We start from the raw sequence: 255,160 nt of genomic DNA on the forward strand, positions 1-255,160 counted from the left end.
ACGATTTCAATTTAACTATCTTGAACACTGGTGAAGCGACACGAATTCCAAAACCTCCGGCTCGATTAAGTCGACTCGACCTATCTTTTTGCTCAAGCTCGCTATCATTAGATTGTCAGTGGAAGGTCATCAATGATCCCCATGGTAGCGATCACTTGCCAATCAATATATCAATCAAGTGTAGCCCGCAATCCACTGAACCATCTCGAGTTCCATTTGATCTAACAAGGAACATCGACTGGCAAAAATTTGCAACGGCGGTAACAATTGGTGTCGAATCAATAGATATACTTCCACCATTGGAAGAATATCGATTTTTCATAGATTTGATGTATAAAAGCTCATTGGAAGCACAAAGAAGAAAAGTTCCAAGTGCTCCGTTTAAAAGAAAACCAGCCACTCCTGGCTGGGACGACGAATGCACAAAATTGTATTTGAAAAAATCGGATGCTTTCAAAGCTTTTCGTAGACATGGAACATCCACACACTTCGAGGAATATTCGAAGCTTGAAATACAGCTGAAACAATTAATTAAAGCAAAAAAACGCGGTTACTGGCGCAATTTCATTGAAGGTCTTTCTCGTGAAACCTCAATACGTACCTTGTGGAGGGTAGCTCGCAACATGCGTAACCGCTCATCTACTAACGAGAGTGAGGAATACTCCAACCGATGGATATTCGATTTCGCTAAAAAGGTTTGTCCAGACTCAGTTCCAGCCCAACATATTCTTCGAGAAACGTCTCTAAGCGGTGGACCTCTGGACAGACCATTCTCAATGCTGGAATTTTCTATGGCTCTTCTTTCATCGAACAACTCTTCACCCGGAAGCGATATGATTAAATTCGTTCTTCTAAAAAATCTTCCCGATATTGCGAAAAGACGCTTGCTAGACTTATTCAATACCCTACTAGAAAACAATATTGTGCCACCCGAATGGAGACAGGTCAAAGTAATAGCAATTCAAAAACCTGGCAAACCAGCGTCTGACCATAACTCATACCGTCCGATTGCTATGCTCTCGTGCATTAGAAAATTGCTGGAGAAAATGATCCTTCGAAGACTCGAGCAATGGATCGAGACAAATAATTTGCTATCAAGTACACAATTTGGGTTTCGTAAGAGCAATGGAACAAACGATTGTCTAGCGTTGCTTTCTACGGATATTCAACTGGCCTTTACGCACAAGGAGCAACTGGCTTCAGTATTCTTGGATATTAAGGGAGCTTTTGATTCGGTTTCCATAGAAATTCTGTCAGACAATCTGGACAGATGTGGACTTCCTGGAATTTTGAATAACTTCTTGTACAATTTGTTGTCAGAAAAGCGAATGAACTTTACCCTTGGACAACTGACAACTTCCAGAAATAGTTATATGGGTCTACCCCAAGGCTTGCAGATGATGGTGTGGTTTCCGTCAGAGGTTCCCATGCCGAAAACTTGCAAAGACCATTGCAAAATTCCCTAGGTAACTTGTCTTCCTGGGCAAGGAACTTAGGGATCGAATTCTCGCCGCAGAAAACAGAACTGGTAGTGTTTACTCGAAAGCGGTTCCCAGCCCAACTGCAACTCAAGCTTTTGGGCAGAAGCATTACCCAATCATTGACCTTCAAGTACCTTGGTGTCTGGTTTGATTCAAAATGCACTTGGAATACCCACATTACGTATTTGAAGCAAAAATGTCAAAAGAGGGTCAACTTTCTCCGTTCGATTTGCGGCACGTGGTGGGGAGCTCATCCGGGAGATCTCAAAACGCTTTATAAAACAACTATTCTATCTATTCTGGAGTATGGCTCTTTCTGCTTTCTCTCAGCAGCTAAAAGTCAAATTCTAAAATTGGAACGAATTCAATATCATTGTCTGCGTATAGCTCTCGGCTGTATGTACTCAACGCATAACATGAGTCTCGAGGTTCTGGCAGGAGTAACTCCTCTACAGAACCGATTCTGGGAACTTTCTCTCAGAATACTGGTGAAATGCGGTGTCACGAACACACTTGTGATTGAAAACTTTGAAAAAATTCTTCATCTAAATATACAATCTCGGTTTATGAGAATTTATTACCACTATATTTCGTCAGATATTTGTCTTCCATCGTTTACTCCAGATCGTGCTCACTTCACCATCAGCAGTTCCTCAATTGAATACGATCTGTCGATGAAACAAGCAATACTTGGGATTTCAGATCAGCTTCGACCAACTTTCATTCCCCGTATTTTTAACCGAAAGTACCAAAAAGTCAATTGCATGAAAAGATACTTCACTGATGGGTCTCGCCTCAATGGATCCACTGGCTTCGGTGTTTTCAATGAAAATTCGAGCGCCTTCCGTAAACTGCAGGAACCTTGTTCCGTTTATGTTGCTGAGCTGGCAGCAATCGACTTCGCATTGGGGATGATCTCCAACAAGCCTGCAGACCATTACTTCATTTTCTCGGATAGTCTCAGTTCGCTTGAGGCTCTCCAGTCGATGAAAACTAGTAGGCACCCATCTTATTTCCTCGCAAAAGTGAGGCAGCAGATGAGTGCACTGATCGAAAGATCTTATAAGTTAACCTTTGTATAGGTCCCCTCTCATTGCTCAATTCCTGGCAATGAGAAAACGGACACTCTCGCAAAGGTGGGTGCCCAGGAAGGCGAATTGTTTGATAGACAGATTTCATACGATGAATTTTTCCAATTACTGCGTCAGAGTTCCCTCTTGAGTTGGCAAACCGATTGGGACACTGGAAGTCTTGGGCGGTGGTTATATTCAATTATTCCAAAGGTTTCTTCGAGAGCGTGGTTCAAAGGTTTGGACGTAAGTCGTGACTTCATTCGTGTAATGAGTAGACTTATGTCCAACCACTACTCGCTAGATGTGCATCTCCACAGAATAAATCTTGTTCAAAGCAACGTCTGTCGGTGTGGAAACGGTTACGATGACATCGATCACGCAGTTTGGCAATGTACGGATAATTACGCAGCCAGAGAGTACCTTTTGAATGCCCTTAGGGCCCAAAGAAGACAACCCTATGTTCCTGTTAGAGACGTGTTGGGAACTCGCGACATCTGCTATATGCAGTTGATCTATATGTTTGTGAAACGGACTAGCATAAGAATTTAATGCTTTTGTGTGTTTTTTTTTCTTTTTCGTTATTAGTTTGTTTGTCTTGTCCCCTCATCTCACCGTCGCCCCCACTCGACAGATAGTCGAACACCAGATGCTATCCCTGGTCTTTATGCACAATGCTACAGTGCGTGCGGCAACTCTCGGTTGAGACAACGATACCTCATATCCATATCCCTAACCTGATCCATCCCACAAAAATTGTTGCCCCTCTAACCTCGAGTAAACCGCGAGTAATCGGTCGAAACCTACTAAACATAGATTTAAGTTGAAATTCTGTAAAAACGAATCATGAATTAGTGGCTCCGCAAAGCTCATGCGATTGAGCCTTACAAATAAATGAATTGGAAAAAAAAATACATTTGGTAATGCAAAATTAGTAGAATGTACAAATTTTTTGTAAATATTGTCAACAAACCCGCATCCCTACCAGAGATTAGTATATTTTACTCGATAACATTAGTAAGCTTGGATATTGTCATATCTGAAAATTGGTGAGAAAAGCGCGTATTAACCATTTTCATTGTTCCCATAAGGCAATACGGAGGTATAATAAGGATATAATTCTGATACGTGCATTTTCGGCGAGAAAATGTAGCCGATATTGGGCTTCCGAATCATGGTTCTGCTTGACATATGTGTTTATTAGTACGGTCGAAAATGACTATAGATTGGTAGTATTTACCAAAAAATTCGTTATATTTACTAATTATTTCTCTCAGTGCAGGCACGAAAATAACGAGAACTTTCTCGCATATGTATTCTCGGGATGGTACTTTGGTAAGAGTTGTTTTTTTGGCAATGTCGTAGTCCGAGAGTCCCGGGTTTGCCTTAATTGTTTTCAACACCATCAACCGCAGCTTCCGATCGTAAGTTCCACTGCGACGCGTTCTCTGATCCATCTGTACCTTGTACCTTCACGGAAACGATTCAGATCGATTTAACCACTTTCAGCGATTTCGCGATTTTAGTACGCTGGATTTTCAATGTGAGTGTCCGAAATCAAGTTTCTTCTCCCGGTTTCCATCCTGCATAACTTTTTCAAAACAAAACGGATAAACGGAAAATTTTTACCGTCGAATGATACAGTTTTTCCAAACAATTAGCTGTCGAAAGATTTCAGATACGCCTACTACGACCGGTGCTATAAAATGAAGAGTGATTTCGGATTCAAACTGATTCAAACCTGATCAGTGCATCATTTTTGAAGATGGGAACGTCCACTAATTTGTGGAACCATTGTAGTCGACCTAAATTCAAGGCTTTATGTGAGATATCGAATAATTTAGCTAGTTATATTTTCCATTTATTTTTTAAACTCTATTACAAGTAGTTTGCTTATAGACGAGACGAGAAACATAATTGGTCTTAAACTAACACAGTTTTTAATCTTGCAATGATGGAATACAATAATGGAGGTATGAACTCTTACTGTAGTGTGATTGCTCTTCGAATTGAAATGAGCGGACGAAATCGAGCGCGGTAGGAAGTGGCACCCACTCATGACTGTGCGCATTGCTCATCGTTATGTTTGAATGAGACGTATCGAAGCATACTAACCTACGGTGGTCGTTAATTGATGAAGTGTGTCTAAATTTGCAGAACACATTTTGCGGCAACTTTTTTCTATCGAATTTTCACTCCTACCGCGTGCCAACTCAACGGGGTGAGAGAAACTTATCTTTACTTTGAATGAAATATTATTCGTTCGATTACTTTGGTTATTATTCATTGTTTTAAAAACATATTTTCTCGCACGTGAGGCGGTTACGAAATTGGGTATGTATGTGTTCAACGTGGGTCTTTTGGACTTAATGAGATATTGCTGCCAATACGCTATGTTGTTTTTTTAAGTACACCTATAATCAAAGCCCTTTTAAGCCGTTCCGATGCCAATTGCAACGCCCGCAGCGAAGGCACAAATGAATATATGCAAATCATTGATTTTGCAGCCGCTCTCATCCCCGATCAGATTGCTGTACCACTTGCGGGACCGCTTGGCATTCTTCTTCAGGGCATCCTCCGCTTGGTTCATCTTACGGTCGACAAAGCGCTTGGCCTGTGGATAGAAAATTATAGACGTTTGGAAAGTGTATAATCTGATCGAACAAAAATTGCATTGAGCACTGAGACCATTTCTTCTTTTTTAAAAAAAACGGACAAATTTTACCAATTTTCCATGCGTTCACCGTCAAACATTGGGCCCTATTCCAGAAAACGAGACGAGCAGACGAGCGCTCGTCTCGTTTGTTTTCATATCCCAGAAGCCGAGCTCGGCTAAAAACAGACGAGTAGCTCGTCTGGTTCGACGACCGTTTGGCTGCGCTCGTCGATGAATCAGTCGAATCGTCTAGTTTGTTAGATGTGTTTGTTCACCTTGTTGATTAAAAGCATCGGTATTCTGCTCTGCCTTGATCTTCAAAAATTGTTCCATGGCTAAACTAGTAGGGGAGCCGCGGGTAAGACGGACAGTGGGGGTATGATGGACAGGTTGTTGATTTGTATAGTTGCATTATGAATTTCAAATTTCTGTTGATGGGAAACCCTTCTACATGCTATTCTATAATATTTAAACCATCCTATGACAATGAATACTGATCAAAAGTGGAATAGAGAAACAAGAACCGATAATCGAACATGATTCCGCGTGTGGATGTAACTTTTGCGGCTTCGATATTAAGCATTGTGAGTGGTTTAATTGCAAAATTGAATTCGCTGATGGTTATATTTCGGTTTGTGAGTTGACAGAGAAGCGAAATTAGGTATGTACGGAAAAGTAAATTCATTCGTAACTGGTAAATTTAAATTATTGAAATAATTGCACAGGGAGGGGGGGGGGGGGTGTGAGGGTGAAATGGACAGTCATATCCATAATCACATCCAATGCATGATGAGAAGTGAAGGGAAGAAGGGATTGAACTCTTTTTTATGTTGCTTTCTCTTTTTGTTCTATTTCAGTTACTGGACGCACAAACACTGGGAGAGAGTGAAATTATTCCTCTCGCGAGCGATAAACTTCTACGCTTCGTATATTATGAACCTGTCCATATACCCCCCCCCCCCCACACTACATGTCCATTATACCCGCACCGATAAAAATGTTGTTTTTTTCGGTTTGTTTTAATTTCAGTAAAAAAAACATGGAAAAACACATTTTTATAAAACATTTGGCCAGTTATTTCGAAAACCAGTATATTGAACTGTAAGAAACTGTTTTTAAATTTTTGAAAACATGAGTTTCCAAAGATACAATTGAAGTTTTCCTTAACATGTCCGTCTTACTCCCATCTCCCCTATTACATAAGCAATGTATGTTTTCGACTGCAACCATCAGATTCAGTTCAGTAATTGCTAGATTTTACAGATTTTCAAATGAGCCTCTTCCAAACAACACAACCAAATGTAAACATTGAACTCATATCCAGGGATGCTAGATGACTGTTTGGATTATATTAACACGGAACGAAAAGGGTCTTCACATATTGAACGAAAATGAGTAATTCAAAACAACTACTTTATTGAAAATACACACACATATATATATATATATATATATATATATATATATATATATATATATATATATATATATATATATATATATATATATATATATATATATATATATATATATATATATATAGATTTAAAACTTTTCTTGATAAATCGTTGATTAGGTGAACAAACATTGCCCCCAATAAATCCATAACAAAACGTCTGAGTGATGAACCCATAGCTCGAGGAAAAATATCAATGGAACCAAAAGATATATGAAAATTATTCCTTTTTGTTATGTTTTTTTAAAATTATGGCACTGAGAAAAGAGTATCGATGGATCAATTTTAAAACTATTTGTTGTTTTTCTCAAAACAAAAACATGTCTTCTCATCTAACATTACTGATCATACCGAGAAAAACTGACTGAAGTCTCTACAGTCCACCAAATAAAACATTTCAATGAAACTCTTGTACTGGAATGGGATATTTTGCTCGTCTCGACAGTGACTGATACCGAGACGAGACGAGACGAATTTCTCGTCTCGTTTTCTGGAATAGGGCCCATAGTAACCCATGATTTTTCGAACAAAATTTGACAGCGCTATCATTTGAACCAAGGCGTTGTACTATAGGTGGACCGCAATGTCAAAATTGCTGTTCGGCCATTGCTCGTGAAAAAACAAATTTGTTTACAAAACAAGTCGTATCTTTTGGTGACAAATGCATTCGTTGGCAAAATAGCTGCTCGCGCTTTATTGTCGAATCATAACAGTGCAGAAGGATGTTTTAGTATATCTTTTCGCTTTTCTTTCCAAGCAAAATGTACTTCTGTTTGGCTCCCATCGGCGGGGAAAAGAGTACTATCAGCTTACGGCGTTGGTGACAAAAAATAACGCTGATTGTGGCTCCACTGATTTCGTTCAGGGAGGAGGAGAATGCTGTGCATATACCGGGAAGGAGATCCGGAAAGGGCCGTTACAAGTAATTGGCTAGGGCAAAAGGAGGTTGTGCACTATATTCCACGAATATATATTTGTTTATTTTTTCCTTCAATTATTTTCCTTAGCGAGTTGACATTGAAATCATAACCACACACCCAAACAAAAAGTAAATAATTCTGAAAGTTACGTCTCGCTACTCGTCTCACGTCATGTCCTGAAAGTGTCAAGAACGAAACACCTATAGTTCAGCATCTTGATTTGAACTACGGGTTTATGGCGAAAACAGTAATGCAACTGCGCTCCATGATTTGTGTGTACTGGGAGCTCCATCCCGTTGAAAGTGATCGTCAACTACTTTGAATCTGCAGGATACGCCCATTCCGGTATCCATAATATCCGTATACTTCTGGTACTACGCGATCGTAAACTGCAACTGGAGCTAAAGCAGAAGACATAGGGAAAGATGGCTAAATCGTTCCGGGCTTTGAACCGGGAGTTCGCAGCAACGGGCCAGACGATGAAAAAATACCTAGCGGAGCCGTATCGGAACAACAAGCTATGAACCAGACACAAAGGCTGAAATTAATGGAAAATTGTTTTTTTCCGGCGAAGCGGAACGTCGCAGTCGTCATGTCGAAGCCGCTCTTTTTCCGTTCGGGACTTGCGATGAACGGGGAGATTTCCAGCACAAAGTGCCTTCCGGAAGTTCCTTCTTCATCCAAAAATATCATCAGGACGATGATGGGGTGTTTTGACTGGACCTGGGCTCCGCCCATTACACGAAGAAATCGCTGGAAGAGATGGATCGATTGAAGATAGATAATGTTCCGAACTCGCCAACCCTCCAAACGTCCCCCAGCTGCGTCCCATCGAGAATTTCTGGGCAAATCCGAAAAGGAGGGTCTACTCCAACAATTTCGTGGCGAAGAAGGAGGTACTAATAAATAAAGCTAAGAAAGAACTGAAAAACATGCCAACAAATATGTTTTCGACAGCAATGGTGAAAGTTCCAGCCAACTGCCGAAAGACCGCAGGGCGTGGAAATGGTCAATGAAATTATGTTTCATGGGAAATTTTTCCCATTAAATTATCTTTTGTAGTTTTTTTATCGGCATCCGAAAATTGTCATTTTTTAATCAAGCGTTAGACCAGCTAAAGAAATTGACTGAAGGGTGGGTTCCCGTGAATTGCACTTGGAAGCTCTTCAAAAACAATATTTTGCGTTGCTAACAAAAAAGGAAATAGTGAAATAAAAACGCGGCAGTTTATCTTATTCGCGAAGCTTTATTCAAAGAATACTTGTTAAAATTGTTCAATGGGTTCGATCCCCACGTGGCTTGAAATTTCTAGTCAGCCAAAACTATTACATTTTGATCAAAACTTAAAGGTCTATTCCGATAAATGGTATTCGAATATTCCTGCTCGAGTGTTAAGGTTGCTCTCTTCTGGATTGTTTTCCCCATTGAGAACGATTCTTGAGATTCAACAGGAAGCCAAGCCAATCAAAAACCCACCGAGAAAACCGGTGGCCAGGTAGGTATTTTCTTTGGCGAGCTTTACAATCTGTAAAAAGGATTATCGTTGACTGAGATCGATCTCATGCTGGCGGAAATATAGATATCTTAACCCCGAATTAAAAAATATCACATGCAAATCTTTCAAGGTTGCGGAAAAAAGCTCTTTTACCTTATCATCCCAGCTGGGTCCTTGCCCTGTGACAGCTTCTTCAACCTTATCTGCGACTTTGTCTACTTTCTTGTGAATTTTGTTCCAATCAATGTTGATATAACCCTGTTGATTAGCAATCTGGAGCAAAATGATTCCACCACCGACAGCTACGGCGGCTACTTTGCCGACCTTCATTGTGATATACCCGGTAGCCCTACAAATGAAAAAAGTGTATCTTTTCATGTTACAGAGCACGCGTTTCTTCGAAACTTACCATCCACTTCCAGCACCGATGAGAATTTGTTTGGTGACAGATTTTTTGCTCACGTCGCCGACAAAGCGGTCCAGATATCCAGCTGCCTCGCTCATACTGATGATTTCTTTGTTCGTTTCGTTCTTCTTGATCTTCCTATCACTCATACCTAAAAACAAAAAAAAGGCAAAATTCAAGTTTACTTTTATGGCGAAAAATAAGGTTGATGATTTGCGTGGTGTCTTCGTAACTCCTTCATAGTCTTCAAAAAAGACTATTTGAAATTTTTCAAATTCACTTTCGACGGCATAGCTGGTGGAACACAGATTGCTCGTGCCAATGGATCAATCCAATCGTGAGATTTGTCATCGTTTAGATGGCGTTTGATATTAATATTCAATAGTTTGTTTCAAAAATTATGCAAACGTCTTTATAAAAATTATAAATTGATGCAAACGTCTTTGGCGTTTATCGAGAAATTCTCGAATTATAAGCTATCAAAAGCTTGGTGAATTCTTTAGATTCTGGTGGAGTTTTTCGATCCTCATTTTTTCACTCCGTTCTGTTCTTTGTTTTAAAGAGGCTTGAAACATTTCAGTTCATTCACCTCTTATTTTACACTCTATATCTTTACGTTCAACGTAGTCCTCTGTTAAAAATACGGTTTTGTTTGGTCCAGAACGCAGTTAAAAAATTAAATTTTATAATTCAGAGATTTGTACCACTTTATATATTACGCCACAGATAAATATGACCGTTTTAAAAATTGTTTACAATAGCAGCAAGACACAATTTGAGTATAAAGATTGATTCATTTAGAATCCGAAACCACTAAACTATTTGTATCTTGGGATTGATTAAAGATACAAAAAATATTTTTATATGAAATCACAGATAATTTATTGTTAATTAATTATTAATTGTTAATAATTTATAGGTTTTCACAAATTTTTCGTACTTTTCTTCGGATACTGTCCATCAAAGTTTGTACTCTGGGCCTTCTTCCCGTTCACGGTGAAAATGAAATGTATTCGCGATATCAACGGTACGGTGTCCAGATTTGGATACGCAATTAGTTTTCGACTAAAACTTATTATGATACAAAAAATTATTTGCAGATACAATTTTTGTAAGAGATTATTTTACAACATAAAGAAAACAAAGTTTCCATTCACACTGAACAAGAATTTGATACGGAAAGGTTATTTTTATACATAATTTTTTCTTGAAAGGTGCTCAATTGTTTGAAAACCCATTATTATTTTTGACGCCTCACTAACTCGTAAAACGTACTTTTTTTGCATAAATACATATTTATTCCGTATCTTTTTTGTTTGATACAAACTTCTTAATATATCAAGTGATCAGTTATTGCTATGCATCTTAAATCTAAACATAAATTTATTTTAACAAAAATAACAAAAAATTATTTTGGCTTGTTTTTTATGGTCATATATATATATATATATATATATATATATATATATATATATATATATATATATATATATATATATATATATATTTGTATGACATTTGAAATGTTGAACATATCGATTTATTTTTAATAATTATTTGAGATTATCTACCTAACCTAACCTTAACCTATATCTACGACTCTGCTATACAAGTTCCGGACAATTAAATGCTCGGAATTGGAGCACCTCTCTCCAAATTTCTGAAAACTCTAATCTAAGATATCCAGGCCTCCGTTGTTCTCGTCCAGAATGCAAATTCAGAACGATTTTGAGACAAAAATCTGAATGCGTTGAAGTTTCAACCTATGTGTCCGGGCACAGGATTGAGTTTTTTTTCAGTCTAATGGACCCTATTGTCACAGTACCATTGAAGCACCTCTCGACTGTAGTGGCATCTTGCCAAATCTGACCAAAACTCCATCGGACGTTTGTGAACATTAATAAACAGAATGAAACGTTTCTTCCCTAAACATTTTTGAGTCCATTGTCTTGTTTCGACGAGAACCCTGATTTTCTGTCCACAACTGCAAAACCTTCAAGAACTCTCTGACAAATTTATCAGCGAAAACGAGATTAATTTTGCAGAGGATATCTCTGTAATTTCTTATAGAATTTCAGGGCTGGGAACTGTCCAATATCCATCTTTACGTTTCGTCATCCATCAGCATGCACACTTCGTACTTCGTCAAAAATATGTTGAACAATTTTCGAACGTCTCTTTTTTCCACCAGATTTTTCTCCCGTCTCTTATTTGGTTGCTTGCACAGAAATTACGATAACCTTCCCGCATACGGATTTTCGAGTGCTGCTTTGGTACAACTGAACATCTCAACCAACATAAATCCGGAACGCAAATCATTCGGGTGTGATGAAAATACTTGAATTAATTCAAATTACAAGCAATAAAATTGTTTTGATGAAAAAAGTAAGAGCTATGCGTAACTGCTTACGAAATTTCATAAATTGCAGTTGTGAAAAACTTCTTTTTACAATACACCCAGATGTTTTTACACGGTTTTTTTACGAGGTACGTGTCCCCCGCGTAAAAAAACCTGGGATTATATTTTTAGTAAAACAAATTGTTCCATGCTGTCGTTTTTATTACACATAAAATAATACATTCTTACGTTAATAAATATTTCAACACCACCGCTGACATTCGAGCATGAGTAACGAATCGAGCAGTTTTCCTCGATTTCTATAATTCCTGATTTAACTCGGTGTGATAATGATAGTGATTGTATCGAACCCTCGATTAGATTTATATGATAGGGCCCTATAATGCAGTACAACCTCGATTATCCACGAGAAGATGATCCGCGGAAGCAAGCTCCATAGTAATACGATAGACCTACCTGAAATTTTGCAGTGAGTGGTAGGCTCTTGCTCTCTTGTTTTGGTTATGACCTTCACATTATCTGATTACTGATGTGCACGACCTTACAGAAGGATAGCTTAATGATTTCTGTAAGGTTGGCATAAAAAATTGGACAAAAATTGCCGCTTTTTCATGGATTTACCTTCACACGCACTGACCGTGAAACTACCCATGCAGAATCAATCATATTAACCGACGAATCTAGGCCCCTCCTTGCAATGATCATCTCTCTTGATGTCTAATTCAAATAGAGAGGTCGGAGATATCACTGTTTTACAGTGGAATTGTCGTAGTCTTATCCCTAAATTGGATACATTCAAATTTTTAATTCATAACTTCAATTGTGATGTTTTTGCTCTGTCCGAAACTTGGCTTTCTTCTCGAGATGATCTCTTTTTCCACGATTTTAATATTATACGTGATGACAGATACGGAGGGGCGCTATTGGGGATCAATAAGTGCCACTCATTTTTTCGAATTGACCTTCCACCTATTGGAGGGATCGAAGCTGTTGCTTGTCATGCAAACATCAGAGGCAAAGACCTCTGTATTGTCAGCTTGTATTGGCCTCCGAGAGCTACAGTTAGCCGCAAGCAACTTATTGACATGTGCTCACTCCTTCCTGAGCCACGATTGATCTTGGAAGACTTCAACTCTCATGGAACTGCCTGGGGGGAACCGTACGATGACAATCGTTCATTGTTGATATATGACCTTTGTAACAGCTTCAATATGACCGTTTTGAACACTGGGGAAACAACACGTGTTCCTAAACCTCCTGCTAACCCAAGTGCTCTTGACCTCTCGCTTTGCTCGAATTCACTATCGTTAGATTGCAAGTGGAATGTAATCCAGGATCCCAACGGTAGTGATCACTTGCCAATCAAAATTTCCATCACCATTGGGTCGAATTCATCTGAATCTATAAACATGGCATATGACCTCACAAGACACATTGACTGGAAAAAATATGTGGACGCGATTACTCTAGCCATCAATTCCAGAGATGGTGTACCTCCATTGAAGGAGTATAACTTCCTTTCTCGTTTGATCCATGACAGCGCGGTTCGCGCTCAAACGAAACCCATCCCAGGTTCCACCATTTGCCGAAGGCCTCCCAATCCATGGTGGGTTGCCAATGTTCAAAGCTTTATGTAGAAAAATCGAATGCATTTAAAGCTTTTCGGAAACGAGGAACCATTGACAATTTTCAAACGTATTTAGACCTTGAAAATCAATTTAAAAACTTGATCAAAGGTAAAAAACGTGCTTATTGGCGAAATTTCGTGGGAGAAACGTCAATGAAAAAATTATGGAAAGTGGCTCGAAACATGAGAAATCGCTCTTTATCGAATGAAAGCGAGGAACATTCACATCGATGGATTTTTAATTTTGCACGAAAGGTTTGTCCCGATTTCGCTCCCGTGCAAAAACATTGTTCGAGATATACCACAAGATAGGTGCGATCTTGATTCCGAGTTTTCGATGGTAGAATTCTCTCTTGCTCTCCTCTCAAGTAACAATTCGGCTCCAGGATCGGATAGAATTAAGTTCGATTTCGACAGTAAGTCGGTTCTCTTACATGGGCCTTCCCCAGGGCTCATGTTTAGGCCCCCTTTTGTACAATTTCTATGTAAGCGACATCGACAATTGCCTTACACAAAATTGCAGCCTAAGACAACTTGCAGATGATGGAGTGGTGTCTGTCGTAGGATCAAACGAATCCGACCTGCAAGAACCCTTACAAGATACGTTGAACAATTTTTCAACCTAGGCCATTGGGCTAGGGATCGAATTCTCCACGGAGAAAACAGAGATGGTGGTTTTTTCTAGGAAGTATAAGCCAGCAAAACCAAAGCTTCAACTTTTGGGTAAACCGATCACTCATGCTATGTCATTCAACTTTCTTGGGGTCTGGTTCTACTCCAAATGTACTTGGGGGCCCATATTAGGTATCTGAGTAAAAAATGTCAACAAAGAATAAACTTTCTCCGTACAATTACCGGCACCTGGTGGGGAGCCCATCCCGAAGATCTTATAAAGTTGTATCGAACAACTATTCTCTCAGTGATGGAGTATGGCAGTTTCTGTTTTCAATCAGCTGCCAAAACACATCTCATTAAACTCGAGCGAATCCAGTATCTTTGTCTCCGTATTGCGTTGGGATGTATGCCCTCAACGCATACCATGAGTCTCGAGGTTTTGGCAGGCGTACTCCCACTAAAAGATCCCTTCGATTCTTCATCCGGTGTAAGGTCATGAACCCATTGGTGATCGCAAATTTTGAGCAGCTGATCGAGCTAAATTTTCACTCCGGATTCATGAGTTCATATCATGAATTCATCTCCATGCAGGTTGATCCTTCTTCGTATATCCCCAACCGTGTTTGTTTTCCTGACTACATCAATTCCTCTGTGCATTTTGATCTGTCCATGAAGCAGGATATCCATGGATATTCAGATTATCAACGATCGAAGATCGCTCCAACGATCTTCGATTCAAAGTATGTGGGTATCAATTGTGATAATATGTACTTTAATGATGGGTCCTCTATGAATGAGTCCACAGGATTTGGAGTGTTCAACGTAATTTTTAGCACCTCCCACAGTCTTCAGAATCCATGCTCAGTATATATTGCTGAATTGGCAGCGATATACTGGGCGCTGGACAGCGTCGCCTCACGACCTGTTGAACACTATTACATTGTAACGGATAGTCTTAGCTCTGTCGAAGCTATCCGTTCAGTGAGGCCGGAAAAGCACTCGCCGTACTTCCTTGAGAGAATACGAGAAATTTTGAGTGCTTTATCCAGACGCTGTTATGTCATTACCTTTGTCTGGGTCCCTTCAAATTGCTCAATTCCGGGTAATGAGAGGGCTGACTCATTAGCAAAGGTTGGTGCAATTGAAGGCGAAATTTATCAGCGTCAAATCGCCTTCAATGAATTTTATTCTTTAGTCCGTAAAAATACCATCGCTAACTGGCAACGCAAATGGAACGAAGATGAATTGGGCCGGTGGTTTCACTCGATTATCCCTAAGGTTAGCCTCAAACCGTGTTCAAAAGTCTGGACTTGAGTCGGGACTTTATTCGCACCTTCTCCCGACTCATGTCCAATCACTGTTCGTTAGATGCGCTACTCTTTCGTTTCAATCTTGCCAGTAACAATCTCTGCGTCTGTGGTCAAGGTTATCACGACATCGAGCATGTTGTTTGGTCGTGCGAGGTGTATCTTGTCGCCAGATCGAATTTAGAAAACTTCCTTCGAGCCCGAGGAAGACAGCCCAATGTGCCGGTGAGAGATGTGTTGGCTCGGTTAGACCTTGATTACATGACCCAAATATATGTTTTCCTTAAAGCTATCGATCTTCGTGTGTGATTGTCCCTATGTCCTTATACCCTCCTTTTCATCCATTGCGAGCGATTGGCCCCCTTGGTATAAACAGTAAAATAAGTTGAAATGTAAATATACAATAGATATACGAATAGATTTAAAAATTGAGTGTGATCATCAACATTGTAACAATTCCCTTATATCCTATCCCTTTCCTGAAAGAATATGTCACCCTTCTAAACTCGTGTAAACCGCGAGTAATCGGTTTTCACCTTACTAACCATAGTGTTAGGAAAATTGTATATGTATAGTTTTAAAAAATATATTTAAGAATTCGGCTACTTTAAACTGAGCCTGTAAAAATAAACGATTTATAACAAAAAAAAAAACCGATCAATTGACAACTCTATCAGTCGAACTCTAACCGTGATGGTGAAAACAGTGAAGCTGTTCCGTTCAGAAGTGAGCGCGTCCGAAGAATGGTACCCCGCCGCGTCGAAAACGGACATCGGCGGCACTTTGTGGACGCCGGATACGCCCGTTCCGGCATCTACAACATCTTGGCACTATTGGACAACAATCAGATCATTGAAAGAGAGCCCGGTTCCGGACGGCCGACGACCCTGAGCCAAAAGAAGCTCCAAAGGATGTTGAAGAGGAAGATCGAGGGAAAAGTGGCTACATTGCTGCGTGCGCTTGGCGGGGAGGTCGGTGCGACCGGCCAAACAGTGGAAAAGTACCTCGCGAACATGGACATACATGACAGGAAGCGGAAGTCCCGTCCACTGATCTCGGGGCTGCAGCCATGACGCAGCGGTAGCGGCTGAATAAGATAGTCAAGTCGATTTTCTCGGCGAATCGCGACGTGGCGGTGGTGGTGCACGACGAGACCTATCTTACCCTGGATGGCAACGACGGGCAGGGCACTTCGTACTTTACTTCCCCCACGAAGGAAGTGAGCTCCGAGGTGAAGTTTATTTCACACACCAAGTTCTCCAAGAAGGTGCTGCTGAATGTGGTAAGGAAGGAAGGTCTTGAATTATAGAGACACTGAATGTGGTATCCAAGTCGGCGAACCCGCCCAGTCTTCCCCAGCTGCGTCCCATCGAGAATTTCTAGGCAAACCTGAAACGTAGGATCTACTCCAATTATTTTGTCGCGAAAACTGAGAAGGAATTGATAATAAAACGAAGAAAAAACTCGAAAACATGGCTAGAATTTTTTGCCAAAGGAAGCTAATATAATTACCTTCCATGGGAAGATTATCAAACTCAATTATCTGTCTTTGTTTTTTTTATCTCCATCCGAAAAAGTCCATTTTTTAATGGAAACATTATTGATACATCATAGTTTTCATGCTGGATTATTTTTTCCGTGTTTGCACCTCGTTTTCAGTACTTTATCGCATTATCCGCGATGACCTTTTCATTCAATTCCGCGAACAATCGGGGTTATATGTTATTTAACCCATTAACGACCAGTCATTCGAAATTAACAAAAAAAATGTTTGATTGAGATAAACGATTATTCACACAGTTTGCATATTTAAACCCAGTGAAAACTATTTAGTGCTGATATTTAGTTCAATGCACTTATCCGCTAAAATTGATAAAAGTGACAACCTTTTGACTTTTATCAACTAACCAAATGGTAAAAAAACAAGGGTTCTGCATCTAAATTGCACTGACATAATTCCGCGGTGATCTTGTTACTCAGTTCCGTCGATAAACGGGATTCTGATGTATCTATTTGGTCGCAACAACGGAATTTCGGCTGAAGATGAAGAAATTAATCAACCCATTACTGCCCAGGTGTAGGTTATGTTTACTTTGCGACTTTTGCGAGAAACTCGAACTTTGCAAGCTTCAATTCGCGACTACGAAGCTGAATTTGACAGCATGTGTGCGTGAAGCGAATGTCAACAAAGAATTGCAAAAAGAATGTGATTTTTAAAGGCACCGTTTTTAACGTTTTTTGCAGAAATTTTCGTAATGGTGAGTATGTATCGAAAGAACTATCCTCTAGGATGCTAATTTAGTTAAATCACATAAATTTACTGCAAGGGAAAACGTTTTCTTACCGCATCCGAAGGACACTGTCTTTACTTGTGGAAAAGTAAACAAACTTTCAGGATACTAAATTTTAATAAAAATTAATAATTGTGTGCAAAATTTATCTTCCAAACGGTTGGAAAAAATGAGTTTTCCTTATGCAGTGAAAAAAACTTTGCCGTAGCTTAAGCTGAATTTAACTTATAAGTGTTTTTTCTGTGACCTTGTTTCATGCATTATCAGGAGCCATTAGTCGGAGAAAATGAAACCTGCTACGTGGCTGTGGAGTTTGCGGATGTGTTCGATTACGCTGCAGGTGGAAGCCGTTTAGTCGTCGAAGGCGAAAGAATATTCAAAGCTGGACATCTTTTAATAGTTGGTGTTGAAGAAGTTCACGATGAAGGCTTCAGTATTTTCTCGTCCTGCCTCCAGTCATCATCTCCAAGCTCGGAACCCCATACAATAAAAATTTGTACGAAAATCTCCTTCACCAAATGGTTGTTTTCGTGTTCCTGTAAAGCTGGCAAAGGAAAGTGCAAACACGTCATGGCTATTTTGTATCATTTGCTTAAGTATGTTTTATTTTATTTCTTTATTATTGCACATTTTGCACCAAGTTGGACTGTTTCACACTTTTTCAAAAATGCGAAAATGTGAATGTGAATACTTGGAGAGTAGAAGTTCGACACGGTGAAATGGAGGCTACAAATACGGGAGGTTTTTGTAGGTTCTATCTTTAGCCGTAGTCGTTGGATCCAGTCTAGATACCGCGATTTGTCCGTTTTCGGAGGGAAGGCATGTAAAGAAATTCCGGGGCGATATCTCTGCTTACATCCGGGGACGACACAAACAATACGGCTTTTGAATTTTGCAGATTGTTCGGAGTCAGCTTCAAGCAAATTTCGTCCGACTTGCATGTTCTCCGGGCAATTTGCGCAGCTTTTGACGTCTATATTTCACACGTTCTAAGGAAAATATTTTGAAAAATATTAGAGCACTAATTGAATAGAAGCCAGATCTTTGTATTTTAGGTATTTTATGAACACTAAGCGGATATTTTTATTTCAAATTTCATTAATTCGGTTTACCTCTCTCGCAGGTAGATTGACAGAGGGTGTACTTCAACGGCTTTTTTTCACTACTAAATGACAATAAATTTTGGTTCGGAGCATCGAAACAGTTAAGAAAAACTATTTTTCAACAATTTCCACTAATTGTAAGATAAACACGGTACAAGTTTTCGAGAAATCAGTATATTAATTACAGAGAAAATATGCAACGGTTTGTTTACATATTTTTCACTCACACGTGAAACTTTCATAGGTGGCGACACCGTACTTTCGATGACGCGAATACACAACAAAACAACAAAAATGACAGATAAAATTACACTGACACAAAAAACACTCTTAAATTGTCATGTGGTATCATTTAAAATGCGCTCAACACTTTAGTTTAATCAAAAACAGTTTTTCAAAAACGGGCATTTTTGTGTATTAAATTTCATACGCTGGGCACTAATGGGTTAAATGAAAAAGCTGAATCTCAACGACGAATAACGGCTTTACTAAACTGTGAACAGGTGTCCGGTTCCGTTATATAACTCGCTTCGTTGCACACTTGCGATCAATTGTCTTTCTCATTCGGCATAAATATACGGGAAACTCAAAAAGGAAAAATGAGTTCTAAGTCTCCCTGTCTGAATTTCATTGAATTGTATGCGGAAACACTTTCTTGAACATTGGTATCTGTCTAAATTATGGACAGATACCAATCCCGTATCAGTTTATCAACTCGAATCACGAGTTAAAATAATTTAATATTAACCGCTTCATGTGTTCTCAACGCAAACACGTGATACTGAAGAACTAATCTGATTGTTTTCTCGCCCAAAAATAAATAATGACTAACGATTTGAATATTTTATTCAAAAATTGCCTCGTTTCAAAGTAATGTGAACGCAGTAAATGTTCCCTGTTAGGATACATTACGTAATGCAATTTATCCCCAAATTAATTGCCGTCTCAAGGCGTTATAACCGGGACGCTAGTAAGCACGCAATTGATGACCTTACCGTGTAAAGTCTAGCCGAAAGGTAGACTTGAGTCGAAGTACCCCACACGACAGGAGAACTACGCTCAGTGATGAATGATTTCATCTCAGCTATATTCGAGAATCTCGTCTCGTCAATCACAGTGAGAAAAAGGACTGGCAATGTCGAAATGCAGAACCACAAGACGCAATATCCTACCTTTCCCAGAACAAATTGATCCGAAACACTCCTATCGTCAACGAGATTTCACCACACAAGAAACTGAAATTCTTTAACACGAATGCTACACGGTTACTGAAATTTTGCACAAGTTAAGATTTTTTTTTCTCTTCTCTCCGCACAACGAAGGATTCCAACTTCGATCAGATATTTTTTCTCTTTGATCGTCTCTTGATTGCTTACTCCGTTTTTCGATTTTGTTATGCTACTTTTGTGTAACTGACAGAAGTAACTGTTATACGGTGAACCCTACGGGTGAAGTGAAGCACGAAAAAGCACTGGGTATAGTAAACATTAAGCCTTCTACACATTAGACAACCGAAATCCGATCTATGTTGACGATGTCAATCGGCACAACTCAGTTCTGCACATTGGAGTAATTGGAGTAACATAATCAAAGCGAACGAAGAATTTACGTCGATTAATCGATCCTAACCCAGAGAAAAAAACGTATGTTTAATCCTGAAAACAAATCATCATCCCCGACGTCCCTCAAACTCGCAAACGAAGCTCCATGCCGCCAAGGCGAATTGAGCCTCGTTCACGTGTATAGGGGAGCGCGTAAGATAATAATTGATTTTCAGGCGCAATGAACACTTTTCTGATTCCAGATGGCTTTCTAGCAAATGAGAAATATTAGTTTAATTCTACCTAACAATAGGTCGTATGAATAAAAAAAGTATTTACTTATTCTGTCCGTTTCCAAGTAAAGTAAACTTTCCTAGTATTTACTTGAATCCGTATGAATAAAAGTTTACTTTACTAATTTGATTTTCGAATTCGAACATAGTTTTTACTTTGTCAAACATCTATCAACTGATTGTTTAGGTTTCGTTTCAAAACGTTTTTTGGACAAAGCGTGAATTTGCGATGAAAAAGGAATAGTGTCGTCGTCTGGTGGCGACTTTCAATTAGGGACCATAGTTTGGGTACCTATCTCGTTAGTGTAATACCTATCATATTAGAAGACACGAAGCCAGTTTTCAAATGTTAAAATTTGAATGAAAATGTTCACATCATGTTATTTAATCACTTAAAACACTTTTTTCCGACTTTTATTCAACCCATTGTCTATACATTTCCAACATCATTACTGAAACTTTTCATTATAATATAAAGTTGTCTTCAAAAACAATATTCGTACCAGATTTTTTCACCACCTGCAAACAAAAGTGTTTTTCATTTAAACAGAATGCCAAATTGGTACGGAAAGGTTATTTTTCATTCATAATTTAAATTTGAAAAACGTGTTCATTCCGCCTGAAAATCAATCAATTTTTTTACGCTCCCCTAAACTAGTAAACGAAGCTCAATGCCATCAATGCGGATCGTTAACTTGTTTAACTTCAAGCGCAAGATAGCAGCATTAAACATAAATCGGATATGACATCAGAACGAATGAATGTGTTTTCAGATCCAAAGTATGCTCATGAGCATACTTGATAATAACGAAGTAAATACTTGATGAATGCTGTTTTATTCATGCGAAATCAGCTAATCATCCATTTTCGAAAAGTAAACACTTTGTTGTTTCTTTTATTCATACCAAACGTAGTAAAAACTTAATCTCACTGCTCGACTGCTCGAATGAAGTAAAGTAAAGGTGAATTTTGTTTTTATTCATACGGCCTAATGTGACGATTAATCGATTAATCGATTATTTGGGTCGATTAATCGTATCGAATAACAAAATGCTAAATAGGAACGATTAATTTCAAGAATCGGGGATCACTAGTTGTACAAGTACCATCGTAGCATGACACACATATTTTGGTTGTACATTGTACCGCATGTCAAATTGGCAATCAGAAATTTTAATTTATTACATTCTTTTTTCACCAATTATTCAATGGAAAAGGTTTATATTTGACATCTAAACTATCAAACACAACAAAAAAGTTCTGAGTTATTAACACAAGAGAAAGTCAATGAAAACAATATTTATTAAGTGTTTTGATTCGATTTGTTCATGCTACCCACCACTACCCATCTATGGCGCTGCGCACTGTTGGAATTTACAAGCTGTAGCCATGTACAACGGTGAAACAGGTCGGTACAGATAGAGCGATTGTACCGAGTTGCTTGCATGCTTCCAGCGCTGTACATGGTGACAGACATACAATTTTCGAAGTACAACGCCAGTATAGCTGTATGTCTGTCATAAATATAAGATTGATGTCATCATATAATCGCTGGAAGAGATACAATTTAACTGCTGAAGGAAACCATATTATGAAAAATGCTCTTGAAAAACAATCTACTGAGATTTTCCTTAACTCGAACGAATAGATTAAAAAAAATGTTTTTGCTGGTGGCATCAATGACATTGAAGTTATTGTAGGACTTTTTAAAATTCTTTATTGGGAAAAAATAGGTAGCTGGTCGGGGGAATTTTTCGTCGAAGAAATTTCCTTCGACTTGCACCGTGGTCACGCGTATTCTAGAGCTTTCCACTCCGAATGCATTCTTATGCATGTTATTTGGCATAGAAATCTCAACTAAGACCTAATTGAAATGATGCAAGTAATACTACGTTGAGACGGTGAAGTTATTCTAGGAACGTTAGTGCCATTTAAGAAGAAGAAGATGAAGGAAGCTTCAAAATACAATCTGCACATTTGCAAAAAATTTGCATATCTGACATTCATTGTTTTTTTCGAAAATCTAAAGCTTTTAGATTAACAGTCTCGGAAGCATTATTAGACTATTAAAATTCGAATGAAAATTTTTATTTAGTGTCATTTGATAATTCAATACGAACGTTATTGCCCCTCACATAACTAAATGCCTATATATCGACTGATATTTATACTGAAGCTGATCATTATAGTATTAAATCATTGGGGAGTCTTCGTAGCCACATTGTTTGCACGTTCGCTTACTAAACGATTGATCGTGAGTTCAAAACTCAGGGTCCTCAAATGACCATCTTTGTGTTGTTAAGTCGGAAGTCGTTAAAGCAACAATCATCAACGATGGAGATCGATTCACGGTCAGAGTCCTGGCTTCTCTTCATATATAAAAGCTACTATTTGAAACTGCGCTGCTCTGCAAGAAACATCGGATTGTTGTGCTATTAATAGCACGATAATGATCATATCAGCTGTCTCCACTATTCGATCCAACAGCTGATTGTTAAACGATGTAAGTCTTATAGAAGAATAATAATAATAAAACGGCTGAGTTTAGAATACATTCGCTTGCGCGCGAACAACATAGAAGGATGAAGATGAAGCTATCTTCAATAGCTTGCTGTCCAATGTGAGAAAACTGAACTCACCGGCGAAGAAACAACTTCGCATGGGACTACAACATTCAGTCTTGTTGTACGTTTATTGTTCCACTACTACCCTCGGCGATCCGATTCGATCGGATGCAATGCATTACTTATCTTGGTTTGCCACTGTAATTAATACGATTACTTATGAATCATCTATACTATTCTTTACATGCTGAATGCGACGGCATGGTATGGAAATCTAAAAAAAATGTAACGAAAAACAAAAATTCGAATACCTAAAACATAAAAATATTTCTTGACAATTCACACAAATGTTCGCAACAATCGATTACAAAATATTGTAATACTATTTAATTTGTAATCGATTGAAATACATTTTTTGCAACAAACTAAGGAAGAATATTTGAAAAAAAAATATAGGGGGGTCTCCGTAGCCACATTGGTTGCGCGTTCGCTTAGTAAGCGATCGATCGTGAGTTCAAAACTAAGGACCCTCATTGACCATCTTTGTGTTGTTACAGAATAGCTACGTCCACGCAACAATCATCAGCGATGGAGATCGATCCACGGTCGAATAAAGATCGATTCGTCCATACAACTGCTCTGCTCTGCAAGAAACATCGGGCTGCTGTTCTATAAATAACTCAACAATGATCAACAACTGTCTCCGCTGTCCGGTCTAACTGGATAATGGAAGAACAGATAGAAAACTCTTACGCCTAAATGGCTACTGTGTAAATGTGTACCATATGCAATGGTATAGTAGGGAATAGTCTAACGCCGAAAAATGGCAACTGTGTAATGTGCTAATTATAGATATGATAAACATGTGACATGTACACGATTAAAATTCGGCTCTGTTACATTTAAAATGCTAATGAGCCAAAAAATAAACAAAAGGGATAAAAAAAAAATTTGAAAAAATATCAACCATTATCTAATCAAAAATCACACGTTTTGGTTGGTCTATCGCCAAAAGCAATATGGCGCCATCAATCGATAATTTTATTAAAAAATTCATAATTGAATACTGCTTTCGGCCCTGCAAATTTAATTGAGATTTAGTTCACATTCAAACCACAGTTTCAAGGCTTCAGCCCTCAATGAATTTGGTAGATGTAATCTGAGTCATGCGGATGGATTTGAATTGGTTATCAAAATAAATCTAATAGAAATGCCAAAAGGGATTCAACAATCAGGAGGGGAAAAGTTGATACTTTTTTTATAATGTTCCGCCACTAGTCGACCGCGAGTAATCGGTTTTCCACCTTATTAACAATAGAATTAAAGAAAATTGTTTATGGATAAATAAATATAGTTAAGAATTTGGCTCCTTTAAACTTATGTAAAAAATAAACGAATTTATAAAAAAATATTCCATACATAGAGAAAGTATTGTTATTAAAGGAAAAATAATCGAATTCATAAAAATGAACGAATAATATTTTTTCACCAATTAATGCTAGCGTTCAAAATCATAAGGGCCCTATGTCATACTCGCCATACTCGTTCATCCCACCTTTTATGTATACCCCTTTCATGGCAAAACTTGAGCTTGGTCTGACAGCTCATTCCTCGTTACAGCCATTGTAGAGGTAAGATATGTTTGCGAGTCCCGGGGCAAAGTAGCATACCCCACGAAGCCCGGTGATTCACACAGGCCCAACTGACATTTTGATAGATACTGAATTTTCAGTATCATGGACTTCTAAAATTTTCTAAACACAATTATAATTCAATTTTATTTCTCGTCAAATGTTAAGTTTTTATGATTTTTAACACTAGAATTATATCATATGAACTTTTTTCTTTCATTAAAACAACTAGAAAATACGAATTACACAAATTACAACATTTATTTCATTCAAAAGGCAAACAATCAGGATCAATGCAAAAATACTCAAATGAACATATTTCGGCTGTCGTGTTTTTTTCGTTTTCAATCTGTGCTGTATCAGCGATTGAAATCAGTTAGGTAATTAGCAAATAGTATTTAAACCGGAAAAGAAGTTGAATATTTTGAATAAACGTTTTCTGGATTTACGATACATTCGTCTCTCTGCTGCGCGTGGAATCTAACATTATTAAGATTACTGCAGAAACTTAATGTTTTTAAGTGAAATTCTGGTTCGGTCAAAAATGTAAATGAACAAAGCCGAGTCACAAAAACGCTTGCTCATTTTATAGGAGAAACATTTGACAGCATGGGGGAAAATGTTGCAAGAATTTTTTTTTCAAGTTAAATGCACTTCAAGAATGAGTTTGATTGACTCCGCATGACCTAGGATGCAAGTGAAGATGTAGAACATAATGTAAAATCCGGGTTTTATCGTGTACATGTTAAATGTTCAGATTTCTATAAATTGCAAATTACACAGTAGTTAGTAGCCATTTAGGTGCAAGAGTATCTTTTCTGTTCCATTACATTATTGTAAATTACATAGTAGAAGTCATTTAGGTGTAAGAGTATTCTTTCTGTTCATCCATTGTTCAGCAGATCGGACATCAGGGACAGTTGATGTTGATCGTTGTTGGGTTGTTAATAGTACAACAGCCCAATGTTTCTTGCAGAGTAGAGTAGTTGTATGGATGATTTTTGTTCCACAGTAGATCGATCTCCATCGCTGATGATGGTTGCGTAGACGTAGTTATTCTATAACAACACAAAGATGGTCATCTCAGGGCCCTGAGTTATGAACTCACGATCGATCGCTCAGTAATAGAACGCGCAACCAATGTGGCTACGAAGACTCCCAATGCAATATCCTACAATAGGAAAATTTTTCATGGCAGCTCCCCAGCAAACATTAAGTCGTATGAATAGCTATAATTGGAGGCGATATACATCCAACCAAGACACATTTGTATGATATATGATGCAGATAACTAGCATATACACACAAAAGTGGAGGCGATATACGTATATGCATTATTTTGTACGCATATAAAGCAATATATAACGATATGCGATGCTTTTTGGACTGATATGCGATTTGATACGACAACGTTACCACTCAATCCATCGATGACATGGAAAATCGTGTTTTTGCATTTTATGCGATTTTAGATATATATGATCGATATTTTGATTGATATTTTATGCGATTGTGATTTGATACGAAATGATATGTAACTTATCATGTGCAAAGTTATACGATTTAATGTTTGCTGGGTCGATTGGTGATCAAACTTCCCATATACATTTAGTGTGTAATTATTAGTTTCCAATCTACTCCACATTCAGCACCATGTACACTACCGTATAACAGTTTCTCTGCTGTCAGCAATGTTTACTGGTGGTCGTGTGCCACCAGTAAAATTATTTCAGTTTTCTCGAGTGTTTTTCTTCATACGCGTATCGGGATTTCCTCGCGAATATTGTGTCGTTATTGCGGAAAACCGTCGCTAGATCGATTTAATTAGCAGTTTTCCCGGTGCGGAGGATGCTCTAATTTCGGGCGCGTCGCGTGTGAGCATTTCAGGAAGCCATGATTTTGGACGAAATAAACATTTCCACCCAGGAGCTGCAAGCGCTGGCTTTGCTTGACAGGTTCGGCCATTCCCGGATAAACCTTTGCGCTCGCATCTCGCTCAGTTCTGATGTTTTCTCGCTTCCTCTTTCGCGCTTGGAGGCGATTAGATTACGCGGAGCTATAAAACAACAAACCGTCAGGGTTGCCGAACAGAAACTAACAGATTCTCGGGAATTTATTCTAGAGTTTTTGTTTAGTTTCTATATTTTGCTAATGTTTTTCGTGATATGTTTATTTTATGTGGTGTTGATGGAGTCTTGTTTTGCAATTTTTCCATTTCAGTCGTCAGTACGGCTTTCTGAAATTATCAGCACCCGAGAATGATAAGAAGAAGGTTCTTGTTTTGAAGGTGAGACACCTATATATTCAAACCTGCTGTATTCTATAATTCGTCGGAATTGTCCGTTTTTAGGCCGTCAAATATTTGGAACGTATGCTTATTCAAGCCCAGAATCAGAAGGAATGCCTACACAAAGCAACGGAAACGGATGGCAAGAATGTGGCCTCCGATCCAAATGAATCCAATGCGGTAAAAGTTAAAACTGAATCAAATCTTTCCGCTGACAATGTCAGGATAGACGAGAGCCTCCCGGCGGAAATTATTACGGACGTGGAGATGAAGGACCTTTCAGACAAAGTCAAAACCGAAGCGGGTGAGGAGGGTGAAGTGGATGGTCCGCAGTTAGCCGAAGCTAGAACGAAAATATCTCTCGATGAAACGCCAGTGAAGGAAATAAACATTGATCCAAAAACGTACTGTAAATTGGGACATTTTCACCTGTTGCTCGACGATTACGAGAAAGGTATGTACTGCTGGGGGGAGGTATAAGGATGCGAGGAGGGTGATTACAACAGGAATTTTTTTCGTTGCTAGCGCTCTCCGCTTATCAGAAGTTTTACTCGCTGAAGAGCGATTATTGGAAGGACTCGACATTCTTGTATGGCTTGGGGCTAGTTTACTTCCACTTCAACGCGTTTCGATGGTGAGTCTTTATTTTATTTTTCTATATACGATAATGTCGGAAACACTGCTTTGAAGGTAGGTTGTTGAAGAGCACCTGATAAAGATTGTATGTCGGTGGATTTACTGCTTTCTTTTTTCGAATATATTTATATTCGGTTGTCATCAAGTATTTGTCCTAGATTCATCAGCAAGAAACAACTGGACCAGGAAACATGGATTCTAGTATCGGCCCTATTTCAGGGAACGAGCGCTCATCTCATTTTCCGTAATCCGAGTTCGACTTAAATCAGACGAGTATAAAGTCGAGTCGTCGTCTAGTTTGTTTGGATGTGTTTGTTCACCTTGTTAATTTAAAGCATCGGTATTCCTTTGTTCTGGTTTCATCTTCAAAAATTATGACCAAACCAGGATTGCATAAGCAATGTATATATTCAACTACAATTATAAAGATCAATTCAAGAATTGGCAAATTTTATAAATTTTCAAGCTTAACTATCAAATGTAAACATTAAACTACTTATCCAGGGATGCCGGGTGATTGTTTTAAATATATTAACACGCACAAAAAGTGTCTTCACAATCGAATTGAACAAAAAGGAATAGTTCGAAAATCAAAACAATGTTAAAATGTTGATAAGCCCATGTTTTTTACTGATTTGCATTTCAAATTAATACGTTCATAGCCGTATCTATTTGTTTCGAAATTTATTGCTACGAATGTGAAATAAACTGTATACTTTATTGTATACATGTTAAGGAAGATACATGCATCTATATATTATATATAAAAATGGATTTCTGTCTGTCTGTCTGATTCTTATGGACTTGGGGTTGTCATACAAATGAAACACAAATTTCTACATTATTCGAAAATTAATCAAGCAAACGAAACCAAATTGTGGCATGCTTTAGGATGTAATAAGTATTTCTAAGGTGATTAGACAGTCCTTCCGCTCTCTAAGGTTGGGCTGTCATACAAATGAAACACAAATTTCTGCATATCTCGAAAACTAATCAAACAAATGGAGCCAAATTTGGCATGTGAGGGTTTTACAGGGCACGAAACGTTTCTATGGTGAATACACTCCTCGAGAATCTAAGGGGGGCTGCCAGACAAACGAAACACAAACTTCTGCATAACTCGAGGCTTTTGAATATGAGAAATGTTTCTATAATGGAATGACACCCCTCCCTCCTCTGGAATGAAGAGGGGGTCCCATAAAAATATTACACATATTTCAACCAAAAATATTCCAACCAAACATGACAATTGAAAATTTTCGGAAAACGTTGAAAGAAAAAAGGGAAAATTCGGAAAATTAAATTCCCATATGTTCTACAATTGCATAGTGACAAGTGCTGTTAGTCCATTTAATGTTTGCGCTAGCGAAATTGAACTTTGTTCGAAACTGGGAATGGAATTTAATGTGATGAAACGCACTCCTATATCTTCTTCTATCTATACAAAAAAAAAGGATCGCCGGATGTGTTGATAAGAACTCGAGGAAGGAATTGTCCGATTTAGGGCTGTCTTTATTCTATCATATTTTCTGTATAAAACATTTATTCCATGTAACGGAGAAACATGTTATTTGCAAGTGGTTGAAAAATTTTGAACGAGAATTATGTCTGAAAATAATCTGATATTATAATGATGAGTTTTGTTAGAAATACTAGAAATTTTATAGTAAAAGGTAAATTCAACGTGGTCGAATAGAAGATCAATCAATGAACAGTTCTGCAATTGGACCCATGAACTTGCTCATAGTAAGAAAACATGAATGTATAAAGGTATTGATAACAAAAAACAATTTTTTGGCGGGAAGAAGTTTGCCGGGTCAGCTAGTATGGATATGAACCATTTCTTTACAAATCTTTGATTAAGTGAATAATCATTGCCTCAAAAATCTCATTTACAACCCAAAAAGATATATGTGACTTATACCTCTTTGTTATGATTTAAAAATTTCGGCACTGAGAAGAGTCTCGATTGATCAATTTCACAAATGTTGAACGCCACCAAAAGAGGTTCGACACGAGCGAAAATTTTCAGAGATTTTGAACAGCTCCTGGAGAAGCCACAAGAATCTACGTCGGCTTTGGAAACAAAAGCCACTGAACTGGACGAAAAAATATAAATCTGAATAAAAACATACCCGATAAATTCATTTAGAATGATGAAATTCTATTTGTTCCACATGGAAGTCCATTACCATTAGCAATCCATTACCAATCAATCATCAACATTGATGTCGAGGGATTTTTGAATTGTTTTGATTCAGCACGCTGAAATAAATTGATGTGCTTCCAGAATCATGTTAAAATAAAAATAAAATATATTAATTTTATGTACAAACAGTGTTTCATATAACACTGTTTTTATTTATTTTGTGTTATGGAAAATATAACAAATATATCGTTCGTTATTTGTCATTAATATATTATATATAATATATTATTAATTTTTAAAAACAAATGTTGGCGTCTCACAAACGAAAACAAACCTACGTCAAATCACGAATAGCGGGAGACGGATAAAGTGCGCTACACATACAGCGTAACCGTCACCATCCCGTCAACTATTCTTTTTGACTTGTTTTACCACGTCAGATTTTCTGAGAAAAAACTAATATAAAAGGAAGGAAGGAAGGTATTGAATTAGAGAGACTTTAAACTCTGAGAGTTCATTCGTCTCTTAAAATAAAAAGATTTTTGAGACCAAAAAAGCACAGATTTTATTATGGCAACCCTGTTGGGCACCTTACACCATCAATATAATTGACAAAAATTGTCTTCGATATCTTGACAGCCAGGATTTCGACATTCGATCCAACCTCAATCAATATTTTGCCACCTTACACGGTTAATACTTCCATCAGCCCGGGGCTACAAAGGTATCCGCGATGACTGTTGGCGACATTCGAGTTTGGGATCCAAACTATGCTCCATAAAATAAGAAGACTCAGATTCAATTTTAAATCGATAAAATTTGAGTGAAATTTTCTACCTGGCTTTATTTCATTACTTGAAGCGCATAGTCCTGACCAGTGATGGAAAAAAATCGCTTCGAGCGATCAATGAATACAGGCAAACCTTTTTTTTTGTGCGGGAGATAGGGACCGCACAAAAAAGTCGCATAAAAAAAATCGTGCAAAACTTCACCAGTAGCTTTGAAAAATCGTGTTCGGTACACATTTTGAAAAAACCTTTTTTTGTGCGATAGATAGGGACCGCATAAAAAAAGTTTCCCCCAAGAATATAACTCAAATCCACGCCATTCACCGTTCCATTTCCTTTTGTTTCTCTGCTTTGCGATGGGACACTTTGCCTTTTCGGTTGCGCGTGGCTGTTTTGTGCAACTGCATGTCGAACATGTTGCTGTTAGAAATCATGTCATGCAAAAACTTAGAAAAACTTTGATTTCAAAAGACGAGGGGAATCATTTCAGAAGTGGATAATTGAGAGGCAAATATGCTTTTTTTCGCACTGAAATGCATATAAACCATCGAAAAAAAACTAAATGGACGATAACTTCGTCAAATATGCTTCTTTTCATACACCGCACAAAAAAACCGAACAAAAGCAGGTTTTACTGTAGGTATATACCGCTATTCAGGTGTATTGACGTCACCAGCAACGAGCGATGCTTTCGTTTTCTTTATGCTTACACAGAGAGAATACTATAAACAGAGAGCTGCTAAAATCTCACAAAAACGATATGGAAGTGGAATCACTACTGTCTGCACTCCCAAAGCTTTGCTCATACGATTCACGGTTTATCGTGAGTGCACGCTACAAACGATGAATCTCAGTTGTCAAAGCTGGGGATGAAAAATTGTTCGGACTATGTAGTCAATTGTAGTTGCAAAAAATACTACCAAAAATTAAATGTTTGCAAATTAACACCTTGCAAATCTGGCAACTCAGTTTCGAAGTCCGTGAGGTAAAACGTCACAACATGCATTTATATGAAGCGTCAAGATATTGATGCTCGAATTAGAGATGTCTAAATTTTTCGTTCATTCGATTATCGATCAATCGTGGGTCCATTTTTAAAATATTCGATTCATTTGAGTAATTGTCGTTCAGTATTCAATGAATCGAGCGAATATTTATTTCTTATAATCAAAATGAACCGACATTTGTAATAGAAAAGATTATGATGTCATAATTTTGAAAGCTAAATAAAGTATAATTTTAAAATAAACACAGTGTTTGGATATCGATCAAAATCAAATGATACACAATGTGTCATGCAAGTAACCTCTCACGAATATACCCTGCGTTTCGCAACTATAGAACCTCTCTTTTTTTTTGACTTTCCAGAGATATGTAAGAAGTCGGTTGAATCGAAGTATATAGTGTAGGCTGTAATAATCTATCTTCATTTAAAAGACTGGCCATTTGAACTTTATTGTTGTGTTCAGGCGCGAAACAATAAAAAAAACTAAAATTGCAGTGCTTCATAACTATAGAACCAGATGGAAAAACTCTTACTCCTTTACAAAATTAACGTCAATTTCACATGAATTACAATAAGTTTCTAATTTGTAGATCATCTTTAGTTCTCAATCAGTTCAAATAACCCATTCGGGGTGGTTTCGACGAAGCTGCGCCATGTTGTAGTGTGTATCTCGTTCTACGCAGAGGGTACTGCTCGTTCTTCAAACCACACATAAGTCGAAGTTAAAAAGTATAATTTAAATTACATTGAAAAGTGTGGAATAATTATAAAACTAAATTCGCATTAGAAACTAAATTCGTATTGGAAACGTACAATCTTATCGATCACAATTACAGGAATTCCCAAAATCCAAATTAAAAGTACTTATTCGCAGATAAAAAAATAATTTGATACCGTGAAAACAGTTGTTAAACGAAAGCCTACACTGAATTGTAAGATGGTAGAATTTTTCATGTTATATATTAACTAACTAAATAAATATTTTAGCTTTAGCAATCGCTCGAAGAAAGTGTTCGCTTATTCTTACTAATTTAGGTAGTTATCTTTTTCTTGGAAGGCACTAACGTTCCCCGTGGAACTTTGGCCTTCTTAACGTAGGTATTACTTGCGTCATTTTTCATTAGTAGTACTTAGTTCAGATTTCTATGCCGTTATCAGGTATGCTATAAAGGTCCTCGCTTTAGTATTAGTAAATAGCGTGCAGTTTGGGAGAAATGAAAACATCTTTTTATGAAGAAAAAGGTAATTTGCCAAAAAAAGAACATGTGAGAACTATGGATAAAACGGAAGTTTAATAGCATAGAAAAGTAAACACAATTGGTGCCGTGGCAAGTAGCATCGGTATGTAGTATATGGTAGTGATATCGCTTGTGAATCGCACAGTGAGTGATCTGCAACACCTTTGCAGAATATAATTTTCATTGTTATTAGGCATTCGCTAACAAGGTGTACACGTGTTCTGTAAAACTTTTTTTTTAATTTGTTCTTTCAAACCAGAAGTGAGTGCATTAGCCCTGCTGAAAGCGTGACATGAAATTGAATCGATTCATTCATTATGGATCTACAAATAAAATAAGTAAAAAAAAACTTTTTGAGTTAAACGGTCTAATTGTGAATAAACATAATAATGTACTAAAAGCTAGAAAGTAATTAGGAAGTAGCAGTTAGCAGTTATCACACCTCTCCTTCATTAGTCTAGGGCATTGATAAGAAGTCGCTAATTTGTTTATAATGGAAATCCAACGTGTTCGTTCGTTTGATACACATATCTCAATCAACCTTTTTTTTAAGATGATATGGAATCAGCTATTTTGTAGCGGCGGCCAAATTGGATTTTTCAAGATAAGCAGTTTTAAAATGATAGCAGAGATAAAGGTATTTTATAAATTCGGTCAGTTTGGATTTTTCATGGTCTACTGTGATCAAGCCCTTCCATTTGTTACCCATATTAATCGGGTTTTGAGAAAATATGCAGCCCGCCATTTGATAGTGGCAGCTATCAAAGATTTGCATTTTTCATAAATAACTACTAGTCATGTCCTTTCATTTGATACCCATATTAATGGGGTTTTAACATAAAATGTAGTCCGCCATTTGGTAGGATTTTGATGGATTTGCATTTTTCATAAATAACCGTGTTCTACTAGTCAAGCCCTTTCATTTGATACTCATATTAATGAGGTTTTGAGAAAATTTGTAGTCCGCCATTTTGTAGTGGCAGCTATCTTGGATTTACATTTATCATAAATAACCGTATTCTACTAGTGAAGCCTTTTTATTTGATACCCATATTAATGAAGTTTTGAGAAAATATGCAGTCCGCTGTTTTTTAGTGGCAGCCATCTTGGATTTGCATTTTTCTTAAATAACCGTATTCTACTAGTCAAGCCCTTTCATTTGATGGGGTTTTGAGAAAATATGTGATCCGCCATTTTGTAGCGGCCGCCATCTTGAATTTTCAAGATAATGAAATACGCAGTTTTATAATGACTACAGAGATAAAGGTGTGTTCCAAATTTCAGATCAATCGGTCAACAGGAAGGGGGTCAAATTTCTATTAATGTGGGTCAGCGCTACAGACAAACATGTTACAAACATACAAACAGATTACAGGGCAAGCTAAATAAAATGGTTTAAAAATACAGGGTGGGACAGTTATGCCTAGAATATCGACATAAGACAATTGAACTTGATGTTGTTTTTTCAAAAGCCGGGAACAAACAATAAGTTTTTTTTTGTGTTTTCCGGCAGATTATGCATAAAACATCGAAGAAAAGTGGAAATTGTCAAAAAGTAACATGGGGCAACTATGCGTAGAAGGGATGTGTAGTATATGTTAAACCACGTTGAACTCAAACATCGATACATGCATACGTGATACATGAGAGACACGAATTCATTTTGGGTGAATCACTTCAATACGCAACGAAGTCCATTTGACGGGGAAGAATGAAATGATACAGTCGAGTCGTAGAGTGAGATAGCAGGTAAACGCCCGAATGACTGCTGAGTCATGTTGACGGGGAAACTGCTGGAAAAAACCAAAACTCATTTCTATCCATGACTATCCTCAGTTGAATGTGAATTTGGCGACCCCTGGTGTCGACATCTGTATTCAGAAAGCGATTTACTCTCTATCAAATTAACAGACCCGAAGGCAGTTTAAAACGATTAAAATTCGAACGAAAGTTATTACTTGTTATTATTCGAATATTTAAAACCAATGAACCCTATGCCAATATTAGCTCAATCGGACTACTAGTGTTTACCCGGTTTACTAGTTTCGCAGATGTCAAAATTTGAGTTTTTTGAAAACCGAAAAATCAACGAAGAGGGAAATGGATATCTTGAAGAAATTGCATGAAACGTCTAGCTCAGGGGTTCTCAAAGTGGTCGATATCGACCCCTTGGGGTCGTTATGGGTTTCCCAGGGGTCGGCGTAAACGAATACTGATTTTGGGGGTCGAAAAGATCTAAAGATCCCTATTGATTAACACAAAATCTTATTTGAAACTGTCAAGATACTGTATAAGTTGTGTTACGTGAACCAACTTGTTATAAGAATGACTAATATTTTAGTAGAAAGTATTGTTCTTGTAATTTGTATTAATAATGAGGTACACATTAGTACACCTACCCCTCCTATTTACACGGTACCTGTTTTACACGATTTCGCTTTTACACGGTTTATGAAATAACAAATTTTGAAAGACTTGAAAATGTATATTTGAAGTTCATATGTAAGCAAGTAAAATAGGATAATAGTTTTGACTACGAGTGTGATTTTATGTTCCAGAGCTGGCAAGCCATCAATTTACTAGCATTTTTGGAGTCTTAATGTGTAATTTGTGTCAATTTTTAAAGCTCTTAGAATGCCAAGAATATCGACAAAAATTAAAAGTAAAGGAGAGTTAGGGTAAGTGATCTTGGTTTGTCCAATTTGGGGTGTTTTTACGCAACTAGTAAATGCAAATCGATTTTTCTTCATGAAAATCACACATAATCGATACGAGTTTGGGTTTGTTGAAAAGCCCCAAGTCTCTAGTTGCTAATACTACCATAAGGTGTTGAAATTATTCAAATTTTTATGTTTTTTAACGATTTTCCTTAAAGAAGAATTATGATCATGGTTTGACCACCTCTGATCATGGTTTGCCCAAAAAATGATCATGGTTTGTCCGACTTTAGAAGTCACCATTTTTGAATGAAATATTCGAATTCACAATTAGATGTTGCATTTATCATTGCTTGAGTTTACTGTCATCATATTGATTCATTCATAAATTAGGCTTTCTTCAGAATATTGCCTTTTCTTGGGCATTTTAGAAGTGTTCACCTCAACACAATCAACACAGAAAAACCATACTTCTGCTATGCGCGAAGCACACCATAAACAAACACAAACAAACTGCAGCGCGCCAAGCGGTTGCCATAGAAATCATGTGGACAAAACAACATTATTGAATTGAACAACTCATGATCAGAATTGAGTTCATCAAAATGCGTTAATTTAATGGTTTAGCTATGTAAATCCGATACAAATGGTGAGCAAGCATGATGTTTACAATATTTATAAGTGTTGTAATCCAGAAAAGGTCTGAATACGTGCCAAATAATCATCTGGTGATCGACTAAAAGTTAGCTCGAATGAGGGGCGCATTGACACAAATAGAAGGTGTATTTTATAATCCTTTAAAACATGTGATTTCGTAAAAATATACTATCAAACTACTATAAATCATGTAAAAGGCAATTTCATTTATATGTTTCGAAACATTCGAAGGCCTTATTTGACACAGGAGCGCTTCTTCTTCTTCTTTCTTTGTTTTTAAGAGGCTTTAAATTTTGCAGTTCATTCGCCTCTACAGGAGCGCTGAATTAGAGCATTCAAAAAAGTGGGCAAACCATGATCATATTTTCGACTGGACAAACCAAGATCATTTACCCTATATCTTCGGCTTTCGACTGGAAATCTCTTTATTAAATTTAATGATACAAATCAACGCAGCTGTTAATTGAATCTTCTATCACTTAGTCTGAAGTCAAATCTGAGATCTTCCCGAATTCGAATCTATAGTGAATTCCATAAGTAGATTTTTATAATTGTTTTACTTAAATAAATGATTGAATTGAGTATATATTGAAGGCTTATTTCGTTTTACATGGTTTTACATAGCAAAATCGGAGATTTCACTCTACACGGTTTTATCAGGAACCTATCTCCAGTGTAAATCGAGGGATAGGTGTAATTACTGAATTTTATGTCTATTGCTGAGAAAATTATGTCAAGTTTTCTCACTTAACCAACCGCGAAATTTTTGAATTGATTTGTATGAATAAGATAAATATTTTTCTCAAAAAAAATTTGGCTATAGGGGTCGGTGGTATCACTGCATTTTGGAAAAGGGGTCTCTGGTCAAAATAGTTTGAGAATCCCTGGACTAGATTTTTGACGCCAAACAGTATTGTTTTTGCAGATGCAATGGTGTTTCCTAAGTTTAAAGCCTCTCTAAAACAAAGAATTGAATTGAATTGGTGTTTCTTGAAGCATATGTGGGTTTGCATCTGATCAATAACGCATATTTTGCTTGTTGAAAAATCCATTTAGCCAGAAATGAGCCTCATCGCTGTAATGAAAATTATCATTTTCTTCAAGATTCACCAGAGTCAGATTTCGACTCCTTTAAACTTATGCAACTGAGCCTGTAAAAATAAACGAATTTATAAAAAAAAAAAAGATTCACCAGAGCCCAATCGAAAAAGTTTCGGGGCTTCATATGGTGATGTGGTTTTAGTTTTTGAGTCAATTTGATCTTGTAAGAATGTAGCCCAAGATCTTTCCACAAAACACAAAACTGTCGTTAATGGATGACCCTTTACGTACACAACTTTGTTTTATATTAACTCTTTGTGGTCGTTTGTCTGCTCTCAGCCACCACAGCAAGGAACCATGCTAATCTTATATTTTACTCAACCAAGTATCAGTTTATGCTATTCCTAAACGAAGCTTGATGTCTAGTGAACCTGTACACGAATCAATACGGTACTCTTATGAGTAATAGATAACGGTATTCAGTATCAAACAAAGTATTCACCCACACAAGACAACGCACAGTTCGTAGAATGCATAGGAATGTGGGACAAAAATTATAACTGCAGAATTTAGCCATTTTAACAACTACTGTTTGCATAAATGTATCATGTTTTTTGAATAATCGCATCAGTGCCTCAAGCGACAAAATCTTTGTTCATCTAAAGTGAGAAGTTCTGATCATTTCGGAATCATTTTTTGAGTAACTGGTTCAAATTATGATGACGTTGTCTTAAAGAGCAGAGTAATTGTTTGCATAAGTACATTGTTTGCATACACATTGCTGGCAATAATTACACATTAATTGCATCGTTTCAGCATTACATTACAAAATGTATCATATCCAACGGATAATAAAAATAAAATTATGTATTGAGAATACTTCATATGATTTACTCTTGGAGACTGTTTCCAAAGATTTCACATGAAGACGAGTTATGAAATATTATTCTATAATATATTATTTTTTTTAAGACATCACATTAAAATACATTGTTAAACTAATATATCGTTAATATATAGTTCAAAAAAAATTTAAAAAAATATATTTATATAATCTTGCATGTATCACTGCGTTTTCAAGGAAAAATTATTCCGACCAGTACGACACCCCTGTCCAAATTTAATACGATCGCAAAGGGTTAAAGATTAGTACATAGTATTGAGGAAAATAGAATGACTGAATGGTTCACAAATGTATGCAACGTTCATTTGATTCATGTTCCAATAAGAAATCTTTGCTGCCGCGAGGAAGCCGTACCGTTACACCGAAAATGTATGATTGTTTAGAGATATTTGCATAAGAATAATACACTCGCATCATACAGTGGGTCAGGTGGACAATATAACCCTTTTATCGGCACCTCCTTACTCCGTTCAATGAGACGACTGAATACAAAAGGCAGGAGAGGCGGGTCCCTCTTCCCGGCAATGATAATCAGCGGCCGGAGAGCTGGCCGCCGAGCCGGGTATAGGTGACAAAGGAGACTAACCGATAAGCTCCAGACATATAACGAAAGGGGAGAAGAAAAAAAAGGACGGTACCTTTTCTTGTTGTTTTTGATCAACCACACAGTGAATCACGTACCAGAAGATGAAGATGGAACAAACGAGACGATTGTGAGGGCTGCTGCCGCTGGTGCTGCTTATGGGTCCGTCTGCCGAAGATGTCAATGAACCCGCGACAGAACCGAAACAAGTTCATTTCGACGAATTAATGCATGAAAACAAAAGTTGGGAGTATAGGTAGTTATATTTTCATCGTTATGTGATTATATTCATCAATGCGATTCTTTTATTTTCATCAAATCTGCTCTAAAAAGGGTAGAGCTTCGGAAAATTCTTGCCTTTACCAATTATGATAAACAATTCGTGCGCGGCACTCAAATGAACGCTTATAGTTTAGCAAACTGTCGTTAATGGGTGGTTTCTGAAGGCTAGTCAGTGACATTGTTGAGGCTGTCAATGCTAGCAGCCGCTTCCGATCCCACCCGAAGGTGTACAAATAGAAACGCGCGCGCTATGTTTGATGTTTGATTAGGGCACAACCGTCACTGGCGGGGCGGCACACCGCACATCATCCAACGAGCGGGGAGCAGAGAATAGTGTCTACGTGCCAGCATCTAACTTCAGAATGGCTGCTGACGCTTTTTCCTTTCGTCTATCTGCCGTTGCTCTCTCTGTTGCCGTTGTGCCTCTGGCTGACGTTTACCCACGTTGGAAAAGCGATCCAACGATCCAATGTTTGTTCCTATAGCAGGTAACGAACACAGCGAATGATAGCGGACGCTCCTCTTGGGAAGCTTTTCCGCCTTGCTTCATTGCTAGGGTGGCCACCCATTCGGGAAAAGCGGGTAAAAGTCGGGAATCAAAATCTATCAGGAAAAAGCCGGGAATTGTTTCATGAAGTTGGGATTTTTTCGCTCATGTTTTTTTTTCGGCGCTCCAAAATGGTACTGTATGTGTTTTAGTGCGTTAAAACGTCGTACGAGATGCAACAACTCTCTCTTTCTGGTACACCAAGATAAAGAACGTCTTGTTCTAATCGAAATTTGTTTCGAAATTGGTCGGTGTTCAGTCAGACCGAACCATGTGACATTTTTATGATTCCGAGAAAAACGAACTTGAAGTTCAGTGTTCTGCAATTTTCGAACCTTTCTTTTATTTGTTCAGTATTGTTCTCAAAAATGTTAGCTACTCTATGACAATACTGTGACGTATGATACTTGCCAAAAAAACAAGTTTCATGAACAAAACAGAGAGCTATTTGGCTTCTTATCCATACATGGTCCACTCTGACTGAACCAATGAAGCACCTTTTAAGACTTGATTCATGATGAAACATACACTTACCATTTGTAATCATTTTAGGGCAGTATTCCTCAATAGAATCGCAAATTCGAATTCATTGTCATCGCTACAGTTTAAATCGCAATCTGAAATAGTACATTTTGCGATCACTCCCACGTAAGACCAGCATTTTTCACTGATCCGTTCGGTCAGAGTGGACCATGATCATTTTTTAATACAGGGCCTTTCAGATTAAACGAATACTAATAATAAGAAATTTTTGCGGTTCTTTTGAACTCCTTTTGAAAAAATACTGAATGTGCATCTTTCTACGGCGTATCAAAAAAAATTATCAAAAATTGAAGTACTAAAAAAATATTGGATTTTTTTTTTGGATTTAGAGATTCAGTACTACTCTAATTCATATTTAAATTTGTTCCTACGGCTTTTCTAGATATGTGTGATTTTCTTCAGATTTTTTTCAGTGTTGCGCGGTACAAAAAAATATTTTTTTTATATTTCCAAAGCGTCTGGCTGGGTAAGGGAGTAAAAAGTGCCCCAAACCAAATCACCAGCTGTATGGAAAATATTGTATAGGGTACTAAATAAAACATTTTAGCAGTAGTACCATATATTTGAGTCCTTATATGGTACACCATAGGATCTATGGTGAAAAATTCACCTTTTCGTTTTTTTCACGCCATTCTCAATAGCTTTGAGACAAAAATAAGAAATAATACTGAAAGTACATCTTACTAAGATGTACCGATGAATATGTTCAAACAATTTTTTCATTAAAGAATATAATAATGATAAATATTTAAATACGCGGTACAAAAATGTTTTATATATAAATATATAAAAATATTTTTTGGCCTTTGGGCATTTTAAATTAATTTTGAATTTAGAGACCCAGTACTGCTCTAATATTTATTTTAATTTTGTTTTTCATAAGTCTAAATTTTGTCGGTATATTTAGACCATTGTGCTGTATAAAGATTTTTTTTCTCATATCTTAAAATATATGAGATTATCTTTACATTAGATTTAGATGGTTTACCAAATTCATAGAAGTCAGCAGTACGATAGAGCTCTGTTAGAAAAAATAAAGTCCTGGTGGAAAGATCATTCGGATTAATAAGAAGAATACTTAAAAAAACCCAAATTATTATTATTATTTTATTTCAATCTTACAATTGAAAATCACGAATACAATAAAATAATCGATTTTAAGAAAATAAAAATGATAATGCAGATGATGAAGAAAATTGTTTTTGTATCTCGCAATACTCTTAAAAATTCAGAAAAAAATTACGCCAAATGTAGAAAAAAGACACATACGAACGCATCTAAATAAAAATTGGAGCAGAAGTGGGTCTCAAAGTTATATTTTTTTCAAAATTTCGAAATACCAGAAAATATATAAAACATTTTTGTACCGCGTATTTAAATATTTATCATTATTATATTCTTTAATGAAAAAATTGTTTGAAAAAACTCTGAAAAAAATCACACATATCTAGAAAAGCCGTAGGAACACATTTCAATATGAATTAGAGTAGTACTAAATGTCTAAAAATTTAAAAAAAATCTCAAATAAATTTTTTTTTGATGAATTTTCTTTTTGAAATTTTTCTAGATACACCGTAGTGAGATGCACATTCAATATTTTTTTCTCAAATTTTTATCTCAAAGTTTTTGAGGATGGCTTCAAATGAAAAAGTACGTTTTTCACTATAGATCCTATGTTAAACCACATAGGGGTTAAAAAAAAACGCTAAAATTTCTTATTTAATATCCTGTACAATATTTGCCATACAGCTAATGATTTGGTTTGTGGCACTTTTTACTCCCTTACCCGGCCAGGCCCTTTTCATAACTTCTACAAAAGTGAACCGATTTTTATTTAAAAAAAAACGAAAATAAAGCTTATTTTAGGACATTTTTGATGTGACCATCCCTTTTTTTGATTTTTAACGGTGAACAAAATTCTTCATGCACAATTCTAACATTACGATTTCGATGCTGTTGAAAATCCGAGTTATTTCTTCTTTAAGTTCGTCCGAATTTTGTGGCTTATTAACATAGCAACGGTCTTTCACGTACCCCCAGAGGAAGTAATCGACGACGAGAAATGCTGAAATTCTTACCATAAGAGGACAAAGTTTCATCAAGGCTTCGGTTGCTCGAGTAATACTATTTCACTAAAAATACACGTTTTTGTAAATTGTACATCTTGACACTTAAAACCATCCGATCAGACTGAACGAGTAGCCGAATATCATCGTCCAGAAGTGGGGAATGCAGTGTTACCATCGATGGAGCGAAAAAATTTGTTTATAAGGAGCTATTCGATTTTTTTGCGTGAGCGTTTAATCTGAAAGACCCTGTATGATCAAAATGTGTATCTTCTACGCTAACTGGTTCAAACACATTTCAACAAGGAACAAATTAGCTTCAAGAAAATGTTTTGTTGATATGAATTTGGTACTTGGAATTCGTTGAAATTCAATATACAACTGATTGACACATGGTTCGCTCTGTCTGCACATTATATAGAATAATATCTGGTCAGCTTACCAACACCAATGAATAATTGTAAATACATTCGAAATGCACTGCAGTGCATAAAACATACTAGAATCCGATGATGGATAGAACAAAGAGTTCCCTGATACAGAAAAGCTGAGAAAATCTTCCGTTTCCTTGTTTTCAACAATGCTTGATTTTTTATATTCACCATGGTTAATAACACATGCTCCACTCTGACTGCATACTATGAGTGGGTTTCGTTCAACATTCAAAACAATTTCGATCCGTTATTCCTGTTGTCAGCATGATCCAAATCTGATAAATATGGGTGTAGCTTAAGAAATGCTTAATGTGATGCAATCGATTACTCGATTTTTTTTTATTTTGCGACTTGGTCTCTTCTAACTTACCACCGACCAATTTGATGCGGAACTTGAGGCTAAAAAATGGAGATGCATGCTGGCACTCAGAGATATGTAGCCTTGATGGAGGAAAAAATTAAAATGCTTAAAGAGTGTTGAAAGTTGAACTGGATTGTAATGACGCCTCATACGTATAATACGATTGATTCACATTCTCATCTCTTATGGCTTTCTTATGGCATTCAACAGAAACTTCATCTCGTCTCATATGCTTCAATTCCTGCTAAGCATTTTTGTCCAGTGGTTTTCTGGATTAATTTCTGGGTTTTCTGTGTAATTTTATTTGCGATAGTTAATAAAATAGTTAAGCACGGGTTATCACTTTAAATAAAAACCTGAACAAATCCACATAGTAAGATCACATAATTAGATTTAAAAACATGATTGCTTTATTTTTGTTTATTCTGATTGTTCAGGCATGCGGATGATTTTTGATTCAAGTAACTTAATTTGACTTAGGGGAGGTGGGTGTAAAACGGACAGTTAAGAAGAACTTCAATTATATCTTTGGAAACTCATGTTTCCCAAAACTTTGATGCAGTGTTTTTTACTGAAATTGAAACAGACCGAAAAGTACAACATTTTTTTCGATGCGGGTGATATGGACATTAGGGTTGCAACGAAAATGGTCATATCAATTTTCAAAAGCCGACCATATACATTTTATTTATTGACCCAAAAAAATGATCTGTGCAAAGTTTCAGCTCAATCGGACATGATTTAGGGGTGCCTCAAAGCGCTCAAAGTTTTAATTTTTTGATCCTCGAAAATCTTCCAAGGGAAAGTAAAGGAAATTTAGAAAATCGATTTTTTTTCGATGCCAAATGACTTTTTTTTATCCCATTTATTTATTTAAGGCTCATTAGCATTTTTTTTAGCTGTAACAGAGCCGAATTTTAATCGTGTACATGTCACATGGTTATCATATCTATAATTAGCACATTACACAGTTGCCATTCGCCAGTATTCCTTCTATACCATTACACATGGTACATTCACACAGTAGCCATTTAGACGTAAGAGTTATTCTTTCTGTTCTTCCATTATCCAGTTGGACCACCGGACAGCGGAGACAGTTGATTGATCATTGTTGAGTTATTTATAGAACAGTAGCCCGATGTGTCTGGCAGAGCAAAGCAGTTGTATGGATGAATCGATCTTATTTCGACCGTGGATCGATCTCCATCGCTGATGATTGTTGCGTGGACGTAGCTATTCTGTAACAACACAAAGATGGTCAATGAGGGCCCTGAGTTTTGAACTCACGATCGATCGCTTACTAAGCGAACGCGCAACCAATGTGGCTACGGAGACCCCCAATGCCAAATGACTTAAAAATGCATGAAACGTCGAGATCTGGTGTTATCTCGAATCTTTGGCCGAAAATCGACCTTTTGGGACTTAGCCTGGGTGGCCAAAAAATCAAAACTTTGAGCGCTTTGAGGCACCCCTAAATCATGTCCGATCGAGCTGAAACTTTGCACTGATCATTTTTTTGGACCAATAAACAAAATGTACATGGTCGGTTTTTGAAATTCGATGATGAAATTTTTCGCATACATCCATTGCCACCCTAATGGACATATAGTGGGGGTAATATGGACAGTAGGTTACCAATGAATGTATGGGAAAAAATCGACCCCAAAATTTCAAAAAGTAACCCTATACAAAATGTTTATCATATCGAAAAAACACCCTATGCCAAATATCAGCTCAATCGGACTCAAGGGAGAGTGCTGCAATGTTTGAGTTTTTTGAAAATCGAAAAATCAGGGAGAGAGTAAAGGAAGTCGGGGTTTTAGAAAAAAAAATGTCTTATTGCATTGAAACAAACTAATTGCATGAAACGTAGAGATCTAGTGTCATCTCGAAAAAAATTTTTTTATCAAAAATCGACAATCTGGGACTTTTTTTCGGAGTTCAAGACGAAACATATGGTTTTAAGTGCCAATAAAAATAACTATCTCGATTTTTCATTCAGAACTTGTTGCGAAATGTTGATTTGCACCATAATGTACCCTATGCAAAATATTAGCTCATTCGAACTACCAGTCCCAGAGTGCCAATTTTTGACTGGATCTCGACGTTTCATGCAATTTTAAGACATTTGGCATAAATTTTTTTTTTCGAAAACTCCGATTTGACTTTTCCTTGGATGATTTTTCTATTTTCAAAAAACTCAAACTTTGACCGCTTTGCGCCACTATTCCCTAAGTCCGATTGAGCTGATATTTTGCATAGGGTGTTTTTTCGAGATGGTGAATATTTTTTATGGGTTAACTTTTTGAAATTAGAGATGACCATATTCATTGGCCCCTAATGGACAGGTTTGTAATATATGAAGCGTAGAGGTTAATCGATCACGCGAGGAATAATTTTATTCAACCAACTCGTCACGAATGTCCGTTAAATGATGAAAAAATCGAATCAATTCACCTAGAAGTGATATCGTGCTTTTCAGCAGTATAAACGGACAGACCCTCAATTTTTTTGCTTTTGGTTCCTGTCAGCTTCTAAACAGTCCACATTTGGAGATTTAATTTCCATTCATAGACGCAAGGCATTTCTTAGGAATATATTAAACAGACTTTTAACAGTCCATCTCACTCGCACTGGCAACTGTCCGTTTTACCCCATCAGTACAATTATTTCAATAATTAAAATTTCCCACCCAACAATGAATTTACATTTCCGTACATACCCAATATCGCTTCTCTGTTAACTCACAAACCGAAACATAATCATCAGCGAATTGAAGATCTTATATATGTTATTCTATAACATTTAAGCCACACTATGGCAATGAATACTGATCAAAAGTGGAAAAGGGAAACAAAAACCGAAAATTATACATGATTCCGCGTGTGGATGAAAATTAAGCTGTTTCGATATTAAGCATTTTGAGCGGTTTAATATAAAAGATCTTTTTTATTATTATGATTGAAAACGAGCAGACAGCTACTGAACAATCAGCAGCAGTGTTTCATATTAATAAGAACTATTACAGAGGAAACTTCCGAAACCAACGAGGAAGTCAGCGAAATACCAGAAATTTCAGAGGTGGTAGTGGTGGTCATCGTCAAGACTACCGCCCAAATTTTCAAAGACAAAATTTCCAAAGAGGAAATAGAAGAGGTCACTATCGTGGTAATCCTCGCGGAAATTTTTACAATAATAATTCAAGAATTTTTTACAGTCAAGCAAATTCACAGTTTGCACAGCAAGAACCATCAACGCAGCAAAATCTGAACCAACCAGTTAATTTGGGGTTCCAACATCCTCAAATTCAACCACAATAAAATCAAGTGGCATTAGCTCAACCAATGAGTGAACGCCGCTAACAACTAAAATTTTTATGATTCATACTGCTTGCAGCAATTTTGTTACATTGGGTTTGGATGCATCAAACAAAACAAACACATTTTTAGTAGATTCAGGTGCAGAAATTTCACTGATAAAACCTGAAAATTTAAAATCAACTGAATTTGTCAACACACAAGAAAAATGTACTATCACAGGAATAAACCTCGAATCAATTGAAACTTTCGGCACAATTTTAACATTACTGGATTTGCCAAATGGAAGTAAAATACCGCACAAATTTCAAATTGTACCTCAAGACATACCTATTCCAACAGATGGCATTCTGGGTCGAGATTTTTTGACCAAGTACAAGTGTATAATCGATTATGACACCTGGACACTGACAGGCTATATTAAACAGTCAGAAAATTTTGAACTATCAATCGAAGATTCCTTAAACGGAGAATTATTACTACCTCCATTATGAAACCTTAACCTACCACCTTAAGAAATATGTCCATTTCCAGCGTCCACATACCGCTTCAATTCCCGTTTTTCGAAGAATATTATAGTTCAACTCATTGTTGTTCAAGATAGCATGTGGCTTTTACTATAAAAATTAAAATTAGTACATTTTTCATCATTAGAAAAAAGGTGAAAAATCGAACTTTGTTTTTGCTTGGAGGTAAAGTGGTCACCTAGTGGGGGCAAAGTGGTCACTCGCACATATCAAGCTAAATGAGATAGATTTATGCGTTTTTTTCGTCCAAATTAGTTCGAATAATACTTGATATAGTAGGTACATGTATAAATAGGCTTGGCCTATTCAAGTCTCAATTAAATTTTTCTCATGCATACAAAAATATAATAAAAAACACACAACGTTCCGCATAATAAGGCTTCGTTTAGTTGGAGTGGCATATTTTTCCAGGGTCAATGGCACAAAAGAAACCTCTTCAAGAGCAGAATGTAAGAACAAGTCCCCCCGGTGATACCCCCGGTTAGCTTGCCTAAAAAATCGAGTGCAGCGGACAAGCAAAATCCGGTTCCTCCTGGCTTCCGTGGGAATAGTTCACCTTCGAACGACCCAGCACTCGAGGGGACATCAAAAACCCCAACTGTCCCTGTTTTTCCGTCCAGCTCAACTTCCCAATCGGGATTTATAAAGTTGTCTGACCTTTTGGATCAAATCTTCAAGTGTTTTAATGTTTCCGACTCCATCAGAACCCTTGTCATCTCAATGCTTCCAGTATTAAAGACAATTTTATAGCAATTGATGCAAACATGGCCCCTCCTTGCAATGATTATCTCTCTTGATGTCTAATTTAGATAGAGAGGTCGGAGATATCACTGTTTTTCAGTGGAATTGTCGTAGTCTTATCCCTAAATTGGATACATTCAAATTTTTAATTCATAACTTCAATTGTGATGTTTTTGCTCTGTCCGAAACTTGGCTTTCTTCGCGAGATGATATCTCTTTCCACGATTTTAATATTATACGCTTGGACCGCGATGACAGATACGGAGGGGTACTATTGGGGATCAATAAGTGCCACTCATTTTTTCGAATTAACCTTCCACCTATTGGAGGGATCGAAGCTGTTGCTTGTCATGCAAACATCAGAGGCAAAGACCTCTGTATTGTCAGCTTGTATTGGCCTCCGAGAGCTGCGGTTAGCCGCAAACAACTTGATGACATGTGCTCACTCCTTCCTGAGCCACGATTGATCTTGGTAGACTTCAACTCTCACGGAACTGCCTGGGGGGAACAGTACGACGACAATCGTTCATTGTTGATATATGACCTTTGTAACAGCTTCAATATGACCGTTTTGAACACTGGGGAAACAACACGTGTGCCTAAACCTCCTGCTAACCCAAGTGCTCTTGACTTTCGCTTTGCTCGAATTCACTACCGTTAGATTGCAAGTGGAATGTAATCCAGGACCCCAACGGTAGTGATCACTTGCCAATCAAAATTTCCATCACCATTGGGTCGAATTCTTCTGAATCTATAAACATGGCATATGACCTCACAAGACACATTGACTGGAAAAAATATGCGGACGCGATTGCTCTAGCCATCAATTCCAGAGATGGTTTACCTCCATTGGAGGAGTATAACTTCCTTTCTCGTTTGATCTATGACAGCGCGGTTCGCGCTCAAACGAAACCCATCCCAGGTTCCACTATTCGTCGAAGGCCTCCCAATCTATGGTGGGATAGCATATGTTCCAAGCTTTATGTAGAAAAATCGAATGCATTTAAAGCTTTTCGGAAACGTGGAACCCCTGAAAATTTTCAGACGTATTTGGACCTTGAAAATCAATTTAAAAACTTGATCAAAGGGAAAAAACGTGCGTATTGGCGAAATTTCGTGGGAGGTTTGTCACGAGAAACGTCAATGAAAAAATTATGGAAAGTGGCTCGAAACATGAGAAATCGCTCTTCAACGAATGAAAGCGAAGAATATTCACATCGATGGTTTTTGAATTTTGCACGGAAGGTTTGTCCTGATTCCGCTCCTGTGAAAAAAATTGTTCGAGATATACCACAAGATAGGTGCGATCTTGATTCCGAGTTTTCGATGGTAGAATTCTCTCTTGCTCTCCTTTCATGTAACAATTCTGCTCCGGGATCGGATAGAATTAAGTTCAACTTGCTGAAAAATCTCCCTGATGTGGCGAAACATCGCTTGTTGAATTTATTCAATCGGTTTCTGGAGCATAATATTGTTCCAGATGATTGGAGACAAGTACGAGTTATAGCTATTCAAAAACCCGGAAAACCCGCGTCCGACTTCAATTCGTACCGCCCAATAGCAATGCTGTCTTGTATACGGAAATTGTTGGAGAAAATGATCTTGCTTCGCCTTGATCGATGGGTTGAAACGAATGGCCTACTCTCAGATACACAATATGGGTTCCGCAGGGGCAAGGGGACGAATGATTGTCTTGCGTTGCTTTTTTCAGAAATTCAAATGGCTTACGCCGAAAAAAAAACAAATGGCTTCAGTATTCTTGGACATAAAGGGGGCCTTTGATTCTGTTTCAATAGAGGTTTTGTCAGACAAATTACACTCTCGGGGTCTGCCGCCTCTGTTGAATAATATGTTATATAACTTGCTTTGTGAGAAACATTTGAACTTTTCTCACGGAGATTCGGCAGTAAGTCGGTTCTCTTACATGGGCCTCCCCCAGGGCTCATGTTTAAGCCCCCTTTTGTACAACTTCTATGTAAGCGACATCGACAATTGCCTTACACAAAATTGCAGCCTAAGACAACTTGCAGATGATGGAGTGGTGTCTGTCGTAGGATCAAACGAATCCGACCTGCAAGGACCCTTACAAGATACTTTGAACAATTTTTCAACCTGGGCCATTGGGCTAGGGATCGAATTCTCCACGGAGAAAACAGAGATGGTGGTTTTTTCTAGGAAGCATAGACCAGCAAAACCAAAGCTTCAACTTTTGGGTAAACCGATCACTCATGCTATGTCATTCAAGTATCTTGGGGTCTGGTTCGACTCCAAATGTACTTGGGGGGCCCATATTAGGTATCTGAGTAAAAAATGCCAACAAAGAATAAACTTTCTCCGTACAATTACCGGCACATGGTGGGGAGCCCATCCTGAAGATCTTATTATGTTGTATCGAACAACTATTCTCTCAGTGATGGAGTATGGCAGTTTCTGTTTTCAATCAGCTGCCAAAACACACCTCATTAAACTCGAGCGAATTCAGTATCTTTGTCTCCGTATCGCGTTGGGATGTATGCCCTCAACGCATACCATGAGTCTCGAGGTTTTGGCAGGCGTACTCCCACTAAAAGATCGCTTCAATTTATTATCTCTTCGGTTCCTCATCCGGTGTAAGGTTATGAATCCATTGGTGATCGGAAATTTTGAGCAATTGATCGAGCTCAATTTTCATTCTAGATTCATGAGTTCATATCATGAATTCACCTCTATGCAGGTTGTTCCTTCTTCGTATATTCCCAACCGTGTTTGTTTTCCTGACTACATCAATTCCTCTGTACATTTCGATCTGTTCATGAAGGAGAAAATCCATGAAAATCCAGATTATCTTAGATTGGGGTTCGTTCCTACAATTCCTACGTTCCTACTTGCTCGGTTCAATGCAAAGTATGGGCGTATCAATTGTGATAATATATACTTTACTGATGGGTCCTCTATGAATGAGTCCACAGGATTTGGAGTGTTCAACGTATTTTTTAGCACCTCACACAGTCTTCAGAATCCTTGCTCGGTATATATTGCTGAATTGGCAGCGATATACTGGGCGCTGGACAGCGTCGCCTCACGACCTGTTGAACACTATTACATTGTAACGGATAGTCTTAGCTCTGTCGAAGCTATCCGTTCAGTGAGGCCGGAAAAGCACTCGCCGTACTTCCTTGAGAGAATACGAGAAATTTTGAGTGCTTTATCCAGACGCTGTTATGTCATTACCTTTGTCTGGGTCCCTTCACATTGCTCAATTCCGGGTAATGAGAGGGCTGACTCATTGGCAAAGGTAGGTGCAATTGAAGGCGATATATATCAGCGTCAAATCGCCTTCAATGAATTTTATTCTTCAGTTCGCAAAAATACCATCGCTAACTGGCAACGCAAGTGGAATGAAGATGAATTGGGCCGGTGGTTTCACTCGATTATCCCAAAGGTTAGCCTCAAACCGTGGTTCAAAAGTCTGGATTTGAGTCGGGACTTTATTCGCACCTTCTCCCGACTCATGTCCAATCACTGTTCGTTAGATGCACTACTCTTCCGTTTCAATCTTGCCAGCAGCAATCTCTGCGTTTGTGGCCAAGGTTATCACGACATCGAGCACGTTGTTTGGTCGTGCGAGGTGTATCTGGTCGCCAGATCGAATTTAGAAAACTCCCTTCGGGCCCGAGGAAGACAGCCCAATGTGCCGGTGAGAGATGTGTTGGCTCGGTTAGACCTTGATTACATGTCCCATATATATGTTTTCCTTAAAGCTATAGATCTTCGTGTGTGATTGTCCCTACATCCTTATACCCTCCTTTCCTTCCTTTGCGGGTAATTCGTCCTCTTGCTATAAATAGTAGAATAAGTTGAAATGTAAATAAACTATAGATATACGAATAGATTTAAGAATTGAGTGCTCATCAACATTGTTACAATTTCCTTATATCCCATCCTTCTCCTAAAAATATGTCACCCTTCTAAACTCGAGTACACCGCGAGTAATCGGTTTTCCACCTTACTAACCATAGATGTAAGAAAATTGTTTATATATATATAGTTTTAAAAATATATTTAAGAATTCGGCTCCTTTAAACTTAAGTAACTGAGCCTGTAAAAATAAACGAATTAATAAAAAAAAAAGAGCAGAATGTGACGAGATGTATCAGCTTTAGTAAACAGAACATTGTAAATGAATAACACCTATGACCACTTTGCCCTCAAACACGAAAGATATCTCTATGCTAATTAATAGCTGAGATCGAACAAAATACCTGTTCAAAATACTTCTCCTAGAATAGGTGAACAGTTGTTCAAACTGATGATTTGTCCAACATATCAGATTGAATATCCTCAGATACCATGCACACAGAACTACGGCCCAATGGCTATCGAGAGAGCAATTTTTGTTTTTATACATATTTTGACATTTTGACAGCTCTACTGAAGTACAGGGTGACTCAAATGTCATAAAATTCTTCAAACATAAGGTGACTATCAATACGGTTTCAATATTTATACTAACAAACAAGCAGGTGACCACTTTGCCCCCCATGACCAATTTGCCCCCACTACCCCTATCCGGGACATGTTCGAAATATGTTTGGATGGTATCTGGTCAGTTATTCTAATAAATGAAACTCTTTGAATTTTAAGTGAGTAGACGTGGGGTCTGTACCTCCTGAACCCTACATCCATCTCAAAATGTATTGCTGAGAGACACACCGGCCAATTTTTTGTCACATGCGGAGCTTGGAAACAATATTTTCGCTATTCGGGTTTGAAAAATCAAGATTTGGCTAACAACACAATATTATCAAATTTTCATTTTTGAGAGTTGGGAATTTCGTGAAATCAAGCGGGAAAAATGCGGGAATTTAAAAACTGAAATTGAGTGCCCACCCTACATATATCCGATATGTATCCATGATTCTAGGACTTCAGTTATCCCATGTTCACGTATCGATTCTACAATTTTAATCTCAGAGTTGTTTCTAATCATATTAATTGTTGCGGTTAATAATTATGGATGAAAAATCGGAACGAAATGTGTCGCCGACCGTCTCCGGGGCTCTGAAAAATCCCAAAGCTTGCCGAATGAGATAGGAAGGATTTATCGACATTCTCCTCACGTGATGATACCAGTCCTCTCGTTCCGTTGTCTAAATAATGTCGTTTGTTAGACAGATTTTATTGCGGGTATCCACCGCTGATGACGTTGCATTTGCATCTCGAGAGCTGGGAAAACAGAACGGGTGGGACTTAGCGAGGAAAATTCGTTCCTATCAACGTCAACGTTTCCAGGAGAGCAGTGTGTGTCCATTAACCAGAACCCTACTTCCGTCTTCCCGTACATCGTCGGCGTCGTTGTCGTCATCAGCGCCGCGATGAGAAGGACATCGACTCAGGATTTTGGGGAAGGTGTGAGCTTTAGAACTTGTTCTCGGTCCTCACTGGTTCTATCGATTGAACACCACACTTACATAGCGAGAATGTTTTCGTGAGGCAGACGGCTGCTGTTTTTTTGTCTCTCCTGTATTTTGTGTGTCGGAACATTTTGTTTCGATTACATTGCGAAAATGTTTTGTTTTGACGGGGATCCTTCACTACTTTCGCGCTGCTGCCGTGAATTAGGAGAAGCGACGGAGGAGGTATCCTGACGCTGAACGGTTAGAGTTTTACTGCAGAGCTCCAGCTCCAGACAGAGCGTACCATGCGGGGTTTTGTGGTGGTTCAAAGTCCTCCACGCCGATATATGCTGATGTTGTGTTGTAGCCGGTCATTGGACTCGAAAGGCGCTACGATGTGTTGTTGTGTGTGCATTCCCGAGGAGGATAGCCGTTGACTTTTGTAAATGAAAACGCAAATCACAGCTGAACGGGGTTCTAATTTTTCTCGTGCAGACAAGCAATTGTCTGGAGGTTTATGGATTTCACTATCAGAATTTTTCGGACAGACGCAAAAAAAGCGTCGTCGTGTACATATCGCTGAGTGCTACTAGAAAAGGATGATGGATGTAAACCATTTTCACTGGATTACATTAACAAAATCGCTACATGTATTTTGGTAATTTGGTTTCATATTCACGCCATAGCCCCGATCGGTTTTTTTCTTCTTTTATTTATTCCATTTTTACCATTTACATATCTAAATTTCTTGTTCTCTAAGTTTAACAATTTTCGTTTGCATTCACGAAGTTTGTTATTAAGAGACAACAACCTTAACCTAACTTAACCTACCTTAACTTAATCTAAATCTAAAGTTAGCAATATCGATTACTCGTGGTAACTCGGGGTGACTAACACAATACGAATCAGCGAAACTCAATTTATTCCAGCATAACCTAACCGACCTAAGCAGGTGTTTTTCTGGATCATTGATTTGTGGTTTCATTCGTGAATGGATTACAGACTTGATCCCAACCAAACAGATGTATTACAATGTTTTATCCAGTGCTTCATTGTATTGAGACTACCGTAAATGCTGCAAAGAGAAGAATCTATTCCTGCTATTTGGTGACTAAACATTACAAATAAAGCTGTTTTTTTGATCAGTTGAGAGAAAGTTTCTACTGAAATTTTCATATAAAATCTCCCATTTTACATCTCTGTGACGTCGTTGTGGCGAATTTTGCGAAAAGATCTTGGCCTATATCCTTACATGATCAAATTGACGCACGAACTGAAGCCGCTTGACCACTAGAAGCGTCGTATGTTCGTGAATTGGCATGAGCAACGACCTAAAAATGATCCGAATTTTCATCGAAAAACCATCTTCAGCGATGAGGCTTATTTGGCGTCGTGCACAAATTACGTAACGCTAAAAATGCGGTTTTTGCACGAGTGGTTAGCTCACACCTGACATACCGGGGGTTCGGGTTCGATTCCCGTTCTGGTCGGGGGAATTTTCCGTCAAAGAAATTTTCTCCGACCTGGACTGTGGTCACGTGTATTCTAGAGCTGGCCACTCAGAATGCATTCAAGGCGTGCTATTTGGCAAAGAAATGTCAACTAAGTACTAATGAAAATGACTCAAGTGATACAACGTTGAGACGGCGAAGTTCCTCTAGGAACGTTAGTGCCATTTAAGAATAAGAAGAAGAATGAAATCGTAGTGCAATTTTCTTCGCAACTTCAAATCCAAGATGGAACTTGATGAAATGATATAAATCGTCGGTTTTCATACCGTCTGGTGAAGAGTGCTTGTGTATTTTCACATCATACGCATCCCATGATTTTTAGTAGTAGTAAAGTACAGTCAAATTTTCATCATTGTTTTGTGTTTTATTTATTAGAAATGTGGAAATATGGTGGTGGTGGTGGAGAAAATATATAATTGACTGTGACCAAGTGTGTTTCAACTGAAAAAAACTGTAGTTGTTAGAGTAACGCGGGGCAGAGGTGCGCACTTAACTGTTGTCGTCCAATAACTCTTGAAATAAAAGCAAATAAAATTCCGTTTGCTTACCAAATTCTAGCTATATATATTACCTTCGAAACGTAGTACAAGCATTTCTCGAGTTGTGTGGAGAAGAGTGGGTGTTATGGTCGAACATACCACGTGGATTTTTTTGGGAGGGAGAAGACTGACAATACAGGATATCCAAAAATGTCCAATATTTGAAACAGAATTTGTTTTTATTAACAAACTAGCTGACCAGGCGAACTTCTTCCCACCCACAATTGATATATTGATATAAATCATTTCGAACACTCAAGCTCCCACAGAAATTATTTTTATGTACGTAATCTATACTCGCGAATGCATGGTGAAAATAAAAACATTTTTCATTTGAATTGAATTTTGAATTATTTCTAAGCAATTGTTTATTTGTATTCCTCATCTAAGATTTCGGTTCTGAGGATTGTTCTGTTGCTTCTGTTGCTTCGTTGTGCTGTTGTGGGATTCGAAGAGACAGCCGAAGGTTCCTAATAAAGCCAATCTCTTCCTACAGGTTTTGCAACTTGATTGAATTCGTGCTGGAGGTTGTTGTATTCCGCAAAATCGAACGCCAGATGCCGTAAATCTTTGAGAGTCATACCATAGAAAGCTTTGTCCAGTGCCCTGCAGTGGTCCGCCAGATCCTCAGACTGCTCACTCGTAAATACCTATCTGAACCGCACAATAAAAGAAGATTCAAATCAAAAATCACTTTCTGATATGAGCTTCTTCCTCAGATCTGATTCAAAAATTCCTGATGTCTGCCGCAATCCGATGCTTCGAGACTCCCTTCCGAAGCCTCTATCGGGCCTTTTGAGCATTTCTGAAGTGCATCTCTTCTTGTGGGTCCCGTTAAAAATTCGGTTGAAAACATTTTATAATTTTTTTTTTAGAGCAAAACTCTGGTGCGAACTTTTGTCCCACAGCCACTGCGCCCCACAAGCAAAGTTTGAACTAATCGAATTTAAAAAAAAAGCCCTTGAACTTTTTCTCAAAAACGAATACGCACTATCATCTACTATAGAATGAAGGTTTCCTTGACAGTGTAGTTTCGAACTTTCCAGTTATTTGAAGTATATGTAGTAAAAATAGTAAAAAAATAAATCAAAACATCGCAAAACTCTTTTTACCTCATATCTTTTTGTCACTTTCATGAAATGTATCTTGTTTATATGTGTGACCTGCTGGAGTAATAATGTATCAAACGAATACACTGTTATCGATTTTTTATGCTCGTTTGCTTCAAAAAGGCCAATGCGCACTTTTGCCCCTTGCGCACCTTCGCCCCGCACTACTCTATAGCTATAATGAAAACCGAAACGTTCACAATGCAAACTTCGTGCCGTATGCGCACTGACATAAGGAATCAACTTGCCATGTATGACCAGCTTCTTGTATATTGTTCTTACAAGAACCAGAGTGCATTATGAATCAATCATATTCCGTTGATTCTACCAAACCACGCAAACTATCGATCTTTTCAAGACCTCCAAAACCTACGTAGTCCTAAGCGAACAATGTCCGTGTCCTGGACGTATAGTGTTTTCTTCAAAATTGATACCGACTAAAGAATAGTAGGTAATGGTTACCACTACATAGCCATGCTCACCGACTTTTTCATATCACGTTAGAGGTGGATGAGCTGTGGTTTCAACAAGACGATGGAACGTGCCACAACGCGCACCACAATTGATTTATTGAAAGAAGCATTCGGCGAAGAAATGATTTCGCGTGAATTGGACTCCAAGATCATGCGATTTAACACCGTTCAATTATTTTTGTGGGTCTATGTGGAGTCTTTGGAGGTCTGGGATCGACATACTTCTATGACATTGAGACTCTGAATTTTGGCGTTGAGCAATAAATTTGGTAAGCGTTATCTGATATCTGGATTTGGGAATCAGCAAACGAATCCGAACGTTATCAATTATTCCGAATAGATTCTATTGTCGATTTGCTTTACAGTAAATGCTACAATTTTCAAAAGTTTTTCTCGGTATGGGATACCCAAGAGTTTGAAGCATTACTTCATCACTAGGCTCCGGGTACCCAACTTACCGTTTTCAAGATTTCATTGTATGAACATAATTTTCAATATTATCGTTCATCTCAATGTACGTTAATTTAAGATGAGCCTTCCAGTCACTCGCAATTCTCACCAACTCCGACGTTTACATTCCTGAACATTCAACCAAAACGCAAACCTCGGAAGAAGGAAATAATCTTTGAATGAAAAGCTTCGCCGTACCCCTGCCGAAAAAATTCCATCAACCCTCCCGAGGGATACCGCCGAAATATTTCGCGCTTATGTACAGTCTACTCAATTTCAATTTGGCCTCTCTGGCCTCCCCAACTAGCTGGGCTGTGCCTCGCCGTTTACAAGCAAAAATTCGGTACATGCGGAAGCTGCCTTTTTCTCGTTCCCTTCCTATGTATAATATGTAAGTACATAATACGTTCACGGGCGCGTGTCTGAAAAAGTACGAACCGTCAACAGACCCTCCTTCCCCTTACTGCGGGCGGAAGCTCGCTCTGCCGTTTGTTGATATTTTCTCCATGATAAGCGACTGCTCAGCCACCCGATCCAGGAACGGTGGTTAATGCCAGCGGGAAGAGAAGAAAAGTGCTGGGAAAACGCGCAGTGAAATATTGAATGAATACAGGGCGTTTGGGCGTTTCCGGTTGGAGCCACAGACGCGCGCGTTCCTTTCCGTCAGGCTTTCGTCTTTATTTTCCTCTGTCAGTGTACAGTTTTCCCAGCGCGCCTCCGGTAGTGGAGAAGTAGGAGAAACGGAAAGAACGTTATTCGATTAGAATCTTGCAGACCCGGGAAAATTTTTGGGGTGGTTGACTCTGGGATAACCTTGTGTGACGCCACCCCGCGGCCACAAGCGTCTGAATCGTGCATGGTGGGGTTCTAACGATATTTACGAGTTCGTTGGCTTATAGTTGTGCTTCCCGTTCCCCAGACGCGGCGGCTGTCATACTGTGAGGGATGAGCGGAAAAATTGGCACTTGAATGGTTGGCAGGACGTTGGAAAAATCGGAATTCGAAGGATTTCACAAGGATGCATTTTTTTCACTGGGTTGAAAAGATGAAAAGATCCAATCAAATTTTTGTGGCAATTTCGATTCTAAAGCTCCTCATCTGTGCAGTAAGGTAAATTACCTCCGCATGATTATAACTCAGGTCTACGTGACAGAAAGTTTCGCTCTATCGACACCACTGCCACAGGAACGTAACCAAAACAAGGAAGCTTCGTGCAGAAGCAAAAAAGGAAGACATTAGTTTGTTCATCCCTCGGAAGGACGCAGTTCTTCTTCCCAGGGTCATAAACCGTCGTTTCGTTTGTACTGTGGGTGGGACGTGGATAAAGAATCCGGCGGAAACAGGCCTCACTGCGCGGGAAAATACATACGGTTGTATCCTCGGATCTCATCAAGACAGCACTATGTGTTTCCATGTGATGAAACGTGATGAGAAAGCGTTATGATTCTGCTTTTACTCTGAAATGGTGTGGCGAAAAGAAAATTGTTTCCTTACTCTAGAGTGGACTCTTCGTTGGTTGAAAGAGTAAAATAATGGATTTTACTCGGTACTGCATCGGTACGAAGAGGCTAACTATATTCGACAAATTATTGATTTTTTCGAAAATGCTTGTCTCCTTCAAAAAATTGGCACGTGTTCAAAATTTTCATTACCATACACAACACTTTCAAAATTATTTTTGAAACTAAATTATTGTTAAAGTTAACATACTAGCTGATCCGGCGAACTTCGTCCTGCCTAAAATTGATTTTTGATATGGAGCAATTCCACCCCAATTCAGCCGGCCGCTGATCCGATTTTTTTTGAAACTTGGAATCTACCTAAAATCACAAATTTTATTATCATATGACCAATTTAAATTACGACTGAAAACGGAGTAATCAAAATCATTGATTTTTCTTTCAAAAAATAGTAACTCAAAATCCAGATGTCTGATTAAAGTATGAAGTTTAACAAAATTGTTGGAAAATGAATGAACCATTTTGAAAAAAAAACATTTTAAATATGCTGTTAAAAATACTCCAAAATTGGACTTAATATTAAAAACTTTTACTGCCGTTCTACGCATAGTTGTTCCATATTCCAAAATCAGCAACTGAGAAAAACGCGATCGAAGTTTTCTAGCATAGTCTACCTAGTCTACTTGAAGCTTTAAGCATTTCAGTTTGGTAATACACCGGGTTTTTATAAGCAGTAAGCTATTGTTCAATGAAATGTGTAGAGTTCCCTCACTTGAATCAAACAAACTTGAATATGGTTCAAAGATACAGTTATGCCCAGAATAACAACATGTTTTTTGAAATACTGGGAACAAACGATAAGTTTGTTGGTGTTTTCCGAAAGGTTATGCATGAAAACATCGTTTCATGAAGAAGGGAAGGATGTGCAACACCTTCATAGAATATAAATCTCAGTGTTAGAAGGCATTCGCTAACATGATGTACATGTGTTCTGTTAAACTTTTTTTATTTGTTTGAGAATTAAATCGTTCTTCCAAACCGGAAATGAGCGCATTAGCCCTCCTGAAAGCGTGACATAAAATTCTTGTACTTGAAACGATTCATTCATTATGGATTTACAGTTATGCCTAGAATATCAACATTGGACAATTGAGCTTGATGTTGTTTTATGTAAAGCTGGGAACAAACAATAAGCTTTTTCTACGGTTTTCTGGAAGGTTAGGCATAAAACCATCGTTTTATGAAGAAAAGTGAAAATTGTCAAAAAGTAACATGGGACAATTATGCGTAGAACGGCAGTTCATATCTCAAAACACCCCCTTTCGATATTTTGTTTGTATATTTTTATTGGAAAGCCCATCCAATTTAACAAAAATTTAGTGGTGACGTGGTTATCTCACCAAAATGGAGACATGAATTTAAAAAAAAAATTGGAATTTCAACACTTTGTAAAATCATAACAATGTAAGAAAAGTAACATAAAAAATTTAATTTACAAGCGATTCTACGTGAAAAACTGAAAGTCATTATTTTCACCATACAATTTTTTTTATATCTCGAGAACGGTTAATCCTAAGTCGAAATGGTTTTTTTATTGTTACTTTTCTTAAGTGGTTATGATTTCACAAAGATGAGATGACACTAGATCTCGACGTCTCATGGAATTTTAAGACATTCGGTCTCAATTTTTTTTTCAAAAACCCCGATTTCCTTCACTCCCCCCTTGGGTGATTTTTCGATTTTAAAAAAACTCAAACTTTGACCGCTTTGCGCCACTCTCCCTTAAGTCCGATTGAGCTGATATTTTGCTTAGGGTGTTTTTTTCGAGGTGGTGAACATTTTTTATGAGGTATCTTCATGTACACATTCGAACATTCACATTTTTTTTTTCTAAGCATGATCGTGGGCTCAATCCAGATCAATTCATTAGTTGATCTTACTATTAACCGTTTTACTATTTTCCCTGGTTCCATTTGTTTGATTAGTTCTCGAGTTGTGTGACCTCCCCCCTTAGAGAGGGGGGAGGGGGAGTGTCGAACACCATAAAGACGTATCGTGCTCTCTGAAACATCCACATGACAAATTTGATTTCGTTTGCTTGAATAGCTCTCGAGTTATGCAGAAATTTGTGTTTCATTTGTATTTGTAACAAAAGTTACAAATCGTTCGTTCTGAGAGTCGCGTAGGATTTTGTACTTCTAGTACGATTTGCGATTAAGTGCTCCTCTAATTTACTCCAAGCTTTGAAAAATCAGCTAGAAAAAACGGCTCAATATGAAACGTTCACAGGATGTTTAGGGAATACACTGGGTTAAAAATTTTCCTGCAAACATTTGAACTTACTGCGATGCTTGTAGAATTACAGTGGATTTTGCATTGCACTATAAAATTTCAGTTTTTGACACTTTTTTGAAGTCCATGCGAAAAATTTAAATAATTTTTTTTTTCGTGACATTTCGTGCAGCATTTATTGGAGTTTTCGAAAATGCCTTTTGATTTACGGTGCGATGGTTGTTTATTGAATTATTCATTATCAAAACGAATGGGTATTTTTTCATTCAAACTAAAATATCTCTGTGTGGTAAGGTCCTACAGGAATGTTCATGGAATCAAATAAAAGCTAGTTGATAAGGTAATTTGATTTGCTGTTGAGTTAGTTGGCAAAAATTGTGTTAGTCCAGAATATTCTTGAAAAAAACAAAGAAAAATCTATTTTTCATTTCTTCCCGATATTGTTGCCCACTACACCTACACACACCAAGATAAAAATATGTACGTCAAATAATACCTGAAAGTTGTAGCTTCAAAATGATGCGCACCCCACCGATATGCGTTGATTTTTCACGAAGTTACAGCATGTTAAAAATCACTCAAAATCTCCGACTTCGCACTCTGTTCCTCTTTTTTTTTTGTCGAGTCTATATAGATTAAATAGAACCATTAACAACATTCATACAAATTTCGAAGATTAAAATTTTTATGTGAAACTCATTCATTTGCTTTTCCCAAAATATATGACGCCAAAGATACCGCAAAATGATACTAAATCCATAAAACGGATGAAAATAAGGAAGGTAACGGAAAGCAAGACTATAAACAAACAGTGATTTAAGCCGTCTATAATTTGCTGTACTCGTATCTACCCATAGATCAATGTTCCGGAGAGAAAAATCCGAAAATAGTATACTGGTTTACACTGAGGGAAACATGTCTCTGGACGCTTGATCTCGAAAGTCAACTGGGAAAACTCCTTTGGAAACTAATTCTAAAAACAACTGATCATAGTAGTAGTACATGAGACGGTAAAAAAACAAGTCGCGATAGAGCGAAGCTAATGCAGGGTGTCGACTACCTCGAAAATCCTTGAAAATCAGAGAATATCAGGGAATTCAAATAATGTCAGGGAAAGTCAGGGAATATCAGGGAATTTCGTCACCAATATGGAAAAAATGAAATTCCGTCAATTAAAATTTTGATTATTGCAGTAATTAGAAAATTAATGATACCAAAAACAAAATCGAGCGGTTGTATCCGAGACACGACCGCTTAGGACGTAGGACTACGCAATCTTTTTTTTTAATTTGTTGGTTTATCATTTCGGATATTATTTGCGAATATGTCGAAATTTCATAAATAACTCTTTAGTAAAAAATTCTGGGGAGCCTGAAAAGGTTTAATGGCTTACGTGGTTTTGTAGAATCATTTCGAGAAGCAACGATTATTGACTTTGCGAGAACAATACACTAATTGGTCATATGTCGCAATTCGTTTCTTTATATCAATGTACGCATTGCACTGAGTATTTATCGAGAGGCATCTTCCGTGCATCGCCATTCAACAAGCATCAAGCACGCGTCTAACAGATGCACACAGTTGCAGCGATAAAAATGAAACATCGCGTGAATGACCGTTTTTGAAAAATCTCGACTCGGTCAAAACCAGGGATGGTAAAAAATCACATTCAACGATCAATGAATAAGTATATCCCTCTAGTCGGATGTTTTTAAATCACCCCCAGCAGGCGAGGCTCTTTTATTCTTCATATGTACACAGAGAGAATACTTGGAACGGTGAGCTACCAAGATCTCAAAAAAGCAATATGAAAGCGGAATCCCCACTGCTTGCACTCTCGTAGCATTACTTCTACTACTCAAGTTTTATCGTGAGTGCAAGCCACAAACGAATAATCCCATTCCATAGAGCGGATGATGAGTTCTTGATCGGAAAGTGTAACAAGAGACGACCAACTGAAATCTTACGACACTCATCGAGGGATTTTTAATTCTCTATTGCACTGTCCGCAGTGAGTGGCTGACTCAGTCTCGTGTCGATTTTATTTTGCTGTCGTCTCCCGCCCGATAAACAGCAGACGGGTAATGGATGCAATTGATTAATTTTATTACCAGCAGATTTGGGCGAATCTCATCCCGCCCAAAATCGTTTTTAGATTCCAATAATTCTGAACATTCACATTTCTCTCCAAATAATTTTTCCAATAGTAATTTAATTAGTGACCTCACGAAACACCTTTCGAATTCGATTGAATTTCAGACCCTTTTTTATTTTGTAGATAAAACGGATCACATATTTGATTAATTCAATTCTGTGTGGTTACGTTCTTCGTTGCGAATAAATGTAATGAAATAGTATGGACGTATGATATTCATGTATCGTGGACTTCCGACATATGTGGCAGTAGATTTGTCGAACGACTAATGTTTTTTTATATCCCTTCAAACTTGTTGCATCTCTCAAGTGTACATACTGCTTTGACCGCAGATTTGCATGATAAACAACCGACTGGAAGTCATGAACATCAATTCAATGTGCCCAAGATAAATTTATCCTTTGAAGGTCATTAACCTTTCTAAAGATGATCAGATGGAATATATTCAAATGTCGTCTGGAATAACCTGTCCAACACCTTATGATCGTAATATTGTTTTTGCTATTATTCTGATGTTTCATAACACGGCACTCTATTGATTATTCGCCGAAAATGAATAAAAAATATCCTTGAAGTTAGCCTACGGTTTTAGTAGCAGTGCAATATGGTGAGCCAGTCTCAGGATAAGAAAACATTCAAAAATAAAGATTTTTTTTTTAATGAATCAATAGTAAAACAAAACGTCAAAAAATTTCTCAGCTTTGTGATAGCAGATAATCATTATCCATTTGAGTTGTATGAGTATTACCCCACCCCACCCCCGCCCACAAACTGTGGATATTCTATCAGCATACAAATTATGTAGAGTTCCACAATCCAAAAAAATTATGAGCAAATATTTACGTGCTTACACAAAAAAACACATGTTGACATATTTGCGCTAATTTATGTTTTTTGATTAATTCAAGGTAATCAAGGTCTTTTTTAGCCACCAGTTTACTCGGGCCCGAAAAAAGAGGTCTGTATTTGGGCTGGCGGAAAAATATATCTCGCAAGACCACGTGTTCGATGTCGTAATAGTCTTGGCCAATAACGCATTTACATTAACTCATAAAATTAGTGATTTGAGGGGGATAATTGTTTGTAGTCTCTTGTAGATTAATTGGAACACCATCTGAGAAATCCTCTGTGAAACATGAAACATTAAAGTCGTCCTATCTGCTGTAGCGCATTTTTTATTTTACCCAGTTTCATCGAAGTAAACGCGCTCGGAAAGGAAAATTGAACGCCCGGACGAGAGAGCGAGAATCGTAAAGCGTACGTCATAGATACACTCATTCCCATGGAGCAAATTCTTGTTAGGAGTTGAAAACAAAACGAGGAAGGAGAGTAACTCAATTATTCGAGCTAGTTTCAGTCTGGCAATGCTTTGGTCAACTCAGAGTTACCAAGAGAAAATCATTTGGTTATGATGGGTGAGGATTAATAGTTAGTCGCAGTTTGCACAGATTGCGATTAATCGTAAATCACATCATGCTCCCTTGTTTTCCATCCTTGGTCAAAACCATCAACAAAGCAAGGAGCTTGTTTCATCAGAATAGAGCCGATTCGCTAGCGTTCACAACACGAGAGGAAACATAAAACACAAAACGAGCAGCATAAGCGGCCTTTGTTGTTTCGGGTTCAGAAAGATTCTGAGAATTTTCCTCAGAGGAGATGCAATACTTATACGCTTACTATGCAAGGGTGGAGTTTACTTCACAAATATTCTCTTTTCGCTATCCCCCTTCGTTGTTTCTATTCTAGAGGCAGCATAAGTTGCCCGTTATTGACAGCTCTGTTCGGTAAAGGACACAAATGGACAGAACAAATGTATGGGGAAATGGGAATGCTTCCAATTTTCATCAATTTAAACAATATACAGACTAAGGGATTGTAATGTATAGCATATCAAACAAATCTTAGAAAATTTTCGATTCGATTGGTATCCGAATCGTTAAAATTCGTTCGCAGCAAAAATAGTTATTAACGTTAACTTTATTTCAGAAAAACCTGACCTATTTTCTGATTTTGTACCCTTAATGTAACACGTAGTCCTACGTCAAAAGTTATATTTGACTAGTTTGACTCTCTGTAGTTTTTCAGTATATGTTGTTTGCTTTTACCTGTAGGTGAACTTAGTCCTTCCGAAGAGTAAACAGCGAAAAAGTAGACTGGCATTTTTGGCATCAATATCTGCCGTTCAGCTTCAACCAATTCCTTTCATTTTCTTCTTCGAAAACTATCGATAAATTAGTGCTTGAAAATCATACTATGAAAGCTGAGCTTCTGTGGTGCCTGGAAACAGTTATGTAGCACAAACCACTCCACACTCCAATACATTATTGTATTGAGAAGAATGTTTCATGACAACCAGGAAGCTGAGAAGGTCTAACTAGGGCGTGATAAAATGAGCTTTATGACGATTTTTGGCTCGATGAAACTATGTAAGCTATATATTGTTTTTGGTTTCGGCGAGTCTTTGAACAAGGCCACAAAGAGGATACAGATGCATCTGAATGTCATATTTTGGGATGAAAATAAGAAGGATTTGGTAAATCTTTACATGACGTCAATGTTCTTGGGACATTCTCAAGCATCAGTACTTGCAGCTTTTGAAGTATGCATGGAAATTATATATTTGAACAAACTTCCTTTTGTGTCGATGGACGGTATAAACGTGAATTGGTCATATCACGCGAGCTGCAACTGGTTTTTCAAAATGAAAAGATAAAAAACCTCTTGAATTTAGGTAGCTTTGAATTGCATATTTTACACGGTTCATCAAAGGATTAAAAAAAACTCACCAAAATTTTACGACTGACAAATCTGGAAATTTCTTCTGAGATGCGAAGCACTGCGTTGATGTATCCTTGATCTTTCCATCATTGATTCCGATAAAAACTGGAGGAAAAGTTTTTGACTACTTTTCGATTTTTGACGGATTTTGGTCGTATCAGTGGAGCTCCAACAGATTTATCATTGAAGCAATATTGCTAGCAACATAAACAAGTTTGCTAACTATGATCCGAAAAATGAACGACTGAACCATTTTTGAAAAGGGCAGGTTTACGGAAGTTTTACCCAAAAAGGTCTTCTGTCTCTCATTAGAAACCCCAACGCTGAGAGGGCTTTTTCATGTTTTTGTGAAAATATGTGGGAGGAAATGGATGTGCTATGCGAAAATTTTATGATGCTATACTTCACTTTGGAAGGATAGCATCAATAAAGATGTTGAGCTCTCTTCATTGTCATATGAATCAAAGTTAATAAAACGGCTACGGGAAACAGAAGTGGAATCTCTGGAGGTAAAACGTGAAAATTTTTTGGAAAACGTACAGAAGGAAGCCAAAAGATTGCGAGATAAAGCATTTCGTTAAAATCGTAACAGCTGAAGTACTTTTAGAGAATTAAATTACTAGTCTACATCTGGATTTTTTCTGAAAAATTACTGGAAAATCAGGGAATTTATTTTCGGATTTTGAGTCGACACCCTGTAATGGCTGGGGCTTGTGATGCAGTTTCGGCTTCTCTTCTGGGCCTGAACAGCGTGTATGATGCAAGAATACACGACCGCTCTCTACCAGACGGCATGAAAACCGACGTTTTATATCATTTCATTGTGTTCAATTCTGGATTTGATGTTGCGAACAAAATCGCATCGAGTCTGTTTGACGCCCGCTGAAAAAATATGGAAATAAAATATAGAAATCTTCTGCTTTTTCGTTCTGTTTGCCATCAGGCGGGACTTAAACTGCGATATTTCCTCTCTCCACCAGTATCCGTTCACATGTGACAATGTTTGTTCTTTGCGTATGCATTCCGAGCGACCGATTTACGTGCGACTGATTCGCAGCACCATTCGCAGTTATTCCTTATTGACGGTATTGGTCGGTAAGCCAAAAAATGGGTTTTGGAAATCGATTAAATGTTTTTGGTCGCTTTATTTCTATGTCCGAATAAAAATATTTTTTTCAACAATTTTTAAAAGGCGCTTTATAATTTTCGCAATTAAAAAAAAACAATTAATTGTTATAATATGTGAGAGTTGTAATGCAGGTGAATGTTTTGTCTAATGTGATTCTATAGCATTTACCAGAAAATCATTTACCCGAAATACATTCACCCGAATTCAATTTACTCGAATGTAATACTTACCGGAAAACAACATTCAATCGTATCTAACATTTATTCAAATGCTACCTCAATTCTAATGTATTATTTACTTAAAACTTTTCATCATTAAAGGTATTTTTAGATTTATTTCAAGTAAGCGTCATTAAAATGATACACGTATATTTTAGGCAATAATTGTTGCCATGCGACCACCTCATATAATCAAATTATAATATTGTTTGAATCGCTTCATCACTCACTACTATCGACTAGAGATAGATGAACAATACAGTTTTGCGATATTATAGAACACTTTCGGGAATTTCTTTCAATCGTATATAATTGATAATTGATAAATGCAAAATTTGTAAAACATAGATTACAGAAGTGTTTGACAATTCTTCAGATGCCAATTAAAATCAGTTCAAATCAGTTCTACATTCTGTCAAGTATATACGGGGAATTTGTTATTTTAAATCTTCCCGCTGAACATTTTTATATTTTGTTTCAAGTTGGTACAACTATCAATGGTCTTAATGTCAATTATGAACGCGGTTTTTATTCGTTCACAGCGCTATTAAGAACAAAGTATCTTTTTCGTGCGATCATTGATTTGGATAATGTTATTGTTCAACGATATTGTGTGAAAACAACTTTTTTTTTGTGTCGGACGTTTCAGAATACATTTGATGACTCAACTATGTCGAAAACGCAGGTGTATGAAGGGTACAAGGTATTCAAGGACGCACACCGAGAGAACATGAACGATTTACCACGTGAAGGACAACCATCCATCTCTTCAACTGATGAAAACGAAATAAAAGGAATGGTGATCGGAAATCGTTATTTATAATGTTTTAGGCACGCTAAAAGTCGCAGCACGACTAGTGCCAAAAGAGTTCAATTTTCTTCAAAAATTTGAGATGCTTGAACGAACAAATTCTGATCCCTCGTTTAATCCAACACATAATTACTGGTGATATGGACCCGTGTGACTTTTTCATATTTTCGAAGCTCAAATTACCGCTCTCTGGGACCCGTTTTGATAGCATTGAAGACATAAAAATGAATTCGTTGCATGGACTGAAGACAAATCCGGAATACAGCTATGAAAAGTGTTCCGATGACTGGATTGTTCGTTGGAAAAAGTGAATTGCTTCAGAAGGGGCCTATTTTGGAAGCGAGAATACAAATTCAGATGATAAATGAAGCATTTTCTTTAAAAAACTAATTCCCGGTATATATTTGACAGAATGTACAGTGATTATGTCTTATGATAACAGCATTAATATGATTTTGAATGTAAAATTTATTCTTTGTTCAGCTCATGTCGAATATAATATAATATTATAATATTATATAATATTAATCAAATTTTCCTTTTTTTAAACGGTACTGGCACGGCACCGTTATGAACCAAAATTGAAGAAATTTAGACGAAGGTTCTCAGTTACAAAAACCTGGCGGTTTTCGAAATAAAAAATGGTCATTTTGAAATATTGGTTTTGATTATGTTTCGTGAAACAATTTGTTTTCGTTTTTTTTATAAATTCTTTGTGGATACCATCTTTTTCCAACAACTTTCTCAAACACCACATACAGATCTATCAAAAATATTTCAAGCTATTTTTTCAAAGAAAAGGTTACTTATTTTTGATACGCTTTACAAAGAAAATGTCTCGATTAAGAGTGTTCACATGATAATGAAAGATTAGGATTTAGAATAACAAGATAGTTTTACAGAACACGTACAATATGGCATAATCGAGTATACCCTGGATACAAATTAACTATCGAAGGCTGTCTCTGCTAGGAAACCCTATTTGATCGAGTTATGATCACTATCGATTGACATCAATAAAAACCTACGCAAAGAACATCGCACGCATTCCGCAATTCCTACAACATGGTATCGACTAAATATACCATTAAATCATGTAGAAATATGTGTCCAACAGTAAGCAACGAGAGCAGCTCCGAATCGCGTGCCAAATGGATATAAGAGCGCCAATCGGACGACCGAAGGGAAATTGTGGGTAATACGGACAGACAGTTGATTGAAATAGTTATCCATCCTATGAGATTTGAACCATCCTGTAACATTGACGACCTATTTAAAATTCTAAAACTGAAGCTTAAATTAAAGAAATTTCTGTGTACGAATATAATTTTTGCGTTTTCGAACGAACACGTACTAACGGGGTGAAACGGAGAGTATTGTTGTGGGCAGAGATGCCAGGATTTCCCAGACTTTTTGGCTCGTATCCTGACATCCTGACAAACACTTGATTTTGCCGGATTTTTTTGAAGTGATCCTGATTTTTCCTGATTTTTTTTTTTTTATCACAATAAAAAGGATCCTGGTTGTAAATGAGAACTGTCAGAATAGCCTACATTAAAAGCTCTTTCTTTCGTTCATTATTTATTATAGCGTATTAATATTTATTTGAATGCTTAAAACACGTAGTGCGTTTATTCCTCCTGAAAATCCATTATGTTTTTCGCTTCACAATGACAGAAAATAAAACCGTCAACGCCAATTGAACGAATGAACATTGAGGATAATTTTGCGAGATCTTTTTTTTTCTCTCTCTCCCTTCAGAATCTTATGTCAAGGACTACAGAGTTATAGATATTTAGTAGATTGTTTTGTAAAGTATATAATTATAAATTATTCAAAAACCATAAAAAATGTATGCCATTTATTGTCATATTCATAGTACCACGAACCACAATACTAATAGTGCAAAGTTGTGGAAATGCATAAAGAAGGACAAGTAGAAGTTTGCTCAAGTAAGGTTCAGGCCTCTACAAAATTCATTCAAGGGCAAGAACTTCGATTTTATGGACAGCATAAAATTAAGGCATAATTTTAAGGCTGTATGAAACATGGCGAAATGTTGTGGAACAAAACTGTGCACACAAAGTTGAATAAATGTATGCCTGTCTATAAAAATGATGCCTTTGTTCTTCTAAAAATCGGCACGAACTTTCCGAACATCCCAAAAAGAGCTATCCTGATTTATCCTGATTTTTATTTTCATTTTCCCTGATTTTTGAAAATTATAGTTGGCAACCCTGGTTGTGGGTGAGCAAACAGTAAAAGATCGCGATGGATGGGTTCATTTGTTTCTTCTAGGTTTCATTTGAAGAGTGTAGTTGCTCCATAGTGCTCTTATGAATTCTATAGGAATTAGTTCACAGGCAGGGTTGCCACATATACAGAATATTCTGTATTTTACAGAAGGATGTTTTCGATAAAGATTTTTTATACAGATTTTTTGGTTAAAAATACAGATATACAGATTTTTTACAGAAAATTTTACAGAATTCAATTTGGCAACCCTGTTCATAGGTTCCACAGAATTGATAGAAACAAGTATCATTGTCGAGATATAAGCCTTGCAGTATAATGTTCTAGGATCATTAATCATATTTTTTTTCATCTCAAAATCCTCAATCGATCAATATTCATATAGGGTTGGGGAAAAAGAAATGTCGTATTTCTGATCGAAATTTGACGCTTTATTTAACATACTTTAAATAAATGCGCCGTTTTGTTCGCAAACTTGTTGTCATTTAGAAGGCAACTTCATTATCCCCCCCTTATAAACCCCCCCTCCCTATTTGCAAATTTGCAAAGTTTTCGCAAGCCTCTCAGTATCACCAAGAGCGTTTTGCATGGACCGGAAGAGAAGATAATCACTTGGAGCCAGGTCCGGACTATACGGTGGGTGCAATAGGACATCCCATCCGAGCTCCCGTGGCTTCTGGCGGGTCATCAAAGATGTGTGAGGCCGAGCGTTGTCCTGGTGGAAAACAACACCATTCCTATTGATCATTTCTGACCGCTTCTAGTCAATCGTCTGCTTCAAACGGTCAAGCTGTTCACAGTAGAGAACCGAGTTGAGAGTCTGGCCATAGTTGAGCAGCTCACAGTGGATGATTCCCTTCCAATCCCACCAAACACACAGCAAATCCTTCCTGGCCGTCAATCCGGGCTTGGCGATGGTTTGGGCCGGCTCACCGCGCTTCGACCACGACTTCAGGTTTCGCTTTTCATCACCAGTCACCATCTTCTTCAAAATGGGTCGAGTTCGTTCCGTTTCAGCAGTGCATCGCAGGCATTGATTCGGTCTAAAAGATTTTTTTGTGTCAACTCGTGTGGCACCCATACATCCAGCTTTTTTTTGGAATCCAATCTTCTGCAAATGGTTCCACACGGTTTTATGGTCTATACTTAGTTCCTGGCCAATCGAGCGAGTGCTCACATGCCGGTCTACTTGGATGATTTCAACGATTTTATTGGTTTCCACGACGATTGGCCTACCATACGGGGTGTATCTTCGACAGCCACTACACCAGAACGAAATCGAATAAACCAACGCTGTGCTGTGCGAATCGTTACAGTATCGGGTTCATAAACTACACGGTTTGTTTCGGCCGCCTTCGTTGCATTTTTACCTCGCAGGTAGTAAAAACGTAAAATATGGCGAATTTCTTGCTTGGTGGACTCCATCTTTGAAGCGCTATAACTTGAGACTGAAGAGGACAATCACAACACTGTCAAAACGACACTTGTAGCACAGGTTGTCGTCTTTAAATAACCGTATAGTATGACCCGATGCGATAAGTACAACACAAGATATGTTTAAGTGTTGCCATATATTGAAAATATACGACATTTCTTTTTGTTCTTCAACAGAACTAATTATTTAACGACAAAAACTAATAAAATTGTCATTAACATTAGTCTTTTGGGTTTTTTTTTTATCTAATATGTTTATTTTTATTATTAGGCTCATCTAGCAAATTTAGCTGTAACAGAGCCGAATTTATCGTGTACATTTTTCTCATGTTGTATATTTTTTTCGTCTTTTCGTCTTACCTCTACTAATTGTCCGTTTCATGCGCACTACAATCCCATTCTAAAGTTTTTTTTATTATAAAAAAATACTTTTTGTTTTGGTTCTTTTCTAAGTAAACATTGAACATTAGAAAATATTTTTTTGTGAAATGTTTGACCAATCAATTAGAATCGCAGGTTTAGATGTGATTCCTAAGCTACTTATCTTACCCCCCGTTCCCCTCTATGTTGTCTGTCGATAAGGAATGCGTTCAAGCATCGAATCAGAAAAATTACTGCACCACAGCTGCAGTCGAACTGTGAGTGAAAAGTTAAAATGCAGAATTAAAACATGGACAACTGGAGGATAGCGAACGCGTGCGTGTGTGTTGTAGATCAGAACCACAACATGAGCAACAAATATGGACTTCACTGGTCGAAAAGACACCTCTAATGGAATGCCGTAGAAAACTGCCCTAATGGATAGAGAGAACATGCTGGCTGCATTCTTGGTGAATGACTCACAGAGACTTTAGCTTTTCTTTCAGAACTTAGTTTGTTGATACGCTCCTATTACAAATGCAGATCGATCTATTACTTAGCAACAATAACTTGGATACAATTTATATAATCGGGCAATCAGTTTTTGGAGGTGATGTTTTTATACATTGTTTTCGGAGTTTTTCCAAAATGTTTAGTTTTATTGCGAAACATTTATTTATTAAAAAACTTATTTATATTCGAAGCATTGTACGCTACAACTTTCTCCTATCTTACTAATAGTGAACAAATTCTCCTTTAAAAAACCTAGTCATATTTTAGTTTAGTTTCTACTTTTGATGTAGGATGGATGAAAACTTTTATTGTTACAAAAAAAAAATAAAAAAAAGATAATATTGAGTTAAATCTGTAGTTGTACGTGCATTAAATTGAATTGGATTTCCGAAGATCATATTCACTTCTACGAAAGCTTATCCGTCTCATACTAACCAACTCGCAATAAGGACGAATGTGATTTGTGGTTTTCCATATAGCACTTTCGATCAGTGATGTGTAACGCATCTTCCTGTGCTCGTCTAATGCACTATGTGCGACATCCTCTTGTCAGATGGCATGTCCTCTATTTTCAATTCATCCGTGCCCAGCACATTGAGAATAGGAAGGATAAGCCATATTACTCGCACAACACCGAGGACAAGATTTTCGTGCATGGCTCCGCCACGAATGGTAATCAATTTTTTGCTTCACTTCGAGAGATTAGCATGCATTCAATGCACTAACTAGTTTCACCCAGAATCTAGGTTTAGAAAATGCAGCATCCGCAGCACAGCACATGATGCGTCCACTGTCCACAGAGTACAGTTTTTGAACGAACCGGTTTATCGTTCCTGACTCCGGGCGCGACCCGTTAGGATGGCGCACATAAACCACTGCTCCGCGAGGCCCCGAGGTGACCAATGAAGCCAGTTCATGACAGTAAATCTCCCTCCGAACGGAGTGAATGCGCGCCAGACAAGTGCGACCCGAAGGACGTTGACTGATACAAGCCTTGGGTTTTGGTTTTTTGTTGTTGTTGTTGTTGATGTTCGTTGTTTCTGAGAAACAAATCGCCAGACTCCCGAAGCCGAATTAATTTGCCATGGTCCTCCGGGGCCTCTCCGCGTGTAGCCAGGCCGTATATCGGCAATTATCTATGCACAATACAAAAAAAAAAGCAAAAACAAGCTCAGACTATAATTTTGCTCCCGGAGAATCGAATCGCCGAATCCGTCGGACAGACGTGTGGACTGTGTCTGCATCACGGGGATACGTTTCAAGCTAAAAATTAGATTTATTATAAAACGCATGGACAAAGAGCGGTAGGAAAAGCAGAAAGAAAACACACGCGCGCACACACACAGCACCAAGGTCAATGTAATCCACAAGGTCAGGGTCCCCGACCGGCAGCTAAAATATTGGGCGCACAGGTTGCACAACACACGTATGCATCCTCCCCAAATGCAGTTTTTTTGTTGTTTTGTTTTGTGTTTTCTCCCCGCGCCATGTGGCGATCACCCAAATGCAAGGCAGGCCCAAATTCAAACCGAAAAAGGAACATTCGAACGTTCGACCCAGACACAAAAAACCAGGCTCTGTGGTGGCTCGATTGAGGCAGCGGTCATTAAAATAGCATTTACAAGATGCCATATAGCATACTAATAACAATGCAAACCGTAGCGGTCGATTTGACTGGCAAGGGATGCATGACCCGAACAAAACGGCGCTCACGAAAGGCCAAAACAGAGTGCAGATTTGGGGGAATGACAAGGTTTGTGTCAGATTGTGGAAAATAATCGCTCATTAGTAACGATCAGTGGAGATTACTGGTTTCAAATTATACAGGGTGGTCTCTAGCAACGTGTTTTTGAAGAGAAAAAAAAATTAAAACCGAATTATGCTATCTCAAATATAAAAAAGGTTCGGTTTGTACGTATAACTACGTATCTATCATCAAAAGTAAATGGATGGGCAGATTGAGCTGTCTTTATTTCGCTGTGTACGTTTCCCCTCGAATTAGAAATATGAAATTATTTGAATTCTTACATCGCGAACGTTTTTCTTCTGCGGCCACAAACGATCATATGTTTTTTCTATCACACAACGCACAAGATCAACAAAGGTTATTTGTAATAAAAAGATTAAAAACAATTAGAAATTTAAAATCGACGTAGTACAACTTTTTATTGGTCCTCCACCTCGGATTTGAGAACGAACTTTTTTTTTCAAATAATTCACATTGCACTGCGGTGTGACATTTTTTATCCACAACACACTATCAACCCTACATCCAAAATTAATTTTAGCGCATGTTTTGGCATTCCGATTTATTACATTGAATGAGCCTAAAAATAACAGAAAATGCGCTACTCCCCAATACTTCTATATCAATTGTATTTCAATAAAAGATCAATTTGAGCGAGCGAAACAGGAGACACGTTGTAAATAAGCACGTATTAAAGCTTTTCGTATAGTTTGCCAAATACACGGCCCAGACCGAGATGGATATAAATCTTCTTTATGCTCTCCTTTTTACTCTCAGAAAACACTTTCCAACTTCATTTTATAATGAGGTGTGATAATATCACGCATTTATGCAACAGTACCAGTAGCTATGTGGATAGCGTGGTCGTGTTAAACAGCCTTGCATTCCATCTGGCCTTGGTCCGATTCCCGTTGACATTGTATGGCCTTTTTTTGTACAATCCCAAAAGAGATGAAAGAAGAAGAAAAGAAAGAGATGTCATACATACAAACATTTTGAAGCTTTTAAAACAGCTCATTATTTGTTCATTTGACTCTTCAGCACACGAAAAAGTATTATTCATGGCGAATATGAAATGTTTTCTGTCAACGCTAGTTTGGGTGTACAAAGCGATTTCACTCCCAGATTTCGCGTCGGACAAAACCTCTGTGTGTGGTTGTTGGTCGCTCGCTGGCTTAAGGGAGAAGACGAATTTAATACCAACTCGTCTTAGGAGCACCATCTCAGATAGTAGTGAAACATTGTGGGCGTAAAGACATTTAAGCAACTTTGCATACTTGAAATATTCGAAAAACCATTAGACTACTTTTTTGAAAAAAGCCAATTTTTTTTCTTAATTTTTTACAAAAATTTATAACTTAAAAACTATGATACCTACAAAATTCCTAAAAATACATATATGAATAGCCCGTACAATTTCCAACAAGTCGTCTATATATTGCAAGATGGGCACTTTTACAGGGAAAAAGTTTTTCGAACAACAACTTTTTCATGTTTTCTTTGAAAAAAATACAACTTATCCTAATTTTGTTCAAAGTCAAGATAGCGATATAGTGTATTCGGAAAAGTTTTAGATCTTGTTAAAATATAAACTTTTGTCGAAGACATCAACTTTCTATCTTTTATAGTTTTAGAAATATATGTCATTTTTGTATGAAGATTCTTGAAAAAAATAATGTTTTGCTCGTAACATGTTTGTGTGTAAATTCTCACGTTGGACATGTTCTTGACATGTTTCTAAATAGAGAAAAGTTAGCAGAGCATTTAAAATGCGATAATTTATGCAAAAAAATCTAACGAATTGAACATTAATAGCATTTTTTCAAAGAAAAACATGAAAAAGTTATTGTTCGAAAAACTTTTTTCATGTAAATGTGTCCATCGTCCGATGTATGGAAAACTTGTTGGAAATTTGAAGGGCTATTTATATATATTTCTTTCAGAATTTCGAAAGCATATGTTTTCGAGAAAAAGGAATTTTAATTTTAATTTTTTTTTTCAATGAATTTTTTTTTCAAAATTATTTTTGATAATTTTCAATGAAAACCAATATAATTTCCTACATTCCATTCTTTGACTAAAATTTTGTAGGTCTGATATTTTTTGTAGGTTTTGTGAAATTTGGGGGTTTCAACTTTTTTTTCCGAAAAATCTTAATTTAAAAACTATAACATCTACAAAAAGATGGTCAGAGAATGGAATGCAGGAAATTATATTGGTTTTCATTAAAAATTAATTTTAATTAATTTAAATTAATTTTTTGGAAAAAAAATCATTGAAAATTAAATATTTTGAAAATTAAAATTCATTTATCTCGAAAACATATGCTTTAAAAATTCTGAAAAAAATAGATATAAATAGCCCTTAGAATCTCCAACAAGTTTTCCATCGATCGGACGATGGGCACATTTACATGGAAATTTTTTTTTCGAGCAACAACTTTTTCTGAACTTTCGGAAAGAATAATATCAATGTAACTATCGTAACATTTTTATGTATAAATTATCGCAATTTACACACTCTGCTAACTTTTCTCTATTTGGAAACATGTCAAGAACATGTCAAACGTGAGAACTTACACACAAAAATGTTACGAGCAAAACATTATTTTTTTCAGGAGTCTTCATACAAAAATAACTAATATTCCAATAACTATAACAGATAGAAAGTTGATGTCTTCGACAAAAGTTCACATTTTTATAAGACCTAAAACTATGTCGAATACACTATATCGTTATATTGACTTTAAACAAAATTAGGATTAGTTGTTTTTTTTCAAAGAAAATATAAAAAAGATGAAGAAAAACTTTTTACCTGTAAAAGTGCCCATCTTCCGATGTATGGACGACTTGTTGGAAATTGTGAGGACTATTCATATATATATATATATATGAATATGAAGATTCTTGAAAAAAATAATGTTTTGCTCGTAACATGTTTGTGTGTAAATTCTCACGTTGGACATGTTCTTGACATGTTTCTAAATAGAGAAAAGTTAGCAGAGCATTTAAAATGCGATAATTTATGCAAAAAAATCTAACGAATTGAACATTAATAGCATTTTTTCAAAGAAAAACATGAAAAAGTTATTGTTCGAAAAACTTTTTCCATGTAAATGTGTCCATCGTCCGATGTATGGAAGACTTGTTGGAAATTTGAAGGGCTATTTATATATATTTCTTTCAGAATTTCGAAAGCATATGTTTTCGAGAAAAAGGAATTTTAATTTTAATTTTTTTTTTCAATGAATTTTTTTCCCAAAATTATTTATATATATATATATATATATATATATATATATATATATATATATATTTATATATTATATATATTTATATATATATATATTTGGGAATTTTAAAAAAATACGTTTTTGACAAAAATGAATTTGAATTTTTAAAATAACTTTTTTTTCAGCGAAATTTTTTTCCAAAAAAAATATGGTATTTTTTCGTAAAAATTTAAACAATTTCCTACGTTTCATCCTTTGACATGAATTGTGTAGGTATCATAGTTTTTAAGTTATAAATTTTTGTAAAAAATTAAGAAAAAGATCGTCTTTTTCCAAAAAGTAGTCTAATTGTTTTTCGAATATTTCAAGTATGCAAAGTTGCTTAAATGGCCCATGTTTTTACACCCACAACGTTTCACTGCTATCTGAGATGGTGCTGCCAACGGCCAGTCGAGTTGGCATGGAATTCGTCAGAATAGAAGCAAAACCTCAAACGAAATTTATTTTATACTCGCCTAGTTAATATTTCTCTTCTGTTTTGCTTATGCACTGAAGATTACTTTCTGCCTAATCTGAGAATGGATTCTGAGACAAACAATTCTGTACGTCCATTGACCACATCGAAAGCGGTATTTGTTGTGTTGCATATATTTTTGTCTTTCCTTGGATTTCTTTCGGTATGAATATATATATGAATTGTCAACGCTGTTACATTATTTGCTTGTTTTGGTCAGCCCTGTTTGAAAGAAACAGATTGGATCAGTCACAAGATTTTTTGTTTCGTTTCGATAACGCTGGATATTTTTAAATCATTCATCAGTTTGTTCTGTAATGAAAAACAGTATTTGCTGTAATACATGCGTAGAAATATTTCCAATCACTTGATGCCATCGTATATGCGATCTATCAAGAAATGTTCGAGTTATGAGCTTTCGAAATCTTTCATTATTCCGTTACATGTTCAATTTCAAGATTTTCATGTTTATTTATATATATTATACCATCCTGTTCGATGTATTCTTAAGTTGGAGAGCTATGTCCGAGATATGAATGTATAGTTGACGAAGAATTACATTACTATATTGGTTGCATGTTGATTTTTAATCTCCTTGAGCAAAACATGCCACAATCGCAGTCGACCACGTGTTAGGAAAATTTCAAACTAATTTCTCATACACAAATGTATGATAAATTGGAAGCTCTGATTTCGATCCTATTTTAACATATTAATTATCGATATAGTAATAATTATCCAATCGATGGGAGTGTCCAAATCGATTAATGTAAAAATATCGTAAATTCATAACGAAATAATTGGGCAACAAGTACTTAAAATTGGGTTTCCCAAAGTAATCCTACGTCAAAAATGCTCTGATTTTGCTTAAAACTCGCATATGTATTCCTTTTGGAAGAATTTTAGAGACGTCTTTCTTACTTAGTTCTTAGAATGTACCATCCCGAACTTTGAAAATCTGAAGTGTTATGTTTTTTGTGGATTTCGTGGAAAATACATTTTTTTTAAAATTATTACCCCAAAGAGAAAAACTCTAGTCGAGCGGTGATCTTCGGTCCTTTACCAGCAAATGGAAGGTATTTATGATAACTTTCTTTGTGAAATACTAAATTGCACTCTAAATGTCTGCTTCTAGATGAAACCACCACAAATTTCCAGTTTTTGTGGTTTACGAGGTTTCAAGACCAAAGAAAACCTAGCTATTTATTTCATTTTTTTTAAGTTGAGTTTTTTTCCTTCATTCATTTTTGAAATGTTCAATTTTTTTCACCTTTACCGAATATACTCATTTTCAAAAAAAAGGGTATTTTTGGTAAAAGAATAGTCGTTTAGGTATTTGAGGTTCGAGACCAACGAGATTCTAGATGTACATATATACAATATATAAAAGTTAATGTATTTCGGTTATTCAGATATACTTCATGGAATAAAAAAATATATTATTCAATGTTTGGAAAAACACATTTATGTTTCCAAATTGTTGGTATATCATAAAAATAGGCTCAGCTTTCAAAAATCATATCCGAAGCTATAGTTCCTTTGGTCTCGACATCTCAAAAACAAAAAAATCGTGAGTTTTCGCCTAAAAGTACACATGGCACGACTACGTATTTTAGTAAGTGTGTCAAGTTAGAAAACAGGTTACGTTAATATGACATTAAGTGACCATTGATAGCTATTTTCGCCGCGAGCGAATTTTGATTGTTTGCATTTCAATCGAATCGGAAATTCCCTTAAATTTGTTTAATATGCTATACATGTCCATGTCCGAATATTGTTTAAATTGACGGATACTGGAGATACTCCCATTTTTCCATATATTTGTTCTGTATATTTTTGTGCTTAGCTACCCATGTCGTCAATAACGAGCAATTAATGTTGAAGCGATAATATAAGCAACGAAGACAGACAACGAGAAGGGAATATTGGCGACTGAAACACCAATATCTCTTTATATACCAATAGCAGCGATTATCGCTTGTTTTGCTTGTTCTGCGTCATCATAAGGGTTTCGTTTCCCCTCGAGCTGTGGACACGACCAAATATCTCACCAGCTGCTCTCTCTGACACTGAAATCAACGAATCGAACTGACGCCTTGGTAAAACAAGCGTTATCATATTGGATTCCAGTCAAATAGATCTAGTTCAGTCGCATAGAAATATTGCAAGAAGACTAAAAACACGTAAACTTTGAAAAATCATAACTCAAAAACAAAAAAATGCGTCTCTGATATTTGGATATGTTATGTAAAAAACCTCAGCTTTCAAGGGAAAATATTAAAAATTCAGCGCTCTTGGTCTCCAAACCTTGTAAACTATAGAAAACCACATACAATCAATAATAATGGAAAGAAAACCCATTTTTCTCGCAAGTGTGATATTTTTTCAAAGAAGTTCAGCTTCTCGGCTTCAATTTGGTAGTTCAAAAGTTATAATTTTTTGTGGTGGAAAAAAAGAAAAAATGGATTTTTCGGATCATCGGTTAACTTTGAAAAATTATATCTCAAAAACAAAAAAATAACACCTCTCTGATTTTCGGATAGGTTAAGTCAAAAAAAGCTTTCAATAAAAAATATAAAAAATATAGCGCCCTCGATCCCGAAACATTGTAAACTATAAAAAACAAATACAATCAATAATTACGAAAAAAATTAAATTTTTTCGCAAGTGCAGTATTTTTCCAAAAAACAGACCAACTAATTGGCTTCAATACAAAATGGGAAAAAAAAATTTTCAGGCCACCCTAAAAACGAAAACCCCAACGAAAAAAGAAAAAAATATGGATCTAATATACGGGTAATGGCTTTGTGTGCGTAACATTGTTTTCGTTGCACGAAGCTTTAGATTTTTCATAGCCCGTACGTACGTACGTAGAATTCGAGGAACGTTTTCTCAAAAAAAGGGAATTCTGGTGATGTTTCAGTGTACGGCTCTGTTTGCGTGCTCTGTTGAACACTTGTGCGATTCCACTGAGGAAATACTACACAACATCTAGCATGACCCTTTACACTTGTGAATAGTGTCATTGTTGTTTTTTAGACGTTTTTGATCATCCAAATGGGTCCAGTAGATCAAAAGTTAGAAATTTTGGAAAAAGATGCATTTTCGGAGAAAAAAGGAAGAAAACTTGAAAAACTATGACCCTTAAATGGACATAGACACCATAATTAAAAAATAAAAAAAAATATTTTCGATAAGCAACAAAACTACCACTTTTCACGAAAATCTGAGAACCACTTATTCAATTTTTTTTTCATGAAATGGCTATATAAGAAATAAATTGTGGTATATGGTCGGTTTGTGTATTGTTCTCGCGAGGGCAAAAATAAATCATAAATCAATAATCTTCAACCGCTTCTACAATACAATACACAAACAAGTTATATCTAAAATTTAGAGGCATTCGAAAATGATATGAAGTTATTAATAAGCGAATTGGATAGAACAATTGCGTTGTCCTACGTTAACAATGCGGTCGTAACTTGATCAAAACCTCCTATTTTTTAAAATTTTTTTTGCTGGATTCAAGTAACTTGCAGCTGGTTCGTCACTCTAACTACGGTTTCATTTTCATTCCGAAGGAAGAATGTCGCAAGTGAGAATTGAACTCGTGACCTCTAGCGTGAAAGGTACCATCATCAGATACAATGCTGTTCATTATTCTACAGTTTTTCAAAAGTTCATCTTTTTCTTTATTTGAATAGTTTATTTAGGAATGGTCGGATTACAAGTGTTCCCAAAAAGCAAACAGTAAATACATAGTTCACTATGTTGCTTCTTATTCATATCTCTATACAGGGCAGATGTTATGAAAGCAAACTAAATGCTTGCACTGAGCTGAGCTGAACAGTGAAAAAAGGTTTTTTTTCTTAAAAAAGCTCTCATTCTCAGCATTGACATGCACTGTTGACTGCTCGTTGTCTTGAGCGACTCTTAACTCGGATACTCTTGTAACTTGTACATGCATGCATTTGTGCAGACCGGAATCGATTGCCCCGATTGACACGGACTACAAAATGAAACAGCCATCCTCCAGCCGATTTTGGCAGTCATCCAGTCAGCTAGAGATGTCATTTTTTTTTTAATTTAATCGAATATCGATGAATAGTTGGTTCATTTTACAATTAATAATTTAGTAGAAGAATTATTTTTCAGTATTCGATTAATCCAAGCGAATATTTGTTTTTGTAATAAAAATGAACAGGCATTGATAATAAAAAAAATGCAAACAACTTGAAAAATTGCTGCTGCCATATAAATGAAACACAAATTTCTGCATTACTTGCGAATTAGTCAAGCAAATGGAACCAAATTAGGCATATGGAGGTTTTAGGGTGCAATAAATAATTATATGGTGGTTAGACACTCCACCCCCTCTCTAAGGGGGGACTGCCATACAAATGAAACACAAATTTCTGCATTACTCCCGAATTAATCAAGCAAATGAAACCAAATTAGGCATATGAAGGTTTAAGGGTGCACCCCTTATCCCCCTCCACATCCTCTAAGAGGGGGCTGACATACAAATGAAACACAAATTTCTACATTACTCGAGAATTAATCAAGCAAATAAAACCAAATTTGGCATGTAACGTAACGGAGAAACATGTTATTTGCAAGTGGTTGAAAAATCTTGAACGAGAATTGTGTCTGAAAATAATCTGATATTATAATGTCGATATTTGTATAAGTACTAGGAATTTTATAGTAAAAGGTAATTTTAAAGGGAAGATTAGAAGAACAATCAATGAATAATTCTGCGATTGGACCCATGAACAGCGCTTAGAAAGAAAACGTGAATGTGATAACGAAAAATAAATTTTGGGCGAGACGAAGTTTGCCGGGTCAGCTAGTCGTCAAATAAAAATGAAAGGTTCTTATATCGAATGAAAATTTCGTTGGAGCTCGAACCTTATTCACTGAAACTTATGCAAATGACGATGTGAAAGGATGTGCAGTACGCCAGCAGGCGTAGTTAGTTGTCGGGGCTGACTGTAAGACTAATGTGCCCTTATATGCCTCTTTAAATTTCACTTTTTTTGAAAAACGGAGCAAGGAGAATCTAGTTTGGAGAAATGAAATCGAATGAAACTTTCAATTGAAAGCAGCGATCGTCCTTTCACATGTGAAACTGAAAGTTACATGTGAGCAAACTAAATGCAAACTAAAACGTCATTTTCTTCATTAAGTTTCCAAATTGTCATGCCCTGATTCACAGTAATCACCTCTAATTATTCGATGTATTTATATTTTGATTTTGCATTATTCGATGTAAAATTACTCGGTTATAAGTGCAGAAATTTGAATTAAGCGAATGATTAACCGACATATTTACAGCAAGCAATCGGACGACGACGAGGGCTTCCAAAATGTTTTTTTTTCGAGGTTATGATTTTAGAATAAGTTTTCTAAATTGGTCTCTTACAAGGCTAGACATGAATGATTTGCAAAGTTTTGAAGTTGCTATAATCAAACACTCATTGACACGTCAAATGGTTTTTCTCAAGGCTAGCAGATGAGAGTTTAGGTTTTGTTTGCGAAATTGTTTTTTTTTTCGGAACTACAGGTGAAAAATTGAAGAAGTTTAGAGCCTCTAAAATTCAAGATATCATCGTCATCATCTCACCGAAACATCCCCATCGAATGAAAGTGAAAAGAAAATGAGAAGGGATTGAGGAAATTTGTAGAAAAAAAAAACTTATGAGAATCCAAAGAAAATTGAATTCAGCAACGTCATCACCAACGTCAGTATCAAAGGTTTGCTTCAGAACCGTCAAAAATTTTTCATAAAGATTTTTTTCCAAGTCATCTAATTCATTTTCCGAGTAGATTACTTCACGCAAAAGTCACATTATCATTTGGAAAATTCGAACAAATAAAAAAATAAAACAATATATTCAAATTGACAGCTTTTTGTGTAGTTCTGTAGTAATTGGTCACATTCTCACAAACATCAAAATCGAATTCTAAATATAATTCATATATTGAAATGATTTTTTCTGCAAAAACTAATTGCAAAAAAACCAAAGGTAATCATGTGTTTACATATCACCATGATTGATTGGTATGTTTCATATATAGTGCCCAACAACAAATACCGATGTTTTTTTAGAGGTGAGCTCAGTCAACTTATATGATACTCTTGACAGCACCTTGATTCGTTTCAACATGCCTATTACTGCACTCACTTACAGTGACACAGCAGCGAATCCATCCATTGAAAATAAGAGCAAAAATAAAACACCAGAAAATAAAACAACTTTATGAATAATGAAAACACATTTTCTTGTTTATTCCCGCATTTCCTCGTTCGGCGCCGATTCCACTTCCACCTAATAATGACCCCGGAATCGCTCGCTACACTTGCTGCGTGTGTCCCTTACATCGCTCTCAGCTGTGGTACCGTATTGCTAAATATATATATATATATATACCTACACACAATATTTTTCCTTTTCCTCAATTGTTTATTTACATTATTTTCCCGGCGACTAGCGCAAAACGGATTGTACACCGTTGTGCTGGAACGTTTCTCGAGGTATGCCCTGCTCCGGTACGGTATGTAATTTGGATGTGTGCTCCCCCCCCCCCCCACTGTCGCTTTCCCTCCGCTTTTCACGAAGCTTCTTCACTGATACATAATGCTGCCCAAATTGTGCGCACCGGAGCGTCCCAACCGCTAGGCAACAAGCTCCCCGGCAAGATTGGGGGGAGGCGGACAGTGTTGTCGTCATCCGGGAGATGGTGGACTGGGCGCGAGGACTGCTGCTCAACTCGCTGTGGGGTGTATGTATATGAGAAAGTAAATAAGTTCACGTTTTCTTGTTGCCTGGGTGTCCACATTTTCACCGGTCTCCCCTCTCGCTGGCTTGTGGTTCGGGAAAGCGGGAATGAAGTGGAGCGCTGTGATCGTCATAATTTTTCCAGGGGCGCGCGCTTTTCCCGCTGGAACACAAAAATGGAAAGTGTGAAAATGCTTACCACGTGCTGCGCGACTTTGCCTGATGTAATTTGGAGTAATGTAGTAAAATAGGGATGGTTTATTGTAAATACTTACATGTGACATTCGATGTCTTCTAACTATCCTGGGTTGCTTTGGGATGAAAGTTAGGTATCCCTGACTCGGAGCCAACGATAATTCAACGACCCATGCACAAACTAGTCAACCAGCAAACACCGTCAGAGGGCCACGAGTGGAAGGAGGTAAGGTTAGTAACCTATCCCGGAGAAGCTTAGAATATTTCCTTCTCTCTGTGGCTTCCCGGTCGCTGCTATCGCTTTCGGTGCACGGAACAACACACCAGCAAAGCGCATTAATCTGCTAGCTGTCGTGTGCCACAACAACAGCCTCCAACGGCGTCAGCATTGATCCGTGTGTTGTTTCTGCGACACCGCGACCGAAAGGATATTATCACTTCCATATCGTATCCTTTTCGTTGGCATGTCAGCGTTGTTGCGGGAAGTGGTGGGAGTTTATATATTCAAATGCTTTAGCTCGGTTGCCGTTGACTAGTTAGCAAGCTGTGTGTTGATGAGCTACATATTATCAGCAAAGCCATGGAGGCATAGGAGCCGTGTTGCCAAAATAGTTGTGAGTATTTATTCACTTCACTGATTAACCATTTGGATAAAAAGTCGTATTGATTGCAACTCTCTCATTAGAATATATTTTATTCCCATTAGGCTCTCAATGTGATCCATGACAGTTTTAGGACATAAAAAAATATATTCAAAATTAAAGTGGAGTCTTCCAAGTTATTCGGTGATTGCCTTATAGAGTAAAGAGACTTATAAAATCTTGCTATACACAATGTTCGGGCAAAATCATACGATAATGACGACGAAAATTGTTTAGAATGTTTGTCGATTTTTTGAATTCCCGGAAACAAATGCGAGGCAATTAAGAGCAAATAATTCTGACGCGGGAAAAACCTCATGGGTATAAGTGCCAAAAGGGAAAAAGCACAATGTTAACCTAACATTTCCAAATATAGCTATATGTCCAAACCAAAACACTTATAAGTGTGAATATTTCTTCAGATCATGGTGCAATAGTCTTAAATTGCAGGTATGTTTGCGTAGGCAGAAAGAGAGATACGATGAAATCTAAAGTTTTCTAGCATTAAACGGTACCAACGTGAATTGATCATTTTATCCGAGCTGCAATCGGACTTCGAAAATGAAGAAGAAGAAGAGCAGCTTCGGTTTGTATATTTTACACGGTGCATCCAAGGATGGATGAATTAAAAAAAACTAGCCAAAATTTCACGACAGACAAATCCTACAATTTCGTCCGTCATGCGAAGGAATGTCAAAAGCAGTGGGTTAAAACCTTATGAAGCGTTGATGTATCCTGCGACGAAAGCCGTATCTTCTCTTCATCCTTTAGTTATTGATTCTGATTAAAAATTGGCGGGAAAACGATTCGAGACGCTTTTGACTATATTGACGGATCTTGGACGTATCAGTTGAGTTCCAGAAGAGTCAGCACTGAAACAATATTGCTAGCAACAAACGCAAAAAGTTTGCTCACTATGATTCGAAAAATGAACGATTGTCCATTTTTAGAAAGGATAAATTTATGGAACTTTTTACGTAATAAAAATGCGTCTGGAAACTTTGGAGAGATAGCATCAATAAAAATGTTAAACGAATTCGAAATTCGAAATTCTTTTTATCTAGAAAACAAGGAAAACGAGAAGAAAGAAGGGTTTGCACCAAATGAATAAAAGTTAATGAAACGGCTACGCGACAAAGAAGAGAAACCTTTCGAAGAAAAATTGGAAAACGTACAGAAGAAAGTTGAAAAATTGTAATAAAAAATCGTTTCGTTGAAGTTATAACAGTTGAAATTGATTCGAATCAAAATGAAAATGAGAAGATGACTCGTTTTGTACTTTGTACTTCAAAATAACTAATACAGGTCGGACTCGATTATCCGGAGACTCGATTATCCGGGATTCGATAACCCGGAATTTTAGACTCGATTATCCGGAGTATTTTATTTTTGATTTTCGGAAATTTTGAATAATTTGTATAATAATTCCATATTGAATAGCTAATATGGGTATGAAATGAAAGAGCTTGACTAGTAGAATACAGTTATTTATGAAAAATGCAAATCCAAGATGGCGGCCTCTATAAAATGGCGGATTTCATATTTTCTCAGAACTCCATCAATATGGGTATCAAATGAATGGGCTTGATTAGTAGAACACAGTTATTTATGGAAAACGCAAATTTAAAATGGCCGCCACCACAAGATGGCGCCATATATATTTTTTTCACAACCCCATCAATATGGGTATCAAACGAAAGGGCTTGACTAGTAGAATACAGTTTTTTTTTATGAAAAATGTAAATCTAATATGGCGGCCACTACAAAATGGCGGATTACATATTTTCTCAGAACCCCATCAATACGGGTATCAAATGAAAGGGCTCGACTAGTAGAACACAGTTATTTATGAAAAATGTAAATCTAAAATGGCCGCCACCACAAGATAGCGCCATATATTTTTTTTCAAAACCTCATCAATATGGGTATCAAAAGAATGTTCTCGACTACTAGAACATAGCAGATAATGAAAAATCCAATTCCAAGATGGCCGCAGTCCCCAAACAACTAATTGTTTTTTAAATGGTTTCATTCAGCTTGACCTGTTTCTATGTATGTTTGAGTGTTTATAGGGTTGTCCCACATTAATAGAAAATTGACCCCGTTCCTGTTGAATGATTGATCTGAAAATTGGAACATACATTATCTACTGTCATTATAAAACTGCATATACCATGATCTTAAAAAAATCAATTTGACCGCCGCTAAAAAATGGCTGAATAGCTTAATTTGGAGAATACACTACACTATGAACAACATAAATTCGAAAAGGTCGCCGCCACAAAATGGTCGACTATGTATTTTTTGCAATCTCCTCAATATTGGTATCAAATGATTTGACTAATAGAATACAGTATATCATCCAAATATTCCGAAGAAAGTTAGGTAAGAAATAAAAATTTAAAAGACATAATTTTTTAAATGGTTTTAATGTAGAGAAGTATACTAACGATACAGATAAATTACTAAAAACCAGAAAATAAAATAAGTAAAAAAAAACTTTTTAAGAATTAATTTAAACTTTTTAACGGTTTAATGTACTGAAAGCTAGAAAATAATTAGAGTAGATTACTTCACGCAAAAGCCCGAAAACCTTCGAAAACCCCGATTTCCTTTACTCCCCCCTTGGGTGATTATTCGGTTTTCAAAAAACTCAAACTTTGACCGCTGTGCGACACTAGTAAATGAAGTCCGATTGAGCTGATATTTTGCATATGGTAGTTTTTCGTGTTTTTGAAAATTCGAGGGTCACTTTTTTCCCATACAACCATTGGCACTCTAATGAAGAGTAATAATGTAATGTCTTGAAGCGTCAACGAGCGTTGAGAATTTAAATGTCAGCAACCCGATTAATTCTTTCTTGTTATTGAGCACTATTCAAATGTTGACGAAATGCCAGTTATCAGAAACCGTTGTAGAGACTGAACCAAAATGAACAAATTTTGGGTTTTTGTCACATTGATAATAGGAAAAAAACGGGTGAGTAATGTCGGGGACATAACCGCAGAGATGTAGGACTAAACTAAGGGATGTCAATTTGAATAACTTATAGCATAGTAGTTAATCAGTTTCTTTTAGCAAAATCACATTTCCGACGCTAAGAACTGGCTTTGCGGAAAACTTTAACCTTGAGATAAGTTTTTCTTTGGTATAAAACATTTCACTTTCACCACTGAAAAAACTGTTCCCGGGAAAACCTCCTAAAATTCCAGAATGAGCAGCGCCAGGGACTCCACGAAGGGCGCTTTCTGCACGTATACGGGAATGCACCGTTACACCGGTTGCAGTTTTCTTTGTATCCATTCAGCAGCAAATTCAAACCTGTCACACTATATAGTTAGCCTTGATGAAGGCTATTTCATAGCTTTTAAAACATTCACGCTGGTGCGTACTACCGGTGGCGCGCATTAGACTGCCTCATCGTTATTGTATTATTGTGTAGCATGTAACAACAAACGAATGCCAATGGGGGAAATATCTTCTGCAAGATCATATCTGAACAAACGAAAGTGAACTATTCAGAAAAACATTCAATCGGCAAACACTGTCTGGAATAGGCTCGATAGAGCGAAAGCATGAGGTGCACCCACACCGGATGGCGAGGATTATGAATTACAGCGCCGGCGGGAACGTGTTAATATAGAAAGAGAACGTTAATTGTAAACTCTTTTGTAAGATCCTCCTCGTCCGACTATTCGATGCTTGATTGACGCGAATATTCATGTATTGTCTTCGTTTACTTGTTTCTCTTGGATAGAGTATGCGATGCGATACAATTACACTGGTGTAAAGTTTTGACGAGAATGATCACTTTCGTATCGGAGCGGAAATTTTCTGACTGGAGAAATACCTGAGGTGTGGTTAACGACACAATTTTTCCCGTATCTTTCTGTCTCATTTGCTTCGGAAAAACAACACGCGCAGTGGCTTGCTACGATTTTCTTCGCAGTGATATTGATGTACTCAAATTATACAGGAAAACCTGTTTTTGTGTGGCTTTTTCGTGGGATTTTTTAGTGCGGTCCCTATTCCTCGCATTAAACAAAAGGTTTGCCTGTATTTCGCTGCTGCTTTAGTTGTTCTTTGTAGTCGGAACCATTTGAGGAGCACATATTGGACCAATCAAAACGAGGCACATAGCACGTTTGGATAATGGTTGACATTTAACAATTATTTAATTGCTTATCTCAAGAAAAATAAAATGTTATTCATTGTGATAGATGCGTGGAAATATTTCCTATCAATTGATGCAAACATCTTTGCGATTAACTAAGAAATTGCTCGAGTTATAAGCGTTAGAAATCTTTCATTTTTCCTACTTGTTCAGTGCCTAGATTTCAATTTTATCCCTTATATATTCCGGTTAGACGTACTCCTACGTTAAAATGAGACCAGAAAAAAGTTCTCGTTTAACTCTGTTTCGTGAACTACTAAGATGATGAACATTTTTTTTTAAATTATGCATTTATGACGATCTATTCGAAGGATTAATGGTACTAATGTTCTCAGAGAAACTTTTGCGGTCTCAACGTAGGTATCACTTGCGTCATTTTTATTAGTAGTAGTTACTTGAAATTTCTTATGCCAAATAACACGCCCTAGATGTATTCTGGATGGCAAGCTCTAGACTAGGCGTGACCACAGTGCAAGTCGGAGATGAATTATCTGACAAAAAATCCAAAATGGGAATCAAACCTGAAACCCCGACATGGAAATAAGTGAGGTTGTGAGCTAAATTTGGATCATTGTTCTGAAATCAACACATATTTAGATTCCCTGGATAATCTAATTCAGCAATATTTCTTTGAACTGACTCAAGAAGACCCTGGTTTAGTTGATTTATCCATGACAAATGGTCGCGGGACACAAAAGAGATCACAATTTTATCCTAAAGGTAGAATCTCAAGTGCAGTATGGTATTGACGTAGGACTACGGCTTTAATTTCTGTATCGGGGTGTAGGTTCAAAATTTCAGAAACGAGAGAGTTACTGCTTGGAGTGCAAGGTTTTGAACGTTAATAACTCTTTGGCGGCTGAACGAAGTGGTATGAAAATCATTTCATTCAAAAAATAAAATGTCCAAGATTTATATGATTGCTACTTACTGACCCAAAAAATTGTTTCAATAGCTGAAAAACTGCTTCGAAACATGCTATCGAAATCACTATAAATATAGCAATCACTCAAAATATCACTTCAGTCGCGATTGGACTGATTGGTTGAGGCATGATGCATAATGTAGGTGTTCTGTTATTCAATCCATAAGCATCAGTTTCTATCCTGCTTTCGCATGGAATGGTTATGAACAATCTCGTGTATTATTCTCACGAAAACAAAATGAATCATGTATCAAATATCTTCAGTTGATTTTACAAACCCATCGGTTCTTTTCAGGACCATCAACACGTTCGAAAGATTTTAATTTTATGTTCATAACAATTCCATACTTCACTATACCCACACACTAACAAAAAAAAAATAAGCAGTCTTTCAAAATATTCATTCATTTATTGATAATTGACTCGAATGCAATTTCGAATAAATGATTACTGAGCCAGCGGTAGTCCTACGTCTAGCTTGCGGTTATATCTCAGATAACCCACTTCTAGTTTTTTGTCTGGGAATTTAATCAAAGTATCGTGCATTTGCTGCGAAGAAATCGCAAATCGAACGGTGCAATAGTTTTTAATATACGACGGTGGATATTTGGACAAATTGGGACAACAATTCGATTTTTTACGATCACCCTAGGATGGCGAAAAATCAGGGTCTTAAATTTCCCGATTAAGATCCCGATCTTTTCATCACTTGTCTACCGTATGTTGTCTATCGCATGATCTTGGCGGCCCAATTCACGAATCCATTACGCGAAATAATGCTTTCGTCGAATTTTTCTTCAATAAACCAATTGTAGCATGTGCGGTGTGGCATGTTGTACGATTTTGCTGAAACTAAAATTCCTCCAAATGAGGGGCACACAATTGTGGTATTTTGTCGGTGATAATAGTTCTTCAGTGGTCACTCTTAATTTTTACATTCTAGCCGACATAATTTTAAATATAAACGAAGAAATATTCCACCGGCTCATAAAGCGCACCAAGCGTCGTCACGCACTACACGACGTCTTTGACGATGTGTGTAAAAGTGGTACAAAACGATCCAAGGCTGTGGGGCGGCGATATGGCGTAGTGGTTAACATCTGTACCTCTCCCACTAAAGGCAACGAGTTGAATTCTCATTCAAACTAAATAATACAGAAAAAAACGATCCAAGGCTTCTAGAATTAATAACCCTGATCGGGTGTCGGGTGTCAAAATATGTAGAAAATTTGAAATATGCGATGCGATAGGGCACGATATAAACTGTAGGACTGTTTTATTGTAATGATGTTTCCCCGGGTACATTTTCAGGTTTCTCATGGGTAAGCTCCGTCGACGGGTGTTGATTTTTTCAAAAACTAGAAAGTATGCAACGCCATAGAATACGGAATGTATTGTTGGTACGCTTTATTCTAAGGCAAGTGGGGGCATAGTGGTCACCCTAAGAAATATGCTTATTCCCAGCGTCCACATACCGCTTTAATTTCCGTTTCTCGAAGAATATTATAGTTCAACACATTGTTGTTGAAGATAGCAAACGGCTTTTACTATAAAAAATCAACATAGTACACTTTTCATCATTAGAAAAAAAGGTGTAAAAAAGAACTTTTTTTTTTGCTTGGTGGTAAAGTGGTCACCTGGTGGGGGCAAAGTAGTCACTCGCTCATATCAAGCTAAATAAGATAGATTTATGCGTTTTTTTCGTCCAAATTTGTTCAAATCATATTTGATATAGTAGGTACATTAGGGTGCCAATGTATGGAAAAGAATTGACCCTAAAATTTCAAAAAGTTACCCTATACAAAATGTTTACCAACTCTAAAAAACACCCTATGCCAAATATCAGCTCAATCGGACTTAAGGGAGAGTGGCGCAAAGCGGTCAAAGTTTGAATTTTTTGAAAATCGATAAATCACCCAAGGGGGAGGGGGTAAAGGAAATCGGGGTTTTCGAAATTTTTTTTGATGCCAAATGTCTTAGAATTGCATGAAACGTCGAGATCTAATGTCATTTTGAAATTTTTTGACGTAGAATTACGTCTTTCGGGAACTTATTGGGGTACAAATTGAAAATCGAAAATTGAGCACATCGTCAAAATTGTCCAATTTCTAACGCTTATTGCTCAGTCATTTCATGATGGATTGATGAGATTTTTGCGTCAATCGATTTCGACACTCCATAACAATTTTTTATATTGAAGAAAATAATATTTCTCATGAATCTAACTAACAAACAATTGAAAAATCTCAAAACCTATCCTAACGGAAATACCCACTTCTGATTGGTCGAAATTGACGACATATGTGTCGTGTCCCTAACAGAGACATCAAAACCAAGCTGCCTGGGGAAAATCGACATTGCAAATACATGAAAGTAGGGGGAGCTTTTGTTCCTACCGAAATATATTCCCTAACAGAGACATCAAAACCAAGCTGCCTGGGGGAAATCGACATTGCAAATACATGAAAGTAGGGGGAGCTTTTTTTCCCACCGAAATGTGTTCTTTAACAGAGATTTTAAATCAAGGTACGTGGGGAAATCGACATTGCAAATATATGCATGTCGGGGGAATTTTTATATTGCAAGTAAGGTGAGAGATACGATAAATTCTAGCAAATAAAATTTTAATTTGGAACTTGAATGTTGGTTGCTTCGTCAAATTTCATATTTCAATTGAATTGTTTGATGTGAAAAATTTAGCACAAGTGTGAGTATGAAATTATTGTGTTGTGTTAAAAATGACTTTATATATGAAACGATCTATTTCAATTTTTATAAATAAAAACCAAGGTTTGATCCCGCTCGAGAAGGGGTCGTTACGTTTAAGCTTGTTGTGTTCATTTTCACCCAAGGAAAGTTAATACGGCAGAAAAATGGGAAAAATAAAAAGTAAAAGTAAAAAATATAAAAGAAAATTACCTTTTCCATTTCAAATAAGTTTTCTCTATATTAAAGGTATATAAATTGATAATTTTGTTCGGTATTGGTAATTATCTTATATTACATTGGTGAGTTTTTTTTTATTTATTTCATCCATACATAACACAGGGGCCACCTCGTCTAGAATCACAGAGTTTTCATCATATCTCGTTCCACTCCGGTATCTTTTATCTGATACGCACCATCCATCGACTGTTTACTATCCTTCTGTCATCATCACTCGGTAAACACTGGTGGAGTTAACAAACAATACCCAACAACCAAACAAAACGGCCCTTTTCAGGGCTACCATATCATTATCAAAGAGTTTTACGATGTAATTCTTCAAACATATCCAAAATCAACTGATAGCCGAACGGAATCCTACGTCAACTATGCGGTCGTGTCTCGGACACGGCCCTCCTGTGACTTTTTTTGTCAACAATCGACACTCTGGGACTGGGATTTTTTTTCGGAGTACGAGACGAAACGTATGGTTTTAAGTGCCAATAAAAATAATTATCTCGATTTATCATTCGGAACTTGTTGCGAAATGTTGATTTACATGATAATATACCCTATGTAAAATATTAGCTCATTTGAACTTCATTTATTAGTGTTGCGGACGTTAAAATTTGAGTTTTTTGAAAACCGAAAAATCACCGGAAATCGGGGTTTCCAAAAAAAAGTCACAGGAGGGTTGTGTCCGAGACACGACCGCATAGTTGACGTAGGATTCCGTTAGGCTATCTGTTGATTTTGGATATGTTTGAAGAATTACATCGTCAAACTCTTTGATAATGATTTGGTCGCTCTGAAAAGGGCCGTTTTGTCTAGTTGTTGGGTATTGTTTGTTCACTCCACCAGTGTTTACCGAGTGATGATGACAGAAGGATGGTAAACAGTCGTTGAATAGTGCGTATCAGATAAAAGATACCGAAGTGGAACGAGATATGATGAAAATCGCCCTCTGTGATCCTAGACGAGATGCCTCCTGTGTTATGTATGGATGAAATAAAGAAAAAAAACTCACCATTTCACAAGGCAACCAACATTAAAGTTCCAAATTCAAATTTAATTTGCTAGAATGAATCGTATCACTCACCTTACTTGCAATATAAAAATGCCTCCGACTTTCATGTATTTGCAATGCCAATTTCCCCCAGGCAGCTCGGTTTTGATGTCTCTGTTAAGGACCCGCCGCATGTGTCGTCAATTTCGACCAATCAGGGTATTCCCGTTAGGATATGGGTTGAGATTTTTGAATTGTTTGATAGTTAGTTTATTGACATATATTATTTTCTTCAATATAAAAAATTGTTATGGAGTGCCGAAATCGATTGACGCAAAAATATCATCAATCCATCATGAAATTACTGAGCAATAAGCGTTTGAAATTGGACAATTTTCACGATGTGCTCGATTTTCAATTTTCGATTTGTACCCCAATATGTTCCCGAAAGACGTAATCCTACGTCAATAAACAGTATTTTTGATCGGTTTTATATAGTTTTTGTGGTAAGTGGAAAACAGTAAAATAAACTCTTTTGTTTCAAAACAAATTGATAGTCCTGAGAAGGACTGGAATGGTTTAGTGGGTTGTACGGAATCTGCTGCGTTTCAGCAGTTTAGTTTTGGGAGCGGTAGCTTTTACGGATTCGCTGATGCTTTCCTTGACTTTGGCGCCATCGGCTTCTGTGCGTCGATTTGCGAGGGTTTGATTGGCACCACCACGACGAGCTAAACGACGGATAGCGCGTGTGATACGATGCGATGCAATGCACTTCGCTCCTCTGCCTCCTTTGCCGCATCCAATTGTTGATGTGAAGAGGAACGCACCAGCAATGCACACTAGATTTAATTCGATGCTCTCCGCTGCTTCCTCTTCTTTGCTCCCTTTGCCGCACCGCATCCATCGTTGGTTGCCGATGGCTTCCTCTCCTTTGCTGCACCGTATGGTGTTGGTTGATTTGTAGAGCACTGCACACTAGAAGCCCAGATGTTCGCCGATCTGAGCGTTGAACGAGAATGAGAAATCCAAAAATGCTACCGTCCTTTTATATCAGTTGGTATGTGAGAAATAGGCGCCCCCCACTCGCTCGACGTGCAAATATTTGACTTATCGAGGAACGAAAGAAGCGAAGCAGGCGAAAAAGAAATGACGTCAATTTCGACCAATCAGTACCGTTTGGATAGGGGTTGAGATTTTTCAATTGTTCGATAGTTAATTACATGATATATATTATTTTATTCAAGGTGAAAAATTGTTATAGAATGCCGCAATGTTTTGATGTAAAAATCTCATCAATCCGTCATGAAATGACTGAGCAATAAGCGTTTGAAATTGGACATTTTTCACGATGCCATCGATATTCGTTTTTCAATTTGTACCCCAATATGTTCCCGAAAGACGTAATCCTACGTCAAAAAAATATGATGCCAAATATCTTAAAATTGCGTGGCACATCGAGATTTACAGTTATCTAAAAAAAAATTTTTTGGTTGAAAATTGACTTTTCAGACGGAAAAACGACCAAGCGCAAAAAAGATTTTTTTTTACAATTTTTTTTTCAGATAACAGTAAATATCGACGGGTAATGCAATTTTAAGACATTTGACAATGTTCGAATCACCGGAACTTGCACAATGAGAATGGATTGCTACTCCCAAGCATCATTCAGTGTTTTCTTTGTGCGATTTCGGGTCAATTACGGAGAGCAACTACAATGTGTACAGTTAACCCAAGCTTAGGTTCAAGTTTAGATGAAAGTTTCGTTCTTGTATTTTAAATGTACTCACTGAAACAGATGAAGACGGTGAGGCAAAAGTTTTTGCGATAGTTCAGTATGAGTAATCATTGGCACCGGCAGGCGGTGTAGTGGTAAGTGTGACTGCTTTGTCATCCTATGCCTGTTTTAGTTTATTCAAACGAATAAAATATTCAATTGAAGAGCTACAAGTATTCTTTCGCATCTAAAACAAACTACTTTGGCGATGACAATGAATTCGACAATGAGCCAGCCATAGGGAAAAAAAATCATTTTTTAGTTTCGAACAGGAGAAGCCCAGTCTCGTTGTCGTAGAAAATCTATGCAATATTGTAGTTGTTGTTCAGGTGTCAGTCTAGATGAAATTGCAGTCAGTCAAGATGAAATTGCAAGTCAAACTGAACAGTCAACAAGTGACAGCAGCCAAAACATTGAAAAATGTTGCCATCTTAAGTTTCTATACCTTTATGAAGTTATTTTTTCTATAATCAATCCCAAAACACTCTGGCTGGCAGCACTTCCCGGGGCGAGCTTTAAATCTACGCCAGCCAGGGCTGTTGTGTTAGATGATGAGGGGGAGATGAACCACCATCCCACAGCGAACGGTTGTGTATAGAAGATCCGCTGGAAACACGAGACTTGCTCTGCTCTGCTTTACTTCGCCGCTGTTCGTACGGGACGAAGTGTGTTTCGAAGTAGGACTGGGACTGGGTTGTATCGTGAGGTGGCGGCCGGCGGGAGGATGCGGTAGTTCCCTAACCCAAATGGCTGGCGGCGCTGCTGGCTGGCTGACTGTGTACGTGTGTGTGTGTGTGTGTGTGTGTGTGTGTGTGTGTGTGTGTGTTTATCTCGGTGGTGTGTTTTGAGTTGTGCATTGATGCCGTAATAAGCCATCGTCGTCACAAGTCTCCTGCACGGAGCTCTAATAGTAGATAGGAGGAAGGAACAAAAAAAAGTATGTTGACTGATGCATTTGCCTGTGTGTGCTGGTGCTGGGCACCAAGCAGCGAGAGGGTTTGCTGCGGCTGTGTGTATGGGTGTGTCGGAGCGTAAGAGCTTTATGCTGTGGTACAAATTCGATTGCTCGCTATCAAACCCCGTACTCAGGTTCAGTTTTCGACGGTCGGCCAACGCGTATGGACGGACGCTGCGCCTTTTCTGCCCCTGGGTGAGAGATCCTTCAAGTTCTCAGAGTGGAGATTCTAGGACTGTGGACGGATTGTTGGTACTGTGTTTATGAAGGGTTTTATTTTCACAGTGCTGGAAGCGAGGAAAAAAAAGGGAAATAAACGGTGAACAAATATCAGCTTTTCTACTATGGTTGTTTATTTCGAGCCGAATCGTCAACAGCGCGCGGGGTTTAGAAGAATGTGATAGTTCTGTTTTGGTGGTGTGTGGACGACGTTTGTGGGAAGAAATGAGAGTCGACCGAGGGGAAGGGAAGCATTAGTGGAAAAAGAGAAGAAAAAAAACGAGTGATCGAAGAGCATACAGCATAGAGTGGAGGTAGTGTTTGAATGAAGAAGAAAAGGAAGAAAGAATATCGTAATCAAAGTGTTCGTTAGTTATATGTTTAGTGCGCTAAGTTCTGCTGGGTGTTACATACTGCCAGGTTATAATTCTCCGAACAATTCTCGCCCAAAAATCGTAGAAAAGAAACTGTGTTCAAATCTAGCATATAGAGAGTGTGTCAAACTACGGTGAAATTGGTTTCCGAAGTGAAGAAAATATTTAAAGAGTGAGATTAAAAATTTTCAAAGTGTTAGCAGTGAAGAAATTTCCGTATATATTATTGATTCCGAATGTTGTTCAACTACACTGCCATTTTTGCAGCCTGCGTGTGTGTATTTATTTTTTCGTGTTTTCATGTGAATCCGTGTGTTCGTTTTGCACGACCATCGCCAGTGGTACTGCCAGCAGCCAGCCATTGCTGCTAGAAGAAGACTCTCTTCCTACACTGCCAAACCGACCGTCATCGTCAGAGAATGGAATAAAATTGCATGTGCTCCGAAACGAGAAAGAGAGCAAAACAGATGCAGGGTTGTACCGGAAGTATACGCTATTAGAACCAAGGTGATCTACGGAAGTGACTTTGTTTTCCAAAGGATGATTGTACGATAAGTCCAACTCAACTGCCAGTAACAAGTGATTCATGCTAAGTAAAGTAATCGAAAGCTGCCATTATAGCATTAAAAACTGCCGATCTAAATTTAAGACACAAATCAAAGGTACGAATTTCCATTGAGTGCATGTACAACCCCACGGCAGCATTAGGTGCTGATTATGCAACGCTCGTTGTATACCTGTCAAGGATAGAACCCTGTGCAAAAATGCAACACAGTACTGAGTTGCAATTTTACAGTTTATTCGTTCGACCTCCTTCTCCCACTGTAGTAGCTCTGTGTGTGCGAGTATTTATTTTTTTTGTGCCGCGGCGTAAATGTTTTGCTCTCTGTGTGTTTTCGCAGGTTCTCGTTTCTGGTTGATGATGAGATGGTTAGATTCCGACCCCGTTGAGCTGTGGCGCGAGGCAGGCAGGCAGGCAGGCCCACTTCTAAACGGCACTACCTTTTCGATATCTTGCCCCGCGGTTCCGACGAAATGTTGCACAGAGAAAACTAGTTTCTATCCATCCCTTGGCTCCCATCACTGCTCCTGCGATAAACTCCTCCGCCCTCCGCCGTATTATTTGTGGATCCCACTCCTCTGCTGTGTGTGTGTTGATAGAGCGCGGCAGTTGGCCTCGAAATTATCCCCCCCCACGTCGCGCACCCTAATGGCAAAAAAGTGTCGTAATAAAGCTGAAAGTATTGTAGATGATAATAAAAAATAAGCAGAAAAAAAATACATTCGCGCATATATGTGTGTCGAAGGCCTACCCTAACGATGTGACGTCGCCTATCGACCATGGATGGATGGGGATGGAATGGGATGGGATTTTGTGTATAATTCACCAGCAGCAGAAGCGCGTCAGTTTTGGTGATGACGTGCGATTAGCGGAGGAATAATTGTAGATTCTCTGAATAGCGGCCAGAAAAAAAAAATACTGTGAAACGAAATTAACCCCCTTTTCGGTTGGTGAGCTTCCGGTTGCCAGATTATTTTTTTCATTGCTGCATTTTTTTTTTACTGCACTAGAAAAATTTTTTACAATGAAGGTAATCGCAACGATATATTAGGGTCATATTTCGACTATTGTTAATTTTTCACCAATGAACTATCTAAGTAAAAGACATCTAAGGGTTATGGGTCCAACAAGTAACAACAATCTATGTAGACAACATATTTTAATCAGATCGCTTGGTATTTAATGGTTTTTTAGTTTTTTAAATAATGGTTTAAATTTAATTTGAATTGTAGTCAAAATCAATCGCAATTAAAATTGAACATATGACAGTGAAAATGGTAATTTAGGGTATTTTCCACCAGATACATCAGGTTTCAAAAAGTGGAAAACTACCATCCGTCTGTATTGGTGAAAGGTGGCTTGTCATGCGGAGACGCATGATGGTTTTGAGGTAAACATAGCTTCGGTCAAATGTATACCGGGAATGTAGGTTTTTCAAGGAAATGCTTTATTTCTCATCTAAATTCCTATTATTACCTTCAAGTTAGGCTCCATCTGAAGCAATAAAATTTTTTCAACGAACAATTCAGTCGTCTGTTTCTTTAGCTGTATTCAAGAATTGCCCTCAGTTCACGTAGCGAATCGTAGGTCGTTCGAGCATGTCTTGAGTCACTTGATTGCGATGAAATTTTTGAAGAAAATAAAGCTCTTTTGGCACTAGTCGTGCTGGGACTTTTCTCATGCCCAGAACACTAACCAAAATATGACGGAAGTTCTCGTGGGAGATATTTAATTCACGGGCTAGCTCAAACTTAAATGACGATTTCCGAGCACCATTCCTTTTATATTGTCGACGTTTCATCAGTTGAAGAGGTGGATGATAGTCCTTGAAGTGGCGAATCGTTTATTCTTCTCGGCCGTCTTTGAATGCCTTATATCATTCATACACCCTGTTTTCGACATACTGCATGGGCTGAAAAGTCCCGGGATTTTTCAACATCATATGACCTATTTCAATAACGACTAATTTTTGAAAAGGGCGTAATCGAAATCATTGACCTTTCTTCCAAAAAAATTTTAACTCGAAATCCAGATGTCTAATTACGAGGTATGGCTATTAAATAACGAGACTGCGCGCCTGGAGGGCGCCCTAGATGGGTGGGGGGAAAACGAATAGTGCGTTCGGTAGCTTGAAGTGTCTGCTATTAGCGTACGAAAACACGTTTTTGTCACTATAGTAGTTTGCGAGCAGCAGTGGTTTGGATGGAACGTGGTTTGTAGTGCCCGTCGGAAATCATGTGTGACGAAAACACGAACAACAACGCACCTGCTCATAATGCGCTGTCGATGAAGCAATTTTTAGCCGATAGGGGCATTCCAGTGCTCGAACATGCCCCGTACTCGCCAGATCTAGCCCCATGCGTCTTTTTTATACTCCCCAAGATCAAATCCGAGTTGAAACCGTACCCGATTTCAGTCCGTAGAAGAGGCGAAGGAAAAAACGACGCCATCACAAAAGAAGAGTTTCAGCATTGCTTCGAACAATGAAAAAACCTATGGAAAGGTGTGTGAGGAGCCAAGGGGAGCATATAGTTGTACCGTTATCCGGGGGCAAATTGATCACTGGGGTGAAATTGATCAAACGTATTACTGAATACAAACATAAATGTTCAGAGGTATTATGCATTTCAATTTTAAACTTTTTTAATCTGACATGTTCAATAATCATCTGAAGGTTATTTTTGTCAATGGCACTCAACAAATCACTTATTAAATTGCATAAAAAATTTTATATTTTTCTGAATAGCATTTTCGTTACCATTTTTAACTATTGTAAAGAAACATATTCTCAACACATCAAAACAATATTTATAGACGTTAAACATATTAATTCATTTCTAGCCGATACTTGATGAGTTGAATCAGAAATCAAATACTTGTAATTACTATTCAAACAAGTGAGAAAAAACTATTTTACAAAAAAGCACCAAGAACCGAATCCCATCATGCGACATATTGAACGTCTTGGTTTGTCAAAACTAGCTCATTGGTGACCATTTCAAGAGTTTTTGGCCACATTAGGATAATATGAATGGTCTCCGGATGACCTGCAGATCAGTGTTCTAATCGAGTTATGTAAAGGCATGACCACACCTTTAGGTGCATTCAATTAGGGTTTTGTATCCTCAAACCCTTGAATTATCATTTAAATGACCGCAGGTTAAGAAAAAAAAAAATTTCCATACATTTTTGTGCATATGACACTAGAAAATCCTGAGAAACATTGATTGATCAATTTCACCCCGAAACCACATTTTGAAATTTTACGCTAAAAATTTTCCAAACCAACGCTTAAAGATTTTTTTGAACAAAACTTTCCGTACCCTTTTGTGGCCTTAGCACCAGTACTGATTTTAAAAATAATCGGGTATACATTCAACGAAAACTTTCGGAAATATTCACATTTTTCTGAAAATTGTGATCGATTTGCCCCCGGTTTACGGTACCGTAATTTTTAAAATATAACCCTTTTTCGTAACCAGTCTCGTTATTTAATAGCCATACCTCGTAAAATATGATGTTCGACAAAGTTGTTGGAAAATCAATGAAATATTTAGGGAAAATAACATTTCAAATGCACTGTTAAAAAATCATTACTCAATCAATATCAATAACCTTTGAGTGACAAGTTCTGCATCGCAAAATGTTTCTATTAGAGTTTTCTAAAAGTCTTTCGAAGACAGTTTGTATGTAAAATCTGAAATATAAAAGTTAGAGCAAAAAATCTTTTTTTTTCATGGTGACCCTAATGCAACCTAGAAATAGCGCTAGAAGGTGCGTTAGAGAAGTGTATTAGAGATAGGAAATTGCGTTACGTAGGGGGGTGAGGAGGTTCAAAATCCGGATTTTTAGCGATACGTTATTTGTGCACGACGCCTAACGACTCTACATAGTACAGCATGAACCATGTTATCAAAGACGTTATCCAGTGAACAAAGAATTGATACTTTCTGGTTGTTTTCGACGACGTGAATATTACTAGTTTTCTGGATCGGTGTGCTCAGTGCCGACTTCCATGTACTCGGGAAAGTTCTGTCTGTTTAGTGATCGATTAAATATAAATAAATAATCCGTTGAGGTGCTTGTGGCACAATAATTGAGCGAGTTGCATTCTCGCCGAACCATTCGTTCCGTTGGTTCTGTTGTCAGAGCTCTGCTGTGCTGTTGATTGCTGCTTTGAGAGTACACCAACAGTCTACGCATCGTTCATTTCATCTATCTCTGCAATGCATCTTCAAGGAATTGTGTGTATTTTGTAACCATGCTCAGCTCCTGTATTTGCTGTAGATGTTAGTTTTATCGATCGTTTTCGACGACTGATCTCCCGATTACCGTTCTGAATTCCTTCTCTACATCACAGGCTAATCCAAATATTCCACTACAATATCTTGAACGAATCCATCAGTGACTGGTCAGACTTCGACATTTGAAGATTATTTCTGCATCGCTTTCTGTGTTATCTAAGAATAATAAATACCTTATTTATGTTAATTCACTTAGAAAAGGAAGTGCGGCACACAAAATTGGCGCGGTAAAAAATAAAACAGAAACAAACGTGTTCGTACGTAACAGCGTTTTTTTTTAAACCGCCGTCATCATCGCAAAAGTTTATAAGCCCTTTCTGGAGATATTTTTGAATGAATCCGTTGACATAACTCTTTTTGTTATGACCTTTTAGAACATGCCACCGGCCACGTGCAAATTTTGTTTAACCTTCAATTCTTTGAATGTTTAATGCAAATATTACATTTGGGAAGTTTTCGGTGTGGTAATACCTTGGTACTGTGGGGGTTAACGCATCGGATGGGAACTTTAAGTGGGAAGTCTCGAGAAGAGTAAGGCCCAATTCTGAATATAGTTAATCATTTCTATAGACTCAAATACTCATATTTCTGTACTGCGATATTTGCCCTTGCCCGATAACATCGGGAAATAGAAAGATTTGTCAAGCATTCATAATAAGCCTAGACAACACTCAAACAGCTCTCCGGTGAACTGATAAGCGCTAGCTTATCTGTGTATTCACATGGGAAGGGCACTTCTACAGCACTCGCGTCACGTACGAGTTGTCAATCGACTATATGTTTGACCTCAAAACAAGTGCTGATGACACATACTCCGTTCTGGCATGTAACGTACAACTGTGGGAAAATTTTCACTACCAACGAACATACGTTGCTACTTAATCTAGTAATGATATGCACAAGAGGACCGTTGAAAATCCGAAGATTTACTTCGCATAGTAATGTTAAGTCTTCGTCTTCAAAAGTTTTAGTTGTGTCCGCGCCCGTCCAAACTGCTCATCATCAAGTAGCTCAACGTGCCCTCAAATAATCAATGCCCAACATCTTCAGTGTAGTGTTTCCTTGGACTAGATAGAACTAAGCTATGCAGAGTCGGTGGTGAAAACAAGCTGCCTCTGTTCCAGTTTGCACTTACCTCGACCTAAATCGCGGCTCTAGGACAACGGCAGCAGCAGCAGCAAACTGCATCGGCAACATCGAAAACGACGACTACGACGACTATGACAATAATTGCATGTAACACGAACCGGGGGATATATACGCGCAGCGCCAACGTTTGCACTAATCAAACTGCGATCTACCAAATGCATCGACGAGTCGTCGGCGGCGGCGGGTTTCTATTTCTGCTTTACAAAACTTGCTTTCTATTATTGTGGCCATTAGTTAACCAACCTGCCCCCCTCAACTCCCTGGCGAGGTGGCCGATGCAGCTGCACTCTAGAGTCCAACTCTAGGCGGCACTTCTGCGTGTGTTTGTAATGGTGCACTGTATTTCTTAGCGAGTAAATCTAATATGAGTTAGGAAATTTGCAACGCAGCGCAGAGCGCTATGCAGAACTGCATAAAATGCAATTTGAGTGTGTCAAGGAATTGTACAGTCACGAACAACGGCGGCACGGCACCATGTTGGTGGGATCGATTGGCCACACCAAATTGTGGTGGATGGGTGGTGCGGGTTCAGGGACGGTGTAGACCCGGGGGAGCGTAACGAAAACAAACAACCAAGTTTGTAATGATTATTTGACCTATATTCCGAGGCGCTCCGATGTGTTTGTTGTCATAGCGCGGCTGCACCCTGTAGATACTCGTACTCGTGTGACTCGTCGCACTACTTGAAGACGACGAGTATGAGTGTTTGTTGCATCGCTCATAAAAAGGGAGGAAAAGATGGAATTTGTATGGTTGGAACACCCAGACGGACGGGGGCTAGCAAATTCCGTACAGACCGTCGTTCCGCCTCCCTCATCAACTCCTGCCGCGTCGTTTGCTGGGTCCGATTATTTCAGTATGATGTTTGATTGAAACGAAGACGACCAACTGGGTTTTTTATGCCTTTAAATATTTATTTAAAATCACTGTCTGTTGAGTATCATCGCAACATGCCACTATCACCATAATCTGAGGGAAGGGCAGAGAAGGGTTCACTAATTCACTTGTTTATATAATACATGATGGTATAATATAGTGGTGGACGCATGAAATAGTAGTAAATGATGATGCTAGATATAATCATAGAGTGTTGTTTCCAAGCGCTGAATGGAAATTTGAATCGTCACTGGAATGGAAACTGAATGGTGATGACGTTGGAAGACAAAATGCATGCAATTGACGAATGAGTAACGCAGCGCGCTCCCAGGGGATATCCATTGGTTTGTTCTGGGTATCTTATTCTGGGTAAAATTCATTCCCCTTCAGTACAATCTTGCGTGTTGAAATCATCTGCAACGGTTAGCTTTATCAGTGTAGGCTTGAGTTCGATTGAAAGTGGCAAGAAGTTGCATAGGGTGAATAAGGTAAACAGTGAGTTCAGGAAGTCTATCGTCTACATCTTGGTAATTTGTTATCTTGATAACATGATAACGCGTATAAAGAGAGGTTCAGAATCATACACATTAACAACGCATGCATCTCTCCATTTTTGTATTAACCCTTAAATATTACAGAACTTGCTGTTTTGATTTCGTTACGATCCGTTTGTTTTTGTTTTGTAAGTTGTGCGTAAATACGTCTTGGTCTTGAACTTGGGTAGACTGTGCACTTCGTAGTTGCCCTTCGTAATTGACTTGAACCAGCGAAATTGCATTGTTGCGAGTATGCAATCAATTCTAATCGTGCAGGGGAGGGAAGGAATGTTAGTATGGTACTCCGGAGGGTTCGCTTCTGTAGGGTGATTTCTCTCCGCTTATCGGGGGTCTTTGCATAACGGTTGTGGGTTCGCTTATCAAGCGAACGATGATGGGTTTAGTCCCGGGTTTCTCCATTGATTGATCTACTTATAAGCTTTTTTCAAGACTAGAGGCGAATGAATTTTGTAGTTTACAGTCTCTATAATAGAACAAATCAATGAATCTCCCCTTATCGCGAAGTGGTTAATTATTAGCTAGTAGGGGTAAGAATCTGGATTCACTATAGTAGGTGATGTGATTCTATAAACGCGGATACTCAATCATTCGACGGAACGGAATCTAGAAAATCTGTTTTTTTTTCAACACTCGGTGACCGGACCAACTGTATTTCGTAATTCATCGTACGTCGAAGTTTTTAGTTTTTCACAAATTTGAGCACCCCACGGGGGCGGATCCAACCTGAGGGAAACTCACTTCCTCCAAAAGTTTCCATTCGAGAAGTTCGATTTATCACACAGTGTTGAAGTTTCGTTCAAAGAATCAAAAGGTTGATAAAATTTGCACGTGGCCGACATGGTCTAAAGGTCATAACGTCATTAGTTATGTCAACGTCTTCATACAAAGAGATCTCCAGAAGGGTCTCATCAACTTTTACGGTGGGTTAAAAAATCTCATTACGTACAAATGCAACTGTTTCTTTACCTGGACTTTACACTAATTTTCGACGATTACGAGATAATCGAGAAATATTGGACAATGTGCAACCAAACTGCCAAGTTGACTTGGGACTTGGGATAAATGGAGATATGTTGGAATAAAATGACCGGTTCAATTGGATAATATTTTTTTCATATCTTGAGAAATATTTATCGCCTATGTGGAATATTTTTTTATGTATTAATATTCTACGTTTGAAGGTCCAGAAGGTCCTGTTTGTTTCTCGTAAAAATTTTCACATTTTCAATTTCCTACGCTCTGCTATAATACAAAATATATCGAAATAATAAACTTTAAGATGTACAAATACGCGACAATTATTAACAATTGTTCTCTTCTCTTTTCAGGTAAGTTCCGCAACCGGGCTTCATTTTTTAATATTTTTTGAAGTGAAGTGAAGAGATGAAGTGGGTATGTACGACTATTTTTTTTTCTTATTCTACATGAGCTGAAGCGGACTGATTTTGTGTACAGGCAAACCTGTTTTTGTGTGATCCCTCATTTGTGCGATTTTATTATTACATCAGAATTTCGATCGCAAAAATCAATCGCGCAAAAACAGATTTGCTTGTCTGCTTGTATCTAAACTCCCGACATTGAGAAAGACTATTCGTAAAGCCTCGCTGCCGTTGCCGTCTGGTCGTTAGCCGCATAACTGATTGAACGTGAATGACTTATTGGTCACTTTTCCTTCAATTTTCGTGAATTCGAGTCGAGTAAAAAGTGGCGTCAAAGTGCAGCGCTTTCAAGCCGGATGTGAAAACGGTATGTTCCAGCAGTGAGAGCTTTGTTTTTCGGTGGAAAAATGAAGGTGAATTTTCTTCATTATTCCTTTATTTCTACAGGCTCAGTTACATAGGTCTTAAGGAGCCACACTCTTAGTTATATTTTTATACTAATACAGCAATTCCATGCCAAACCGATGTAGAACCCGATTCTCAGATTTTCGTGAAAAATTGTACTTTTCGTACTTGTGGTTAAAAAATTATGAATTTTGTTTTTTTGGGTAAGTTATGAATTTTTGAAAAGCATTCATTCGTTAGTGTTTCCAAATATTTATAATAGTTTCATTCTTAAATTTCAAAAAAAATATTTCGCTAGCATTAATACCCTAGTCCTACGTTAACAATTCGGTTGTGTCTCGAACATCCTACCATTTTTTTTTCTCATAATTTTAATTTCCATCATATGTTTCGGAAATTATTAGGCCTTGAGGCGGGGAGCTCACCGGGCGGTTCAACGGGACGGGGTTTTTACGGGCAGCGATTCGTGAATGTCTTTCCCTGTCTACTTAGCTCTGGACGGTCCAACATTGATACTGCACGTGCATCGGCAGTAGAGTGTACAAATCACAAGGGAATCTTCTAGCAACAGCAAATGACCTCATTCGTGAGGAAATCCGAACTATAGCTACCAGTAACCAACGAAATTACAGGAAAAAATTACGGGTTTTCGGAACCGAGCAACACTCAACTTTTTACTTCCATTTTACGTATGGATAGTCCCATTTGATATCTCTCATTAGGTGACATGGTTTTTTTACGTGGATTTTCCAATTAACGCGGTTTTTTTCCCGGTTTTTCGAATTAACGCGGTTTTTTGCGCGGATTTTCCAATTAACGCGTTTTTTTTACAAGGTACGTATCCCCCGCGAAAAAAAATGCTGTATGAAGATTCCTATAGCATTCCTATAGAAAAAGTTTTTTTCTAACTTCTTCATGTTTTCCTCGAAAAATTTCTATTAATGTTAACTCATAACATATTTTGTGTAAATTCTCGCGATGGACATGTTCTGCAAACTTCTTTCTATTTGTAAACGTATCAAGAACATGTCAATTCCGAGATTTTACAGATAAAAGTGTTACGAGTAAACCATTAATATTTCATAAATGCTTAAATATATTCATGACATAAATATATTTCAATATTTCCTTCACCATATTGACAAGAGATAGATAATTGAAGTCTTTGACAAAAGTCCGTATTTCAACATAATCTAAAGTTTTGGCGAATACACTATATTCTTATCTTGATTTTAAACAAAATTAGGATTAGGATTGTATTTTTTTCAAAGAAAACATGAAAGGGTTGGTGTTCGAAAAACTGTTTCCATGTGAAGATGCCCTGAGACACGACCGCACAGTTGACGTAGGATTATGTTATGTTTTTTGATGCATATTGATTTTGGAAATGTTTGAATAATTCCATTATTCAACTCTTAGATAACAATTTGATGGCTCTGAAAAGGACCGTTTAGTTTGATTATTAGGTATTGTTTGTTCACTCCACTCCACAACAGAAGGATGGTGATTAGTCAATAGATGGTGCATATTACGATAAAAGTAGTAGAATGGGACCTGCTGAAAATTGCCCTCTGTGACCCTGGTCCTGCGTTCTGTATGATAAATGAATCTGTTTGAATGAAAAATATATATGGAGCTACTCCATTTTAGTCATTTTCAGAGATGAACCAGCCTTTGGCTGAAAATCTCTTTAATAAAGAAAAAAAATCGTCATTTTTGCTTCAAACCAACGGAACACGAAGCTAAATGCGTCAACGCGAATTTCAGTTGGACTAATAACACAACTGGTACATTCTTCTCAGAATCTAGTGGATCGATCTGGCTGAAACTGGCATGTAAAAATGTAAACATGAATTTTGTAAATTGTTACGTAGTGGTTTTGCAAAAACCTAAAAATTTTCAAAATAGTGGCCATTCGAATAAAAAATTGGCTGTTTTTTCCAACAAAACCAAATTTCAATTCAAGTAATAATCGTTTCCATGGCAACCAAGCATTTGTAGGCAACGACGTCTAATTTAATATCGGCATTAACATGCACTGCCCGCTGTCTAGCGTAACACTAAAATACCGAAAGCACGGCTTTTATACTTATTGCACGAGCACAAGTATTCGCCGCTTGCTTCTTTGAGACGGCGGAACTGAGGAAGCGAAGATGGGACCAATCAAAACGTGTGGAGTAGAAAATCGCAATAGAAGAAAAACAAACGCATATTTCATTGTACAGTTGCGTAATGAAGAGCAATTGGAAGAGCACTTATGATGGCTAGTGCCAATCGACCAATCAAAACGCAGGGTTTTTGTTTAGACATTGCTTGACATTTTCCAATTTTTCGATAGTTATTCATTAAAATATATCATTTGCTTTATTGTAACATATTGTTAGGGAGTGCCTAAAAAGATTGTTGCAAATGTCTTGTAAATCCATCAGGAAATGACTGAGCAATAAGCGATCGAATTTGGACAACTTTCGCGATGCGACCGTTTTTCCATTTTTCGACTCGCACCCCCGATATGTTCCCGGAAGACGTAATTCTACGCCAATTTGATGTTATCAAAGCTAACTCTTAGGATTAACAACGGTGTTTGATTGTCTCTCAACCCTTCTAGTGGACTGAGGGGTATCAAACCATCATAGAAACATTGCAGCATCTTAATTCCTCACATTCCAATTTTGGTTCAATTTCCTCTATCAATTTTCGAGTTACGCAGAAAGGGCCTGGCCGGGCAAGGGAGTAAAAAGTGCCCTCAAACCAAATCACCAGCTGAATGGCAAATATTGTATAGGATAATAAATAAGAAATTTTGGCGGGTTTTTTGAGCCCCTATGTGGTTTAACATAGGATCTACAGTGAAAAACGTACTTTTTCGTTTATTTCACACCATCCTCAAAAGCTTCGAGATAAAAATTTGAAAAAAAGTGCTCCCCTAATTCATATTTAAATGTATTTCTACAGCTTTTCTATATATGTGTGATTTTTTAAAGTTTTTTTTTCAATGTTGCGCGGTACAAATTTTTTTTATTTCCAAAGGGCTGGCTGGGTAGGGGAGTAAAAAGTGCCCCCAAACCAAATCACCAGCTGTATGAAAAATATTGTATAGGGTACTAAATATGAAATTTTGACAGTAGTACCATATATTTGAGTTTTTATATGGTACAACATAGGATCTATGGGGAAAAATGCACCTTTTCGTTTTTTTCACGCCATTCTAAATAGTTTTGAGACAAAAATATGAAAAAAAAAATACTGAAAGTGCATCTTACTAAGGTGTATCGGTCAACATTTTCAAACAGTTTTTTCATCAAAAAATAAAATACTAAAAAAATTAAATTAATTTGTATTTTAAATTTAAATTAAATTAAATTTTTTTTTATTTTAAGATTCAGTACTACTCTAGTTTTTATTCTAATTTGTTCCTACGTCTATTTTAGGTATATGTGATGTTCTTCAGAAATTTTACAGTGTTTTTCACGGTACAAAAAAAATATATATCTTTTCAGGCATTTCGAAATTTTGAAAAAACATATATTACTTTGAGACCCACTTTTGCTCTAATTTTTATTTAAATGCGTTCGTATGGGGTTTTTCCACATATAGCGTATTTTTCCTTGAATTTTCAAGACGAAAAATATTCTTTTAGCCTTTGGGCATTTTTAATTTATTTTGAATTTAGAGACCCAGTACTGCTCTAATATTTATTTAAATATTGTTTTTAATACGACTAAATTTTGTAGGTATATTTAGAGCATTGTGCTGTACAAAGATTTTTTTTATCGTATCTTAAAATATATGAGATTATCTTTACTTTGGATTTAGATGGTTTACCAAATTCATAGGAGTCAGCAGTACGATAGAGCTCTGTGAGAAAAAATAAAGTCCTTGTGGAAAGATCATTCGGGTTAATGAGAAGAACACTTAAAAAAATACAAATTATTATTATTTTTTTATTTTAATCTTACAATTGAAAACCACGAATACAATAAAATAATTGATTTCAAGAAAATGAAAATAATAATGCGACGATGAGGAAAATTATTTTTGTTTCTCGCAATACTCTTTAAAATTCAGGAAAAAATTACGCCAAGTGTAGATAAAAAGACACATACGAACGCATTTAAATAAAAATTAGAGCTGAAGTGGGTTATATTTTTTTCAAAATTTCTAAATGCCAGTAAATATATGAAATTTTTTTGTACCACGTATTTAATTTTTTTTTATTATTAGATTTTTTGATGAAAAAATTGTTTGAATATATTTATCGATACACCCTAGTAAAATGTATTTTCAGTATTTATTTTTATTTTTGTCTCAAAGCTATTGAGAATGGCGTGAAAAAACAAAAAGGTGCATTTTTCACCATAGATCCCATGGTGTACAATATAAGGACTCAAATATATACCACTACTGCCAAATTTTTTTATTTAGTATATTTTATTTAGTATACAATATTTCCCATACAGCTGGTGATTTGGTTTGGGGGTACATTTTACTCCTTTACCCAGCCAGACCCTTTGGAAATATAAAAAAAAGAATTTTTGTATCGCGCAACACTGAAAAAAATCTGAAAAAATCACACATGTCTAGAAAAGTCGTAGGAACACATTTAAATATGAATTAGAGATTACTGAATCTCTAAATCCAAATATCCATTTTTTTTCAAAATTTCAATATTTTTTCAGTGCTTCAATTTTTGATAATTTTTCTTGATACACCGTAGTAAGATGCACATTCAGTATTTTTTTTTCAAATTTTTATCTCAAAGCTTTTGAAGATGACGTTAAATAAACGAAAAAGTACGTTTTTCACCATATACCCTATGTTAAACCACCTGTGTAAATCACAAAGGGGTTAAAAAGCCGCCAGCTTGTGATTTGGTTTGAGGGCACTTTTTAATCCCTTACCCGGCCAGGCCCTTTGTGTTTTGTTTGTATCGGAGCACCCCCCTCCCCTTTCAGAGGAGACATTCCTTGCCCCCTAAAACCTCCACATGTCTAATTTGGCTTGATTACTTCACGAGTTATGCAGAAATGTGTGGTTTTTCGTGTGGCAAACCGCCCGACGGTGATGTATTATGAGATATCTCTGATTGACCCCTGAGATATCTCATTCCCTGTAATAGTTCTCTTCTTCTTCAATGATACTTACGAAAGGAACTACGGTGTCTCTCGCTGAGTGGCAAGTTCCAGAGTACGCGAATATCTGTGCAAGTTCGAAGAATTTTCTTTCACCAGAAATCTCCTGGATGCAGCGGGAATTGAATTCGAAGTCTCCAACATGATATGTGTAACGCATTTCAATTAGCCGCGGGAGCCACCCCATATAGTAGTTGCTGAACATATTATTTATGTTTAGCTTGCACCGCTCCCCTGGTATCTGTCTTCGTTCACGTTTCAATATGAAGCGTCATTTCCAAAACACAATTAATTGAGGGAACTCTACTCCTCTTCCAAAAAACAGATCTGTATGCCCAATTTTTCTTTGAATCGGCTAATGTCAGACTGAAAATCGTATGCTGTTTGACTGAAAATCATCAACACATTGTTCGCACCAAGAAAATCCGTCTATTTAACGGAGTTAATTGGATGTTATTCAGTCCAAGCACGTGGTTAGACAAAAAAAACACCACATCCTCCCTCATTTCGATACCGCTCTGGGTGTCTTTACTGCAAATGAAGCGCAGGAAACCCAAATAAAACATCTAAAAGTGTGTAACGAGCAAAGTAAACAACAGCAGCAATAGTAGGAAGAAGGAGTGTACGTATCTCCAAGTTGTTGGCGAAAAGCATGAATGAAAACGACACGAAGATGAGCTATATGATTTGCGGAGCCCTCTAACGCTCACGCACCGCCGTCTCCCACACGTCATCATCTGCTGGGGTTTGCTGAGGGTCGTCATTCGGTGCACGAAAATAACACAGATGGTGTCTAAGCATACGCTTGATTTGTGACTGAACTACGTCCGCTACTCCACGGGTCTCGGATGGGGATGATGAGTTATCCACGGCCAATCAATGTTTCCCGGGAAATATGGTAACTATTCCTAGAAGAGAGCTGTGAGCCAGTCAGGCTGCGTGCCAATCATCTCGATGGTAGTATCAGAAATCGGTGACGTATCCAGGAAGTTAACGGCCATAATCATAATTTAACGTCAGTGGTTAGGAACGTGAACGGGAGATTCCATGGTTGTGGTAGGGGGAACAGAGTCAACGTGGTGATGACAAGTACGTTCCAATGTTACGTAAAATCCCACACAAACCCACTGATCGCGTCAGTACAGCAGGCTGCATAGCACAGCTGTGTGGGGCGTGTGGCGGCGGTAAGCTATAGCATCGTAAATGACCGGATGCGAGATTTGTGAGATCACAGCAACAGCTGAGATACGTGTGTAGGTTGTGTAGGCATATGAGAGCGACACGTGACACACCATTTTCGGTACGTGTAGTCGTGGACACATGATCGGTTGTCACAGCTGGGTGGAACATTTAAAAGCACTCAAACTTTCAACGCTTATCGACCTAAAGGCAGTGTTCAAACGAACTGTCACGACATCCACTATTTTACTTGAAGCTACTCTAGCGTATCGGATTAGATTCTATACCACCAGATCCACAACGGGGCCAGAACAAAGAAGACTCTCAGAAATTCATTGACCTCTCCATTGGGGCACGATGAACTGTGCGCCCGCCGCTTTCACAGACCGACGAACAGAGCGAAGAATTGCTGGAAATAAGCGGCGGTGATGGTGGTGGGTGAAGTGAACGAGACGTAGAAGAAACAAGAAAAGTAAACGACTCTAAAAAGACGATCTTACGCTACCAGCAGCAGGAGCAGCAAGTAAGCCGTTTGATTGGGCCGCACTTCCGCTAACTCACATACGCGTACCGCTTATTATGCGCTAGTGTAATTAGCTGGGTACATTGCTGTTTCAAAATGCACACCAGGGCGGACACAAGTACCGTTAATTCAGATTTTCAATAGATCGCCTTCCACTAGGGGGCCCCGTCAACGGCCGGTTGTTGATCGTCGTCGTTTTGATAGGCTACGGTGGATATTGAACGCGCGAGAAGCGCTCCGCCGGAACTGCGCCATCCTTTTTTCGCTCGCAGGTACTGCTGTAATGCATATTATTTCCGCCCCTCGGCGCATATATGTGGGTTCGGCTCGCAACTGTGTTTTAATCTGCGATTGCAAATCCGGCACAAATTTGCAATTCGTCGTTCGGCGTGTCGTGGGTTGTAGCGCATGGGGGATATCTAAAAAAAGTGCATATGAAGGGCTACAATAGGTCTATACCACCACCATCACCATCCCGATGAGGACTGGTAAAAGCAGCAGCAGCAGCAGAAGCAGCATATGTTGTGATGCGGCGGCGATGCCTATGAAAAGCCGTCTTTGATCAAACGCGATGTTTAACCGATTGCATCAATTTTGCGAAACTGGTGGTGGGTTGCATTTGCATAAACCGGTGAACGTATGTGCCACCGCCGCCGCGTATTGCTGTGGTAGCGGGATTTGCCTGGTGAGCGAGCACGTGTCATATTTATGTACTTTTGTTGTTACAAGCGCTGAAGAATAATTCTGTGAAATTAGCGGCGTTGCAGTTCGCAGTATTGTCTTGACAAATTATGGTAGCTTTGCTTTCAATTGTATTGTAAGAGGACGATACCGATGTCGGTCATATGATCAAACAAAATCTTCCGGCTACCGAGTTGAGAAGCCGAATTTTCTCTGGGAAGATTATTCGAATGAACAGTTATTCGAGTTCATGGCATACGTTAGACCGACTTAGGTACACCGTATACTTCGTAATAAGCGCTCCTCGTGATTGACCTTGTCCGAAAAATAACTTAAAACTATTGACAACCAAAGCAGAGGGTCCAAAAACTCGAAGGAGGCCCCTAAGTCAGGAATTCTTCCTGTGACCTTCTCGGGTTGAAAAATATATCGTCTATTCGAGGAATATTAATAGAGTTTATCAGCGACCTTCTCAGGTCAGAATCAGAATTTATTTCGAAATTTCGTTTCACCGAATAGTTGAGAGTTCGCGTGTTCAGAATCACATCACTCATCACAGTGAATCCTGCTTCGTCGTACCCATTCCCACTAACAATTTTTCCTTCCATGATAATCGCTAGGGAAGCACGCTATATAAGCGACCATCCTGACGGCGAATATCATACTAACATTCCTTCCCTTCTCCTGGTGCGACGTGACGTAAGGACGTGACCGGCGTCGTTATTGACTATTTGAAGCTCGAATCACCGAGGCTTGCAAAATGAGAATGGTTAGCTACTCCCAAACGCCATTCAGGGTGTTCTTTGTGCAATTTCGCTGGTTCATTTAAGCAACTTTGCATACTTGAAATATTCGAAAAACAATTTCATTGGTTCATTTAGCAACTTTGCATACTTGAAATATTCGAAAAATAATTAGACTACATTTTGGAAATTCTCTCGTTTGGCATGTTGTTGATATGTTTCTAAATAGAGAAAAAGTTAACAGAGCATTTAAAATGCGATAATGTTACGAATTGAACATTAATAGCATTTTTCCAAAGAAAAACATCAAAAAGTTGTAAAACTTTTCCATGTAAATGTGCCCATCGTCCGATGTATGGAAAACTTGTTGGATATTTTATGGATATTTATATCTATTTCTTTCTGAATTTTAAAAGCATATGCTTTCGAGAAAAATGAATTTTAATTTTCAAAATATTTTTTTTCTTATGAAATTTTTTGTCATTTTTTTTTCTTGAATTTTTACAAAAAATTATAACTTTAAAACTATGATACCTACAAAATTCATGTCAAAGGATGAAATGTAGGAAATTATTTAAATGTTTACAAAAAAATACCAAAAAACTTTTGGGAAAAAATTTCGCTAGAAATAAAGTTATTTTCAAAATTAAAATTATGTTTTCTCAAAAACGTATTTTTCTAAAATTCCCAAAAGTATATCTATGAATAGCCCTTACAATTTCCAACATGTCGTCCATACATCGCAAGATGAGCACTTTTACAGGTAAAAAATTAAATTATCAATTTCTCATTGTAATTTCTAACCCTAGACTATAATGTTATACGCTGTGACTTGAATCAATTTCAATGTGTGCGACATAAAAATTCGAAAAATTGTTGAGCTGAAGCGAGACTATGTAATCTGAATCGCAGTGCTTTATGCTATGTCACGTTATGATGCATTGAAATTGGGCAGAGCTAAAATTGCAAGCCGTTGTTTCTACTCAGTGTCCGTGAAACGAACACTGTACTTGCATTTCGAGCGAACAATTTACACATGCCTGGTAAATTTCTCCGCACTGGGCTGCTTCTTTTTTTTTTGCTAATGCCCGATTCAATTTTTCTACTATTGGGTTGGGTGATTATAATGGGGGGATAATGAAGCTGCTTTCTAAATGGCAACAAGTTTGCGAACAAAACGGTGCATATTTGAGTTAAATTGGATAATTTTAAGTATGTTAAATAAAGCGTCAAATTTCGATCAGAAATACGACATTTCTTCTTCCCAAACCCTATATTTTTCAAATAATCAATAGTTTGTTTCAAAAAAAGAATAATTCGATGTGATGGATACGTAGGAATGAACGATTTATTGACGTAGGACATCGGAATTATTTGATTAAATTAGCTTATTCATTACTTCGGCTGACACGCACTGCGGCCACAGGCGATTATATATTTGTTCTACCACCATGACTATCTTCGACAACGCATAAAATCAGCAATTCATACATCAATCAACACTAACACTCTCCACCTGGCAGTATGAAAACAGATGCGATGCATCTTTCCATCGATCTTCCACCGCGGATTTGAGAACAATATTTTTTTTTAAATCGCACTGAGGTGTGACCCTTTCATTTACAACACATTATCGACTAGTGATGAAACGGATAGTAGTTTGGCCGGATACCGGATACCGGATATTCGACAAGCTATAAGGCCGGATAGTCGGATATCCAGCAGCCGGATGTTCGGCTCTTTATTTGGGATTACGAAACTGGGAAAACTGCATGTGTGCATGAGCAAATGAAGGATAACAACCAAACAAATTTTTACACAAAAAGTATGAACGATCATTATTTTTTTCCATTTGGAATGAATATCCTTTAATAGAATATCAGGTTTTCTGCAAGGAATCTTGAACGGTTTTTTTTCTGATAAGGATTTTCTATTTCATATTATTTCTATTATGATGAGATTTTTGTGGATATACTGAAATAATTTCAACACTGGTCGAGTTAGAGTAAACAACACAATTACCTCGCATGAAAGCATCTTCAAACGCTGGAATGGGAAGTCATTTCAACTAATCAGAAGAAGATCCGAATTACCTAATTGCATCCTGTTTGGGCCCAAAGTTCAAGTCAGACTATTTAGGAGTTTTGCCGGGAGAAAACAGCCCGGCAAAAATTGTTTTTTAGAATATACAAAATATCTTGCTATGAATCTTTTCAGATTTTCAGAGCATTTACGAGCAAAAATGGTTTTTTAGAGTATACAAAATATCTTGCTATGAATCTTCTCAGATTTTCAGAGCATTTACGAGCATTTCAGTAATGAAACCTTATTTCTAATTATGTATGAATTACGTTAATGAGCTGTTTTGTGATGATTTATCTTGTGTTAATGGAAAGTTATTGAATTATTTCTTATATCCAACATTCGGCCGTATAGCAAATATTGGCCGGATTAAACGAAGTCCTAAGTCAACAAAAGAGTGCAGAGCTGTGCACCCGGTACTCCCAAGCTCGATAGAGTTCAGGAATCGACCAATATGGTGTTAGAACCAGTTTTTTAGGTTGCAAACGAATTTCGTCCATGGATTTCCTCCAATTTGGTGGAACAAATAAACCCAGAATATCGTTGTAACGTATGGACCAACTTTAGGAATGTGAAAGACATTCACCCAAATTGAGTTCTCTTCTGGCTGTTTTCATATATCTAGAAATCCACCACGATTTTCATTGAACAAAGAGATAATAGCAGACATGAAATCGTATTTCGACAGTCTTCCAGATTCTCACTTCAGGCATGGAATCCATAATGCAGGCAGGTTGAATTTAATAAAACAGTGTATTTAAAGTTATAACATCGTGTGTTTCTTGTCGAACGAATAATGCACAATTTGAAATTTTCGAAATGTCAAGAGAGTCAAATAATATCGACACTGTAATCTTGTCGACACTCAGGAATATTCGCATTCAAACATCGAGAAATTTGACTTATTTTTAACCCGAGTGCAGCTGTGAGCAAAAAGTGCACAGCTTTGAGCACCATACCATATCATATCAAATCGCTCGAAATAAATCTCACAATCCACGCGAATGCTGCCACCATTGTTTGCGGTTTGTTTCAAGAGCAGCCAGCGGAGAGACAAACAAACACACCTCGGTAGTGGCCAATATGTGGACACAGAGTTCCATGTGCAGACACATCGCAAAGATCATCGCACTTTTATTACGCGCTCAGCGCGCTAGTGATTTTTTCCCCTTATTCGCAGCAGCACGAATGCTCCAACATAAATCTTCAGGCCATGAAAAGCTCCCTAGCTCCCTCCTTTGCTTCCCTAGCAGCCACCCGCGCGTACCGGGAGACTCGAAAATTACCTCACTTGTGCGCACCCGGGAGGAACTTCTGCATCATTAGGGAAGCGCACCTTTTTGTTTACGACGATCCCAGCCATCCAGCATCAGACCACATCGTGATTCCTCGTCGCACAAGTAAGGCTCTGTCTCGATTGCAGTATGCATACGGGGGGAGAAGCCCCCCACCCAGTTGCACACACAAAAAACGCGAATGTAGCTTTAAATCTCCTCTTCTCACTTGCTTTGATCTCCGCACTCTTCGGGGTTTTCTTTGTCAACTCTTCGCCGCCGAGAGTCCGCGAGGAGAAGCTGATGTTTGTTATTATTATGTTGAGTATTCGCCGCTAACAACAACGAAGGGGAAGTCGCAAAATAAGGATGATCATCTCTTCCTCGATGCGCTTCTGCTCATCTTCTTTATGTAGGCAGGCACGGCAGGAGCAAGGAAAGGACAAGTATATGCAGCGCGCGCTGGATGTGCAGAGTGCATCGTTTCCTCCGCCCTTCCACGACACGACGACGAATTCCACACAGAAGACAAAAAAAATATTAAACCGGATTTTATTTGTTTTCTCTCCCGTCTACCTGTCGCTTCGCATCCTTCGCAGCAGCTGCTGACGGATGATGGTGGGTGAAAGTGAGGATTTTATTGGGCGGTTATCGGGCGATTTCGGAACTAAGAGTGGCTGATTGATCTGCAGATTCTGTCTAGTGAAATGGTTCGCACAATCCTTTATTTTTCATGGAAGTTAAGTACAGCGGCAATTAAGTCAATTCCGGGGGGGGCCGAGTTAAGAGTGAAAGTGAATGTAGTGAATCCCACCAATGTTATGCCAAATATGATTTTCACAAATATCTAATTGTGAAATCATGGTTTGTCATGCTTTCCGATGAAGTATTTAGATTTTATTTAGCTCTTTATAAGACTTTTGGATGGCTGAGATTCTTCTATATAATATTTGGAAATTGTAGAAACAAATGTATTTCAGATTTTGAAATAAAGTTTCAATAGGGGAGTAGTACGCTATGAGAGGTCACAAAAAGCAACATCTCTTGGCTTAAAATAGTGCTTGGGATGTTTACTTTACTGTAGCAGCCATTCCATGCCAAACCGATATAGTGGTTCTCAGATTTTAGTGAAAAGCGGTAGTTTTGTTTCTTATCGCAAAATATCAGACCCGTATTTTTCTATTTCTTTATTAGGGTGACCATTTCAATTTTAGGGTGGTTCATTTTTCCCCCTTTTTTCCGAAAACCACTTTTGTTTTTAAATTCATAACTTTTGATCTACTGGACCGATTCCGATGATCAACATTTCAAATTGAAGCCAATTAGCTATTCTTCTCTGAAAAAATATATACTTGAATAGAAAATGGGTTTTGTTTTTGTAATTATTGATTGTTTTTGTTTTTTTTTTAGTTTACATGGTCTCGGGGCTAGGGGCGCTATATTTTTTATATTTTTTCTTCAAAGCTGAGGGTTTTTACCTTACATATCCAAAAGGGGTAAAAATTGATTTTTCGGACCATCGGTTAATTTTGAAAAATCATAACTCAAGAACAAAAAATAACGCCTCTCTGATTTTTGGAAATACATGTCGGACTCGATTATCCGGAATATTGATTTTTTTTCACTCCGGATAATCTAATCCTCCGGATAATTTTGTCATAAAAAACGCATTTTCTCTCGGTAAACGTAATATAATTATGATTTGCAGTTATTTATTAAACGGTTTTATCTAGGTTGACCCGTTTGTATGTTTGTGACTTTGTCTGTAGCGCTGACCACATTAACAGAAATAAAACCCCCTTACTGTTGACCGTTTGATCTGAAATTTGGAACACATCTTTATCTCTGGTGTCATTATAAAACTGCGTATTCCATGATCTTGAAAATCCAAGATGGCGGCTGCTACAAAATAGTGGATTTATGTACATCATTTTCTCAAAATCCCATATCAATGGGTTTTCCCAAAACCCCATCCATATGGGTATCGAATGAAAGGGCAGTTATTTAAGGAAAATGTAAATCAAAGATGGCGACCGCTACAAAATGGCTGATTACAAATTTTCTCAGAACCCCATCAATATGTGTATCAAATGAAAGTGCTTGACTAGTAGAACACAGTTATTTATGAAAAATTCAAATCCAACCTGTGTCTGTGTATGTTTGAATGTTTGTAGGGTTGTCCCATATTAATAGAAAAATGACCCCGTTTCTGTTGACTGGTTGATCTGAAATTTGAAACATACATCTATTTCAACTGTCATTATAAAAGTGCGTATTCCATGATCTTGAAAAATTCAATTTGGCCGTCGTTAAAAAATGGTTGAATGATTTGACTTGGAGAACACGAAACATAATAAACAATATAAATTCAAAAAGGTCGTCGCCACTAAATGGTGGACTATGTATTTTTTGCAATCCCCTCAATATCTGTATCAAATGAAATAATTTGACTAATAGAATACAGTACATCTTGAAAACATTCCGAAGAAAATAAGGTAAGAAATAAACATTGGATTTCCATTATCCACAGTCAGTTGTTTCATCATAAACCCCACGGTTTTATTTTAGTCTCATCATTGCCCTAGAATAATGAAGGAACGGATGTGATAACTACTAACTGCTACTTGTCTAATTATTTTCTAGCTTTTAGTGCATTAAAACCATGTAACTTAAAAAGTTTTTTTTACTTATTTTTTTCTAGTTTTAATTGAATTATCTGTATCATTAGTATTCTCTACATTCTCTACAATTTTTTTTTTAATTTTTATTTCTTAGCTAACTTTCTTCGGAATATTTTGAAGTTATACTGTATTCTATTAGTGAAATCATTTCATTTGATACCAATATTGAGGGGATTGCAAAACATACATAGTCGACCATTTAGTGGCGGCGACCTTTTCGAATTTATGTTGTTCATTGTGTAGTGTATTCTCCAAATCAGGTCATTCAGCCATTTGCTTTCCTACCCGTATTGATGAGGTTCTGAGAAAATATAAAATCCGCCATTTTGTAGTGGCCGCCATTTTGGATTACCATTTTTCATAAATAACTAGTCAAGCCCTTTTATTTGATACCTACATTAGCTATTCAATATGGAATTTTTATACAAATTATTCAAAATTTCCGAAAATCAAAAATAAAATACTACGGATAATCGAGTTCGACCTGTATTATGTAAAAATAACCTCAGCTTTTAAGAAAAAATATAGCACCCTTGGTCCCGAGACCATGTAAGCTATAAAAAAAAACAATAATTATGAAAACTAAATTCAGATATAACATTTTTTCGATGAAGACTAGTTCATTGCCTTTAATTTGATAAGTTGATTATTGGAATCGGTCCAGTACTTTAAAAGTTATGTTTTTTCGAAAAAAAACATTTTTGGAGAAAAGCGAAAAGGTCGGGTTTTCGAATCACCCTATAATGTAAATGGTCACCTTAAGGCAGTATTCTAGTCTAGAAATTTGAGAAAAATAAAAAAAAATTTCCTTCATGTTTCTGTAGTTTAGGCATTCAAGAATATACCCTAGACAGGACTTTCTATTATTTACCGAGTTAGAACCATTTCAGCGATGCGGTATCTAACCTGCTACGGCCATAACAATGAACTTCAAACGCATTTTTCTCGAAACTAGTTTTTTTCAAACTGGCGTATACGATATCTCAAGTTCTACTAAACCGATTCGTGTCGAATTTATATAGATACAATCTGCAGGCATCTCGCTACCTCTAAAAACTCATATTTTTAAAATTTTACTATTTAAAAAAAATCGGGAATCGTAAGAAAAAGCGTTCTGAACCCAATTTTGTTTTTCAAACGGCCGCCGTTTTGTCAAAGAAATGTTTTCGACTTGTCCGATGTTCATGCGATAGCGACATCTTTACTGATTCAGAATCTGTTCGATTTTTCAGTTTCAGATAACCAGATCCTTAACTATTCTCGATATGAATATTTTTCCTCCGTTCAATTTTCGCTTTATTGTCAACAGATAGATGAACAAAAAGTGATATAATCGATAGTAAAAATATTATTTGTTTTATTTTTACGGAGCCCGAAAAAACGTCCGAAATTCGAGTCTCTACACAAGAATCCCCCTTTAATGAAAAAATAGAAAAATACGGGTCTAATTTTTTGCGGTAAAGAACTGAATTACGCCTTTTTACGATAATCAGAAAATCTGTATATCGGTTTGGCATGGAATGGCTGGTAGTTTCTATCCATGTGCGTCCGCAGCTCTGTTTTAAAATTACAAGCCAATTAGTAAACCAAAATCTTTACGCAAGAGGCGCAGATGGCTGAAACAAATTACACACATAAACCTACAATAAAGAAAGAATTTTTCGAAGCGATACGTCCAGTCTATGAGGAGCAAAGCCAAGAAATATTTACTCTCTCCTCTCTCATTGCCCGTTCAATGATCGCTGTATTTGATTCGTGTATCAGTATCTAAATAAATGCGTACATGGTTATATTCCAAAATTCTGGATAGTCTTCCATCTTTGTCGTTGCACACTTTGATATAGAAGGCTCTTCATTGATGCTGTTGAAGTGAAAGTGAACGAAACTGCACTGCTATTTAGCAGTGTCTTTCATTCTTGTATCGTGTATATGTGTGTGACATCAGCATTGGTAATGAATGTTATCTGCTCGTTGTACTATGTTCGTTTGCTCGCTCGAGACTGTTATTTCAAATCGTGGATGACTTACTTATACCAAATAAGTAGAAACTGGCGGAAACGAACCTATTACCGGCTCGTAATTGACGGTACGGGTAGGAAAGCACACAAATCGGCAGAAAAAATTTATGGGTAAATTAGAATGCTTCCAGTTTTCATTTATTTACACCGCTTAGGGATAAGGGAATTGTAATGTATAGCATATTAAACAAAACTTTAAGAATTTCCGATTCGATTGGTATGCAAATTATCAGAGTTCGTTCGTAGTGAAACTAATTATTAACGTAAATTTTATTTCATAAAAACGTGACCTGTTTTCTGATTTGGCACCCTTCCTGAAAGAAAATTTTAATATCGGAACACTTTGAATTCAAATGGAGGCATTTTTTGTGTGTCCATCACTATACGACAGCAAAAAGGTAAATTAAAATGTTATGGTTCATATCCAAACTATCCGTCTATCCGACCATCCGTCATAGATTCCAATTTTAAATTGAGATTTCAGGCTATTCTAGATACACATTTTCGGATCCGGAATTAGAATTCCATTTTTATTTTATCAAATTCCGGTGTCCAGAAGGTCATGTGTTTTAAACTTCTTATTTAGATTTTTGATTAAGATCAAGATACAAACAATGAACCAGATCTAGTTTCCGAGATTTCGACGCTAGATTCCAGATGGAGATATTGTATTTCCAACCTATGATTCCAGAATCTACATTCCATTTCGTTGTATTAAGTTGTGTAATTTTGATACCACATGGAAATTTCAGATACAGCTCCTGGTTAAATATTAAAGATTCCAAAATCCAGATTCAGATTTCGGATTCTGACTCTCCATATTAATATTATATACCGAGATACATTTGTGTACTCGTGTTCCAGTTGAAACAACAGATCTGGGTAATACACAATCCGATCAAATATCCGAAATTAGACCCAGATTTCGGGTTCTACTCACAGATTCCAGATTTCAAAGAAAACATCATAAATCATATGCTTGGGAAGATGTTTTTTTAGTCATGTACTAGATAAAAAACTAGGAGTGGGTTATTTTTGTGAAATAACCGCAAGGTAGACGTAGAGCTACCGCTGGCTCCGTTATCACTTGTTTGAAATTGCATCTGAATCAATTCTCAATTAATGAATGAATAATTATTTCTTAAATGAAATGAAATTCAACTATTTCGAACTTGTTGGTGGTCCAGAAAAGAACAGTTGGGTTTGCGTGGTTTTGTAAAAGCAACTGATGCAGTTTGATACATAATTCTATTTTGTTCCCGTGCGAAAAATACGGGAGAGCATTCATGACCACTTCACGCGGGAGCAGAATAGAAACTGAAGCCCTGGGATGCGATTGCATCACGGGAACCGAATGCGCCAATATTCCTTTGACGCGTTTCTCCAAGTACCTTGATTTTGCATCCGTGCTCGGGAATACATTCCGATCACCACAAAAGCAATGATCATCAATGAGCTGATTAGGTTATGATTTCAATAGTCTGTTTTCAAAGCAATTTTTGAGCTATTGTAACGATTTTTTGGACCAATAAGTGACAATCATATAACTTTTTGACATTTTATCTTTCGTATGAAGCCGGTAAAGAGATATTAACGTTCAAAACCTTGCACTTCAGCGTCACTCTCTCGTTTTCGAAACTTTGAACTCACACCCCGGTACAGAAATGAAAGACGTAGTTCTACGTCAAAATAGATGAAACCTTTAGATGTGATGGCTGGATTGGTTCTTAACGAACCACACAAGACATCTCCAATTAAGTACCCAATAAAACCTTATTTTGATCAGCCTCAGAGTATTCGAACACTATCCATCTTTGAATGAAACAATTTTTTTCCTAACCGTTATTGTAAATTCACAAAGAAATACAACTGCCATTCCGGAAATCCCAAGATCAACATAGTACGAAGGAGATAAATTACAACCGAAAACAAACGCCAAATTCATGAATAGACACCATAAATGCGTGCGTATGCGGCATAAAAGTGAAGCTATTCGCCATTCTGAGGGTCCACATTTTCATCGAAATATAAAACAGCAACAACGCTCCGCACACTAAATGGCTGGCTTTCGCTTTCCATTCCGTTACTCCGCATACCAGTTCCATCTAACGAGCTCTAACGAACTCGTACTGTTACAGACATCGCCACACCACCAAATGGAAGGTAGAGAGCATTGGCCGTTTTTATGGCGCAATTTAAATCCACCAATTCACCATTCTTGCTCCTAGGAGGAGCAGGAGACATCGACAACAACACGAGAAAAAAAAGTAAAGCGACTCGCACAGGTAAATTCCTATTCCATTCCGGCTGTGTCGCATCACCGGCATCATCATCATTCCGGCTGCTCTAGGGGGGGATCGACGAACGATTCCGGGAAGGACAGATGACTAACAACACCCCATCATATATCCTAGGATAAACGGTTTCACAATTTTTTACGCCCCAAAAAACCGGTTTCATTCAAATTTCATGCAAATGAAACGCGTGTCTAGAGATATGTGAATTTACCTGTGTCCGGGGCGGTGGTGCAGAAAACGAAAATCGGATAACCGACATTCTCCGAATCTTTTGGGAACGTTGACAGGACGGAAAAAAATCTTCGGGGTAAACAATACGCGGTTCATAGACGCGACTGAATATGCGATATTGCAAAAAAAAAGTATATATTTGCGTGAACGTCGCGAATTTTTTGATTTGTATGTATTGCCATCGTACACGCGTCTGTATTATGACGATCCAATGTGCAAGGCATACGAAGACGGTCCTGGGTTACTTCCAGTGGTGAGGGAGGTGGCGATCGGCGAAAAAGCTACACTTACTTAAAAAACTTGTTTCTTTCTTTTCGTTCTTCGCAAGGGCGGCTGGCTGGTTCCACCGGAGGTGATGTTCGAGAGAGTTGATTGAACTCTTCTAAATTTGATAATAAACAGCGAAACAGCTTTCGTGACCTACTGCGTGCGCGCGCGTCTCACTTGCCATCCATTCACTTGTCCAACCCGATATTGGGATACCCCCCTATCTTTGATGGTTACAATGGGGTGCGCGGATATATATTTCGGAGGTGCGTGATAAATTGGTCTTTGCAGAGGCGCGCACGACCAGATGGTGTTGAGAGCAAGGGGCGATGGTGGTGGCAGCAACAGCAGTAGTAGTGCTGACCGGTTCGCAGATGCGTAAATTTTCGGAGTGTTTGTGGTATAAACGGTGGAGGACAGTTGTGCGAAGACCTCGAACGGCCGGATCAGGCCGTCGCCCGGTAGTTGTGTTTTTGCTTGAATCTCTTTTGCGTTCAAATTTTGTAACCCGGTTCAAGGACAAGGTGGTGGCAAGACTTGTTTACTATACGAATGGCGAACAGCTGATCGCAGTGCAATGGATTGCGTGTGACAGTATTACTATTATCGGCTATAAATGCTTCCTGGCGAAAGCATCTGTTCTGACCTCTTTTGTGGTTACAATCAAGAAACCATAAATCAAATATTATCACGCCACTGAAATACCGCAAATGAACACATTATACGACCCACGCCAATCTCAGTCCAAATTAAAGAGAGTGTGCTGTGGTGGTCTCGTTGAATGATTGCTAATATTGGGTTATTAAAACGTTTCGTGCCGAGCCCTTTTCCCCTGACTTGTCGTTCAAGTCATGAAGATTGATATATTATCACGCAAAATATTGCTACATCCTCAATCGATAAGCAGCTACCATTTTTTTGGCTACCATTGGGCCCCGAGCTTGTTGGCGAATAAATATAAATAAATAAAAAATAAATAAATAAAACACAGTTTCAGAAAAAAACATTTAAGAAAATCTATTCCTTTTTTTCACATGGGATATTACTTCAGAATGCATCGATTTTTTACAAATAACTCTTTAGTAGAAAGTTTTTGGTGCTTCTGAAAAGGACCAATGGTTTGCGTGGCTTTGTAGAAACATTTGAAAATGGTTGTTTCATGATTCATTCTTGTTTTTGCTGGAATTAAATTGAAGACGAAATTATTTTCATGCGCCCCTAGTAAATATTTCTCTTTTGCTTTGATTCTGTGCGTCAATGCATACTCAGCACTATGCTTGCTTTGTGCATGTTCTGACATAGCATTCTGATGTGAAAAAATCAAATTTATACAAAATGGAATGTTTCAAAAAAATAGTGGTCAACAGATATGATTTAGACACTAGTGAAACGGCGTTTTAAGTAGGAAAAAAATGAAGATTGATAGATGGATTTTTTAAATTTTTTATTAGCAAAATTAGATCTACAACGCTCTCAAAAACACAATTCCCAAAGAAAGAACTCCACAAATTATATCATGCAGAACCTTTCGCAGAATAGCAACAGAAAATCCGAAATCTATTGTTGTCGGCAAAAACAGCAATAGAAATGGAATGAATTCTCACCTTAATTTTTGATAATTTTTTTTAAGCTCTCGCTATCGGAAAATTCCTTCTTCCCATACTTCCCATCTCATTTTCCCGTGTGTTGCACTTTGACGCTACTTTTAATCCGGGGATAAGCCTCAAAATTCTCCCAAAATTCACACATGCTCTCCCCCAACAAACAAAAATTAGTTTAGTTTTTACTATCTCGGATATCACTTCAGAATGCATTGAACCGTCGCATTAACTTGTATTGAAACAACTCTTTAGTGAATGGCTCGGTGACCCTGAATAGCGCCAATAGATTCATTCTTGCTCTCTCGAGAACAACCAGGCCATGTTCCAAAATTTGTGTCCTTATTTTGCCAATGTATTCTTCTAGACAAACTGAATGCAGCCACAGGCATTTTTGCATTAGTATCATTACCGTGTGCTGAATCGATTACACGGAAGCGATGTCGGTGTCGGTGTCGGTTGTTCTTTGAATGTCAGGATGCCAATTGGCTGAACGTAAGTAGGTCTCTTCGGCTGTTCGTAGTCGGTTATAGGTTGATTCGTTAGATTGGAAAGCCTTTTTTATTATTTCACATTTGTAGCAAGGATGAGGAATTATCGAAAGTTATTCATTTGTATTTTTCGTATTATCCCGTATATCCTTATTTTCTTTTCTGTTTGGGGGAAACTTCTCCGCCGTCAAGAATGTAATCTGATGACAAACGCAGTCAGCTATGTATGAAGCGATCACTACTACTAATGCTTCAAAGTTTTCTGCTGAACGAAGCCGATGTAAGCGATAGAAAGTTGATTGAACAGGTAGCTCACTTGGTCGCGCGTCGCCTCTGCCTTGCTCTGATGTTTTCGTCGCGATAATCCATTGAAAAGTGGCGATTTTTGGGCAGCGAGCATCGCTTTCATGGCTTTTATAGCTAACTAGATTGTTGTGTTCAGAGTGCGTTTGATGTCACCCGCTGGCCAATCACGACTGAGATGAAATTTCAAGCATATTTATCTATTCTTTTATAGTTTTAATAGTTTTTTTAAAGCAGTTTTAGATTAATATGAAAAAATTTTTCAGTCAAGAAGAATCAAACATCACTCGTACCTTTTATATTTCGAATGACGTGATTATTAACCAGCTTCGTTCAACCGGCAAAGAGGCATTAACGCTCGAATCATTGACCCCAAACCTAACGCTCTCGTTTTTGAAATTTTAAACTTACAACCCAGTGCAGAAACTAAAAAAATAGTCCTACGTCAATAATCAACCAGAACCACGTCAGGTGAATACTGTTGATGGTTGAAAGTTGAGTTTTTCCATAGATTCGTTCACAATGGTTTAGTCTTTTAATCCCACAAATGTGACCGAAGTATTTTCGACGCCGCATGTCGTCTTGATCATATTCATTCTTTCACCGTTTACCGTCTTGTCTTTTCGGATCGAATCCTTTGAAGTGATTTGTTGACTTCGGCTCGTTTTGGAAGTAACGCAGCTTGTTGATCGGTTGGTATGTTAAACTTGTACACCCATGTTTCATCACCAGTCATATCTCAATCTCAATGTCTCTGGTACTTTTTTCAAAACTTTTCCGTATATTTTATTTGTTGCATTGTTTGCGTGTTTTACTATTTCCAATATATACGTCTTAGGTAAAAAAAGTTGGTGGGGATATTTCCTATTAATATGTACATTTGGAATCAAAATCCATCCTTTAATTGAAGAGATATTAACGTTCAAAACCTTTCACCTCTTCCATCCGAAACTATATTGACTATCTGAGTAATTTTTTTTTTTCTATTATATTTATTCTATAAGATCATCTGACATTCTCGAAATATTGGCTAACTTTTATAGTAATAAAAATAAAGTTTCTTTCTCAAAAGTTTGAGATTTGATATCTGTATACAGCAATTTCATGTGGAAAAAATGTACCGAAAAAAAACTGTAGTTTGAGAGGTGTCAAGATCAAAGATATACTAGCTATTTATATTAAAAAAATATCAAAAAGAAAAGTAGCGACATTTCTACATAACATTTTTCAACATTTTAACATTGAAGAACACTCTTTTATTCTGTTACTTAAAAAAATATCTTTTGAGCTGCTTGACCGATCAGCAATTGAAATATATTTGAACATTTGATTTGATATTCAGAAAATTATATCTCAATAACGAAATTTCATAGCATTCTGAATTTTAAATATGTTATACCCTTCATTTTCTGTAAAAAGGTCGAAAATCTGTGAAGCGGATCAAAGATGTTTTTATAAATAAATTTATTCGTCGGAATCAGCTTAAAAATGTCAAACAATTATACCAGGTTGGCAAGTGAGGAACAATACGTTTGATGCATTAAAATGAAAAAAAAAACTCTACTTCATTCGAAGTATTTTCTATTGACAGCTATACAGCTTTACATTATACATTATAGAGCTATTTTTCTCTCTGGTCATTTGTTGATGCCACGCCAAAAGAAATATTCCTCTTTAGAAGAAACCTCATTCATAAACTCATTTTCTCTCATTTTCGTATGAATTGAAGCAAGCAAGCAAGTACGTATTACATCGATGCAAATAGGAGGTAGTCGGAAAAAAACCAAGTCAGGTGAGTATGCCGCATGTGAAAGAACTTCTCAACTAAATGACTCAATCGGTCATTTTTCACCCAAAGCTTGATTCAAATTTGACCATCTGTTGTTGGTAACGTTCGGTACTAAATGTTTCGTCTGGTTTGAGTAACACATAGTAGATCAAACCCTTCTGGGTCCTGTTGCATAATCAGCTTAATAATATTACAAATCTAGAAACTACAAATGCTTGTTTTATTAGTAACGCGTCAATTATCTATCAAAATCAAAACGTGGCCTTGTTTTGAGCATAGGTGAATGTGCAAAATTGTTTGGAGTTCTACCAAGTGTTGCACTGATTGTTTTTGCATTGAACGATATATAATATTTGGGCATGAATTATGAATTAAAAAGAAAATACATTCGAATTACATAAACATTAATTTCATATGTTTAGCTAAGCATTTTTACTTATGCAAAACTGCTTTCGTCGTCACTCGATTCCTCTGAAACTTTTACACGATACATTCCCCTACTCAAAAAATTGAAACGAAAAATCGACTTTGAAAAAAAAACAATTTGCAAATGAAATATCGTGTTCACCTAAAGTTGTAGAAAAAATACAAGTCAAAACTAATAATTTGCTCTTGTATACTGATTGTGCAACATTCACTTGTAAATTGAACTAATATTATTATTGTAAACAACTTGTAATACAAGTCTTGTCGATTTCTACTTCTAGATACATTAAAAACAGGCAGGAATCTACAAGTTACAAGTTACAAGACTAATAATATTATTGAAATTTCGATCATGCAACAGGCCTCTGATCACACGGTACACAAGGTATTGGCTTCTATCCATAACCATTGGACCGTGCAACCGATAGTAGTGGTTCCCCTGGACTTATCCAAAATTTCTGACGCTTAGGATTCTCGAAATAAATCCACTTTTCATCGCCAGTTTCTGAGCACTCAAATCATTATGTTTTTTTTCCATGAGTATGTTCACCGTAAGCTTCGACAAGTATTCGATGTCATTCTGGAGCAGTTTTGTCTGAAAGGTAGCTGAAAACCAGTTCTGACTAAAACTCGTACTCGTGAATAATGCATTATGAAATTAAATTCTGAACTTTCAAAAAATGATAGAAACAGCTAGGGTTTCTGATCTTGATAAACCCCCAAAACCGAAAATAACAATTATTGATGTGTCATCTTGAAGATGTCATTAAAGGTGCAGTTTAGTATTTGTTTTAAAGTTCACTTAAAAAACTTTCATTTGCCGATAAGAAGGTGAAATTAAAAAAAAACAAAATCAGGCAATGAATGTAGGTCGTGATTTCATTCGCGTGATATCTCGGCTTATGTCCAATCACTACAACCTAAACGCGCATCTCTATCGCATTGGGCTCGCAGCAAACAATCTTTGTGATTGTGGCGATGGCTACCACGACATCGAGCATGTTGTCTGGTCGTGTATCCGGTTCCATGCTGCTCGCTCTCAGCTCTCTAGAGCACTGAGAGCACAAGGCAGACAATCGGATATCCCCGTCCGGGATATCTTAGGTAGCCGTGATCCTGATCTTCTGCTTCATCTATACCTGTTCCTCAGAAACGCCGATGTCAACGTTTAATGATGTTTCCTTCGTTGTGTCCCCGTTTCATATCCCTCCTATCCGATCGATAAACTTTTACTTAGTCGCGGCAATACATACACACACTCTTTACAGATACACGGGCCAAAGGTTGTGCAGTCCACTGATCATTCAACAAGAGCCAAAGGTTGTACCGCTCATGACAACTCTACACGAACTGATGATTGCGCCGGCTAGTGACCATTCTATCCTGGATTCCTCGAGTCGAGAAAGACGCACCACGCTAGATATGAGGTACATACAAGGGGGGCGTTGCTGATCAATGGTCAGCTGCATCCCAATAGGAAGTATCCCGTGTCGGGCACACGTACAGAGCATTGGAGACAGCAACATCCCAATTACGAAAACACTTGTAATACTAACCTCGAGCCAACCGCGAGTAATCGGTTACATATTACTAACATAGATAATAAGAAAAATTGTCAAAGTATTGGACTCCCGGCCCCGTGAGGCTAACGCCATATGAGCCTTGATAAAAATATATATTTTGGAAAAAAAAATCAGGCAAAATCAAAGCAAACTCAGCATCAACAAGAATTTCGGGAGTTCCGGCAAGAAAACTTTTCAAATTATCAGTTCCGGATACTTTTGTGACTGAATGTAGACTGGAAAATCTGTAATAATCAGAATTATAGTTCTCGGATATCGTTTCTCTATCCAATGGAAAAGGATACGATCATTGGGTTTTCGTTAAAATGTCCAATTGAGTAACCCCTTCTATCTGAAAAGTTTGCGACTTGAAGAAACGAAATAAAAAAAAACTATTATCTGTTTTTGACCCCAAAAGTAACGCATGAAATAATACATACGGCCCCATGAATCCTTCGCGCCAGCCTATACGAGTACACTTCAGTAATCCAGACATGTGCGAGAATTGATTTAATCCCGAGCAAATTTACGGGACGAACCTCCGACCATCCACCAGCAAATCTGCGATAAGCAGAACCTCCGACGCAGAGGCGGGGTGTGTGTGTGTGTAGCATGCCAGCCGCACCCACCACATTCATAAGGAACAGTCAGTACCGAAACCCGGTTGACCCGGTTGAAGAGATAGACAAAGCCGAGGGTTATTTATTACCCGTTCTGAATGGTTTGCATTTATTCGTGTGGGCGGTCAGCCGCAAGAACGCGCCACACCACCGCCGGGTGCATCGTTTTATGTTTTATTTGCAACTCATGCCGAATTCTTAATACACACTCGGCTGACTTTGGAAGTGTAATATCATTACTGCTGCCGTGCGGAATCGGCTGTGTCTGTTATTGCTCTGGGTTTTTAATGTAAGCAGTGCACGTTTGAAACACCAATTCCTGCACCTCTTTCTAATCACCCCATTAGCAACCACCAGCACCATGTATGGTAACTTGTACACGGCATCGACTACTGCACGTAGGTTTTTGTGCACGTAGCTTAATATGCAAGCCGCGTAGAACATTTTGCGAAAATTTCAATCACCCAATGCCGCCGACAAGTGAGTGAGTCTCGGGGGCAATGTTGGTCCCCGAGTCCACATATCCGCACTGGAGTCGTCGTGATGAGTTGTTCTCTGTTTTTCATCTCTCAACAAACAAGCGTCGATTCTTTAGTTGTGCCGATTGCCGCGTTTTAAAGTATATAATGGATCAGTTTGGGAAGTGCAGTTTTCCATTGTATGGCCCCATCACATGCAGCATTATCTCATTCTATGATGGAACCCAACATTATCGATTCATTCCTCATTGGCAGAGCTGTGGGATGGATTGTTTTGCCAGGTGCCTGTTCACGTACGTCACCACGACAGACTCTGATATTTATGCATCGTTGAATAATATGCCCTATGTTCGCTGGACACAAACAACTAGAAGAGTGCTTGGAGCAATGCGCGTGTAATGCAATTCCATCCGTTATCTTTCGGTTATATTTATGTTCCAATGATTTATTCTTGCCGAATGCGCGCTGTATGCAGACAAAACCGGTGAAGCACATCCATTCACTACCGCCGCCGTCCAATCAGGTTCAAAGCACTCCTTACGTTCTTCTCCAAGAACGTGTCCGGACCCTCTTTCCCCGGGCTCTTTCCCTCTATATCTCCGAGTTCCACCAAATACCTTGTCCAATTTCGTAGCGGTCCTTATAGTTTACGTTATTTGTTTATTATCATCGTCGTTCTCTTCCTTCTCCACTGTGTGCGGGATCTTGGGATTGGGTGTGCCCGCCGTCGCAGCCGTCTTTGGCCGGGCTTCATAGGCTGTGTGTACTATACGGCGTCGTCGTCGTAAATGACTACCACCCGTTGTATATGTGTGTGTGTGTGAGTGGTGAGTTTTGGGTGGAAATAACTCGGGCATTGGCCTCACATCGCGCTCGCTCGACGATTGTGTGTCTACGACGATTCTCTTGTACACCCACCATCGCGCACCAACCACCACCAACCTCTATCGAAGCCATCTATCCACATATCTCTGCATTAACTGTGGCAGGTTTGTTCTTTTTGACTACAATGTTGCCCTCGCGGAGTGGTGGAATGATATCACGACGATAGAAGCCGACCTGTGAAATTATGATGTGGTTGTGGTCGAGTGAGTACACACCGAAGGGGAACAACGATAGTTGTTTCTAGCTTTCTAGCTAGTTGGCACTGCATTCAACATTGTAATTGGCCTTTCGATTCTTGTCTTTTCAGAAACCTGCAAATATAGACTGTGGGATAGTGTAAAAAAATATAATTTGTAATCTAATCGAACTCAGGACGAAATGTACAAAACAATCATAATTAGAGTATATTAACCCTTTCACTACGGCAGTGTGCTCCGTCGGAGTGCTACCACTGAACGGAGCTGCCATACAAATGAAACACAAATTTCTGCATTGCTCGAAAATTAATCAAGCAAACGAAACCAAATTTGGCATGTGAAGGTTTAAGGGTGCAATAAATGTTTTTACGGTGGTTAGATACTCCTCCCCCCTCTCTTAGGGGTATGCCAGACAAGTGAAACACAAATTTCTTTATTACTCGAGAATTCATAAAGTAAACGAAACCAAATTAGGTATATGGAGGTTTTAGGGCGCAATAAATGTAATCACGGTGGTTAGACACTCCACCTCTCTCTAAGGGGGAGCTGCCATACAAATGAAAGACAAATTTCTGCATGACTCGAAAACTAATCGAGAAAATACTAAATTTGGCAGGCGAAAGTTTTAGGGGACACAAAACGTTTCTATGGCGAATAGACACTCCTCCCGTCTCTCTGAGGGAGGAGGGGGGCTGCCATACAAATGAAGCATACATTTCCGCATAATTCAAGAACTATTCAAGCAAACGGAACTAAATTTGGCATGTGGACGTTTTATGGAGAAGAAACATTTCTAAGATGGTTCGACACTCCTGCCCCCTCTCTAAGGGGGTCTCCCATACAAATGAAACAAAAATTTCTACATAACTCGAGAACTAATCAAGCAAAAGAAACCAAATTTGGCATGTGGAGGTTTTAGGATGCAATAAATGTTTCTATGGTGGTTCGACACTCTTTCCCCCTCTCTTAGGGTGGGCTGTCATACAAATTAAAAACAAATTTCTGCATAACTCGAAAACTAATCAAACAAATGGAGCTAAATTTAGCATGTGAAGATTTTAGGGGGCATGAAACGTTTCTAGGGTGAATAGACACTCCTCTCCCCTCTCTAAGGGGTGAAGAGGGGAGGGGTTTGTCTTTATTCTATAATATTTTCTGTATCAAACATTTATTCCATGTAACGGAGAAACATGTTATTTGCAAGTGGTTGAAATATCTTGAACAAGAATTGTGTCTGAAAATAATCTGATATTATAATGATGAGTTTTGGTAGAAGTACTAGGATTTTTTTAGTAAAAGATAAATTCAACGGGGTTGATTAGAAGATCAATCAATGAACAATTCTGCGATTGGACTCATGAACTTGCGCTAAGAAAACGTGAATGTTTGAAAGTATTGCTAACAAAAAACAAATTTTGGGCGGGACGAAGTTTGCCGGGGCAGCTAGTTATTGCATAAATTTGATATTGAACGAACAAGAATTTGAATTTGAAAAATATCAGTAAGAACATATTGAGTTTTTTTTAAAAATAATTTAACAAAAATTACTGATGATTCTCCACTTACTGCCTACTTGCTGGACCAGATGACAAGGATGTTCTCGGACCATGGCTCCAGGAGGCCAGTGGAGAGAAAGCCTTGCCGTTGCAGATGCCGAAGTGTTCTTTTTCCCCTTAATCGTGGAGGGGAAGGAACAAGGATCTTCGTGTGTGATCCATTGTTCACACGCTAGATCCTGAGGGACACCTCGACAACTTTTAAATAGCAGAAAGCGCTGCTACCCTCGCTGAATCGTCGATTAAGATGTCCCGTACACTTCCGCTGAATCCATAGAGATTTCGCAGAACATCATATTTCAGGCAACCACACAGGAAATGTTCGACGGAGTTGTGGATTTGGCAGTGGTTGCAGAGCAGACGAAAAGGTCCTCCGTTGAAACCGTGCGAAACCGAGCAGTGGACGGTTTTCAGTCTGCACAGGAATCGTTTTTTTCGCATTATTTTGAACTTCTTCGAACCCTACAATAAAACCCTTAACCTTTCTGAGGAACTGCCCTCTCTCTGCGAACCACAGTTTGGACCAAAAGGTGCGGAAAGAGTTGGTGATCCACAACTTCATGAATCAATCATCAATGAATCATCGTTTCGGAACGAAGCAGTGAAATTCACTCGAATTGACTAGTCAGTCAGTAGAATCATTCCGGGTGGGGCTTCCGACGCAATGTTTCATATTTCTTTCGGTACAATTTGAGGAGCACGAATTTGGCTCATCAAAACGTGTGATTTAACGCGTTTAGATAATGATTGACATTTTACAATTATTCAATTGTTTATCTAAAAAAATATTTGTAGTGATAGATGCGTAGAAATATTTCCAATAAATTGGTGCAAAAATCATTGCGATCTATTGAGAAATGGTCGAGTTATTAGTTAGTCAAATATTTCATTATTTCCTACGTTTTCAGTGATTCATTTTACTTTCATCATTATCCCAGAGGAGCCACAGTCTAGAACGAATCTTCTTGTCATGAATATCATACTAATATTCCTTTTCCCTTTTCTCCGTTGTTTACTTGGTTGCATTCAGCGAATGCTTGAAACACTGCTATTCTTGTTACAATGCCATCTTGACAACTGAACTTAACATGTTAAATAAGGAAAGGTTCCACAACACGCACACTCTAATAAATGTAAACATTTTTAGTTTTGAGAAAGATGAGTTGAAAAAGATACTAATATTTGGACTGACCATTTTTCAACTGTTCCACCCTTTGATCAAATAGAAATAGAATGAAATTGCGTTGGGATTGTATGGATATAAATGAACTTGCAACATGTAATTGTCGCTCTCTTCAAAACGACACAATCTAATCATTTTCATTTTCTCTTTTTTACAGGTAAGAATCGTCAATTTGAATCAAGAATCAAGAATTTGGTTTTTTTCATGAGCAGAAGGGACCACTTCGGGAAGAGGTAATATTTATCATCAATACTATTATTCAAACGAAGAATCCAAACATCAACCATTCTGGGAATTGAATTCTGTTTGCATTTAATGTCTGCTATAGACTGAAAATAGTTGTTTCGAAGTTAAAAAACGAGTTTTACAAAGAGAAAAAGTCAGTCGGGACATATATAACTGAGTACTGAATACTGTTATAATTTTGAAAGGTCCATTTTTCAACAGAATCTAGGGCAATACATTTTAGAGGACAATTTTTATAATAAGAAAAGGACCAAAAAATAAACGTAAAAGCTGCTATAAATCATAAAGCATATTTTTGGATGCATTGTCAGAATTAGGATTGGGCGATCTTTAGAAATATATTGATCTTTATGGATCGGTATTCTAAATGACGTAGGGATCGATTCACTGATTAAATCGGTATCAAAGAATCGATCTTTGGTGAATCGATCTTCGAAAAATAAAATGCCTTTTTTCCAATTTATTACTTGTTCTATCTAAGTGTTCCACATTTCTATTCAAACATTGAAGGCATTTCATTTTGATTCTCACCATAATGGTCACAAAAAAAATTGCATAAAATAAATTAATCGAAAATTATCATTAGAAATTCAATAGCTGATATTCACCCAGAAATCCGTTGACAATAATCCTATAAAATCTAACCGTGCCATTAGTCTGGGATTCAGTCGAATTCTTGGTAGTCGGACCTTAATTCACCATAGATATAACTTGTGACCACTTGTTTTGTACTGATCAAACTTACAAAACTGCTTCTCCTAAATTTCTGAACTAAATCTAAATTTTGAAAGGGACCCAATGTTTATGAAATTTGTAAGGCGGTTTTTGGCGACAATAAAACTAATGTTCACTGAAAAACAAATTTACAAAAAAAAAATCTACGATCAAAAAGATCGGAACGATCGAAAAGAAAAGATCGATTTTTGTGATTTTTCGGAGTACAACGAATCGATCCAAAAAATCGGAAATCCGAACGGAAGAAATCGATTTTCTGAATATCGATCCAAGATGGTCCAACTCTAGTCAGAATACATATGTAATCAACAGTCTCAAAGATGGCATCACAAAACGAAGACTATTGTATTCGGGGCATATTTAACAGCTTTTCTGCGGGTCATTGTGGTTACTTTTCAAATTCATTGAGTTTTATGTTTTCTACTACCTTGAGATGGATTAGCTCAGGAGATTGAAAGTTTTACTTATAAAGCGAAAAAAATCTCTCTTCTACCCCTAGTAAAATGGGCGATCGCTTGCATGGTTTCTTTCTTCGCGCTTCATGAAGGGCAAAGCCTTTTTCAAGTTTAAAGTCTCTCCAGTAGAAAAAATCAATCAGTCACTAACAACGCAAGCAAGTTCGATGACTTCCGCATCAGAGTAAAAGAATGTGAAATAGCTTGCCACGGGTAATCTGAAGTCAATAGCGACAAGGTCGTGCAACTGTGACACATCTTTTTCAAAGATATTCAAGAACAACATGTATCAAATATCGTATCGTGATCCTATGTCAATTATGCGGTCGTGTTTCGGACACCATCCATAAATTTTTTCAATGGTTGACATGGTTAGTTCAATTGGAAATAGACATCATTGCACAATGGTCCAGGGGATGCATTTAAGTGGAAATTGACATTTAGAGTTCGACGGTCTAGACAAAAACTGTCTTCGACAAAGTTGTTACATATGATAGAGCGCTCATTTTCATGTTATCAAAAATAGAGTGACCAAAATGGTCCATGAAATAAAAAAAAAAAACTTTCTTATCTTTATAGATAGAGGTAAACATAGTTCAACAATGTTGAAGTCCATTTATTTGAGACATATTTGTAGAACAAAGTTTTCTTCTATCTCTTGAAATAACCAATATAGTGCCTTTTTTCTAAGTTGCGCTAAGGTCACCAAGAAGAAAACGGTATTTATACTCTAACTTTTATATTTCAAATTCCACATACAAACTGTCTTCGAAAGATTTTTAGAACATACTAATACGAATATTTTGCGATGCAGAATTTGTCTATATCTCAACTTCACTCAATGTGTTTGATATTTCTTCCCAAAAAATACGCTCTCTTCAATTGCTTGCCATTCTTTCTGGGGCAAACATAAAAAATGTTTGTTGACGGAATTTGAAAGAACAAATTCTACTCTATTTAATATGTGATTTGCGAAGATATGTTATTTTTGGTATTTGAGTAAATTAAAATTGAAATCCTGAATTTTTGCGTGAAACCCCATCAAAATGCGCTAAATCGGTTATATTAAAAGATAGATAAATGCTTTGTTCCACAAAGTTATTCAAAATAATTGGGGCTACAACATTGTCGAACTATGTTTATCTCTATCTATAAAGATAAGAAAGTTAGATTTTTTATTTCATCGACAGTTTTGGTCGCCCTATTCTTGATTTTGTCCTCTGCGGAGAAGAACAACAGGCCCGGCAGCTGACGAAAGTCCGCTTTGACGTAGGTTTCGTCGTCCATTACCAGGCAATGCGGCTTCGTCAGCATTTCGGTGTACAGCTTCCGGGCTCGCGTCTTCCCCACCATGTTTTGCCTTTCGTCGCGGTTAGGAGCCTTCTGAACCTTGTATGTACGCAGGCCCTCCCGCTGCTTGGTCCGCTGGACGAATGAACTTGACAAATTCAGCTTATTGGCGACATCCCGGACCGAACTTCTCGGATCTCGTCTAAACTGCTTAACTACGCGCTTGTGATCTTTTTCACTGACGGAGCATCCATTTTTGCCGTTCTTCACCTTTCGGTCGATGGTTAGGTTCTCGAAGTATCGTTTTAGTACTCTGCTGACCGTGGATTGGACGATTCCCAGCATCTTACCGATGTCCCGATGTGACAACTCCGGATTCTCGAAATGAGTGCACAGGATTAATTCACGACGCTCGTTTTCGTTCGACGACATTTTTCCAAATTTACGAAAAATTGACAGTGAAGCATGGCCAACGTGATCTATACACTCTTATCTGATTATAAGCGAAAGCTGAAGATATAATTCCTAAAAATTAAATTTCTACAGCGTTTTTTCCGTGATGCAATTTGATGTGACACACCCTTTATTATACCCATTTTTTTAAATTTGTATCATTACAGATTCTTGATCTTTTATCATGAAGGGTATTAACTTTAGATGAAAGATAAAGTGTATTGAATTTCATAGGAAACTGTTTGATATATTCTTGAAATAACTCTCAGAATTACAAAAAAACATCCTACGTGTTATCGATTCCAAAATTAATGGAAACAAAATCAATTGTTTCGAAAAGTATACGCTTAAAAGTAAACACTTAAGATATTTATCATTATTTTCCGAAAGAGTTCATCTAAATATCTCTCGTTTACTGTAAAAAAACAGTTGAGCTATTCAAAAATTCAAGCTTTTAAAAATTCAGAATAGGTATATTCGGCAAAATCAACATAAAAAGCGGATAAAACCACAAAGATCAACAACGTTTAATCCACCAAGGAAAAGATAAATATTCCTGATTTTTAGGTATGTTATAAAAATAAAATGTAAGCTTTTTCTACACACCTTAAAAACGATTTTTCAAAGGTTTCACCAAGATGGTAAATTAATCGTACTGATTACATATGTGCTAATTTTGGAAAGTTCACTCGATTATCTTTCAGTCTATCCTGTGCACCCCAAGAAGAAAACAGAAAGTATGTGTCGTTTTTTTTGTCGGATAAGCACGATCGCATTGTAAACATAGGACTACGCAATCATTTTATTCACTTCACACTTTTTTTTTAAGAAACGCAATTAAAAAGTTCACTCTTCAGTAGATGTTCTTGCTGAATCTCGTAACCCTTAAAAAGCTGATTTGAAAACTTAAAAACTAACTCCCAGTTCTAACAAATGCTGTTGTTTGCTGGCTGGCGAAAGCGATACTGAAATAGAAAAGGGGATGCTGATGGTTTTAAGGAAAATAAATCCTTTAGAAATCCTCCATAAAAATGAAATATTTTCAGAGATATGCCTAGAATTAGGGTTTGAGTCACAACCTATCTTTTTTGTATTATTCTGTCTGCAAGATGATCAATTTCTCTGTGTTATTGCCTACATCCATTATAACCATCACCAATATACAACGTGTACTCAAAATAAGGATAGGTAAATTTTTGAGCAACTTTCAAAAGCCCTACCTTTGCAAATATTATTGAATTTGAATTCTCTACATCACTCAACTGGAAATTTAATGTCCATAACTCGGTTGATTTTGGATAGAGACTGGATGTTCCGTATGTTTCGCACTGCCAAATATTTTTCTGTGCCTGAAGCAATCTGGAATATTTCCAGATCATGAAAATGTTTTAACTTCTAGGTCGATTGTGTCAGAATAATTCAAATCGCATAATACTCGACAAAGTTACACGAAACGCTGTAACTTCGTCGAGCATTATGCGACTTGAGTTGTTCTTGCAAAAAAGAGTTGACCAAACTTTTGTCCATTCTTCTCATTCTGAGTGTTCCTTTGTATGCTTAGATAAGCATAAGGCGGATAGTGAGCTCGCGGAGTTGTAACCTTTATTTCCGCAGCACGTGGTGTATTCTTTGATGCTTGAAGAATTCAGATGAAATAAACCCTTTGAAGCCCTTAGTTCAAGGTTGCCGCGTCAGGTGTGGGGAAACATTTTCCCGAAACGTTCCATCGTTTCTAATCACTCACTAGAAGCAAATTTGCAACGGCCAACTGAAATCGTTATTCCTTTACCTATCGAAATCCAAAGACGCATCGAACGACCCTTTTCTGCTTTGTTAACATTTATGTTTCAACGATTTTCAACAGTCGCTAACGTTTTTTTTGGTAGAGAGAGAGAGCTAGAACGAAAAATATATCGAGTGCTGTTTCCGGAACCCCTCATGTTTTCGTTTGTGTTTTTTAATTTCAATTACAATACCCGCCAGGATGTAAACCCCCCGACGACGCAATACGCAATCTTTTGAAAAATTAAAGCCGAGATTTGCCAAGAACCCTTTTAGCATTAGCACGTGCATTAAATATTCATCGACGCTCGTCTAGCAATGAAAGGAGGCTCCCAGCTGAAGATTGCCGTGTTCTCGTTATTTAAACAGTCTGTCAGAATCTTCCACCTGGCAAGTAGTAGCGGCCGCGGCGGCGAAATATCGATAAGCGAATGCGATGGCGACCCAATGCTGGCGGCAAAATTATTTCATAGAAGACTATTTGCCCTCACTCACAAAAACGTTACAGTAGCTGTGGCTGCCTGAGAACGAACGACTGAAAAGCCACAGTTAGTAGTTTATGATGAATTTTCATAATTTATGTTGTTCTGCGGGTTTTGCAACCCGCTGAACGGGACGCGGTAGGAGGACATGTTTGATCCGTGTGTATGTTGTTGGCAGTTTTTAAATCAATGCCGGATGTGTTGTGAGATACGAACATACAATTCATCCATTATTGAAGCATTTAGCAGAGTTTGAGGGCTTCATGATGACCATTGGTTGTGTTTCTGGGAACGAGTGTAACATGAAATCCATGTATGAGTGTCCACTTTTTTTACTAGTGTAAAAAAAGCGTCACACGTTCAAGCCACTATCAATATTATTACTATTGAAAACAACAATGAGATTTGGCAAATTATTGTGAGAACTAATGTTTTGAAACAGTCGTGGAACCATGTCAATGAAGATGACACAAATTAAAACTTTTCCGAGTAGATTTGCATTAGCTCTGCCACATGTTTTCCGGCGGTCTATGTCTCTGTCTTTTCGTTCACACCAAGCTGATTTTTGCCCCTAGGGACCAAGACTAGATATCATTAGTACGAGAAGGCTGGGAAGAGGTTAAAATAGCTTGCCGGAATCATTCGAAAAAATCTAAGAGAAAAGATATAAAATTGAAAAGTTTATTTGTGTCTGGTAGAATAAAAAGTAGTTGATTGTGTACTTATTTTTGTTTCTTTTTCTTCCTTATTTTCAATGCAAAAATAAATCAATTCTCGCTTGCCTCGAAAACTAAAGTATCCTTCTGGTGCAAATGTTCATAAGAAAGTAATATCAAAGAATTTCTTTTTGTTTGTGAAAAATATTTTTTCAACATTTTCTATACATTGTCTGAGACAATTTTTGGCCGAATTTGCCAAAGTATATCCAATTTTTGAAAATTCGTTATTTCAAGCGTCTTACATCGATTTGCGATATATCACCAGCGAATGACAGCTATTAACCTTCCTATACTCGCGCATAGATCTGACAGACCGAGAATGGATGAAGTTGCTGAATTAAATGATTATTAAAACTGAATGAAGTTAAAGGAAAAAAAAAATTCTGGAGTTTTTTTTCATTCAATTATATCGCGTACAGTATGTGAGTGCACGAGTTACAATTTTTCGCGCGAGTACATAAGTGTTAAAGTACTGTACTTCAAATGTCCACTAGAAAAATATTTTCATGGTTTTTAGGTTGTCAACATCTTCCAGGCAAAAAAAACCGTAGCGGTTCATATTACTTTGAAAAAGTCCACACGATTTTTCCTTAAAACTAATTGTTCAGATAGAAATATTTTTTTGTTTTTTGAAATATTTATTATGTTGATTTTGATTTTGACAAATATACTCATTTTAAAATATATAAATGTTCTCATTATAAATGTTGTAAAAATCGATATCCGATATAATCGAAAAAAGACGACCACTCTAGTTCAGGATGGTGCTCCCTAAGTTGAAAACCTTCTATGAAATGGTGTCCAGCAAATGACTGTACTGTTGACGTAGGACTATGAAATTGTTTCATGAACTCGCTGGTTTATTACTTCGGATATTATTGCAATCGGAGTTTTAGAAATAACTTTTCAGTACAAAGTTTAGGTAATCACAAACAAACTGTAGTTTGTATGGTTTTGATTTATCATTCATTCCTATTCTTGCGAGAACAATACGCAATCCGAGGGCCGTATGTAACAATTTGTTTGGTTTTTTTTTATCCCATTTATTTATTAGGCTCATTAGCATTTAGCTGTAACAGAGCCGGGTTTAATCGTGTACATGTACATATATTAATGTTTCTATAAATTGTGAATTACATAGTAATTAGTAGTAACCATGTAGGCGTTAAATTTTTCTGTTCCATTACATTATGATAAATTACACAGTAGTAGCCATTTAGGCGTAAGGTTATTCTTTCTGTTCATCCATTGTTCAGCAGACCGGACAGCAGAGACAGTTGATATTGATCATTGTTGGGCTATTTATAGAACAGCAGCCCGATGTTTCTTGCAGAGCAGAGCAGTTGTATGGATGAATCGATCTTTGTTCCACCGTGGATCGATTTCCATCGCTGATGATGGTTGCGTGGACGTAGCTATTCTATAACAACACAAAGATGGTCAATTGAGGACCCTGAGTTTGAACTCACGATCGATCGCTTGATAAGCGAACGCGTAACCAAGTGGCTACGAAGACCCCCTCGTTTCGTTTTTGCCAATGCACTGAATATGCATCACGGCGTTTTTCTTCTTATTCTAGATGGTCAAAATCAACAACACAGCTGACACATACTGCGGCCACGGGCAAAATCACCATCACCATTCAAAACGCATAACAACAATAAAAATTCTTTATTCAACAAACGAGTCCAATTCTCACTCCCGACATTTTTCCAAAAATAGAAGTAAAGTGACGAACCAGCCAAAAGTGTTGAAAGTCACCATAATACAGAGAAAATAAAATGCATATGTATGATTCAATCATGCACAACCACACTCAGCTTGGTGTGAACATTGAGCACCTTTTCGTCGAGCCTCGGTTTTGAGAACTAAAATTTAAGAAAAAAGATATAGCACAACATTCTCGTCGGGGAAGAACCTCTGTGTTTGGTTGTTGGCTACTCGCTAACTTAAACGAGACTATAATAAAAATATAAATGAAATTTCCAATCGCGGAGTCTTATCAATATTTCTCTTCATGCGCTTGCTTTGTGCATACCCTGAGGATGTGTTTCAAAGTAAACAACTTTGCAGAAACAGACATGGTTTGCCGCAGCAAAAATAGTATTCAAGTTGTTTTCCTTAGATTGCGAGCTACCTTTAAATGGAATGATTATTTTCATGGGATTTTCGTTCAAATAATGTTTCGACTAAATTATATATTTTTTAATAAATCTGTGAAGTATTCTCAGTCGATTGATGCCAACATCTCGATTTATCAATAAATGGACCCATCATAAGTGCTCGAATCAAACGGAGAGTCTCCTTCCAGGCGTAGAGACGAAAAATATATTTTTTGTAATATCACTGCTACATTATGGTTACAAGCACACAATAGCAGTCTCATGAAGGTTTCTCTGTTTAATCTCGTTTCACTTTTATTTAATTATTGTATTTATTCAATAAATACAATAAGTACAATTATTCAAAGTCTCTGAGACATCCTTTCATAGCCGCTATTATCTTTTTAGAGAATTAAAAACGTTTTTTTACGTAGGACTAGCTCTTTCATTCCCGTATTGGGGCGTAAGTTCAATGTTACGAAAACGAGAGTTGGAGGCGAAAAGTTTTGAGCGTTAATACCTCTTTTCCGGCTGAACGAAGTGGTATGAAAATCAATTCGTTCGAAAGATGGAAGGCCTACGAGTAATGTTTGTTACTTAAATGTACAACGTCGTCATACTATTTGTAGGCAGTGAAGGCAAAAATTCTTAAGTCGAATATTTAGGTTAAGTTTTCCAAATTGATCTTTCTCATGAATTCTCATTATTTTAACTGAACAGAATTAAAATCTCTATAATTGAACGTTCACTCTCACTCTTTATCAATCTGTGGGGACTCTTCTACCCAATCCAGTATCCATTTGAGCAGACGCACGCTTTTTTTCTGGAGAACCGTCATTTGTACCTATGTATGTAGTCAACCACCGATGAATGCAGCACCCATTATGAATGAGGATTCCTCACAGAGAGTTATTTCTGTGAAATTTGTCCTGAAATGCCCACAGAATCAGGTACCTCACATATCACACATATAATCTTTAGTCTTCTCTCAGAGAGATCTCTCTATTATCAACGATAGTTGAAGGTTTTGGTTGTTTTTGATCATATTCTATCGACGTACGACAAAGCTTAGTTTAAACCGCTTATTTTTTCTGCTGGTACCGATGGTGGAATTTCCTTAGACACTTGCACTAGATTCGGATTTAAAATCAGTTTCTATCTGTTTTCATGAAAAAAGATCAATATATACAATATGTATACATATTATATTATGTACCATTTTGTCTCAAATTCTGAACCCTTAAGCTTAGTTGGCCATTAAACAGCGTCTTATTACTCGAAGTGGTACTTTTTTGCGGAATTAATGTGGTTTTTGGATACAATAGAGTCTTTTTTTCATTTTTCCACCAAAAATATGATCTACAAATACATATTCATGGTGAAAAACTAAAAATATGTTTGATTACATTTGTCTCAAATTCCGAACAGCAAAAATGCATTTTTTTTAAATGATAACTTTCGAGCTACTAGACTGATTTAGATGATCAATATATAAAATAAAAGCCTTCTTGGGAAAAATACTATACTTCGGCTCCTTCGGCTCCTTCGGCTGAAGGAAGCCTCGAGTCGAAAGCTTAGGATGTGGAATTTTGGTCTTGGAATGGACTATTCGGAATTCAGCTTGCACTGGAAAAACAAAAGACTGGAACACTTCTCAAACTCTAATGGATGGTTTTATTTGCGATCTTACACGATCAAACGTTGAAATTGGAATGACAAATATTGAGTTTGTAGGGATCGGTTCGTATGCTTATTTGTTCGTATTCGTTTTATGTTGTACTTTGGGTTTTGCTTCTGTTTGTAGTTGTGTCGGACACTACACATTGCATTTATGATGGGTAGGGAATGGATTGGATGCGATGGGACAGAATGAATAGGGACATGGGAGTCTATTTCATGGAAAACTTGCTCCACATTCGCGATGTCGGTCGCGAACATATCGAGATGATTAAAAATTCCTATGAGTTCAATCAAAACTAATGACATGGAATACATGATCAACACCATATTCTGAAGTTGAGAGCTAATTAAAAAAGTTTCAAATTGACTTTTTTAAACGGTTTGTATGTACCTGTGTAACTTTGTAACTTTGTCTATAGCACTATCCCACAAATTTTACCCCCTTCCTGTTGACCGATTGTTTTGAAATTTGGAACACATCTTCATCTCTGCTGTCTCTGCTGTTTCAAGATTCTATGATCTTGAAAATCCGAGATGGCGGCCACTACAAAATGACGGATTACATAGTTTCTCAAAACCCCATCATAATGGGTATCAAATGAAAAGGCTTAACTAGTAAAACACAGTTGTTCATGAAAATACAAATTCAAGATGGCGGCTGTTACAAAATGACGGATTACATATTTTCTCAAAACCCCATGAATATAGGTATCACATGAAAGAGCTTGATTAGTAGAACGCAGTTATTTATGAAAAATGCAAATTTAAGATGATGGCCGCTAAAAAATGGCGAATTAATTTTTTTATCAAAACCCATCAATATGAGTATCAAATGAAAGGGCTTAATTAGTAGAACATAGTTATTTATGGAAAAAGGAAATCTAAGATAGCGGCAGTCCCAAAATGACCAATAACTTTTTTATGTTACTCCCGCATATAGGTATGAAATGAAAGATCGAGGTATTTTGAGGAGTTGCATCTTCGGAGTCAGCGAGTGCAGACGTGTTTTTCGTCTGCTCTCTGTGTTTATATTTTCGTATTTTTTCTCAAGTTACGGTGATATGGTGGAAAAAGTGATGTTTCTGAAACGGTTCGAAATATTCTCGGATAGATTTAATAGTTGTTCACGCAAAGTGAATTTTCGCCAGAATAGTGTAGTGAATTTTAAAAAAAACTTATTAGGTGAAGTTAGCAAAAAATGAAGAGTGTCCGTTTCGTGTTATTACACGTTACGGGACGCATCTATATGTGTGCGTGTGTGTTGCTGTGAGAGAGCTTGTGCATCGGGAGAGAGCTTGTGTTACGCGAGCGAAATGGAGATAAAAAGCTAAGTGGTTTCGCTTTCTCTTTTTTTCTTTTTTCACTCTATAATCAATGTTTCCGTCCAAAAGGTTTTTTTTTACTCTCAATAAGAATAAATGGTGTGAAAATACAACGCGGCCGTAGAACATATAGTTTTATGATAGTTTTAAATTAGGTATTCGCAATAATAGAAAGTGGAATAGTATTTTCATTCGAAAATTTTTGCAAATAGCATATAAAATTTCATTGTCACACATGGTGTGAAATACCGTTCTGAATCATATCTCGAGCGGTTTCATGTTTCGGACGCTTTGTGATGGTGGCTTGGGATGCTTGATGCCCTGATGATATAACTATAAAATTAATATCACAATCAATTCTTTAGAGTAACCCTTCAGTTATATCATCAGGGCTTTAAGCATTCCTGGTTGTTGTTGCAGGGTGTGCTGAGTATCAGGCTGTCCGGGATGTGATTCGGAACGGTACGTCCTATTAGGATTGATTGCCGCATTCGTCGCTTTGCCAGAGTTTGCCTCCTTGGATGCGTCTAATAGGAGAAACTGAACTTTTAGTAAAATTATTTTCAGTGTTTCCGTATACTTCGTATATAGCGTATAAATCAAAATAATAAATTCCTTTTTCAAATTATTTTGTTGATTTTGTTGTAGGCATTAAAACAAATATACTTAACTTTACCATTATAGGAAGAAAATCCTAGAGAGTTCAAAAATAGGATAGGCTTAATCAGGCGTTTAATAGAGTTTAGACTCTTAATAGAGTTTAGACTCTCCGTCATCGAGATTAGAGTTCTATAAAGCGCATGCGCGAGGAACAACAGAATATATCGCCGGTCCGATTGTTTTCAGAGCGGTTCTTTCGGTTACCTTCTCAGGTTTCCTACAGTTAACTCTCCGCTGTCGCGATTGGATTTTGAAAAAGTACATGTGATAAATAATGGGATATATAGCCAGTCCAGTTAGTTTTACAGGTTTTCCTTCTCAGGATACCGCATGTTGTGACATATGAAATTTTCGTTCCATCGAGTGGTCGATATACATAGTCAGTTTTAGCGAGTTTAAAAGAATTTCTTCGGTGACCTTCTTAGGATGTCAAAAATAACCTTGGCCTCCGCGATTGAATAAAATATATAGATCGAGAGTTTTTAAAGGAGTTTTTTTATGACCTTCTAAGGTCAGGAAAAATATCTATGTACTACGCAAGATGAATAACGAAATGCATGACCGGTCCGATAAGAATGTATATTTTCTTCAAATCTCATTTCGCCGAATAGTTGAGAGTTCACGTTTTTAGAATCACATCACTTACCGCAGTGAATCCTGATTTATTTTAACCATTCCCACTAACAACTATCCCTTCCATGATAAACGCTAGGGAACCACGCTATAGAGGCGACCCTTCTGGCCTTCGGGCGGCGAATATCATACTAAAATTCCTTCCCTTCCCCTGATAACTGTAAGGACGTGGTCGGCGTCGTTATTGACCATTTAAAGCTCGAATCACCGAAAAATGCACAACGAGAATGATTGGCTAGTCCCAGGCGTTATTCTGTGTGTTCTTTGTGCAAATTTGGTTGGTTCACGTCAATCACGGAGAGCAACTACGAATTGTACAGTCTACCCAAGCTCAAGAAATGAAAGATCGAGGTATTTTGATTGTATGCTTTGAAATTTAGTACACACCTTTATTTATGTTGTCATTATAATTATACGTGTTCCATAATATCGAAAATTCAACTTGACCGCCTAAAAAAGGGTTAATTTCATGTTTCTTCACAAAAAAATTTTTTTTGATTGGGATAAGTATTTCAAATGAATAGACTTGACTAGGAGAACACAATACATTATGAGCAAAATAAATCCAAAAAGGTCGACTATGTATTTTTGGCAAACCCCTCAATTTTAGTATCAAATAGAATGATTTGACAAATAGAATACAGTATATCATAAAAATATTGTTGAAGTTGTTGAATGGTTTCATTGTAGAAAAATATACTAATGGTACAGATAATGTACTAAAACCTAAAAAATAATCAGATAAGTAACAGTTAGTATTTATCTCATCCCTTCCTTCATTAATCTAGGGCATCGATGAGACCTTAATAAAATCATGGGGCATATGATGAAACAACTAACTGTGGATAATGGAAACACAACGTGCTCCATGATTCTATTTCAGTCTCATCAATGCACTAGATTAATGAAGGAAGAGGTGTGATTTCTACTAACTGCTACTTGCCTAATTATTTTGAAGCTTTTAGTACACTATCTGTATTATTATTTAAGTTTAACCACAAACTACGAAAGAATAACGACAAAATCACGTATCAAAGTCACCAAAAATTTCTACTAAATTCATTTCTTCCTAAGATAAGTACCATCATTATAAAACCCAATTTAATCAGAATAATCCGATTGGAATGCAATTTTGGGTCAGAACTACGGGGTCCAGGTATTCCAATAACATCAGGTGACAATTTTTTTTCTGCTGATTTTCAAACTCGATCGGATACCGGAATATGACGAAAACGAATATTCGTGAATATCGGAAACGATAAACAGGCGAATTGAATAGAATAGTTTTGTAGTTCCACGTTAATGTTGCTGTCGTGCCTTGGAAACCACATGATTTCTGCGTTTAGTGTTCCTACAGATTATTACAAACTATACTATGCTTTGAATGATATAGTAATTTGTCCGAACTATGACTTTCTTCTCGTCACCTGATTATGAGAGGATTTTAAGTGAAAAGATCGACTCTAAACCAAGTTGAACGTTTTTGTTGTATCCGAGAAAGTCTTTTCTGGTGAAGGTTCATTTGTCCTTCATTGAATTTGCAACAACATGCAGACATGGGTTTTTTTTTGCAACAAGTGTGTCACCACAACAAAATACTTGTCTTTTCATGGAATGCAGTGTCATCTGTAGATTTGGTTGTCGTGCTCTTTGACAATATAAAATCAGAAAACTGCGGAAAAAAGTCGTACAGCTTTGGTATTCTTTTTTGTCCATAATTACGGAAGTGAATTATATACGCCAAATCAAAACAAGCTCGCCCCCTTGCTACTGCTGCTGCTGCTGCCTAGTCACGGAATGATACGGCTGTTGGGTTGGGTTGTGTTGGGTTGCAGTTGGAAAGCGTTTCTGCAGCAATCAGCGAAAACTGGGCCACCGTTATTTACATGCAAAATAATAACAGCGTTTGCTTCGACTAAACGATGCGCTGTGCTGTGAGGCGAAAAGGGCGGGGGGAAGTCAGTCCAAGACGTGTCTCGCACGAGTAAAAATACAAAGTATTTTTATTACTCCTCTTATCCTGCTGCAGCGTCTAACAGCGGTCCTCTCTCGTTGATGTCTGCTTTCTCCATATTGAATGACTGCTGCTGCTGCACCGGGCAGACTGCTTCCTCAGTGTGGAACAAAGATCTTGACGTATCACCGGGGGAAGCTATCATCTGTGTGAGGGGTAGGAGGCGTAAAGTCAAGCTTCCCTCTGCCTTTTCCCAAGGCGGCCCGGTGATTCGTCTTCCTTTGTGCTTGTTGAATTGATTCAGGCAAGCTAATCTCAATTTCAAGCTTCGCCAGCCGAAAGTAGGACAAACCAGCTGCACTCACCTTCAACTGAGGGCTGAATTCCCAAGTGGGTGTGACGAATGAATAACACACAACGGCTTGCAGGGCTGAAAATGTTGGTTGGATTATATTTATCTATCAAATTATCTATCCCCCTCGGTATCAATTTCGTTTGGATTTGCTTTGAACGCGGAAACAGAACGTAAGAACATCCACCACCATCACCACCGCTCGCAGTGTGGGAAAATACTGAAAATAGAATCATGCGAAGGCCGTCGTGGGGTAGTCGAAAACTATTTTTATCGGAAACTTTCGGTCATAAATTTTCGCACACTCATTTTCTCTTCGGCCACCCATGTTTTTCCCTTGCCGAGCACTAATGGCGATTGTGTGTTGTGCGGTGGGCGAGAACCGGGGGACGGGTTGGGCCGGGCGGACCAACACATAGTCACGTGCTACGACACCAGTAGCAGCCAGCCAGCCAGAGAACATAAATTTCTCTTCCGCGAGTGTGTGGAAATGAAGGTTCCGCGAACGTGTCCCGACTATGTAAAGGCTTGATAAAGGGCTACCAACACAGATATCCAAACCGAACGGCACTTCCGCTGGTGTTGGTGAGATGAGTCCGGTCACAAACACAACCGTGCGCAACCAGCCCATATCCGTTGAGTGTAGTGGCCATTGAGACGTTCGATGGCTGCACGTAGACCACAGTTCTCACCAGAACTGTAAATGTGCTTGTGTGTGTGCGTGTGTCTTCGCAATGTCGTCCCCTCTTCACGTGCGCCTAATGTTGTTATTTAATACTATCCGTGAAGAGTTCCCCGCAACAGCGGGGCTGTGAACTTATGTACCCGGGGACGACGGGTGGGTCGATCCGCTCTACCACTGCCGGCGGCGGAGATGGGGGTGGTGTTCGGAAACAGACTGGCAAAAGCATGAACGCAGCATACGACACAACATGCTGCACACACTACAAAAGGGAAACACGAGGGAGAGGGAGAGGAAGCAATAAAACCAAATCATTTATCAAACGAAGAGAGGTATGGTGATGACCGGGCGCAGAGTTTGTGAAGAGGTATGGTTAGTGCGAGAAGGTGCAGCTTTGGGAAGTAATGGGGAATAGGGAAGAATTTTGGAAGAACGTATAAATGGTCTACAGAGGGGGAGGGCAACTATTAAAGTGAGCAAAAGTATGGTAGATTAAGGGAAAATATTTTCTTCCTTTTTCGAGGAGCGTTGCTCTGGCTGATGAATTGATGCAGAATTTTGCTTAATTTAGGATATTAAATTTCAGGGCTTTTTGCTGGTGTGACAATTGACAAGTTTGAGAAATTTAGAAGACTTCCTGCTGTGAATATTTAATCTGTTGTTTTGGTTCTTCAGGTTCTTTGATTGAGACGAAGATTATCGAATACTTTTAATTGCTAACGCTATAGATTTTGGTCACATACAATTAGCGCTCTCATTAGCTGATCAGAAACCAGGAAATTATAACTCCCCTATCAGTTGCTGCTAACTGAAGTATAGATATATAATTAGCCAATGCATGGAATACTTCGCTGAAATTCCATTGGAATTTGATTGTTTGCCGTTGAATAAGCCATTTCAGCAGCAACATTCTGTCAAAATGTACCGGAAGATAGTTGGTAAAAAAAAATATCATATGTATTATTCATCTGTCTTATTTTATCTCTCTCTATCTTCTTTTTTCTTTCTCTCTGCCTTTCTTCTATCTATCCCTCTCTCATTTTCTCTTCTATCATTCCTCTTTCTGCTTTCATTTCACTCTCTCCCTCTCTCTTTCAACGTTCACCCCTCTCCCTGTCTCTGTCTAAATCTTTCTTTTCCCTCCCTCTGGCTTCCTCTCTATTCCTCTGCTTTCCTCTCTCTCTCTCTCTCTCTCTCTCTCTCTCTCTCTCCTCTCTGCATTCCTATCTCTCTCCTTCTCTCTGCCTTCCTCTCTTCCTCTTTCTCCCTTCTTTTTTCTCTCTCTCCCTCTTTCTGCCTTCTTTTTTTCTTTCCCTCTTTCTGTTTTCCTCTCTCTCTTTCTTCCTCTTTCCGTTTTCCTCGCTCTCTCTCTTCCTCTTTCTGTCTTCTTCTCTCTCTCCCTCTTTATTTGCCTTCTCTCTCTTTCTTCAACTGCCTTCCTCTTTCTCTCTTCCTCCTACTGCCTTTCTCTCTCTCCTCCTCTTTTTGCCTTCTCTCTCTTCCTCTTTCTGCCTTCCTTTCTCGTTCTCTCTCTCTTTCCCTCGGCTTTCCGCTCTCTTTTCCTCTCTGTGTTTTTCGCTCTATCCCTTGGCTTTCCTCTCTCTTTCTCTTTTCTTCTCTCTGCTTTCTTCTCCTTCTCTCTGCCTTCTCTTTATCTTTCTCTGCCTTCCTGTTTCTCTCCATATATCTGCCTTCCTCTTTCGCATCACCTTCCTCTACTTGCCTCTCTTTCTTCCTCTCATTCACTCTGTCTATCTTTCCTTCATTTCTCCATCCCTACCTTTCTCTCTCTTCATTCTCTTCCTCTTTCTCTTCCCCTCTCTTCCTCGCTCTCTTCCTCTATCACTTCCTCTCTCTCTTCCTCGCTCTCTTCCTCTATCACTTCCTCTCTCACTTCCTCTCTCACTTCCTCTCTCACTTCCTCTCTCACTTCCTCTATCTCTTCCTCTATCTCTTACTCTATCTCTTACTCTCTTCCTCTCTTCTTCTCTCTCTTTCTCTCTTTCTCTCTTCTTCTCTCTCTTTCTCTCTTTCTCTCTTCCTCTCTTCCTCTTTCTCTTTCTTTCTCTATATTGCTCTCTCTCTCCTTTTCTCTCTCTTTCTCTTTCTCTATATCGCTCTCTCTTTTTCTCTTTTTCTTTCTCTATATCGCTCTCTCTCTTTTTCTCTTTCTCTTTCTCTATATCGCTCTCTCTCTATATCGCTCTCTCTTTCTCTCTCTATATCGCTCTCTCTCTCTATATATATCACTCTCTCTCTATATCGCTCTCTCTCTCTCTATATATCGCTCTCTCTCTCTATATATCGCTCTCTCTCTCTATATATCGCTCTCTCTCTCTCTCTCTCTCTCTCTTTCCTTATCTTTTTCTTTCTCTATATCGCTCTCTCTCTCCTTATCTCTCTCTTTCTCTATCCTTTTCTCTCTCTCTTTCTCTATATCGCTCTCTCTCCTTTTCTCTCTCTCTTTCTCTATATCGCTCTCTCTCCTTTTCTCTCTCTCTCTTCTTTTCTCTCTCTCTCTCTTCTTTTCTCTCTCTCTCTTCTTTTCTCTCTCTCTCTCTTCTTTTCTCTCTCTCTCTCTCTCTCCTTTTTTTTCTCTCTCTCTCTCTCCTTTTTTTCTCTCTCTCTCCTTTTTTTCTCTCTCTCTCTCTCCTTTTTTCTCTCTCTCCTTTTCTCTCTCTCTCTCTCTCTCTCTCTCTCTCTCTTCTCTGTTTCTGTTTTTCTTCCTATTTTCCTGTCTTTCTCCATCTCCCTCTCTTCCTCTTTATGCATTCCTCTCTCTACTTCTATTTCTATCCTCTTCTCTTTCTCTTTCTCTTACTCTTTCTCTCTTTCTCTTTCTCTTTCTCTTTCTCTTTCTCTTTCTCTTTCTCTTTCTCTTTCTCTTTCTCTTTCTCTTTCTCTTTCTCTTTCTCTTCTCTTTCTCTTTCTCTTTCTCTTTCTCTTTCTCTTTCTCTTTCTCTTTCTCTCTCCAAAATACAAATAAACAACCAGGGTTTCTGTGGTCTCAACACCACGGAAACCCCACCAATAAAACTAATTTTTTGAAAGCCTTCGTCTAAGAGTAGACATTTGCTGGGCAGTTAATTATTTTTCATAGAAGGTTCACTTGAGAGAAATATCTTCAATACTATTTGCTGGTAATGGATTGAATAACGTAACGAATTCACAATAAAATGGTACTTTGGGCAAAATAGATAGAAAAAAAAAATATATTGTAGACCATCCTAGATCAGGAAATAAAATCTAAACAGTAATAAAAAGGGATGTGAGATTGGAGGACATCAGAATAATTTTCAATGAAATTCATGGAATCCATGGAACAAAATTCCATTTTGAGGCAGCAAAGAAGTGAAAACACGCATAGAGGTACTTAAGACAATATAACTTCTATAAATATTTATTAGATAAGTTTTATGAAAGCATACATTCTATCTTGTTATCCGCTTAATTTTCGATGCACAATGTCGTATTCATCACTATAACTCATCAGTTTTTCTCTGCTATTCTTGTACGTATTAGGTATTTTTATGTAGTTCGATACGGTATACAGGATCATTCCTCAAATGTTTCATGTATACAATTGAGAAATTGAAACATTTTGGTAATACCTGTAGATGGAATTTTAAAGTTCTTAAAAAAATAAATCTTTTTGTTTGTATGGTTTCAAAAATGGTTTGGCATCGTCAAATATAAGATCTTATTATTGTTTATTTCCGCAATGACAATGATTGAATCGCTCATAGCATTTGAATCGATTATTGAATAGGTCACAGGATTTATAGCATGAAAGAAGTAGGTATATTGGACTGTTAACTTATGCCCTGTTCAAATTTAGAATATTTAATTTTTTTTTTAAAACAGACCAGTCAATCCGTGTGCCATTAATCGGAGCCAGTGATAGCCAAAAGAAGCATAATGGGGTATTTTAACAACATCATATTGTGAACCGTTGTTCAATTTTGAAAGCATCGATATAACTTTGACTTCAGAATCTTCAGTCTCCAAATTTCCTCTAAATGGTGAATTAAAACATTGGTACTTCTCTCCATATTTTTGAGACAAAAAATACTTCAACTTTCTACGAGTATTTGTAGGTTGGAAATAAATAAACAATATGTTTCATATTTTTAACCTCCAAGCGCGTGTATTGGACGTATTTGTGGAGCCATCTGTTAGAAACATCTGCATCTGATAGATTTACACAAAATATTTATTAATTTAGAAGTGGTGCTCAATTCTAAATTTTCTTACAAAATGTTTCTAATCAGGCGAGAAAACGTCACGGAATTAGTTGTTCAGCATTACGTACTTTATTTTATATCGCATTTATAAAGTAAAGCTCAAGTATGAGGGTTTAATGAAAACATTTTACAGATATATAGATAAAGTTTGTCATTATGTTCGATTGTCGTCATCATCTCAATAGTTTCTTGCTAAACACCATGTGTACCATAATATGTAACGATTCACAACTCGGAAATCATTATCAAAATCTAGAAAGGGTCGGTCCTATCAATTTTGCGATTTTTGGGGTGAGCGCATTCGTGGTTGCGAAAAGAAGGGGTCAATACGCTACGCATAGGTTCGAGTCGATGTCAGGCGCGCGAAGGCCAGGTAATAATGTCTTTTTAATTCCACACAATCCACAGGCAATGAAATTTGAGAATGGTAAAAAATAAACCAGCAGCTGTAGAATTTGGTCAAAAGCCGTCGAATTTTTATGCGTGAGGCATCTGCTAGAAAAAAAAATGGGAAGAACAAGTTTTGGTTCGTCGTATCATTTTAGAATTCAACGGGAGAGGGAGGAAGCGGCAGCAATACAAACCAAAAGCAGCAGAAGCAGAATATTATTTCATTTTTACTGAGCCAACCACATTTAGAAACCATCACAAAAATACATACAATAAATCCTTTGGAAGTAATGCGTCGCTTACTCTCACCTGCAAGATACAAGAAAATAAAATGAAAATAAAATCAGTTCCCGGTAGAGGGTATAAACAGATCTTCACAGAAAAGGAAGCCACAAATGTGCTATTCTCGAAGAAGTTTTATATGACGAGCTTTATTTTGACACGCGGCTCTTTGACAAACAACTTATTTTCAGTACACATTAGATTCGGGACAAAAACTTGCATTCAAACTTCGAGCTGAATACGAAGCTGGTGAGCAGATTTAGCAGAGGACTTCTCTTGTTCTGTTTGTTTTCTTTCTTCTGCAAACCTTCCTTCCTTCCTTTTCCTCTGTCATTGTATCGTCCTTCGCTTCCACTTAATTAGAAATCCACTTCGCTCTCGCAGTAGCAGCAGCAGGAGTTCCGGAACGAAGTAAGCACGAGACAGGAGTAAAAAGTGAACGCCAAAGCTGTCACTTCCGGTTAGTCGACAAAATGTAAGATGCGGTATGCTTTTTCCTATTATTTTTTTCCGCTCGAGCGGATGTTGAAATGGAATCGACAAAAGGACTCGTTATATCATTGACGCAAGAGAAATAGGATCATATACAAATACCGAGTTATTCTACCTAGAATATCCTGGAAATTAATGTGAAGATATTCGGACAAAACATTCCGCATGATTTTGGTGAAAAGGTTAAGCATTTTCCACTGGAAACATTATTTTGTCTGAAGATTAATTTTTGGAAAATGCGTTCATATTTTAGGACAAACTTATTCAGAAAGTTGTAAAACATGAGGTTATAACGGACGTGTTTTGATCATAGAAATCTATTGGGATACACTAAAATAAATTAATTTTTCATCGCCATTTACAATCCGACGGAAGAATGACTTTCTTTTGTACCTGAGAAGCTGTGTTTCAAATGTAATTTTTTTTCAATTCACGTGGATCTAATATTTCAATCTTCTGGTTCTTTCCCATGGTCTTCAAACTTCCTGAGGAACATTAAATCGATCTGCAAGTTTGTGTATCGTTCGAGTGTCCTCTTCATCCAAAGATGCTTACAGCTCACTGTCCTCGCACTATTTGGGAGTTTCCCACGCTCTTCGTTATAATCGTTTTTTTTACTACTAAAAGCATTACGATTTTTCAAGGGCATCTTCACCGTTAGCTCTGAAATACATTCGATGCAATACTAAATTTTAAAAAAATATATAGCGGGTTTTATCACGGACTCGACTGCATCGTTTTCGTTGGACTTTATTATTGCATTCAATTTACTTATTTATTGCTTCGCATATTATCTTCAAATGCAAAGGAATTTGTACAGTAAAACATGTTTATGTGCGGTTTTTTTGTTCTTGTGCGGTTTTTTGCTCTTGTGCGGTTTTTTGCGGTATATGAAAATAAGCATATTTGACGAAGTTATCGTCCATTTAGTTTTTTTATGGTTTATATGCATTTCAGTGCGAAAAAAGCATATTTGCGTCTCAATTGTCCACTTCTGAAATCAGTCCCCTCTTCCCATCAAATGCTCTAAGTTTTTCTAAGTTTTTGCATGACATGATTTCTAACAGCAACACGTTTTGACATGCAACTAAAAGCACAAAACAGCCACGCGAAACCTAAAAGGCAAACTGTCCCATCGCAAAGCAGGGAAACAAAAGGAAATTGAACGGTGAACTGCGTGAATTTGAGTTATTTTCTTGGGGGGAAACTTTTTTTATGCGGTCCCTATCTACCACCCAAAAAAGTTTTTTTTCAACATGTGTACCGAACACAAGAGGACAAGAGTTTTGGGGTGGCTATGGAAAGAGCGGATGGTTTATGTGATCTTGTAGTGATTTGGGGCAGCGATAGATAGATGATTCATGATTTATTCTTGCCCTAACTAGAACAATACAAAAGCTGGTCACATGCGAAATTCGTTACCTTGTTGTCAATGCGCGTACTGCTCTGCTATTTTTTGGTTTTATAGTGGCTTTAAACTTTAAAGTTCGTTAATTAGGTCTCTATACTTGAATGAGGTCAATGAGAAGATCATAACTAACCAGTAAATGCAGCTCATTTCTAATAAACAACACACAATACTATGGTAACCACTTCAACCTATCATTGTCAACATAACAAAACAACAACATTGCGTGTGTGAGATGCAAAAATACACAAGCACTCTCCTCCAGACGCCATGAAACCCAACACGGTTCACTAACAAAATCGCTGTTGTGAACAGAATCGCATCGCTTTGTGCGATATCTTTTGTTTCCTACACCTCCGACGTAATATTGTTATCGGACTTTGTATCGAGTAAAATCGCTGTGTGTGACATCATTATTAGGAAAACTTTAGACTACTCGCTGGCTGGAGCAGGGCGGTGTACTAAAAATCGCAAGACGTTTTTTGTACTCTCTCCCTATTCCAATAAGTTGTAAACGGGTAAACAACTTCAATCTCAATATTTCCATTCTTCTCAGTGTCCGTGGATCGAGCACTGCAATTGGATTTCGAGCAAGCGATTTACGCTTTTTCTTAATTTGCAGAGATATATAAAAATTGTGCCTCATTGTTTCTAACCGCAGAGCCGAGATACCTATGTTGCCCTGGATACACCGAAAAATGTAGAGAAAGACGTTGCAGGCTCGACTAGATTGGAACGCTTGATAACTTCTATTAAAATTGATACTTATTGTTGGTGTGTTCACTCTATCTATAGGAATCTATGGGATTGTGAAAACATAAATAGCAGAGCTGATGATATCGGCTTGACTGTATTACAGTGGAACTTCAGGCGCGATAAGTATTATAAGATGTTTGTACTTGAATATGGTAGTGGTTTTAGGAGTTTCCAGGACATACTGACTCGTACAGAAACAACATCTATAGTACATGATGGCTTTGACAAGATTCGGGACTGCCACGAGGTTTGTTTCAGTGCGTCCTGGTTGTCTACCTACAATCCGCGGTTTGAAAGGATGTCGATTGAACTTCCGGTAATTTATGGAGTCTCTTTATGGAATCTCATGAAACTGTGGTGAACAGTATTCCCACTGACCATGAGTTCTCCAACGCAACGCGGACTGCCTCTGGGTACACGATTTAAGAAATGCAGAATCATATACATTCTGTCAAATATATACCGGGAATTCGTGTTTTAAAGAAAAAGTTTTATTTGTCATCTAAATTTATATTATTTATATTAAATGAAATACAAATTTCTGCATTACTCGAGAATTAATCAAGCAATTAAAACCAAATTTGGTATGTGGAGGTTATAGGGTGCTGTTTTTACGTAATGTTTTTACGGTAGCGAGACACTCCACCACCCCCACCTCTCTAAGGAGGGGCTGCCATACAAATGAAACACAAATTTTTGCATTACTCGCGAATTTATCAAGCAAATGAAACCAAATTTGGCATGTAACGTAACAGAGAAACATGTTATTTGCAAGTGGTTGAAAAATCTTGAACGATAATTGTGTTTGAAAATAATCTTATATTATAATGTCGAGTTTTGGTAGAAGTACTAGGAATTTTATAGTAAAAGGTAATTTTGAAGATTAGAAGATCAATCAATGAATAATTGGACCCATGAACAGCGCTTAGTAGGAAAACGTGGATGTGATAACGAAAAATAAATTTTGGGCGGGACGAAGTTTGCCGGGTCAGCTAGTTTGAGAATAAATTGACCAACTAATATACTAATATCAAACTAATATCAATAATATGCATGTTTTTTTGAGCAAATAATAAACGATTTTCCATTAGAAGTTTTCTTCATTATAAATTTATTCATTAAATCAAAACAAAAACAGTTAACAAATATAATGTAGCAAGTAAAAAAAAAACAAATTAATGAAAATTGTTGTGAGTTCGGATATTCAATGATAGCGTTTATTATATTTAATGGAAATTTTACAGCAAAAAATATATTATATATATATATATATTAATATAAAAATATATATATTAATATATATATATAATATATAAAAAATATTTACAGCAAAAAATATAAATATAAAAGACAATTATATTAGACAATTATTATATAATAGTGGTTTGTGTGGTGGTTGTCTCGTTTCAAATACAGTGGGTTTAGCAGTGAAACATATGCTTTCTATATTTATTTATAGCTTGCGTAATGAAACACGGCATACCTGAAAATTTTATATGCGTTGCTCGCAAACGAGCAATTTGTGTGGCCAACTAACCCCTCTATACATGAAAAAAAATATTCATGAAAATTCCATAAAAATAATTTTAAAAGCGATTTCCATTAACACTTTAAGCTAATACGTACAATAAACCTTTGTTTTACGTTTGTACATGGTCATTAACCAGTTTTAGAACACATTTTATAATGCGCAAACCGTGAATGATTTTTGGCAAAATCGGAACCATGTCCGTATTTTTTAACCTACTTAATAAAAAGTTTTTTCAATTTGCTTATTTTATTGTATCAGCAATTCGCTATTTTTCATCCATAGATCGCTAATTTTTTGGACGCTCAGATTCCAAGATATCGTCACTGACCAACTTATTACCCCTATGACCAATTAGCCCCACCCTACCCTACTTGAAATCTGTTGATACCGTTTCCAGAGTGAACCTACCTAATATACATGCCATTGATACAAAACGGTGTCACGAATCCCCCTTCCGGAGTACACCATACCTGAAAAATCATCTACATCAGGCTGGTCAACATTTGCTTAAGTCATATATCGTTTCCGCAAACCATAAATTTTACAAGTACTCGTTGTTCTCGCAGGTCCTTCAATCCCTTTTTTCTTTAAATTTTTTGTTGCTGTTGTAAATGCCCCCTAATTGAGCCCCAACATGAAGTGCTAATTTACTTCGCGATTATCAGGCAAGCTGGCCCCCCGTGCACGTAAAGTCATTGTCCCATGGGACCGCTGCATTCAACAGCAAGAACAACGCCAACAACAAGAAGGTGCAGTTGCAACATTCTTTTTAATGTTCTCTCCTAACTGAGGGGCATTAATTCAGCTATTATTATTTTTAAGGCATGCACACACGACGGGACTTATCTGGATCGGGCACTCTCTCGTCCATTCGTTCGATGCCTAGCGCCGAACGTGTTAACAAGGTAAATGTCTTTAAATGGTACAAATTTACGCGCATTTTCATTAAATGTTGGTCTCCTCGAGTGGCCATAATTGAATTTCCGTTTCGTGACGTGGAAAAAGGGTGAATTTTAAAGTTACCACCGACGTGCGTGGACTCCGGAGTTTTTTTTTAATTCGCCGTTTCGTTTCCCAGATTCATCATGTGCGTGTTGAAACTTTACGGTTCGGTGGGAAACCAACACCATCGTGTAATTAAATAGAATATTTCTCACCCCCTTCCTTTTTCTCCGGGAAGGGAGACGATTTAATCCATACGGCGCATTCGTCGAAGGGTCGGGTTCGGCGGGAAGACCCGCATATTTTATTGATTGCATAATGTGTGACAGACAGGATAGGCCCAGACAGCGGCTCACCACCAATGCTTCGCGCACTAACACTACCGGACCGAGCGAATCGGGTAACGGAGGGGGAATCCACTGTGTTTACATCAACTGAACGGATTCACTTTTCATACCGTTCTGTTTGTTGTTGCTGTTTATTTATGGTCATTGCATCCGAGAGGATGCTCTGCATGTGTATATGCATCATACTGATTTTTCTCTCCATCACCAACACAATCGTGCCTCTTGCACAAGTACAACACACGTGTGCATCGCGGAAGTTATGGCGGCAATCTGAAGTCACCCACAGCAGTGCCGCACCCCTGCCTGGAAGGGATTTGCGTTGGAAGCATGGGAAACTGCACGCTTGAACGCATAATATGTTTGCCAAAGCAGAAGGAGGGATGCATTGGTCAATCGATAAATAAATTATCGGTGTGCCGTCGTCTTCGTCTCCTGTTCCGCCACAATTGTTCGGCTATGACTGTCCGACGGGGTGTCTACGTGTATTCAACAACAGTAAGGGCGGAAGCGCTTCAAATTATAGCGGCGACATTTATGATGTGGGGGCCGAATAAAATACCTGTCGCCACCATACAATCACCGATGCGTCACCGATGATTATTGGTGGGTCATTATTAATATTTTTATCACGTAGTGCGGCGTTGAATACGAAGTGCATCTTCTCTCTGTTGGCTTCAAATTTTCAAGTGGTTCTCCTCATGCGAGGTGAAAGCAGAATGCAAAACCGTAGGCCTTCTCAGTTTGCTGAACCGTTTCTCTTGAATGGGGAACACACCCATCTTGACACAGTTTTTCTCCCTGTGTTCATAACGCGCAACAGTCGAACGTAAAAAAAATGGAACGAAAGGTGAACAAACTTGTGAGAGTTGCTTAGGTTTGCACATTCTCCATCCACCGCATATCTCACACCCTTCACAAATATCAATAATCCTCCATTGGCTGTCACATTCTCTAATCCCTGGTATAACTTTAGCGCGATTATGCACGCTTTAGCACCCCTAGCCGAAATCGTGCGCTTTCGCTACCGATGAAGTTGAATGACCGCCAAAAGCGGTCCGTCACCATCATCAATCTAGCTGTTGTCGGGATAATATTTTTCCGTCAATATTTTTCCCGTCCCAGGAACATCGGTATATGTATCATCGCACGGAAAATGCTCCAAAAGTAGGGGGAAATGGAGTTCTTCTCAAATCAGTTGAAGCCATATCGTTCAATTTGTTATTGAGTAATTCCACCAAGATTAACTCGACCATGCTCGATTTAGATGGAATGTAGCTCATGCTTTTGATATGAGTTTTTGAGAAAATTGAATTTTAGTTCTTGAAATATATTTTTTGAAAAATATTTTCACTTAAATCGTGACTTTATCATATTTATTTCATAACTAGCTGATCCGGCAAGCTTCGTCCCGCCCAAAATATATTTTTTTTGTTTCCAATGCCTTCAAACATTCACGTTTTCTTACTATACGCAAGTTCATGGGTCCAATCACAGAACTGTTCATTGATTGATCTTCTTATCTACCCCGTTGAATTTACATTTTACTATTATAAAATTCCTAGTACTTCTACCAAAACTCGTCATTATAATATCAGATTATTTTCAGACACTCGGACAATTCCTTCCTCGAGTTCTGCTCTTATCAACACATTCGCCGACACATTTTTATTGGTATAGATAGAAGAAGATATAGCAGTGCGTTTCATCACCTGAGAACCCAATTCCACTTTCGAACAAAGATCAATTTCATTAGCGCAAACATCAAATGGACTAACAACGCTTGTCACTATGTAATTGTAGAGCATATTGGAATTTAATTTTCCGAATTTTCCCATTTTCCTTCAGAGTTTGTCATGTTTGGTTGGAATATTTTTGGTTGAAATATGTGTAATATTTTTGTGGGACCCCCTCTCCATTCCAGAGGAGGAAGGTGTGTCATACCATCATAGAAACATTTCTCGTACCCAAAAACCCTCACAATGCAAATTTGGCTCGATTTGCTTGATTAGTTCTCGAATTATGCAGAAATTTGTGTTGAACCACCTTAGAAATGTTTCTTGTCCCCTAAAACCTCCACATGCCAAATTTGGTTCAGTTTGTTTGATTAGTTATGTATGCTTCATTTATGCAGAATGGCACAATGAACCCCCCCCCCCTCTCAGAGAGAGGGGAGGAGTGTCTATTCACCATATAAACGTTTCGCGTCCCCTAAAATCTTCGCACGCCAAATTTGGCTCCATTTGCTTGATTAGTTTTCGAATTATGCAGAAATTTGTCTTTCATTTGTATGACAGCTCCCCCTTAGAGAGGGGAGTGGAGTGTCTAACCACCGTAAAAACATTTATTGCACCCTAAAACCTCCACATGACAAATTTGGTTTCATTTGTTTGATTAATTCTCGAGTTATGCAGAAATTGTGTTTCATTTTTATGGTAGCCCCCCCTAACCACCATAGAAACATTTATTGCACCCTAAAATCTTCATATGCCTAATTTGGTTTCATTTGCTTGATTAATTCTCGAGTAATGCAGAAATTTGTGTTTCATTTGTATTTCCCCCCTTAGAGAGGGGGGTGGAGTGTTTAACCACCATAGAAACATTTATTGCACCCTCAAATCTCCATATGCCTAATTTGATTGGATTTGCTCGATTAATTCTCGAGTAATGCAGAAATTTGTGTTTCATTTGTATGGCAGCCCCCCCTTAGAGAGGGGGAGGCTCTCAAACTATCACGAAAACCTTCCCCGGCCCCAAAAACCCCTACATACCAATTTTCATGTCGATCGGCTCAGTAACCGTACTAGCTAGCCTTTTTTAAAAAATAACACACTTGCCAATTAATTTGATTACAGTCACATACATCCAGTCTAGTCGCATAGAAATATTGAACGAAAACTGAATACGTGTTAACTTTGAAAAATCATAACAAAAAAACAAAAAATAACACCTCGCTTGTATTCGGATATATTTTGTTAAAAAACCTCAGGAAAAAAATAAAAAAAAATATGACGCCCTTAGTCACGAAACGATGTAAGCTATAAAAATCAAATTTAATCTATAATTACGAAAACAAAATCCAATTTAATCAGAGTGTAATATTTTTTTAAACAATACTAGCTCATTGGCTTTAATTTGATATGTCGATCATCTGAATCGGTTCAGTAGATCAAAAGTTACGATTTTTTGTGGTGGAAAAAATGGGAAAAAATGATGTTTCGGATAATCGGTTAACTTATATTATGTGAAAAATCCTCAGCTTTCCAGAAAAAATATAATAAAATATAGCGCCTTTGGTTCTGAAACCATGAAAGCTATAAAAAACAAATACAATCAATAATAACGAAAACATAATTCAAATTTTCTGCAACTCTAGTATTTTTCCAAAAAAAATTTCCAACTAATTGGCTTTAATTTAATATGTTGAATACCTGAATTGGTTCAGTGGTTCAAAAGTTATGAATTTAAAAAAAAAGTCATTTTTTGCAAAAATGCGAAAAAATTGTTTTTCGGACCACCCTAAAATGCGAATGATCACCCTAACAAAAAAAATAAAAAAATACGGGTCTAATAGTTTGCGATAAAGAACAAAATTACCACTTTTGAGAAAATCTGAGAACCGCTATATCGGTTTGGCATGGAATGGCTATATATAGATTGCATAGTTATTCCATTTGCGCATTATTAGATTGTTGCAAGTGGAAGTTCGCGGGCTGCCTTCTCGATAGAATTCTTCAAGTGACTTCAAGTGAATAATTAGATTGGGGTTTGGGCTACCGGATGGTCAATCTGTGGAAATGATGTTTGGTAGGTTTGTTGCTGAATGCTTTGGTGCTTTCGCGAAGAAGATTGCACCAAAAGCGTTCACGAACGACGTGGATGCCAAAGTGCAGCCATACCGACCTCGGACGCCCCTATCTGGGTCCATTTGGAAATAAGCTGTTTCTTTGCACCGTTGTAGTGTTCGGAGTACGGGGTCATTAAAAGAAAATGGGTTGAGTAGCGACAGTCACCACACGCTTCTCGTACAGACCGAACTTTATTGTTGCTAGGAAGTCGTGAATATTAAGAATTTTCTACTCATAACATAAATAGATGGAAGCATTTTTAGAGTAATTATTTTCGTTTTTCTCATGTTCATCCTTTATTTTAGTAGAAATTGTTCATTCAAATGCAGGTATTAATTTACTACACACTGAGCAAACGTATTTTCAACCCATCAGTTGAATTGTTTTTTTTTTCTTTTTTCCTTGCAGGTAATTATTACTCTGCACATAAACTAATACTGAATATGTCGACACCTTAGCAAACTGTAAGAGTGAGTAATTATATTTGATTTCTATTGTCGTTATTCCTTGGTTCTTGGTCTAGATTATCTGTGTGTATTTAAAGCTTCTTTCAGAGCTTGACATAATCATAATCGCAACGCAAGCACAAATTGGAGTCAGGCAACAGAAATACAGAAAATTATTGTGCTGCACAAGAAGCTCATTGGAAAGGCTTCATTTCGTCCGCTTATTTCATGATTATTATATTCCGATATAGTTTTTTATCCCATTTGTATATTTTTGTTTGGACTCATTAACATTATCAGTTGTAACAGAACTGGGTTATCTCAAGTTGTTCTCTATCAAATGAATGTACAGCGGCTTCAATCCGTACGAATTACAAGAATCAGCCCATTCCTTTAAAGTTTTGTTAGATATAGGCTGACCAAATAGTTAAGTAATAAAAACGGGACACGTAAGCCAAAAAAAAATCATGAACTATTTTTTTAAAATTTTGTTGAGAGATTGAACTAAGAATAAAATCAAACAATCAACCATTCTTAGATGGAGCTACTTTGTTCTCTACAGTTCTCTTTCGAAAGAGCATAAGATTTTTGGAAATGTTTATCAAATATTCTGATAAAAGTTCAGTCATCTTCATGAATTCCTCACACTTTATTTTTTTTCAATTTCTGAACCTAACAGTTTACAGCTGGCACGGATTCTTTATTTTATCTTTCTATCTATTTATTATAATCAATTATAGGGTAAATGATATTGGTTTGTTTCATTTTAAAAGTATTTACGCAACTAGTGAATGCAAATCGATTTCTCTTCATGAAAATCACATTTAATTACATGTAATCGTGTTTGGGTTTGTTGAAAAGTCCCAAGTCTATAGTTCCTAATAATATCATAAGGCGATCAAATTATTCAGATTTTTCTGTTTTTTAACGATTTTCTTCAAAGAGATATTATGATCATGGTTTGTCCGGTTTGAAAAATCATAATTTTTCGACGAAGATATTCGAATTCTCAAGTAGATGTTGCATTTCTGAATGCTTACAGTTCACTTTCATCATATTGATCCATCCATAATTCAAGCTCTTTTCAGAATATTGCCTTTTCTTGGGTATTTAAAGGTGAACAGCACTCAACACAGAGAAACTTTATTCCTGTTACCCGCGAAGGATACCATGAAAAAACTGCAACGCGCCATATCTTCGTTCGAAAATGGTGATTTTTAAAGCCGCACAAACCATGATGATCAGAGGTAGACAAACCATGATTATAGTTTCTCTTTCAAGAAAATCGTTAAAAAACATAAAAAAATCAATAATTTGAACGCCTTATGGCATTATTAGCAATAAGAGACTTGGGGCTTTTCAACAAACCCAAACTCGTCTTGATGGCATGTGATTTTCATGAAGAAAAGTCGATTTGCGTTTACTAGTTGTGTGAACACACCCAAAATTGGACATACCAACATCATTTATCCTAATTCCTCTCATTATTGTCCACTCATCAAAGAAAATGTTTTCACCTATCTGAATAGATTTTGATACAATTAATTCTGTTGTGTTACTAGATTATCTTTCCAATGTCCAATGCAGTATCGCAGAATATTTACACATTTGAAAGAAATTCAGCCTCCCGTATTTCACCTGAATCAACTAGAATTTTGAGAACAATTCGCCTTCCACTGGTCAAAAATACTTCTTGTCATTTATGTATGAAAATTATAATAATATGATCAAAATTAATGAACAAGTTTGAACATGTTTGAAAGACTAACCGATCCTTAGAAAAAAATAACCATAGTTTGAGGCACTGGTTTTCAAATAAATCACGCAGTACAACGAGATATTTTTTTGTTGTTGAAGGGTATGGAGGTAGTCCCTCAAGAAAACTAAGAATCTTCTAGATAGAATGTCAAAGAAAAAAAAGGATGTTACCGTACTCAAAAAATGTTGCATCATGTTCATCAACGAAGTTCAATTCTGCTACACAAACCCACAACTGGTAGACAAACTCTCTTTCTCTCTCTCCACGAATTTGCTCTCTGAGCAAAATTTAAATCGAAGTTCATTCGAGATAAAATTATTGATGATAATGTCAAAAGAATAACTATTTTTTCTTTACATTCAAAATACGGTACAAATTTATGAAAAGACGAGATAATCGAGATTTTAGTATCGTATTTTAGTAGCCCTGCAAGACTGTTTCATTTAGTAGTTCGTGTTAGGATAACACGTTTCGGTGTGCAAATGCATACGAGTACAAAGGTTCCTGGATAATATGCATCGTCAATGAGTGAGATTATTGTGATTTCAATAGTTTGCTTTCAAAGCAATTTTTGGGGTATTGAAACAAGTTTTTGGGTCAATTCAAATCGAACAAAAGTCATCAAAATCCGAATGGAATAATTATTATAACACTTCGTTCAACTGTCAAAGAGTTATTAACGCTCAAAGCCTTGAACCTCCAACGTAGCGCTCTAGTTTTTGAAACTTCACACCCTAGCACAGAAATTAAAGACGTAGTTTTACATAAAAAACCGAGGATTCCAATTTTCACGAGTTGCGAGAATTACAAAGATAGCCCTGTAGCTCACTTTTAAAAATTATAAAGCATGTTTTATTTTCTTATTTCATTGGCATGTTGTTCGGAAAAAATATAGGAGGTGGTGTCCAGGACACGATCACGTTGTTTAACACTTCGGGTATTATTTTGGAATGCATTGATTATTTAAAATATCTCTTTGGTAGAACGTTGGTTTTGGTGGCCTTGAAAAGAGTCTGCGTGATTTTATGGAAGTAGATGAAGATGATTGGTTCATGATTAATGTTTGTCCTCGCGAGAACAGTACACAAGCTGGCCATTTTCGAAATTTGTATTCATGTTACCAATTCACATAGTTTCCTCATTATGGATCGCGAACGTTCTATTTCTTCTTTCCGACATATAGTTGACACACTGCGACATTGTTTGGAAATCTGTCAATATCCAATTTACCACAACGCGTAATACTACAAAAAAAACAAAACAAAAACAAATATAACCGAAAATGAGTTAATGATTCAGATACTTGAACAGAATTAGAGTATTCACTTTTGTTGCACCAGGTCAATAAACGATGCCTGTTGGTTGCATATGAACGAGCTGAACCTAACAACTGGTAGTACGTTTAACGATTGTATACGACATTGAACCGCACACATCGGCTCTTTCTAAATATCATGAATCATTGCTGCACTGACGAGTGCAGAGCTATTTATCATACATAGAGAAGAAACGTCATCATTCGGCGATGATCGCAGGGCGAAAATGTGAACCAGTAACATTAAGACACCTTTCAGTGACGAGCGGCGAATGAGGAAAGAACTGATACGAGAAAGGTTTTGTTTCTCACTGGATCCACTACCACTCTCTGAGAAACTATGGGTCGGGTTCAGTTGTGGTAACAGATTATGAATCATTCGCCTCGCGTAGTCCGTATGATACTGCGCTGCTTCCAGATGCGTGGGGGTTCGATATGTAGTCAATGAGAGGAATGAAGAACATAAACTTCTAGCAACGGAAGTAATCATGACGTTTTGTTTCGAATCGTGTACACTGCACTGTAGTCAAATGCGATTATATATTCCATCACCACCATTATCCGCCTTCGACAACGCCTAACATCAACAATGCGTATGTGTGTTTTGATTATACTCAAACACTTTCCACCTGACGGTATGAAACAACGCGGTGCATCGGGCCCCGGATTGAAGAACCAATTTTTTAAAAAGACCAAAATTGTGTGACCATGTCACACGTTTCGTTCACAACCCACTATATACCCTCAGAAGCGATTTCACCTTCAGGCTTCGCGTCGGGCTTAGCCTGCGAGAATAGAATTAAAATCGCTGATGAAATTTCTTTTATACTCGTTCAGTTAATATTTCTCTTCTAATTTGCGTTTGCACGTCAGTGCGAGCTCTGCAATGAGCTTGCGCTGTGCATATTCTGAGAATGCATTCTCAAGCAAAGAATTTTGCATGTCCGTTCAACAGCACGGTAGCAAAATAGAAACTGACAGTTGTGATGGATGCATTCTACTATTTCCAATCGATTGAAGAATTCCATATATTCTTATTTTCGTTATATGCTCACTTTTTAGGTTTTCATTTTCATTCCACCATTTTCGACACTGGTAGAATTTAAATTCACTCAGTAAAATGATTAGCTTAACATCCGGGAGCTTGGGATTCTTGGGAAGAAATTCCCACAGATCGAATGAGGTATCGAAGTATCTAGTTATTTTCTACTAAAAAGTTAATTCAAAAATCTCTTAATCCGAACATCCGAAGTGAGACACGAGCGGATTGAATGAAATAATTTCGTAGAGATGAATTCGTGTCCAGGACACAACCCCCTACAATGCTTTGAAATTCTCAAAACACGTGGTTGATTACAAGACGTGGATTTACGAGTACGAAACGCAATTCTGATATGAAAACCCAGTAAGTGTGGTTTGCCCGATGATTCAAGACCGTTGAGAACATTTGCGTTCTGTCGAAGAAGAAACTGAATGCTCCCAATGTTCATTGATTGATACGGTGTTGATCATTTGAATATTTTACCTTTAAAAACTAAATAGTGAAAAATTAAAACCCTAATAACTCGACCATTTTAATAGATCGCAGTGATGTTTGCATCAATCGATTGGAAATGTTTTGTATGTTATAATACATAATTATCTTCTATTGAAACAAGTTGTTGAAAAATTGGAAAAAATATCCTGCCGTCAAAAATGGACACCTAACCTCAGGGCGAGGCACAATTGTTTAGAGGCGTATTGATTTTTATAATACAAACAAGAAAAAATTAGTTTCGACTATGCGAATTGTTTGCTCTTTTGGCATAGGAAAACGTTGTCAAGGCTACTTGATAGTTGGGACAAAACCACGTAACCAAAAATTTATACTAAAGAGCTAATATTTGAATTTTTACTATGATAATATACGGAGTGATAAACAGGCAAATTAAATAAAATAGTTTCGTAGTCCTACGTTAATAATGCGGTCTTGTCTCGGATACCATCCTTCTCATTTTTAGAACGTAATTCGCTATAGCCCATATCTCCTATTTCGAAATACGTTCTAAAAATTAGAAGGATGGTGTCCAAGACGACCACATTGTTAACGTAGGACTAATGTATTATGTATTTTTGGTCTCTTTAACACTCCTATACTCGCGCGAAAAGTTGTAACTCGTGTACTTACAAATTGTGTGCGTTTCTGTAATACAGGTCGGACTCGATTATATTTGATTCGATTATATACAATTTTGGACTCCACTATATACAGTTTGTAAAAACATATTTTTTTTATATTTCAAATATGACTTATTTCAAGAAGAAATGTAACCGTTTAACGTTAAGGTGGTGGTTTCAAGTGGTTATTACATGTACAGGGGAGTAAAAATCGTGATTTTTGAAGATTTTACTTAAATTTTCATCAGGAATTTCTTATATTGGTATTGCAGCGAAATTAAGAAAGTTAGAAGTTGGGTGTGAAAGAACAAATTATAGAGCGGTTAGAGAGCTTCAATTTAATTGATAGAAACAATCTAGTTTTATATAAATTTTTAGGATAAAATTAATAATAACACATTAAAAATTATTGATTTTTAAGTTTTAAGGTTATCTTGTACTAAATTTTCTCATATTTTAAATAAAAGCAACATAATGGAAGGATTTTTTTTCATCAAATATGAACGTCTATCACCTCCTGAGAGAATCTGGATAAATTAATTTTTTTCATGTGAGAAACGTTTTCTGACTTTAAGAGGAAGAATCAAAAATCAAATTCCTCTTTTATATTCTAAAAACGAAAAATACATGCAAAAAAAAACGAATAAAAAATATTTTTTTGACTCGATTATACAGGATTCGATTATATACAGTAAAAAGAAATCAAAAACTGTATATAATCGAATCCGCCCTGTATTGCTATTGTGTATTTTTAGACGTTATTGGTATTCATTCAAAGAAAAAGATATAATTGAATGAAAAAAATTCCAGAAAATATTTTTTCTTTAACTTCATTCACTTTTAATAGTCATTTAATTCAGTAACCTCATTCATTCTCGGTCTGTCAGACCTATGCGCGAGTATAGGAAGGTTAATCATTAGTTGAATATGTGTTACACAAGACATGATAATAAGTCAATGAATTCACTTTCAATGAAATGCTTGTTTAAAGCGGACGCAATGGTCATTCGACCTTAGTGTGCCGTTCAAAGAATGCAATTTGTATAAATATTAATATCACCAATATCGTTTATCGTTTATCGTTTGTATCGTTTATCAGTGGGGACTATGAATCATAGGATCACTCTTAAACAATCAATTGAGATACCCATTGATCGACGTAGGTACTACTTCTTCTGATGGCATACACATCTGCCTTTTAATTAATCATCAATTCCACAGTCAACCATCGCATATGCCAAACGGACGTCATAGTTTAAAGTGAGTCTTTTCCGTTGTTGTTTCCCACTCTCTACCGACCGCTTCATTCCGGCGGTGAGTTGTGCAATTAAGATGAAACACGAGATCGTTGATGCAGCAGAGCAGCAGCAGCAGCAGCCCGGTCGTGACGAGGCTCGGATCAGTAGAGGCGGAAGGCAATGAAATAAAATTGCATTCACGTTTATAGCGCGCTGCACCAATTGTGCAGCAGCAGCTATGAATGGATGACCATGACATACTCTAAAGGGGCCTCTCTGATGACACGACTCTAATGACACCGACGTAACGCTATGTTTATGGATAAGCGAGCCTGGTGGCAATTGATAGAATGACGATACTGACTATAAATGTGCCTTTAGCGATGGAGAGGAGGCTGGATCTAGGTACAATCGATTTTTTCGATCGACGCGTCTTGATTTTTTTCCCCTTTCCATCTGGTTTGCTATCAACAACAAATATTTATGCAGAGATTTATTTTATTTTATTTTATTGCATTAAAAATCATGTAACTAGAGACATTTGTCTCTTTCAATGTTACAATTTGGTCTACTTCAAGAATATGTGGTAGGAGGTCTTCGTAGCCACATTGGTTGCGCACCGCTTACTAAGCGATCGATCGTGAGTTCAAAACTCATGGCCCTCAATTAACCATCTTTGTATTGTTATAACTACGTCCACGCAACAATCATCAGCGATGGAAATCGATCCACGGTCGAATGAAGATCGTTTCATCCATACAACTGCTCCGCTCTGCAAGAACTGCATCGGGCTGTTGTGCTATTATTAACACAACAATGATAAACATCAACTGTCTCCGTTGTCGGGTCTGCTGAACAATGGAAGAACAGAAAGAATACTCTTACGCCTAAGTGGCTACTACTGTGTAATTTACCATAATGTAATGGAACAGAAAGAAATACTTTTACGCCTAAATGACTTCTACTGTGTAATGTACAATTTATAGAATCCATAAAAACATGTAACATGTACACGATTAAAACCCGGTTCTGTCCAGCTAAGATGCTAATGAGCCTAAATAAATAAACAAATGGGATAAAAAAAGAATATGTGAAAACTACTTATTAATTTCTCAATTTTTTGAGTTTGATGAAAGTTTGTTTCTTCAGAACTGTTCAACCGATCTACAATATTTTCACAAAAAATAAAAACTACTAGCTAGCCCGGCGAGCTTTGTTTCGGCCATAATTTTGTTTTGTTATAAATAATTTCGAACATTCACGTTTCCTCCCGAATTCTCCTGAACGTACATCCGCGATCAATAATAAACAACGCAATTTTTAATAGAATTTGTGATTTTATGGAACACCTTTCGAATTCGATTGAAATGAACACTTTTCATTTACTGTGCAAATAACCTTCCTGTTTTACTTTAATAACTTCTTAGGCACACAAACCTTACGCAGACCATAACGCATCAAACCTGAGTATAATTTTTAAAATCTGATGATCCGTTCTCGACCAACATTACGGATTGAAATCAAGTTACGGACACCAAATCAATATTTATATTATTTTATTCAACCTGACAATTCATTATTATTTTCACAATAACGAAACATGAATCTCAATGAAAGCTAATTCCCATGAAAGATAATTGAAAAACTTAACTCCGATTGGACAAATTTCGAACCCACTTTTCACTGCAGTACACATACGAAGTCAATTTTGTTTTTAATTTTTCTGTCCTTCTCAAATATCCTCCAAAGTATTTTATGATTCTAATTCAGGTGAAGACAAACACGACGATATATAGATGACGCATATCTGATCAGGCGTTCTCCTGTGATGATGAGTTATACATACGTGGGAAAAACCTTTTTTATATATAAGATAGAAAAGATCTTTCTAGGGAGAATTCTGAACTGTACCTCAAATGTCTATTTTAATACTTTGCTTCAATTCTTTTTTTAGTTTTCATGGTTATTTTGTGTCGAGACCAAAGAGATTCTGTCTGTTCCTTTATTTTTCGGAAAGTTCACTCTGTTTTACATGACATATAAACCATTAAGGAAGCCATGTCGTTTGGTGTTCTAGAGATATATGTATTTTCTTCACATCAGATTCAAATGTTTTGCCTCAAAACTACCTTGCGTCTGACAATCACTTGTAACCAATGTATACGCATGGTGGTTAGGTGCAAGAAATAATACCCGATGAAACAATCACTCATGTTTGATACTGGTCATGAGAAGTTCATCTAAATACATTGCATTTCTTGTAAAAGGATCGGAAATCGGTTATTTCGTTCAATAGTTATAGATTTTCAAAATAATGGAGCATCGGCTAAAAACTATTTTCCACTATTTTGCCATACAAATGAAACACAAATATCTGCATTACTCGAGAATTAATCAAGCAAATAAAACTAAATTTGGCATGTGGAGGTAATAGGATGCAGTGTATGATTCTATGGAGGTTAGACACCCCCCCCCTCTAAGAGGGGGCTGCCATACAAATGAAACACAAATTTCTGCATTACTCGAGAATTAATCATGCAAATAAAACCAAATTTGGCATGTGGAGGTTTTAGGGTGCATTGAATGAATCTATGGTGGTTAGATACTCCTCCCCCCTCTCTTAAGGGGAAGAGGGTGGGGTGGTTCTGCCATACAAATGAAACACAAATTTGTGCATTACTTGAGAATTAATTAGGCACATAAAACCAAATGCGGCATGTAACGTAACGGAGAAACATGTTACTTGCAAGTGGTTGAAAAATCTTGCACGAGAATTGTGTCTGAAAATAATCTGATATTATAATGTCGAGTTTTGGTAGAAGTACTAGGAATTTTATAGTAAAAGGTAGATTAGGGTAGATTAGAAGATCAATCAATGAATAATTTTGCGATTGGACCCATGAACAGCGCTTAGTAAGAAAACGTGGATGCGATAGCAAAAAATAAATTTTGGGCGCGACGAAGTTTGCCGGGTCAGCTAGAAATTTATAAAAACACAAAAACACTCACGGATGGCATCCTCAAACAAATCTCAAAACCGGAAGAATCGAACAAAAACTTCCCGTGGAAAGGACCGCGAAGCTCCTCGCGTTCCTCCCGGGGGGGCTGGCGTGAAAATCTATGTCCTACTCTCGCTTTCACATCATCCTTCGCGACGCGCCTTTTCGACGCATCAGTGAAATCCCACGGCAGCCGATCGAACGACAACCGCGTCAGCGATTTGTTGTTATAATCCCGGAAAAATCGATACTGTCCCGAATACCGAACAATCTGTAGAGAGCGGATAGTGTGGCTACAAACACAGACAACAGCAGATGAAAACAGGATGAAAGCTGTCGGGGGTTCAGTGCGATAGTGTTTGCGTATATGGATATGTTGTGAAGCACATTGCGTCAACTTTTCTGGAAGAGGCTCGATATTGCCAACCACTTGGTTGGCTCGATTCGTGAGCTATTCCATCGGGTTCAATGAAGAGAATGTTTGCATTACATACTGTATTGGAGCTCCAGAGCATCACGAGACAGGGATTTGAAGGCGTACACACACTTTGTTACTTGGCTCACAGCAGCTCCCCATGTGGTAGGATAGCAACTGCCCAGTTTGTACTTCCTCAGAGCACAGCTTCTCCGAACGGTGTCATGTGCTTTATTTTTTTCCCAGTTGATGGCATCATCTGTGTGCTTTTGAGAGGAAAGATTTTGCTTCGTGTGCAGATTGCGGTTCGATTCGTCATTATTCAATGTGAATAGAACCCGGAGAGGCTGGCCGGCGACGGAGCTTAGAGCTGCAACTGTCGAATTTGGATGAAATATTGATAATTTAGATGGAAATCGCCAGGAAGAATTGGCTTTCCCCTCTAAGCGACCAAGACAAGCATCGAACTCGTTTCACTCAACTGCTGCCAATTACCGCATTATACCCAATTATACGCAACACAGAAGAAACCAAAAAGTTCAATCACCCAGAACTTTTTTAGGTTTCTTTTCATCCTTTCCTAGAAAGCGAGAGTTGGCTGTTGCGGAAACTAAAAGAAAACAACAAATCGAAAGTGATCGCGTAACAACAAGTGTGTGACCCCGGAATGTTCAACTCAGCGTGGTTTTGTGAGAACAGTACCCCATCAACCTCCCCACCTGATGCAGGAGGAGGGTGTGTATGCGAGTTAGCATAATTTCAGACCCATGTAAGTTGGGCTGTTACTTTCCTGGACGAATGCCTACCTCACAGATGGGGAAGGATAATTGAGTGAGTTCTTTTTTTTATTTAAAACAAAACTCTGTGGTAATGGATGATGCATTAACTTCGCTGCTGACCAGCTGGTGGCAAACTAGAAGAAAGTGAAATTGTAATTGGTTCGGGCTTTGTTTTCCCTTCAGAAAGCGACTGGCCTTCGGAACAATGACCTCTCGTGGGTCAGAATATCTCCTGCAGGTGGGTTTTTGGTTCATTGTACTTACTGTATTGCGATTATAGGCATTTCAATGTGAATCGATGGTATGAATGTACAATATTGTACCTATACATTCAAAGGTTGTGGTTATCTAGAAAACCAGGATCTTTTCAAAAAAGATTTCCTAATTTGTAACCATGCTTAGTGGATGATGCAAATCTCAACATAGATTGCTTTAGTTGTCACTTTGGGTTTTTGGGCGGTTGATTGAATAATTTTAGTGGTTTTAGTAAGAAGGGTGTTCAAAATGACGTCTACGATTATTATGAGTATTTCGAAACATGAACATTGTGACAATTCAGGAAAGCCTACCGAAACATTGAGAATTTCAAACTCTACATTGCAAGTTCCGAATTTTGTATTCTGATTTACTTATTACACATAAAATATTCTAGTTTCAGGCTTTCTTAAAACCTAAATTATCTAAATTTAAGAATTTTCAGGTAAGGTTTTACGGTTTTTTGATCGACAGTTTATACCTAACTAGTGTTATAATGACAGGTATATGGTCTTTGCTGAAATTATTATCAGGAATAGAGCATTCAAGCCTTGGGTCAAGAGGACGCTTACGTTCGATTGAGGATGTTCCATGCATATCCACGCGGGGATTAAAACCCCACCTCCTTCCTCTTGGTCCTGGTCATTTATATCCCAGCAGTAGTTATGGAAAAAATCATTATAATGTCGGTTTCTCGTACGCACGTGTTTCGGTTATTTTGAACTATGATAATGTATATTTCATCAGATGAAGCTCAATTCTGAGATTTTGGAATAAAATAATATGGATTTCAAATGGATTTTACTAATTTTAGATTTTAGATTTAGGTTTCTCATTCTTGACTTTGATACCAGATTTGATTGCAGATCTCAGGACACGGATTCTAGATTCCGAATTACTGGTTCGCGATCTGTTACAAACTGCTACTTACGATGATGGTTCTCCCTAATTAACAAAATGATGTTCTCATGGTTACTTTGTGTTGATCAATGCGTCGCTAAACTGAATCTAGATCACATAAGGGAGTTCTATTTTCCACTTGTTTAGCCTGCAAATCGCCACAGGAATTCACTCCTTAAGGGAATTGTCTTTATGGCATAAGATTTGCGCACACTCACTCTCTCCGCTTAGTTTTGCTTACCATGACCCGATCATTAATCCTGACACCCCGTACACGGGAAAAAGCGGAACAAAACTACACGAAACTAAGTTCATTGCAAGACAGTGGATCAGCCACTCGCTTCGGTCAATGCCATTCAAAATTGTTGTAAGTTGTACATAGTCCGAACAACTTCTCATCCATAGCTGCAAAAACTGAGCCATCTGCACAACACAATCCTGGTGTCTCCTAATACATTAAAAAAAATAGTTCGCTGTAATCAATCGTACCGACATATTGGAAAGCGGCACATTTCAATTGGCCACTTAAGACACTTATTTATTTCTCTCTTCCTCTCTTTTTTTCTCGCGTTTTCTTTCTCTCTGTTTCACTTTTTCTCTCGTTCTTTATCTCGTTTCTCTTTTTCTCTCTCTCACTCCTGCTCTCTCTCTCTCTCGCTTTTGCTCGTTCTCTCGTTTTTACTCTTCTTGCTTTCTCTCTCTCTCTAACTCTCCCTCTCTCCCCTTTTTCTCTCTAACTCTATCTCTCTCCCCTTTTTCTCTAACTCTATCTCTCTCCCCTTTTTCTCTTTAACTCTATCTCTCTCCCCTTTTTCTCTCTAACTCTATCTCTCCCCTTTTTCTCTCTAACTTTATCTCTCTCCTTTTTTTTCTAATTCTATCTCTCTCTCTCTCTGTCTCTCTCTCTCTGTCTCTCTCTCTCTGTCTCTCTTTCTCTGTCTCTCTCTCTCTGTCTCTCTTTCTCTGTCTCTCTCTCTCTGTTTTTTTTTTTTTTTTTTTTTTTATAGAGGTGAGGAACGCTCTTCCAGCCTTATCTGGGAAGGGATAACCCAGACGTCGAGTGGGGATCGCACCCACAAAAACCAAGCCCTCTACTCGTAGCCTCATTCCCCCCGGGACCACATCTAGGCGACTACTTCAGGGGGTGGCTGTGCTCATGCACTTCACGAGTTTTCAACGCTAACTAGCGTTGATCCTTCCCTTTTTCTCTATACATCTCATTTACGTTTCCGTTGTACTCCGCCACGCACATCCGCAGCACAGGCTTCCTTTTACCCGTCGAGACGTGTACCGATTAGGAATTGCCCTCCAACATGACGCGCAACCCGTCACAGTCACCCTCGCGGGGTTTCTCACCTGTCGAGACGTGAACCGATTAGGAAGCGCCCTCCATCTTGACGTGCGCCCCGTCACAGCCACCCTCGCAGGATTTCTCTTCCCAACGGAGCGCCGATTAGGCAGTGCCCTCCAACATAACGCGCACTCCGTCACAGCAACTCTCGTGGGGGTACCCACCGATTTGATGATGCTCTCCTAGGCTCTCGCTCCGCCGAAACGACCCTCGCAATGTTCCTCTCTCAATCCACCAACAGGCATTGCCAGCATTTTCTTGACCCTGCTCTCCAGATACCGCTTACCCGTCGAGACGTGTACCGATTAGGAATTGCCCTCCAGCTTGACGCGCAACCCGTCACAGTCACCCTCGCGGGGTTTCTCACCTGTCGAGACGTGAACCGATTAGGAAGCGCCCTCCAACTTGACGCGCGCCCCGTCACAGCCACCCTCGCAGGATTTCTCTTCCCAACGGAGCGCCGATTAGGCAGTGCCCTCCAACATAACGCGCACTCCGTCACAACGACTCTCGTGGGGTACTACACTTTGCAACAGCCCTCGCATTAGTTCCTCTTCTATGGTCAGGGGTTATTACTACGCTGGTCGGCCCTCCACTTCCGCTGTAGCTCGGACATGATGTGTATGATTACACTGTTCACAGCGTTCCAGGTGCCCTCGTCGCGACACATTTTCTCTACTATGTTCCCGGCATGAAGGGCAGGTAGCCCCTCGCGTCTTGCGGTGAACCTGGGACACTCGAATACCACGTGTTCTGGTGTTTCCTCCACATCTTCGCACTCCGGACAGAGTGGCGACGTTGCGTGCCCGAACCGGTGCAAATATTGCCTGAAGCAGCCATGTCCAGACAGGAACTGTGTCTCTCTCTCTGTCTCTCTCTCTATCTGTCTCACTGTCTCTCTGTCTCTCTGTCTCTCTCTTTCTCTCTTTCTCTCTTTCTCTCTTTCTCTCTTTCTCTCTTTCTCTCTTTCTCTCTTTCTCTCTCTCTGTCTCTCTCTCCCATTTTTCTTTTTTTTTTCTTGTTTTCTCGTTTTCTCGATTTCTAGTTTTTTTTTCTTTTTCCTCCTCACTTTTTCGTTCTTTCCCTCGCTTTCTATGTCTTCTTTTTTCTTTTTTCTTTTTTCATTTTCTCTCTTTTTCCGTTTCTTTCCCTGTTTCTTTCTCTTTTTCTCTTCTCTCTTTCTCTAATTCTCTATTTCTCTCTCGCACATTTACATTCAATTAGCTGCGTTATTCATTTTCAGTAAATTTTTTTTTATCAATTGAAAACATTCGATTGTCGAAATGCTCTCTGAATACGATCATAATGTGGATCAAGATTTTTTCACCACTTGCTGCAAATTTGTCACTCTTTTCTTCTCGATACTTTTCTCTGCAGAAAATCGGTTCTTCGAAATGGTTCTAAAATGCTGATTACTTCGGTGACTTCTCGTTTTCTCTTCCGTTTTCTATTCCCTTTCTCGCTGTTTTTCTATCTCGTTTCTTCTTCGTCGTTTTCTCTCCCTTTTTTTTCTTTTTCTTTATCGTTTTTTTTTTCTTTGTTTTCCTTTCTCGCTGTTGATTCCTCTTTCGCTTTCATTCTATTTTCACTTTCTCTTTTTTTCGCTCTTTCTCTCTCACTATCGCTTTTTCTCTCTTTTTCGCCTTTCTCTCTTTTTCACTTTCTCTCTCTTTCGCTTTCTTTCTCCCTCTCGTTCTCTTTATCACGCTTTGACGTTCTATATCGCTTTCTCTCTCTTGCTTTCTTCTTTTTTCTTCGTCTCTCTTTCTTTCTCTTTTTCCCTTTTTTCTCTCTTTTCTCTTTCTTCTCTCTATCTCTCTATCTCTCAATCTCTCTTTCTTTCCCTCACATTTACTTTTAGTTAGCTACTAATTTCAGTTTTTTTTTATTAATTGAAAACATTCGATTGTCGAAATACTCGCTGAATAAGATTATAATGTGCATCAAGATTTTTCCACCGCTTGCAGCAAAAGTGTCACTCTACTCTACTCGATATGGAAAAGTTGATTTCTATTCACAAGTTTGATGTAAAATGTGCTTATTCTACCTAAATAATGTAAATGTATTTCTTTTTCATTTCACAAAAACGGAAACTTTTCACTGCAGATCATCGGTTCTTAGAAGTTGTTCTAAAAATGCTATTTACTCTAGTGATCTGTGAACGTGAAAGATGGGTCGATTTCCAAACGGAAACTTTTCACTGCAAATCATCGGTTCTTAGAAGTTGTTCTAAAACTGCTGTTTACTCTAGTGATCTGTGAACGTGAAAGATGGGTCGATTTCCAAATATGCGGTGAAAATTATTCTGATTGATGAAAAGTTCGCTGTATATATTTCATCGGTAATTATAGAAATTACCGATTTGTTTTCTGATTTCTCACATTTATTATCATGACAAAAACGTACTCTGAATACCCAATTTGCAGATTCCAGGTATAGATTTTTAATTCTTAATTCGAATTCCAGAGTTCAGATTGAAGACTATGTATTGTAGATTTTGGACGCCCCCGCCGCCGTTTAATTGCTAGCTGGATGCCTGCCGATTAGTTGATCATCGTCAGTGAGCGAGTGTTTTATTTTAGAGACATTGGAATTTTGCAGTTCATTTGTTTCTAACCTTGAAAAAGGCCAATTAAGAAAACATATTCTTAACTCATTAAAATCGCGAAATCGCGATGTTCGTCAGTGACGCACTCTCGTTATGGCTACGTAATGGTCTCTGATCATCAGTTCTTCTTCTTTACTTTGATAACGGAGACTCTTAATCTTCGGATTCCGAAGTCACTGTGCTTTTTGTAGTCCCTGTGATGGAAACATATTCCGGTTTGCACAAATACATACGGGAATCAAAGTGCTTTCGACATGCATTTATTGCCAATGACGATATTGTCAGGCTTCTTGATTGTGTAGCAGTTTTTCAACTATTGAAACGAGTTTTTGGATTAACAAGTAACAATCATATAACTCGTAGGCCCTTTATCGTTCGAATGAAGTGCATCTCCAACGCAACGTTCTCATTTTCGAAACTTTGAACTTACCCCCAATACTGAAATGAAAGTCGTAGTCTTGCGTCGAAATATTCCACCAATCCAATCCAGGAAAAAGTATCACTTAGCGTTACTACGATTATTCTGCTATTAATTCAGTCGAAAACGTGAAACACGTTTTCAAATTCATTTGCCTTATCAAATTTGTATTTAGCGTTTACTCTTGTGTGCAAAAGATGTAACATAACATAAATAGTTTTGACGTAGGACTACGTCTAACAGAAATATATGGGCGGTGGAGACGGGGAGTTATTTTTAAAAATTCTCAATATTTTTTCTATTTTTTTCTACGCATTTATCACATATTTTTTTGACAAACAATTGAACAATTGTAAAATATCAAGTATTATCTAAACGCACTAAACTCTGCGTCAATTTGTGCTCTTTCAATTGTACCGACCAAAACACCCAACTAGAGTAACAGCGGAGTTCAATTTGAATACATCAATTCTACTGCGAAAACAATCGTAGCTATCCACCGTGCGTATCATTGTATCCAAGGGAAATGAGGAACAATAAGAAAAATACGACAACGCGCAACAGACGAGTTGTTTTCTGCTATTCTTTTTTTTCCTAATGCTACTGGCACATACAATCGTTTATTTTTCAATACACTGGAAGCCTGAAGAGAAGCGAAACGTTGCACCGTAAGCTCCACCCAGCTTGTTTCCGCGAGAACAAGAATGAATCTATTGGCGCTTTTCAGGATTATCGAACCATTAACTAAATAGTTATTTCGATACAATTCAATGCAACGGTTCGATCCTTTCAGAAGTGATATCTGGGATAATGAAAGTCAAATTGATTTTTGTTTACCGGGGTAGAACTTGGGCGAATTGAGGAGTGTTTTTGAACTTATTGGTGTTCGGGGACTTTCCGATCGATTGTCCATTTTCCACAAATTCGGGTTGAAAACAGAGGGTGAAAACTCGTTCCACTGCGATTGCTGTAGCTGCCGTCAACATGAGCTATTTTGAATTTTCTGTTGCCATTCTACAAAAAGTTGCGGCATGATAATAATGTGTGGATTATTTCTTCAGGAATTATGTTTTTGAGAGCGTTCGAGATGTAATTTTGCTGAGAGATACAGGAAAAAACTATTTGGATATTCGATAAGTTATTGAAATTGAGAGCCCTTGGTGAAGTCCTACATCGCTCCGGTTATGTCCCGAACACTACCTACCCGTCCTTTTTTCTAAATTATATTAATGCCGTCTATAGGGCATCATTTTTCCCTACTTAAACAATCAAACAGATATTAGTCGGAACTCACTTTCGTTTTCGGGTTTAATTAATTTCACGATACGTCACTGCGAACTCCCATCGCCATCAGTAGTAGCGAACTCAGACACAATTTATTGCTGTTTTTTTCCCGGGATAGCTGCTGCCCGCCACCAATTGCAATTCATCCCCCTCGTTTATCATTCACGACTCATTTGTTCCAAGAGTGGCAGAACAATCGAAAGCGAAATATTGCGCTTCTTTTTTTTTGCCAGCTTACCAGCACAACACGCAGGTGAATCGTATTGTCCTTACTCTTACCGGGTTTGTTGCCTCGCCCAGAGTGCAGCAGCAGCCGAGGGATTTAAAAAGGGATATTCTTCCGCGTGCAAGAATCCTGTTTATGTGTATGGGTGTGTGTGTTCGTGTGCTCTACGTGCATCTCCTAACTTTCCCAATGGCGGATCGAAAGCTGCTCTAAAGCAGCAGTGGTGCATTCGAGAATCGACAGATGGTCTGTATAGGGCGCTTGAAACGACAGGTTTCAAGGATTACACAAAGCAGGCAAAGTATGGTAATTCTTCTGTGGGTGATCTAAACGTTGGAATGGAAAATTGTATGAAACAAAAAAAAATTAAACAGACTCATTTTCTCGGAATTACCCGAATGAGTGGCAAATTAACAATAAGAGTTTCCAAGATTATCTAGGCTCTAGTTTTCGGTGTGTGTTTATATGAGTTGATAACAATCCAGCTTCTGGGGAGTACGATAATTTTTCAAAATTATCCAACACATGTTTTGTCGCAGCCGACAGCCTGGCAAATGCTTGCAACTGTATCCATCGATAATGATGATAAATTAGTGCACAGACCCTGCAAGTGACCCCGCGTATACACACGTGCTCCGTTGGACCTCGGGGCTCAACAAATTTCAGACAGAGAGCAACCATCGAAGATATCCTGGCAATGGCCCTGCTGCAGTTCAGCTGATCGACGGGTGCATTCGTGCCAAGTCAGCGGGTGAAACCGCGCACTACTTTCTTCTTTCCTTCTCTCGCTTATTGTTTCTCAATTTACAAACACGATCCTCCTGTGCGTGCGTCGAAACTTGGAGCCTGTCTTCTCATAACCGTTCTTTTTCTTCTTCTGTTTTCAGGTCGATAAAATCGTTTCAACAGTTGCTGTATGTCTGTCCGGACTTCACGCGTGCCAATGAGGTTCACCTGCGACTTGGGCTTATGCTCAAAGTGAATGGAGATTACGAGCAGTCGTTGAAGCACCTGCAGCTCGCCTATTCCGACTCTTCGCCGTGCACTTTTGGCAAGCTCGAGAGTGAGTATTACAACCACTTATCTGCGGCGGGGGGAAGAGGGATGAGAAGCGAAATGTTCGATAAATCAGGCAAATGCCCAGAAAAAAACATAAAAAAACATTGGCCCCTGATGCCGACTGTGTCACGGAATGTGCTTTGATCGCGCAGAGTGGAGTGGCCTCGTCGCCCCAAAGCCAAGATATGCGCCATTAAATAAAACAACGAAGCTCGACCGGGTATTAGAAGAGAGATATCTGAAGAATAACGGGAAATGTAAGAAATGGAAATGGCTTGACCATTTCGCTTTCTTGGCGGTTCCCGTTAGTTTTGGGATTGAATTTTACCTATTAATATATCAAAGAGTGCATTCGAAAAGGGGTTAGATATCCATATGATGCAGCAGAAAGAATCATCACCGTAAATCTAACAACTCAAGCAATAAATCTACATACGATTTGTTTGGATCTATGTTGGCTATGTATGTGGATTTCCTGTTGCTAGTTTCGACGAGTAATACAATTTTTCTTAGATAGTTTTCCACTGATAGACCACGATAAGAACACGAGAGTGGCGAATCTAATATCAACATGAGCAAAATTAAAAGGTACTCGGCGAAGTCTCTGACACCTCTACGTCTTCATTACCACCCATAAATAATGGATAGCTGTGTTCAAGCGTGGTTTACTTGGTCTACTTATACGAATGATACGACAGCAACCCAGAAAGTAGCAACCTTTTTTTTACTAGAGCGGCAGTGGGCGGTGTACTGAGCGTAGGAATCTTTTGACATCAAGAAAAAACGTCTGCTATTTTCTGCATAGAACGATATTATTCCCCGCTTCAGTCAATTTTTTTCAGGTTATTAGAGGGGTCTTCATAATCAAATGGTAGTTCGTCGGCTTACTAAGCGCACAATTTTGGGATCAATATTAGGTCCTTCCATCGATACTATTCAAGATTTCTTTGAGATTTGCTATTAATAACAAGCCTCAAATTATTGAATAGTTCAAATTGTTGATAATTGTGACCAATAGAATTCTCCCGCATTTACTTTCCTTCAAAAACGAGCACCTAATGTAGCGGCTAGCCTCGATTTTGTTTTGACGTGGGACTACGTCTAGCCGGAGTATATGGGGATGAAATAAAAACCTTAACACAGAACTTGCAGGAAAAAATGAATTATTCCGAATGCTTATAACTCGAACATTTCTTAATGAATCGAAAAGATGTTTGTATCGATTGACAGGAAATATTTCTACTACGCCTCTATCACAACTAATAAAATATTATTTTTCATGAGATAAACAATCGAGTAACTGTAAAATATCAAGCGTTATCTGAACGCCCTAATTGCCAAGTTTTGATTGGCCCGATTTACGGTTTCCCCAACACAGATTTATAAATCAATGTACCTGTGGGAATCCGCTTTGCAAATACACATGCAAGCAGGGGGTATTTCTGTTCCCACCGAGCTGTGTTTCCCTAACACGGACTTCTAAATCAATGTGCCTGGAGCAATCCGCTCTGCAAATACATGCAAGTAGGGGATATTTTTGTTCACTCCGAAATGTGTTTCCCTGCGATGAATTTCAAAACAAAGATGCCTGGGGGAATCCGCTTTGCAAATATGTGCAAGCTATGAGTCTTTTGTACTCGCTTGTCTTTGTGCAGATCGAATTATGTTTCCCTAAAACGTACTTCTAAACTGAGAAGCCTGGGAAAATCGTCATTTCAGATACTAGGGATGAATGAACTTGCGCGGTTTGAGAGCTACGTAAACATGGGAGATGCAATAATTTCAGAGGAAAAAGTGAAATACAATTATCGTTTGACAATTCTTCCGTTCACATATTTTGGTAGTTCTACACCCAAAATTGATTTTTAGCTCATGTTTTGTCATCACGATTTATGACATTAAATGAGACATAACACAACAGAAAATGTCATGACTTAAAAATACTGGTAAGCATTTGTATAATATACATGGCACAGCAATATAAGATTAATACGAACGAGCGAAACAAAAGACAAAAAAGCTTTCCGCATACCTTGCCACATACACGGCCCAGGCCGAGATAGATATTGTTCTCCTTCATGCGCTCCTTTTTTACTCTTAGAATACACTTTCCAACTTCATTATATAATGAGGTGCAATATTATCACGTATTTGCTGAACAACTGCTGGAGCATCATTAGCCGTGTGGATAGCGTGATCGTGTAAAATAGCTTTGCATTTCAGCTGGCCTTGGTTCGATCCCCATTGACGTCGTACGGACTTTTTTTTCAATTCAATTATATATATATGTATATATATATATATATATATATATATATATATATATATATATATATATATATATATATATATATATATATATATATATATATATATATATATATATATATCTATATATATCTATCAATTCAGCTTATTACATCGCACAATGGTCCAGGAGATGCATTTAGGTGAAAATTAGCATTTAGAGCTCTCTAGTCAAAAACTGTCTTCGACAAAGTTGTTACATATGATAGAGCGCTCATTTTCATGTTGGCAAAAAAAGGGTGACCAATATTTTCGATGAAATAAAAAATCTAACGTTCTTATCTCTATAGATAGAGGCAAACATGGTTCGACAATGTTGTAGTTCCAGTTATTTAAAACATCTTTGTAGAACAATGTTTTTTTTTATCCCTTGAAATAACCGATACAGCGCCTTATTCCTAATTTGTTTTCGGGTCATCATTGAGAAAACTGTTTTTTGCTCGAACTTTCATATTTCAAATTCTATATACAAACCGTCTTCGAAAGACTTTTAGAACATACTGATACAAACAGTACTGATGCTGATGCAGAACTTGTCAATCTCAACTTCACTCTAAATTATTCATATTACTTCCCGAAAAATACGTTCTCTGCAATTTTTTGTCATTCTTTCTGGGGCAAACAATAACAAAGTTTATTGGCGGCATTTGAAAGAACGGAGTTCACTCTACATAATGTGTTATTTTCAAAACTATGTTAGTTTTCGTTCATTAAAATTGAAATCATGAGTTTTTGGGTGAAAAACTATCAATAACTTTGAGTAGGATTAAGATATTGACAAGTTCTGCACCGCAATGTTGGTCTAGATAAGCTCCTGGATCATTGTGCATTGTGGAAATAGACTTTTAAGCCCCTGCATCGGTCGCGAGTATAATTCTAGTCTCGCTACAGTCAGCGAGCGGTCAAAAAATCTCCTTAAAACTAAGAATCAACTTGAAAAGATGATGATGAGAGTTGGGATTGATCTTCTAATTGTTTGTGTGTGGACGCGAATCGTTTCGTTGGCAACATATGTTGTTTTCATGTGTGTTTATAAGGTATATACCAAGGATTAGCAAACGGTAGTACGCGGTTTACCGGTCGCCCGCTAAGGTGCCCGCCTGCTGGTCTAGGATAGTGTCTCTGCATAACATTGAGTATATCGATCTCAATGAAACATATTAGTAGGAATCATATTCCACTTCCACTTCTGCTTCTTCGAGAACAACAGTTTATCGGTACTTTAGTCAATTTGAAATGGGCTGTACAAGCACCGCAGCACCTCGCTTTGGAAGTCCAGAAGAGGCTACGAATCGTAAGTCGTAAATCGTGAAACAAGTGTATCGACTCATTTTGAACGATCGTAAAGTGTAGTTACGCGAGTTGGCTGAGGCTGTGGGCATTTCAAAAGAACGAGTGGGATACATTTCGTACGACATTTTGGACATGAAAAAGCTACCCGCGCGATGGGTGCCGCGTTTGCTCCCGTCGACCAAAAACAGCGGCGCGTTGATGATTCAACAGCCGGTTCGGCGTTGAAGCATGATCGAGCGGACTTCTTTCGATGTTTTGTAACAATGGATGAAACGTAGAACCATTACCACACTCCTGTTTTTGAACCGTTGAAACAAATTTTTGAGTCAATAAGTAACAAACATCATTCGTACAAATTTTATCTTTCGAATGAAGTGATCATCATACCACTTCGTTCAGCCGGCAAATGGGTATTAACGCTCAAAACTTTGAACTTGTACCCTGTACAGAAATGAAAGACGTAGTCCTACGTCAAAAATCAATTTTGAAAAATTCAGCCGGTTTATAAATTTGGCAACGCAGTAGTAACTTCCTCGCAAGGTTGCTATTGGCATCAAACGTCAAAATTTTGGTTTGATTCTCTCCGTTCTGCGTTGGTTGTGATCAATTTGTTTTATAAAATAGTTATTTTTGCTTTTCCTTTCGACAATCAAACAATAAAAACAAACATCCTCGTTTGATAACCACAAAAAGAGACGGCGCCAGTGGTTGTATGGTTAGCGTAACAGCCTCACAATCCGATCGGCCTGGGTTCAATCCCAGCTGGCGTCGTTGGGATTTTCTGAGGCGAAAAATCTCTGGTTACGTCTTCCTTCGGAGCGGAAGTAAAAGAAGTTGGCCCGGCTCATGAGTTGTTGAGTCTGATAGGTAGGAACAGGTGGAGTCGCCTCCCTGATGTCGGTGATTGGCACTAAAGTGGCGGAAATAGGCCGACGAAAAATAAGCGAAGATAAAAAAAAAAAAAAAACCACAAAAAGAAAAAGAAAGTAGGAAAATGGCAACCATGATAGCAACGACCGGTACGAAAATGGGTTGCTATCAAAATAGCAACAATTAAAGTTGTTAAATTACCAACGTTTATAGCAACCCACCGGTGGGGATTTTCTCAGTGCAAGCATTCCGACGCAAATGAGTTGAGCGTGACCGATCCGCACAGTAGCAGAAAAACAACTGACGGTTTGCCACAGAGAATTGCACGATTTTTCATTTTTTTGCTTGAGTATGATAACGCACGATCGGTTTCGAAGTGGAGTTGACATATAAACATTGTGCCTCATCTTTGTGTTAGGTGCTCGCTTTGAATAACATGATTTCAGAGCACAAATTGCTCATTTCAATGCAGCAATAAGAATTGGATGTTCATTTAGATTATGTTTGACAAACTTCAATTATTCATTGGATTGTGTGACGATGATGTCATCAAATCATTAGACTTAAAGCAACTTTTATGCCTAAGCGTATGGCAATAAAGTTTTATCGTAAATTGGAAAATTTCCAAAAAAAACAAAGAGTTAAGCTTGATCAATTTGGTAAGTTATGACCAACGATGTAGAGCTTCTTAAGATCAATTTTACGCCAAAACCAATGGCCACTGTCACGACTCCCAACTATCCAAAGCAGTTCTCATTATCATATGACAAATTTTATTTACGCCTTTTTCGATAATGATCATACTAAAAATAATGTTAATTTCGAGAACAGTAACTCCTAGGATAAACATTTTATATAGTTTTCCATGCAGAGTTACATGCAGATTCTTTGTTTATATTACACTAGCTGACCCGGCAAACTTCGTCCCGCCCAAAATTAGTGTTTTGTTATCAATACCTTCAAACATCCACGTTTTCTTACTATGAGCAAGTTCATAGGTCCAATCGCAGAACTGTTCATTGATTGATCTTCTAATCGACCCCGTTGAATTTACCTTTTACTATAAAATTCCTAGTATTTCTAACAAAACTCATCATTATAATATCAAATTCAAATTCCATTTTCAGACACAATTCTCGTTCAAGATTTTTCAACCAATTGCAAATAACATGTTTCTCCGTTACATGGAATAAATGTTTTATACAGAATATATGATAGAATCAAGACAGCCCTATATCGTTAAATTCCTTCCTCGAGTTCTGCTCTTATCAAACACATCCAGCGATTCTTTTTTTTTGGTATAGATAGAAGAAGATATAGGAGTGCGTTTCATCACATTAAAAACCATTTCCAGTTTCGAACAAAGATCAATTTCGCTAGCGCAAACATCAAATGGACTAACAGCCATTGTCACCATGTAATTGTTTTAATTTTTCAAATTTTCCCTTTTTCATTCAGAGTTTTCCAAAAAAATTCAATTGTCATGTTTGGTTGAAATATTTTTTGGTTGAAATATGTGTAATATTTTTATGGGACCCCCTCTCCATTCCAGAGGAGGGAGGGGTGTCTTACCATTATAGAAACATTTCTCATACCCAAAAACCCTCACATGCCAAATTGTGCTTGATTAGTTCTCGAGTTATGCAGAAGTTTGCGAATCGTTTGTATGGCAGCCCCCCTTAGAGAGGGGGAAGAGTGTATTCACCATAGAAACGTTTCGTGCCCTGTAAAGCCTTCACATGCCAACTTTGGCTCTATTTGCTGGATTAGTTTTCGAGTTATGCAGAAATTTGTGTTTCTTTTGTATGACAGCTCACTGTTAGAGAGTGGGAGGAGTGTCTAACCATCATAGAACCTCAATATGCACCCTAAAACCTCAATATGCCCAACATGAATAATGCAGAAATTTGTGTTTCATTCGTATGGCAGCCCCGTCTCAGAGAGGAGGGTGGAGAGTCTAACATCATAGAAACATTTATTGCACCCTAAAACCTCTATATGCCTAATTTAGTTCATGCCTCCACATGCCAAATGTGGTAAAGTTTGCTTGATAAGTTCTTGAATTATGCAGAAATGTATGCTTCATTAGTATGGCAGTATGAAAAAGAAAAAAAGGGAGCTCGGTTGAGTAGTTTCCGAGTTCATAAGAATCAGACAGACAGACAGATAGAGATTGTCTTTCGAATGAAGTGATTATCATACCACTCCCTTCAGCCGGCAGAGAGGTATTAACGTTCGAAACCTTGTACTTCAAGCGTCATTATCTCGTTTTCGAAACTCTCATTGTTTCTCTCGACATATTAGAATATTATACCATGAGTTCCTGCCTTATGGCCATAGGTCAATGAGGTGCATTATTTGGACAATTGACTAAAATAACATCCCTGTGACCTTTCCCTATTTTGAAAGATAGAGAGAGCAACGAAATAATGACGCTTTGATAGGACTGATGACGTAAAGCGGAGAACGACATTGATGACTAATACAATGGACATCATTCCCAAAGATGACCTTCGAACGTGCATCGAAAATTCTACAAATTCCTGAATGACACTGCTCTAATGAGGACATACCTAATATTGATAAACTTTTTTTTTGTCTATATTATAGTGATTTTCAACACTTTTGGTTGATTTACACTTTTACTTCCATTTTTGGAAGAATGTCGGGAGTGAGAATTGAACTCGTGACCTTGAGCGTGAGAGGTACGGATGTTACCACTACGCCAGATCGCCTCCACTATTGATAAACATTTGAGAGAAAGTCACCAAAACTGCGCCCACAAGTGCCATGATGTACCTCTGCCAAACCCAAATTGCTCCGGTTTACACCGAATCGAACGGTACAAAACCATCAGCTGTTCGCATGAACCGCCGCCACTTGTCACGAACATGTTTGACACCATCTTCTGCGGTTGTTGCGACGTTCCCGTTCAAGGAAGTCATCTGTCGCAAATTAACTTGCTCTCTCTCCCGAGCAGGCTGCTGTTGTTTCAGTTCCGCTCGTCATATCCTTGCCACAAGAGGAGCGCGGAGCACTCATTCAACAAGATGTTATGCTGCTGCTGCTGTGAGGGTCCCGCTGTCAAAATATGTTATGTATGTGGTGCTGCGCGCTGTGTGTACCGAATTCTAGAGAACACGAACCCAAGGCAGTGAGTCTTCTGGTTGGCCAACAGCTGTTGATTCATTTCTTCTGTGCACGGCTCGACGGAAATCGAGAATGCTTTAAGCTTCTTTTTCGACTGTTATCGAGTGGGGGAAAGGAAGAGAGCGGGAGAGGTGGTTCGACCACTTTGATGCGGCATTATGTTTCGAACGTTTGAGAACCCAAATGGTGCACCAATTGTGATTAATTGTTTCTCGACCCAATTCAGAAACCTTAAAGCTCAGAGCACTTTCTCGGTGTGTTTCGTGACAGGTGCTGAATTCAGCTAGATTAATGAACTGGTAATTAAATGGAGCATTTATGGGAGGGGGGAGAAAAATGTTCGACGTAGTCATACATGAGCACACTAAATTCGATTGGGTTCATAAGGAAATAAATGTTAGTTGATGCTGCTTTGTCATTTTTAGATTCTTGCTTGCTGTTCCACTTTCTACCTGTTGAACCTTTCTCGACTCATATCCCGTGGAAAATAGAGGGAGGAGAGGTCAGAAAGTTTCATTGCCTCCCGTCCCCGTATTTTAGGATTATTATTATTATTGCCGCTGCAATCCGGAGACGAAATTGACAGTCAATCAAGCGAGTCCCTTGTACCTGATTGACGGTGATGAAGTTAGCTCTCGGGTAGCAAGCTCGAGATGGATGCACAGAGTATTGCTTTTTGCTCTTTGCGCCGGCCGGATCCGATCATACCCTGTGCATGAGCAAATAGATTTAGGTTTGTTAGACACGGAGTGAAGTTGCTTGCTCGCTAGGATTTCCAGAATCCGGAGTTTTGTGAGCGTGTGCGTGTGTGTTTGTTGGTACACGTTCTAAAAACGAGGGGAAAAATGAGTGTGTGGTGCAGGAGACGGATGAGAGAAAAAGATTTTTTTCCAGCAATAAAATCTAACTTCTTCTGCTTACCGACAATGAGGCTTCAGCGTACCGTCGAAATCGTATGATGCAGGATCTTTTCGGAAAATGTATTCATTATCCTGACAGTGTGGATTGGTACGTGAGCCGGGACGGTTATAGAGAGGATAGCATATGGTGTTGGTTCGGTGTGAAACATTGAAGAAAAATATGATACAAACGAAATTGTGAGTATTTTATCGTGGAAATAATTGAATAATTAGTTGTTGGAATATACCCTATCGAGTTTGGCAATTATTTGCGATTCTAGTGGTCGTATGACTGGTTGAAATGATGTGCAAAACCTTTCGTGAAACGTGAAGACGTACTGTGCAGCAAAACTGGTCCAACAGCAAGAACAAACTCAGAGTGTTTCAGTTTAAAATATGGAAAAACGTGTCATCAATATGATGTGTAATTCAAACGTGTTGAAGTTCAACGGAAATTATGTCTATCAAATCAGCAAAGTGTTCACCAATAGTTCATAAGAAGTGAAAACGACACAACAAATAAATTCTTCTATGAGTGAAATATCTTGTGTATAATTGAGAACCACGCGCTTCTGTGTTCTGTGATTGTTAAAGATTCATTCAAGACACCAAAAAAATAAAAATAAATAAAAAGGATAATCGTTTTCGCCTGGTCTGACATTTGGATTATATATGGCGCTAGAAGGATTGAGTGAATATATATAATAACTGTAGATTAAGCTTTTCAAAATGGGCGTTGATATTCACGCTTTCGCATTTTTTGTGTTGAGAGTTTACACTCAGGAAGAAATATTAGATAAGCAGAAAGAAACTCTGACAATTTTTAATGGTTGACGTAAGCGCCAACTGTGTTTTTCAATCGTATTAAAATAACAAAAATCACAAAACCCTTTCTGACTCATACTTGACCGGTAATATTGATAAAATTGGAAAAGATTATTCTATATAAATTGTTCACAGTCATGATTATTCAGCTAAAAATAAGGAAAAAACGTTTTCCATCACTGGGAGGTGTTGATGGTTACGTCAACCATGCATATTTGGGCAGTATACCTTTGGGCACTGTTCTCACAAAACATTAATCGACCCATTTTCGCATTCCTTTTTTATCCCTTTCGTTTATTTGTAAAGGCTTAGGATTGAATCGGGTACATGTTTGATTTACCGATACATATTGCTTGAGTATCCTTTTTATTCCACGAACACAAACAGTCCGATGTGTCTCACTGCAAGCAGCACTGCGTGCGTATGTGGACGGAGAGAGGCTGAATCTCCATCAATGATTTTAAGTTGAACGTAGTTATTCTTCAATAACACACAAAGATGGTTATTTGAGGGCCCTGGGTTTCGAACGCACGATCGCTCTCTTACTTTCTACTTCTATCAGGTCAAATAAGCTGACACTTATTTGGCTACCAACACTCCTATTCGCATTCCTACGAAGTGAAATATTGTTTAGTCGGAAAAAATGCAGTCTAGTGAATACAGGAGTTGTGGTAGATCTTCTCAGAGAACCATTTTCAGGTAGATTTTTTTCAGTGTGGATTCAGTATAGCTGACAATGTTTTCCATTCGAGCTCCAATACTGCTTTCAGTGACATAATATTTGTGATATGATGCTTTCTGATTTCAACATTCAGCTTATGCGCGTTAACATTGAGATCAGGTGATTTTACGACCTTTGGACATTTTTTTATCGCGGTCTTGTGGCTGTGGGCTTTGGATCATTGACCTGATAGAAGTCGAAAGTCATTAGGAACAAGTTAACTTTTTTTTTGCTCGGCGATTTTTGATATGGATGATTCTATTGGTCAAAGATATGGTGTAAAATTTTGTGTTGAAAACCAAATTTCTGGTACCGAAACGTTGAAAATGTTGCAGAATACATTTGGAGACTCAACTATGTTGAAAACACGGGCGATGAATAGTGTAAGGCATTCAAAGGTGGCCGAGAAGAGATGATCAATTTGCCACGTCAAGGACGACCATCCTCCTGCATGCATCCGATAACATCATCGTCAAATAAAAGGAATGGTGCTTGGAAACCGTCATATAAGTTGAGGGGGCTAACCGGTGAATTAAATATCTCTCACGAAACCGTTCTTCATATTTTGGTTGTTGTTTTGGGCATGAGAAAAGTCGCAGCACGACTAGTGCCAAAAGAGCTCAATTTTCTTCAAAAAATACATCGCAATATACTGATTTCTATATATCTTATAGGTCGTAATAAAATTGATAGAAATAAGTGAACTTAATCTGTATCCAGGTCCTTACAAACGTACTCCCATTGACAAATCGTCACTCAATAATGAATCTACTGCATTTCTTGTAGCACTTTATTCACGCTTGCCAATATATTGCTGCTTTCTGTTCACGCACAATAAAGAAAATACCTCCTTTGCTTCGTGCACGCTCCTTTCGTTTCACGTTCATTTGTTCCATTCTATACACTGAAAACATGTATTTATTCGTCTGGTTAATATTTAATATTCCATCGTTGTATTCAAAATCTACTCACTGAAACAGGTAAAAACGGTGGAGTGAAAGGTTGTGTAATAGGCCAGCATGTGTGATTACTCAGTTGCCGGCGCTGGTGATGTAGTGGTAAGCGTTACTGCTGTGTTCTTCTATACCCCTTTAAATACTACTTTTTTATTGATTTTTTTTAACAGTCCGGGACAAACCATTTTGGTGTGATGAAACAGATGGAACATTCAATAGAATAACATGCGAAAAGATGCGAAATCAAATACTTCGACGATGATAATGAATATAGCCCATTCGAGCAGTATCAATTTCATATGGTATATTTCATGTATTTTTTTGTTTCGCCAATAGGGTAAACCATCCTATGTTGGGGTGGTCTGAAAGTTCCGTGTTTTTGTCCATTTTACCGAATATTCAAACCTCTTGTTTTTGAACCGCTGGACTGAACAACTTAAAATGTCAACTTTTAGGCGAAATTTTTTTTTGTGGTATAGAGACCAAAGATAGAAAAAAAAGTGTACCTCAATATATTTTTTTTATCATGCCCAAAAATAGCTGTGAATGAATTTAGGAAAAAACGGTAAAGATCTTGCTTCAAGCCTTTCCATATGTAAGCCTTTCCTTTCTGTTGTAAGACAATCCCCACACGTTCTTTGAAATGATGTCAACGATTCCCGGAAAAAAATGGCAAGAAAATAACTGCACATAAAAAAGTGTAATGTCACAAGTAGACTACAATATTTGGACCTGGAAAAACGTCATGGGTATAAGACCGTCTGTGATACCGTGCGCAAGTATACGAGTTTTGCTTTGGTGCGCTAAATGTCCGATGACTTGCCAAAGATCGTATCATATGATTCAAACTAATTGGGCAATCAGTGGAACACGGGTTTGTTTGCGAGAGACCGCCGCTTCTGCCACACAAATTTTTGCATTACTCGAGAATTAATTAAGCAAATGAAACCAAATTTGGCACGTGAAGGTTTTAAGGTGCAGTAAATGTTTTACGGTGGTTGAATACTCCTCCCCCTCTCTTAGGGGTGTCTGCCATACAAATGAAACACAAATTTTTTCATTACTCGAGAATTAATCAAGCAAATGAAACGAAATTTGGCATGTGGAGGTTTTAGGGTGCAATAAATGTTTATATGGTGGTTAGCCACTCCACCTTCCCCTCTAAGTGGGGGCTGCCATACAAATGAAACACAAATTTCTGCATTAATCGAGAATTAATCAAGCAAATGAAACGAAATTTGGCATGTGGAGGTTTTAGGGTGCAATCCATGTTTCTATGGTGGTTAGACACTCCACCCCCTCTCTCTAAGGGGGGGCTGCCATACAAATGAAACACAAATTTCTGCATTACTCGAGAACTAATCAAGTTAGAGGTTTTAGGGTGCACTGAATGATTCTATGGTGGTTAGATACTCCTCCCCCTCTCTTAGGGGGGCTACCATACAAAAAAAAAAACACAAATTTCTGCATTACTCGAGAATTAATTAAGCAAACGAATCCAAAATAGGTATATGGAGGTTTTAGGGCACAAAAAAATGTTTTCACGGTGGTTAGACACTCCACCCCCTCTCTAATGGGGAGCTGCCATACAAATGAAAGACAAATTTCTGCATAACTCGAAAACTAATTAAGAAAATGCCAAATTTGGTATGCGAAGGTTTTAGGGGACACGAAACGTTTCTATGATGAATAGACACTCCTCCACCCTCTTTAAGGAGAGGTGTCTGTTTTTATTCTACCATGTTGTCTGTATCAAACATTTATTCCAAGTAACGGAGAAACATGTTATTTGCAAGTGGTTGAGAAATCTTGAACGAGAATTGTGTCTGAAAATAATCTGATGTTATAATGATGAGTTTTGGTAGAAGTACTAGGAATTTTATAGTAAAAGGTAAATTCAACGGGGTCGATTAGAAGATCAATGAACAGTTCTGCGATTGGACTCATAAACTTGCACTTAGTAAGAAAACGTGAATGTTGAAAGGTATTGATATCAAAAAACAAATTTTGGGCGGGACGAAGTTTGCCGGGTCAGCTAGTTTAATATAATTTACTGATAAACCTTACAAATTTATAACATGAATCTGTAGTGCTGCAGATTTGGAATTTGCCATCCACGTATCAAAAGACAATCATTGATACTTTTGAGTTCATCTGGTATCAATGATTTGCTATTACTTATTACTTATTACTTATAATAGAACGCTCCCATCAGGTGCTCTCATTTCGACTGACTATGATCAAACACTATTTACATTTTATACGAAGCACACACTAAGCCACCCGAAGACTGCAACAAAGTAATCCAACTCGTAAATTCTCTCGATCTCGACCGTAAACAACGCGTGGCGACGACACTGGTTCCCTATTAGCCATTCCTTGCACAACTGACGACTGGCCGCCGAGTTCGTCACACGCTACATATATCGAGAGGAGTGCTAATGAAAAACAAAAAAGTAAAATTAACAGTTAATTCCGTCTCGAAATCACGACGATCTTTGTTTTTGTTTCCTTTTTGCTGTCCGACCGACCGAAAGCCGTTCACTCTGTCCACTTGTCCCTCACATAACAAATCGCGTACGCAGGCTTAAATCAGAGCCAGTTATTGTTGTTGTTCCTCGGTTTCCCCTCCTTCAACCAGAAAAAGAGGTTAACGCTGCAACAAGAGTCTGAGTGATGAATACAGAAAATAATCATAAAACAACAACCATCCGGCCAGACATTTTTGGGAAAAGAAATCGTAAGAAAAGGAGCTATGGCTATGGCACATCACCACCATCGCACCCGTATGATGCGTCTCAAATTGCAATTCAGTCGCTTCAGTGCATTTCGCTGAAGTCTGCTGATGGATACCACCACCGGCACCGGCACCGGTGTCAATGGTTCCGTTAAGTTTTGATATTTTTCTTTCTTTTTTTATTGCTGTTAAGCTTTTACGTCGTATTTTGCGTGGCACGACTAGATCGTTCAGGTGGACGATGGTCGCGCGAATTGCGTTGATAACCAGCAACAAACTAAACTGTTCCATTATTTTCTTTTCCTCCCCGCTTATAGTTCGTTTCCACATCGCGCATCTGTATGAGGTCCAGAACAAGTTCAAAGCGGCAAAGGAAGCATACGAACTGCTACTCGGTGACAAACAGCTGACACCAGTGCTGAAGGCCGACATCTGCCGCCAGCTGGGATGGATGTACCACAGTGTTGAACCTCTCGGGGAGAAGGCACAGCGCGAACGCTCCGCAATACACTGCCTGCAAAAATCAATCGAAGCGGAACCCAAATCCGGCCAGACGCTCTACCTGCTGGGACGGTGCTTCGCCGGGATCAACAAAGTTCACGACGCCTTCATAGCCTACCGCAACTCCGTCGAGAAGAGCGAGGGAAACGCGGACACATGGTGCTCCATCGGGTAAGATCAACGTTCTGAACCATTTTTCAAACAGTCTATTGATGGTGATCTGTCTTTCCAGAGTACTTTACCAACAGCAGAACCAGCCTATGGATGCGTTGCAGGCCTACATATGTGCCGTGCAACTCGATAAATCCCATTCTGCAGCCTGGACCAATTTAGGTATTTTGTACGAAAGTTGTAACCAACCACGGGACGCATATGCGTGCTATTTAAACGCCACAAAAAACTCGGACGGGCAGCAATCGACCGTAGTGTCAGCCTTAACCACTGCCAGCAGTGCCAACACTAGTGCAACATCAGCAACAACACCAACAACAACTGGAACAGCAAACGCAACAACCAACACAACATCTTCATTAAGTTCTGGAGCAACAGGAGTGACGACACCAACGACAGGAACCGGACCAGGAACAAACGCAGGACGAATCGGGTGTAGCCTTACCGATCCGACGGTCGTTGGGGGCGGTGCGAAACCCCAAAGCCTCACCCAGAGGATTAAGTTTCTGCAGCAGCATTTGGCCCACGCACCTATGCCGAGTATCACCTCGAAGCGACGGCAGCTGCCTTCGATCGAGGAAGCGTGGAATCTGCCAATCTCGAACGAAATGAGCTCCCGCCAGCAGCAGCAAGCGGCCACAGCCCAGACACAGCAGCGACAGTTCCAGAAGGGGTACACGCAGGTAAGTGGGTGGTAATTTTTTGAGCCGTTTAAGTGCTCAAATGGAGACCAATTATGATGTCCGTAATTTTAATTGTAAGTCCGAGACTTACTCAACTAAATCTTAACTAAACTAAAAGTAACTTATCGAAAGAATTTCAAGATTGTTTTCTTGTTCAATTAAATCTGCAATCAATCCAGTAAGGTGACGTTGTGCTACTTTTGGGTACATTTTGAATATTTTTACATTTACTATTTAGCGTGGGTGTGCATCTGAGATGATTGCAAAGTATGTATGAGCTAAAATCGTTGGGAAATAAAAAATATGTTCTGACACAAGCTGACAAGTTACTTTCGACAAATTTAGTAATTGATGGAAGAAGACCGAAAGATTGAAATATTTTTGACAATCTTCGATTTTCATTTAATTGTCTGAGTATTTTCACTTGTAAAAATTTATTTAGGCAAAAGAAAGGAAGCTATTTTTTTATTTAGACAAAAAAGCTTCCTTCTCGTTTATACACCATTTCTTAGAAGATTTCAATTCACGTTTACGAATTTCATCATTTCTCATTCCTGGCAAGGGCAATCATGGAATCTTTTTGTTCTGTTGAGGCCCAACAGGACAACCGAAGACATGTAAAAAAATTGTTTTGAGGAATTTTTTAAGCGATTCCACATTTTTTAAGCCTTCAGTATACTGATAAGGCTTCCGAATTGTCTCTTGAATTCGATACATTCATGGAATGATGAGAGAACAGTTCTCCGTAATTCACTTGGTCGAGACATGGCCGTGAATCTACCTGGAACAGATTACTTCCAAGAATTGTTTGTTTTCTGAAAGCTCGCACCATTTTTTTTGTCTAGAAATAAGAGGACTAACCATACCCTTGCAGTACGGCTGACGATGTAAATTTGCCTGCATTCAACACTTTATTAAAAGAATCATTAATTTCGACACGATATTACTTGCGTTGATATGCTGAAAACTATATACCTATATACTATACCCCTTGAGGTGACTTCATACTTTTGGCTGTAACTTTTCAACGAAAACAAATATGAATGCTTTTATAAAAACATTCCTGAGGGCATAAGCTTCCCAAAAATCTGAAAAGGATCGATGGGTGGGTTTGTAGAAGCAACCGAAGATGTTTAATACATGAATAATTCTTGTTCTCGTGAGGACAGTACACGAGATTTGTGTCCTTATTGCCAGTATGTATCTGTGTGAGAGAGAGAGAGAAAGAGAGAGTGAGAGAGAGTGAGAGAGAGAGTGAGAGAGAGAGTGAGAGAGAGAGAGAGTGAGAAAGAGAGAGAGTGAGAAAGAGAGAGAGAGTGAGAAAGAGAGAGAGTGAGAAAGAGAGAGAGTGAGAGAGAGAGTGAGAGAGAGAATGAGAGAGAGAGAGAGTGAGAGAGAGAGAGTGAGAGAGAGAGTGAGAGAGAGAGAGAATAGCGCTTTGGCGAGCGAGCGAGAACATTCTCCAGCCACTGCAAAATTATAACTAAGTGGAATTCCGCGTGTACACACGTTTATACACAGATTTGTTTGATTTTAAAAGCCTGTTTAAAAAAAAATTTAAAGCTGGCTAAAGTTTTCGGGTCAATGAGTAACAAGCATATGACTCGCAGATCTTTTATCCAGTGAATGAATGCACATCATATCATTTCGTTCAGCCGGCAGAGAGGTGTTAACGCTCAAAATCTTGTTACTCCAATGTAACGCTCCCGTTTTTGGAACTTTTAAACTTACACCCCAGTATAGAAATGAAAAATGTGCTCCTACGTCAAAATCCAATTTCGCATACATCGCATACAAACCGCCTAAACACTTCTGTGCAATCACAATATGCCTGTGGTATTTTTTAATAATAGGCAATGTTCTGATATACAAATGTTTGCAAATGATTGGGATACGCATTTTTTTTGTTTTTTATCTGCGTTCCTTTTATGTCGGTATATGTCCGCCACTTTTAGTGCCAATCACCGACACCAAGGACGTGACTCCACCCCCTGTTTTCTATCTATCCGACTCAACAACTCATGAACCGGGGAAACCGCTTTATTTCTCTTCCGCAGGAAGACGTAATCAGAGATTTTTCGCCTCGGAAAATCCTAACAACGCAGGCTGGGATTGAACCCTGGCTGGCCTGGTTGTGAGGCTGTTACGCTAGCCACACAACCACTGGCTGTCGGCAGCGCTTGGGACAAACCATAGAAATTAGGACTCTTTTCCTACTGCTACTGATTGAATATTTTCAGCGAACAATAGCTGCGTTCTGTTAAAATACGGCTTAACAAGCTTAATTTGATCGAAATTGTATGAAAAAAAAAAAACACTCAAGCGTTATCAGATTCTCAGATTCAATTTTGCAGAAATTTTTACGAAATTAACTTTCATTTATTAATATTTTGAAAGCGATTCGGGCCCTGGATAGAAGGCCTAGGATTTAAAAAAATATTAGTTGCGTTAATGTTTTTTGCTGTTTTTCTAAATGTTTTCACTTAACGTTATTGGGAAAAAATTATTACAGATGAATCGTTCAAAATATTGATCATCGCTAGCTACTATTTTTCCCCATCTTACTGGCGGAGCTCTATTGCAGCAAAGGTTAAAGGTCTTCATCTTTAGGTTATATACGAATCAATTCATTTTCAATGTTTCACTCATAAGAGTGAAACTGCTGATCGATCAGACCATGTACCTACGAACGGAACAAATAATAATCGGACTACGCAGTATTCGGGAAATGAGATGGGCCGACCTATCAGTCAATGTAAAGTTGTTCTCAAAACTAATTAAATGGCCTTTTTCGAAGCCTCGGAATTGAGTTTCAGTTTTTAGAAGCTTGACTGATGAATAAATCGAATAGTTTCTTGACTCTTTATCTCAAGAACAGAATCAAACTTTAAAAAAATCTGTTTTTGAGAGATGAATCGTTTCACACAATTTTCGGCTACAACGAATTGGCTTCGCAATGGATGGACCTGTTACACCAATTGGCGATCTAACGCGAAACGTAAACGATCGGTGAGACATCTGGATTCTGTTTTTGAACTATGAAAATGATGATAAGGTAACCTAAAACTGAAAAACAAATCACGTATGTTTTACTTCCGGACTTTCCAAGGTAGTTCTCACATGCAAGAACCATGCATTTTTCTACTTGTTTTTGATGGTGCTCTCGAATTTCCGTCTTTGATTCAACCATTGTCAATATTTATACAATTTTCACTACTGAAAGAGATAAGAAAATAACATGTTATATATAAAAATGCGCTGAATTAAATTTCTTAAAAACTCATCGCAATCAAATAATATTTTATGATTATAACATTGTAATTTATGGAAAGAACTACAAACCTTCCATAAGCTCACGTGGCAAAATTTAAAACCATCATCACTTTCACCGCAGCGCCGCCTAGGTGTAGATTTGTACGTTAGATCGCCAATTAAATATCATGATTTTTCGCGCTCAGGGTTCTCGAAATAACATTATTACTAGAAAACGATGTGCTTCGCCTTTTCTTCAAATAAAAAAAAAAAAATTTCATTTGCTTCCTCTGAATAATTAGTATACTTTGTTTTTGTTTGCAGAATGACACTAACGTATTTTTGAAATTTAATGTCAAATGAAAATAGGACACATGCAAATCATAGGAATGCATACAATTCTGCTTGCAACATCTGAAAAACATCAATCGGATAATTTTACCTCGCACACGTGGTAATTGTACTACCGTAAATTGGCCTACGGATCCTTATTTCTGTTAAAATCAAACCAATTCGTTGAACTGGCATACCTGTTGTCATAGAGCAATGAACGAGCTCTGATGAATGGGGCAAAATGATTCGAACACCAACCCATTCATTTCTCATCAGAACTTAACGAATCGTTCATGCGCCCAACGGTGCCAGTTCGTAGGATCATTTTCATTTTTTTACAATTTTGGTTTTTTTTTTTTTTGAATATCCCGCAAACGTAAAACCTTGAATAATACATTAAGTCCAAGAGATTGCGCGCTTTTGGCAACACGGCACCTTTTCTTAACGAAGAATTCACTCGTGACCCAACCTCTCATTCTCGCATCACATTTCGCTTCGCCGGCACATTTCACAGCGATGGTCGTTCATTTCATTTCAACCGCCATCGCGTTCGGACGTGGCTAGCAGCACTCTGTATTAGTATTTAAGGCTGCCTGTAAATTAGCTTCAATTATTTAAACTACTAGTGTAAAATAGTGATAATTTTAACGTAGTGAATCGAAATTAGCAGATTTTTGACGATGTAAGTACCATTAACGTATGACAGCTTGTCTGTCTGATTTGCATTGGCTCTCTTGAGTGTGGGATGGCCGTGAATCTCTTTTTGAGGTTATGTCCTCCCGCATGTGCTCGAGCGAGCGAACGGCAGTGAAGGTCAAAGACCTCGTCAAGCTGGCTGGCTGAGAGATGTAGTCGCGGGAGAGCCGAACCGTGTCGCACATGCTCGCAAAATTTCGACCGGCCGCCGTTCATATGGTCGTTGAACTTGTGCGCTCTTCTTTTTTTTCTGTTGGCGTGTTTTGTGCTCTTGGTCGGGTGGTGGTAGTCTTGTCGGCACTTTTATCATAACCAGTTTCGTCGCATCCGGATAAATTAAAAGTACGTCGTATCGATTTTTCCATTCGGTGGGACGTCTCTCCAGAGATGCTAGAGTAATTCACCGATGCCGGTGGAAGAGCAGATTTCGCTAACACCACCTATATGTCCATACGGTGGGGCTAGATAGTAGCTGCTTCTACAGAATTTCTAATTAAAGTGAAATAGTTTCCTTTAATGTGGTTGCACAAAGAATGACGATTTGTTTTATTTTTTCAGGGCAATCAACCGGCTCAATTCCAGGGCAGCAATGCAGCAGCAGTGGCGAACAAACGCTTTAAACAGGAGGAGGGACAGATGGGGCGACCCGGACAAGTCCCGAATTTCTACCTTAACCAACAGCAACTTCAGATGCTTCAATATTTACAACAGAATCAGAACAGTCTCAACGCCCAGCAACAGAACCTGCTACAGCAATATGCCCATCAATATCGTCTGATGCAGCAACACCAGCAACAGATCCGTTTGCAGCAGCAGCAGCAGCAACAAGCTCAGCAACGAAACCAGCAGGTTGGAGTTGCGACATTCCAAGGTCAAGGCCAGCAGCAACCAGTTGCTGGAGGTGGTTATTCACAGCAAGGCCAACAGGGTCAGCAGCTCGGGGCCCCCGATAATGGCAATTTTCCAGCCGTCTCCGGCCAACCATTCAAAACGGCCACCGGAAGCTATGGCTGTGCGGGAGGTTACCCAAACCAACCAAGTTCGGCCTTTGGACAGATTGGTTCCAACAGTCAGGCGGATCTAGGTAAGTTTACAGCAAATTTTTGAACAACTTGAAATTGCTGTAACCTCGTCAAATATCTGATTCAAATTCATATTTTTTTCAAGTCATAAACAGAAGAATCATTTCTAAAGCGAATAGCAGGACCTTTCTCTAGAACGAGTTTCCAGCAGCACTTCAAAGTCTATCAAAAAATTGACTATCCTTATTTTATATAGAGCCTTTTTATGTCAAACCGATATAGTGAATCTCAGATTATCGTGAAGAGTGGTAGTTTCATTCTTTCTCGTAAAATATTAGTATTTGTTATTTTTTATTCAAAGTGCTAAATTCCATTTTAGGGTGATCCAAAAATCATTTTTTCTCGGTACTTTCGTATTGAGTCACCGGAGCCGAAAAACAATAGATAGCAATTTTATTGTACACACTGGCACTCAGATATCTTTTGTATTGTTGCTGCCTTGTAGTGTTTTGTCATTTTTTAGTGTTACGAAAATGCGATTTTATGATTTGCGGTATTTATGTATGAACGCCACAGGAGCGCAATTTTCATTATGTTTTTTTCGTAATGAAATTTATTCTGAGAGCAACGTAATCAATTGTTCAAACTGCTTTCCACATGTATGGTATTGAATACATTCATTTGTTCCCAAAAAGTATCTCTGTCTTCCCTATTTATGTTATAATAAAAAAATTATTACAAAAATCATTTATCGGACCACCTAAAAGAATCAATTTAATTAGAACCACTATATCGGGTTGGCATGGAATGACTGTATATCTAGTTGTATAAGAAAAATGCCAATGTTCTCGTTGTGAACTACTCTTCGAAAGTGGGCTTTTCACTCCATCAAACATTGGTACATCAAGGTGATGCATTTAACAAAGTGTCGAGTTGTTTCATAAAATTTATTTTTCCAGAAATAAATTTTCGGAACCGTTCCTACAAATAGTTTTGAAATATAAAAAAATATTTTCATTATACCGCCAGTCGTATTAATCATGGCCATTCAACTCTCATTCCTTCCAACAGACCAAGAGCTGCAAGCTTTACTTTCATCTAAGGACGACACTGCCACATTTGCCGAAACACTGCTCAAACAGTTCGGTTCCGATGATCTGGACATCAAGGATATTAAACCGCTGGATCAACAAAATGGAATACCTGTGTCAGTCGTTTCGGATTCTACGTCCGTTCGATCGGGCGGAGAACGGTCTCCCACCATCAAGGCGGAAGCTACCTCCTCGACGGGTGGAAGCAGTCCAACGTCTGCCGCCGCGAAACGTCATCTGCTGGCGAAACATGACATCAAGCTAGAGCCGGTCATAAAAATCGAAAAGCTCTCCGAGCCCAGCTTGAAGCCGGGATTCACGATCGATATGACCTCCAAAGAGCTGCTGCAAGCGGTCAAAAAGTGTGACCTGAAGGACGTTTCCGCTGGGTTTTCGACACTTTCGCAGGATGCTCCGCCACCGGCTCCACCTGAGTGCCCACCGCAGCGATTAACCCGCGAACAGCTGCAACCTCCGACCCCTTCTGTGTTCCTGGAGAACAAGAAACACGCCTACAGTCCCCAGCTGCAAGAGTTCTGCCTGAAGCATCCCATCGCCGTAGTGAGACAGCTTGGGGCAGCCCTCAAGCTGGATTTGGGTCTGTTCTCGACCAAAACTCTTGTCGAGGCGAATCCGGACCACAGCATCGAGGTGCGAACCCAGGTTCATCAGTCCTCGGACGAGAACTGGGACCAGTCGATGAAGTCCAAGGTGTGGGCGTGTATTTCGCATCGGTCGCATACGACAATCGCCAAGTATGCACAGTACCAGGCTTCTAGTTTCTCGGACAAGATTAAGGTTGGTATATTTACTAATGGACATTTATATTTCACCATATGATGTATTGCTTATAACTTTCGTTCTACTGAATATTCAGTATGAAGAGATCTTTTTACTTAGCGCTGATGGTTTATTTATCCTAGAAATCAAAATTTTTCAATATTCAGTAGAATTACAACTAAACTATCTAATCTCTCGATTGCAGGAGGAGCGCGACAAGTTGGCGGGCATCGTGAGCACCAATTCGGATTCCGACTCGAAGGACTCCATCACGAACAGCAGCGGCACGGGGACGAGCAACAACGGCAAGCGGAAGAAGTGTAAAAACGGCAACAAAATGCTGCGCTTTGGTACGAATGTGGATTTGTCGGACGAACGCAAGTGGAAGACCCAGCTGCAGGAGCTGCAGAAGTTGCCCCCGTTTGCGAGGGTAGTTTCCGCGGCCAATATGCTGTCGCACGTGGGCCATATGATTCTGGGCATGAACACCGTTCAGTTGTACATGAAGGTGCCCGGGAGTCGAACGCCCGGTCACCAGGAGAACAACAACTTCTGCTCGATCAATATCAATATTGGACCGGGGGATTGCGAGTGGTTCGCGACGCCAGATTCGTACTGGGGTGGTATCCAGGCACTCTGCGAAAAGAATAATATAAACTACTTGCACGGATCGTGGTGGCCTGCCTTGGAAGACCTATACGCGGAGAATATTCCCGTGTATAGGTTCACCCAGCGGCCGGGCGATTTAGTGTGGGTTAACGCCGGGTATGTGGTAGACATAGGGAAAACTGTTAATATACATTAGGTTATAATTGTGTTGTTACATTGCAGTTGTGTTCATTGGGTGCAGGCCATCGGATGGTGTAATAATATCGCGTGGAACGTTGGACCCCTGACGGCGCGCCAGTATCAGCTAGCGGTCGAGCGGTACGAGTGGAACAAGCTGGAAAGTTACAAGAGCATCGTGCCGATGGTTCATCTCAGCTGGAATCTTGCCCGCAATATCAAGGTTGCCGACCCGAAGCTGTACGAGCTTATTAGGTGAGTTGGGTCAACTTATTTTGGCGGAATATAGAGCTTATCAACATGTTGGAATGATGAATCAAATCTAAAAATTACTAACTTTCGTTCTACCGAAAACTCCGTGTAGAATAATGGATATACTGATCGCTCATGCTAGAAGAAAAATAGCACAAACGAAAGAAACTGAGAAGCCGAGATTCTAATGTTATTATTTTGTCTTTCGCAGAACTTGTCTGATGCAAACGATGAAACACTGCATGCAAATTCTGGAGTACGTTAAATCGAAGGGTATAGAGGTTCGATTCCATGGTCGGGGGAAGAACGAAGCGTCTCATTACTGCGGACAATGTGAAGTAAGTATGACAGAAAATTTTTAAGTGATCAATATTTTTATATATTTAGGAGGGGGTGGTTCTAAATCAAACATCTGAATTGAAAAGGCTATAAAAGAGTCTAGCATTGAGCTTTATAGTAAAGTTTCTTCACAATATTTTTATCAGTTGAAATGATTATTTTTTCCGATAAAGAATTTTCGACCAACTGAGAAATATTGAGCAATTGTCAAACAGATTTTTAAAAAGAAAGATGACTCGGGATGCGACAGAGATGAACAAATGGTGGAACAGAATGGCCGTTCAGATTATCTAACAGAGTGTCCAAAATATGTTGGAGTGGCATTGACGAATTTACGTTAAACACCCCTTACACGATCAGTAGCATCGACATTATCAGTAATGGCAATACTAGCAAGACACTCCATTCGGCATCATCATTATTCTTCAACCATACACGATCATTTTTATTGCTTCCAAGAATGCAGCAACTCTAGCCTTCATAGTCGTAAGAGAAATATACACTTTTTCGAAATGAAAACTGTCAATGAAAATCAATTTTATTGTATCAAATAAACATCCAATAATTTTAAAGGTTTTCTGCAAACAATGAACAAATCTAGAATGAAAGTTGTTCCTAATAATGGTTTCTAATTATGATTTCAACAATTTGATCTGTTAATGTAATGTCTTTCGGTGATGGATGAAGAAGATTCAAAACAATATGTTATGAGCATTCGAAAACCATTTTGAAATTCTTTTCATTGATCTATTCACAATTTAAAACTGTTTTTTTCAATAGTAATCTCAATAGCTTATGCTTGATTCATTACCTTCGTAGATGTCGACACCGTATTTCACCCGTATGCTTCCTCCAATCATTTGGGCAAAAGTTGTCGACACTGCACCGCCGCTATCGCGAATTACCATTGTAAGCTTCGTGCTCCATCGTTGTGAGGCGAAAATAATAACGGGTTTTCAGGTAGAAGAAACAAACTTTTAAAATCAAAAAGTATAAATGAATTTTTTTTTCGCATCAAATATGTTGCTCTATGTAAAAGAACAACAGATTTTCTGTAAATGGTGGAAAAATCTTGAGCTAAAATTAATTCTGGTGGTAATTTTATTTTATACTAATGAGTTTTAGTAGGGATTTCAGAAAAATTATAGAAAATTGATCAAGTAAGGTTCAGTGCTACGTGTTCTATGCATTCAAGTAACAGCAAATAATAACTTTCATTCAAATTTTAAGAATTTTAAATTGCTTTGGGCCCACTAATCTGATAGAGAGTAAATTCGCTCACAAATATAGATTTTGACACAAGATGCTGCACAGTATCCTAGACACCTCGAATGATAGTGTCCCTGCTCTATTACAGTAATGATGGAGCGAGATCAGAAAATCCGGATTTGCATCATTATTGCTCTTCATATCAATTTTGCCAACTTTACACGATCATTGTTATTGTCATTCTGATGAAGTAATGTCATTATTATTTATCGTGTAAGGGACCCTTTAAAATTGCAATCAGATGGCGCAACGAGTAAAATGATGTTTTGTTTTTTTGGTATGGAATTGGTTTGATTTGTTTTGAAAAATTAGAAATTTTCTGCAAATTTCCCGGACTCAAGTATTCTTTCTACGCTGAAAAGGTTAGAAAATCATCATTTTACATTGTTTCATTCATAACATATGACGAGTGATCCGGTACATGTGTTATAATTTACATTTTTTCACTAGGTAAATGATGGGGGGCATTTGTTGCGCTTCAAACTTTGCAGTTCCTTCTCGTATCGGCCGAAAGGAAGCTCCTGCACCATCAATGATATCAACCAACTTGATATGATATCGATTGCATCGTCATCATTCACAGTTTGAGCTTCTGAAAAATGTCCGGAAGTTAGTACTCATAACCTATATGAATCAAACATAAACATTTCGAAAATTATCTATGACTTTGGTCCAATCGGGTGTTGAAACCATTGTAAATAGACAAAAATATAATTTTCTTACCATTTACTGATGACATTTAATGGCTAAAATGATTTCAAATAGAAATTGATGAAAATAATCACGACCGAATCGCGCGTTCAGGTGCGTAGAATAAACAAACACTTCACTTTTGTAGTTCTGAGCTCTAATGTAGGTGTCGCATGAGCTGATTTAACTTTGCGTAAATTCGTCAATTGAAAGGTGAAGATTGATCTTTCATCAAAACAAAAACTGAATTGTTCAGTTTTGGTTGTTCGTCATTTTTCTTTTAAAATGCAATAAATGAGCGTCATTCCATCAACCCATATCGTACCAAGCAATTGAAAAATTTAACAGCAACTTTAATAATTTTTCATGGCTTAGGGTGGGTTTAGACTAGTGATATATTCATATGAAGAAATATGATGAGATTTATAGAAATCGCATCAACCGTTTACACTAGTGTGATGAATATATTCATATCTTCTATAATGAATATATTCATATCTTCGGTGAATTTATTCACCTGGAGTAGAACTGCATCCAACTTTAGTGATTTCTCACCAGTGAGAAATTCACAAGCGTTTACATATGCTGAATTTATTCAAGTTATATATACCTCGAATAAGTGTATCATATTTATTCTCACCCGTTTACACCTATTTCACGTGAATAAATCCATCTATAGCTATAGATCTCCCTAATGTAAACCAGCCATTAGGAAAGCAAGCATATGGTAAGGTTTTGCCATCAAAAGATACCTAACTACTTACCACTTACCATCAATTTCATTCAATTTTGTATAATTTTATTGGTCAATTAATTAGGTTTAAAGCAACTATAAGTGCACAACATAACATAACCTAACAAATAACAACACCTAATAAAATACGAAAACTTTTGTGCAGTACTATTTAGACAAAAGAACACACATTGCAATGTAAGAAAATAAACCGTATGATTAAACTTCCTACATGAAGAAAAATGCAGGTTCTGGACAATCTTCGATACAATTTCTAAATTTGTTGGTTTTTCGTCATCTCCCGGATAATGAATAATTCGAATTTTTTTTGAATATTGGGGTTTCTTGAACGTCAGTGCTAAAAATTACATCAATGGATCTCGTAAAAAATATTTTACAGCTCGGTACGATATGATATCCGAGATAAATTCATTTTTTCGCGTCTAGATATCAAATGACTCGAGCTTTATGTTCACGAATGATCATCTAAATGTCATTCTTAGTTCATTGTGTTTTCGTAATTGAAACGTAAAAACTAATAAATTAGAAACATCGCTACAGGGTTTGTCTGTCTGTCTTTTTGTTTTAGAGAGGCTTTGAAGGTACAGAGTTTCGTTCTTACAAGGAAATAAAAGCAACAGAAACGAATTTAATAAGAGCGCAACTATTTTGACCTTCCTTAATTGAGAGTTCCAAATGGTTTCGAATCATGTTTAGAATTAAATCATTTTCCAGATGCTTTCTTCAACAAGCAACATAAAAAAACAAAGAACTTCATAATTTCTATATCATATCAGAAGCCTAACGGAAACTGCAGCTTAGACGCAAGGTGTATTGTTTGGCGGAAGAGTTTTTGATTTTAAGACGACTGTTGTATTGTGCCCTCGCGAAGTGTGGATTGTTCCTGCGAAGCAATCCGGAGAACGAGGTCTGATGCTTGTTTTCGTTGAATTCCAATAATTCCAGAAACAAGTCTGATGACAAAATAGTAGTTGTGCTTGAAATGTGTTCTTGATTTATTTTCCAGACACAATTTTAAACGAAGATAATCATGTTCAGAAGCGTGCACACACTATCAACCCCTAGAAGCGATTTGGACTTTGCGTCGAACGAAACTTTTGAGTATGTTTGCTACTTATTGGCTGTTGGGACTAGAATCAAAATCGCGAAAGGATTTTTTGTTATACTCGCGAAGCTTGGTTGATATTTATTTTTTGTTTTGCTTCGTACGTCAGTTCAAGCTCTACCATTTGTGCATATTCTGAGAAGCTGAAATTTTCATTCTACATACACCACATATCATTACATTGACTTAAGAAGCAACTCCCGGATAGGTTCTATTGAAAGACTGGCCAAAAAAAACTCTGACTACAGAACTGGTTTCGTAAAGAGACGTCAACGCTTCAATAAAAGTTATTTAATACAAGGATAATTGTAAATAAAACCGTCAGATTCACGGAAAACGTGTTTTGTTGCCATTCAGGTCCACGTCATTTGCACTACAAACCAGGGCTCTGCATAGTCATAGTCAACTGAGGATAGTCGGCTGACTATCTGACTGACTATATTCCTATTCAGTTAGTAATGACTTTTGGCTTCTTCACGCAGTTTCTCCGCCAAAACGACTAAACAGTCAGTCGGGCATTTAGTCGCTATCTCCCTCTACCGACTCGACTATATCATTTCATTCTTCCCAGTAAAATTGTCCTCATTGCATTTTGAAGTGATTTCCCCCAAAACGAATTCGTTCCCCTCTTTCTCTCTCCCATGTACGTGTGCATGCATCGATGTTTGAATTCAACGTGGTTTGACATACGCTATAGGTGAGCTAGATTCTTTTGTATCGTACACGAAAATTACTCACACGTAGAAAAAAGCGTGCAGTTTGTGTGCGCTATTTTGCACGCTATTTACTAAAACTAACGCGAGGACCTTTATAGCATACTTGATAAATGTCTAGGTTCGTTGGTTTGAGTTCACGATGGGTAGGCAATAAACCGTCCATTGATGGGGTAATTTCTTTTTTGCATCAAAAATCATGTTTTCGTTTCTCTTTATATGGACGTAAAAATAAGATTGCGTACGCGGGTATAAATTTCGTTCCCAGGGAAGTAGGAAATGTGGATTGAAGTCAGTTGAATGAAGAGGCAGATTTGTATTCATTAGTCGAGTCAGTTAAAATAACCATTGACTGGACTAGTTCACCAGTCATTCTCGCTAGTCAACGCTAGTTAATTCATTTTCTAGTCAAGTCACTTTTTGTTGTGGGCAACTGCCGAAGCAGTTCTAGTCGAAGCGAAGCTACTGAGAGTAAAGTCGGTCTTCATTTTTCACCTCCGAAGATTTCGGGCCCTTCTACAAACTAGACGAAGCACGAAGTGACAACTAATCTGAATAGATTTACATTATGATTATTTTACATTTTGGGATTACAATTTGGGAGAATGATTGAATTCTTTCCAAATGAATTGGATAACAGACGATATATAGGGTGTTTATTGCGTGTTCGTTTACTGAGAGAACGATTGTGGGTTCAATCTTCCAATGACAATCTCCTAAATGCCCCTCTCAAGACTAGAGATGAATGGACGATATAATCGTCAAATAGGTTTGCATCATTTTGACAATTCGGTTTTCGGTTACCGTATACCGGTTACATGCTGACTATCGATTTTCACCTCAAATGGATATGACGTTGATGCTAGAGCAACATTGGATTTCGAGGCGTTCCGAGTCCTGCCGTATTTCTGGCTTGGCTGGGGTGCGTGAAATTCAGACAATGATAAAAACAACAATAAGTAATTGCCCACGTTAGTTATCTTAGTTATCTGTTGGTACTTCATTATTTTATTCTTATCGTCATTTCAGGTGGAAGTGTTCAACATTCTGTTCATCCGGGAGCAGGAGAAGCGCCACGTCGTTCACTGCATGGGTTGTGCTCGGAAGCAGGCTCCCTCGTTGCAGGGATTCGTCTGTCTCGAGGAATACAAAATGGCCGAATTGATGCAAGTGTACGACGCGTTCCTGCTTCAGACGGCTCCTCCGCTACCAATTCAACCTCCTGTGGCACCATCGCAATCACCACACCAGCAACAACAGCAACAGCAGTTACATCTGCATTCATCCTCGTCGTCACAATCGGTCACCGCTCAGTTGCCTGTATCATCCACCTCAGTCGTTACCATAAGTTCGTCATCGTCCAGTTCGTCGATAGGTGCCGTGATCACTAGCACACCCTCGAGCAGTAGTAGCAGTTCAGGCCAAATCGGAACCCCCATGCAGGTCTCGTAAGTTTAGTATTTAAGTTCAAAGCTTCTCTATCCAAGGCCCCAACTCTTGGAGATGTTTGAGTTTAGTTCAATTATACGACTTTTCTGCTTTCTTTACTGTTTCACTCTCGCGTGATGAGGAAATCAGAGAGAAGGAGAGAGAGGGTGCCAACTAAAAGACTACAATAATCCCTCCCAAATGAAGAAAAAAAAGAAGTCGAAAAACATTGTGTATAATATCCATTTTTTGTACATATCCAAGTATCGTAGATTTTCTGCTAAATATAGTTCGTAAGTCTAGATTGCAAGAAGAAAGCTAAACAACCAATAATGAAACACATAATTATTTATGCAACCAATCACTGCTTCATTAATTATACGCAAACCGCGATAGAAGACGAACATTTTTTCCCGGGATATATTGCTAGAACATGAAGAGAGGGGAATCACACAAATTCTCTCTCCTAATCTAAGTAGTTTAATTTATTTGGTGTGGCATGCTGAACGATTTCATGGGCTCATCTTTTCTTCTGTTGTTGTGTGCTGGTGTTTGACCACCGGTGAAGAAACAGTGTGAGAGAGGGGTGGGGAACAGAGCTCTCACCTAGATGTAGACATGCAGGGAACCGTCGGAACGCAGGAGCTGGTCGATAACCATTACAAAAAAAAAAACCATGAGCGAGAGTGAACAAAACCAGGCGGCTTATATAGAAGCAAACACAAAATGGAACACTGTTATTAGCTTTTCATATTTCGAAACACAGACGAGACACAGAATCCGGAAACAAGATACAAACAATACAACAACAACAAAAAAATAGTTTTTTAATGAAGCGAAACGTGAAACAACAAAACAATCCTCAGGTGATTTAAGAAAAAATAGTTTAAAAAAGAAGAATGAAATTTAGCGTAAAAAAATGATAAGTTAACATTTTGAAGCAAGCAGCATAAACAACACACAGCCACAAATATTCTTGCAGAACGCGCGTGACGGAAAAAGAGAGAAAGAGAAAAGTTACGACAGGAAGTGAACCGAGTTCACGTAAAACAGAGCGTAGAAAAATATTTTTGAGTAACACGAGAGTAGCGATGGTGTTTGGAAGACCATTTCTTAAATTTTCATTTACTCTGAGTAATATAGCGAAAAACAGCAAGCACACACGTCCACACAACATACACACACACTGATTGAGAGGGCACTTCTGATTGCGATAATACGGAGTTTATTACATAAGGAAAACGTATTTAGTTTCTGAGTGGGAAAAAAAAAGTTTTATAGGTCCTATTGTGCGCTTCAGTTTCATTTTTTGAATATTTAACTTTGAAGCGATGATTGGTATAATACCACCGGTTAGGATAAAGTAAATCAAACTGTAAGGGGTGGTGAATTCATTCTAGGATGGATGAGGTGTACAGTTTCTGACAAAATTTCTTAAAATTGCGTACAATTCATGGATTATTATTGGGCTGCCCGAAAAGGCCAATTTTTTGAGTTCAAATCAAAAACTTTTTTCTTGTACATAGAATGAACGCATAAAGACGAGATATACATACATACAGCCCTGTTCTGTATTCCGACGGATTTCCATTTCGTTCGAAAACATTATTTCGTTCGAGTTATAATTTTGCGTTCCTTATTTCGAACGTTTTGACCATTTAATGTTCGAAGAGAAACAAATCGAACAAAATGCAAAAACTACTCGAACGGAATACAGAATAGAATTTCATCAACTCGTTCGAAATATTCCGAATCGATCGAAATACAGAATAGGGGTATAGTGTTAAAGGTTAAACTCTCAAGTTTTGGAATATTTCACGAACAAATTTTCATCTTGGTATGTGTAGATGTATTGGACAAAAATATCGGAAAGGAATAAAAGAAATCATTCAAACAACAACATATAGCGCGTTGACACCAATAGAAGGAAGACTTTCTAAACCTTCAAAACATGAATCCGTGAAAATATCCTGTAAAACTACTGTAAATCACGAAAAGACAGTTTCATTTATATGTTTGGAAACAATTGAATACCTGATTTCACAACAGTGCGCTGAACTAGAGCATTCAAAAAATGCCGAATCAAAAAACGGGGCATGTTTTTATAGAGTAGAAAGAGCAAATGTCGCGTTCTTTCTACGGACAATGTGGACAGAGAAAATATTTCAATGTCAGCTCCGCCCGTTTTCAATTTATTGAGAATATACAAGTTATTCGCGATTTCACAACATCCACGATTCATCCCGTCATTCAGCTAGCGACCAGACGGCAGCGAGGTTTTTCAAATGACCTTTCTCAAAGCCTATAGTTAAGCCTTAAAAATTGACCTCCAGAGCCTCTATAATACAAACCATAACCATCATTTTTCAAGTCACAGTCTCGCTCCAGCTAGCAAACAGCAGTCTTTCTCAATGCTGATGTCAGACACAGCTGTTTTGCTCGATAGAAGGGAAAAAAGAGAGGATAGGTATCGCACCCAGTGGTGCAATTTCCTTCGCTGGCTGCTGTGTTACAACGCTATACCAGCTATCGAGTGAACGTTGAATGTGGTGTTTTGTATAAATCTCACGTACGTAAGCACGTAAGCTTCTGGGAATTTGTTAACAGCAATAGGAAAAACTCGAGCATTACGCCCAAGGTGATTATTCTTGATTAGAAAAAGTCATCATCTCCTGACGATGTGTGTGAAATGTTTGCGAAACATTTACAGTAATTTCAGCTATGGTGGTTTCAGCAACGAGAAGACTGGAAAATTTGCTTGCTCCTGGTCCGGACTAAATTCCGGCAGTTGTGTTGTGTCGGTGTTCACCTGCTTGCGCTGAGCCTATTGGAGTCATTTTCAATGCACCTTTCGATCAAGGTAAATTTTCAACATTGTGAAAGGGATCATCTATGTTCCCTGTCTTCAAGACTGGACAAACGGGACATAACGAACTATCGTGGTATCACCAGTCTTTCGGCGGCGTCCAAGTTGTTCGAGATTATCTTGAGTGAAGTTGTCTTGAATCGCTCTAAACGTTACATGCCATTGGACCAGCATGGATTTAATCCTGGGCGATAGGTAACTACTAATCTTTTGGATTTCACTAGTATTTGCATCAACACACTGGAGAAGAGATCCAAAGTGAAAGTGATATATAAGGATTTGAAGTTAATAAGGTGGTTGAACTCGTAATAAATTGGAAGAAAACTTTGGGTGCGACTCGGCTCTTCCGATGTACCGCGGGGAGCCCACTTCTGTTCACAGTCCTGTTTGGAGTTAGATGCAAACTGTGTTATATGCAGATGGCATTAAACTGTATGTTGTTGCTTACTCGATCGATCGATGCCATCGTCTTCAGACTGTGCTGAATACTCTCGTTGACTGGTGCCATCGCAATAAAGTTATTGTCAGCGTTCCAAAATGTGCGGTGATGACGTTCCACCGCTCTCTGAAGCCAATACTCTACGATTACTCTATTGAAAATGTTAAGCTGCGCAGAGTAGAGCGAGTAGCGAAACTGTTTAAATTGGAGTTGTATTGCTTCGCGAAATATTCGCGTTCCTCACTCGGTGGAAGCATTCATTCGTCGGTCCTTGATAGTGCTACCAAATATTTGTAAGAGTTCCATTCTTGAAATTCTATAATGTTCGTTTTTTGTCGGTCATAATTTCGTTGTGCTACGTTAACAATGCGGTCGTGTCTTGGACACCACTCTTCTTTATTTTTTTATCTTTTGCAATACGAAGATAAAAATTTGTTCGTAATATGTTACAAAACATGAGAGTTTCACCTTTAAAATGGTGTACATCCCATCTTTATGCGTTCATTCTATGTAAAAAAAAATATTTTGTTTGTAATGAAAAAAATCGACAACTACTTTTCGGGCAGCCCAATACAACACACACACCACATGATCTCATACTTTTTCTTCCGCTCGTAGGGTGAGATATAAATAGTAGATTTTTTTCATTGTACATAATATCCTTCCTGGAAGAATCTTTCGTTAGATAATGTATCGAAATGTATGAACAAAAACCACGTTTTAGTTAGTGTAATTTAATTCAGTAACAACTACTGTCAACAATATGGTTGTCTCTAATTTCGAAGCAGCAAAAATATATAGGAGAATGGACCGTCAGCAGTGCAGGCAGCAAACAGTTCGATGATAATCCATAAGGTGCTTTAGTTTGGGCTAAGATTTTATCGCGTATATTGTGTACAGTGTACGGGAACCCCTAGATATTAGTGGAAAAGGAGTATGTAGTGAACTGTTCTAGAACGGAAATTAACTGTAATTTAACCAGACGCGTTCGTTTGTGTGAACTATGAGCTATATTAGCGTTTAAGGTACACACATACACACACCGCTGCTTAATAATGGAGCATCCTTCTGTGTTGGGATTCTGATAAGTGAAAAGCGTGTGTTTAGTGAGTTGTATAAAGGATTAGACAATGTTTGTTCTTTTATGTTTTAGCAAAAGTGAGCTTCCTAAACAGACGATGGAGGGAAAGGAAGTTCACATGGGTCAGGTTAAGTTAGGTATGTCGTTTCAGGCAGAAAAGTTTATCGAAGTAGGAGGAGAAATAGTGAGGACACAGTCTAGATTTCCTATTTCACGCCCAGCACATCATTCAAATCGCTCGTTTGATACATCACTTTTTTCACAGAATCAAGTGTCAGATTCAGTAAAGTCATGTTTTTTTCTCGAACAAAAATTAAAGTTGAAATTTGCTTATCAAAATTATCTTCCAAATTTTAAAAACAAATCACGAAGACAAACCAACCGGATTGCTATCGAGGGGGGAAAAGAGATTGGGAGAATATTTATTTCTCTCGCAACATATTGTACAAAGCATGTTTGAGGTAAAATACTTTCACTAATAAGGAATGACCAGTATATCACTGCCAATTAAAACTGAATTAATTCCTGCATTATTCCGTGCCAATCAAACGTTGGAGGGAAAATATGGAATTAATTCTCGTGTACTCAGAATGAAGGAATTTTTGAGACAAAGAGACGGAATGGAAGAAGAGAGGGGGGAAAGACAAACCCGAATCGGAATGGACATGTACAGCAAAAAGGCATGAGTAGTTAACCCCTGTAAAATGTGGATTATTACTCAATTTATTCTTACCATTAATTATCGAGAAAACATTAATTGGAAACACTAATCTTAATCGACATTCGCTATTAGGAATCGCATAAAAAAGAAACTATTGGAAAATGAGAAAAAAGATTGATCTTGAATTAAAAAACACAAATTGAATGAAGAAAAAACATGTCTTTCAACGTATCATTAAGGAACATACTGCAGGATTTTTGCCCTTTACGTGCAAAACAAACATATACACACACACTCAGCAGGAAACGAAGCATGCAAACATATATAAACCAAATAAATTTTCTTGGTGCGTTCACAACACAACATGCTCTCGAAGGTTATCATCAGTTTAATCGTTTTATTCTCGCGCATGAAATTTCCCAAAAACGAATTGAGATAGGCGTGTGAGCCTACACAATCAGTTTCACCTTACACAATCACCGACTTCATCGCTGTTGTTTCCATTTTTCATAAAACAGCATAAAACAGTCGAACTGCACGAATAGGAAAAGGTAGGGAAAAAGAGTTTCAGTAGCAAAAGAAGAAAAAGAAAATATGATAGAACCGATCTATTTTTGTTCTTGGTGTGTTTGCTGTTGTGATGGTGTTCTTCAACTGTAAATATTAAATGAATTTCGTTTTGTCAGCAAAAAAAAACAATTTAAAAAAATACCTCAGAGAAAGAATGAAATGGAAAACAAAAAGGTGTAAATATACAGTAATAAGACGCAAAATTGAACAATTATATTAATATTTAAATGACGACCGAATACAACCTAGTGCAAGAAACAATTCTGAATAAAAATACGATAACAAAAAAAATAATTATCTTTTACACTTTTAGTAGCGTGTAAGCGGTACAAGAACAGAGCGAAAAGTAATTTTATTTAATGGATATTATTTATCAAACATAACTTGAATACACACAGATACACTTAGAGCAACCGTGAAAGAAAGGGCGACCCACAATCTAGGAAACTGAGAAAAACGGAAATGGAAAAGAAATATCTTGGAATGAGCGGAAATTTGTCGACACATACACTTAACACATAAATAAGAATAAAGAAAAAACAGAGAATACATTTTTGATACGAACTGTACCGTAAAAATTCGAAGATGCCTCTACACGTTGACGAATTTGTGTATTAACAACACCATTTAAGAGAGAAAATCGTGGTCGATAAAAAAAAAATGTAGGACAAGAAAAAACGTATTATATAATTATGGCTAAGCAGAAGCATTATCATCGATTATTGTATTTTTTGTAGAAAAAAATACATTGAGAACGAATCGAAAACGTAAATTCTTTTGTTTCGTGGATCGAATTGGCAATATATTATTGTAGTAAGAATGAAAAAATTACGCTTTGTTTTTTTTTCTGGGAAATAGAAATAAAAGAAAGTATGAAAGTCGAGCTTGTAAATTGTTTGCTGAAGATCACTTGATCATGCAGCGTAAACAGGATAGATCATTATTGCATTTCTACACCTAAACTAGCGTTGACTGAGAACATTTCCTCTTTGGCAGAAATAATGGCATTTCGTGTGCTGGAGGGTCAAATGCGCAAATAATGAGCTGTTTTAATAGCTTAACACTTTACGGACCGCTCACGAGATTTCTCGTAATTCGCGTCCCATCCGTTGCGGACCGCTCACGAGATTTCTCGTTTTCGCGTTCCTTTACGGACTTGTGTGAAATTAGCGGAGAAAAGATTTTGTTGCGTGCAAGTTTCTGTTCAACGTCTTGTTGTATTTAATGAATAATGAATTATTTCAGTTGAAATAAATTGATTAAAAATATCATGCTCATTAGATAGAGAATTGAATCATTCATCTTTCCACATAATTCACCTTTTTTTATCGTGACAGAGAAAAGTTATAGACTGAAACGTGAGCATGGGTCAATATAGGAAAATATACAGAATTTTGAAAATCAAAAAAAGTTGTTCGAATAGAGTTATCGAACTTATTCGATAGAGAAATTATTTACTTATCTTCCAGCCACAATTTTATTAATCGGAAAAGGGTCTAATAAAAGTTATAGGCCAAGTTGTATGGGAGAAATCAATTATTTTAAAGAAAATTGAAAAAAAGTTATTTGAAAGGGCCGAAAACACATTCTCGAGATAGTACTCATTCGATAAAGAATACTTTTATTCATCTTCAGCCAAATTTTTATTTGTCGGAAAAGGGTCTAGGAAAAGTTGTATACAAAACCGGTACAAGTTGTACCGGTTGTATGGATGAAATTAATTAATTTAAAGAAAATTGAAAAAAAGTTATTTGAAAGGACCCGAAACACATTTTCGAGATAATACTCATTCGATAAAGCAAACAAGCAACTTCACACAAGTCAAAACGCGCGGTCCCAGGTGTATGTCTTACAGATTTCTTCCCGGTCCTTAAAGTGTTAAACAAGGTGTGTATGTATGGGAGCAGACATCTCTTTCTTTTTTCATTTCAATTGGAATTGTGTCAAAGAAAAGTCCATACGACGTCAATGGGGATCGAACCAAAGCCGGCTGGAATGCAAAGCTGTTCCATACGACCACGCTATCCATATAGCTACTAGTGCTGTTATATGAAAGCATGATAATGGGACCTTTTCCAGAAAACGAGACGAGCAATTTCAATGCCAAAATATTAAAATAATAACAAAAAGGAATAAGTTTCATATATCTTTTGGTTTCATTGATATTTTTTCTCGAGCATATGGTTTCATCACTCAGACGTTTTGTTATTATGGATTTATTGAGGCCATTGTTAGTTCACCTAATGAACGATTTATCAAGAAAAAAATTAAATCTATAATATACAAGTATTTCCAATAAAGTAGTACAACTTACTCATTACTTATTATTACTTACTATATTAATTACAACATTACTCATTTTCGTTCAATATGATGTGAAGACACTTTTCGTGCCGTGTTAATATATTCAAAACAGTCATCTGACATCCGGTCAGTCGGACGTTTAGTCGCTATCTCCTTCTACCGACTCGAATATCACCCTATTCCGTATTTCGATCGATTCGAAATATTCCGAACGACTTGATAAAATTTCATTTTGTATTCCGTTCGAGTTGTTTTTGCATTTCGTTCGATCTGATTCTTATCGAGCTTTAAACGTTCGAAATAGGGAATGCGAAATTATAACTTGAATGGAATAACGGCTTCGAACGAGATGGAAATCCGTCGGAATACAGAATAGGGTATATCATTATCATTTCATTCTTCCCAGTCAAATTGTCCTCATAGTATTTTGAAGTGGCTTCCTTTCTTTCTTTCTCTCCCATGTACGTGTGCATGCATCGATGTTTGAGTTCAACGTAGTTTGACATTATATTTTTTTTTATTCTTTATTTGAGAGGTTTTCAGCCTCCTGGGCTGGTTCGCCTCTTGACATAAAGGGTGTGTCACATCAAATTGTATCACGGAAAAAACGCTGTAGAAATTTAATTTTTAGGAATTATATCTTCAGCTTTCGCTTATAATCAGATAAGAGTGTATAGATCACGTTGGCCATGCTTCACTGTCAATTTTTCGTAAATTTGGAAAAATGTCGTCGAACGAAAAAGAGCGTTGTGAATTAATCCTGTGCACTCATTTCGAGAATCCGGAGTTGTCACATCGGGACATCGGTAAGATGCTGGGAATCGTCCAATCCACGGTCAGAAGAGTATTAAAACGATCCTTCGAGAACCTAACCATCGACCGGAAGGTGAAGAACGGCAAAAATGGATGCTCCGTTAGTGAAAAAGATCACAAGCGCGTAGTTAAGCAGTTTAGACGTGATCCGAGAAGTTCGGTCCGGGATGTCGCCAATAAGCTGAATTTGTCAAGTTCATTCGTCCAGCGGACCAAGCAGCGGGAGGGCCTGCGTACATACAAGGTTCAGAAGGCTCCTAACCGCGACGAAAGGCAAAACATGGTGGGGAAGACGCGAGCCCGGAAGCTGTACACCGAAATGCTGACGAAGCCGCATTGCCTGGTAATGGACGACGAAACCTACATCAAAGCGGACTTTCGTCAGCTGCCGGGCCTGTTGTTCTTCTCCGCAGAGGACAAATTCAGCGTTCCGGAGGAGATTCGCAAGCAAAAACTATCCAAGTTTGCCAAAAAGTACATGGTGTGGCAAGCGATCTGCTCTTGCGGAAAGCGGAGCGCCCCCTTCGTGATGACCGGCACGGTAAACGGGCAGGTTTACCTTAAGGAGTGCCTACAGAAGCGCTTACTACCACTATTGAAGCAGCACGAGGGCCCGACCATCTTCTGGCCGGATCTCGCTTCGTGCCACTATTCAAAGGACGTGTTGGAGTGGTACGAAGCCAACGGGGTCACCTTCGTGCCAAAGGAAATGAACCCGCCCAACGCGCCGGAACTTCGCCCAATAGAGAAATATTGGGCGATTATGAAGCAGGCCCTCCGGAAGAACCCAAAAGTTGTCAAATCGGAGGCGGACTTCAAGAGAAAATGGATTTCTGTTCAAAAACAACTACAACCTGACGTTGTACAGAACCTTATGGACGGGGTAAAGAGGATGGTGCGAGGGCTTGGGCTCGAAGTATGAATAAAAAGAAAATGCCAAAAGTTGTTTAATAGTTTTTATTTTACTGTCTAAAATTTTCAAAAGGATCGGTCAACTGGGCGAATTTCTACAGCGTTTTTTTCCGTGATGCAATTTGATGTGACACACCCTTTATTCTACAGGTGAGCTAGATTCTTTTGTATCGTACACGAACATTACTCACACGTATAACATAGCGTGCAGTGCGTGTGCGCTACTTTGCACGCTATTTACTAATACTAACGCGAGGACCTTTATAGCATACTTGATAAATGTCTAAGCTCGTTGGTTTGAGTTCACGATGGGTAGACAATAAACCGTCCATTGATAGAGTAACTTCTTTTTTGCATCAGAAATCATGTTTTCGTTCCTCTTCATATAGACGTAAAAATAAGATTGCGTACGCGGGTATAAAATTAGTGTCAGGTGGAAATGGGATTGTAGATTGAAGTTAGTTGAATTAAGAGGCAGATTTGTATTCATTAGTCGAGTCAGTTAAAATAACCACTGACTGGATTGTTTTTCTCAAGACAAGTAAAGGAGGAGTATGGAGTAGAGTTTCTTTTCCCAAGGGCCTCTCTCAGGACTATAGGCGAATGAACTGAAGAAGTTTAAAACCAAATATGGAATGGAATGAAATGAAACCACAGTTGCGAGCGAGATAGCAACACAACGTGCGAACATTATTCATGCCTAATGTTGATTTCATACAAATATACACACAGCTCGATACAAGAAAGGTATGAATGGAAGATAGTGTGAACCATATTTACTACACATTTACTCCCTGGAAGAAGAGATAGCCAGAGATACAGAGCAAAGTGTGCTACGACAAAGGAAGTGCCTGCAGCATACGGTAAATTTTCGTGCCAGTGCGAATATGGGAGAGTACCAGAATGTTGGTATATTGACCCGTGCTGCATTTATTCAGATACAACGTATCTTTCATGGAAGTAATTTTTCAAATCCTGGTAGGAAAACCTTACTGTTGCATGTTCTGGAGTTCGGTCACACCTCAAGCGGAATATAGGAGTAAAAATGTTTATAGTTTGTGTCCGAAATCTGAGTGAGAACGTAAACATGTTGAAGTTGTCAGATGCAAGATTTCATTAAAGCATCGATGAAAGTGTCACCCATGCAGTGATCGTTCGTTAATTGGGCTGAAAAATTAACCCAAATATCGAATTTTACCCGCTAACTGGATTGCAAAACAGCAAAAGCAATACTTCAAATTGAAGATGATGTCTATTATTGATACATATCTACTTTGCAGCCCAGTTAACGCACGCCCTGTTAAAGATAAGTTCAGTTGAGTCCAGTTAGCGAATGACAGCCATGTATCGGTGACGGGGCGACGAACGTGTTAAGCAAGTGTCGGGATGCGGCAACATGGGCAATTGTACAGCGAAACATGATATCAATACTAGGAGGATGACAGCGTTTATCATGCGAGGACTTACTGAAATCGGCATTACATCGCATCACAAAAATGAATCGAAATGAAATATTAATAATCTCTCATATTCATAATTCTCAATGACTCAATTCCTTCTATAATAGATTGAGCAGTATAACAAATACGACTTAAGCTTGAATCATCCGAGAAACGTCAATACTGATTCAACAAACGAACGGGATTCGCAAGAAAAAAGTGACGTTTGGTAAGCAGGTGAAAAACGCATTGGTACGAAAACTACAATAGTCTTTTCGTTCGAATTGTTCAATTTTCGAAAGTTATAATGGATGGATTCGATTGGTACGAAAACAAAAATACAAATGTGGCATACTTTCGAACGTTTTCTATTCGTTCGAAAACAAGAATAAGGGTGAATATCCGAAGTGATAAACAAGCGGATTGAATAATATAATTTCGTAGTTCTACGTCAAAAATGCGGTCGTGTCCTAGATACAACCCCACACATTTTTTGTTACTAAAATTCGTGAATTCATGAACTGAGATGGAAAATTTCAGTTCAAAACATATACCAATTCTGTTTGCGACCCAAAAGAAACGCCGGGTAAGCGGATACAGGGTTTTTGAATCAACTAATCAAACCAACAAGCTAGGAATGAACTTCTACAAATTCGCGTTGACGGCGGAATGGTGTCGACATCTGGATACGACATTGGTTTGTATGAGACTATTCTCTATCAGATTAGTCCGGCCTAAGGCAGTTTTAAATTTCTATAATTTGTATCAATTTTTTTTCTTGGCGTTATTTACCTACTAGAAGTACGTTGTTCTGACCCTAATTTAAACTATTTTCTATGCAATTTCAAATATTCTCACCACTTACCATTATAATATAAAATTATCTTTAGACATAATTTTTGTTTGACATTTTTTCATTATTGCAAGCAAAAGTGATTTTCATTTACATAGAGTACTAATTTGATTGGGAAAATTAATTTTCATTCATAATTTTTATGTTAAAAGTGTGTTCATTTTTTCTGCAAACCCATATTGTCATGCCTAACCCCCATTCCGGAATACGAAGCTCAATACCGTCAACGCGAATTAGAATGAGTCACTATCTTTTGTCTGTTGAATTACTAGAAGAACGAAGCGACGTTCGACTAGACATACAGAATATAGCCGAAAAGAAGTTCAAATCGTCTATCCATCGATATACATTTCTTTATACCTTTAACTTGTTTGTCCAATACGTTGGGAATTATGCAAACAAGTATAATTCCATACGAATCGGGAAGGGAAAGTGAGGTTTAGGTGCTCTGGCGCTCGAGGTATTTTTGGAGGCAAAGTTCACTCAACACAAGCTGTCGGACAACAGTCGATGGAAGTCTGAGCTGATCGCAGTCAAACGGATAACTGGTAATCATGTATACTGGAAAATTTTCAATCGTTACCTGAGTGCACCATCAGAGGGGTGGGTGGTATGGCAAAATGAGTGTGAAAGATTTGTTTAAAAAAATATTCTAACAAGGTTGATATATATGACAAATTAAGCCATGAATTGTTCATTGTCAAAATAAATCTTTTTGTTTTTTTTTGTTTTTAATAGGCTTTGAAGTTCGAGTTCATTCATCTCTATTCAAAATAAATGATTCTGCTAAAATTGCTTATATGTTTATATAGGAATATTTTATTATTTTTTGTGAACAAACATTAGCCCACATCATCATCATAAACATAACACTTCCAACGAATATTTATGCCTGGCTACACTGGTAATGATCCGTTCGGAAGGTTAACGTATTACGCACCACGGAATACGTGTTATATTTTTTTAATATTGTCACATTATTTTTTGCAATACATCGCGTTCACCATCGTGATGTCGGACTGCTTCAGGCCGGTTTCGCTACCAAAATCGCCGAACCACGGCTTCTTGTTGATCATCACTGGACTGTTGGGACTAGCAGCTCCAGCATACCGTGAGTAGTGCATAACAGAACCATAGTCGTAGGCGATATTGTACGTCAGTACTTGGTCACTTGGCAAAACTACAAAATTATTTTCGAAAAACTGATCCGTTTGATATTCCGGCAGTAAAGCGCTCCGATTGATAGAAATCCAATCATCCCGATCCGGTCGGCTAAATTCGTGAAACGCTCCCAAAGCATGCAGCAGCTCATGTACCGGAGTACCGACACGGTACATGCAGTAAGGAGTTTGCAAGTTTACCTGGTGGTAGAGATTGTTCGCGTGAAATCCAACATACGAGTAGCATCCGGTATCACCATTCGAAATGGTAATGAAATACGGTTGGTTAGTGTATTCGACGAATCGCACACATGTTTTCGAATGGTACTGATCCATTGCCGATTTGAGCGTCATCTTCTCGAATAAGCCTTAAATTCCAAAACAATTCAATGATACATTTCAAACATTTCAGTCCATCGTTTCACTTACTGAAATTGCCGACAATCTTGTACGGTACGGTAGCCTCAGGCCATCGCGCAGCTTCCTGGCGAATCACAACTCGGCTTTCTTGAGCCGGGAGCAGGATGTCCCCCTGGTAGTAATAATTAAAACCGAATTCGAACGGATAGCGACGATCAAACTTTGAGTACTCCTGGGACAATTTTTTACCTAGGAAGATTACATTCTTATTACAAATGGTTATCGGCAATCTCTCAGATCTTACCAACGGCTTTATTAGGTTTGTGATATCGTTTAGATACAGTTAGTTGTACTAACATGCATATCACGAAGAGAATCAAAATGCGTACAGTCTGATGAACCATTTTGAAAAACCAATGTGAAGTGCACAATATTTGAAGCTCTTTTATACTATATAATCCACGATTTTGGCACAAACAAGTTTTCGAGCTATCAGTCTGGAAATGATACTCACTCATTATCGGAGGCGCTTCCTCGTTTGGACAGGGTAACTTATTGCTTGGAAATGTGCAGATAGTAAATTTTGAATTTTGGCCTATGTTTCATAATGTTTGGTTATTTACGGCATTTCTGTGCTTTCGTATATATGAAAATGCTACAATTGCTTTTTGACGTAGGATAACTTCTTTCGTGACCATATGGGGGATGCAAATTGGAAAACTCTTGATCCCAATTTCTTATCCCTCAGGAAGTTTTACAATGTGAGAAAAGTGCATTTTGCGATGCAAAATTTGCCAATATCTTCTTCTTCTTTTTGGCTTTAAGAGGGTTTAAACTTTTCAGTTCATTCGCCTCTACCACTTTTGCCAATATCCCCACTCTACTCAAAGCTATTGATATTTTCCCCCAAAAATACGCTCTCATTTGTTTGTCGTTCTTTCTGGAGTAAACATATAAAATGTTCATTGGTGGCATTCGAAAGAGCATATTTGACTCTACACAATGAGAGATTTTAAAAACTATGTTATTTTCTCTATTTGAATAAACTAAAATTTTGGGTGAAAACCCATCAACAACATTGAGTAGGATTAATATATTGACAAGTTCTTCATTGCAAAATAATAATAAGCTCTAAAAGTCGTTCGAAGACAATTTTGATGTTGGATTTGAAATATGAAAGTTAGAGCAAGCCTGTTCTTTCATGGTCACTCTAATATAACTCAGAATTAACAGGGGTTAATAGTTTATAAGTTTTTTTATTTTTTTCGTTAGGGTGACCATTTCCATTTTAGGGCGATCCGAAAAATCCACTTTTTCCTAAAAATGACTTTCTTTAAAAATTCATACCATTTGAAACATCGAACCGATTTAGACGATAGACATATCAAATTAAAGCCAATGAGCTAGCCTTTTATCAAGAAATATTGAACCTGCAAAAAGGATGGATTTCATTCTCATAATTATTGATTGTAACCGTTTTTTATTGTTTTCATGGCTTTGGACTGGTGCATCCGTGGTCGAGTGGTTAGCGTCTCACATTATCACGGGTTCGATTCCTGTTCTGGCCGGAGATTTTTCGTCAAAGATATCTCCTTCGACTTGCACTGTCACGCGTATTCTAAAGCTTGCCCCTCGGAATACATTCAAGGCGTGGTATTTGACTTAAGAAATCTCAACTAAGTATTAATAAATGACGCTAGTTAATGCATACGTTGAGACGGCAAAAGTTCTACAGGGAACGTAAACGTCATTCAAGAAGAAGGCTTTGGACTAGAGGGCGCTATATATTTTTTATATTTTTTCTTGAAAGCTGAGGATTTTTACCAAACATATCTCGATATCAGAGATGCAATTTTTTTCCTTTTTGAGATATGATTTTGACGTGGGACTACGTCTAACCGGAATATATGGGGGGTAAGATGAAAACATAAACACTGAACATGCAGGAAAAAAATGCAAGATTTCGAATGCTTATAACTCGAACATTTTCTACTGGATCGGAAAGATGTTTGCATCAATTGATAGGGAATATTTCTACGCATCTATCGCAATTAATAAAATGTCATTTTTCATTAGATAAATAATTGACTAATTGTAAAATGTTAAGCGTTATCTAAACGCCCTAACTGCCTCGTTTTGATCACCCGATTTACGGTTTCCCCAACACAGACTTCAAAGCCAAGCAGCGTTGGGGAAATCGGAATTGAAAATACATGAAAGTAGGGGGACTTTTGTTCTCTCCGAAATATGTTCCCTAAAGGCCCATTTATACGTTGCTAGTAGCTGACTTCACAACGAGCAGCTACTGACCCGGTGAACTCGCTTGACAAATGGTTGACTCGCCTTGTCCGTTCACACAATGTGAGCTGCTGACAAGAAACTAGATACTAAGTACGGGTTTACCAGAGATGCCAGACGATTTTTCAAATGTCCATCAAATAGTCAGAAACAGCAATCAGGTCCGAATTTGACAGATGATTGATCCGAAATCAACTTATTTATTGGCTGTTTTCGGCTTAGGTTTTCAGTTGAATTTATCATTACACAATTTTAAATTTTATCGCGAGACACACGCTGGCCGTGTTTACAAATACTTTGTGCTGAATTTCTTTGAACTGAGGGTACTATCCGAAAAAAGCAGAAAGAAAAAAGGATTCGGGCCAGGAATTGGATGCAAAGAAAAGGAGTAACAAATACAATACTGGAGTAACTCCACGATGATGATCCCCGAGAGTACAGAGCAGTGTTGGAAATAACACCTGAAAAAGTGAAAAAACTGTTGGATTTAATTGCTCCACAAATACAACGCCAATATACACTCATGAGTGAAACTAGAAATGATGTGCCTTTCTTCTGGAATATGGAATATATATCAGATTATTGTCGCTATTTTTTAGAACCTCGAAAGCATCCATAGCTTAATTAATTCCGAAAGTATGTGGTGCTACAAATGGTAGTCTAAAAGATTTTTCAAAATTTGATTTACTTCGCGTTGACAGCAGCTTCGTGTACCAATTTGTGAAATGAAAATGATAGTAGATTCGCCGGAGGAATAAATACGTCTCAAAAACTAAAATAATGAATGAAAATATACTTTTTTTCAAATCGAATATGTATTCTGTTTCTTAGAACAATACTTTTTTTTGCAAGTTGTGAGTGAATTTTGAATGAAAATTGTGCCCGATGATGATTTTATATTTAGATTCCCAATAAAACTGTCTCAATAAGAAAACGTGCCCCGCCAGTGTGCCAAACAAAATAACAACGATTCCGTTTAGAAACTATTAGGGTTTTATTTGTTTTTCCAATATTTTTCAAGTCTATAAATATCTTCGCATATTTTCAAATATCTTAAAAATAGAGACATTTGTTTACATTTGGCATCCCTGATTCGAACGCTAAATTCTGTTTTTTGACGTTTTGAGGGATGCGAGTGCGAGTAAATTCAAAAAACTTTGAAGTAGCTCGCACGCCGAATCACACATGACACTAACTGGCATGATGTGTTCACACGGTGTGAGTAGCTGCACTGCAGTAACTGACTAGATCGACTCGTATGCTTACTCGCACCGTCTGAACCCGGCTTAACACAGACTTCAAAACCAAGCAGCATTGGCGAAACCGACATTGCAAATACATGAAAGTAGGGGCAGCTTTTGTTCCCACCGAAATGCGTTTCTCTAACACAGACTTCAAATCCAAGGAGCGTGGGAAGGTTGGCATTGCAAATACATTCAATTCGGGAGCATTTTTGTTCCGACTGAAATGTGTTTCCCTACCACAGACTTCAAATCCATGGAGCGAGGGAAAATTGGCATTGCTAATACATGCAAGTCGAGGGCAATTTGTTCCGACTAAAATATGTTTCCCCAACACAGGCTTCAGAACCAAGGTGTCTAGGAAAATTGGGATTGCAAATTCATGCAGGTCGGGAGTATTTTTGTTCCGACTGAAAGCCGATTACCTATAAAGGCTTCCAAACCAACTGCGAGTACTTTTATACTCGCTTGCCTTTGTGCAGACTCGAATGCGTTTCCCTAACACGGTCTACTAAACTTAGGTACCTGGTAAGATCGTGCAGACACTAGAGACATGGCATTTGTTCAAACTTTTTACTCACAACGCAAATATATTGAATTCAATTGAATTCGGAAATTGTTTCATTCAATCAAAAATTCAATCAATACATACAAATGATTATTAAGCTAAGGTAGTCCCACGTCAACCTTGCGGTTATATCATAGATATAACGCATCCATTTTTTAAAGTTAACCGGTGGTCCGGAAAATTGTTTTTCCCCTTTTATCCAAAAATGACGTTTTTCGAAAATTCATAACTTTTTATCTATTGAACCGATTCAGATGAACTACATATAAAATTGAAGCCAATGAGCTAAAAATATCACACTTGCGGGAAAATTGAATTCTGGTCGCATAGGTCTAGTTAGTAACATAGGAATATTGTAATATTTGTTATATTTGAAAAATCATATCTTAATAACGAAAAAAAGCATGTCTGATATCGAGATATGTTATGTAAAAAATCCTCAACTTTCCAGAAAAAAATACAGTCAACTTCCCCTAACTCGATATCCAAGGGGACCATCGAGTTAGAAAGGTGTCGAGATACAGAACATTTTTTTCATATTTTTTATGTCATGAATTGTAAATATATTACGTTAGGGCAAGTGTCCCAATTATGGTATGAATTGGAGTTTTTGCTTCATCCCCTTAAAGTCAAAAAACACCTTTCTCACAAGAACAAAAATATTTTTTTCAGGATCTCTCAGGAGGTGATACACGGTTATATTTGACGAAAAAATCGTTCTACTTATAGAACTTTTTCTTTGTTTCAGACTCTGTTGCCTCAAACTGGCTCTACATTTGAAAGTACGCTACGTAAGCTGATTCTGCTTACTATTTTGTCAGAAAATAGTCGCTGGGGGCAGATCTGGAGAATACGGTGGATGCGGAAGCAATTCGAAGCCCAATTCATGCAACTACAAACGAAATTAGGATTTTTCCATTTTTTTCACAATAACAAAAGTTGCTTCACTCTCAATGCTATAATTCACGAACCAATCGACCGATTGCTGTCAAATTTTGACACGTATCCGTTGAAAGATGGTGCTTTGTAATAGTCAAGTAGATTTTTGCAAGAGGCGCCATCTAGACGTGAAGCTTATGAACTTTTCAGCCTAACTGTTATAATCGAGTCCAAAATCGTATATAATTTAGTCTGTATATAATCAAGTCCGACCTGCATAAGGAACAAGGTTAACAAAGAAAAAATTTTGATTAAGTATGTTATTGAAACTAAATTGTAACGATCACGCAGGAACTGTTCTTGCCAGTCGATGTTCCTTGTTAGATCAAATGGAACTCGAGATGGTTCAGTGGATTGTGGGCTACACTTGATTGATATATTGATTGGCAAGTGATCGCTACCATGGGGATCATTGATGACCTTCCACTGACAATCTAGTGATAGCGAGCTTGAGCAAAAAGATAGGTCGAGTCGACTTTCTCGAGCCGGAGGTTTTGGAATTCGTATCGCTTCACCAGTGTTCAAGATAGTTAAATTGAAATCGTCACATAAATCGTAAAAAATAGCCGCTCTAGCGTCATCATAATGATCACCCCACCCAGTACCATGGGAGTTCATGTCACCCAGTATTAGAACTGGGGATGAGAGAATCGAGACTAGATTCCAAAGTTGACTACGGCTAATGTTAGTATTTGGAGGAACGTATACTGAAGCTATGCAAAGTTCTTTATTCTTTGCCGTTATTTGACACGCGACAATTTCGACGTCTGATAGAGCTGAGAGAGGAATTTTATAGAAAGAGTAGCTCTTTTTGATCCCCAAAAGTACTCCTCCATAAGAATCATTTCTATCCAGGCGAATAATGTTAAAATCGTGGAAGTTGAGTTCTGTATCAGAAGAAAGCCATGTTTCAGAAAGGGCGAATATATCACAGTCATAATTTTGAAGTAAAAATTTGAACGAGTCTAGTTTAGGCACTAGACTACGGCAGTTCCATTGTAGCACATTGATCATTTCTCCTACTACGTTAGGTGAATTATCCATCGAAAAATATGATTGATGCAAGGAGGGGCCATGAAACAGTCAATTGCTTAAGATAAGACTTCAGAGATGGAAGCAAGGCAGAAATAAGGCTTCTAAGGGGGTCTTGAATATTGAGGGTGTTTAATATAAAGTCTACAATGTCCAAAAAAGCTATCAATCCTCGGTTGGACGCGAATTTTCTGTGAGAAGATCGAGGGGCATCGTTTTTATTTCTCTCTCTTCTGGGTAACGGCGTATAATCCTTACTGCAACCAGGAACTGGCTGAGAAGGAGTCTTCGTATTCGTTTTTTTACCATTACCCTTGGAATTAGACAACCTTCTGAGGATCCTTTCAGCTTTCTTGTGGTGCATCATTGGTGAAGAAAGTTTTCTTTTTTGAGAATCATCCTTTGTCGAAGATTCTGGTGCAACCGTAGTGTGATCCTCATCAGAATCAGAGTCCAATTCTTGAGTTGACAAAACCGAAAATTGGTTTTCATCATGAGCGGCTGATGCAGCCTTGAGCATTTCTGCATAAGTCCGCTTGGAGCGTCCTGTGATAGAACGCTTCACTTTTTCGGAGTGCTGTTTGTACCTTGGGCACTCCTGTAATGCGTGAGGATTCTCGCCACAGTGGATACATTTTTCAACTGTTAGTGTACAACAATCCTCACTGTGTTTTTCACCACATTTACCGCCGCAATGCAATTCACCACTTGTTGCCGCAATGGCTGGAAGAATGTCCCAAATTTTTACAGATGGTGCAATTATAGACCCGCGGTACAAACAAGCGCACCGGAAAAAAAACACTATCTACTTTCACATAGTTCGGGAGAACACAACCAGCGAAAATCACCCGAAACGAGTGTGAAGGCTTATAGACTTTTTGGTTGTCTTCCAAAGATGCTGCATGTAGTTGCCTAACATCCAGAATCTTCACAAGCTCACCAATTAGCGAGTTTTTAAAACAACCCGATGCTTTTTTCAATTCTTCAACACTCAGACTCGCATCGAGTACTACGCCTTCTATCTCCACATCTCGAGAAGGGATGCAAATGTGGTACTCCCTGTTGAAAATCTCGTCTTCAACAATCTTGTTCGCCACATCAAAAGTCGGTGCTTCTACACGCAGTTTGTCCGGTCTCTCTTTACGTATCAAGACATCCGGATACTTACGCAGCAAATCTCTTGAAATGTGAAGAGTTCTCAACGGTTTCCCTTTGGGCCGAAAGAAAACAACCCATGGTGCCTTTGAGGACTGTTGGTAATATCGCGTCCTCGCAACAATAGCATCAGCGGACGCCATAACCGCCTATGAAAACAAACAAAAAAACTCACACACACACACTCACACGCACACACTCGCGCAAAAACTTAACTTAAAACTAACTTAGAGTAAAAACTAACTTAAACTAAAAATTAGTTCAAATAAAATATCTTCTTGAAAAAAAAAATAATTTCTTTAAGAAAAAAAAAATAATAATAAAAACTTGAAAAAAAAAATTCAGTCTGATGAGTCCGAACAACTGAACAACCCTATTCGGAGAGCTATACAGCGCCGCACGCTATGGTATAAGCACAATAGCGTGACGGCAAAAACTATTCTTTTGTACTTCTCTGTTTGATGTTTGGTGAAGATACAGATGTAACGCTCAATGGAACCAATCCACAGATCACCGGTCCAGCGTCGCTGGAGAGGTGCTGCTTCCTCGCTGTTCTAGATGCTTTGGCACTTAACTTGTTTCTTAACCAATAAGCGAAAGAAAAAAAAACGAACCAAAAATCACTTTGGTGGAGGAGAAAAAAAAAACTTTCCAGCTTCGATATTGTAGCGGAGGACGGACAATGTGTGTCCGTCTCTTGCAAATAATCGACGAGGAATTAGTCGTTCGAGAGTTATAGTGTCGCAAATATGGAGCAAAATAAAGAGAAAATCCGACATATTTTACAGTACTACTATGACAAAGGCAAAAATGCATCTCAAGCTGCCAATAAAATTTGTGCAGTTTATGGACCCGATACAGTTTCCATTTCCAACGCACAACGATGGTTTCAACGTTTTCGTTCTGGTGTAGAGGTCGTCGAAGATGCGCCACGCTCTGGAAGGTCTGTCGTCGAAAATTGCGACAAAATCGCTGAATTAGCCGAGAAAGACCGGCATAGTAGCAGCCGTAGCATCGGCCAAGAGCTGGGGATAAGTCATCAAACCGTTATTAACCATTTGAAGAAGCTTGGATTCACAAAGAAGCTCGATGTATGGGTGCCACACACGTTGACGCGAAAAAACATCTTTGACCGTATCGACGCATGTGAATCGCTGCTGAATCGCAACAAAATCGACCCGTTTCTGAAGCGGATGGTGACTGGCGATGAAAAGTGGGTCACTTACGACTACGTGAAGCACAAACGGTCGTGGTCGAAGCCCGCTGAAGCGGCTCAGACGGTGGCCAAGCCCTCATTAACGACCAGGAAAGTTCTGCTGTGAGGTTGTCAAGGAGTAATCTATTATGAGCTGCTTCCCTATGGCCAAACGCTCAATTCGGACCTGTACTGCCAACAACTGAACCGCTTGAAGGTAGCACTCATGAAGAAGAGGCCATCTTTGATAAACAGAGGCCGCATTGTCTTCCATCAGGACAACGCCAGGCCACACACTTCTTTGGTGACCATCCGAGAGCTCGGATGGGAGGTTCTTTTGCATCCGCCTTATAGTCCGGACCTTGCACCAAGTGACTACCATCTGTTTTTGTCCATGGCGAACGAGCTAGGTAGTCAGAAGTTAGTCACAAAAGAGGCCTGTGAAAATTGGCTATCCGAGTTTTTTGCCAATAAGGAAGGGAGCTTCTATAACAGGGGTATTATGAAGCTGGCATCTCGTTGGGAACAAGTCATCGAACAAAACGGCGCATATTTGACTTAAAACAGATGATTGTAACTAATTTTATGAACAAATGAAAATTCAAAAAAAATACCGCAGGACTTTTTTGACAGCCTAATATATAGAAGAAGGCATTTCATTCATTTTTTTATTCACAAACATGTTACTGTTAAGAGTCTTCATACACAAAACACTTTCAACGAATATTTATGCCTAGCTACACTGGTAATGATCCGGAATACGTATGATTCTTTGTGATCTTGTCACATTATTTTTTTGCAGTACATCGCGTTCACCATAGCTATGTCGGACTGCTTCAGGCCAGTTTCGCTACCAAAATCGCCCACCCACGGCTTCTTGTTGATCATCACCGGACTATTGGGACTAGCAGCTCCAGCATACCGTGAGTAGTGCATCACAGAACCATAGTCGTAGGAGATATTGAACGTCAGTACTTGATCACTTGGTAACTTTTCAAAATTATTTTCGAAAAACTGATCCGTTTGATATTCCTGCCGCAAAGCGCTCCGATTGAAAGTAACATAATCATCCCGATCCGGTCGGCTGAATTCGTGAAACCCTCCCAAAGAGTGCAGCAGCTCATGTACCGGAGTACCGACACTGTACAAGCAGTAAGGAGTTTGCAAGTTTACTTGGTGGTAGAGATTGTTCGCGTGAAATCCAACATACGAGTAGCATCCGGTATCTTTATTTGAAATGGTAATGAAATATGGTTGGTCAGTACATTCGACGAATCGCACACACGTTTTCGAATGGAACTGGTTCATTGCCGACTTGAGCGTCTTCATTTCGGATGAGCCTCAAATTTAAAAATGAAAAAAAAAACAATGATGCATTTGAAATATTTCATCCCATCTCTTCGCTTACTGAAATTGCCGGCAATTTTGTACGGCACGGTTGCATTGAGCCATCGTGCGGCTTCACGGCGAATAACAACTCGGTTTTCTTGGGCCGGGAGCAGGATATCTCCCTGGTAGTAATGATCAAAACCGAATTCGAACGGATAGCGACGATCAAACCTAAAGTACTCCTTGGACAACCTTTTTCCTGCGAAGATTACATTCTAATTACAAATTCTTACCAATAATCTCTCGTATCTTACCAACGGCTTTATTAGGTGTGCGATATCGTTTAGATACAGTTAGTTGTACTAACATGCATATCACGAAGAGTACCAAAATACATACAGTCCGATGAACCATTTTTTAGCTCCAATGTGAAATGCAAAACAATTGGAGCTCTTTTATACCACAAAATCCACGTTTTTGGCACAAACAAGTTTTCATCAGGTGCTATATCAGTCTGGGAATAATGTAGCCACGCATTATAGTTTAGACAGTGTAATTTATTGCTTTTAAAGGTGCAGATAATGAATTTTGAATTTCGTTGTTTGAGGCCTATGTTTCCCTAATGTTAGGAGATTTACGACACTTTGCACCTAAACTAGACAATGCTTTCGTGTCTATGAAAATGTTAAAATTACTGTTTTTCAACAATTATTGACTAGGTTCTTCCAGCTTTAACCCATTAAAAATCTATAAACCACATAGCATGTATAATATATTAAAACCATGAAAAAGGTATTTGTGCCTCAGGAATCAATTCGTTTCATTTAAAACGGTGATTTGGAGCGCTACCGCTTGAATAATTCAGCGAAACCTGAAAATTGTTCAAAAACTCAAACACAATCAGGTCATAAAAACATGCTTTTTGGTGACAATCCTGAACCCACGTTCATTGAACTATAACACCATTACAAGTTATGAGATATGGTTCTAAACTTGACATTCAAATCAATCATCAAGCTCTGACATGACGCCTTCCGGAGTCGATCAGAGATCAAATTAATGTGGGGGTTCTATGACGATCGTCACTTTTACTTCACGTCTTTTGACTCATTGGGTTTTATTACGATCGTCTCGTCAGGGGATAAACGAAGTGAGGTGGGTACAACTTTATTATGAACATCACGTGAGGGAGAAAATGTGGAAGAGTTCATCCGAACTATCAAATTGGCATTGCGGATAAACTCGGTATTATTATGATTGTCACTTTTTTTTAATTATGCAGAAGAGGACAAGGAATCATCATTTATGAGTGCATTTTTAAACACGAATCTAAATAGCTTAGATAAAACCGAAGTTTGATAAATCTTTTACTACAGAAATATAGTATGGATAAAAATAGAATTTTCTCCTAAGTTGTCACATTTTTTTTTCCCAAAATATATATTTTATTAAGGCACATGTGGCGTTAGCCTGACGGGGCCGGGAGTCCAATATTTTGACAATTTTTGTCTTACAACTATGTTAGTAATATGTAACCGATTACTCGCGGTTGACTCGAGGTTAGTATTACAAGTGTTCTCATAATTGGTATGTCGTAGTCTTCGATGCTCTGTACGTGTGCCCGACACGGGATACTTCCTATTGGGATGCAGCTGACCATTAATCATCAACGCCCCCCTAGTCTGTACCCCATATCTAGCGTGGTGCGTCTTTCTCGACTCGAGGAATCCAGGATAGAATGGTCACTAGCCGGCGCAATCATCAGCTCGTGTTGTTGCCATGAGCGGTACAACCTTTGGCTCTTGTTGAATGATCAGTGGACTGCACAACCTTCGGCCCGTGCATCTGTAAAGAGTGTGTGTATGTTTTGCCGCGACTAAGTAAAAGTTTATCGATCGGATAGGAGGGATATGAAACGGGGACACAACGAAGGAAACATCATTAAACGTTGACATCGGCGTTTCTGAGGAACAGGTATAGATAAAGCAGAAGATCAGGATCCCGGCTACCTAAGATATCCCGGACGGGGATATCCGATTGTCTGCCTTGTGCTCTCAGTGCTCTAGAGAGCTGAGAGCGAGCAGCATGGAACCGGATACACGACCAGACAATATGCTCAATGTCGTGGTAGCCATCGCCACAATCACAAAGATTGTTTGCTGCGAGCCCAATGCGATAGAGATGCGCGTTTAGGTTGTAGTAATTGGACATAAGCCGAGATATCACGCGAATGAAATCACGACCTACATTCAATCCCTTGAACCATGCACTCGTCGAGACCTTAGGGATAATTGTGTGTAACCAACGACCGAACTCATCTTCACTCCACATGCGCTGCCAACTTACGAGCGTGTGCTGACGAAGAATGTGAAAAAATTCATTATAAGCAATTTGCCTTTCAAAAAGTGTGCCTTCTGAAGCGCCCACCTTAGCTAGCGAGTCCGCTTTCTCATTTCCCGGAATCGAGCAATGAGAGGGAACCCATGCTAAGGTAATCTTGAATAATTTTTCGACCAAAACACTCAATAGTCTTATTCTTGTTAGAAAATAAGATGAGCGTTTATCAACTTTCATTGAGCGGATTGCCTCTATTGAGCTGAGACTGTCTGAAAAAATAAAATAGTGGTCGATGGGCAATGTTTCAATGATCCCTAATGCGTAATATATCGCACCCAGTTCAGCGACATACACGGAACAAGGATTTTTGAGTTTGAAAGAGGCACTGGAATTTTCATTGAAGATGCCGAAGCCAGTGGACCCGTTTATGAATGAACCGTCAGTAAAGAACATTTTATCAGATCCAACTTTCCCATATTCTGCCGAAAATATCGGCGGAATATAATCGGAGCGTAGATGATCTGGGATTCCATGGATTTTTTGTCGCATGGACAGATAAAAAATGACAGAGGAATTGCAGAAGTATGGGAAGCAAACTTGGTTGGAGATGCCTGGTGAAGGGTGCACGTCGTGTGTAAGGTACTCATGGTATAAAGACATAAAACTTGACTGAGGAGTCAGTTGGAGTAGATTTTCGAAGTTATCAATCACCAATGGATTCATGATCTTGCAACGGATGAGAAATCTGTAGGATAATTCTGTGAACCGAAGAGTAAGCGGGGGTACTCCTGCCAAAACTTCGAGACTCATCGTATGTGTCGAATGCAAACACCCCATGGCTATACGCAGGCAACGATAGTGTATTCTCTCCAGCTTAAGAATATGAATCCTGGCAGCTGATCGGAAGCAAAAACTGCCATATTCTAACACTGATAATATCGTTGTTTTGTACAACTGAATGAGGTCTCCTGGATGGGCACCCCACCATGTTCCGGTAATTGTTTGGAGAAAATTGATTGTTTGCTGGCATTTCTGTTTCAAATACGCAATGTGTCTCCCCCAGGTACTCTTAGAATCAAAATATACACCCAGGTATTTGAAAAACATAGAGTGTTGGATCGTTTTGCCGGATAGGTGAAGGTGGAATTGGGCGGGTTGAGGGCCCACGTGAACAGATTGTTCAATTGTTCAGGGTATCTTGAAACGACTTTTGCAGAACGACGGGATTAGTACCCGTGATGGAAATATCTCCATCATCTGCAAGTTGTCTTAACGTACAATCTCTAGTTAGACAATCATCTATATCATTGACGTAAAAACTGTACAAGAGGGGGCTTAGGCAGGAGCCTTGTGGTAGGCCCATAAAACTGTATCGAGAAGATTTCAAGCTGCCATGATTGAAAAACATGTGCTTTTCTGACAGTAAATTGTACAGGAAATTATTCAGAATTGGTGAAAGTCCACGATTATAAAGTTTCTCTGAGAGAATTTCCATGGAAACTGAATCAAATGCCCCTTTGATAACGAGGAAAACGGGAGTCATTTGTTCTTTGCGAGCAAATGCGATTTGGATTTCAGAAGATAGCAGCGCGAGACAATCGTTCGTCCCTTTACCTCGGCGGAAGCCAAACTGCGTATTTCACAGCAAATTGTTCGCTTCAACCCACTTGTCCAAACGAAGTAGAATCATTTTCTCTAACAATTTACGAATACAGGATAACATTGCAATCGGCCTATACGAGTTGTGATCGCAAGCCGGCTTGTTGGGTTTTCGTATGGCTATCACTCTCACTTGCCTCCAGTCATGTGGGACAATATTCAGCTCCAGAAACTTGTTGAACAAGTTCAGCAAACGCTGTTTCGCCAAGTCGGGAAGATTCTTCAACAAGTTGAATTTAATCTTGTCCGACCCCGGAGCTGAATTGTTACATGAGAGGAGGGCAATTGAGAATTCTACCATCGAAAAATTCTCATAGTCGCATTGGAGCGGAATGTCGCGTACGACGCTTTGTGCAGGAACGGAATCGGGACAAACCATTCTTGCAAATTTGAAAATCCAACGGTCAGAGTATTCCTCACTTTCGTTTGTATGGTTCCAGCCACGCATTTTCCTAGCCGTATTCCAAAGAGTGCTCATAGCTGTCTCCCTTGACAAACCATTGACGAACTTCCGCCATTATCCACGCTTTTTTGCTTTAATCAAACCTTTTAGTTTGGCTTCTAGAGCTTGGTACTTTAGAAACCATTCCACTAATCCAGTTTTCCTGAATTTTTTGAAAGCGGATGATTTTTCAAGGTAGACCTTTGAACATTCCTTGTCCCACCAAAGTGATGGAGGACGACGTCGGAAAGTGGTAGCCGGTACACGTTTCTTTTGAGCTTGAAGTGCGCTTTCGTAAATCAAACTCGATATAAAGTTATACTCTTCGAGTGGAGGAAGTTCATGCATTGAAACAATTGCTTCAGATATTATTTCCGCAAATGTTCTCCAGTCAATATTCTTCGTAAGGTCATACGAAATATTGACTGACTCACGAGAGCTTGATTCATTAGCGATCGATAAAATTATTGGTAGGTGATCACTACCGTGGGGATCTTGGATTACCTTCCACATGCAATCCAGGGATAACGAAGAAGAGCATAGAGATATGTCTAGCATGCTTGCCCGTGCAGGAGGATTGGCTATTCTGGTTGCTTCCCCAGTATTCAAAACTGTCAATTTGAAGTTTTCGCACAGATCATAAATCAAAGTGGCACGGTTGTCATCGTAGAGTGATCCCCATGCTGTTCCATGGGAGTTGAAATCACCTAAGATTAACCGCGGCTCCGGCATTGCCTCGATAGTATCAAAGAACTGATGGCGGCCTACCGTAGTTCTGGGAGGGATATATATCGAAGCAATGCAGAGGTCTTTGCCATTGATTTGTGTCTGGCAAGCAACAACTTCAATGCCTGTCATCGTTGGGAGAGTGACTCTATAGAAGGAGTGACATTTTTTAATCCCCAATAGTACGCCACCAAACGAGTCATTTCGATCGAGGCGAATAATGTTTTTTTTTTTTATTAATCCGTTTATTTTTACAGGCCCAGTTACATAAGTTTAATGGAGCCAAACTCTTAACTATATTTCAACTAGCATATATCAACATGTTGTTTCCTTAATTCTATGGTTAATGAAATAGGAAACCGATTACTCGCGGTCGACTCGAGTTTAGAAGGGTGACACATTTTCATTAGGAAAAGGATGGGATGTAAGGAGATGTGTGTTTACACTCGCACTCACATTCACATTCACATTCTCATTCACACTGACACTTCACACTCAATTCTTAAAACTATCCTTACATCTAATATGTATTCACAATTTAACTTATTCTAATGTTAGTAGGAAGGGAACCGATAGCTCGCGAAGGACGAAAAGGAGGGGAAAAGGATGTATAAACAATCACACTCGAAGATCGATAGCTTTAAGGAAAACATATATTTGGGACATGTAATCAAGGTCTAACCGAGCCAACACATCTCTCACCGGCACATTGGACTGCTTTCCTTCAGCCCGAAGGGAGTTTTCTAAATTCGATCTGGCGACAAGATACAACTCGCACGACCAAACAACGTGTTCGATATCGTGGTAACCATGGCCACAACCGCAGAGATTGCTGTCGGCAAGATTAAAACGAAAAAGCAGCGCGTCTAACGAACAGTGATTGGACATTAGTCGGGAGAAGGTGCGAATAAAGTCCCGACTCAATTCCAGACTTTTGAACCACGGATTGAGGCTAACCTTAGGGATAATTGAGTGGAGCCACCGGCCCAATTCATCTTCGTTCCATTTGCGTTGCCAGTTAACGATGGTATTTTTACGAACTAAAGAATAAAATTCATTGAAGGCGATTTGACGCTGATAAATTTCGCCTTCAATTGCACCTACCTTTGCTAATGAGTCAGCCCTCTCATTACCCGGAATTGAGCAATGTGAAGGGACCCAGACAAAGGTAATGACATAACAGCGTCTGGATAAAGCACTCAAAATTTCTCGTATTCTCTCAAGGAAGTACGGCGAGTGCTTTTCCGGCCTCACTGAACGGATAGCTTCGACAGAGCTCAGACTATCCGTTACAATGTAATAGTGTTCAACAGGTCGTGAGGCGACGCTGTCCAGCGCCCAGTGTATTGCTGCCAATTCAGCAATATACACTGAGCAAGGATACTGAAGACTGTGTGAGGTGCTAAAAAAATTGTTGAACACTCCGAATCCTGTGGACTCATTCATAGAGGACCCATCAGTAAAGTACATATTATCACAATTGATACGCCCATACTTTGCTTCGAAAATCGTAGGAACGATCCCCGATCGATGATAATCTGGAATTCCATGGATATCCTGCATCATGGACAGATCAAAATGTACAGAGGAATTGATGTAGTCAGGAAAACAAACACGGTTGGGAATATACGAAGAAGAATCAACCTGCATGGAGACGAATTCATGATATGAGCTCATGAATCCAGAATGAAAATTTAGCTCGATCAGCTGCTCAAAATTTCCGATCACCAATGGGTTCATAACCTTACACCGAATGAAGAACCGAAGAGATAATAAATTGAAGCGATCTTTTAGTGGGAGTACGCCTGCCAAAACCTCGAGACTCATGGTATGCGTTGAGGGCATACATCCCAACGCAATACGGAGACAAAGATACTGAATTCGCTCGAGTTTAATGAGGTGTGTTTTGGCAGCTGATTGAAAACAGAAACTGCCATACTCCATCACTGAGAGAATAGTTGTTCGATACAACATTAGAAGATCTTCGGGATGGGCTCCCCACCAGGTGCCGGTAATTGTACGGAGAAAGTTTATTCTTTGTTGGCATTTTTTACTCAGATACCTAATATGGGCCCCCCAAGTACATTTGGAGTCGAACCAGACCCCAAGATACTTGAAAGACATAGCATGAGTGATCGGTTTACCCAAAAGTTGAAGCTTTGGTTTTGCTGGTCTATGCTTCCTAGAAAAAACCACCATCTCTGTTTTCTCCGTGGAGAATTCGATCCCTAGCCCAATGGCCCAGGTTGAAAAATTGTTCAAAGTATCTTGTAAGGGTCCTTGCAGTTCGGATTCGTTTGATCCTACGACAGACACCACTCCATCATCTGCAAGTTGTCTTAGGTTGCAATTTTGTGTAAGGCATTTGTCGATGTCGCTTACATAGAAGTTGTACAAAAGGGGGCTTAAACATGAGCCCTGGGGGAGTCCCATGTAGGAGACCCGACTTACTGTCGAATCCCCGTGAGAAAAATTCAAATGTTTCTCACAAAGCAAGTTATATAACATATTATTCAATAGAGGCGGCAGACCCCGAGAGTGTAATTTGTCTGACAGGACCTCTATTGAAACAGAATCAAAGGCCCCCTTTATGTCCAAGAATACTGAAGCCATTTGTTTTTTTTCGGCGTAAGCCAATTGAATTTCTGAAGAAAGCAACGCAAGACAATCATTCGTCCCCTTGCCCCTGCGGAACCCATATTGTGTATCTGAGAGTAGGCCATTCGTTTCAACCCATCGATCAAGGCGAAACAAGATCATTTTCTCCAACAATTTCCGTATACAAGACAGCATTGCTATTGGGCGGTACGAATTGAAGTCGGACGCGGGTTTTCCGGGTTTTTGAATAGCTATAACTCGTACTTGTCTCCAATCATCTGGAACAATATTATGCTCCAGAAACCGATTGAATAAGTTCAACAAGCGATGTTTCGCCACATCAGGGAGATTTTTCAGCAAGTTGAACTTAATTCTATCCGATCCCGGAGCAGAATTGTTACATGAAAGGAGAGCAAGAGAGAATTCTACCATCGAAAACTCGGAATCAAGATCGCACCTATCTTGTGGTATATCTCGAATAATTCTTTGCACTGGAGCGGAATCGGGACAAACCTTTCGTGCAAAATTAAAAATCCATCGATGTGAATATTCCTCGCTTTCATTTGTTGAAGAGCGATTTCTCATGTTTCGAGCCACTTTCCATAATTTTTTCATTGACGTTTCTCGTGACAAACCTCCCACGAAATTTCGCCAATAAGCACGTTTTTTCCCTTTGATCAAATTTTTGAACTGATTCTCAAGGGCTAAATACGTTTGAAAATTTTCAGGAGTACCACGTTTCCGAAAAGCTTTAAATGCATTCGATTTTTCTACATAAAGCTTGGAACATTGGCTATCCCACCATAGATTGGGAGGCCTTCGGAAAATGGTGGAACCTGGATTGGGTTTCGTTTGAGCGCGAACTGCGCTGTCATAGATCAAACGAGAAAGGAAGTTATACTCCTCCAATGGAGGTAAACCATCTCTGGAATTGATGGCTAGAGTAATCGCGTCCGCATATTTTTTCCAGTCAATGTGTCTTGTGAGGTCATATGCCATGTTTATAGATTCAGAAGAATTCGACCCAATGGTGATGGAAATTTTGATTGGCAAGTGATCACTACCGTTGGGATCCTGGATTACATCCCACTTGCAATCTAACGATAGTGAATTCGAGCAAAGCGAGAGGTCAAGAGCACTTGGGTTAGCAGGAGGTTTAGGTACACGTGTTGTTTCCCCAGTGTTCAAAACGGTCATATTGAAGCTGTTACAAAGGTCATATATCAACAATGAACGATTGTCGTCGTACTGTTCCCCCCAGGCAGTTCCGTGAGAGTTGAAGTCTCCCAAGATCAATCGTGGCTCAGGAAGGAGTGAGCACATGTCAACAAGTTGCTTGCGGCTAACCGCAGCTCTCGGAGGCCAATACAAGCTGACAATACAGAGGTCTTTGCCTCTGATGTTTGCATGACAAGCAACAGCTTCAATCCCTCCAATAGGTGGAAGGTTAATTCGAAAAAATGAGTGGCACTTATTGATCCCCAATAGCACCCCTCCGTATCTGTCATCACGGTCCAAGCGTACAATATTGAAATCATGGAAAGAGAGATCATCTCGCGAAGAAAGCCAAGTTTCGGACAGAGCAAAAACATCACAATTGAACTTATGAATTAAAAATTTGAATGTATCCAATTTAGGGATAAGACTACGACAATTCCACTGTAAAACAGTGATATCTCCGACCTCTCTATTTGAATTAGACATCAAGAGAGATAATCATTGCAAGGAGGGGCCATGTTTGCATCAATTGTTGCAAAATTGTCTTTAATACTGGAAGCATTGAAATGACAATGGTTCTGATGGAGTCGGAAACGTTAAAACACTTGAAGATTTGATCCAAAAGGTCAGACAACTTTATAAATCCCGATTGGGAAGTTGAGCTGGACGGAAAAATAGGGACAGTTGGGGTTTTTGATGTCCCCTCGAGTGCTGGGTCGTTCGAAGGTGAACTATTCCCACGGAAGCCAGGAGGAACCTGATTTTGCTTGTCCGCTGCACTCGTTTTTTTAGGCAAGCTAACAGGGGATATCACCGGAGGGACTTGTGATTGAATTTTGGGAGTGGTCACATTTTTGCGCCGGGGATTCCCTTGGGAAATAAACGGTGTACCCCCGTGAGCTGTGTCCGCTTCCATTTCGTCAACTGGCAACGTGGAAAAGATATTGTGTGAGGAGATTGGATGTTGTTGTTGTTGGGCCTGTGGAGAAGCGCCCTTTAAAATTTCCGCAAAAGTGCGTTTCGAGCGTTCCTTTAAAGAGCGCTTCTGTTTCTCCCAGCGACTCTTGTAATTTTCACAAGCTGAGAGCTCATGTGGGGTCCCCCCGCAATATGGACACTTATGCTCAGTCGCACTGCAGGATTTGCCCACATGTTGCTCTCCGCAAGTGGCACAGCGCTCCTTGTTGGCGCAGTAGTCTGCTGTGTGACCAACTGACTTGCATTTGTTGCAAGTCATGGGCTTTGGCACGAAGAGACGCAGCGGAAGCCTCAATTTGTCCACCATAACGTAGTCAGGGAGGGCGGAACCAGCAAAAGTTACTCGAAACGAGTCGGACGGCGTGAATTTTGTTTTTCCCTCTTCCTGGGACACTTTTCCTAATTGATGGCAGTCCAAAATTTTAACTTTCGTCAAAGGGAGCTTTTTAAATCTGCCATCTCCCTCTTTTATTAATGCGCTCGTCAGACCCGTTTCTGTGATCACCCCCGAAATTTCTACGTTATGGCAGGGCACATAGACGCGATATTCTAGTACGAACCTATTGTCGACAACAATCTCGTTAGCTTGCTTCCGATCAGCCACGACAACACGCAGTTTGTTCGGTCGAACCTTTCTAATTTCGACCACGGAGGAATAATTTTTTGTCAGATCTTTCATGATCTGAATGACGTTGAGCGATTTCCCGTTGGGTTTTGGCCGGAAGAAAACAACCCATGGGCCAGATCCAGATGCATCTTCTGGATAGACCTTGACACGCGGAGAGGGGACAACTGAGGGGGAGGACGAGGTCGATTGTTGAGCGGGAGCGGGAACAGTTGGGCTGGGAGGCAAGTTCGGGAGATAATCGGAAGCGGGAGCGGGAGATTGAGGGGGCGAAGTGGAAAAGTTTGCCAATTTTCTTGAAGGGGGCTTGTTGAGGTTGATTAACTCTTCCTCTGAAAAGACATCGTCTGAGGGGGGAACGCGTTTAAGCGACTTCCCAGTAGTTAGTGAGGAGGAAACATCAGATTCAATGTCCATATCAAGAGGATCGCACTCTGCCATTATGGCAGATATACAATTATACTTTTTCTTTTTTTTTTTTTAAATCCTTAACCTAATATATATATAAACTAAAATACTTGAAGCGCACGGTGCGGATGATTTGTAACGGTGCTCCAATCGAACCACGTGATGATCGCTTGGCACAACAGCAATGGTGTATCGCACCACAATACGATGACGAGGAACGGCACACGCTCACAGCGCCCGCAGTGGAGGACTTCTCCCTCCCGCTGGTTGTGATTACTTATCACTTCACTCTCGCAATAAAGAAAACACCGTTAGAGCGACACAATCACTTCAGCGAAACCGATAACGGTATTGTTCCAACACAATAACGGACACGAACAACTTTGCGTCCGGCGGCTTCGGACTGCGCGAGCTGACTGCGAATAATGTTGAAATCGTGGAAATTCAGCTCGTCGGCTGAAGAAAGCCATGTTTCACAGAGGGAAAATAAATCACAGTTAGAGTTATGAACTAAAAATTTAAATTTATCTAGTTTAGGGATGATGCTTCTGCAATTCCACTGTATTACAGTGGTCAATTCCTTGACCTCTTGCACTGAATCAGGCATCGAGGGAAATGAACGCTGCTAAAAAGGCACATTTTTCTTTCAAGAATGTTCTCACTACCGGAAGCAAACATAATACTATGCTTTTAAGAGAGTCATTAATATTCAAAGCATTCAAAATGTTGTCCACCAGATCAGAAAGCGCAAACAAGCAACAGTCACAAGCTTTGACCGCGAAAAAGGAACAGACGTATTGGGTGTTGTTCCGGAACGTGCTGAGGACCCCTGGTTAGTAGAAGAACCGTGTAAACCAGGAGGTACTTGCTTCGGTCTATTTTCAGCACGTTCGGTTCGAAGTTTCAATCCAACTTGGGAAATTTCGGACTTCTTACTGGGGAGTGATGGAAAAAAAGTAATTTTCCTTTTCCTGATGGCACCCTGCGATGTACCAGAACTTCCCGCGTTGGGAGCGTCAGCGACAGGCTCGTCGTTCTGCAGGAGGGAGTAAGGATTGTCCTGCGTCGTTGGCACGGAATTCTTAAGCATTTCTGCATAAGTCCGTTTTGAAAATTCCTTTAAGGAACGCTTGATTTTTTCCCCTCTTTGTTTGTACACCGGGCATTGAGAAAGATCATGGGGGGCCCCGTCGCAATGAAGACACTTGCGCTCTTTTGCGCAAGAAGTCCCATCATGACTCTCTCCACAATCTGCGCAACGCTTTTTGTTGCAACAGTAGACGGCCGTGTGACCAAGTTGCTTGCAGTTGTTGCAACTCATTACCCGGGGTACAAACAATCGAACAGGTAAACGAAGCGCATCTATCGAAACGAAGTTTGGAAGGGCGGAGCCCTCAAAGGTTACTCGAAAAGAATTTGTCGAACTGAGAACTCTCTTATTATTTATAATAGATACGGATTTCAGTTGGTCGCATGCAAGAATCTTCACAGTTTTAAGCGAAGAGTTCTTGAAGCGACCGACTCCATCCTTGAGTATATCATTTCGGGTCAAACCCTTTTCGGTGATTACGCCGTCGATTTCTACGTTACGACAGGGCACGTATACGCGATACTCAATCGCAAAGAGATCGCAACGGGTTATATCATTTGCTTGGGTCCGGCTGGAGACGAAAACTCGTAATTTGTCTGGCCCCATCCGAGTAATCTCGGTAACATCTGAGAAGTTTTTTGTCAGCTCTTTAGATATGCGAATAACATTGAGGGGTTTGGATTTTCGCCTAAAGTACACAATGAATGGGCCTTTGGAGCCCTCAGGGTATACTTTTTGACGAAAATCCAGTTTTTCTTCATCCTCCTCATCATCAGAAATTACGTTTTCTATTTCCTTTCTTCTTCCAATTTCTACTTCACCTTCCGGTTCTTCAGGGGGTTCCGTATCAGAGATATACGTTGACGTCGTTGCGGGATCCTCCCCGCCTTCAGCCATAGTAATAAATTTCGTCAACTGTTCGATATGAACAGAATTTATTGGTAATAAAAAAAAAAATTAAAAAATTAATATAATAAGATAAACTTCTATTTTAGTTACAGTAGAAAATTATAGTTATTCAAACTAATTTTTATTAAATTAAATTCAAAAATGAAAAAAGTTCCAACAAATGTTCAAGTGCAATATATATGAAGATGGTCACCCTAATGCCAACGCTTGATGATTACGTAAACACCAAGCGAAACAATGGTATTTGTTATGCACAGAAAGTGAAAGAAATGATAGAAAGGAGAAAAAAAAGAAATAAACTTCTACTTGCCGCTGCGGTGTGACGTATGTGATCTGTTGAATGGATCCTCAGTGTCTCGATCGTACACCACTTATTTGGTTGAGATTCACCACGCTTGCAAGCGCGCCGGATGAAAAAAACACAATAGAATCGATGTGAAAAAACACCTCTTTCGGATCGACTGAAGAATGCGTCCGATAAGCTTGCAAGTGAGCGAACGAATGAAGTACCCAATGAGTCAAAAGACGTGAAGTATAAGTGACGATCGTCATAGAACCCCCACATTAATTTGATCTCTGATCGACTCCGGAAGGCGTCATGTCAGAGCTTGATGATTGTCACATTGTCCGACACATTGATTGTAGAGGGTTGTAATAACTTTATAGCCAGGTGATGTATATTAAGTATCCTATGGCCATGACTGCTATCTCGGGAAGTTCGTGTTATTGTTGTAGAAAAATTGATCTCATCGGGTTTCAAGTTCTTATTTATATGGAAGGGAATGGAGAACGATTTTAGGGAAGCGAAGCGAGCAAAATAATAAAATAATTACTTCTAAGGAAGACATATATGAGTAACAGAATATTAAGATCTAATGATCTAATAGGCTATAATGATCTGACATATGTGAGTATACTCTTTCGAGCTGCCAGATGAGTTCTTTAGTTGCATTTTTACATTACAAAAAAACATGCTCGATATAATGATATCCTGAACCACAATTACATAAATTGTTAGTAGCAAGACCGACACAATGAAAACTTGAATTGAACACGAATTAATTGGACAACAACCTGAACATCAATCTAATGAAATTTCTATCAACATTCAACTTTTTGAGCCAGGCTCTCGTTAAATTTATGGAGAGAATAGAGTAAAACCATCCAAGATTATCCACAAGATCGTTCCAAGATCATCCCTTCATTTATTAATAAATGTCTATTATCGGCAAATGGAAAATAATTCATTATATGCATCGACTCACATTGTGAGTTAACGCCGAATTGTAGAAAAAAAGACTGCTCGTTGCGTTGTGGGGGAAAACGAGTGGCTAGTAAAATCGAAATAGCATACCCATTTTAATCGTCAAATTGTCAACTTTTTTACTATATTCAGGGCCTGATCACGAACATCACTGTCACAAACGCTTTCACGTCATTTACACTTCACTTGATCTTTTTGTGTCTATCATTATTGTCACGGACAGTTGCGTGTAAAAACGGGAATGAACTCTGTGAAGTGAAAGAGTACATTCCCGTTTATAATAGACATGTCAGTTGCATAATTTCGGGCGTTTGAACGTTATGTCGATTGCATAATTTCGGACGTTTGAACGTTATGTAGGTAAAATTAAGAGGTGTATGAGATAATATTGCATTCAATTGAACGTATGTTTTAGAATGACAAGTTTGCGATTATACCTGGATGATTCGGTATTTCAATCCAACTATTCGATTCACTCCATGAATTATTTTCTTGGTGCGTTAGTTTGCTGAATCAAACGCTGGTTCAAAGATAAGGAGGAATACTTGGTTGCTCTTGAATAATGTAGTTGTTGAACATATGAGAGTGTAATTTTATTTCTTCTTTCTATAAATTACTCTAGAGATAAAGCATGATTATCATGAGATTAATAATCAATATCTCGCATACTCTTGTACTCAGCTCTGTCTTACTCGTTTGAATAGTGAGAAGTATTTAGTGAAGGTCAACGTTAGAATCGTTTTTTAAGAACCGTTGCTACTATTTTTGTCTTCTATATCTCAGAATAAACCCGAATTTATCCATCTCATGATCAGTATAATATGAGCTACTCCCATATGGGATTCTGAAGTTTAATCCTCTTATCCTTCCCATTCTCGTGTAATTTGATATACATAAAGTTTGATATAATTGTTTAAACAGAAACTGGGAAATTTTCATATGAAACATCTGATGAGTTTCAAGGAATTTGCCAAAAGCAGAAAATGATGATTCTTCAGACGGATATCAAAATTATGGAAAAAGAACTAGAGTTGGAAAGTTTTGCAATGAAAGATTCATTTTTTCCTTATTTGAAACTTAAATATTCTTTCATTCAAAGTATGTCTTCAAACAATATCGTTGAAAATATCTATTACGTAAAACAAAAGATCAATGGCCTTATTCGATGTAGCTATCTTCCTGATTCGGGCCTTGTCCACCAATTGCGAATGTTTGAATTACAAAAACCAGCTCTGCAATGTTGGAAAAACATTACAGTTATTATTTTATATTCAAAATATCAACAAATCAATCATAATGATCGTTTTGGGCCAGTGGCCTCCATTGCCATTTTATGGGGTTGCAACTCTCTATTAGTCTAATCCTTAAAAAAGAAAAAAAAAATCATTTAAAACAATCGAAATTAGACCTTTCGCCATGTTTCAATCGGTCTACGGGATCTACAATTTTAGTCCTCAATTACATCCCATAGCGCATTTATCGAGTCCAAATAAACAAATTTATATCCGCTGAATTCGTCAGGATTTCGTTCTAAAAATTGCAGTTTGTTTATCTGTTCTTTCTTAAAAAGCAAGACAAGATTCAAAATTGACATACTTTAATCAACAAGAGCCAAAGGTTGTACCGCTCATGACAACTCTACACGAGCTGATGATTGCGCCGCCATTCTATCCTGGATTCCTTGAGTCGAGAAAGACGCACCACGCTAGATATGGGGTACAGACTAGGGGGGCGTTGATGATTA

General features: G+C 38.1%; 4 protein-coding genes across 7 annotated transcripts; 1 reads left to right on the plus strand and 3 right to left on the minus strand.

The window, feature by feature from the left end:
* Positions 1–4,390: 4,390 nt before the first annotated feature.
* On the minus strand, positions 4,391–20,187 carry LOC129778560 (FUN14 domain-containing protein 1). 3 transcript variants are annotated; one of them, XM_055785525.1, is made up of 4 exons: positions 19,959–20,185; positions 9,488–9,635; positions 9,232–9,427; positions 4,391–5,165 (listed from the first exon to the last, which is right to left on the minus strand). In XM_055785525.1, the coding sequence occupies exons 2-4, from the start codon at positions 9,631–9,633 to the stop codon at positions 4,983–4,985; spliced, it is 525 nt and encodes a 174-aa protein (XP_055641500.1). In that variant the 5' UTR covers positions 9,634–9,635; positions 19,959–20,185; the 3' UTR covers positions 4,391–4,982. The 3 variants fall into 3 exon arrangements, with proteins under 3 accessions (XP_055641500.1, XP_055641501.1, XP_055641502.1); XM_055785526.1 differs by lacking the exon at positions 19,959–20,185 and adding an exon at positions 19,782–19,889; XM_055785527.1 differs by lacking the exon at positions 4,391–5,165 and adding an exon at positions 8,810–9,108 and having other exon boundaries at positions 19,959–20,187.
* A 6,372-nt stretch (positions 20,188–26,559) lies between these two features.
* On the plus strand, positions 26,560–222,383 carry LOC129775281 (histone demethylase UTY). 2 transcript variants are annotated; one of them, XM_055779810.1, is made up of 13 exons: positions 26,560–26,770; positions 27,036–27,102; positions 27,166–27,556; positions 27,628–27,736; positions 186,153–186,328; positions 200,400–200,754; positions 200,816–201,437; positions 206,277–206,802; positions 207,812–208,629; positions 208,817–209,376; positions 209,443–209,652; positions 209,861–209,987; positions 215,549–222,383. In XM_055779810.1, the coding sequence occupies exons 1-13, from the start codon at positions 26,709–26,711 to the stop codon at positions 215,969–215,971; spliced, it is 4,446 nt and encodes a 1,481-aa protein (XP_055635785.1). In that variant the 5' UTR covers positions 26,560–26,708; the 3' UTR covers positions 215,972–222,383. The 2 variants fall into 2 exon arrangements, with proteins under 2 accessions (XP_055635785.1, XP_055635786.1); XM_055779811.1 differs by lacking the exons at positions 26,560–26,770; positions 27,036–27,102; positions 27,166–27,556; positions 27,628–27,736 and adding an exon at positions 97,455–98,564.
* A 6,449-nt stretch (positions 222,384–228,832) lies between these two features.
* LOC129779927 (hatching enzyme 1.2-like) lies at positions 228,833–229,808 on the minus strand. The gene is made up of 3 exons (XM_055787704.1): positions 229,710–229,808; positions 229,475–229,654; positions 228,833–229,413 (listed from the first exon to the last, which is right to left on the minus strand). The coding sequence occupies exons 1-3, from the start codon at positions 229,762–229,764 to the stop codon at positions 228,863–228,865; spliced, it is 786 nt and encodes a 261-aa protein (XP_055643679.1). The 5' UTR covers positions 229,765–229,808; the 3' UTR covers positions 228,833–228,862.
* An 8,653-nt stretch (positions 229,809–238,461) lies between these two features.
* On the minus strand, positions 238,462–239,576 carry LOC129779640 (hatching enzyme 1.2-like). The gene is made up of 3 exons (XM_055787227.1): positions 239,477–239,576; positions 239,242–239,421; positions 238,462–239,173 (listed from the first exon to the last, which is right to left on the minus strand). The coding sequence occupies exons 1-3, from the start codon at positions 239,574–239,576 to the stop codon at positions 238,617–238,619; spliced, it is 837 nt and encodes a 278-aa protein (XP_055643202.1). The 3' UTR covers positions 238,462–238,616.
* Positions 239,577–255,160: the final 15,584 nt, after the last annotated feature.

The sequence above is a fragment of the Toxorhynchites rutilus genome, chromosome 3 (genome assembly GCF_029784135.1).
Source record: "Toxorhynchites rutilus septentrionalis strain SRP chromosome 3, ASM2978413v1, whole genome shotgun sequence".
In the NCBI taxonomy this organism is placed as follows: domain Eukaryota; kingdom Metazoa; phylum Arthropoda; class Insecta; order Diptera; family Culicidae; genus Toxorhynchites; species Toxorhynchites rutilus.

What these genes read in the sequence shown, in the direction of transcription:
- LOC129775281 (XM_055779810.1), top strand. Translation starts at nt 26,709, where the DNA reads ATGATTTTGGACGAAATAAACATTTCCACCCAGGAGCTGCAAGCGCTG. An exon ending in CACTTTTGGCAAGCTCGAGA is followed by an intron (nt 186,329 to 200,399) that starts GTGAGTATTACA and finishes CCCCGCTTATAG; the next exon opens with TTCGTTTCCACATCGCGCAT. An exon ending in AAGCTGTACGAGCTTATTAG is followed by an intron (nt 209,653 to 209,860) that starts GTGAGTTGGGTC and finishes TGTCTTTCGCAG; the next exon opens with AACTTGTCTGATGCAAACGA.
- LOC129778560 (XM_055785525.1), bottom strand. Translation starts at nt 9,633, where the DNA reads ATGAGTGATAGGAAGATCAAGAAGAACGAAACGAACAAAGAAATCATC. An exon ending in ATCGGTGCTGGAAGTGGATG is followed by an intron (nt 9,428 to 9,487) that starts GTAAGTTTCGAA and finishes TTTCATTTGTAG; the next exon opens with GGCTACCGGGTATATCACAA. An exon ending in GACCCAGCTGGGATGATAAG is followed by an intron (nt 5,166 to 9,231) that starts GTAAAAGAGCTT and finishes TTCTATCCACAG; the next exon opens with GCCAAGCGCTTTGTCGACCG.
- LOC129779640 (XM_055787227.1), bottom strand. Translation starts at nt 239,576, where the DNA reads ATGGTTCATCGGACTGTATGTATTTTGGTACTCTTCGTGATATGCATG. An exon ending in CACACCTAATAAAGCCGTTG is followed by an intron (nt 239,422 to 239,476) that starts GTAAGATACGAG and finishes TAATCTTCGCAG; the next exon opens with GAAAAAGGTTGTCCAAGGAG. An exon ending in CAAAATTGCCGGCAATTTCA is followed by an intron (nt 239,174 to 239,241) that starts GTAAGCGAAGAG and finishes TTTAAATTTGAG; the next exon opens with GCTCATCCGAAATGAAGACG.
- LOC129779927 (XM_055787704.1), bottom strand. Translation starts at nt 229,764, where the DNA reads ATGTTAGTACAACTAACTGTATCTAAACGATATCACAAACCTAATAAA. An exon ending in CAAACCTAATAAAGCCGTTG is followed by an intron (nt 229,655 to 229,709) that starts GTAAGATCTGAG and finishes TAATCTTCCTAG; the next exon opens with GTAAAAAATTGTCCCAGGAG. An exon ending in CAAGATTGTCGGCAATTTCA is followed by an intron (nt 229,414 to 229,474) that starts GTAAGTGAAACG and finishes TTGGAATTTAAG; the next exon opens with GCTTATTCGAGAAGATGACG.